At 46.4% G+C, this 274,754-nt stretch overlaps 3 protein-coding genes, 2 non-coding genes and 3 pseudogenes across 5 annotated transcripts; 3 read left to right on the forward strand and 5 right to left on the reverse strand.

Annotated features, from left to right (window-relative positions):
- The first annotated feature begins 1,612 nt into the window (after positions 1-1,612).
- FSTL4 (follistatin like 4) lies at positions 1,613-118,282 on the forward strand. The gene is made up of 12 exons (XM_090289498.1): positions 1,613-1,797; positions 5,153-5,276; positions 58,495-58,661; positions 73,582-73,702; positions 90,839-91,000; positions 91,358-91,492; positions 92,400-92,426; positions 95,496-95,614; positions 100,115-100,264; positions 108,780-108,887; positions 114,808-114,917; positions 117,032-118,282. Exons 1-12 carry the CDS (start codon positions 1,618-1,620, stop codon positions 117,732-117,734), a joined length of 2,106 nt encoding a protein of 701 aa, XP_090145624.1. The 5' UTR covers positions 1,613-1,617; the 3' UTR covers positions 117,735-118,282.
- On the reverse strand, positions 84,067-87,566 carry LOC150000806 (protein TFG pseudogene; annotated as a pseudogene).
- A 20,364-nt stretch (positions 118,283-138,646) lies between the features above and the next one.
- On the forward strand, positions 138,647-139,053 carry LOC150000807 (large ribosomal subunit protein eL33 pseudogene; annotated as a pseudogene).
- A 47,593-nt stretch (positions 139,054-186,646) lies between these two features.
- Positions 186,647-226,474, reverse strand: HSPA4 (heat shock protein family A (Hsp70) member 4). The gene is made up of 19 exons (XM_090288342.1): positions 226,096-226,474; positions 215,650-215,707; positions 213,788-213,928; positions 211,744-211,866; positions 208,337-208,436; positions 207,547-207,680; positions 205,351-205,595; positions 202,190-202,266; positions 200,883-201,034; positions 200,269-200,375; positions 199,731-199,864; positions 198,603-198,784; positions 197,529-197,618; positions 192,586-192,738; positions 191,541-191,666; positions 190,902-191,009; positions 189,170-189,289; positions 187,129-187,290; positions 186,647-186,888 (listed from the first exon to the last, which is right to left on the reverse strand). The coding sequence occupies exons 1-19, from the start codon at positions 226,200-226,202 to the stop codon at positions 186,685-186,687; spliced, it is 2,523 nt and encodes an 840-aa protein (XP_090144468.1). The 5' UTR covers positions 226,203-226,474; the 3' UTR covers positions 186,647-186,684.
- Positions 203,150-203,283, reverse strand: LOC150000809 (small Cajal body-specific RNA 24). The gene has a single exon (XR_016513818.1).
- Positions 226,475-227,160: 686 nt separating the features above from the next.
- Positions 227,161-227,298, reverse strand: LOC150000810 (small nucleolar RNA SNORA7). The gene has a single exon (XR_016513824.1). It is a non-coding gene; the product is annotated as a small nucleolar RNA SNORA7 (small nucleolar RNA).
- A 9,400-nt stretch (positions 227,299-236,698) lies between these two features.
- Positions 236,699-250,181, forward strand: ZCCHC10 (zinc finger CCHC-type containing 10). Its single transcript, XM_090289499.1, has 4 exons — positions 236,699-236,781; positions 242,183-242,344; positions 247,232-247,273; positions 248,324-250,181. Exons 1-4 carry the CDS (start codon positions 236,741-236,743, stop codon positions 248,589-248,591), a joined length of 513 nt encoding a protein of 170 aa, XP_090145625.1. The 5' UTR covers positions 236,699-236,740; the 3' UTR covers positions 248,592-250,181.
- A 17,598-nt stretch (positions 250,182-267,779) lies between these two features.
- LOC150000812 (phosphatidylinositol 5-phosphate 4-kinase type-2 beta pseudogene) lies at positions 267,780-269,243 on the reverse strand (annotated as a pseudogene).
- Between the last annotated feature and the right edge of the window lie 5,511 nt (positions 269,244-274,754).

The raw sequence follows: 274,754 nt of genomic DNA on the forward strand, positions 1-274,754 counted from the left end.
TTGTGCAGCCATACACACTTGAGAATCGGTTTGCCAACTGGTGGCCCTGAGAAGGCCCGGACGTGATGCCCTGCCAGGCCAGAGGGGCCAGCACGTCGGGGCTGGGAGACCCACCCTGTCAGAGCGCGGAGCTCCCAGAGAACAAATAGATTTGATTGTATTGAGCACGGCAATTGATTTTTCTTCTAAATAAACACACAGGAGGAAATGGTAACAGGCATCTGTTTCTGTCAAGAATCAATTGACCCCAAATTGGAAGAAAATCTAGAAACACAAACAAGCACAGAAGAAAGTCATCGGGCCATCCAGGCTTGTCTGGGGAGACAGACGGACTTCCCCGTCAGCTCTTCTCCCGCCACAGCTTCCTTGTCCACTTGTTGCTCTTCAGCAAATGTGGTCCTGATGGTGGGAAGGAGGGAGCAGCTCTGTGCCAAGCCCACGCTCAGCCCTTGATGTGCAAATATTATTTAATCCTCATACCAGCTCTGTGGGGGGGGGGGGCAATGTTTGCCCCCACACGTGAGACCACGGAGGCACCTGGTTCAAGGTGCACGTTCAGGTAGCAGCAGAGCCGGGACTTGAACCCAGTGGACTGGAGCTGGGCTCTCCAGCCCTGCTTTACAGGGACTCCCCAAACGCAGGCTATTACCTGGTGTCCTAAACTGGCCTTGGAATTAAGGGGAAGAGTTCCAGGCCCCAGACAGCCCACTCCCAGCAGCACGTTGGCCTCCCACCCGCGTGGATGGTGAGGATCCCACCAGGACTCAGCAAAACCACACGCAGAAAACCCTCTTCCCTCAGGGAGGTTAGGAAGTGGAGGTGGGGTGGGGGGGTCTCCTGCCCTGCTAACAGCTCTGCAGCCTCAATTTGCAAGCTGTGCCTCGGAAGGTGTTTCTCCTAGTGGCCCACCACCAGGAAGATCACCTGAGTCAGGTTGCAGAGCTTTCCAGGCCTCATTTGCCAAAATGCCGTGCGGTCCTGATGCTGTACAGTAGACAGGCCTGGGATACAGGTCTGCGGGTGATGGGCTGTGTGCTCACTGTTCATCTCGTAAAGCTTCCTCTTGCTTCTTGGTCATAGACTTGCATACACATTTGTTTTGAAGTAACCCAGCTCTGGGAGTGTACCTAATTAACCTAAGCAGGCTTCTTAGTTCTGTTAACTAACATTCCCGAATCTATGAGGCCGAGTGTTTAAAAGCAGCCTTTAAGGTGAGATTAAGGCAAAGACGAGCTATTACAAAATGGATTGGGGCCGCTTTCCTGAAGCCGCTGTGGGGCTACTGCTGTGGATTGCCCTGGACAGGCTCCCCCATTCCATCTGGCGATTACTCTATGCCTGGCACGTAGTAGGTGCTCAATAAATCTCTGGCGTGGACAAGCAGGCTCTGTCCCACATTTGCATTGCGTGTAGCATGTATTCAGTGCTCGGTGAGCATGGGATGCATTGGCAGGCAGATGGACAAACGGATCTTGTCTATGCCAGTGGCACCCCGCACTGCATGCAGTAAATGCCCAGAAACTCTATGAGTAGAACAGATGGACATTCTCACAACACCCAAGGGAGGGTTCTCACTGCAATAATCCCCTCTTCTCTTTCCCAGGTCACTTTTGCACCATGGCCAACTATGCCCGCCTGAAGAACGTCCTTCTGGCACTTCAGACCCGCCTGCAGCCGCCCCAAGAAGGAGACAACAGCAGAGACCCTGCCTCCCAGAAGCACCTCCTGGTGGAATCTCTGTTTAAGGACTTGGATGCAGATGGCGACGGCCACCTCAGCAGCAATGAACTGGCTCAGGTGAGTATGGCATCCAGCGAAAATAAAATTAAGGAGAAATGCCATTTCCCACCTTGCGTGTAAATGAAGAGAACCGGGAGGTCCACGTGACTGTCTCTGTGCCGGGCCGTGCAGGAGGCCGCCCTCTAGCAAGAGAAGCCCTTCTCCCAGGAGGCAGAGAGCTTGTGTCCAAGGCCCCGAGACTCTCTTACAAACAAAAGGTGTCACTGTCTTCTATCCACTGGCCACCTGCAGCCAGCAGGTACAGACAAACTTTGAAGTGCTCACAGCGAGCTGGCAAAACACGCTCTTTAGTGGGCCGGCTGGTCTCAGGTGTTGTCATTAGGAAATAAGTCTTTTCTTCCTTGAGCCTTTTACTTTCCTCAGTGGGAAGGTTGAAGGGAAGCAGGCTCTGTTTCACCGGACACCCCTGGAGCTGCAGCCTAGGCGTCCCCAAGCTGTGCCCCCAGGGTCTCCCATTTGTTAGTACCCAGATATCCACAACCCAAACCCCAGCCTGCATGCTCACAGGGAGCCCTGTGTCCACCCCTGAGCACTGCTCTTCCGTTGCAAAAACACTTGGATCAGGTCTGTGGCTTTCCTCCCTCCCCAGAGCCAGTGCATGTGTCCGTGTGTCCGTCTGTCCAACGAGGAAGGGCAAGGGCAATTAGCATCTGTGGCAGAGAGAAGTGAGGAAGGAGCAGCTGGGGCCCAGCCATTGCCAGACGCGGGAGGACCTTCCGGGGCCGGTGGCAGGAAGGCAGGACAGGTGGTCCGAAAAGGGCCGCCTTCCTGCTCCTGCCCCACTGGTTCACCTCGAAGGGCCTGGGGCCCATGAGCCACATCAGGCAGGTGCCAAGGTAAACAAGGGAGGCAGGGTCAGCCTCCCCAAGCAGGGAGGTGGGCAAGGGAAGCTCATCTGTAGAGACCACAGAGTGCCCACCCAGAGGGCAGATAATAGAGTCCCACCATGGAGGCCACTATATAGAAACCCTTCACATGATGCAGTGGCCTTATCAAAGCTGTGGCCAGGTCACCAGGAGGGACTGGTCTGGGCGCACCTTGACATGTACCAGGCAGTAAGCCGGGCCCTTTCCTGTGAGGTGCAAACTTGCAGCCGCTGAGGACGCAGGCTTCACTTGAGGATCTGCCTACCCGCATTGGAATGCCACCCCCAGCGGTTCCCAGCTCGTGGGTCTTAGGAGACACCTCACCCTCTGGGCCTGCGTGTCTTGTCTGTGACCATCACAGGTCACCAGGAGAGATGTGGGAGTGCTGAGCCAGAGCTGGGTGGTATCCATGTCATGCCATCATTTGGTTACCATGACTCCCTCCTTAAACCTTGTCCTCTGTTGTGAGGTAGCCACAACTGTCACCTCCACTTCACAGGTGTTTTCAGATGGAAAAAACCAAGGCCCCAAGAAATCTAGCAGCTTGCCTGAGTGTGTTCAGTGCATCTGACGTCATGGAGCTAAGTTGAACCCCAGGGGGGCTGGTGTGCATGCACCTGCTCTCCTCACAGCACGGGGGCCTCCCTGGGGGAAATAGCTCCCACCAGGACATTCTCCTGGTCTTCTCAGGGCCTGTGAGGCAGCAGGTGCCCACAAAACCTGAGAGAGAAAGTCGTCCAGAAGCCCTGCTATGCAGAACCTCCCTCTTATGTTCCTCTAATCTGACCAGTCCAGAGCCTGCTTCCAGGACACACGTTGGGAACCACAGATCCAAAGGCACCTGCAGACCCCACTCTGCTCACCCATACCTGGGCAGCACGTGCACTGTCCACAGCCTCCCGGGAGCGCACACGCTGCCTCAGCCACGACAGCCTGCACAGCACCGCCTCCTTCGGCACTAGGCCCCCAGCTATGGCCAAGACCCCGAGGGCAGGGCTAGCAACCCACCAATTACCCAAGCTGCTCTGGGGAAAGGCCAGGTCCTGTTAGGGAAGAACCATCTGGTGATTTCCCCGGCTGCAGGCCGTACAGGGAGCGCCTGGGGCAGCGGCTTGGCCTGCCCTGGATGGAGGCAGGTGCAGGCTCTTGGCTCCCAGGTGGCTGCCAAGTAAACAGAAGCTTCCTGGTCCCATTGCTCTAACCTGGCAGGGGTGAGCCCCGAGGCCCCCGAAGCCATTAACAAGCATGGTAATTGAACTATGATTTCCTCTTTAAAATTTAATGTATTTAATTTAAAGTTCATTTCATAAATCTACCAGGCAGAGCCCAGCGAAAGGGGTCCTTGTCTTAACACTGAATTAAAGGCGTCACGGAAAAACTTGTCAGTCTTATGAAAAGTTAATCAATTTCCAATGCAGAAACAGACAAAGGGAAATTCCCATCTCTGAAAGATTGATTTTGGGCATTATGGTTGATCTCCCTTTTATCGACCACTCTTTCTTGCTGGGTGAAGGGTCATTTTTTTAACATTATCACATTAAATTGCCTTTAATGTAGCAGACTGAGCAGAGACTGTTAAATAAAGAAAAAATGCCTGCGTTCCCCACTCCCCACCCCCCCCATCCCCCACTAAATAAAATCATTTCCTTCTGAGATTTCCTTCCGAGCATTTTTCCTGTAAGTCACTCCAGCCTCTGGCTCCAGCTGAGCAAGGGTGCCTGGAATGTCTACCGTTAGTCACCTTTTGGCATGTGGCTGGCCCTGCTGGGGAGGCCTCTGTGCCCTGTGGCCTAGACCTCTTCCAGAAAGAAGTTCATGAAGGCCCACACATGGCCCCATGCCAGAGTCCCCCAGACAGACATTTGTGTCCCTGGCAGGACAGGGCAGGCAGAGGTGGGGGCACAGGCTGAGGCCAGTCGAATGGCAGCTGTCCCTTTCTGGGTGGGGTTGGGGGTGCTGTGGCTAGGAGGTGCGGCCCTGAGATTGGTCAAGGCTTGTGGGAGTCAGGGAGGGAGGCATTAGTGAAGCAGGGCCCTTCCAGCTGTGTGCAGTTGGGAACCCAGCGCCCTCCGTTCAGCCACTCTTTGTAATGTTTGCTGAGTTTATTTGATCGGCCCCTTCTCCTCTCTGTCTCCCCCTGAACAGCATGAAGGGGCAGGCCAGGTGGCCTCAAGGGTCCTCTGACCTCACACTGTCTGGAACTGTCTGCCCAGATGGGGAGACGACACACCTGAACACTTACCCCGACTCTGTCACAACCACTGTGTGACCTCAGGAATGTCCCCTCCCCACTCTGAACCTCAGTTTTCTCAACTATAAAATGGGGCAGTTGGACAAGACAAAACCGAAGCCCTTTGGAGGCTCCCCGTGGCCCACTGAGCTGTCACTGGAGTCTGCACCCCAACATGGTCTGAGCCATGTCCTGGCCAAGCCCACAGCTCGGCACTCACTCCCGGCTCTGGCCTTGTTCCCTCCCTTGCCTGCAGCACACGCTGATGGATCAGGACCTGGAGGAGGACTTCCCAGGGTGCTCGCCAAGCGACCTCCTTCGATTTGATGACTACAACAGCGATGGCCGGCTGACCCTCCGAGAGTTCTACACGGCCTTCCGTAAGTCAGGCGCCAGCCGGGCCGGGCCGGGTGGGCAAGCGGGCAGCGTCCGCAGGCTTTCCTGCCCCAAACCATGTCAGGGCCTGGTGTCTGTTTTCGGTGATCTCCACAGTTGGTTTCTATCATAGACAAAAGCCATTAGATTTGTTTTACAACAAACCTGACCTTGAAAAGGGTACAGGAGGGCGGTCTGTCTGTTCCTTCTGGATGAAGGACCTTGCTGTCATGAGGGCTGGGGTTTCCATGTGTCTGGGACACATCGCTGGGCACCCCTGGGGAGTCTGTGCCTGACATGGAGGGAGCAGACTTTAGGGCTGTCCCCAGGCGGGGGCCCCACCCCAGGAGGGAGGTTCTGCAGGACAGCTCTAGAGGCTGGGCCAGGCAGGAGGGGGAGCTTCAGCAGAGAGCCTGCTGAGTTCAGCGGCGATGAGAGGCAAGGGCAGTGCTGGGCTTGTTTTTGGCCCCAGAGAGATTAAACCTCTTTGGATCAGATAGTATTCAGGCTCTACTTAAAACAGGCAGTATGGGCACGCTGTGTAGTGCGTCCTTGAACTTGACCTTCAGGCCCTGGAATTTGAGAAGTAGGCTTGAGACTCCCAGGGTACACTGAGCCTTGAGCCATAGATCCTGGTCTTCTCCCACACCCTCAGCCTCTGCATGGAGCCCCACTTTTCAGAAAGGTGTTGGTGCTCCCTGTTCACATCTCCTAGTGAGCTTGTTATTCTCAACATTCTCAAGGCCTGAGGAGGAGTCCTTGGCAAGAAGGGCTCTTGTGGCAGATAGAGGAGGTACTTGTATGACATAAGAGGAGAGAAACAAGTGTGATTCTTCCCTGTGGGAAATACCCATGAACTTGATGCCGGGGTGCCTTCCCAGGTCACAGCTTACCTATTGCCCAGCACATGGCTGTGCTTGCCATGCGTGACTAGGCACGGGGCATGGTTCCCCACCATCCTGCTCCCTGTCCACTATTAACACTCATATCTGCCTACAGTAGTTCAGAATAAGCTGTGAATGACTGATAGGCTTAGCCTGCTGTGGGGGGTGTTTGCTTTGTGGATCAATGTGCTTATTCCCTGAAATAAATCTCTAAATTTTAGAATGTGTGGAATTATCAGCAGCTCTCTAGGCCTAGTTCTTGAGAGCCCATTGTTAGATTTTCAGGAATTTTCAAGGAAAACAGTGGGAAAGCTTTTAATCGTAATCATCCGTAATGGGAGTATTTACAACACAGGAACTTACATCATACAAATGATACGAAAAGGAGGTGGGGGAGTCTTTTCCCTCTGGAGAGCCAGTTGCTAAGCATCGACCCACACATCAGTCCTGTCCCCAGAGTCCACCTCCTGCAATGTTCTCTCCATCCACCTTTCCCAAACTGAGACTTCCAGATGATCTGAATCCCTGTTGAATCTGGACAAGAAATGAGTGGGGTGGTCAGGGAAGATCACAGGGCGATGAGCGCTCCACGACAGGAAGGCAGCATCAAGTGTGCTGGGGACATTTCTGAGACATCCCCAGCAGGCCCCCGGCAAAAGGAGCTATAAAGGCAAAGGTCGGTGCAGGTCAAGAGCCGGGGGCCAAGCTGGATGTCAGGACTTGGGGGCTGCCCCAGGCCTCCGCACTCAGCGCCCACCATGGTGGCATGAGGCAGAGAAGGGTGCTGCTCAGGCACTGTCCTGGTACCACTACCGCAGCCGCCTGAATCTCGGCCCAGCAAGGAGCTGTTAGCATTCCTCTCAAGGGGGTGGAAGCAGCCCTGCTGTCCCTGATGAGAGAGAAGGCCTCTTGGGCTCCCCAATGGAGGTCCTCATGGACCCGAGCTGCCTGGGGTCAAGGGCGGCAGCACTGCCTCACCTCCGGCCGCACATCTCCTGCAGAGCACTGCCAAGGCTGTTCCCCTCACTCTTGAGTTATTATTTGAAAAGCACGATAATCATCATTTTTAAAGCAAATTAGATTCTGCTGTCGCCTTGGACTTGTTTGGAACCAGGCAGCCAAACCATTCATCACAGCCCAACCCAAACAATAGATATGCAATGAAATGTAAACTCACAGACATTAAGGAAGCTGCAGAATGCGTTAACCCGCTACAAAGGGCTGACAGGCAGCGACTGTGCACGTACGCGCAATCAGTGGTTTTTCGAGTCACAGGAACTCACAACTAAATTCCCAGAGCTCCGGGATCGGATTTATGGTTCAGTGAATGTTAAATAGGTAATTGAAGTGAGACGTACAGGCACAACGTACTACCCAGAAATCAATGGACATTAAAGAAATCTCTCCACAGCTCAGAAAACAATAGCGCAAACATGTCAGCAACAACATTCTGGATTTAATTTTTAAAACTGGAGCTGGTGGGCTGGCAGAGGTTGAGACTTTAAATTTTTATTTTCCAGTCTCTATTTTGCCAGGGTCTTTGGGTACCAGGCAGGGGAGTCTGGGCCCCAACCCTGTCGCTCTTTTAAAAGATGAGTTTGGGGGCATTTTCCCTGGAGAAGTGGGGTGCAGTTGCAAGTCTGGGGGCCAGGGGCCTCCTAAATCACATCTTCTCCCTCAGCTGGCATGGCCATTTGTGGGAGGCTGTGTTTGCCATTGTCTGCCGCTGGCTCAGGGCGCCATCAGGAGCCCCATGACTGTGGTTGCCCGTGCTCAGCTCAGCTGGACCATGGTGGGGCTGTGCCTTCCTCTGCAGAACAGGCGGCCCCTCCCCAGGGAGAAGAGCGGAGCACAGTTCCCTTAACCATGGAAGTCAGTTCAGTCTTTTTCTGTCGGATGGCGCGAAGGCTCCCAGTCCCCCATCTTGGTACAGTGGCAGGAGTGAAATATGAAGGTGGCCTCCCTCTCGTCCCCCATTTATCACCTAAACCTGCTGTTCAAGTTGCTTTCGGCTTTCCAGATCACCGGCTGACCTGGGAGCCAGAAGCACAGCGTTCTCTCAGCACTCACCCTCAGCGCTCCCTCCCCGCCCTGCCCAGCCAGCAGCTGGGCCCACGGCAGGCGCCCAGGGTCACAGGCGAGCAACATGCGCACCAGCCCTGTCTGTGCAGCACAATAAATTAATCTAAAAGTTGCTCGCTTAAAAAGCTTTTCAATAATGCATGTTTTTGCACTTCTCTGAATGCTTGGGCTGGGATCTTGGGAACATCGTGTTGCTTAAATGAGTTTTTTTTTCCTTGCTTCAGATTCATTACAAATTTCTTCTGCATTTTAGAAAGATACTTGTCCTTTTAATGAATCCTACGAGAGCAATGTGTTGGAGGCAAAGGAAGGGCTCGAGCAGCTAGCAGTGCCAGAAGAGGGCCTCACATGTGGATGCCCTGGGACCACAGACGCTTAGTGTCCAGGAGCTCCGTGTCTGGGGGACCGCAGGGAGCTGGCTGGGTGGGTTGGAAACCCTCCCTCAGCTCCAGGCAGGCAGGGAGGAACACAGGGATTTCATGTGATACTGCAATATCTCGGTATCCAGGGCAACTCTGTGAAACAGATGAAATGGTCACCTGCTGAATTTATAGCTGTTTTTCTGCATTGTTGCTAAAAAATAAAAGGATGGTGTCACATCGTTTTTCTCTGGAAAGAATCATGCCCAGCACAGGCCAGACGCAGGATCTCAGTCCATCCTCACCACCAGCGAGAATATGACAATGGCAAGCACCCCTCCCCCCACCACCCTGCTCCCTGTTCGCTGAGGAGCAGAGGGAGGGTGAGTTCAGACAGGGAGGGTAGATGGTGAGGATGCCACTTTATCCTCCATTCAGTTCCTGAGTTTGGGATAGTGAGCAGCATGGGATTTGTCCAAGATTGGCTCTTGAGTTTGGAGAACAAGGAATACCTGCACGCAGGTGCCGGTTGGGGCTGAGGCCAGGATGTTGGTGTGATGACTCCCCTAATCCCAAGGGGACAGACCGCAGTGGCTCACTTAGCACTTGCAAATCAAGGAGCAAATTCATGGCCTGTGTCACCTCATTTTCTCAGGCACGTACAACAGTTAAATGGGAATGGCCAAAGGGGAATTGAAAATGGGAAGACGGAAGGTGCTGGGTCTCACCATTCCCTTTCAAGAACATAGATGGGGGTGCTGTCTCCTCCCCTCCAGCTTAGAATGAGGGGCTTTGAGCAGGCTCCCACGTGAGCTTGATGAGTGGCCCAGAAGCGAGTCGTGTTCCCTCTGAGTGGTTGTGCTCGTCACCATCACTCTAGTTGACATTTGTCGTGTGTCAGCACTGTGTAAGATGTCGCAACTTTACAGATGTGGAAACTGACCCGAAGTGGAATTGAACCCAAATGCAGGTAACCCCCATATAACACAGTTGTTAGGTTCCTAACTATTGCCGTGTTATGTGAACCCATGTTATGCGAATCAGTTTATACAAAACAAAGAACTATTACAAAAAGGGGGGTTAGGTTCCAGAAATTTAAAAAAATACTATTATATTTTTATAATTAAGAGAAATCTTTACTAAAGCAATTTTCATCAAAAGTATTACGTATTAATATGAATTAGGTAATGTTTTCTTTGTCATCACTACTAAGCTCCATTAACCAAATGCGTTTTCTTTTTGACAAGATAGTCTCATCCTCTGAACTTTCTTCAGCATTATCTTGGCTTCTATGCTCTACTTTTTGCAAAAAATATGTTATTTTAGATTGCTTGCTTTTAGCTGACAGGTCTTTATAAATTTCATTATATGGTGCTGAGCACTTTTGAAGTTCTCTCTTAAACTTTGTGCTCCTTTCAGTACAAGGATCTTCATTTAAGAAATATAACTAACCATTTGGCTAAGTCTAAGCCTTTCTTTACTCTTTTTAGAGTAAACTGTTTAACTTCATTCTCATCAGTGCTATCATCCTAAGTTATCTTGGCACATTCTAGATGTCACTTCCACCAAAATTGCTTCATCAGTTTCTTCTTCTACCAGCAATTCTTGGATATATTCTACAGTCAAAGCATGTTAGAATGAAACTGTGTTATAGAAGTGCCGTATTATACGGGGCATACCTATGCCTGATTCCAGAAACTTTTTGTGCGTTTAACCATACTTTGCCACTCATCAAAATTCTCCAATAATGAGAATCTCACTGTCCCCACAGTGGGTTTCCCTAAGTGGCAAGTCCCAGCTCAGTGGCCTCGTCCTCCGGGAAGTCTTACTCAATCTCTCTTCCCTCTGCTGAGCCCCACATGCCTTCCTCTGTGTATGCACAGCCCTGAGTTCATCTCTGCACAGCAGCCAGGCTGTGGACAAAGTCAGACCTGTTCGAATCCTTGTTCTGCCGCTTATTAGCTGGGTGGCCTGGGACAGTTCTCGACCCGAGGTTACGCTGGGTTCCAAGTTCCTCTTCTGCACAGCGGGCAGAATCTTCATGCGTGCCGAGCAAGGGCCCACTGCCTGGCATGTACAGAAATCAATACCATGCCATCGGCTTTTGAGCAAAGAAAAAGCTTTATTGTGAAGCCACCTGGCAAAGAGACAGGAGGTGAGGCTTAACCATGTCTCCCCAGTCAAGGGTTTGGGGTGGAAGGTAAGGGGTTGCAGTACCAGATCTTTCTAGACAAGGAACGGTTCTGAAAGGATTTCAGCATGCAGGTCCCGGTCATGTCCCTGTCCTTTGGTTCTGTGGGGGGAAGAAAAGTGGGTTCCAAGTTCTCCTCCACCAGTGATTCGTGACGGCAGTTTGTTCGGTTGTCTCTGACAAGATAGGGCCAGTTGGGCTGGTTGGAGGTTCCTTTGCCCATGGGGTCACTCGGGACTAAATGAGAATACAGATTAAATGAAGAGGATAACATCTTGCATGTGGTAGTGCTAAGTCATCGTGGACCAGGTAGGGCAACAATGGATGAAGTGACAGTGATGAGAAAGATTTCTCTGTGTGTTCCCACACCAACCCCCCAACCCCCGCTGCTGCCCCGTCCCTGTCACCCTGGTCCACACTAATCCACAGGCTCCATGAGGCAGGAGCGGTTTTGCTCACCATGTGCTCTTGCCTCTAGCACAGGGTCTGGCACCCAGGAAGCTCTTTTTAAGTGTTCACTCGGTGAGGGGCTGAAGTATAGGGAGAAATACACTTGGCAAACAGGTCCAAACACAATGTGACAGTCACAGGAGTCCCAGAGGGCCTTTGCATGTTCCCAGGGAGCCAGGGAAGAGGGAGCACAGCAAGCACCTTGTTGGGGTCTCAGAGCCAGGACCCTGGCTGGGGATCACCAGCAGGGATGAACCAGGCCAACAAGGGTGCCCTATGGCTGCCCTGCAGCCCAGACACCCCTGATCTGCTGGGTGAGTGACGAGTGTGAGGTACCCGCATGGACCTAATGCTTCCTTAATGAAGACAGAGCTGCGTGTCCCAGGAAGCTCCCATTGTGCTCCAGGGCCACCCATTGGCCATTGAGCCTTACTCAGGATAAGTGTTCTTTTAGGCTTTAGGCCACCTGCCCGCTGCTTAATTACTTCCACCTGCAGCAACTGTGTGTGGCGATAAGGGCTCCTGTGCAGCCCGCTCCTCAGCCCTGTGGTGTCTGCGGCTGCAGCCACATCCCCAGATCCTGGCTTCCAGAAATCTGCACACCTTGGGAAGCCATTCATTAGCATCGAATGTGTGTCTGTATTTCTTCTGAGCTCAGCTCCTGAGAATCCAGAACCCACCAGCATGGCCCCAGCTTGGCCCGATGGTGGCCTCCCTCCCACCAGAGGCCACATCACAAAAAGAGCTTGACGCTCACCAAGGAAGACAGAGCTCAGGGTCTTGGAGCCTCTGCCACAGCATGCCCTGCTGAAAGGGGAGACTCTGCCAGCTCAGAGTCCGCCAAGCTGGCCTGGCAGACCAGGGAGGGCTGAATGCGAGGGCAGGCTTCTTAAGCAAATGCACTGAGCACTGGAGACCCAGGCTCCCTGACTCCAAGCAGGGCCAGAAATACTCAGGGGAGCAGCACTGCATGGGGTCACTGTGAGGAGACTGGGCAGGTCTGCCCTGCAGCCACTGTGGGCATCCAGGCGGGGGTGCGGTCCAGGCTCTCACTCAGCCACACTGGGAGTGTGGCTTCCATTCAAGGAGCAGACCAGCAACCAGCATGTGGCAGAGGAGGCTGGCCTGGGCAGCGAGACCACACATGAGGGAAGTGTTAGTTGCTGAGACAGGAAGCTCAGGAGGAGAAGAGCGCTGGATCAGCCAGCGCTCCCCGAGTCCCCTCTCGCCTGCATCAGGGAAGGCAGCACTGCTGGCCCTGCCCACATAAGAGTTTGAGTTCTGTCCAGGAGGCAGCTGGGAAACAGAAAAGCAACCAAATCACCCAAGTGGGAGCTGGGACAGAGAATAATGGTGCAAGGTGCACGGGAGCACCTGCATTCCCCGGAGAGGTCAGAAGGGAAAATTTGAGATGAGGCACACACGCCCACCAGGCTGGAGATCACCAGGCTAAGGGCAAGGAGAAAGTTGGCTCAGAAGGTAGGGGAGAGTGTGGTGGTCCTGAAGGACAAAGGCTTGGGTGAGGGGGCTGTCACAAGATGGGAATGAGTGGCTGAGGGGTGGGGCCCTGGAGACCAGAACTGGATCCAGAGGCCAGGGCTAGAAGGAAGCAGACTCAGCCTGCATCTGTGGGGCCCTCCCCCAGCCCTGGTCCAGCCCGTGGGTGTTGCCAGGGCGTGGTGAGGCCTGATCACTGCAGGTGCACCTGCCCAGGCAAGTCACAGAGAGGATACTGGGTATCAACTGGAAAGCTGGGCTTGGCCTTGGATGTCACTTTCAGTGATGACTGTCAGGACGGAGAGTGAGCAGAGTTGTTGCCTAAGGTCTCCAGGAACTGATGCTCCTGAACTCTGCCTTGCAGGCCCTCCAACTGAGGGCCGGCTTGCTCCTCTGACTGCCCTGGCTGAGCTAGAAAGCCATTGGCAGTCCCTGGTGCACAGCAGGGGGCTGTTCAACAAGTACCTCACCCACTAGGAAGCATGGCCGGTAGAATGTTTCTGCATACACACATACACACACGTGCGTGTACAGGGCTCTAGGGGGGACAATCTCACCCCTCATCACACCATGGAGGGGGCAGTTCTGAGCCAGAACTGCTGCTTGCCAGTCATTTGGCCCCCCACCACGTTCTTCCTCTTGTTGGGAGTGGCAAACCCAGACATGTCTTTCCCATCTCAGTTGCTTTGCTCTTAACAGTGGGCTCGTGGGGCCCAGGACTTGCCAGCCATTGTCTGGAGCTGAGCCGTCAGGCACTTTTCATTTTGAAAGATCCCAGCTGGAAGCTGTCAACAGCCTCAGTGCAGAGCAATTGAATAATAGAAAATGAACTAATTACGAGTTGTTATTGAAAATCTATTATATACACATTGCAAAGAAAACTCATTAAAATATGATGCTTTACTGATTTTTTTTTTTTAATCCTCCTCTTGGAGGGAGAGGCAGGCATGGAATGGCTGGATACCTTCCTCACTGTTGAGGGTAAGCCCCTCCGCTCAGGGCTGCAGAGCAGGCTCTGGGTCTCAGGCTCACCCGTTATGGTGCCCAGTATGACATGCACCACGGAGAAATGGAATTTTGCATGGAGCAGAGACTTCTGAATGTTAGTAAATATCAGAAATGGCTGCAGAGGAAACAAAGAATTTCATTGCAAAGATATAAAATGAGAACAATTTAAACGTCAGTTTTTTACGAGGATAGCACTGCATTGTCTTCATAAATCTCAGTGTTTTTGCAAAGCTTTTGTGAGGACTTCAAAGGACTTCAACAAGCAATTAAGTACTGAAGGTCACATCACTGACTCTGGCTTGCTCCCTGGGAGTAGAACATTGAGAAGGCTTGGGGAATGAACAGCCAAGTGCCCAGAGCCCAGATCTCCCAGGGGCTTCTCAAGGCCCAGGCTGCCTCCCCAGCCCCAGGCAAGAGCCCAGAAAGCAAGCTGAGGGCCACGCAGGGATACAGCCCAGCCCTGCCACTTCTCCATGCGGTGCAGCCCAGGTGGGTGGTATGGGCTCTGCAGCGCCTGAAGACCCATGTGTTCTTGTTACAGAACCCCTGGGCTGCTCCAGTTGAAAACAAACCCACGGGCTCTTTAGTTAGGGGCCCGATTGCCCGCCGCCAAAATTATAACTCTCAATACCAGAGTTTAGTGAAAAGAAAAAGAATTGTTTATTTAACAGTTATACAGATTTAGTTATTTGCGGATTTCTGTTGTTAAGTCTTATGCTCTTTAAAACACCCACATATATCCTTGCCTCCCCACTACCAAACCAGGCTAGTTTTAGGAAAGTCACAGAAACCGTTTCCCTACTTTCCAAACACAGTTCAGCTTTACCAGCAGCTGCCAATCATTCAATCTGATTGGGGAGGTCCTTTCTGTGCTGTGGTGCCCTCCAGCTCTCAATGCAGGACTGCCTGGATTCTCAGCCTCCTTACAAACTGCCTTCTTCCTGCAAACCACGCGGATCTCCTCTCCTTCTCAAAACCGCATGGCGAGAGCCTCTTAAAGCAGCCTGGAGACCCCTTCTCCAAGCCACATGGAGAAGGCCCCTTCACCAAACCACGTGGAGGGAGCACACGAGAGAGCGAGAGAGCGAGAGCGAGCGCGCGGACGCGCCAGAGAGAGAGTCAGAGCGCCAGAGCCAGAGCGCGAGTGAGAACCCGAGTCAGAGAGCGAGAGTCCCAGAGTGAGAGCACTAGCGAGAGCCAGAGCGCAAGTGAGAGCGCCAGTAAGAGCCAGAGCCCGAACGAGAGCTTGAGAGGGTCTGAGCTAAAATGTCTGCAGCTGCTTATATATCCCTGACTGCGTCATCTGACGCAGTGGGCGTTGCAAACAGTTCTGACCATTCACAGACCCTTACGTAGGCTCTGTGTGCTTTCCATACCGTCCCCTGGTTCAAGACTCCTCCCATCTGCCTGAGGCTTTGGATGCATTAAACCATTTGCATAAGAAAGACACTAGCCACCAGCCTCAGGCATGTGGAGGCATTCCAAAAGCTGCTTCCTTCTCCCCATCCCCCAGCTGCAAGCTCTGGGGATTTTTGGACTCCCTTGTTTCTGTAACATTCTGAGGTGTGGAGAAAGCCCACCCAGAGTGTTTCTGAGAGAGAGGCCCTCCCTAAGGCTGTACGCACCCGGAAAGAGTACTTGGAGCACAGATTGCTTGCCTTCTGCCTTGTGATCTTTCCTTCCTCTCCAGCCTCTGACCATGTTCCCCAAGACCCCACAACCACTATGCAGGTCCAGCATGGGGGCTACACATGGCACAAGGTGCTGGGGAGAGGTGGGGTGAGAGGGCTCCACTCATATAAGCACATCAGCTTCCGGGGTGGACAGCACGTGGGCCACGCCCGGGCCTGGGGCACCCAGAAGTCCCAGCACTGGGTGGCCCCTGGCAGGAGGCAGCTGGAGAGCTGGGGTCCCGGGACAGACAGGACCTGCAGAGGCTGAGAGAGGTGCCTTCTACATGGAGAGGAGGAGGGAAGGACAGGGCACACCCAGGCTACTGCTGGCTGAAGCAGGCACATGACGGGCAAACTGGAGGCCCCAGACCACAGACTGGTGGCATTTCTGAGGTGTCCTCTGCAGCATCCCCTCTGGCAGGCTGGTCTTTACTCCTCAGGACTGTTACTCAGCAAATCTCCAGCCCCAAAGGCTGAGGGTGCCTTCCTGGGTCCACAACCCTGCCCCTCCGTGGGTTCTCCCTTTAACCAGACAGAGGGCTGAGGACTGGAAAAATGATAAGTGCTTGAAATAAAGACAGGCTGCTGTCCATGTGGTCCCAGAGGTGCCCCTGAGCAGCGCCCATGCCTGAGCCTGCACCCAGCACTCCAGTCCCAAGCTTGCTCTACAGACGGAAGCGCTTAGCCCTGGAGGCAAGACACAGCCATCCCCACAGCAGGTACTTCCTACAGGCTCCATTCTAGGCCGGGGAGATTCAGCAGGTTTCAACCAAAAATCCTCACTCTCATGGAACTTACCTTCCGGTGAGGGCACACAGATAAATAATAATGGAAGCATAAATTAAAACGAGAGAAGTGCCTTTGAGGACAACACAGAGAAAGAGGCAGGCGAAGAGTAGGCAGTGGGCAAGTGGGCAGCAGAATTTGAGTCTGGTGGTCCCGGCAAGGCCTCACCAGGAAGGGCCATCTGAGTCAGGGGTCGAAGTGGGCCAAGGCACTAGCCATGAGGTCACCTGGGGAAGGTGCATCCCAGGCCCTCAGGTAAGGTGTGGTGGCTGGAGTGGCACAGGAAGGCGGGCTAACAGAGGTCCGAGAGGGCCCTGGAAGCCCGTGCAAGGCCTTATTGTCCCACTGGCTGAAACAGGAAGTCCTTTGGAAGGTTTCAAGTGGTGCAGAGACTCACATGTTTGAGGCATCGCTCAGGCTGCCACTGCAGCCAGGCAGGAGCCCGCAGCCACGTTTGGAGGTTGCTGCGCTGATCCAGTGAGAGACGAGTGGCCCTGAGGAAGGTCATGGGCCTGACCATGGGGAGGAGGAGTCAGATTATGGGTGTACATATTTGACGGGTAGGGCCAAAGAGATTTGCTGATGGGTTGGACGTTGCTGTGAGAAAAGAGACAAATCCAGAATGACTCTGAGGTTTCGGCACGAGAGCTGGAAGCCCAGGGTTGCCACTGACTGCCGTGGAGAGGGCTGTGGGTGGAGACGGTTGGATGGGGAAGATCAGATGTTAATTTGGGGCATACTGAGTGGGAGGTGCCAATCAGACATCAGAGTCGTGGTGGCGGTGGTGGTGGCGGCTGAATATACATGATGGAGCTGAATATACAGCTGAATATACATGATGGAGCTTGGGAGGGAGGGCCAGGCTGCAGATGCAAATCTGGAAGTCCTTAGCCTATGAGGCTGGATGAGACTGCCGGGGGTGGGGTGGGGAGGTCGTGGGGGAGGGGCATGTAGATGGAGAAGACTCTCCAAGACTGAGCCCAAAGAGTCCCCAATGTGAAGGGGTTGGGGGATGAGGAGGAGCCACCAAGAGAACGAGAAGATTCCAGAGAGGTGGGAGGGAAGTGAGGCCAGTGTGCTGTCCTGGCAGCCAAGACAAAAATGAGTCAGGAAGTGATCCGTTGTGTCAAATGCTGCACCCAGAGAGCCTCATATTAGTCATTTGGAGGTTTTGGAGCCAAAGCCCCTGTGGAAGGGGTTTAAGAGCAAGACAGTGGGAAGAGAAGAATTGGAGACACGGTCCAGAGCTGTCTGCTGAGGGCTCTGCTGGGGTGGAGAGCAGAGGGTGGGGTGGCAGCTGAGGGCCAGCAGGTAGAGGCAGGAACAGCATGTCTGAGTGCTGATGGGAATCATGGCATAGAAAGGGGGTACTGACGTTGTGGAAGGAAGAGGTGATGTGTCTGGAGCGAGTTCTTAGAGTGGTAGGAAAGGTGGAATCTAGCGCCCCGGGGTCCGTGTTAACAGGAGAGAAGCCTGGCGTGTGGGCACAGGTGCAGGTTGGTGGGGACGTGCAGCGGGAGCCTGGGTGGATGTCTGGTTTCTCAGTGCGTCAGGAAGCAAGGCCATCGCTGAGAGTGAGAGTGGAGGAAGACATGGAGGTATGAAGAAAGAGAAGGTCTGCAACCATCATGTGGCTGAAAGGGAGGGCGGCCATGTCGGGAGAAGGCATTGTGGCCCCTGGGCAGCATCAGGGGCCCCTTTGAAGCCCATAGTCATGACTTCAAAGGGACACCAGTTGGCAGGGCAGGGTGCTTTCCCAGCCACATTCAGCTACACAGAGGCCAGCAGAGGCTGCAGACAGGTTTAACCAGGGCTGGGGGCGTGCCGAGAGGGGCAGGGAACTGAGGGTGTGTGCAGTGTATGGCTCTAGTGACAGAGCTCCCGCGAAATTGATGCTGGGTGGGAAGGATGTGCCATCAGGGAGAGGTGACACAATTCTGTGGTCGGTCAGTAGGTGATGGGTTCCAGTGGCGTTAAAAAATTGTTGGTGTTTGGATATCAGAGAGAATAAACCAGAAGAGACGGGAGTTGGTCAGAGAGCAGGGTACCTGTAGCAAAGACTTTTCATGATGCTGTTATGTGTAATGACAATGCCTAGAGTCCAGGACAGAGTCATGGGAGGGATGGCCGGGAAGGTGGAGAGTTGGCAGGGTCATGCGCTGGGATGTTTGCGTCCCCCAGTGTTAACACAGGAGGAGCGTCCGAGACTGTTGTCAGCCAGAAGCTACAATCATCAGCGACGGGGTGAGGAGTAATCCAGCATCAGGGGGCGACTGTAGCAAGGAAGGTGGTCCATGGAGCATGCACAGGGTTTCCATCTCTCCTTGGGAGCAGGATCTTGGAGGTGGAGTCCTCTTTTTGTCCCCATTTTACAGGAGAGGAGCTGAGGTGCCAAAAGTTCATTAAGGGATGGTAGAGCTGACAGGGAGTCTGCCTCCCAAGTGGGTGCCCTGCCACCACATGCGTAGCACACGCTCCGTGTTGATGGGTTGGTCATGTGATGGGTCTCTGCCCCCAAGGAGTTAGCTCTGCTGCAGGAAGTGAATACATGGCCAAGACAAGGCAAAGGCTGTGAGATGCCCGACAGCAGACTGCCCTGGAGACTGAGCAGGGCATAAGGCCTCTGACCAAGATGCCAGAATTCTTCAGAGAAGGATGGATCGGGGTTCATAGGCAGATATGGGAGTGGGGAAAGGCATCCCCTGTCAGAGAGAACAGACTAAGGAAGAGAGAAAAGGGGGGAAGGCCCCAGGCCATCCAGCATGGCCAATTTGTCCCTTGTGTCATGGATAAGTAAGGGAGAAACAGAAGGTGACCCTGGAGGGAAAGACAGAAGCAGAACAGCAGGGGCTGTGGTAGGGGGGGCTGATTGCAATCCTGATGAGACAGATCTCAGGGGTTTCACACACTACAGACTTACTCCTCCTGCATGTAACAGTTCAATGCTCAGGCTCAATTTGTGGCCACGCAGTGACACGGGGACCCAGGCATCTTTGTTTTGGCAGCTCTGCCATCTCACCTATGATTCCTTCACTGGATGCCCTGCACCTGGCCAGGATATAGACACAGAGAGTAGAAGATCTTATAGATTGGGGGGGAACCCAGCAAGGACTTGTGCACTTCCCTCCTGACACATTCCATTGGCCAGAAGCAGTCAGGGCCACCCCCGAGAGCAGGGGCAGCTGGGAAATGTAGTCTAGCTGTGTCCACAGGCGAGAAAGGAAGAGCCAATTAGTCTAACACCAAACAATGTCTGCCACAGGCCTGCAGGTACAGACCCAGGGTTTGGGCTTGTCGTGGTAGTCTGGGAGGCCAGGGAAGCAGGGAGGGACGTGATCAAAGCCAGCTTCACCTGCAGACGCCCACAGGAGAGAGCAGGGCTGGAGGACTGGGGAGGTGGTGGAGACCCAGCACAGAGGCGGCAGTGGGAGCAGAAATGGGCCACCGAAAGGGATGATCTTGAGCAGCTCTCGTGGTCATGCACTGGGGTGGGGAGAAGGGGAGCACTAGAGCGGAACAGTGAAAGATAATTCTGAGGCTTCCTGGCGGGGCCAAGGAGGCTCCTGCCTCCCTGCCTCCCTGCCTCCACCGGGGGCACCATTGGGCCTGGGAAGATGGAGTGGCAGGACGCCCCGACAGTCCTTCCCGATCCACAGCCTGGCCTCCGAGAGGGGGCCAAAGGGCCTATTTTAATTTTCTTCTTGGGCCTCCACATGACAAAGGAGAAATATCACCCAACATTATTATCTCTCAGAAAAATACTCTCCGGAATCATAAAAAGGGAAATACAGTGAAGCCAGAGCGCGGAGGCTGCCCCTTAAATCAGGAGCCAGTGAGTTACTGTGGGGGTGCTCTCTAATTCCTCCGGATGAAAACATTAAAGATGACAATGTCCCTTTAAATCAAACGCCCTGGGAGTTGCTTTCAGGAGTCAGTGGGCCTTTTTTTTTTTTTAGTCAGATTTTTTTTTTTTTTTGTCTCTTTTCCCTTGTAATAAAATATAAATCATCACTTGTGGGGGCAGGCTCTATAGCACAAGCTGTGAACATGGATTTTTCTGAAAATGAAGGCGTTTGGTTAATGGGAATCATCTCATCTCAGGAAATGTGAGACTTTCAAATGATGAGTTTGCTACTTTACTTCACGCTCTTTTTTTTTTTGATCCACGGGCTGGTTGGGGTACCGCTGTGATGATTCAGTATGGCTCAGTCCAGGAGGCTGGCGGCTTTGCAACCCCTCCCGGAGGGGCCACTGGACTTAGGCTGTGTGCCAGGCGGACTGGAGACCCCAGAGCCCATCTACGGGATGCAGGGAGGGAGGTGCCTAGAGGCAGGGGTACCGGGGCTAGGCCTGGCGGGCTGAGCTCCAGGACCACACAGGGAATCCCAAGGCCCGCACAGCCCCAGGAGGAAGGGCTGGAAGCCACTCGTCAGAAAAGCTTGCTTAGCAAAGCTTTAACCAGGCAGACTTGTGTTCTGGGCTCCGGCATGGAAAAGGGGGTCCAAGATAAGGAAAGAACTGGTGGGTCAACCCAGGCAAGGGCCAGCCCCAGGGCAGCCCGGCCAGTGAGATCAGCCCTGCACTGCTTCTCTCCCCTCCCCACGTGCCCACATCCGAAGGCCTGGGTGCGGGGAAGTTGCCAGGACAACTGTAACCAGGAAGGAAAGCAGACTCCGTTATTTCAATTAAGTTTTCAAGGCTTGGGCCTGGAATAGGAGGTTTGCACATTGGCCCAGGCACCCTACATACTCCATACACCCAGGGTCCCCTCTCCTCCTGAAATAGCCAAGCACCGGAAAGGGGCTGTCCCTTCTCATCAACCCCATGGCCCTACCTCAACCCCTGGCTCTTCCCTCTGTGGCCGGTCCACTTTCCTCACCATCTGCACACTCACTCACGCAGGTGAAGACAATGAGACCAACCAGGACCACTCGTGACCTGCAGCTGGCATATCCAGTGGACCCGCCTCAGTCTTTATCAGACTTGAACTCTGAGCCCACGGCCAAGGTCCTTCCTCCTTGAGATGCTCATTCCCCCTCCACCTCTTCAGCCACTTCTCCAGCTCCTCTGCGAGTGAGCCCTCTCCCCCACCAGCCTCCTGCAGCTTTTCTGTAGAGGGCTGGGCAGCACACACTGTAGTCCGCAAGCCACACAGCCTCCGTCACAGCTAAACCCTGACATTGCGGCACAGAAGCAGCCGTCGACAAATGAGTGACACTGTGTTCCAGTAAAATGTTACAAAACAGGCGAGGGCCTGACTGAGACCTTTGTGCTTCTCTCCTCAGGGTGCTCTCGCCTCACCCACACCTCCAGACACCAGGTTCCCTCCCCCTAAACCAGCGTCACCTTGGTCATTACTTGTGGGCACTGTACACTTCGTGTGACCACCTCCCAGCCCCCCTCACTAGTGTACCTTCCTCTTTTCCCTTAAATGAAATGTACTTGTAATCAGATGGCCAAGGGCCTCCAAGTGGGTGGGAGGGTCTTTGAGAAGCTGCATGTCTGCAGGGGAGCAGGAGGGGGCGACTGAGGACCCCATAGAGAGACTATAGCCTGGGAGATGTGGCAGCAGAGTGGGAAGCCCCCATTGAGGGCTTGCTGGGCCTGGACTGCTACCTGCTGACAGGCTGGCCAGCTGCTCAGCCAGGGCCTTGGCATTTCAGTGGGGTCCCATAGGGTTGTCTTGAACTAAAAGAAGTCCATGGGTGGGTTTACCAGATGCAAGCAAGAGACCGCACAGAAGAAGGCAGGCACCTGGAGTCACAGGCACCTGTCTCCTGGCCCACCCATGCCCAGATACTGCTGTGATCCTGAGCAGAGGGGAGGTTGGTTCTCAGACCCTCTGTGGATGCTCTAGGGAGGCCACAGTCCTCCCTTCTTGTGGCTCCAGCTCTGCCTCACCCCAGTGAGCCCATGACCAAGGCCCAGCTATAGTGTCCACAGCCAAATTCCAGGGGCCTCAGATATCCATGTCAAGATGCACAGACGACTCCCTGCCCTGCCCTCCTGCCCCCCCCACCCCCACCCCCACCCAGTCGCTCATATAGGACCACCTTCCAAAGGGCTGCCAACTGGCCAGGAGGCAGAGTGCTGGAGGAAGACTCAGGCTTAAGGCTCTTGTTTCCACGGAGGGGGCTGGTGGGCCTCCCGATGGTCTCACGGGAGCTCTGTCTCCAGCAACATGCCCCAGCTAGCCTGGTGCTGGCTCAGGAGAGGTACTCACTGATTGTGCCCTCTGATTGACGGGGCTCCAAACATTCTGCTCATTTGGAGCACAAATAGTCTTGCCTGCTTCCCACCTGGTGCAGGAAGAGATAAAATCCTGTCTTATTCATTTACTCTCTTCCTCTGGTCCTGGGCTGTATTATTTGATAATTAATTCCTGAGCCGCATTTGCAAGGGGCCCACTTAGACCCAAGGACAGCTCCCTCTGGGCACATCTCTGATGCTGTTGCCAATGAATGACTGTAAGCATTTGCTGAGGCCTCATTTTTCATCCTGGCTGCTCTCTTGGGGACGGAAGGCAGCAGTACCCCAGAATGCAGGCCCCACTCCCGTACACTTAGGAAGGCCCTTGAATTTATTCCACTTATTTGAATACAAATGCAATTGAGACAAAATTCTTTTTGTTTCAGCAGCCATTGCTCCATTTTTGTTTCTCATCAAGGGAACTGATGGCCAAGGAAAGTGGAAATAAATAACTCTGTGCCTGGCTGTGCCGGGTGAACTACTTCTCCACCCCACCCCCCACCCACCCCCTGCATCTCAGAGCTGTCGCCGTTACATTACTAGCCAAGGGCCGGTGCCGAGCTCTGGGCCGCTCTGGAGGCAGGACAGCAAGCTAGCGGCCACATCTGTGCCAGGACAGTCTGCTGGACGGTCCAGGAGTCGGGCAAGCTGGGAGACAGGACACCCGCCATGCTACCCTATGGCCTCTCACTCATTCTGGGGTCTGACACACTGTCTTAGAAGGTTTTCCTTCTGCAGAGATTCCCAGGGAGTCAGGCACAGTCAGTCATTTGGGAGCAGGAGGAAGCGGTGGCCAGGGCCGTACTCGGAGCTCCTGACCCACATGGGGACATGAGGCACACGGGCAGCAGGCAGTGCGTGTCTGCACAGCATTAAACCACGAGGGCTGAATGGCAGGGACTGTGGGACATCGTGAAGGTTGACAGGCTTCCTGGAAGAAGATGACTCCAGCTGGGCTTTGAGGATGGTAGATGTGGCCCTGACCGGTGTGCCTCAGTGGGTTGGGCATTATCCCACAAAGTTTAAGGTCACGGGTTTTATTCCTGGTCAGGGCATTTGCCTGGGTTGTGGGTTTGGTCCCAGTCGCATATGAGAGGCTACCGATCAATGTTTCTCACGTCAATGTTTCTCTCCCTCTCCTTCTCCCTCCCTTCCCCTTGCTCTGAAAATAAATAAATAATATCCTTTAAAAAGAAAAGAAAAGAATGGTAGATGTGGGTGGACAGAGAGAGAAGGAAAGGGCTCTATCCAGAGGCAATAGAAAGGTTTAGAGGAGGGATTAAGAGACAGTTCAAGACTGTACATTTATTCAACACTAATTAAGTAGCCGCTGCGTTCCTTGTCAACATGAGGCAGGACCGAGGTTGGACAGAGCAGTGGTGGGGCAGTCCGAGCTGAGCCTCCAGGCCAGGCTGGCTTTGCTCTGGGGCTCAGACCTGGCATCTTCCAAGGAGATTCCACTGTTACCCCTGCCCCGCAAGAGATAGTGTTATATTCACCCTGTGGGATGTCCCAGGCCCAGGCACCACTGGGATTTCTGGCACCATCCAGATGTTGACAGAGTGGGTAGGAGGCCAGTGCCCCTGGGCTGCCCTTGCTACTGAGGAATGGCCCATCCCAGAGCGCAGAACCCAGAGCTCCCTTGACCAGAGGGCCCCTTACCAGCCTCACTGTGCTTCCCTGAGCCCGGCCAACACAGTACCCCCTTGGGGCATGGAGGGCAGCTGCTGGCAGACCCTCATACTCATCTCTGGAAGGAGGACAGGAAGCTGTTCATTTGACCCAGGAGCAGTGAGCACAGGGACATGACACCCTGGGAGCTGGAGTGCCCCTCAGTCCCCAGATGTCCTCTTCAGTGCTACCCAGCTGTCCTGACAGAGGCTGCCACTTGGGTAGGTCCACAGAGCTGGGTCACAGCCCTACTCACAGGTACCCACAACCTTGGGTGCACCTCAGGTCTTTGGGAACAATGGGACCCCCAGAAGGTGCTGTCCCAGCTTCCAGGGCCAAAGAGGCTGGTGGAGGACTCAGTAGAAGCAAGGTGCTGTGGCTCTGATGAGCTTTAAGGCACTCACGGCTGGGCAGGTTCTGTGTTTGGTCTTTTAAATACCGAATGTGACACTGTCCACACGAGCAGCCACATCACCTTGGACACCTCGATACAGGAAGAGGCCAGGAGTGGGCCCAGGTCCACCCAGACCAGCCCTGGGAGGGGCAGCACCGCTCCCTGCCTGTGTCCATCCCCCAGACGCACCTAAGGTCCGCAGACCCCACCAGGCCCCATTCTCAGAGAGCTTCAGTCACTGTTCCCAGATATTTTTTAAAAAGGAATAACTCTTCCTTACTGAGCCATTACTCTGTGCCATCTATATTTTATGTTGTTCAGTCCTCAGACAGGTTGTATTATTAACCCCATTCTACAGATGAGGTAAGGTCAGAAAGTGGCAGAGGTGGGGTTAAACTCAGGCAAATGCAACTCTAAAAGACATGTGGCTTACCCAGGGAGAGGGCAGGTAAGTGAAAGACTCAGAGTGCTTATGGTAGGGCAGTCATGGAAGGCTCCTTGGAGAAGGTGGCATTTGGCATATGAATGGTGTCCAAAAGGATGTGTGTGATTAAAGTAAATGGCAGGCGGAAAAGTGTGAGCAAAGACACAGAGACTGTAGGGTACGGGATACATCCAGGCAATGGGGGCACAGGGCACAGTCAATAGGGGGCAGTGGGAACCACAGTGGTGAGGTTGGCCAGAGCATACAGTCCTCGAATGCCAGGCCAGCAACAGCCATCCAGAGCTCTGGGCAGAGAAGAAGTGGGGCCAGGGCTGAGCTGGGTTGGACACCCATGCCTGCCTCTCAGAAAGGAAATTATCCACATGCTGCCCGTCAGAGGCCAGAGCCTGGGTAGTGTCCCCAAACCCATGCCAACTCCACAAAGGGGCGTGCGATTGCAACTCATCAACTCCCAGCATCAGTGCTCCCTTCCTCTGGAAAACAGTTCCCCTGGGCACCTTTGAGGATTTCTGGCTGAGAAACGCTGGTTAATGGTCTTGTGTTGGCAAAGATGTGATCTCCCGTCCGCTCACCCCAGGGAAGCAGGGGCCGCCCAGAGTCAAGGGATTGTTTGTAAGTGAAAAAGATGGAAAGAAATTTAAAATCAATACTTCTCAAATTAGGTTTTCCTTTTATGGAATTAAAAGTGCTCCGCTCACACCCAGAGGAGGACCGCGATCTGCGGGCAGTGTGTCTTCTGACTTCCGAAGCTCACAGACACCTGGAGTAGAAACAAAGAGAACCAACTGTCTCCACAGAGCAGCCAGCAGGCTTCCTGCTTATTAGGACCCTTCCTGTCCCTAGGGCCACTTCAAATGCCTCATCTTCCGGCAACTGTCCCCATGCCCCTCGCCCTAGCCCTACCTTGCTTTGGGGTGTAGTGGGAGGTCTATGCCATGACCTGGCCTTGCACTGGGGCACAGCTCAAGCCTCCAGAGCAGCAACATGGCTCAGGAGCAGGCAGCAGCTCACTCCACCCCTGACGTCCTCAACTCACCAGGCTGCGCCTCTACCCGCTCACACTGCAGCTTCTCTGAGTGGATTTCTTTTCTTTTTTTTTTTTTTTTTTCTTTTAGTTTAAGAATAAGTTAGAAAGCCCTTTTGAACCATAGCCTGTGGGTGAGAAAGAATGTTTTTGTCAAGACTGGAGAGATGACTAACTTGTAGTGGGTGGATGTGATTTAAAATGTGCTCCATAAAAAAGATCTCTACAAAAACTAGGCCTTATACAAGGGTTTTTACATCCGTGAATTTGGAGGTCTGGACGGTCTCACAAAGTTGCAGGGGCTGTTGTCTCTGACTGTAAAACAAGCCATCGGGGGTTTACCTGAGCCTGGCACAATGCTCCATGCTTGTCACACGTTAAGTCCTCACACACAGTCTCTGTGGCAGATCCTGCAATAGCTCCCAGTTGATAGAAGAAGCAGTTGACACCCAGAGAGGCAGGGGGATTTGCCTGAGGCTGCACAGTCGGGAGCTGGTAAGACCCAGGCTCCTGAGCACTGCCTGCCCTCATACCCAGGAACACCAAGCAGTTGGCCTCATGGTGTGACCATATCGCACACACACCCAGGCTGCAGGCTCCGTGGACACAAGCCAGGGTGAGTCTGCAGTGCTCTGGCACCCAGGACAGTGCTCTGTGCCCAACTGGGTCATCAGTGTCCTGGGCGATGGGGCCGCGGATCCAGCCCCCTCCCCAGGACCCTGTGCCCAGGGCTATGGTTAACTTCAAGACCTCTGAGGGCCCAAAAGGCAGGACTTGACAGAGTCTGTGTCTGGGCCTGGCCAAGCCCAAGGGCCTATCCTGGGATCTGTGGAAAGCCTGAGGCAGCCCCTGCTTGTCCTGCCACTGGGACATCCCTGGTGCCAGCTGTACCAGTGGTGCTGAGCCGCATCCAGCCAGGGCATCTTAAGGCCACATCTGGAGGAGGGAGGTCCGGTGAGCTGGAGGGTCAGAGGGGGCTCCCTGGGGTGGCAGCACTCATACCCTTGGGACGTGAGGACACTGGGAAATGATCCCATTGCAGCTGTGGAGGGGAAAATGTGGGAGTTCAAATCCTACTTCATGGTGGTTCCAAGGGTGAGGTTTCAGGGCCGAGGGAGTGGGCAAGAGAGCCCCGTGCCAGAGGCAGCCGCCAGGGAAAGGGCTGGGGTCCTATCCCAGCCAGCACCTGGCTGCAATTACCCACACCTGATCCATGTTCCCTCATTGTGCCAAGACACTGCTCAGCAGGGGAAGAGGATTCTATTACAGGGTTTCAGCATCCCCTCTCCATCAGGATTTCCCTTTGTCTTCTCTTTTCTCTTTTTGTTGTTCATAAATATTTCTTGCCTTCTTCTTCTTACAAACAGGCTTCTCTCTGCCTGTTTATGACAAGAGGGCAAGTGAATGTGTGCAGACCTCCCCGTCCCCCACGAACTGGCTGGGCACAGGAGGGGCAGTATGCCAGTGCTGGCTCGGTGCCAGGCTCTGACCATGCTCAGGGCTGCTGGCAGGACTTCCCACCCACTGCCCACCACCTTGCACTGGCCTGCTCCAGAGCCTTCGATGGCTCCCTGTTCCCTGCCTCACTGAGTCTGGACACCCCTGCCTGGTCCTTAGGTCTTATGCCCCAGCCAGCCTGTCCACAGTGCCCCGACACCTGCCCAGCCTGTCTCTCCTGTGGCTTTGTGTACATTGCTCATGGCTCCCTCCTCCCCGCCTCTCCCCAAAAGCTAATTTGTTCGAGGAGGGTGGGGACTGTGTCTGATTCACTTGCCTCCCCAGCATCTGCCACTGAACATCCTCTCAGATTTTAGAATGTTAGTTTAGTAATCATGTCAAAGCAGGAAGTGGGAAGGAGATTGGCAAGCAGGGCTCAGATGCCCGAGTCATGTCCATGAGGGTTGGCCAGGGTTTAAGAAAAAGAACAAGAGTCCAAAGCAGAGTCAGGGCCCGGAGCAATCGCCACACCACACATGCTGGGCAGAGCTGCGCCAAGTCTGCAGCTGCACAGGTGGGGGAAGAGGAGGAAGAGGACCATGGGAGGGTTGTGGGGGTGGGGGGAGGCAAGGATGGGGTGCTGAATCAGAGGGATGTTACTCACATCTGCAGGGGCATGGCTGCAGATACCACAGGCAGGTCTGTTCTGTCCCATTGCAGCCCCATCCCACCTCCTTCCCCGAGACACTCGTCGGGAAGGAATGTCACACTCAACAATGGAAAGACAGTGTTTTTAAAGACTTGACTCAGTCCTAATAAAAGGAAACAATGCTTTGATTAGCAGCAGTCTGACCTGGGGACATGGACCTGTGAGGTTTGTTTCTGAAGATGGGCTTGGGGTTCAAGATGTGCAGTGGTCTTTCCCAGGGTACGGCTGGCTCAGGGTGGGACAAGGGCCAGAGCTGGCAGCCCATGTCCACGCAGACCCACCTTCCCCGTGTAACCTCACGCTCACGCAGGGCCATGAGCGAGCATCCCACCACCCGCTTCTGTGAGCAGCCACCAGCTCCATCTGTAACCTCTGGCCAAATGGCTCCAGGGCCTGCTCCCAACTCCCCCTACCCTGCCCCCAAGCAGCACCTAGAATTCGCTTGCCTAGTGATCTGCTGCCCGGGGTCTGTGTGGGGAGGAAGACCACCATGTGTCTGACATTATTTGGTAGGAGCAAGAGGGTGAGAGAGACATTGAGAGCAAGCTGTCTTTCTGGATCTAGACCTTGAAGTAGAATTCCTGCAGGTGGTGCCTCAGGGACTCACCTTGCTTCGTCTTATTTATCACTTCCCAGTGGACGCAGTTTTCCAAGACAGGACCCAAATCTCCATCACTGTTACTGTTTGGAAAGCTGAGCGCCCGTTCGGAGCTGGATCCTCAAGGCACCGCATGGCCCTATTAGAGCCATGAGCGATCCCACATACGCACACGACCCCATGAGCTGGGCTCTGGGCCCGCAGGCCCCCAGGGAGGGTTTCTGCAACACACATTTAGGAGGCAGATGGTTTGGGACCCTCCATCCCTCCACCCAAATCTGTCATTGCTGAGTAGTCCTCAGAGGCAGGTGGCAGGTCCCTCGGTGACCTTGGGAGAAGGCAAAGTGCTCTGATGGGGGCGCCTCTCCCACCTAGGGCCCAGCCCCGAGCTAACAGGTGTGCTGTGCCCCTCCACCCCCAAATTATTTCTCAGAACTTGGAATGTCAAGTGCTGTCTCTTTGAGAAGAAGTAAATGTCAAATGAGACTTTAAAGACTGCAGCGTTTGTTTAGAGGAAAGGATCTCCTCGCGGTGAGGAGGCCAGTACAGGCCTTCAGAAGGAGGGGCCAGGAGCTCAGGGGACCAGAGCAAGTGTAGTAAACCCCCAATTCAATGGGATGCGGCCCAGGCAAGGGTTGTGGACAGGTCCCACTGACCAGGCAGAATCAGCAGGCTGCACCAATGGGCACAGTGACTCAGGTATCTGCTGAGGGGACCCCAGGGACAGCCCTAGTCCTAGGGCATGAGAGGGGACAGAAGACCCTGACTTCTACCTTCAGAAACCATTTCTGAGCCTGTAACCTCCTCTCACAAGAAGAGTCAGACGAGAAGGAAACAGTTCTCCTGCTAATGGGATTAAAATGCAATTTGAGGTTTCCAATTATATATTTCCATTACACCACGAATGTTAATTGGAACTCGAAGATGCGACTTCAGACTAGCAGGAAGCAGAATGGACAGCTTCTCCGCCACATGGCCACGGCTCCCCCACCCCACCCCAGGGCACATGAGGGACACTGGGCAATGCCTCTCAGACCCCACCTGTTGCAGGAATTTCCACCACGTCCTCGGCAAGTGGCTTGGTCTTCCTGCCACTGCTTGTGGTAACCCACAGCAGGGCACCTACTGTGTCCTCCGCTTGGACCTCCCGGCCCGGGACCCCACCCATCCTGAGTCTTTTAAGACTCGACTGAAGTGTTGCTGCACATGGTGGGGGGGCGGGGCTCTGAGGACACTGCAGAGGCCCCGCCAGGCATCTCTTCCCTGACCAGTTCCCTCCTCAGCTTCCTCCCCTGGACTTCCTCATCTCCCATTCCCCGAAGCGCGCACGGGGCCTGGCACATTACGGGCGCTCCATAAACTCATGCTGCGGGGGGAAACCATGCACCGACACTCCAGCTCCCCCCGCCTTACAGCCCAGGCCCAAGCCTGACCAGAGTCCCCAAGCCAGGCCCAGGTTTGCCAGCCACTCATGTAGCGAAGTGCTGGCTGCCGCTGCGTGGTTCAGGAGTCCTGAGCAAATCCCCAGGCCACGCTGCCTCTGACCCAACCCTGGAGACCCACCTATGCTGTGGAAAAGCCAAATACCAGGATAAGAGGCCCTCAACGGGTAGCTCATGAGACAAGAAGTCCCCACTGCCACATTCCGCCAGTCTCCAGTCCCATCACGCTCTTCCACATTGGTTCTCCGTTCTAGTTGTCGGCTCTGGTCTCAGGAGAATCCCACACCAGGGCCGCAGCGGGAGCTCAGGATCTCAGCTGGGGAGCCCGGCAGAGCCGGGCTGCCTCACAGCTCTGAGCCTCACTGTCTCATCGTTACAGTGGGAGTCATAAGGCCCGCTGCATCCTGAGGGCTGAAGGAATAATGCGTGTAAAGGGCTTACCAAGTGCCAGGCAGGATGCTCATGGGAGATTAGCTTTTATTACTACCATTTCTGGCCTCCCAAATCCAACCTCACTGGGAGCATTTTCCTAGGAAGACGGTTCCAGTCAATAGTCAGCAGGGATCTTTTGGGGACTCTCAGCTCATGACCATTAGATCACAAGCACCAGGCAAAGGGGAGAAAGAACTGGCTCAGGGCTCTGGAGGTGGGGCTGGCTGGTGGAAGAGGCAGGAGTGGGCAACCACGCCCCCCATTCAGAGCCTCCCAGGGGGTGTCCCACATCCAGAGAAGCAGTGTGCTAGCCTCCCTGTCACACACCAGCACTCACCCAGGGTGAGCCACGTGTCAGGCACTGGGAAGGCTGCTGGGTCTGATGGTGAACAAAACTAGATGTGGTTCCTGCCCTCGGAGAGCTTGCTGTCTTTGAGGAGAACAGAAAACAGTGGCCATCCATTCTAGGGCAGTAGTTGCAGGGTGAGGGTGCCCCTCTGCCAGATAATATCAAAGATAAGAGCGTGCGAGGCTGTGTTCCAGGAACCGAAGGCAGCCAGGTGGCTGGCAGGTGGTGGCTATGGGATGCTGTCGGGGCAGCTCTTGCAAAGGACAGAAGGTGGATTGTACTCTGCGTGCAGTGGCCAGCTGCAGATTTAGATCCCTGGCTTGGGGACATGGAGTGCCAGGCTCAGCACTGAGCCCTTTGAGACCAGGCAGCCCCAGTCCAGCCACTGGGGAGCCTCCCAGCGGTGGGGAGTGCCTTGAGTCCTCCTTCAGGGCTTGGTGCAGCCACATTTGAAGAACAGTGTTCAATGCAGGTAGGGATGACTTCCAGGCCTCATTTGAACACACCTGGCCCAGGCCCCCTCCAGAATGGCATGGACCTTGGCTGGGGGTTTGAGATGCTTTCAGTAACTTAGCTCATGAATATTCAGGTCAAGGCTCCCAGGCAGAGAGATCTGGGCCAATGCACTGGGCAGTGTGGAGTAGACGGGGCTGAGCCTGGGGCTGGAGATTTCAAGGTCTCCTCCCTCCTGTGCTACCCTCCTGGCCACCAGGGACCGGGGGCACTGAAATGACTGACCAAGGTCAGAGCGGTGGCCACATGCAGACCTGGGCGGTGCTAGGGGTTGATTTGCCCCTGAACTCAGGAAAGGCCCCTGTGTAAATTTCCTAGGACTGCCCTACCGAACTGCCGCAAGGTGACTCAAAACGACGTGAATTTATGTCCCCTAGTTCGGGAAGCCGGGAGTCAGAGATCACGTGTTGGGAGGGCCGAGCTTCCTCTGCAGGCACAAGGAAAGGAGCCTTCCCGGCCTCCTCCAGGTCCGGTGGCTCTGGTGTTCCTTGGTGTTTAGCACTGCAACTCCCATCTCTGCCTCCATCTCCACGTGGCCTTTTTCTTTGTCTCTGTCCTCTTCTTACAAGGCCACCAGTCACTGGATTTAGAGCCCACCCTAAATCCAGGATGATTTCATTTCCAGGTCCTCAAGTAATGACACCTGCAAAGACCCTATTTTCAAGTGAGATTGTATTCTGAGGTTCTGGGTGGACATGAATTGTGGAGGGGGGGACACCAGCCACTGTAGCCCCCAAGGAGGGTGGCCCTGACAGGGAGTAGATGTGGGACGTCTGCCATGTGCCATCTAGGTGCTCACAGGTGGTTGCTTCCCTGTGCTCCCTTCACACCCCGCCATGCCAGTTCTCTGTGACTTCCACTCTGTTACCACCTCTCACATTCCCTTGGGTCCCTTTGAGGGGCCTAAACTACCTAGATGTGTGCAATGGCCTGCCTGGCCCAGCTTGCGCCTCTTCCCAGGCTTCCAGGACCCAGTGCTGGCTGCGGCCTCAGGTACTGGAAGTCCAGAGACTACACAGTCAGCTCTAAAGAACTTCTCCCCAGAGACAGACTTTCCTCTGCATGAGCCCCCCAGCACCACAGCAGTGCCTGAGTTACAGCGGCAGCACCATATGCGCAGGTTGGCCAGCGCTGGAAGGGCCTGGGGCCCCCCATGCGTGGGGGTGAGCCAGCACACAGGGGCATCTTTAGGAAATGGTGCCCAGGACCCCTGCCCCCGGCTGGGAACCTGGGACCTCTTAGTGCCCTGGCTGCTGAGGCTACCTGGTTCAGTCATGCAGAGGAGGAGCTGGGACCAGATGGTTTTCGAGGCCCCTTCCCTCCCTGACATCCAAAGAAGCACACCTGCCCAGCTGTCAGGAGTGGCTGGAGGTCCCCAGGGGACTATGGCTTGCAGATCTGCCAAGGCGTCTGCTCCCCTCCAGCATGTCCCTCTCAGCCCAGCCCCTGGTGCCCAGCCTTCCACTGAGAACGTCCTCGCACTCGGATCTTCCCCAAGGGGCTCCTAATGCCACCTCTGCTGGGATGGCCTTCCAGGGCAGGCAGGGGAACATGTCCCGGTTCCCTTAGAGTGTGTTGGGGGAAGGTTGTCATTGAAAACATGTCTGAGTCACGGCAGACCAAGAGGTATAAGCCACTGTTCGCCTCGATGGGACATAGGACAGAAAGTTCCAACAGAGGCCGAGTCCCCTGGAACACCTGAGTAGGGAAGGCTGTCCATGTGGCTGGCAGGCAGGTGAGGTTGGGAACAAGAGCCAAGACTGCCCCTGAGGCGCGTCCGCGTCCTGGTGAGCAGAGGAGGCTGGGAGCCACAGCAGGAGTCACACGGGGGCTTATAAGATCCCTGTGGCTCCAGTCGTCCAGACCACATCAGGCCAGGAGCTCTGAGGGCAGCAGGCCCTTGGCCTGGGCATGGGCACCTGGCCTCCCTGTGGATGGGCACTTCCTAGCTGGCAGGTGTGGGACATCTCCATGCTTCTGAGCTTCACGGCATTGACTGCATCAGCCTGGCGGCACTTTGGGGAGGCCATGTGACCAGGTGACCTCTGATCAGCTAGGGTGCCCCTGGAGGTTCCCATGCAAATCTCCTCAGTTCCCTGGGAAGAACCTTCCCACCTGGGACATAGGTGTGCTTTCCCGCCTCTGTGGAGGGTCACGTGGTCCAGGCTGTGGGACTGAGCTCAAGGGGCACGCAGCTCTGGTCACAGGGAAGGGTAGAAGATATTGACATCCCCTGTCACATGGGCACCTTCACAGAAGGGTCCCTGCCCAACCCAGACTACCTGTATCCTCCATATTTTTCTTCAGAACAGCACCAAGTATCCTTGGCACAAACCCCCAGGAATGGTTCCGAAGAGGGTTGCATTCAAGTCGCGGTATGGGAGAGAGGAGCCAGGGCCCCCAGAGTTCCCCTCAAGACAGCTGCACTCATGCTCTGCTTCACTCAGAACATCGGAGTTCCCTGCAAGGGGCCAGTCAGGCCTATGGGAGGCCCTGGCCTCCACACAGGCTCCATCCCCACCCCCATCCTTTCCATGGGAAGTAGATGGGGGCTGATGGGGAGTCACAACACAGTTTTTCTCTTTATAGATTTGATAGCCCTTTGTTTCCAATTATAATGAGTCTGTCATTCTTAAATGCGCTTGACACATAGTGTACACAGAAATTGCACAAATCTTAAGTACAAATCTTCACCATTCAGTGAAGTTGGTGTGGGCCCCCCTGTGCAACCACTGTCCTGATGAACAAAGAGGACGTTACAGAACATCCAGACATTCTCCTTGCCCCCAAGTGTAACTATTATTCTGCCTTTCTGATTCCGTAGAGTGATTTTGCATGCTTCTGAACTTTATATCCATAGGATCACCTAGTGTGACTTGATTGTGTCCGGCTGCTTCCTCAGAACTATGTTTGAGGTTCAGCTAGTGTAACTATCTACAGCAGAAGCTTGTTCCTTTCAGTGGTATATAATATCCCATTGTAAGAATATGGCGTATTGATGTCCCTGGGTGGTTTCCAGTTTAGGGCAATTATAAGTAATGCTCCCTTGAACATTCTTTGCAAACCTGTTGGAAATGCATCTTGGTGTGAGGTTGCCCCTGAGAGATGCACAGAGTAACCAGATGTGGACTGCTGCTTTTAAACGTGTTCCTGTTGTGAGAACGGGGGCTGACTAGGAGGTGATGGTGGGGATGGAGGTGATGGCTTTGTGCCTCAAGGCATCTGTCAGGCTCAGCTAGCAACACAGCCTGGAGGGGTCATAACTGCTCCTCTACCATGGCCTTGGCCCCTGGGATAAGGCTCCTTCCCTGCCTTTGGGCCAGGGCCACTCTTGAGGATCTATATCACATGGCCGAGGGTCCCCTAGGCCAAGGCAAAGGAGTCTGGAGCAGCAGCCAGGAGGGGTACCAGGGCTGGACTGACCTTCCGGGGCCCTTCCATTGACAGCCTTTAAACAGCCCGGGGGTGGGAGAAGCCTCCTGCCTTCCCCTCCCTCTAACTCCCACTCACTTTCTTCCCTCCCTCTCCGTGGGAGAAGGGCCCTGAGGGTCCCAGGTAGCTCCTACTTCGGGAACAAGAAGTGCAGTTCCCTCCTTGAGTACTGTAAAGGGGAACTGCTGTGGTTTTTCTCTGTTGCCTTAATTTACATTTAGCATGATGCTAGTTAAATATGTACAAACATAGAGCTAGGTGCACGTTCCTTCTGCATAGGGTCCTTTTACAGCATAAAGCTAAAACAAATTTATACATGAAATAAAAACAAACTGCAAAACCAATAAACTTCAAATTAACAACATTAATTTAATAGGACAAATGATAGTGTTTTCCTGAAGCTAAATCAGCACTCGCAGCATGATGCTGGGCAGCCTGCCGTGACTTCAGTGGGAGCCGGGTGATGACTCAGCCCTCCCGCCTCCTCTTCTCCATTCAGACCACTTGGGCCCCTTTGGGCGGGCAGCAGCCTCCGCGCCTCCCGCAGCCTCTGTTTGCTCCTCTGTAAAAGGGAGAGTGCACTTGGGAGAAGTAAGCCAGTCGGTGCACACACCGCGCACAGCCAGGGCTGGCCCCACGCCACCCAGGCCTCTGCATCTTCATTTTGCATGGCGCCTGCAAACTATGCCGTGGGCCCGCTGCAAGGCACAGAGCCAGGCGCACAGTGGGTCTTCAGCAGTGGTCCGCTGCTGTTACGGGGGCCCTGTCCTCGCTACTCAGTGCAGTTTCTTTGTGATGTCTTCCTCTGAAGACAATTTTATCTTTCCATCATTTCGTAGGGGTTGGAGTGATCATCTCCATGTGTAGGATTGTATCTGATGAATCCTTGGGGTTGGGGTGAGCTCTGGGGCGAGGACACGGATGTGTGGACAGAGGGATGGGCATCTTTGCTCACATGGGGGTTCTGAGAACACCCACCCATCCAGAAACAGGCCCCCCCAGCTTCGCTGACATTCAATCACTGTTATCATCATGGGCAAAATAAGGACAGGCAGGATACTGCTATTTTGTGGAAACCACTTAAGTCGGTGGCCAAAGTTTAAGTTAACAGGTTATGGAGGTAAAGCCACAGTAATGGATTAGAAGCACATACGGAGTCACTCATTTAATTTCCCCTTTTTATTGCCATTCTTCTACAAAACAGCACCAATAGCCCTTGTCCAAGAGGGTGATATCAATAATCACGGCAGTCTTTGAGAGCAGAGATGGGCATCAAGATTTGGCAAGGTCTATCTATTTGCCCCTGACTTCTCAAGGCTCCCCAGCTTGCCCAGGGGGTTAAATACTCCAAGTTCTAGGATGTGGTAACAGCGCTGTTACCAGCACTGTTACCGCTGTCATCAGACTCAAGTGACATCCCTGCCTGCCTTGCACACATCTTTACAAACCCCAGTCCCTCAGCTCTGGCCACTGCCCTGGCCGTGTTGAGGGGTCTGCCACAGCAAAAGGCAATGCTTCCTTGGGGGACACAGGAGGGGAAGGACAAAGCTCACTCCCTGAGGTTGGTGATCAGCCATCAGGGGTGGTCTCCTGGCGCAGGGGTAGAAGGAACTCCTCAGGCAGCATCACCCATGTGTGCCCAGGCTCCTGCCTTGCATCCAATCTGGCCGCCACTACCCGAAAAGAGGCTGGTCCACAGTGAGATGTGCACATTAGATTTTGAAGACTCATATGGAAAAAGAAGGCAAAATATCACATTAGCTAACTTTTACATTAATTTCATGTTGAAATGCTATTTCAATATATTAAGTGAAAATGTATTATTAGAATTGCCCTGGCTGGTTTAGCTCAGTGGATTGAGCGTCGGCCTGCGAGCTAAGTGTCGCTGGTTCGATCTTCCAGTCAGGGTACATCAGAGAAGGAAAACTCTGATTCCAAAAAACCTCCGCTGCCTTGCGGCATACCTCTTCAGGGGAAAGGCTAAGGGAGTAAACCCCGACAGAAAATCCGGAGCCGGAGTCCCTAAGGCGGTTTGACGTTGTAGTCAACACCGGCAACTCCTGCGGCGCACCTGAACCCAAGCTGTATCGACTCCGTCTTTCCCTTGGACCCTTCAGCTGCGAAGAGAGGGGGGGTCTGCTGCATGGGCAACAGCAGACCCTCCATATCACCCTGCCCAGGCTCTGTAGCTTCAGCTTCACTGGAGAGGACACTCCAGCGTCATCACAAGATGTCGATTCAACACGGGAGGAGACAGATACAATGTCACTCCCGAGTCGGACTGCACAGCCATTCTCAGCGGTGCAGATAGACTCTTAAGAAGCTACACCGTCGTCTCTCGAGACGGACGACTGCCGACGATTATTAGAATTAGTGTCGCCTGTTTCTTTTTACTTTTTTACATGGCTGCTAGAAAATTTAAAGCAGGTATATGGCTTGCATTGTATTTCAACTGGACCACACTGCTCCAGAGAGAACAGAGTCAACCAAGGAAGGTCAGGATCCCAACCAGCGGGGAGGGCACTGAGCTCTCTGCTAGCAGACACCCAGCAGACACTTTCCCCAACCACTGGCCCTCGCAGGTCTCCAGTGCCCGCTCCTAAAGTGAGGAGGGGACGGGAGTTCCTACCAGGGGAGGGTGAACTCGGAGGTTGTGCTACTACAAATGCTATCAGGGTGAGAAAGTCAAACTGGGATTTCAGGGCCACCTGAGTGCTAACAGATGGTCCAGGTGTCACGTTCTCTTCTGAGTCTTAGTACAAAATCTGGAGAAGTAGTCACAGATCTGCCACCACCTCGGTGCCCACAGATGTTTGCCACACACAGTGCCGCCTTTAGGGCTAACGCAGAGCCATCATGTGCAGACTAATAAATCGAAAGAGTTATTATTCCTTTAAAATGCAGGCATATCTGAGGTATCCACTTAACGACGCGCATGGCATAAATTACTTTGGGATGACACTTTTTAATTGAATTGAACTAACAGCTAAGTAATGTGTTGCAATAAGAAGAATATTAGGATGATTAAAAGATCTGAAAACTCTTGCAAAATTAAATGATTAAACATAATGCTGAGTAAATGAACAAGCTTGCGAATACTAATCGGTGGTGGGCCCCAGCAAATGGCCATGTAACTAAATGCACATTACGGCCCTACCCCGCGCGCCCCGCCCCCTTCTCTCCACTCTGCCTCTCCATCACGCGCTCCTTACCGCCACGCTGGGCAAGCTGCTTTTGTCACAGATAAACAATATGCTAGTAATTTAGTGAGCGTGACGGGTGCAAGAGCTATTGCTTCTTGGCAAACTCATTCCTCTGGCTGTGGGCTTCAAGGAATGGCTGCATGGTTAATTTTCAGTCTCTGTTTTGAATTCAAATGGCACATTAGGGGGCACAAATTAATAGAATTCTGGCTTCCGTCTGATCATGGGCCTAACCTTCCTGACTCCTCTCCCTCGCCGCCTCCCCCACCCCCCGTTTAAGATGCCACTTGCTTCCTGTTGACGTGGTTGCCTCTGTGTGCTTTAGTTGTCTCAGGGCTGTTAGTTGGGCACATTGGTCTTAAGAAGCAGAGGGTGGAAATGTCATGTTGGAAGAAAATCCTGATTCCAAAGGCCCCCTGGCCAAAGCTGGCTGCTCCTGGGGTGGAGGAGGAGCCAGCAGCCCCCGGGAATGTCCCAGGGGGGCGGCTCCTGCGTCCCTCCATCCCTCTGCAATGGGCCTACCAGCCAGTGCAGAGCAGGTGCCTTCTGTATGACCTAGAAAACTGATTAACTTCCTTCCTCAGCTCACCGCCGCCTGCCCAGAGATAACACAGGTAATTTCTTTCCTGATCATATCAATCTTTTCTGCCGAAGTCTCATTCATTAATAGTTGCATAAAAATTCAGGTTATGACTCGATCCGTTATTAGGAACCATGAAAACAGTGAGAAGTTTTGTTTTGCTCTCTAATAAAAACTCTCAAGGTCTCTGTTATAGAGAACAGAAGGGACATGGTATCTCATTAAGGGTACAATTCAATTCAGAGCAGAATCTCACTTGCTGGAATTGATGCTGAATATATTATTTAAAAGGAAAGGAAAAGGCCCCAGCCACTTGGGCACATCTGTGCTCACCTCACCCTGTACCGCCTCCCCCAGGGCCCCTCCCCTCAGCGGGGCTGAGAGGCTTGTGCCTTCTACACCAAGGCTGCAAGAAGCCCCGCAGAGGCAGCCTCTCACATGAAAACATATTCCCCCAACTGAAGTGCTGAACAAACCCGTTTGCAGCACATCACGTGGGAAAATAATACAGTGGAATTCCATTAGGCTGATGGCTTCTAAAGAACAAGTCAGCTCTGAAAAGTTCCAGATGAAGCACTGCAGTTGTCTTGAGAGCTTCGTGTAATCGGCTACCAGGGACACGGGATCCATCTTCCCCAATCTGGCAAACACAGAGCCATAGAAAAGGATTGCAGTTCCACAATTACCTGGGACACACGTGGACTCGTCCAGGCGCGTGTTGGCAGGGCTTCCGCCTTCTGCGGTCGCTGTCCCTCCATGTGGCCCAGCTCAAGCCTGCAAACACAGGAAACAGCGCTCACCGGACTCAAGATGGAATGTGAGATGGCCCCCCAGAGCCAAGACTTTGAACTCTAGGGATGGGAATCAATTTTTCCCAGAGTCCACGAGTCCTGAAGATCCAGGCCCACTTAGAATTATAGATATTGCCATTTCCAGGTGGCCCTGGTGCCATGCCTCCTCAGCCCGAGGTCCAGAATTCAAGTTGCTTGGACTTCGGGAAACTTCGGGAGGTGTTACAGGCTGCCAGGCAGCGGGGAGAAGGGTGGTGGCCTGTGCCTCATGGAATTCCAGCCCCCACATTGTCATCTGAAGGGGAAGAGTCACACCCTCACCTCAGCAGATCTTATTCCTTACTTTTTCCAAGGCAGAAATGCTGAAAACATTAATTTGTCAAAACACTGAAAGCCATAGGCCCAAGCCAATAAGGAGAGAAGCCATCAAGACATTGTCTGTTATCAGAGGGGGCGACGGTCTGGGAGTCCCATCAGATTTAGTCCGCCATTATTGTATTCCATCATTATCATAACGGTGCCCTTCAGCCGTCACGCGGCTCAGGGACGGAGCGCTAATCCATGCTGTGGCGTAGTCAGTGCGGGGGGCTGGGAGCCCGGTGCCCCTTGACTGAGAGAGAATAACAGCATAATGCAACGGAACATTTTTGAAATGCTAATGCACGCTCCCCACAACTTAATTTTATTTTTTCTTATTGGCTTTTTTATATGACATTTCACAGTCCCGTGGCCTCAATAGCTAGATCTGCATCGTAAAAATGACAACACAGTGATTTAAGGAGGAGAGTCCATCAGAGCGAATGGCTGGTGTGCTTTCAATGTCGGCTTAGCACCTCTTCCCGGGGGTCAGTGCTCACTTTCAATACATCATGAAGGCATCCTGTTAAATCACTCGGAGAGTGGCCGTGTTCTTCTTCCCCAGCCCCACGCTGGAGTATAGAGACAATGGAGTGGAACCTGCAATAGGGGCCATATTGTCTGCACACGTCGGGAAGGCTGACCTGAACTAAAGCTTGGAGAGGGAAGGAGAGGGAGAAGAAGCCCGGTGTGTGGGTGCCAGTTTCTATCCGAAAGTCGGTCATGAGCGACGGATGATATCAACTCACCTCCTCTCTTTGCCAGCATTACAAGCACAGTGTTCACCAAATCAGTATTCATGAAACTCCAAGCTGCAGTCAGCCCTGCAGCCAGCAACCCAACGAGACGAGAGAGGACGCGCTAGGGTGGCGTGTAGAACTCTGCAGACCCCCAAGTCCGCTCAAGGCAAAGGGCGTTCACAGAGGGAGCAGGGCAGACGCTTCCTCTCTGGTGAGGGCTGAGACCAGCGCATCGGCTGATGGGCAAACCCGGCCCTCACTCTCCGATATGAGCATGAATTCCTAAGAACTCAGCCCTCAAATCCAGCTGTCCCTGTCCTGTCACCAGAAGTCCCTAAAAACAGCAAGGACCCCAAGGGCTTTCTTTCATTTTCTTCGTGAAATAGCATCTTTTGTTTCAAAGTAACATATGCTAATTTTACACACTTGTACGTTAAGTTGAAAGATAGCCCCTCCCAAACGCCCTGCCTGCCCAGTCCCATGTCTCGTGGATTGGGGATCATCTTCAGGGGCAGCGGAGCCCAGTGAGGCCATTTTCCTGCACATACAGACTCCCATCCACAGATTTTTGTGACTTCGGATCAGATGCTGCACATTGTTTTCTACCTTATTTTTCTCACTTAAAATTATATCGAGTCAGTTTTACAAAAAGATTTATCTCTTTTCAATGGCTGTATGCTATTCTATTTGGGGCTGAAACATTGTGTTTTAGTTTTTTGTGGCCACAGACAGGACTGCAATTGGAGTCCCTGGTCAGAGACACCTTTGCACATTTGGGCAAGTACATTGTCGGGTAAATTCACAGAAGCTTCTAGAGGGGTCTGACTCTGCAGGTGCCTGGCAGCCCCTCCAAAAGTGACAAGCTCTTGTCTCTAGGACTTATGGTTTCCAAAGTTAGGGGAACACTAAGCATCCCACTCCCACCCTCCCTGTCTCAGGATGAGCAGGAAGGCAGCTGAGATTTGCACTTGGAATTGCTTCAAAGACAAAGAGGCGGTGCCTCCAGCACCTCCAGTTTGACCTGCAAAGGCCACAGAAGTTCCCAGGACTCCTCCATCATCCAGGAAGTCAGCAGTGCAAGGAGAGCGTGTAGCACAGGGGCATCCAGGAAGCCTGAGGAAGGCGCAGTGGGTGGAAAGGTGAGGGGCTGGGATGCTGTTATCGTTCATGTGGGGGCTCCAGGCTTCCCCCTGAGGTCAGGGTGCATGTCCAGACCTGGGCTTGGTGGCAGGAGGCCTTTGGAGGAGTTCTGGCCTGTGGCTATGGGAATGCAGGAGAGGCCGAGCTGAAAGGCTTGGGAAGGAGGAGGTGACCAGACCTGGGGACCTTGGGGGGCAAAAGGCTGAAAGGGATGAGAAAGGATGATGTGGCTGAGCCTGGGAAGGGGACTGGCCAGAGAAGGTGAGGTGAGGGACAGGACAGGCTCTCTAGGGTGGAGGTCTCTGGCAATTAGATCACCAGGTCCAAAAGCGCTCAGGCTGGTCCCAGCTGGGAAGGCCAGGGGTCCCATTGCTCCCTGGGCCACCCAGGGCCTGGCTCCCAGCAGGTGCCCAGCAGGCGGGGCAGTGTGAGGGACTGAATGACGGATGGGTTTTCATATTCGTGACTTCTTTCCAACCACAGCATCTTGAATTAACCAGGGAGGGCTCTGCCAGGATCCAAGACAGTAACTCTTCCTCCTGTGGGTTCCACAGGTGAACACGTAGCACCTGTGACCCCTGGGGCTTCCCAGGGACACTGGGCTGTCCCAGAGTCTGCAGGGGCTCCGTGGGACATGCTGTCTGTGGAGCCTAGGGTACCTAGAGTTCAGGGTCATTTCCCGAACCCCAACTTTCCCAAACCCCCTGCAGCGAGGGCTCAGTGCAACGAAGTGGGGTGGGGCCAGGACCTGGGAGAGTAACACCCCAGCTTTTGTTGCCCCTCGGTGTGAACTGCTTTCTCAGACCCCTTTCATTCCTGATGGGCCAAAGCAGAGACGACTAGTGAGGCTGAGGGCAGTCATCTTGGTACAGGTGGGGTCACAGTGGCAGGAAGGACTGCCTCACGGAGGCACTCCAGACAGCCAGATGTCAATACAAATCACAGTACTGGGGTGGGGTGACACTGGGGTCTCCAGGAATGGAAGAGTGTGGACGGGGGTCCAGGCTGTCTGTATGGCTGGTCTCTGTGTGCAGTGTTTATAAAGGAGCACTAGGACCCAGATGATGTTCTGGCCCCTTTAAACCTGAACCTGAGCCTGCTGTTATAATGTGGAAAAAAGGGACACCTGGCCTGGGCCCGGCACAGCTTTGGCTGCAGGTCCCTGACATGGGCTGCCTCCCAGGTGAGGCCCAGCCTGTCCCCACACAGGACCTGCAGGCCTCCTGACACAGGCTCTATTTGTCAGCACGCCAACTTCTGCTCAGGGGTGCATTGGTCCCCCTCCGTTGGAGGCAATGGGAGTCCTACAGTGGCCCCAGTCTGCAGAGCATTGCAACCACACACAAACAGAACACACATGAAATCAAGCTAACTGGCCCCTGCCCATTGCCAGGGACAGTATTGCCAGTGCCCCGTCCTCAGGGCACCCCCTGCTCCCCACCCCCAGCCTGGCTGAGGGCAGAGGCACCATGTTTAACTCTTAAATTACTTTTCTCTGGCTTCTTGAGGAAGAGATCCAGACGTTTTCTGGAATTTATAATTGCCCCCTTCTCCCTCCACCAAAGGACATGTTTGTCAAGTTGTCGAAAATCATTTTTCAAAACTCTAGGTCTACCGCTACCCTGGTGATTATTGGAACTTCTCTCTTTTTGAGGATTCTTGCCCTGGACCACCCCACCCCTGCCCCAGAAGCTCCCGGGCTGGCACCCTCTCTGGGTCCAGAGCTGTGGCCCCAGGGGCAGGGGGGCGACAGCAGGGCAGAGATAAAGCTGAGAATTGTTCACCCTGGTTTTCCGCCAGCTTCACGGGTTTGAGCTGAGATGTCGTGGGCATATTTGCATGGGGCTGAGCTCTTCTGCCAGCAGTGCCAGCGGTGCCAGCAGGGCCAGCGGAGGCAGTGAGCGTGGGAAAGCCTGGGACACGAGTGGACAGTGGCAGGGAGTTTGGTTTGGGCCCAGCTGAGCAGGACTCTGGGAGACAAGACTGGAAATGGGTGCTCGTGGGCCTTAAATGGCAGCCAGAGGAGTTGGGCTCCTCCCAAGCCAGTGCGGGGAAGAGATCTGTCTGTGGCCACCTGGGGAGATGTCCCCAGGGACAAGGCTCCTGCTTCCACCAGTGATAAGGTCCCGACTGGGAGCAGCAGCCTCGGAGGAGAGGAGACGAGGAGCAAGGGCTGGGTTCAGAGGACTGTGAAGGTAGTTCGGCTGTAATTGTAAAACGGGGAGAAGTGGCTGAGATTTGGGTCCACTCATCCCTAAAATGGAGTGTTCGCTCGCTCAGCCAGCCTGCAGCCTCCGTGTGGGCCCCGCCAGGCGGGCGTGATGTCGTGAAGTACAGCGAGAAGCAATTTGCCAAGGGTCACGATACGGGGGCTTCCAAACTGACGGACGGCAGAGGAGTCTTTGGAGAGGAAACGGGAAGCATATTTCTTACCAAGGTCTGTCCTTGGACAAAGCATACGTTATAGGGTTCTCTCTGACAGATCATTTAAAGAACCTGCCTGAGACACACACAGAGATTTCCCAAACAAGGAAAAGTGACTTCCCACAGCCCAGTGTCCCTGGGGGGCAGGATCGCCTTGCGTTGAGGACCAGTACTGGACACCACCTGGTCTTCCACCAGCAGGTGCACTGCCCTGCAGCTCCCTCTGCGGCCAGGCACACGGCCCCACCCCGTCAGAGGCCATTTATTCTCTGGGGGCTCCCCGCTCTCGCCCACCAGAGATTTTCCTTTCACAGTTGCCCCTCCTCTCTCTCTCTTGCATCATCACATCTGCCCTCCATCTGATCGTTTCCACTGGCTTGCACACACAGACCATAGTTTCCTTGACCTGCCACCAACCACCCCATCTCTCTGCTCCCCTTCATGACAAAACTCCTCTGAAGAACTCCTTCTCCCACCTCCTGACCTCCTGTGCTCTTTCAGTCCATCCCAAAGATGACTTCACATCCCAGCACTCTCAGGAAACATGAGAGGTTCCAAACATCAAGGTCCCAAAGGACCTTCCCATTGCCCATGATCAAGTCTCAGTCCTGATCTGAGTGCAGCTCCAACCACACTGAGCACAGGGGCCCCACCCTGTCCCTTACATGCATGGGTTCCTGTGATTGCTCCTCATCCTCCCTCCTAGGTGCCAGGCCTTGGTTCTAGACCTCTCTCCACAGACCACACTCCCTAGTGATCTCGTTCGGTCCCATGGTTTTTAATACCGTGTAGACGTTGATGGATTCCCAAGGTGTCTCCCTGGCCTGACTCCTCTTCGGAGCCCCAGACTCATCTAGCCAAATGCGTACCCCTCCATCCACCTACCACACACAATAGAAGCAAAACCTGGATTCTACCTGCTCTTTCTCCCTCAGCCTTTTAGAAAATGCAACCAACACACACTTAGTTTTTCAGGCCAAACTTCTAGTATTCATTCTTGATTCTGCCCTTTCCCTCAATCACCCAACCTCACAATTTAATAAATCAACAAAGCCATCAGCCCTGCCTGCAACAGGTGCCCCCAGTCAGGCTGCCTCTCAGCACCTCTGCCTCCGTTGCTCTGGCCTAAGCCACTAACACCTGCCCCACAGGCCCCTAATAGGTCTTTGGTCATCCTCCATTGTCCATTCTGTCCACCCTCCACACAAGCCCCAGAGTGCCACCCCAACACCCTCTACCCCCTCCTGAGATGGGCTCACTCCCTCCCACAGCCCCCCCTCCCACAGCCACACACCTCTCCCAGCCAGTCCTGGTGGTTCTTGCTATAGTTGCTTTAGCTGATGGAACCTGAGGGGACGTCAGCATGGGGGCTTTGGGGAAAGGCTTCCTGTTCTTACAGCTCGTGCGCAGCAAAGTGTCCCTACGCCCCACTCCACGATGCAGTACCTGCCTACGAGGCCCAGAGCTGCGTGGCCAATGCACAGTGAGGGCTGCAGAGCCCTAGTGCATGGTGACACCATAGGAGGAACTGGCCCACCTTCTCGTTCTGTAGATGATAGCTTTTCCTCGTTCAGCCCCATTTCCAGTCAGGGGTTTTGTTAAGAAAATGAAGACCCATGCACAGATGGTCTTCAGTAGCAAAAATCAGACCATTTCAGTCTCCTGCTTCAAGTCCAACAGTGGATTCTCAGGCCATAAAACCCCAACTCCTCTCCATAGTCATGGGCCCCACCAGCCAGCTCCTGACCTCATCTCCAGCCACCGCCCCGGAGGCCTCCTCTCTAACCCGGGGCTGCCCTTTCCCTGCTCATGTCTGTAGTATCACCATCCAGAGAGGGACAAGGACTCTCCAAATTCCAACCCTGAACTACCCACACACACACACCTCGCCACCCCTGCCAACGCCCAAAGCAGGTCCCCATTGGTCTCCTCCCCTTCCAGCATTTGGGCTCAGCTGAGCCCCTGGCCATGTTAATAAACACTCAGTGGCCAAAGCCACAGGAGCTTCTCAGATGGAGTCTAAAATCAGAACGAAGGGGGCGACCAGAGAGAGGACAGAGTCTGAACTCAGCTCACCCATGAGCCCTGGTAGCCATGCTGGAAAGAGATGAAGGCCATGAGCCAAGTTTCCTTTAAAGACAGAAGTTGGCAGGAGCTCCATGGGCCCTGGGAGCAGCAGAACCCATGGCTGGGCTCAGGCTGCGCTCACTGGAGTTCTCGCTCATCGGGGCTCCTCAGAGCTGTGGCGCGCTCAGGAAATCGGAATTGAAACAAAAACAAATACGCTGATGTGAGCTGTTCTCCAGAAGGATCTACTGATGCCTGTTTACAAAATGCAGCCACGACGTAGCATTCTCAGGAGACTGGATAATTAAACAGAAAACAAGCTATGTTTATTTCTGTCCTTGGGAGACCCAATGGCTTCTCCCCTTTGCAAGTAGATGGGCGAGTGGACCCAGCAGAGATGGGCTCCCTGTCTGGCTTCTGCTCGCTCTGGTTGCCTGCTGGGCACACCCCAGCCTGAGGGGATTCGAGGAGAGCCACCTGCACGGTAGGTAGACACATGTCTGTTCCCTCTTCCTCGGCTAAAGGTTCTTAGGAACTAGAATGCCACAGTTTAGAAATCATTTTGAAATCCTGCTCACTGAGGAGACCCAGAACGTGTTTGTAATCTGCGCTGCAGATCAAATAACTTAGGAGGGTTTAGAGGATTATCAGTCCAGACACAGTCCACACATCAAGGCTTTTGAGGGTCCCTGCACCACCCAGCTTGCCTTACCCGGGAAATGCACCATGTAGTGCAGGAGGGTCAAGCCAGGAACACAGCAGAGAGTCACTCCTGACACCCCATTTCCTTGCTCCTCACCCGTCCCTTCCTCTTCTATCTCACAGCCACCATCTGCCTCTCACCTGAACGAGTACTGACTCACCTGCTAAATGGTGTCCCCACATCCGCTTGTCCTCAGCAGCCCGTTATTCACACCACAGCCAGAGCAATCCCTGCATGCAAGTCAGATCCCAACCCTTCTCGACTTAAAACTCTCCCAATCCCTTTCCATCGCCTTATGTTAACCCCCTAGCCTCACCATGCCCCACCCGGCCCCCAGCCCCCGGCCCCTTCCTGCCTCTGACTGCACCTGCTTCACTCCCGTTGCTTCAGCCACACTGGCCTTCCATTCCCACAGCATCCTCAGCCATCTGACCTCAGGCCTTTGAACAAACCGCTTTCTCAGACTAGAATGCCCTTCTCCCCGTTCCTGGCTCAGGCGGCTTCTTCTTGTCTCACAGGTCCCCACTTAAATGCCTCCCACTGAGAGAGGCCCCCACCGCTACTCCCCACTCGCATCTTCAAGGGCCTCCCTGCTGTTCTCTCAGCATCTTGTTCTGTCCAAATGAAATGATTATGATACTGCGTAATTCGTTTGCACACTCTCTCCCAGCCCACCCTGAGGCAGCCCCCATCCCACCCCCGTGCAGAGTATGGGCACTGTCTGATCCTGAAAGCAGTAGGAATGGCCATAGGGGTGTGAGGGGCAGCTTCCTAGGCAGAGGTGTTGGAGGAGTCAGAACAGAAGATGGATCTCCTCTCATCTGAGGATTCTCAGACACTCCAACCCTGAATGGCGTGGCCTTTCAAAGACACCTCCACCGCTCACTGCAGTTTCTGCCGAGGAACTATATGAACTTGTACTATTTTCTCTTCTGAGGGAGTCTATTAGGTAATTAACACCAGCTGCTGTAGAAACCCCCAAATCTCAGCAGTACAGAGCAGAGGCTGATTCCCCACCCTTGTCAAGTCTGAGTGGGCCGGACAGCTCCCAGGCAGCAGCTAGGAGGCTGTGTTCTTTGCTTTCACAAAGTGCATGACCACATGGTCTCTGCGGAGCAGAGAAGGGAGTGTGGATGATGACTGTCTTAGTCAGGGTTCTCCCGAGAGCCAGAGCCAATAGGATGCAAGGATGGATGAGTGGGTAGATGGATGGACAGGCAGGTGGGTGGATGGGTGTGTGGGTGGATGGGTGGGTAGATGGACAGAGGGGTGGGTGGATGGATGGGTGGGATGGATGGATGGGTGGGTGGATGGATGGGTGGGTGGGTGGATGGGTGGGTGGATGGATGGGTGGGTGGGTGGGTGGGTGGATGGATGGGTGGGTGGGTGGGTGGGTAGACGGGTGGATGAATGGGTAGACAGACAGAGGGGTGGGTGGATGGATGGGTAGGATGGATGGATGGGTGGGTGGATGGATGGACAGGTGGGTGGGTGGATGGATGGGTGAGTGGGTGGATGGAGAGAGGGAGGAATGGAGGAAGGGAGGGAGAGGTTGAGGGAGGGAGGAAGGGATGGATAGGTAGATGGATGGGTGGATGGAGAGAGAGTATTGGCTTACACCAATTCAGCTGAGATCTGTAGTCAGGAAGCTGGAGAGCCAATGGTAGAAATTCCAGTCTGAAAGCTAGCAGGCTGGCAACTAGGGAAGAGATGGTGTTTCAGTTCAAGTCCAAAGGCAGAAAAGACACACGTTCCAGCTTAAAGGCAGTCAGGCACAAGGAATTCTCTGTGTCTCAGCCTTTTTGTTATAGTCAGGTCTTCAATTGATTGGATGAGCCCCCCCACATCCCTAGGGCAATTGGCTTGACTGTGGAGTCAACTGTTAATTTCATCCAGAAACCCTCAGAAATAGTGTTTGAAATAAGCACTCCATGGCCCAGTCAAGTTGACGCAATATATAACCCATCACAAGGACACAGGGTTGAGGGGCCAGGCATTCACAGCCCTTTGGTCAGATCTAGTCGCTCCCTGGCTCCATGAGGCCAGGAAGTAGTCTTCCCTGTGCTCAGCAGTTAGGAGATGAACTTGCATCTGGGAGCACATGGCACGGCACCCTCCTGCTGGCTAGGTCAAAGCTGCCTGCTTATCTCCACTGAATGCTTATAAAACCGATTCTAGAGCCAACCCTTGATATTATACAAATTTTTGCGAATTTTGATTAAATAGTACGTGATTGCATAAGGTGATGCCTTCTTTTCCTGAAGTCACCAAAAGAATCTGCAGTTCAGGTACTTTTCTTTGCCAAGCATCTTGAGCAGGGCATTCCTATCACCTTCAGGAGCAGACTCTGCTGGGCAAGGGAGAGGCGCAGGCTGGCTGGCCTGACCGAGCCACCGCAGGCTCGGAGACCTGCCACGGAGGGAGGGCTAGGCCACAGAGCCGTGGTGGCCACACGCCCTGCTGACAGGGGGCCTGGGCTCTCTGCCTCAGCACTGACCCCGCACTCCGTCCAACTAACGCTTCTGCTGCCGGCCGCGCCCATAGCACCCGAGGGCCCCGACACACAGCACCACGGCCCCTGGACTCCGCTCTCAGCTCCGACTCCCCAGCCCTCCGCACACACTGCCACACTGCGCTTTAGTTTTCCCGAAGCCACAGGAGGCAAGACAGTGCAAGAGCTCAGAGGGCGCCCCTCCTACCAACAAGGAGAACGTGGTACCAGCCTGAGGCTCCTGGGGAGCGAGACACGGGTCTGCCTTCTGCACCCACCCCCACCAGGCCTCGTGCTGGGCACACAAGGACGGCTCTTCCAGGAGAGGATGCTCAGGCTCTGCAGGAGCCAAGGGCTCTCCACTAGGGCCTGTGGACAGGCTTCAGGTGTCTGATGCCACCTCCACCTGCACCCATTTATGCTTGTCCTCCTTGCTGAGCTAGGAGTTCCAGCTTAGCAGGCACAGGGTCTGGCCTGCTTGCAGGGTATTTCCACTGTATTCTGGCACATAGTAGGTGCTCGATAAGTAATTGTTGAATGAGCACTATTCTAATCTTTCATTTGCTTAAAACTATTTATCAAGTCCCTTCTGTGTGCTAGTAATTATATTAGGGGCTAGAGATACGAAAGAAATAAAACAGATATGGTCTCTGCCTTCAGGCAGCTTGCAAAGGTGTTTGTTGACACCAGGGAGCAAAATTTTAAACTATAATAATGATTGAAGCAACATCAAGCAACATAAATGGATTGAAAAAGTAAATGAGCCACCAATCTGCAGGTAACTAACTAACATGTTGAGTGCCATCCCCAAGATGAAGCAAGAAAGAGGGAATAGGACCGGAGCATAACAGGGGAATCAGATGATGCAAAAAAGAAACACGAAAGTTCGGGTGAGGGTGGGTCTGGCTGGCCCAGAGCCCCTGTGCAGGTGGGACCCAGTCCCATGCTCGAAACCTGAGTGCGAGACGAGAGGCCCTAAGACAGCCTGTCCCCCACCTCCCACCCACCAGGTTCCGGCAGCTGTTGGAAGGAGCCGGAGTGGCAGGTCCTGGTGGAGGGGAACAGAGGGGACACCAAGCACCCCACCTTAGACACCTCCTCTCAGGATGAGCCAAAACAGCTCTGCCCTGCAAGTGCCAGGTGAAGTCACCACGTGCAGGAGACAGAGATGTTACCTGTCCCCTACGTGGCCAGAAGACATTGTTTCTGTCCCACTCATCAACTTCACAGGGTGGCCCTAGTCAGAGGAACAAGACCAGATCAAGAGCGTGTCCCACAGGTGCCACATCTCCTTTGGTGACTCCCAGGTTCCCTGAGGGGTTCATCCCAGGGGACGAACATTCATTTGCAAGGAGAACAGTGTGAGCAGAGGCCGCAGCCACAGAGATGTGCCTGAGCGCCCGGCCAGGGCTCTACCACCGGGTGGCCCTGACTCCCAGGCAGGCCCCTGAGTCTGGCTCCAAGTCTCCGTCTAAAACATCGCTGTGCAGGTAGGTTGATTGAGCTTCTGACAAGGGTGTTTTCACCAAAACCATCCTTTGGAAAATGGCAACTGTCCAGATGGGAATGTGTTCCATTAGTGCATTTCTAACACTGACGCCAGCTTGACAAGACCGAGAAATTTAATTTCTATTGCTGTGAAGCTCCAGGGGCCTGCCTGAGAGGGCGCGGATGGGTCGATGAGTGTCTCCTCAAGCTCAGTGCAGGGTGAGGAACAGCACCCGAGACAACGGGAAAGCTGTCATAGGACGTCACATCCAATTCCCCAGCGCCCCCATCTCTCCAGAATCCGAGGAGCAAGGGGAGCAGCTGCACCAGGAGAAAGCTGAGAGCTGGTGTTTGCAGCCCCTTGTGTCTGCAGAACTGAGGGTGTTGCTGCTCTGGTTTGAAAGGCCTGGAGAATGAGGCAGGTGTCTCCCAGGAGACTGCTGTCAGCCCAGCCAGGCCTCAAGCCACCTGCTGTGTGCTGACACCACACTTAGGCCCCAGAGCCCCAAACAGTCCTGTCTGGGACCCCACCGCCAGGCACGCAGCCTTATTAGCGCCCCACAAAGGTCTGTCTGTGCTAACCAATCTGCGCTGACTTTGACAGTCACGGCCATGTGACCTGTACCCCTTCATCCTGTGGGGGACACAGGGAAGCCCACTGATGTAAGAAGGCCTGATGCACAGGGAGACAGGTGTCCCAAGTTGTCAGGAACTAGGAACTGCCCCCCCACCAACGCCCTTGCCCTCCCCAAATTCCCTGCTTGCCAGGCAAGCCTTTCTGTTCTTATCACAGGGCCATTGTCCCTCTGGGGGGCACCTCTGCCCCACAGAGCAGACAAGCTCCCCATTGAGCTGCTCTGACCCCCAGCTCAGGCTTCCCTTTCCAAGGACATCAGCTGCTGACAGAAACCTCAGCCCAGCACTGTCCACTGCCCCTGCCACACTCTGAGTACAGGGCAGATCTGTTGCTCGGCCGGTCCCCAAGAAATCTTGAGGACCTTCCCAGAGAGCCCATGAGGCCACAGGTGGTTGGTCATCATGGGAGCAACAGAGCCACAGCCAATAGCTGCAAGGACCCCTTGCTAGCCCTTCTGCTGGCTGCTATCCCGGGGGCTGCAGTGTGGCTTCCTCACGTCTCCCTGCTGTGACTTGGGCCCCACCAGAACAGAGTCCAGATCAGGACATATCTGAGTCCCCTGCTCCATAGGGCACTCCAGCCCACAGTAGAAGTGCAGCTGGGTGTGTTCACTGAGCCCCTGTTAGGGCCATCCCCACAAGTTCCAGGCTGCCTGGCCCTCCTCCTGTCCCTTGGGCTGCGCCACACCACCAACCACCACTCCCCAGAGAAGGTGCAGGTGGGGGCAGACTGCAACTGAGCTCAGGTTTCAGTTCTGATACTTCTCATTGTCTCCACCGACCTTCCCCTCATCCTCTTGCCCCTTGTCAAGGCCTCCCGATGGGGCTGTGAAGGGATAGAGCAAAGAGAAGGGGCCTTCTCTGTGTCTCTGTGGTGGTCACGAAGCATTGATCTGCCCAATGGCCCCTTTCTGTTGAGACATTTGACCCCACCCCCAACCACGCAGCCTCTGGACCCAGAGGTGGTCACCTGACCCAGGCCTGAAGGGTCAGGCAGTCAGTGCTGTGACGGCAGAGTACCCCATGTGCACCAGCCTCAGGGGTGGCTTCATGGAGGAACACAGACAGCCGGTCTGGCCCATATGGGTCCTCTCATACTTTCTTCCCAGGCTCTCAAGAAAGACATGGTCCCTGGCCCTGGATCCCACGGACAGGGACAGTATGAGTGCAGGGCCACCGCTGGACATCTTGCAGCCAAGCAGCAAGGTCGTTGTTTAGGGTGCTGGGTGCTTGCAGCCTCCTCCGCTCCCTTAGATGTCCCACCGAGGGGAACAAAGACCACCCTCCTTTTTCTTTCCTAAGCTAGTTGAGCATTTCTGAGAGTTTCTATCACGTAAGCCTGAAAAGTCCTGACAAATTCACTGGTTGATTGCTTGCAATCTTCCTCACCCAGCGCCTGTTCAAGCGTTGCCTTCCATTAAAACTTCAGGTACCAGAAGCATTGCACGAGGCCATCTCAGAGGCGGGCGCCAGAGTGGCAGGGTCTCCGAATAGACAGCTAGGAGGTGCCCACCAGAGACATGCTTAGGACCAAACCCTCAGACAGGATGGGGAACCAGTGGTCCCTGTGGTAAGTGACATGGCAGAAGACGTGGGTCAGGGCCAGGAGCTGCTCTGAATCCTAAGTGTGTGGGTGATGGGGACCCACTCGTGGCTTTTGAGCAGTATTGTACCTTGTAGTCCAAGTCGTGACAGGAGTTAGGGGCAGCAGGGAAAACTAGAGGGGTAACCACACAGCAGGCTGTTCAGGACCTGTGACGGAGAGGAAGAGGAGAACTCAGGGTGTATCACAAGAGAAGCCCCTGTGGGGCTTGGCCACTGTGAGTGCCACCATCAGCAGCATGACGTGTACCATCACAGACAAGTGAGCAAAGAGCAGTGGCAGATGGTGCTGGGGGGCAGGCAAGGTGCAGTCAGGTGTCTCCTGGCAAGACCAAGGAAGGCCTGCAGGGACATCCACTTGGAACCATGTGCTCAGAGTCCCAGAGCCCTCCTAGGCAACCTCTTATTTCATAAACGTCTAAACTGAGCCCAGGGACAGGAAGGGACCTGCCCAAGGCCCCTCGGCATGTCGCCAGGAAAGCCAGGCATGGAGCCCCAGCCCGTGACACTGCTTCATTTTAACATCCTGGGAGTTCACTTAACGGGGAAGAGGAGCCGGCCAGAGGTCAAACAGTAAATAACCGGGAGCAAGGAGAGGTTCAGTTGCCATAAATCTCTTCAGAATTTTACAGAGCTGGAGAATATTGACATAAATTAAATTTAATAAAACGGTCATTTAATTAAACTTTAAATGATCCAAATATTTGCATTTGGTTAGTGTTTGTGTAGCTGACGGGAGCAGAATTATGATGGTTCTGTCAGTATGGATGCATCCTAATTTAGCGCAAGTCTCTCCTGTGCAAAGTGCGTGTCTTCGGACGTACAAATGAAGGGCCAGTGCGTTCAGCAAGGATGTGCCAACGGCTGTCCCAGGGCGAGTGGAGACACCCAGAGACTACACACGTGGCATGTTTGTTTGCTTGTTTGTTTGTTTGTTTTCCAGGCAGTGTTCTAAAAATTTTTGAAATATATGGCTTTGGGGCCACATGGAGGGAGGGGCCCCTGCACTGCACATAGTTCTTACGTTCCAGGTGAGGGCCTTTGCTCCTCACCTAGTAGTTGGCCCCCATAATCCAGCCAGCCAGACCACCTTGCCTCCAGCCCCACATGGGCTCATCTTTCCATCTGTGCAGATCCCCCATCTTCTAAGACAGGGGTCCTCAGGCCTCGGGGTATCATGGAAGCCCTGGGGTGCTTGTGAAAGCCAGGAGTCTGTACCCCAAAAGGGGTGATGCCAGTTGGAGGGGGGCACACCTCAAGAAGTGGAACCCCTCTCTGATGGTCTTTACCTTGTAGTCTGACTAGAGCTCAGACATGCAGAGAAAATGGAGGTTCCTTTTGTAACATACCTTTCTAAAAAATTTTTTTTCAATTATAGTTGATATTCATGATTATATTAGTTTCAGTGTAAAACATAGGGATTAGACATTTATATAACTTACAAAGCGATTCCCCCATAAGTGGAGTACCCACCTGGCATCACACATAGTTATTACAATATTATTAACTATATTTCCTATGCTGTACTTATGTCCCTGTGACTGTTTTTACAAGTGACAATTTGTACTTCTCAATCCCTTGACCTTTTTCCCCCATACCCCGAATATGCCTCCCATCTAATGACCATCAATGTGTTATCTGTATCTACGAGTTTGTTTCTGTTTGGTTTGTTCATTTGTTTAAGTCCTCAGCCAAGAATACGCTTTTACTGATTTTAGAGAAAGAAGAAGAGGGGAGAGAGAGAGAAGGAGAGAGACAGACAGATAGACAGACAGACAGATGTCAACATGAGAGGGAAACATCAATAGGCTCCCTCTCATATGCGCCCTGACCAGGGATTGAACCCACAACATTTTGGTGCACAGGACAAGGCTTCGACCAGCTGAGCCACCCTGCCAGAGCTGTTTGTTAATTTATTTTGTTTTTCATATTTCATATATAGGTTGAAATCATATGGCATTTGTCTTTCTCTGTCTAACGTATTTCACTTATAATACCCTCTTAAGTCCACTGGTGTTGTTGCAAATGGCAAGACTTCATTCTTTTTCATGGCCAAGTAACATATTCCATTATATACACGAGTATGTACCACATCTTCTTTATCCACTTGTCTACTGTTGGGAACTTGGGCTGCTTGCATATCTTGGCTATTATAAAAAATGCTGCACTGAGCAAAGGGGTGCATATATCTTTTTGATTAATGTTTTGAATTTCTTTGGATAAATACTCAGAAATGGAATGGCTGGGTCATAAGATAGTTCATTTTTAATTTTCCATAGTGGCTGCACCAGTCTGCATTCCTCCCAACAGGCACAGCGTTCTCTATTCTCCACATCCCAGCCAGCACTTGTTGTTTATTGACTTATTGACAATAGCCATTCTGACAGGTGTGAGGTGATACCTCATTGTGGTTTAATTTGCATTTCTATGATGATTAGTGACATTGAGCATCTTTTCACATGTCTGTTGACCATCTATACGTTCTGTTGGGAGAAATATCTATTCAGGTCCTCTGCCCATTTTTTAATCTGATTGTTTTTTTGTTTTTTCTTTTGGTGTTAAGTTGTATGAATTTCTCATATATTTTGGATATTAATTTCTTAGTGGATATATCATTGATGAATATCTTCTTCCATTCTGTAGGTTGTCTTTTGGGGTTTTTTTGATGGTTCCTTCACTGCACAAAGCCTGTTTAGTTTGATGTCTCATCTGTTTATTTTTTTCTTTTGTTTCCCTTGCCCAAGGAGATATATCAAATATTATATATATATATATATATAAAACTAAGAGCAATGTCAGAGTTTACTGCTTATGTTTTCTCCTGGGAGTTTTATGACTTGGGGTCTTACATAAGTCTTTAATCCATTTTGAGTTTATTCTTGTATATAGTGTGAGAAAGTGTTCTAGTTTCATTTTATGTTTACATTATCTGTCCAGATTTCCCAACACCATTTACTGAAGAGGCTCTCTTTACCTTATTGTATCTATCTCTTCTTTATCAGAGATTAATTGACCATATGCGTGGAAACATACCTGACTTCTTCACAATCCCCACTTACCAGCCATGGGGAGAAAAACGCACCTAAATATTCAATCCATTATAAAGCTTAGTTCAAGCTGGCCATTGTAGCAGTCCACAGAGGTAATGCTCTACCTAAAAAAGATGCTTCGTGTTTCCAATCCCTACCCTATGTCCCCAGCCACTCCCCTAGCTGGTTTCTGAGTGTGGAGGTCAGCACCCTGACATCCTCCGCCACCTCCGGTTCCCATGCCTGGACCCCCACCCCTTGTTGTTCTGTCTGAGGTCAGCCCTGGCTGCGCTCTTGGTCTGGGCTCTCTCAGACTGGTAGAGCCTGGAGTCCAAGGTTCCCCTTGGCTCAGCCTCCCACAGCCCCACTGGCACTATGCACCCCTGGAGGTCTGAAGGTCATTGCCTTGGAGCCCAGATCTGGCTATCCAATGCAGCCCTCAGGTACAGACGTGCAGAGCACCTCACAGCCCAGCCAGTGTGCAGGCAAGGACCCACTCAGGAGCCAAGGGGGCTCTGGCAGTTAATCCCAGACCCTGGCCCTATCACACCCTATGTAGTAGTTGCCCAGGTGGGGAGGAGAGCAGGCTAGTTGGGGATGGTTCAGCCTCCTCCTAGAGGCCCCCATTGGTTCCCCTCATCTACACACTAGCAGGCACACTCTTTGCCCTTCCCACTGTCTCCCTTGTGATTCCCACAATGCCCTGGGACGAGGAGGGGGCATTCCATACTCCTTCGTTCTTCCTTCCGAAGAGCACGGAGCCTCATGGTTTATCCCATGAGTGGAGATATTTGGGGAGAATCTGGGTTCTGAGTCTTAAGAACCAACACAGCACAGCAGGAACTAAACAATTTTAACAAATTCTTCTTATCTCTCCATGTCTCTGCCCTCCGCATCTCCAAAGTTAGGTCTACAGTGGGTTAGTGCCTTCTCCACCCTGAGCAATAAGCCTCAGAGATGGGAGGGCGGCAAGCGAGACGTGATTGAAGAGGGAATATGTAGGCACCACTTCGATTGTAAAATATGCTGGTGCATCTGCATCAGTCATGCGGTGCTTATCTTCCCTTGTGAGGCTCCGTCACATTTGTTCTGTGTGATTGTCCCCTCTCCACTGGCCTGTTGCCTCCTTTCCTTCTTTATTTCCCTTTTCTCCATGTTGTATCCATCCATCCAGCAAGCACTGATAAAGCACCTCCTATATACCTTGTTCTTCTTCGAGGGCCCAGGGCAGGACCACTGAACAGTTGTGGAGGGGGAAGGGCCCTGCTCCTCAGGATCCCAACTGACTGCACCTGCTCTGGCTTTACCTGCTTTGCGGAGCATTGCGCCCATGGCTGGTTGTGCTCCCCTTCCTCTCCACTCTCTCACACACCAGGGCAGGGGGGTGTGAGCGCAGATGTCCTGCCTGACCAGAGCTTGGAAGGGTCCTGCTGAGTCCCAGAGCTCAGTTCCCACCTCTCTGCCTTGTTGCACACCTGTCCAGCTTCCCCAGGCCCCGACAGCACCTCAGAGTGAATAGGGCTCCAGCACTTCTGCGGGGATCACAGAATAAGCACAGGCCCCCCACAGCCACCACCGCCCTCAGCTCATGCCGCCTCTGGGTGCTGCCTCGCGTCCCCTGAGTTGTGGATTTGGGAGAGGCAGGCTGCTCAGCAGGCTGGTGACTCTCCCTCCAAACCCAATCCCTTGTTGGCATTTGAACATCTGCATCTGATTAATTTTTTCATAAATCCTGAGAATTTCAGAAAGCCTAAGGTTAAACGGAAATATTTCAGACCCTCTGTTTGCCTGAAGAATAATCATTCTTAAGGCCCACTATCAAGTGTGAAATCCAAATCCAAGTTCAGAGAAGCCTCAGGCAGAAACAAACCTTCAAAGATCAGCCAGTCCATTCCCCAAACCTCAGACAGTGCAACCTTTGAATCGCCCCCCGATGGAAGAGAAACCTGTCAACCCAGCCAGCAGACCTTGACTGGACATAGCCCAGCCCAGACATCATGAGGCCCGAGGCCCAGGAGCACAGAACATGTACTGCACGTCTGGTCTCTGGTCGCTGTGTGGTGGCCCACGGAGCCCTGGCAGACCACATTCTTGGGTCGACTCACAAATCCACAGCCCAGATGGCTTCTCTGCACTAGCTGAAGTTCCTGACCCATTTTGACTCACAGAGCCCCTTGGTCATTTGACATAAGTCATAGCCCCTCTCCCAGGCGACATATCCAGCTGTACAGTTCATCAGCACATGGTGGACAATTTCCATTGCCTTGAAGAAACCTGGGCCATTTCCCTTGGAGTGGAAACTCCTCCCCCAAGCTTGCACCTGACCTCCTTCTCCTTCTCCCCGCAGAGGTGGTTCAGCTCAGCCTCGCCCCCGAGGAGAGGGTCAATGTGGCCACAGTGACCGTGGGGCTGAGCACAGTGCTGACATGTGCTGTCCATGGAGACCTGCGACCACCCATCATCTGGAAGCGCAATGGGCTCACCTTGAACTTCCTGGATTTGGAAGATATCAACGTAAGTAACCTGGGCAAGCCTATAGCAGAGGCAGGGCCTGAGGTTTCTCTTCTGACATCCCACATTTGGCACCTTCCAGCCTGTGGTATGATACCTGCAGGTACCAGAAGATCCAAGTCCGACCACATACAGAGGTGGCTGTAAGCCAGCCAGCCAGGCCCAGAAGACGGTGAATGCGGGAGGGGGTGGCAGGGCAGGAGGTCCTTGCACTGGATGAAGCAGTGAAGGCCAGGAGGAGGGCATGAGGATGAGATGTGAGAGGAGGGGGCTGCGTAGTGAGCCCATCACTCAGAAGGAGGGACCACAGGCCAACAGAGAACATGACCAGGCAGGAAAGCTGCCTAGCAGGGAGAACATCTGGGCGAGGTCTTCGCGGGGGGCGGGGGGGGTGGTGCTCAGGGCCTAAAGCAGGCCAGGATATAGATAGCTGGATGCAGGGGAAGGGGGATTCCCTGTGGAGGGCACAGGTGCGCCGCTGGGCCGGGTTGGCTGGAGGGCAGGTGCCTGGTGAGGGTGGGAAAGGAAATGAGGTCAATCCAGAGGGGCCTGCCTGGGGCCCAGTAGGATGGGGGTGGGGATGGGGGTGAGGGTGGAGGTGGGGGTGGGGATGTGATGAGTTGAGTGGAGAGACCCTGAGCTCACACAGCCTATGTGACCGACATGGGTACTTCTGTCCTCTGATAGCCCAGCCTGCCTGGGCTGGGGTCCCAGCGTCACCCACGCCACCTTTTAGCACTTTGAGCAATTTCTCAGACAGCTGATCCTCAATGAATTAATCTATTAGCAAAGCAACATTAGCAGCACCTCCCTTCTCTCAGGCATGAGGAATACAGGGATTCATTCAAAAATATTTATTGGCCCTCGTTTGGCCCAAGGGGTGAGGTGGCTTCCCAGAAGTTCACGTGAGAAGACAGAGTGATCTCACCGATGGAGGGTGCTGCCAGGGAGCAGCTGCAATGACAGGAGTACAATTTTCAAGCTGATAGGGGGCAGCCCTGGTCTCCTTGCTCGAGTCTGGCTGGCTGGCTCAGAATGGGATGTGTGGCCCAGAGAAGGAAGACCTGTGGGCTAAATGGTCAGTTCCCGCTAACAGCGCTAAGGTGCCAGGGGAGGCTCTGGGCCATGGGACCCCATGAGTTGGATTAGCACAAAGAGCCAGGGTGTACCCCCAAAAGAGACCTATTTGAGCTCCTTTGCTGGAACACCATTCCAGCCATCAGCCCTGCCTGCCAATGGAGTGAGCCGTCACAGGAGGCAGGGAGCTCCCCACCCCCAGAGACACGCAGGCCCACACAGGAGCGTGGGGAGCAATGCTGCTAGCCACAAGAGGGCAGCTAAACCCCATGACCTTGAAGAGTCCTTCCAGCTCTGAGACTGCTTTCTGGGGAGAGGCCCAGCCTGCAATTCTGCAGGAACCCCTGAAGTTGGCACTCTGCTCCTCTCTGGGCCCCTCTGGATGCACCCTGGAAATTGTGCAGGAAGCAGACAGGAAGAGGGGCCCCCCCTGGAGTTCCAGAGCTGGCCGGAGTGCCCTTGCCCCATCCTCGGCACACTGGGCAGGACCATTTCCTTGTGATTTACCCGCTGTGATGAGCATAGGCTATCTCCTACCATCTCTGAATGGCAGTGCCGGCACAAGCCCCGTGGGTGCTTCATGGACGGATGCCACATGGGCAGAGTCTTCCGAACTTAAGATGCCCAGAGCATGTCTGGCATCTTAGCAAGGAAAGGAGCTGTTCTGTTTGTAAAGACTTGGGGGATGTTGCTGTGTGTTGGGGTGTACACCGGTGTGTACAAAAGCTCTCACTGTGGGGTATCAGCATCTAACTGGCCAGCGGTGATTGATTCAGAACTAGGGCAGATCCGCCTGGGTTTGTCTGCACATCCCTGGGCATCGCTTGATGCTCTATTTAAAGACACCAGAAATGAAGGCGGAGGCGGAACTCCTCTTAATGCACTTGCCATCAGGTAATTAAATTACTCTGGGTGTTTTTCCCCTCCCTTGAACATGCCTTCAGCATCAACTCAATTGCATTTTTACTTTGCACTGTGAGGTTAGCAATTTGGGTAATTGTGGGTGCAACTGGAGATGAATGGCCTCTCATTACCTCCCAGGAAGCACTAGCTGCTCCTGGTCAAGTCAGCAGCCCACAGAGAGGCAGTGCTCTGTGCTTCTCCGAAGCCCCCACAGGGGTCCTTGAGCAATGCATGCATACGCCACATACACAAACACACACAACACAAGCATACACATACACATATCTATACGCACATCCATATATGTGGGGGCAGGCACACGTGGCTCCCCTGCCTGCAGAAGTGGAGGGAGGCAACATAGCCTGCTAGTGCAAAGCACAGACTGGGGGTCATGGGTACCTGGGCTTAAGTCTCAGCTCTACCTCTTCCTAATTGAGTGACCTTGGAAAGGGCACCTGACTCCTCTAAGACTTAGTTTCTGCCTCTGTGGAATGAGGATGAATAATATAAGGTTGGTGCAAAAATAATGTCCGATTTCAAGGTCTATTTTAAAAATGAAAAAACCATGATTATAAAAATATTTATTCATTAACATAACCTCCTTTGCTTTCTAGAACCTCATTCCATCTGTCAACTACCTTATAAATGCCACACTTGTAAAATTCTTTAGGTTTTGAAGCAAAATATGAATCCAATTCATTTTCAACCTTTTCTCTTGATGTCAACCTAAGACCATCAAAATGGTTCTGTAGTCCCCGAAACAAGTGGTAATCAGAAGGAGCGAGGTCAGGAGAATATGGAGGGTGAAGCAATATTTCCCAACAAAGCTCTTTCAAGAAATTTTTGGTGAGTCGAGCTGTGTGAGGACGAGCATTACCGTGATGGAAGATGACACCCTTTCTGTTGACTAAGGAGGGTCACTTTTGGTTCAAAGCTGCTCTCAAACAATGAAGTTGTTCACAGTAAAGATTAGCAGTAATTGTTTGATTGTTGTCTAACAGTTCACAATGGACAATTCCTTCCATATCCCACCATACACTCAACATGATCTTTGGATGAAGTCCTCCTCTTGGTTGTTGAACTCTTCTTCTTCCTTGACTGATCCATGATTGGTGGCATTTAACGTTATGGTAAAGGATTCACTTCTCAGCACCTGTAACAAGCCTACCTAAAAATGGTGCCTGAAGGTGTCGCAAAAGCAATGATTCACAACAAGCAACACGCTGTTGCAGATTCTCTGAGACAGTTTGTGTGCGACCCATTTTCCAACTACTGAAACCTTTCCGATCCTTTTCAGTTGGCACAGCACAGTTGTATGGGCTACATTAAATTGTTCTGCAAGTTCCCTAGAGGTAATGGCGGGGTTTTCTGTGACAACAGCTTCCAACACTTCGGAATCAAGTTTTTTTGGACGACCCTCTTTTGGCTCATTTTTCAAACTGAAATCCCCACTTTGGAAACGGGAAAACCACTCCCTGCAGCTTCTTTCAGTCACTGCATCGTCCCCATAAGCGCTCTGAATAGACTTTGCTGCTGTACTTGCATTGGCACCTTTATGAAACTCACAGAGTAAAACATTTCTAATGTGGTCTTTAGATCGGACGAACATGGGTGCAAATATTGTGGACAATTATGAACAATACTTCAGTAACTTGAAAAAAATAAGATATAAATTAGTCACTGTGTCATCAAAAAATTATAAGAGGCACAAATTTAATAAATACTATCTAAAACTTTCTTTTAAAAAAAGTCGGACATTACTTTTGCACCAACCTTATTTCTTATTAAATGAGAAAATACATGTGAATACATGTGCCATCATAAGCATGTGTTCCATGCTAACTATTGTCACTCCCATATTATCTCTGTTATTATTATAACTACTGCTGCTGCCAAACAACACCTTGCATTCTGAGTCCCCGACAGGCAGCCAGCAGCAGCCTGCAGCTCCCCGGTCAGGCAGCTGAGACCTTGGGTGTCCGGGCTGCCTGTCCATATCAACCTTGATTCATGCAGGGAGACAGACACTGACCAGCCACCTCCTGCAGGCCCAGAGCAGTCAGGGGGGGTGGGGTGACTTCTCTGAGCCTGTGGGGAAATGGGGATGAGGATGCCCTCCTGCAGGGGCGTTTTCAGGCTGAAGGGGTGTGCCGTGCCTAGCCCAGTACCCAGAACACATCAGGTGTTCATGAGTGGCAGCCCTCCTTGGGGACAGTAAGGACAGCAGCTCTGGGAAGAAATCAGCCTATAGGGGGCAATGCAGCCAAGTCCGCTGGATTCAAGGGGTATTTTTGAAGCCAGATTGGTCAGGGAGAAACAGCCCAGGGGGGCAGACACTGATGGGTTCCGGGAGACGGGCAGCCTGCGGGGTCCCAGGCCCACCCCGCCCGCCACAGCCTGAGGTGGAACACTATCCCCAGCTAGTAATCAGCCACTGGCAGGGAAACACGGCACATACCAGGAAGCCGATCAACCCACAGAACCCAGGGCGGGGAGCTGAGTGAACACGGGGAGGCGTGGGCCTCCTTGCTTTGTCATTTGAATAAGACATCTTGATTGGCAACAAAATATTAATCACTTTTGCACTACTCTCTTAATGAGATCCTTTCATGGGCAACAAAATATTAATTTGTCTTGTCTTATCTGTTAGGAACTCTGTTAATGAACCCAGTCCCTGAGCTGTTACACAATGCCATCCTAATGACACATGTAATTAAACTTGTCTGACTTGCAAACATCAAGGATGCCTCAAGCATCAGAATAATATTCGATTAGAAAGTAAATGTACCCTCTAGTCCTGAGCCCAGTGAGAAGGAGCCTCTTGGATTCCCCAGTGAGCAGTGTCGCTGTCAGAAGCATTCAGGAGCCACCCTGTGTGCGGCTGTCCAGATGGTACATGTGGGGAGTCATCCTCCGGATCTGCTTACTCAAAGCTGGTGAATCCAAGACCTGTGCCAGAGCACAGAGCAAAGACACTGTCTCAGCCTTGGCTGGGGGTGGGGGTGGCTGAGTCCACAAAGGCAGACTTACAGAGAGTCGTGGCAGTTCCCTATCCCAAGGAAGGAACCAGTTCTTGGAGGACCGGAGGAAGGAGAGGTGCTGGCTGGGGGTCAAGGGACAGGGATAGGTGAGAGAGGAGCCTGGAATGATAGCTTGGGGCCAGGCCTTGGATGTTAATGTAAAGGATCTTGGCTGTTCCCTGTGGGCAGTGGGATCCGGAGGTTTTTAACTGGGGAGTAACATGGTCAGATTATGCTCCGCAGGAGTCCTGAGCCCCTTCCAGCCTAAGATTAAATATGCATCCAGGAGGACCCCAAATAAGTGGGACCCAGAAATGGGAGGAGCCCTGCTGGTGCTCTGGGGGATGTGGGGGGAGGAGAGTTGGGGATCTCCTTCCCCAATAACTTCCCCAAAGGCACATTCAGAGTGGGACAGTGCTCCAGGCCGCCCAGAGCTCCAGCGCCAGGTCCCCTCCACGTGGCCGTGGCTCAAGTTCCGGTGCCTTCGCCTTCTCAGGCTGCCGAGAGGTTCAGCCAGGACCTGGTGTGCCTCCTGAGGATGCCTGAGCCACCTACCCTTCTGCAGGAGGCCCCAGCTTACACAAGGGACCTTTGCCTCAGCTGCATCTGGGAAAACACCCCCCACCTCCGCCCCCATCCCCACACTCAGCACAGAGCAGCATTAGAGACCAGAGGTAGGTGCTGCCCCACAGACGGTGCAGCCCCAGGACTGCCCTGTGGGCTCTGGCAGGGGATCTCTGGATTATGAGGTCTCCCTTCTGTTTGTCTCATCAGAAATCCATAGTTTTCACTGCCACACCTGTCCCAGAGCTAACAAAAGCTGCCTGTAATTCGTTTACCTCCCGGCCAACTGCTGACGGGTTTTGTTTTTTTTTTTTAATTTATTGATTTTTAGAAAGAAGAAGGAGGGAGGGAGAGAGAGAAACATTGATTTGCTATTCCACTTATTCATGCATTCATGGGCTGATTCTTATATGTGCCCTGACTGGGGATCGAACTCACTAACCAACTGAGCAACCCAGCCAGGGCCCACTGGTTTCTTTCCTGAAGCAGTTATGGGTCTAGACAGCTCCCTGCTGGCCCTGGGATCTCTTACCTTAGGCTTCCAGGACCCATAACCCACTGTCCCCTCCTCAGAAGCTAAGTGGGGGCAGGGCCCGCCTGTGTCTGTCCCATTCTGAGCCCGAGCTGGAGGCTGTTCTCAGGGGGCTGTCTGAGCCAGTGTCAGTCCAAAGACAGGCCTTCCCACTGTGAGCCCATGGTCACTTGCCTCCTGTGGTCCTTCTCTGCTCAGACAACACGATGCAGCAGGGGGGAAGGGCACTCTGTCCCAGGGGCCACAGCCAGAGTGCCCACAGGTAAGCTTGTCCTCAGGAAGGATTGTGCCTTAGGAGGTAGTGAAATGCCTGTCACTGCAGGTACCTGAGCAGGAAGGTGACCAACTGTGTTGGCCTTGGAGGAGTCTCCCAGCCATGAGGTCAGACAGCCTGTGATAAGAAGGGCACTTGGGGGACAGGGGCCTCTCAGATATGGGGCTCCTGCACATAAGCCAGGAATGCCCCGATCCCGCCCGGGCACCTCACTTTTCGCCTGGACCACAGAGCCCTGACTGTCTCCTGAGGGCTCTGAGCCGGGCTTTAGGACTGAGCGGGGCCTGCCCATCTAAGAGGCAGATCTTTAGGCTCCTGCCTGACCCTGGCCTCTGTCCTAGGTGTTATGGGGGTGGGGGGGAGCAGCCTCACTTCCTGCTGAAACTGAACGTGCAGCTCATTCTAGGCCTCAGCCCTGCATCCAGACCACACACAGCCACTCGGGGTGAAGTGAAGTAACTGTCCCCAAACCCAGTAGCACATCCTGGCTGAACAGTGTCGCTTGCCCTCCCCTCATAACTGTCTTCATCACTGTCCCTTATGGTCCTCAGGGACAGGGGACCTGCCCATGAGGGGATCTGAAGCAGGGAGAGGACATCCCCAAAGTCACAAACACAGCTGAGCTACTGGATCCTTGCTAGCATTACCACTGCTGTTTCAGCCATCAGTGCAGGCAGCTCCCACATCCCAGGGGCCAGGGTCCCTGCTGCTGGGTGCCCAAGCGTGCTCTCCTTTAGCCCACACCAGAACTTCAGAGGGCAAGTGGGCTTACGTAACTCACAGGGTCCTGGAACCTGCCAAGGCCTACAGCCCACCTGCACACCCCAGCCAGAGCTCTCAGCACCCAGCATTGCCAAGGCCTCGCTCTGGGGCCAGCTGGGCCTGCTCCCCCACGCCCCCACCCCCCGCTCCAGGGGCTGCAGCCGTGCCCAGGCCCCCGTGGGCTGTGTCTGCAGTGGATACAGGCCTTGGGCCTCTGGGAGTGGGGCAGAGGCTGAGGCCTGCACGTGGGATTGTTTGCTGGGGTATTCTCAGGGAGAGGAAACATTTTTCTATTGTATTCTTCTTTTAAAAAGAAAAAAAAAAAAAAGCCGACAACAAATCCACTATATTTCAGATAACTTGAAAGAGCCAGTCTTTTTTGCCGGGTTTTATTTTTCTTTCACCGAGTCTCGTTCGTTGGGGCTTTCAAATGTCAGCAGGCGGAGTACAGTGATAAAAGCAGAAAAACAAAACCCATTAGAAGAAAGTATGTGTGCCAGTGTTTGAAGGCTGTGTTAAAAGGCTCGCTTTTTTCCCCATGCCTAAATGGTGTAAAACCAGGAACAAACAACTCTAATGAAGCATATGCTCTCAGCCAACTCTTCTTTGCAAGTGAATTATTAAAAAGACCAAAAGAGAATGATTTAGGAGCTCATGACTCATTTAATTTCTACTGTCTGTATATGAACCAGTCATGAATCCACTGTGAAAAGATGAGAGGCATTTGATTAGCATGAAGAACGGCAACACGACCGACCGTGGTTGTAGGTTCAGCATTAAAATAATCTCATTAAATGCTTGGGTACATATTGTTTTAAAATCTTGGGAATCACGGAACTTGAAACATTCTAAGGCTTTGGCCAATTCTCTCCAGCTAGTGTCAAAAACCCTTGTTGCAGATGACCATCTGGTTCCTTAGAACTTTGGATGAGTTCAAACCACTGACAGCGCTGATCAGAGCTCTGGAGGTACCGGGACCAGGCCTGTGGCACACCGGCCATGCAGCTCAGGGAGGGACCCTGCCCTCCAAGTACCTCCGCTTTCTCAGTGGCCCCCTCAGGGTCACCTCTCTTCTCTCTGTTACTGGCTTCAAGGCTTCTCCTGAGCTCAGTGACCACTTCTGGCCCCACCTCAAAGGCACAGGTCTCTCAGGAACATTGTTATCCAGCTTCTAGTCCCCGAATGCAGAGCCCCAGGCCACACTGAATACACGCCATGCCTGGGTGGCCCTCAGGAGCCCCATGCAGGGGAGCCCACATTTCAGCCTGCTTTCTGGCTTTAACTACTGCCAACAGCACTGCAGTAAACGTCCTCATACACTCTCTGCATGTTCGCATGAGTAGGTCTGTAAGATAAGTTCTTAGACGCAGAATGACTGACTACATTCTAGCGTGGGCACTTCTGGGGTTTTGATGGATGTTGCCAGATCTCCCTTCAAAAAGCCTGCGCTAGTGTTATACTCCCCCCAACAGTGTGTAAGAATTATAAGCACCATATCCAGAGAAATTTCCTGATTGCAAGCCTTCTTGGTCCCTGAAATGAGCCATAGAACCGTGGAAGGAAATTTAATTAATCCTCCCTGGAGTGTGTCAAGGACAGCACGAACGGCAGTCGGCGGTGTTGTTGTGCGTGTTGTCCCGGTTCAGGGAGCTGGTGCCCTCAGTCAGGCCTCCCAGCGCGGGCTTCACGATCCAGGCATCTCTGAGGGTGGGGTGCACCTTGCCCAGAGGCAGGCAGCAATCCGCGGGCGGTCTGGAACCTCAGCTGACCGGGCAGCGCAGTCTAGCGCCTGAGTCCTTCCCCCCACCCAAGCTGGCCGTGTAGGGCTGATCAACTAAAGATCCAAAGGCCTGTTCAGGGGCTCAAGCATGCAACCCACCCGAGGGCCCTTGAGCTGCTGCTGCCCTGCACGGTACTCCGGAGTCCTGGCCAGTCAGGAAGGATCAGCCCCCTGGCCCCTGAGGAGAAGCTGAGGGCTCAGAACAGCATCTCTGATGTGAGCCCTCTGTTGCAGGTGCCCAGACACCTGTGCAGACTCAGACGCTCAAGTTTGTCCCCAGGTCAAAGCTCAGCATCCACACGGCAGGACCAGGATTCCCCTGCTTGAGTTTTGGCACCAACGACAAAGTTAGAGACAGCAGTCCATTCCAGACCGCTCTCACTCGGATGCCAGCTACGAGTTTGAAGGGTTCCCCAAGCCGCCCTGAGATCAGTCATTTGCTAGAAGGACTCACAGGACGCTCTGAGCACTGTTAGAGCCCTGACAACCGCTTGTCACGGGGAGACCGCAGATTGAAGACTGCTGAGGGCAGGCAGCCCTGGGCAGAGTCCAGGAGGGTCTGAATATGAGCCCCTGTTGTCCCCTCCCCATGGAATCCTGGACGTGTTACTTTTCCAGCATGGCCATGTGACAATATGCACAGAGTCCTGCCATCCAGGGGGGCTCCCAGGAGCCCGGTCCAGAGCCTTTACTAGAGGCCAGCCTCACATGCTGTCCACATGGCTGACCCCTGGTGCCGGCCCCTGGGAGGCAGAACTGATACCACCGGGCCCAGAGCCCCCATCACATTGTTGGGCTGTCTGGTGGCAAAGGCGCCCAGGCCAACAGAGGCCCAGGCACTCCTGGAGGCCGGACACCCGGAGGCCTGCAGGTCCCTTCGCAGGCGATAAGGGCACAGACCCGACCTCTCTCTAGGTGGTTGCTTCTCCCCCACCCTTCCCTTCAGGGCCCCCCCAGGGGCAGCACATCGGGCTCACACACCTCCATCCGTTCAGCAAACACAGGCGCCCTGCCACGCACTGGGGACAGGGAGATGAAGTGCCTCCCCTCTGACCCTCAGCCATGGAGGAGACTGACTGTAGAAGCCCAAATCAGCCAGTGACCACACACTCCCTGTGACCCCGGTGAGCCAGGGGCCTCCCCACAGGGCCCACTCATGCCTCTGACTCCCTCTCTGGGCCTGGCACCAGGAAGAAGGACAGACACACTGAAAGTGACTGCCCATAGCAGCCCTCCCCTGAGGGCCCAGCAGCTACTTTTAGGGATCTCTTCAAATGGCAGGGCCTTTTTAAAGAGGACCGTGAGCAAGAGCACTGGTCCTGCAGGTCCCTGCAGAGTGGCAAGACTGGTCCTCCGAGGGGCTGGGAAGACGTGACCAGCGTGGGGACCCTAGCACGGGTCAGAGTGCAGAGAGCCAGGGGCTGGAATGGGTGTGTGCGGGCACACTCAGGTTTCTTGCATGCACCCACCAATGCTGCGTCTGGTCCTTGCCTGTTCTGGTAGCAGACACACGTGCGTTTGTGAATGCAGGCAGGTCTGAGGACCAGCCATCACCAAGACTCTGCATATCACTCGATATTTGGGTCCGTGGGGTTGAAGTGTGTGTGCAGGCAGGAAGCTTGGGTTAGTAAAATTCTAGGGGCCAGAACCAAACCAGCATGGAGGCAAAGGCTCTCTCCTCACTGCCTCCTCCCCAGTGAGAGCCAGGGGTCCTCTGGAGAAGGACAGAATTGGGAAAGCTCTGGGAAAGCTACTGCGTTTTAACTTGTAGCATTGGCAGGATCATTAACCCAAACTCTGAAACCACTCTGAAGTCTGTGTGTCTAACACCCGGTCACTCCACGTTCGGCGCAGAGGGTTCCTCTTCATGTGGTGTAGACCTGACGTCCATGTAACCCTATGGCAACATTCCTCACCTCACCTCTGCTGCTTAAATACCGTTTAATACTTCAGTCTCATTTAATTACTCTCTTTATTAAGGGCAAATACTTAGAATATAACTTTTTAACAGGCAAAAACCATGTCTTTAAGTAAAATTGTCTCTTTCCTGAAAATGGCTGTGCATCAATCCAAAGAATGGTCTAAGCTGGCATCTGTTTATTTCTGGAAGGAGCCTTGATTTTGCTAATACATTTCCACACACCAGAACTAAAAACAAAAACAAACAAAGAAAAAAACCCATCCATAAAAAGACAATCACAGAGATGCAATCAAGCCTCGTTGGCAGTTTCAGACAGATCTCAGAGAACATTCAGGAGAGGAAGGATTGCAGCCTTAGTTTTATGTAACTTCTTAGAAATCAATTTTTAAAGTCATTTCCTCACATTCAATGAGGTAAATTTGATTTCTGTAGCCAGTGTTCATGTTGCAGAAAACAATATTCACTTTGTTCTGTAATTACATGATGCCATTATTTTAGCCTAGACACCTTATTTTACTACAGAGTCAGGTCCTCCCCAGAACCAGAGACATGGGCTGGTAGCCAAAGGCTGAGTGAGATTCTCCAAGTGGAGCCAGGACGCATCCTGCAGCCCCGTGTGTCCTTGTAGAGCTGACGCACGCCCTTGGCACCGGCCAAGCACCTGAGAGTGACAGCTCTGCTTGCTTCCAGGAGCAGGAAGGAAGCACGGATGGAGAGGTTAAATGATTCTGTTAGGGGCTCGCCAAGTTACCCGTCCAGTCTGGGGTGGCCTTACACGCGTGGGCCCTCCCGTCTCTGCCTTCTCTTCTGTCAGGATCAGGGTGCCCTGGCCCAAGGCTGCAGCGCAGAGGAGGAGGCAGGGTGGGGAGGCCCGGAACGAAGCTGGGACCCATTCTCTGCCTTCCCCACGAGCCACCTCACTCCGACCCACGTGACTGGTGACACTTGGGTGCATGGGAAGGCAGGAGGTAGGCACCTCAGCGGTCAAACCCAAAGAACCAGGAGAAAGCCCTGCAGAAATCCTAGCCCATGCCTTGTGCGGCCCGCTCAGCGATGCCGGGTCCTGTGCCAGGTGCTGCAGACACAGCCGTGAGCAGCGTGCGCAAAGCCCCTGCCGCCCTGTGGAGCCACATTCCCCTGCGGGGGGGTGGGGTGGGGGGCAGACTGCAAAGAGGCAGACAGGAATAGTAGTATGCTAAATGGTAGCGAGTGCCAGACAGAAAAATAAAGCAGGAAGGAAGGTGGGGGTGCTGGATGAGGGTGCAGAAAGAGCAGCAGATAACACGTGAGCAGACTTGAAGGAGGGGAGTAAGCCAGACTGGTGGATGGCCTTTGGGGAGGAGGGGCAGGGTGCCTGGCATGCTAGTGCAAGAGCACGGAGCCACTGGGCTGAAGTGGAATGAGCAAGGGGGAAGGGAAGGAGTCGGGCTGGGAGAGGGGACAGGCAGATCACCCCTGCAGACCCTCTAGGCTGTAGTTCTGGGCAAGGAGGGGCATGGTCTGGCTGCTGTGTGGGGGAGGAGGGTCCCTGCTGTCCCCCAGAGGGAAGGCGGTGCCATGGCCCCAGGGGTAGCCACAGAGATGGTCAGAGGTCAGACTCTGAATGTGCTGTGAAGGAAGGAGAGGCAGGACTGGACTTTTGTTCCATATTACGCCTTTCAGTGGGGGTTTCTGAGGATTAAACAAGGCTGTATATGTCATTTCCTGGTACAGAGTTAGCTCTTAAAGACGGTGGTGTCACTCTGCAACTGATCTGTGGGAACCTCGACCTTAGGCACTCCTCAGCTTGAAGAATGCCATGGTCCTGGGACCACACAACCCCACGGAGGCGATGGCAGTGCAGGGGCACTGAGGGCCCTCCCATGAGGAGGGACTGTGGGCGCGAGGGCTCGGGAGGGCAGGAGGGGGATGAGATGAATGCCAGGGCCCCCAGCACCAGCCTCCCTGCATGCAGCTCTGGGGCTGCCCTTTGGCATGGTGTCTGCCCTGGAACTGGCCAGATGGGGTGGTGTTGGGGGGCTCCCAAGGTGGGTGCTGCACCCAGCTTCCCAGCCCTCTTTCAAGATGCTATCCTGCCATTGGGACTCCCACAAAATATATCTCCCTCCAGACTTAGGTTTTTCACACAGGACTAGAAATATGTCAGCCCCAGAACTGAGGACTAACCATTAACTTTTCATAAGCAACTCCAGTACGAACCTTTTATGGCTCTGTTATGACACAGGACAGATCAGCTATCTGGTGTTTTATTTTCATGATTGAAGCATCCCCAGAGTGATGGGAGAGGGGCTTTTAGAAGCCGAGCAATTTTCAGAGAAAACTCTCAGGATTCCTGCAGCCCTTGCCCACAGTTGACCCCACTGGGAGCCCGTTGGGTACTTTGTCCCTGAAAGCTGGCTGCCTGCGTCCACTCTCCACCCTCCGACTCTGCCCTAACCCAGGCCGCTCTCTGAGCCCGCCCCCCTCACTGGGCTAATGAATTGGCCAGAAAGCATCTTTAAAGGACTCATGAGGGTTGTGGCCACACCCTCCAGAGTGTGAGCAGGACAGGGGTCAGCGTTTCAGGGAGCAGGAGCATGAACAGGAACGAGGACCGGGAGCTGCCCTGTGGCTGTCCTTGGACAACCCTTGTGCCCCACTGACTGGTGACCTTTCGTCCCTCCTGCCACCAGATCACTTCTGTGGACAAAGCCAGGGGGGATGGCAGGAGGGATGGCTCCGGGAGTTCAAGAGGAGTTTTGCATCTTCTGTTAACAATGGCAAGACAACATCCCCACTCATGTCACACTTCCCATGACGGAAAACGTAATCACGGACACTCTCCTGCCACGTCTCCCAGCACCTCAGGAGGCACTTACGGGTGCAGCCACCACTGCCAGAGGGACGCGGGAATGTTGGGTCCATGACAGAGTTCAAGCTGAACCTAAGCCTCCTGATGCCCAGCGCTGGGCCCCACCACCCGGCAGCCGGCCCGGCACAGCCCTTTTTCTCACCAGTGAGCCAGGCCCTGCTGTCCCCTCAGCTCTGACCACCACACCTCAGAGACATTTGGTAGCTAAGGCCAAACCCGGTGAGGGGTGCCCCTGAAACACCAGGTAATTCCAACCCCCAGCACATCTACAACCAGGCCTGGTCGGGACCAGCACTGCTCATGGTTCTGCAGGAGAGAACGCAGCTGCCGGAAAAGACCCAGGGGGAGTGGTTTGTGCCCAAGTGCGCACAGGGGCCTCTGACCAGCCCGAAGCCCCTTCCTGCCCACACTAGCCCAGCAGGAGCCCACACTGTGAGCTGCAGGGTCAGAGGAGCAAGGCTTACAGGCCATTTCCCATGGAACACCCCCTCCCCCCACACACATATCAGCCCTCCTGGCTCTCTTTTGTGACCTGCCCTTCGTGGTTGTTTCCCCATTTTCCTCAGTTTTATCTCCCTTCTCCTGGGTTATCCAGATCCCTGCAAGCTGCCTGAAATTATTTTGGTATCAAGGTGTTACGCGAACCTGTGGTGAGCACACCCCAGCCCACAGGCCCAATTTGTCCCATCACCTCTTTTCTTCAAATAAAATTTCCTTGGCGTATAGTGACACTGGTTAATTTATGTATCGTTATGGCTATTTTCATGCTACAAGGCAGAGCTGAGTAGTTGACAGGGACCATGTAGCCCACAAAGCCAAAAAAATTGCAATCTGGCCCTTTAAGAAAAAGTTCACCTATGCTAAACAAGGCACCCTCCTGGAACAGGTGGGTAGGAGCCCCGGAAACCAGCCAATAACTAGCAAGCAGGTGAGTTCAACTGGTAGAACCTGGGAGGGCACTTGCTGGGGAAGGTGCTCAGGCACGGCCTCCGGGGAAGGTGAGCGAGGCCTTAAGTGGATGCAGAGGGTCTGGGCAAGCGACGTGGAACAGAGGTGCCGCTCCTGCCAGCCAGGCGTGCGCAGCCCTGCCCGAGGCTCCGGTGGAGCAGGGGGACGGGCAGGAAGGACGTCTCTGAAGCTGCAGCGTCTCTGTCTTCCTGGAAAACCAGGAGGCCTGGCTCTCCTTCCCCAAATACTCAATAGAGAGGCCAACTTCGTTGTCTTCCTTGCCCCGTGCAGGACTTCGGAGAAGACGACTCCCTCTACATCACCAAGGTGACCACCGTCCACATGGGCAACTACACCTGCCACGCCTCTGGCCACGAGGAGCTGTTCCAGACCCACGTCCTGCAGGTGAATGGTTAGTAAATGGCTCCGTGCATGTCGTCCCCTCAAAGCGTTCCCCAAATGCTGCTCAGAGCAATGCCCCCCTCTCCTGTAGTCTGACGTCTTAAAGAGATATCTGACCCTGCAGTACCCCATCTCTCTCATGCGTAAAGGAGAGCAATAGGGAAAGGGCAATGTCCACCAACTAATTTTTGTGTCTGGCTTCACCCAAAGCCCTCTCTGAGGAATGGAACCCGGGGCAAAGAGGAGAGTCTTTGAAGCCAGTTGCGCTCAGCAGCTGAGGCCCCGGCGGCATGCGCGATGGTGATGGGACGGCCATGGTGAGCTACTGTGTGTGGTTTTGGCTCCAGTGGGAAGCAGACACTGTCTGAAACCCACCACCACTTCCAGGCAGTGTGGACCCAGGTCACTTATCCAACCAGGTAGCACTGTTTTCTCCAACAGACTGGTTCCCATCCCCCTCACCAAGAGGCTCAATGAGCCTCAGCTGGAGCCAAGCGCAGACCGAGCCTGAGCAGGCATGGGAGGCTCTGTGCTCTCCCAGGCCCCTGTGTTGCCAGGACTCCTGGGGACCAGGAAAAAATGACCTCTTCTGGGGACAGCATCCACAGTGACAGCAGCCTGTGGTGTCTGAGCACTTACCCCGGCCAGTCCTCTGCTCACACGTCACATGGGCACTCCCAGTTGGTATATTATGGATGAGTCTCTCGGTAAGGTCACTTACCCAAGGCTTGTGCTCTGACCCCTGCCTGGGCATGCCAGCCCTCAGAACAAACAAGCCGTTGTCTCCCTGCGGTGCTGGGGTGGATCAGCACCCTGGAGAATCAGACTTGTTCAGCCAAACCCAGCTGGGCGTCATCCCTGTCACCCAGCACGTCTGGGCAGAAGCTTGTACATGAGCGGAGAGTGCAGAAGCTCACGTCAGCCCCACAGCCTTTGAGCCAGCTGGTGTCCAGGGCTTCTGCTCTGAGATAAAGTAGGCAAGGTGTCAAGAATGAGTTCAGTTTCACTTACCTCTGGGATCCACAGGGACAGGCCATTTCAGGACAACTGGGAGAGCTCAGCTGGCCTGTGCATTTACCCTATAGGATGTTCTAGGGATTTTTATACTCATACGTGCTAAGCTGTATTTTATTAGTATTTCCCTTGAGCTGGAATATACTTAATCCTTTTGGCTTTTGTGGCTGCGCTTGCTGGCTTGAATCCAAGCCTATGATGAAGTCCCTGGATTTCACCAGAAATAACCTAGGGATTCTTGTTATAAGAGCCACTGGGTGAGCCAACACAGGCTGGGATTCCAAGGCCGGGGGGACGTGCAGCCAGCAGGCAGCGTCGGGGCCTCTCCCCCAACAGGCGCGGGACGCGTGCTCTGCAGTGTGCAGAGGGCCTTCCGGTCTGACACAGGCAAGGGTGCCTGGCGTAGCACGGTGCTGGGGACGGTGTGGTTGCAGGACAACTTTGTGTGGTTTGGCCCTCTCCCTGGGGTCCTCAGACAAGCCTGGAAAAGGAAAATCAGCCAATGTTTCCACATCCTCAGTTCAGTCCATCTCCCACCCACACTTCACAAGAACCAAGCACATAAGGAGAGGGCTTGAGCCTTGTCCCTCCCTCACCACCTACCTCCCCTCCCCCTCTTCTCCCTCACCCCCTACCTCCCCTCCCCCTCTTCCCGAGCCCCGACTAACCCAGCAATTGCTCAGTTCTCCCCTGAAGAGGCCACTCTTGGCTCTGGAGGCATTGAAACAGAGCAAACCTTCCCCTGAAGATCCAAGGAGAGGCTATCTATGATCCATTTCCTAATTGCCCAGAGATCTCAGACTCTTCCAGCCAAAATAGTATCTAGAATTAGAGGAAGCATGTGGACCTCGTTATTCCTGATCAGTTTTCTCCCTCATTTGGTCGGCTCACGATGCGCAACTCCCAGCCACATGGGGTAGGCCACCCAGGTGGCCTTAACTCCAGGAGCCCCCAAGGTTCCTGGGCTGGGCTGACTCCCAGGCATTTGGGGGCAGCATTTGGGTCCATTAGCCAGCTCCATCATGGAAGCAACATGCTAGCATAGGCCAACTGTTGCCTCCCAAGGACACAAGTTCACTGCCTACTGACCTGGGAACAAGATGGGAGGTGTTCAGAGTATTCCAGAAGTTAAGTTAGCAGTGTTGGACTGAGAGGGACATGAGATATGGGGGGACGGGGGGGGGTGATGGGAAGGTGCTGTTGGAGGTAGAGTGGGTGAGAGCCACAATGACAGCAGTAACACTTGCTGACTGTCTACTGTGCACCATCCATGTGTCAGGTGTGGAACCTGGGGCTCAGGGACAGTAAGTGACTGCCCAGTGCCCCCATCCCTACAGTTAATAACTGCAGAACAAAGCTGAGGCTCTTGACCCCCGCCCTACCCTCCTTGCTGCGGCCTGGTGTTGTTGCTGTTGGAGAATCCAGATGTGGGGTGCAACGGCAGTCTGAGAGCAGATCAATGTTGATCTGCAGTGGGTGTCACTGAACTGTAGGGGTTTGCTGGTCTGCGTGCCTCAAAGCCCCGTAAGACACACACAGGGGTTTGTAACAAAGAAAGTGAAGGTTTATTTAAGAAGTAGCTCCAAGCCCAGAGACACAGGTGAGCTTCTGTTCTAAAGCCTGGCTCCCAGATGGCTTCAGGGGTTGGATTGGGGGGGGGGGGGCAGGGAGGGTAAATCATTAATCATGGCAACTAAGGGAGTTAGGGTCATGGGCTCTCTCTCCTGCTTGGTCAGGGCCAGGGTTGAGAGTTGCTGATCATTGCATCTGGTCCTAATATCAGCCATGGAATTATTGTGTCTGGTTTTGCAAGAATGTGGTGGGTAGGTTCAGTCCATCTTCATGGGTCTGGGGCTGAAACATAACTGAGGTCAAGATGTTGTCTTAAGTTTGACAGAAACTGTTCTCTTGATCAACAGGCCAGCGCCTTTGTTCTTGGAGACAGTTTGAGGCTGACCAGAACCTAGTTGTCCTGAGGACTTAATGGTGAAAGGAGTGGTGGTGCCGTCTGGACAAAGGTGGAGAGATCTGATAGGAGGAGGCCAGTGAGTCCTGGTGGTGCTAGACTAAACAAAGCTGGCTTGAATTAAGGAAAAAGTCATATTAAAGAAATGAAGTTTCTGTGCAGTTACATGGGCTGCACACTATGGGGGACAGGGGACAGGGGACAGGAACCCTGCCTCCTTTCTCTCTGTCCCAGTGTTGAGCTCAGACTGATCAGAAACACTGGCCCTGTGAGAATGTGAGGAAGGACCATGGCAGTGACTGAGGCCCGGCCCCACCCTCAGCAGGACTGAAGCCCGGGAACTATGTGGCCTGGTATCATCCGGCTTCAGGTGGGGCTGAGCAGATCCCGTGCAGACACTCCTGGGGCTGCTCACGTGCCCAGGAGGCAGCCTCGGGAGGCTGGGTCACTGCGGAGGCTTACAGAGGCGGCGGGCATGAGGAGCTGTGCGGGCCGTGGCGTGGTGCCACAGGGCGGTGACTTCCAGGCAGGGGGACCTGGGAAGACTGGGAAGGCAGTGCTGGAGCTCAGAACAGAAGGAACATTGCGTTTCTGAGGAGTCCTTGAGGAAGGGTGAGAAGGAGTAACACATACCTGTGGGATTTGTTCCTTTCCTCCATCCACCCCAAGCACACATCCAAAGCTCGAAGGTAGCCCTGAGCAGCTTGGGCAGAATTCGGTGAAGTTGCCCAGCAGGGCTGTTGGTGGTCCCTTTGGGTCCCCTCTTGGCCCAGCAGATGGCTTACTCTGAGGCAGTGCCTCAGACACATAGATAAAGACCAATGTTCTGTGTCTGGTCCTCCAGCTGGGATCTCCTCAGAGGGAAGGCAGGAAGGCAGAGGATGATAAAAGGAGGACGTGGAGGGGGCTCAGGACATTCCAAATGAACAGCAGATGTGCGGGGCAATTAATGTGTGGCTTCTGGGCCCAAGAGACAGAGATACCACTCCTGGAACCAAACCAGGAGCTGGGCTGGGCGCTGTTCCATCCCAGGTACAGGGCAGACCCACACTGGCCACACCTTTGCCAAAGGGTCAAGACATGAACTCTGAGCCAGACAGACCTGAGTTCAAGTCCCAGTGCTAGTACTTCCTTGCAATACAGTCTTAGGCGAGGAAGCTCGCCTGTAAAAATTTGAATAACAATATCACCTCCTGCCTTAATAGACCTGATGAGCTATGATATGTGGAAAATGCTTGGCACAGATATAGTTCAAAGTCAAAGGTAGGATAGATAGGGGGGAGATTTGGGGTTGTCTCAAGCCATATCTAACTGCTGTTGATGGACACAGATGGTCTCCAACCCGTTATACAGATGGGAAAATCAAGACCCTCAGAAACTTGCTAAACCCAGAATAAAATACAGACCTCTTCTGCCTGGAGCTGCCCCACTGCCTAGTGGCAAGAGCAGGACCCCAAATACAGGCTGGGGCACCATCTTCTGAAACTTCTCCTTCCATGACTGTCTTGACCAGGTTGGCTAAAGGAATCCCTTCCAGGAAACTACTGCCTCTCTAAAACTATTAGTATAACTTCCCCGTAGACCAAGTCTCCCAGAGAGGAGCCCAGACAATGACATGATTTACAACTTCATGCAAACCTCCCGCACTGCTTTCTTCGGAAGTAGCAGGAACTCCAGACATAAAAGATTAATCCATTAAATTAAAAACACCCTCGACTTACTCACAGTTCAGACAAGTAGCGATTCGCCGCCCCCCAAAAAATACAATGATCAGCTCCCAAATCAGTTTATTTCTTCCATGCGGTCCTTTGTGATTGTGCCGCCTCCTGTCTCTGAAGTGACTGCTGCTTCCCAAAGAAAATGGGCCTTTGTGTTATGTATTCAGACGTTTTCACTGGAAGGTTTTGCAAATTTTTTTAAAAATGGTGTTTACCCAGGACATATTAATTTCCAATGATATTTAGTGTCAAATTTCACAATAGAAGAGGGGACATCAATGTGCGCTAGGAAAACAAGTGGGGTCTTTGCCTTGTGGCTGGCAGAGAGCTGGTCTCCACCCCACCTCCCCGGGCAGCCAGGCACTTTTCTGACAGGGCCCTGTCCAAGTGGGGTTCAAGGGCACCGGGGCCTTTGATGCCTCCCTGCCCGGGGTTCTCCTAGGCTCTCACTGTCCTGGCAGGAGGCCACAGCTCCCGCCCCAGGTAAACAGGTGTTGCTCAGCACCTGGGGCCTTTTCCACCCCGCGACTGGCTTGGTGGTGCCTCATCACATGTGAGGGTCCTAGAGGCAATAGGTGATCCCAAATGGTGGGGAAATTCTTTTGGTTTAACACCCTTGTGCTAGTTTGCCCTTAGCAAGCTGTCACATCAGGGCAAGGTGAGCTGCTCAGCGGAGCTCCTTGGTGCCTTGGGTTTGCTTTCCCCGGGGAAGACCCAGGGGCCTCGGACTGCCTGCAGGGCCCCTCCCACTGCTAGACTTGCTGTGCTCCTCAGTCCCCTCCACACCAGTCCCTCAGGAAAAACAGGAGAGGCCTGGGCCACTGGGGCACAGAGGGGCCACACCCCACGCTTTCAGACACGTATGTGCACTTACATGCACAGTGAGCTGAGTCCTGCCCCCTTCCCACCATGCTCCAAACCTGTGAACGTCTCTCAGTTCCCCCGGCACACCTGCCCTCTTGACTCCCAGCCGGACACTGTCCCCTGGCTGAGAATGCTCTTCCTGCCCCCGCCTTTGCTGCCAAGTCCCCCCTCATTCTTCAGATCTCAGCGTCGACATCACTCCATTCATTCAACAAAGATTTATGGAGTTTCTTCTATGAATCTATGCCACTCGCCAGGCTAAGCGCTAGAAACGGAGCAGCAAACAAACCAAAATCCCCATCCGCACAGTGCACATCCAACAGTTAAAGGATTAAGGAGGAAAATTTAAAAACAGCAGGGGAGCGGCAGAGTTGGATAAAAAGTGGGGATTTTAGATTAGATGGCAAGTGAAGGCCTCACTGAAAAGTTAACATCGGTGTCACCTTGGTGGGAAAGTCAAAGATGGAAGGATGTGGTCGGAGCGACCGGAGTAGAGTGGCCGTTTCCAGAGACGAGAAGGAGGGCAGAGGGCCGGGCACATGCGACGTGGCACGCAGCCCGCGGGGTATGCAAGCCTGGAATTGGAGGGAGAGGTCTGACTGGAGATGCAAATTTCAGATGCCTCATAGGTGGATGGTATTTAAAATCAGTGGCCCAGGGGAGACCACGAGAGGAGTGGGTGAGCAGAGAGAATCTCCAACAACCAGCACAGCAGCATTGGGAGCCTGGGAGCTGAGAAAAGAAGACAGAGGACAAGCCGCCGGCATAGGAACACTCAGAGCGTGGTGTCTGGGGACTGAGGAGGAGGCGTGGTCAGCTGGGCCACGGGCTCAGACAGGCCAGGGAGGAGGAGGACAGAGACCTGGCCACCGGCTCGGGGTCAGCTCTGGGGTCACTGTGACCTGGGGAAGAGTGGTTTCTGTGGGGCAAAGCTGGCTGGAACTGGCTCGGGGGGGGGGGGGGGTCGGGACGAAGCCAGAGATGTTGCGGATCGTCGACTCTTCAGGGTATTTTCAAGGAGAGAAAAGGGACAGAGCTGGGGAGAGAAGCTGGGATAAAGAGAGGTTGTGGTTGTTTTTCTTTCCAGGATGGAAATTGAAAGCATTTCATGGGCTGATAGGGAGGATCCAGTAGAAAGTGGGGAACTGATATGAGGGTGAGAGAGTGGTGCCCACGTCCCGGAGGGGGCATGAGAGGGGCAATCCAGGCGTGAGGCCTGCATGATGTGAACCCCAAACTGGAGAAGCAAATATGAATGGTCTGCAGTGGCAGTGAGGCCCAAGGAGGACACCTGCCACCATCCAGCCCTGGGGCAGGGGGACAAACTCCATTTTGGAGGCTGCAGGAGAAGCAGGGCCATCAGGTTTCCATGAGCGAGAAGGAATAGTCACAGAAGGGTTTGAGGAGACAGGACATTTCTCTGATGGCGGAACATGAGTTCTAGAAGGCACGTGGGAGGTTTTGGGGATGAGGGAGGCCTCAGGGGGCCTAGGCTTCTTGTGGAGACTAACAGGATCCTGAATAAAGGGCCTGAGGGAAAGTCCTGAGGACTCCCAGGTAGAGGGTCAGGCAAGATTGGGGAGAGGGCATTGGGAGATGGCCATGCAGAGACCCAAGACCTCCTCTTTAGTCCTGCTGTCTCCTGACCCCTGCGTGTGCAGGCCCACGGGTCTTGCATTGAGTAGATAATTATATAAATATATATTTTTAGGTGAAAGACTCATCCCATGCCCTTGACTTTCAGTCAGGTTTCATTTTGTTCTAGAACAGTGCCACGCACTTCGGGTCTGTGAGAGCTCTTGAGCCAGCTGACTCGGGCTCTCCCTGGAACCTGATGGGTAGAAGCAGACCCTGCAGACCCACCCCAGACCTCCAGAACCAGACCTGAGAAGGAGGGGTCAGCCCTGTCACAGCCCTGTCACAGTCTTGTCCCTGCCCTGTCCTGGCCCTGTCCCAGCTGTGTCCCACCCAGCCCCCAAGGGATGCAGATACACGCCCAAGTCTGAAAACATCACAGGTCCACAAAATCCTATCAAAGGTCAGGAGGCCAAGGCCCATCTTCAAGGCTGGTGCTGCCCCACTGGCCATCTACGTCACTAAAGACATCAGTTCACAAACACCAGGCTAGAGTTCCCAGTTCACTGGACAAACCAGCCACCAATAAAAGGACCAGCAGCACAGGCATAGAGAACGTAAGTAGTTCCGTCGTGCAACAGAGAGAGTGGGTCCTACTTTAATTGCAGTAAGTCTTCCCAGACCCTTGTCCCCATGCCTCCTAAGACCCTTTCCGGTCACACTTGTCACACTTGTGATTCGTTGTTTAATCACCTTCCCCCAGACAGAAAGCTCCCTGAGGGCAGGGCCTGGGCCTGTTTCATTCACTGCTCTGTCCATAGTGCTGGACAATCAGTTGACAGTTCATAAGTGTTGGCCGTGTGATGTGGAACTGACAGAGCTTTGTAAGATCAGTCAAGGCCATTAATGTGCTGCCAGACTCGGACAAAGATGGCAGTTCCCTTAGCCCTTCCCTCTCATTCTCCCCTTCTTCTCCCCACCCCCACCCTCCTTCTCCCCCTCCTCCCCTCCCCTCCACCCTCCCCGACACATCTCCACTTTGTAGCATTTGGTATTGTAATACTTTGTAATACAGTAGTTCCTCTCTATATCACAGTTCACTTATCGCGGCCTCACTGTATCGCGGGATTTTTAAAAATATTATATTTAATTATTTATCACGGATTTTTCGCTATATCGCAGGATTTTGCGGTACTGTCTATGTATGTTGTTAAAGTTACATAGGTTTAAGAGTGTAGAATAAATGTAAGGTTCCTACTTCGTGGGGGTGTCTGGAACGTAATACCCGCTATAAGTGAGGGAATGCTGTATCTGGTGTGGAAAAATGACAATCATTACTCTTGTGTTTCATAATTTCCTCAGCTGTTTTTATATTTTTTTTCCTTGTAGATAAATTTTAGAATTGTTTTGTCAAGATCCCACCTGTTAATTTTAATTGGAATTAGATTAAATGTATGGCTTACTTTGTAGTATCATGTTCATTAACAACAGTAAATCTTCCTATCCAAGAACTTATCTCCTTGATTATTCAAGTCTTTTTTTTATGACTTCAGTGTGATTTTATAGCTCTCTTCATTGAGCCCCACTGTATCTTCTCTCTGGTTCCTGCTGGTTCGTATGCATGCTATTGATTTTGTATGTTTTGGTGCTTGCCCCTTTACTCACTTATTGACCCTGACTACTCTTTGATTCTTTATCGGGAGCATATCCAGGTAAAATATCGTTTTTCTCCATCTTTCAATACCGGCACCTCTCAGTCCTCGCTTTCCATGGGCAGTGACATCCCGTGTAATGTTGCCTTCTTCCTTCCTCCTTTTTCCTCCTGATTTAATGCTTTACTGTCTGAAAAGACCGGTGCTGTTTCTTCTTTTTATAGAGAGTCTTCATTGTAGGAAGAAAATCTTCTGCTCTTATTTTATTGAGGTTTTTTCCCTCAAGAAATGAATTTTGAATTTTTTTCAAAGCCCCTTTCAGTGTCTAGCAAGACAATCGAGTGTTTTTTCTTTGTTGACTGCTTTTGACTTTGGATATGATCAATTATAGATTTCCTAATAGCTCACCATTGAAACATATTATACTTGCTCACAGTATGTTCTTTTAATACCATGCCAGCCTTGATTAGCTAATATTTTACTTAGGATTATGGTGTATCTAGCCCTGAGTGAGTTAGGTCTATGGTCATGTTTTATGCTCTCTCTAGCTGGTTTTGGTGCTGGGTTATACTAACTTCGTGACGTAATTTGGAACATGATCTGTGTGGAATGCTCTGGGAATTATTAATTCCTTAAATGCATAAAAGAATTATCCTATGAAACTAATCAGGTGACTTTTGGGTTAGTAGTACTTTTTTAAAATTAAAGCTTTATTAAGGTATAATTGACATACAAAAAAGAGCACATATTTAATGCGTATAATTTGATGGGTTCGGATAGATACATAACCCATGATACTATCACCACAATCAAGGTAACAGATCCATCACCTCCAAAAGTTTTCTTGGGGCCCTTTGCTTAATTTTTTCATTTGTTTTTGTTTGTGATAAGAACATGTAACATGAGCACTATCCTCTTACCAGGTTTTCAGTGCACAAAGCATTGTATGGACAATAGGCCCTATGCTGGCTGTAGAGCGAATCTCTAGAACTTACTCATCTTACAGAGCTGCGAAGTCTTGCTTTAAAATTTTTTAAAATATTCTCTTCTTGATTTCATGTCAATACTTTAAAGTTTCCTTTTAAGTGATCCATTTTGTTGAGATTTTCACACTTATTCCATATGATCAAATAGCGTAATCTCATATTTTTTGGATTCAGTCATCTTTATTAACCTAGCAATGTTACACTTTATACATAGTATCTAGTCACCTTCTCAAAGGGATCTACTTTTAGTACATCATGTTAATAGTAAAAAGCCAAATAAGATGGCAAAACTCCAATCTACCACTTCAGTATCCTCTGGACAAGGCAAACTAGACAGTCAGTCACCTTATACACGTGTAAGAGAACTGTTCCGGAATTACTAGGAAGCTGCTACACTTGTAAGCAGGGGAGGAGAAAACTCATCTTGCCCTTTTTTGTGTTCTAGCAAATTAGACTTTCAATTAACAGCAACAATGACAGCATAAAAATGGTCCGCTTTTTAAATTTCTGAACTTCAACACAAATTAATATAAAATTGTAGTGCTGGGGTCTTTGGGGAGGTAGATAGCAGCTATATTCATCGGTGAAGCTGAGCCTCTCTACGGATAACCAGGTCCGGGGTGCGTAGAGCCCGGACCAAAGGGAGGGTGGTTCTGGGCATAAAGGTTGGGCCCACTTGGAGGAGAGTCGTGGTACCTTCAGCGGGCTGAGTAAAACCTGGTCTTGGCTGATAGGCCCCGGGTTGGCTTGGAGCCATTCCAGGTTGAGAGGCAGAGGCCACAGTATAACTGGTAGGCGGAGAAGTTTGAGGGGCATAAGTATGTGGCGGATAACTGCTCGCCTGGTACTACGGTGGGGGGTGAGCAGGCAATCATTGAGACCGATCAGAAAAGGCAGGAGCTGGTACCAGGGAGGAGGATGGCAGGCCACCTCCCTGGAGCTGCTGAAGTTGCTGGGGTCCAATCTGTGGGCCGCAGCCTGCTGAGTACAGAATACCAGCTGCTGTGGCGGCTGAGGCGGTGCCCGTGGCTGCTGGGCACCGTGACCGGCCCGATGCAGGTATTGTTGGCGCATCGGATCCGCCTGTGTCCGAGCCCCTGTACGTGGTGGCTGTTGTGGCTGAACTCCTGGGAGTGAGCTGCGGAGGAGGAGGAGGAAGCAATGCTGTCAGGTGTTCTGCACCATCTTCTGCACAAGCACTGGGTGGCCCTGATGCCTGATCACCTGTTAAGGGCAACACTAATATGAAAGTCACATTTTTATTAATTTCATCTTGCTATTTGTTCGATTGATCTATGTGTCTGTTTTCGTGCCAGCACCATGCTGTTTGATCACTATGGACTTGCAGGATAGTTTGATATCAGGTAGTGTGATGCCTCCAACTTTGTTCTTTCTCAACATTGTTGTGGCTATTCGAAGTCTTTTGTGGGTCCATATAAAATTCTTGGATTATTTGTTCTAATTCTGTGAGACACATTATTGATATTTTGAGAAGACTGGCATTGAATCTATAGATTGCTTTGGGTAGTATGGAAATTTTAATGATATTAATTCTCCCTGCTCATGAACATGATATATGTTTGCATTTATTCGTATCTTCTTCAATTCTTTTCTTTAGTAGCTTATCATTTTCCAAGAACAGGTCTTTTATCTCCTTGGTTAAATTTATTCCTAGGTATTTTTTATGCAATTATAAGTAAGATTATTTTCTTAGTTTCCCTTTCTGATAGTTTGTTATTGGTTTATAAAAATGCAACCAATTTCTGAATATTTATTTTGTATGCTTCTACTTTACTGAATTCATTTTTCAGTTCTAGTAGTTTTTTGGTGGAATCTTTAGGGTTCTTTATGTGCAGTATCATGTTATCTGCAAATAATAACAGTTTTACTTCTTCCTTCCCAATCTGGATGCTTTTTATTTCTTCTCCTTGTCTGACCACAGTGGCTAGGACTTCCAGTACTATGTTGAATAAGAGTGGTAGAGTAGACATCCCTGTCTTTTTATTTTTTTTTCCCTAAAGAATTAAAAACAATGAATTGCCTTTATTTTTATTTTTTAACTTTTTAAAAATATTTTATTGATTATGCTGTTACAATCGTCCCAATTTTCCCCCTTTGCCCTCCTCTGCCTGGTACCTTCTTCTCTCCAACAAACTCCTCCCTTAGTTCATGTCCATGGGTCATGCGTGTAAGTTCTTTGGCTTCTCCATTTCCTATACTATTCTTAACATCCTGTCTGTTTTGTACCTACCAATTATGCTTCTTAATTTCTGCACTTTTCCCTCATTCTCCCCTTTCACCTCCCAGCTGATCATTCTCCAAATGATCTCCATACCTATGATTCTGTTCCTGTTCTGGTTGTTTGCTTAGTTTGCTTTTGTTTCTGTTTTTCTTTTTTAGATTCAGTGGTTGATAGTTGTTTGTTGTCATTTGAATGTTCATAGTTTTTATCTCCTTTTTCTTAAATAAGTTCTTTAACATTTCCTGTTTTATTACAGGTGATGATGAACTCCTTTAGCTTTACCTTGGCTGGGAAGCACTTTATCTGCCTTTCCATTCTAAATGATATCTTTGCTGGATAGAGTAATCTTGGTTGTAAATCCTTGCTTTTCATCACATTGAATACTTCTTGCCAGTCCCTTCTTGCCTGCAAAGCTTCTTTTGAGAATTCAGCTGACAGTCTTATGGGAACTCCTTTATATATAACTCTCTGCTGTTTTCTTGCTGCTTTTATGATTCTCTATCTTTAACCTTTGGCATTTTAATTATGATGAGTCTTGGTGTGGTCCTCATTGGGTCCAATTTGTTTTGTGCTTCCAGGACTGGTATGTCTATTTCCTTTGCCAAATTAGGGAAGTTTCCTTTCATTATTTTTCAAATAAGTTTTCAATTTCTTGCTCTTCCTCTTCTCCTTCTGGCACCCCTATGATTCGGATGTTGGTACATTTAAAGTTGTCCCAGAGATTCCTAAGCCTCTCTCTTTTTTTTTTTTTTTTTTTTTTTTTTTAATTCTTGTTTCTGCTTTCTGTTCTGGTTGATTGTTTATTTCTTCCTTTTGTTCCAAATTGTTGATTCAAATCCTGGCTTCCTTCCCTTCACTGTTGGTTCCCTGTATATTTTTCTTTGTTTCATTTAATGTATCATTCATTTTTTCCTTCATTTTGTGGCCATACTCAGTGAATTATTTGAGCATCCTTGTCATCGTGTTTCGAACTCTATATCTAATAGGTTATCTCCATTTCATTCAGTTCTTTTTCTGGGGTTTTGTTCAGTTCTTTCATTTGGGCCATATTTCTTTGTCTCCTCAATTTGGTGGCCTCTCTATGATTGTTTCTATGTATTAGGTAGAGCTGTTTTGACTCCCTGTCTTGGTAGCATGGCATATTGTAGAAAAGGTACCCATCTGGATAAATATGGCTTCTTTAAATCCTTGGTTATCGGACCTCCATATAGCTCAATTTTCTGACAGTTCTGGGTGTTATATGTTTCTAAGATCTGGTTGTAATCCTTTCTATGATTGCACAAGAAGGTGGAACAGGTCTACCTATGCCTCCATCTTGACTGGAAATTTCCCCATCTTTTTCTTGATCTTAAGGGTAATGCTTTTAGTTTTTTCCTCCTGATTGTGATATTAGCTGTGTGTGGAATTGTCATGTGTGGCCTTTATTACATTGCGATAGTTCCCTCTATTCCCACTTTGCTAAGAGTTTTTATAAATGGGTGCTGGATTTTGTCAAATGCTTTTTCTGCATTTATTTATATGATCATGTGATTTTTACCCTTCATTTTGTTTATGTGGTGCATTGCATTACTTGATATGTGGATATTATACTAACCTTGCACCCCAGGGATAAATCCCACTTGATCATGGTATATGATCTTTTTAATGTATTGCTGAATTCAGGTTGCTAATACGTTGTTGAGGATTTTAGCATGTATGTTCTTCAGGGATACCTGCCTATAATTTTCTTTCTTTATAGTGTCTTTATCTGTTTTTCTTCATTGCATTTTTTCCATTATCATTTATCCCCCTTATACCTTCCTCTACCCCCTCTCACTCCCCTACCCCTGCAATCACCACACTGTTGTCTGTGTCCATGAGCTCTTTCTATAGCTCGATCCTTTCACACCCCCCAACCCACCCCCTAGAGCTGTCATCCTGCTCTCTACCTATGAGTCTGTCTCTATTTTTGCCTCTTAGTTCAGTTTGTTCATTAGATTCCACAGAGTGAAATCATGAGGTATTTGTCTTTCTCTGACTGGCTTATTTCACTTAGCATGATATTCTCCAGATCCATCCATGCTGTTGCAAAGGGTAAAATTTTCTTCTGTTTTACAGCCAGGTGGTATTCCATTGTGTTAGTGTACCATCATTGTTTTATCTATTTGTCTACTGATGGACACTGGGGCTGCTTCCATTATCTTGGCAATTGTAAATAATGCTGCAATGTACACAGGGGTGCTTATGTTCTTTCAAATTAGTGTTTCAGGTTTCTTCAGATATAGTCCCAGAAGTGGAATCACTGGTTCATAGGGCAGTTCCATTTTTAATTTTTTGAGGTAACTCCATACTGCTTTCCACAGTGGCTGCACCAATCTGCCTTCCTACCAATAGTGCAAAAAGGATCCCCTTTCTCCACATCCTCGCCAGCATTTGTTTGTTGATTTATTGATGATAGCCATTCTCACAGGTGTGAGGTGATATCTCATTGTGGTTTTCATTTCAATTTCTCTGATGAGTTGTGGCATTGAACATCTTTTCATATGTCTATTGGCCATCTGTATGTCCTCTTGGGGAAGTGTATTCAGGTCATTTCCTCATTTTTTAATTGGATTGTTCTCTTGATGTTAACTTTTATAAGTTCTTTATAAATTTTGGCTATTAACCCCTTATCAGATGTATTGGCAAATATGTTCTCCCATTCAGTGGGTTTTTATTTTGTTGATGGTCTTTTGTGGTTCCATTTAAATTTTTGAAATATTTGTTCTAGTTCTGTGAAATACATCGTTGGAATCTTGATAGGAATTGCATTGAATCTATAGATTGCTTTGGATAGTATGTAAATTTTAATGATATTAATTCTTCCTATCCATGAACACAGCAGTGCTTCCACTTGTATCTTCTTCAGTTTCTTTCTTTAGTGACTTATAATTTTCTAAGTACAGTTTTTTATTTTTAACCTTTTTGGCTAAATTTAGTTCTAGTTATTTTATTCATTTTGAAGCAATTGTGAATGGGATTGTTTTCTTAATTTCCCTTTCTGATAGTTCATTATTGACATATAAAAATGCAACCAGTTTCTGGATATTAATTTTGTATGCTGTTACTTTACTGAATTGATTTATCAGTTCTAGTAGTTTCCTGGTGGAATCTTTAGGGTTCTCTATGTACAGTATCATGTCATCTGCAAATAATGACAGTTTTACTTCTTCCTCTCCTATATGGATGTCTTTTATTTCTTCTTCTTGTCTGGTTGCTGCAGCTAAGACTTCTAGCACTATGTTGAATAAGAGATGTGAAAGCAGACATCCCTGTCTTGTTCCTGATCTTAAGGGGAACGCTTGTAGTTTTTGTCTGTTGAGTATGACACTGACAGTGGGTTTGTCATATATGGCCTTTATTATGTTTAGACATGTTCCCTCTATTCCCACTGTTCTGAGAGTTTTTATCATAATTGGGTGCTGGATTTTATCAAATGCTTTCTCTACATCTACTGATATGATCACATGGTTTTTACCCATTGTTTTGTTTATGTGTTATATCACATTTATTGATTTGCAAATGTACCAACCCTGCATCCCAGGAATAAATCCCACTTTTGATAATGATGCATGATCTTTTTGATGTTGCTGTATTCCATTTGCTAATATTTTGTTGAGGATTTTAGTATGTATGTTCAACAGGGATATTGGCCTATAATTTCCTTTTTTGTAGTGTCTTTATATGGTTTTGGAATTAGGATAATGCTGGCCTCATAAAATGAGTTTGGGAGTCTTCCCTCCTCTTGAATTTTTTGGAATAGTTTGAGAAGGAGAGGTGTTAGTTGTTCTCGGAATGTTTGGTAAAATTCAGCTGTGAAACCACCTGGTCCAGGGCTTTTGTTTGTTGGGAGTTTTTTTTTATTACTGCTTCAGTTTCACTAGGTATAATCTGTCTAATCACATTCTCTGATTCTTCCTGGTTTACTTTTGGAAGATTGTATAATTCTAGGAATTTATATGAGTCATCCAGATTGTCCAGTTTGTTGCATGTAGTTCTTCATATTTTCTTATAACCCTTTGTATTTATTTTGTATCAGTTGTTATTTCTCCCCTCTCGTTTCTGATTTTACTTATTTGGGTGCTCTATTTTTCTTGATGAGTCTGGTTAAAGGTTTGTAAATCTTGTTTATTTTTCTCGAAGAACCAACTCTTGGTTTCCTGATAAGTAGCTGCCCCCTTCAGGAAGAATGCATCTCCCACCATTCCAACAGAGGTGCAATGCTTTTTGTTGCTGTTGTTCAGTTTAATATCCAGGTACCTTTTCATAAGCTCTCATGAACCCTTTTTGGCAGTATGTAGAGCAAAATGTGTGCATAAGGAGGAGCCCCCTGAGTCCCATTGAAAATGATAATAATTGTATTTCCTGGACCCAAAGCTAGGGGTAGGAAGTCCCTCCAGGCAGTCCTTACTTCTTCCAGGTACCTCCCACAGACAGCACAGGGAAGAGAGGCCTGTGTTCTGTGGAGAATGACACTTGCCCACCCATGTTCATCTGATGAGTGGGCCACGTCACACCCCAGCCCCAAACTTGACTCCCAGGGCCCAAGGCTGAGTTAAGAGTTAAGGAGGGTACACTTGCCTTCCACCTGTGTTGCAGGGACTGAGAAGTGGAGAAATAAAAATGACCCACTGGAAAATCGATAATTTTCCCTGAGCAGTGATATAGTGAGTAGCCCTGCCAGCCAGTGCTCATAAGTGCTTTGTGAAGCACTTCCTGCAAGAAATTAAGCCTCTGTCCAATGACTTTCCAACAACAGAAATAATATATCTGAATTTTATTCATTCAGAAATAAATGTCAGTGGCTGTTGCTCTTTACATGTAGCAGCTGAACCACATTAAATGTTTGGATGTCTTTCTGATCCTATTTAGAATAATGATGAAAGCCATGAATTGCGGGGTACAAAGCCTGACGTGTTTATCACCTGCAATCCATTTTATAGCTTTCTCTTCAGGCCTGAGTTGCTGAATAAGATGATTGTAAGCTGCTTACAAAGGGAAGTCCAGAGTTGCCTCTCAGCTCACCTCCCTGGAGCAGGGTTTGGGGGCTGGGCCCCAGGCCCAAGTCCAGGTGAGGGCCTTCTCTTACCAACACTGATTCTCACCCACAGTGCCCCCTGTCATCCGCGTCTATCCGGAAACCCAGGCCCAGGAGCCAGGGGTGGCGGCCAGTCTGAGGTGCCATGCAGAGGGCATTCCTATGCCCAGAATCACATGGCTGAAAAACGGCATGGATGTCTCAACCCAGATGTCTAAACAGCTCTCCCTTTTAGGTAAGAACCGCCCTTGATGTCTCTGTGCTATTCCCATCAAGTTCAAGCTGCCGCTCTCCCCAGAAATGGAAGTGAGAGGCGTGGTTTGTTTCTAAATCAGACATGCTGGGAATGAACAAATGTCTCCCCAAGTTTTTCTACTATCTGGGCTCACACAGGTCTTGTAGGCTTTCTGAGAGCAACGATGAGAAACTGTTAGTCAGGTCCCAGGTCCCCATCAGTTCATTTGAGATGTTCTGGCCCTTTTGGATTATACATCAGCCACCAACACTGTCAACAGCCCTGTGAACAGAATGGGGAGGGAGGGCGTGGGGGTCCCAGCGACGCGGGCCACCTTGAGCTCTGTCCTTCCTGCAGCCAACGGGAGCGAACTCCACATCAGCAGCGTTAGGTATGAAGACACGGGGGCGTACACCTGCATTGCCAAAAACGAAGTGGGCGTGGACGAAGACATCTCCTCACTCTTCATTGAGGACTCAGCTAGGAAGACCCGTGAGTCCACTCTTGCCTTGCAGCTCTGCACTGAGCTGGTTGGGATGTGCTGGGTGCTGGGGAGGGAAGTAGCTGACCAGGGCCAAATCCGCCATCCATGATCCCCTGAAGACGGGGTAACACCCATGTCCTTCTGTGCAAAACCCAGGACAGAGGGTGCCCAGAGGGGAGCAGACCTTGCCTGGCAACCTAGGTGACTCTGGGAACATGGACAGAGGAACTGTCTGGACAGCAGACAGAGCCCAGGACCACAAGGCAGCCCGAGTTTTGCCTTCTCCTTGCTGTATGACGGAACCCTCTGCCCTCGTCTACAAAATTTCTCATACTCTCCGCCCCCCAGGGGCTGCTGCCCCACGGTGGCCCAGGAACCGGACTGGGCACACCTGCCTTTCTTCCAGGGGTCACAGCTCACCTGGGTGCTGAGGGTGCTGTCCCTTGTAGCCCCTGTTCCCCCAGTGGGTCTGCTGGTGTGATTTCAAGGGTGTGGGTATTAGACACGGTCCCATTCCCTTGGTCAAAGACTCCACGCTGAGTCTTCTTCAACAAGGGAGATAATCAGAAGTGTTTGAGATAAGGAGAACCCCAGCAGAAAATCAGCGCTCTCCTGGCAGTCGTCCAGGTCTGAGGGAGATGCTCTCCATGGGAGCAGAGAACCCCTTTAGGTTCTGTGATCCTGGGACCTGATTTCAAGGATTCGCTCAGAATCAAAAGGATCCTGGGACCTGGGGGCATGTGTCTATGTGCACAGCCTCCCCCGCCAAGTTCGATGGTGGGGGCAGTGAGAGGTGCTGCTTCGGTGCATGATGGACTCACGAATTGGTCGCTGCAGAGAAGGTTCTCACGCTGCTTTCTTCTTTTTTCCTTCCCTCCATCTGGTTCCTGCTTTATCAATTCTCCACGGCTGCAGTTGCAAACATTCTCTGGCGCGAGGAAGGTACCAAGCTGACTTGTTCTGTGTTGTGCCTGTGATCACGTGTGTTTGTAGTTCCAAAATGAGCCATCATTCCATGAGCCACCAAGCGGTCCCCACAAGTGGGGTTTACATGACAAATCGAATGGGAGGGGAGGTCAAGGTCAAACTCAAACTCAAGTGGCACACGCTGAGAAGCAGATTTAAACCTGCTAGTGTCTTTAATGGCCACTGGTACATTGGAATTTAGCAATAGAAAGTTTCCATTTCAAGCTAATTGAAACCTCCACTGAAGGAAACCACTCAGCAGGGTTCCTGGTCAGATCTGGGCCTTCAGCTTTTCTTTCCAATAGCTGATATTGGTGTTGGGGTGTAGTGTATACTCTGAGGAAACACTGAAGAAAAACTACCATAATTTCTGTAAATATATGTGTACATGTATATTTTTAAATGAATACACTTTTTAAATTTGTACTTATCAAATAACCTTCAGACGTTAGGTTGGGCCATATAAAACCACCACTTTTGTACATCAAAAATGGCCTAATACGGACAATGTCATCTGCTTCAAAAATAGCAAGCATGTGTGGGCGCTGGGTTAGAGGGCCTGGGTCCCTGCTTGGGCTGATGCGCGTGCATGGCCCCGGTCCTAACTCTGAACCCTCCGCTAAAGCAAGGTGACGTCCCCAGTTCAGTGGGCAGAGGGGAGTGAGAGAAGCAGCAGAAGGCACTCTCTGATTTTGGGGTTAAGCACAAAAATCCTCCTCCTTAGAAAGCATACTTCCTGTCTCATTTTGCCTCCTGAACGTTGCGTGGTGTGGCCTACAGTCTGGCACATGCACGCATACGCACATTCAGAACAGTTTTCTGAACGTCAGACACTAAATCTTACACATTAAGTCTGGGAGCAAAACAAAGGCAGAGCCTGAAAAGATGAGGCACTGCTGCCAAGCAGCTTTAGGAATCATTGGGAGAACAAGTCATAGCAGCAGTCACGGCTCATAGACAGTCGTCCCGTGGTGCCGCCTGACCCTAGCTTCCAGGCCACGATGCACACAGCTGTCACTGTGTCTTTAACAGGTGGTGTTTTTCTAAGGTGAGGTTACTGCAAAGGGACCCAAAGAATGCAGGCAGCCCTGGGGTGTGTGAAATGCAGCCCGGAGGCCCACTGAAGACCCACGCTGCCTGAGAGCTGGCAGGTGCTGCCCTAATATGAGACAACCCAGCAGCGAACAAATCCCATTGCACCTGGGCAGCCAGCCACACACACCCTTCCTTGGTAAAAGTCAAGGCCTGGAGATACAAAGAGGCTGGCAGGCCACGGAGCACTCACATGTCACGAGGAGAAATGAGAGGATGAGAGCACACTAAAGCAGAGGAAACTCCTTCATGCGTCCTAAGTAGAAGCTAAGCTCAGACAGACCCTTCCAGGGGGCTGGATCATGAGCCTGGGTCTCCTGTAAAGTCAATTGTCTGTTCAGGAGTATTTGTTTAGTCTCCTGTTGCACTGCCAATGGCAAGCAGGACACTGTGCTCAGCTCAAAATGTAGCTACAGCCGCAAACCCCACGGAGAGTCTATTAAGCCTTCAATCTTATGTTGGTCCGCCCAGCCATCCATTTTCTGGAAGCCCCAAGAGGCTGGTCCTGGGGTCTGCGGTTGTACCAGGGCTTTGCCCTCCTTGGGCTGCTACGTTTGAGGGAGGAGTTTGCCAGGAGAGAGTGTGCAGAAGCGGAGGTCCTGCTGGGGGCTGAGATGACACTCCCGTGGGTGGCCAGCTTTGTCAGGCTCCCAGGGACCGGCTGCCCAGCACACAGGTCCCCATCAGGAGCTATGCAGCTACTTCTGAGAGGCAGGGGTCAAGCTGTTCACTGTGGCAGGAGCCCTCCTGTCTGGAGCCCCTCATCACACAGAACCAGTCAGCTGAGGCTGCTTCATGGAGGCAGGGACCTCTGTCCCCACTGGGAGACACAGGCACAGGTGCCGTCTGCAGGGGCCTGAGGCCCAGAAAACTGCCACCAGAGTCACTGGAAGCAAATGGAATGGTGATTCCTATTTGCCTGTCTTATTGTTATTTAACTCACTGAAAACTTATGCAGATAATCAATTATAGCACTGCACTGGTTTTCTCTGCATGCTAGGAAAGAGTGTTCTGTATATTTAGTTTAATATATTTAATTGTTTTAGAATTCATAGGGAACTTTTTGTTATTCTACCTCCAAAAGAAATAAAGACAGGGAGAGAGTGGCAAGGAGAACTCAAACCTTACCCATCCTGGTGCCAGGCTTGCCTTTTATGGAGAGGCAGTGAGGGGACAGAGCCCAGAGTTGGGGCTCAGGGTCTAACCCCAGCTCTGGCACAAAGGCAAGTGGCCTCCTGGACCTCAATTTCTTTGTCTTTAAAATAAGGAGGCTGAACTAGCTGGTGCTCCCCAAGGCCTTTTCTTCCCACACGGCCCAGCCCTGTCTGGGGTGAGGGAAGGCAGGCAGGCACGGCCAGGCTGTGGGCCCTGTCACCTGATGTAGGGCTGCCACAGGGACACTGCTGGGCAGCCATTGGAGCCAGCAGTCCTGAAGGAGGGGTTTGCCGGCACAGACAGGCTGGGACTGAGTTTGGATCAAGGCGCACCTGCCACAGTCCAGGAAGTGGCACTGTGCCTGAATGTGTTTAAAATAAGAGCCTTTGCTTTGGGGCACCGTCTGATCCATTCTGAATCTGGTGGACAATGAGCAGCCATGGGAAGCTTTGCCCTTCAGAACAGGAAAGGCCACGTGTACTTCAAAGTCACAGCTGTCGTTTACTTGAAAACTTGTGTTGGTGGCCAGACGTAGTCGACTAATGTGTATGTCTGGGGGGACACCAGGGGACCGCAGCGCCCTCCATGTGCCATACTGATTGACAGCCCTTGGGGCACCTTCTCTGTGTGACCCCACATACCACCCACTCATCACCTCACCCCACCTTGGCCAGGACTTGGTACCTGCACCAGATGCACCCGAACTGTGTTCCATGTGTGCCCGATGTGGCACGTGACTCCACTGGGGAAGCCACCTGCTAGGCAGGTCATAACCACAGCTGTGTGTGCTCCTCCCAGGCCTCAGCGTGGGAAACATGTTCTATGTCTTCTCCGATGATGGCATTATCGTCCTGCACCCTGGGGACTGCGAGATTCAGAGGCACCTCAAACCCACGGAGAGGATCTTCACGAGCTACGTGAGTGTCACGCCGGGCCCTTCCGCTCACAGGCAGACGGGGTCTAAACATCCCTCTTTCACCACGTGGGCCATTTGATTCTCCAGTTCCACCTACTCTGTGAGGCGTGCTTCCAGATTTGTGTCGAGGCTAAGGAAGGAGCACTTGAGCTGAGCACTGAAATGCTCGCTCCTTCACCACGCAGCCACGCCCATGCACTGAGCCCAGGGCAAGGCCCAGGGTGTTCGGGTGGGCTCCTGGCCTCCCAAGTTCATAGTCACATGACCAAGAAAGCAACATGAATGGCTGCCCAGAAGATGCCGTTAGAAGGCTGTGCCAGGTCCCCTGGAAACTGAGGGGAGAGGTGTCCCCAGCCCTGGGGAGAAAGAGTCAGGAAAAACTCCTGGGATGTGTGCTCCCCAGGCTCAGTTCGAAGAATGAGTAGGTGCTGGTGATAGGTTTCTGGAAGAAATGCCATGAATGTGGAATAGAGACATAAAACAACATGTCCTGTTCCGGGAACAGGAAGCCCTCTGTGTGCCTAGAGGAAAGTGTGGGCGTGGGAAGGGCCTGAGATCAGGACAATTGCTAAGGGTCAAAGGTGAGGAGTTCTAATGGTACCCTAAAGCGTGGGGAACCCCTGAAAGGCTTCCGATGAAGGACGGCCATGAGCATGTTGCTCTAGAACACGAGCAGGACCTCAGTGAGGGTGGTGACCAGCAGGGCTAACCTAGAAGTGCCATTGTCATTATCTAGGTGAGAGGGTGGTGTCCTGGTTAAGCCAGTAGCCATGAGAATGGGGAGAACTGGGTAGACTTTAGAGTTAAAATCAACAGGGAACCTGAGGATGAGCAGAGTCTTGCCAGCAGGAGGAAAGTGCCCTTCACACAGAAAGGAGCAAGTTGGGGCTGGGGGGGGGGGGGGGGGGCACTGTTCATTCTCTAACATTCTACCAGGCTAGTGCCACATGCGCCAGGTTGGGTGCTGGGGACCCAGGAGCAGGACTGAGAGGCTCCTGACAAGTAGGTGAGGTTGGCCTATGGGGCACTGAGTCTGAGATGCCCATGGGACTCATGCACAGAAACACCCAGAAGGCAGTGGGGGAAAGGCCATGGGGAGCTGGAGAGGTCCAGGCTCTCTGACAGGCAAAAGAAGTAGCTTTACGGAAGCCTAGAGAACAGGGGTCACAGGCCCAAGGACGCCCAAGTTTCCAGAAGGAAGGGGCTGCTCAAGCTGTCGAGGGAGGAGACGGGCTCGGAGGTCCTCAGTGGCCCTCAGGACATGCACGCTGACAGCATGGAACACAACCCAGTGTCAGTGGCACTCTGAGCAAAATGTGAGGCCAGGCAGCAAGTGGCAACTTGGCACGCAGTAGGCCAAAGCGGAAGAGGTGACAGCTGGCAGCAGACGCAGGAGCGCCTGGCAGCCCTCACACACAGCCGTCAGCAGGCCTCGCAGGGCTGCACCTCCTCACCCAGCCCCACCTGGGACTGTCCCTCCTGCTGGCATCCCACTTGACCTCGTGTGGGTGGTTTCTACTGGGAGGTCTGACCTCACCTGTAAATCCCTAGGTCCCTGACGGTAGAACTATGGCGTGGATCCAAGAGTCCTCTGAAAGCCCCCACATACCTCTCTGCTTGAGGACACAGTGAATGAACCAGGCAGGGACCAGTCACGGGCCAGGAGCCCAGGGTGGAAGTGGGCGTGGCCAGGCAAGTTCCTGGAACAGGTCTGTTGCATCGCTTTGTTAGCTGCGGGTGCATCTCAGGCTGTGGCATTTCTCACACTGACAGCTTGGGAACAGCTGTTTTCCAGGCTATTTCATCTGACTTAATTATTATTTTAAAATATTGCCTCTGATGAGTTTTTCCTCCATGTAACAGCCATGAGCTACCCTAGTTTGTCTCTAGCAGTTAGGTTTAAATAATGGCACCCCATCATTTTGGCAATGTTCTCACCGGTAACTTGGGGAAAATCTCTCCAGTCCTAACCAGGACTCAGTTTTCCTAAAAATCTAGAACAAGGCACAGTAAGAGAGATCCTAAGGCATTCCAGGCAACACAAGACCACAGGGAGCTGTGGAACAATCCCAAGTTAACAGCTTTCTCATCTAGAAAATGTCCCAACACCCCACCAAAGGGTTAGCATGGAACGACCCTCTTCCTGAAGGGCTGGGTGAGTAGGAGGTCTCTGCACCCTCTCACGGCCTCTCTGCTGCATCCGATGTCCACTGTGCTCAGTGGGAAGCAGCACGATCAGTTGACAAGGGCGTGGGCTTCAGGGCCAGGCAGACCCAAGTTCGGATCCCACCTCTGTCGCTCAGCAGGCTTGGTCGTTTTAGAAAACTAACTTAACCCCTCTAAGCCTTGGTTTTCTCATTGGCAAGTGGGGGCTATTATGAGGATGAAATGTGATGACAAAGAGCAGCGAAAGTAAAGGAGAGAGACCCGCCATTTAGGACAGAAATGGGGGTGAGGCTGGGAAGGAGATGAACTCAGAGACTGAGGAGGATGAATTTGGGGTGAGTTGCACAGGAAAAGTAAAAATCAAGGACAATGATCGTGCTTTGGGCTGGCTGACCAAGTGGTGCTGTGGGCCCAGAGGGGGAGGAGGAGCTCAGGTGTGGGCGCCTGAGTAGACAGTGCCACTCGAGAGCCCTGTGGGGACTGGAGAGTGTGGGTCTGAGCTAAGGACACAGACCTGGGAGCCATCAGACAATAATGTGGGCTAAAGCCATCAGTTAGCTGAAATCACCGCAGGGCGTGCGAGTGATGGGGCGGGGCACCTGGGACAGAGCCAGGGGTCATCACAGTTCACAGGCAGACCAAGGGGAACAAAGAAGATCAAGGCAGACTTGGGCCAGAGTCAGGAGGGAAAACATGAGAAGGTATATGATGGAAGACAAGGGAAAAGAAGGCCCCCTTTTCCACTCATGTATTCTCCACAAATCTATTTTAAGAAGTAATTCCGTGCCGGGCACTGCACTAAGTGCTAACGATCTAACAGTGACCCAAACAGACAAGGATCCTGCTCTCCAGGAGCACAGCCTAGTGAAGAAGAGAAACCAAATATAGGTGGGTAAGTAGGCAATGAAAGATGCAGGGAGGTGAGGGACTGAGGAGGGCTGGGGCCGTGGGGCTAGATAAGGTCAGAGAAGGCCTCTCACTAAGGTGACACTTAAACAGAGACCTGAAGGACATGAGGGAATCAAGTGCGGAGATATCTGGGGAAGAGCATCCCTAGCGCAGGGAACAGCCAGTGCAAAGGCCCTGGGGTGGGAGTAAGCACAGCCGAGGAAGAGCAAGCACATGTGCACATGGTGGAGGGTGGGCAAGGGAGAGAAAAGCCAGAGTGTACAGAGCCTGATAGGCTTCAGGAAACACTTGGATCTTCTCCTGAGCAAGAAAGAATGTTACTGGGGAGGAAGGAGTTGAGAAGAGGACTGATGACCTGACAGATTTCACAGTGATCCCTGTGGTTTCTGTGTGTAGAGCAGGTGGGGCAGGGGGTGGTGATCAAGGATGCTGAGCAGTTATTCAGGTAACATAACAGGGCTTGAGCCAAGCTGACAGAGGTGGCAGCGGTAAGGAGGAGCGGATATCTGTGGAAGGTAAAGCAGAAACGGTTTTGACGTGTTGGGTGAGGGTATGGGGAGAAAAGCAGGCATCAAAGGTAGCCTCTGAGTTTTTGGTCTAAGGAAGCAAAGCAATGGATCTGCCCTTTTTTTAAGGGAATGAGCAGGACTGGATGGTAAATTGAGAGTTGATTTTGGACTTACATGTTTGATTAAACAATCAAGTTGAGCTAAATAGTTGGCCATATAAGCCTGGAGTTCAGGGAAGAGGCCTGAGCTGAAGATATAAATTTACTAGTTGTAAGCATATAGACTGTAATTACAGACATAGGTTGGGTGAAATTAACAAAGGGAGTGAATCTTAGAGAAGAAAAATTATTCAGGAGTGAACGCTGCAGGATCCAGCCACAGACAAGGATCAGCCACTGGAGTAGGTGGGATGGAGGGAGAAGAACCAGGGCATGGTCGACACAGTGCCAGATGATGCCCCACGTTCAAATGAAATGACGGTGGGAGGGTAATTTAATAGCTGAGGAGTTGGCACTGGCCTTGGTGAGAGCACTGCCAGCCAGCTTTGTGGCGAGGACTAAAGCTGGATGGGTAAGGAGCACGTGTGAGGTAAGGCAGCAGAGAAAAAGCGTAGGAAATTCTTTCAGAAGTCTGGCCATGAGCAGAAGTTTTTAAAATAACGGAGATGAGGACCAAGAGAAGCTGCTGGTGAAGAGGGCCGCCAGGGCAGTTACAACCTCTGAGCAGTGGGAGGAGGTGAAAGACGAAAGGTGTATTGAGTGGAAAGTTGGTGCGGTGGAAGCCTGGGTGCCACGTTCCATGAACCCCAAGGAGTCTAAGTGCAGCAGGAATGGGACAGAGGAGATTCAGGGGAGAGGGAATCCCGAGATGTCGGGGTGAATTGAGAAGTTATACATGGCAGCCCATCTCCTTTACAGGAAGAAATCTGTCCCCAAGGGGAAGGAGGTGGCACTGCGCCGTGCCAGTGGGCGTCAGCAGTGAATGTCAGGCACCGGTACATCTACGTGGCCCAGCCAGCACTGAGCAGAGTCCTCGTGGTTGACATTCAAGCCCAGAAGGTCCTACAGGTATGTCTAAGGGGGTAAGGGGACTTCTGGTCCTGCCAAGTTCTTCTTTGTTTTCTGCACAGCCCCCGGCTGCCGGGAGGGGTGGTCGGGCTGGAGGGCAGATGCAAAGGAGAGTCTTGTGCAGTGGTTCAGCCGGTCTTGACCACCCACTAGGTGCCAAGCACTAGAGGTGCTTGGAAATCAGCCATAAATGAAAAATGACGTTCTAGAACTTATATTCTTGGCTGGGAAACTGGCCATAAATTGGAATGTGAGGGAGCTATAAATAGTAAGCGCCATTTTATTAGCAGTGATAGGTGATAGAGGAGCTGCAAAATGATTTTACATCAGCCCTGGAGGTGCACAGAACCTGAGATCTAAATGCCAAGTGGGATTCCAACCCTGGAAGGCCAGCAGCGAGGGGAGAGCGGGATGCGGTGAAGTCACAGGTGCACCGAGGCCAGTGAGGTAGCAAGGAAGTGGGATGGAAAGCCACTGGAGGGTTCTCATCAGGGAATGATGTCATCTGACTTCCATTTTTGAAGAGTCAGGCTGGCTACTGTGTTAAGAACAGCTTGGACAAAACAGCAGGGGTGTGGTCACTGAAATAAGCCAGGCAAGAGATGGCAGCAGTGGCAGTGGTGAGAAGCGGTCAGATTCTTGTCGTAGGTTAGATGTGGAGTCCCAGCGATTTTCTGCGTGGTTGGATCGAAGGTTTGAGAGGGCAGAATCAAGTTTGCTTGCTTTAACCTCAGCAACTGTAGAATGGAGATGCCATTCATTATGTGTGGTGGGCTGAATGATGGCCCCGGGATGCCCCCCCCATCCTCATCCTCAGAACGTGTGAATGTCACCTGATATGGCAAAAGGAACTTAGTAGGTATAAATAAATCAACGATTTTTAATAGGATTTTTTCATTGACATTTTAGAGAGGGAAAGGGGGGGAGGTAACAATCCGTTGTGCCGCCCATTCATGCACTCATTGGTTGCCTCTTGTATGTGCCCTGAACAGAAATCAAACTCATAACCTTGGCATATCAGAACGACGCTCTAACCAACTGAGCTACCCAGCCAGGGAAATTAAGGATTTTTAAATGCAGAGTTACCCTGGATTATCTGGGTGATTCCTAAATGCAAACAACAGTATTCTTAATGAGAGAGGCAGGGAGAAGTTTTAAGACTTTCTGCTTAGGAGGAGGAGAAGGCAGTGTGAGGACTGCGGCAGCCGGGAGCACTGCTGGCTTTGAGGATTGGAGGAAAGGGCCCTGCGCCAGGAATGTGGCTCTAGAGCAGCAGTTCTCAACCTGTGGGTTGTGACCCTTTCACAGGGGTCACCTAAGACCATCGGAAAACACATATATAATTACATATCGTTTTTGTGATTAATCATTGTGCTTTAATTATGTTCAATTTGTAACAATGAAAATACTGCATATCAGATATTTACATTACGATTCATAACAGTAGCAAAATTACAGTTATGAAGTAGCAACAAAAATAATTTTATGGTTGGGGGTCACCACAACATGAGGAACTGTATTAAAGGGTCGCAGCATTAGGAAGGTTGAGAACCACTGCTCTAGAGGTTAGGGAAGAAAGGAAATGCATTCTCCCCTACAACCTCCAGAGGGAGCACTGCCTGATAGGGACTTCTTAGTTCAGCCCAATGAAATTCATTTCCGACGGCAGGCCTCCAGAAACTGTTAGAGAATAGATTTGTGGTGTTTTAAGCCACTAAGTCTGGTAATGTGTTACTGCAACCATATGAGAGACTCTTTGAGCAAGGCAGGGGTAGCAGGCAGGTCATGGCTCAGGTAAAGGGGGACTTTAGAAAATCAGTTTTGGCTCTGTTAAGTTTAAGATGATGTGATATATATAGATACATCTCAAGTAAGTGGTTCAACGGTCAAAGGAGAGGTCTAAGCTGGAGACATCAATGAGGTATCATCACCTTATGAACGAGGTTCAATCCAGAGAACTGGATGAAAAATGAGTGAGGGTAGTAGTATAGACAGAAGAGGTCAAGGTTGGAGCATTTCATCACTTAAAGATCATGAAGGAGAGAAAAAGCCAACAAGGAGACCCACAGGAGTAGCTGAAAGGCAGGAAGGAAATTAAGGATGGGCATATTCCAGAAGCCAAGAAAATAGTGTCTTAAGGGAGAGTCGGTGGTCAATGGTGTCAAATGTTGCAGAAAGCATTTGTGTTATGAAAACAGAGAACTGACTGTTGGATCTGTTGCCACGTGGGTCACTTGGCAGGAACAGGAGGATGGTGATGGTGCAATGCAAGCCTGAGGGAGCACATCCAAGTGAGAATGGTAAGCGAGGAAGTGGGGATGGTGAACACAGACAGCTGTTCTGAGGGGGTTTGCTGTAAAGGTGGGTATTGTACAGCAGACAAATGAGACAAATAACTGGAAGAGGACGTGGAAGGACCTTTATTTTTACAATAGGTGACATTACAGCATTTGTATGATAATGGGAAAATGTGTTCCCACAACTCTTGCCTCTTTTCTGCTTCATGGAATTAAGCAGGCATCTGTGAAATCCAGGGCACACAAGGGGAGGTGCTAGCCTCAGATAAAGCCAGTTCTTTCATTGGAAGAGGAGAAGACAAAGTACGCGGGCACAGGTGCAAGCGCATGATAAGTCGCCAGCAGTTGGATGAACTCCTCTGGTTGCTTCCATTTTCTCAGAGACAAGAAGGAAAATAATCACTAAGGCTGGAGGTTTGAGGAGAGAGGAGCAGGTTGGGTGTGAGATAGAATTTACCTGGGAAATGTAATAGGACTGCAGATGTAAATGTAAAGTGGGGTCAGCGAGCAGAGCTGTGGCTTTTTCCCAGCAATGTTCAGCTGCCCTGCTGCAGACTCACTGGACAGAGAAAGTTGGGTATAACCAAGGTAATGGTCTTTCCTGGCAAATACAACAGGAGGCTTTCTAACTTTCTTTTTGCTCTTGATTTCCCTGGACAGAGAACATATTCTGAATAATTTAAAATACCCAGAGTTGTTTGTTTGTTTTTTGTCCACTTAGTCTATCCATTTTTACTTTAAAATTATAATACTTCCTGGAGGGAAGACTCCTTTATGCTAATAAAATATTATTTCTGACAATGATTCTTTCTTGAAAGTCTACTTTTGTCTGAGTTTAGCTCAATCAGATTTATTTTGATTAGTGTTATCATGGTGTAATTTTCTATCCTTTTACTTTCAACCTTTCTATGTCCATACATTTAAGGTAGTCTTTTATAAAGCCACATTTAGTCTTTTGGTTTTTGGCTTTTATATAGTTTAATAATCTTGGTCTTTTATTTCGAGTACTTGATCCATTAATATTTTTTGTAATTATCTAGCATTATCTAGTATCTTATTGTTCTTTTAAGTATATTTTATTATAACAGTAGTTCCAATTTTTTCCCCTTTGCTCCCCTCTGCCCAGTACCCCCCTTCCTTCCAGCAATCCCACCCCCCTTAGTTCATATCAATGGGTCATGCATATAAGTTCTTTGGCTTTACTCTTTCCTATATTATTAACTTCCCCCTTTCTATTTTGTACCAACCAATTATGCTTCTTAATCCCTGCACCATTCCCCCATTTCTTCCCCTTCCCCCTCCCAGCTGATAACCCTCCAAATGATCCCTATACCTATGATTCTGTTCCTATTCTGGTTTGCTTAGTTGGATTTTGTTTTTATTTTTTAGATTCAGTTGTTGATACTTGAGTTTATTGTCATTTTGGTGTTCATAGTTTTTATCTTTTTCTTAAATAAGTCCCTTTGGCATTTCATATAATAATGGCTTGGTGATGATGAACGCTTTTAGCTTTACCTTGTCTGGGAAGCACTTTATCTGCCCTTCCATTCTAAATGATAGCTTTGCTGGATAGAGTAATCTTGGTTTTAGGTCCTTGCTTTTCATCATATTGAATACTGCTTGCCAGTTCCTTCTTGCCTGCAAAGTGTCTTTTGAGAAATCAGCTGATAGTTCTATAGGCACTGCTTTGTAGGCAACACTCTGCTTCTCTCTTGCTGCTTTTAAGAGTCTCTCTTTATCTTTCACCTTTGGCATTTTAATCATGATGTGTGGTCCCCTTTGGGTACAGCTTGCCTGGGAGTCTCCGTGTTTCCTGGACTTATATGTCTATTTCCTTTGCAAAATTTGCAAAATTTAGGAAGTTTTCCTCCATTATTTTTTCACATAAGTTTTCAATTTCTTGCTCTTCCTCTTCTCCTTCTGGCACCTCCATGATTCAAATGTTGGCACGTTTAAAGTTGTCCCAGAGGTTCCCAAGCCTCTCATTTTTTTCAATTGTTTCCTCATTCCGTACTGGTTGGCTGTTTTTTTATGTTCCAAATCATTGATTTGAACCCTGATTTCCTTCCCTTCACCACTGGTTTTGTGTGGATTTTCCTTTGTTTCATTTAGCATAACCTTCACTTCTTCCCTATGCATTTGCCATACTCAAGCATATCTGTCAAGCCTGTGAGCATCTTTATCACCAGTGTTTTGAATTCTGCATCTGTTAGGTTGGCTATCTCCTCATCACTTAGTTCTCCCCCTAGAACCTTGATCTATTCCCCCTTTTGGGCCATACTTCTCTGTCTCCTCATCTTGACAGGCTCCTGTGTTTGTTTGCCTCTGTGTCTTAGGTAGAGCTGTCACTCCTGTTATGTTGTAAGGAGCAGAGCCTGAGGGATTTGTCAGTACAGGGTGACCTGTTTCACCACGTTGTGGCACTGTATGTGGGGGAGAGGTCCAAGAGGGAACAATGCTGCCTGCCCAGCACTCACCCCTTTTCCAGGCACCTCTCCCATTTCCGCACCTGCTGCCCTGGCCGTCATTCCCAGAGTGGGTGGGTCTGTAGACGTTCTAGGGCTGTGGGGGCCCATTAAACAATTGGACTCTGCTGAGAGACTGGCAGTTTCCACCTCTACCTCAACCCCCACTGGTCTGCACAGTCAGAAGCAATGAGGCTTGATTTTCCCCAGCTCTGGGACCGTGAGCTGCGAGGTCTGGTGAGGAGCTGGGAAAGCTCCCCAGGTGTCTCTCCTGACTTTTTAAAACATGTAACTGTGCTTCCCACTGGCCTGATGCTGATGCCAATGCCACTGCCACTGCTGCCACCACCACACCACATCCTCTCTACCCCGGCTCTGCCCCTCCTACCTGTCTGGATGAATATTTCTTCTTTATATCTTTGTTGGACTTCCATGCAGCTTGATTTTCTGGAACTTCTCTTACTGTTTTTTTAATTTGACTTCCCTGTTTATGTTGTTTTTCTCTCCTTTGTGCTTTCTTTTGAATTAGTCAAACATTTTTATTATCCCATTTCCCCTCTATTATTTGTTAGCAATTCATTTTTATATTATTTTCATTACCACCATTGAGATTAAAACAGTCACCCTTGCCTGAATACAGTTTCATACATATTATAACATCACTTCCCCATTAATGGTAGAACTAACTTCTTTAACCTGCCCCCCTCCAGCCTTATTGTAGGAATGAATTTTGACTCTGCATATCATTTAACCCCTCAAGAAATGCCTTATTATTTTGTTCAGTCGATAGTCATTTATCTTCACACACATATTTACTTTTTCCATTGCTCTTCAGTCCTTTCTGAAGTACATAGTTATGTCTGGGATAATTTTCATTCTGCCTGAACAAATCTTTTTGCTCTTTTGGTGCAGGTCTGCTGGCAACAGATTCTCAGAGTTTTTGTTTGTTTGAAAATAACATCACTTGCCCTTTATTTTTAAAGCATATTTTCACTGGCTATGGAATTCTATATTGGCAATTATATTTTTTCAGCATTTTAAGATGTTTCCCCATTATCAACCCATTCTTTTTGTTAATAGGTCAACTGTCAGTCTTACTCTTGCTCTTTTGAAGGTACCATATCGCTTTTTTTACTACTTTTCAGATTTTCTCTTTGGTCTTTAACAGTTTTACTAAGATGTGCCAGGTAATGTGTTCTTTGTATTTATTTTGATCTGGGGTTTTCAGAGGTTCTTGAATGTATGGTTTGATATATTTTCTCAGATTGGAAAATTCCCAGCCATTATTTCTTCAAATCATATGCTGCCTCGTTCTCTCTTGCCTCTTCTTTGGGAACTTTTTTTTTTCTCCTTTTTTAAGTTAGACATTTCTATTGTATCTCACTTATCTTGTTTACTCTTGTTTTCTTTCCCGTTTTGTCTCTTTGTGCTTCAATTTGGGTATGTTCTGTCAATCCTTTAGTTCATTAATTCTATCTTCTGTGTGTAATGTGGATCTTAACAATACCTATTTACTGAGTTCTTAATTTCAGGAATTACATTTTTTTACTTTAGAATTTCAACTTAATTCCAAATTACCTTTCTATGGATCACCTGTGGGTCTATTTTTGTTGTCTTTTTTATGTTGTTTTCAGTTATATAGTCTGTATTTTTGGAATGCCTAGTAGTTTCCTTGAATGCAAAACATTCCATATGAAATATTTCAGAGACTTTAAATGGCTCTCATCCACCAAAGAGGGTTTACCATTTCTTCTGTTAGGCAGGGAGATTAGAGAATACATTATTTTAATCTAATCAACTACTAAGTTGAATCCAAGCTGAGCTGAAGTTTTCATAAGGCTTCCCTGCTAGTCCAGTACGTTCTTCAGGACCTTTTCTCTTCGTTATCAACATGATGAGACTGGAAAAAATTCTGAATTAGAAGAGAGAAGCCAAAAATCTTTTAGACTCTTGTTGCACAGCACCTCGAATAAGAATATGAAATAGGATGGAAACGGTTAAGCAGAAAGAAGAGAGAATGGCTACAGTCCAAACCTAGGGACGTTGTGCTGTGAGGAGGGCAGACAAAAACCTGAAGAGAGGTGTTTAGTCAGGGGGTATTTTAAAGGAGAGTGTACAAGAAACTAGAAATAGTGTCAAGATGGTATCATTGCTGTTGTGTTACGAAGCACTGGGGAGAGGAAGACAGTGCCTTTGGTAAGTGCAGGGAAGTAGCCAGAAAGCTGGAGATGGTAGGAATAGGAGGTGTGGCCATGGACATGAACAAAGGACCTGAGGTATGTGACGTGCAGGAAAATTGTAACGTCCTCTACTTGAGGCTTCAGAGCACAGGAGTTTAGAGCAAAAAGTCAACGGAAACTTCAAAGATGGTGATGAATGGAGAAGAAATAAAATGTATTGCATCAGGATAAGCAAAAATCATGAGTTCAGCTTTGTAAATGTTGAGCTCATCGGCAGAGGAGTGAATCCTAAAGCCGTCAGCATATAGTAGATTATTTACAGCCATGGTACTGGATGAGCTCATCTGGGGAGAGGACGCCAGCATTCAGAGGTCAGGATGAGGAAGATAAGGTTAGAGAGGTGGGAGGCTGAGAAAGAAAATGTTTCAAAAGGGAATAATTAACCATGTGGACTCTTGCTGAAATGTCAGGTGAGAGGAGGATCACAAAGATGAACCTCTGCATCCAACACGCAGGGCTAGAACAGGTCAGTGGAGCGATGAAGACAGAACCTAGATGGGAATGAGGGAAGGAAGATTTGGGACTCTGTAGACAGTTCTGTAGAGAAGTTTCAACCTATGGTGTTTTCTCCCCTAAAATCAGAAAAGCTAGAATCTGCTCAGTTAAAACTGGAACATCAGAAATTACATTGGTGTGGCGTAAGTTATGGTGGCTGAGGTGTGGAAGAAGAAAAGGTCACTGAAACCAAGAAGGAAGTGAGAAAGCGGGGCTTTGGGTGAACCATCTCCGTGGATGTGAAGGCATCAAACGTGAGAAACAAGTGATGGTAGAGAAGACAGTGAGCCATGTGTTCCTGCCGTTAGTGAACAAAGGGAGGGGCTAGGATGTTAGCCAATGACAAGAAGAGCAGGGGTCATAGTCCAGTGGCATGAGCATCACAGAACAGAGTCTTAGAACTTAAAAAACTACTTTGTATGCAGAAGAGAGAAAAGTCACCATTTGACAGGGCCATGGGGGAAGCCCCATCCTCAGGGGGTAGCAGAGTTTCAGCAGTAAGAAGAGAGTCTGCCGGGTGCATGAGTCTGAGTCGCAGAAGCTCCCGCTGAAGCACGTGCAAGGTAGAGGCTGTGTGGGTGAGCTCAGAGTCGGGCTCCGGTGGCCCAGGGGAAGGCCCACTCTCCAGTGTTCAGGCCCTGGAGCAGCCTGGGGACCAACATGGAGGTTGAAGAGGCCCAAAGGGTTCCAGGAGACGAGGGTCCTCAGCTGAGTCCTAAATGGAAACCCAAAGCCTCTGTGTTTAGGCTTTTGCCAAGATACTCTGGGTGTCTCCTTTTAAGTAAAACGTACAACAAGTTTTGAAAAGGGATTAATTATTGACAACCACTATTATGCCTCTGAAGACAAACCCAGAAGAAAGGCAACTACACTGGGCTCCCAAAAGGCTCATGGCCAAGGCTGCTAGGCAGGCCTTCCGCCTACCCGGGAGTGATGGCCACATGCACAAAGCCCAGAAATGACCGCTGTGGCAGCCTCTACAACAGCCATGACCAACTTGTCATTATTTTTTTTCAAGTCCATAGGTGTGGACCCGCTGCCGGCCAAGCTGGCCTATGACAAGTCACATGACCAAGTATGGGTCCTGAGCTGGGGGGACGTGCACAAGTCCCAGCCAAGCCTCCAGGTATGTTGAACACAGGGAGGCCGACCCCCCACCCCACAGGAAAAGCCTCTCCCCCTATTTAATTGTCTCCCACTTCCCTAGTGACTAATCACACTCATCCAAAATATGTCCATAAAGACTCAGGAGAGAAGAGGAAACAGCCACAGGCCAACACCCCTCCCAGGCAACGGACAGAGTACCTTCGGGAGGGCTGCTGTTAAAGATAGGATCCTGACATTTTGACAACCAGAATGTGGCTCCTGGGGTCAAACAGCCATGGAGAGCAGGCAGGAAGGAGGGAGACAGTCTCTCTTCACCTTGGGCTGGGCAGACTAGAGAATTAGTGTCAAAGGCAGCACAAGATACTGGCCAATAGGAAGAGGAAGGGAAAGCAGCAGCAGCAGCAATTACATCCACTGGCAGAAGCGTGTTTGCAGTGTTCCCAATGTGCCAGGGTGCAGGGAAGTTAGGTGGTCCAGCCCCCACAGCAGGCCCTGCAGCCTCACATTCAGCTGCGTTACCCCACCACCCCACCACCCCCACCGCCCCGGGAAGAGCCTGGGCCGGAGAGCTGTGGGACTCCTCCCTCCGCCAGCCAGGGAAGGTCCTCAGCGCCCCTGTGCTGAGGGTGCCTGGTTCAGCCTTTCTCAGCAAGGAGGCGTGAGAGGATGAAGTGCTACAGAAAGTGACTGGCATGCCTGTTTTCTCAGTTCTCCCCCAAACGGTGCGTAGAACCATTCCAGACGCACAGAAAAGTTAATTCATTACATACAACGGATGCCTCAGGAGTGAGGGTTGAATTCTCTCTCAGAACCCCAGCTGAGAAAGGCTACAGATGGAGCCAAGTTCGCCCTGTTCCCAAGACTGGTGAGAGGCCAGGGACACCTGGGTCTAGAGAGGCTGCCAGGGGCAGGACACAACCTCACCATCTATAAACTGAGAGTCTTGTCACTCAGTGGGCTCATCAACCAGTCTGGAGCCCCCATGAGCACGTAGGAGCCAGAATAGAATAAAGGTCACTCAGAATAGAGGCTAAGCCCTCAGAAAAAATTATCATTGATCCTTCTGGCAGCTCTAAGAAAGCACTTAAGGAAACATGAGGGGAGCAGCCACCAAAAATGATTCTTCTAGAACTAAAACTGAACAAAAATGATTCTCTAATTTCCAACTGCAGTAGATAAGTTCAGAAATGCAGTTTCTATTGAGATCCAAACAGTTGCCTGAAAGAACATGAAAATCTCAAATCACAGACCAAATATGTGAAAAGATTGAGACTTGATGTCTCAGAAGTTCAACAGAGAGCATGTCGCTCATGAGCGCCACCTGAGGAACCTGTTTGAGGAACCAGATCAGAGATGTCAAGATGGAGGAAGATAGAGAGGAGAGAGTTGTAGGTAAGGAACCTGGAGAGAAAGACGTAAAAATAAGATGGATGAGGAAAACCTATCTGGAAATGTGCAGTAAGTGCTAAATAAGGATGTTTGGATTAGCAGAGACACACTGAAAGAAGAATCCTGATACCAGGCTATAATTGCAGATAAATTATTTCAGTAAAAATGAGTACAGAGTGGAGGGATGAAGAGGAAAAATACAGTATTCCCTCACTTATTGCGGGTATTACATTATAGACCCCCCCCTGTGATAGGTGAAAATCCACAAAGTAGGAACCTTACATTTATTTTAGTATTTATATATATTTTAAGGCTTTATAAACCCTTCCCACACTTATAATCCATTCCCAGTCCTTTATTAACCTTTTCCACACTTTTATAAACACTACTTATGTTCTTAAACATATTCTACACTCTTAAACCTACGTAACTTTAACAACATACGTATACAGTATCGCAAAATCCCGCGATATAGCGAAAAATCTGTGATAATTAAATATAATATTTTTTTAAATCCTGCAATACAGTGAGGCTGTGATAACTGAACCGTGATATAGAAAAGGACTACTGTACTCAAAAATGCCATCCCATTGGGATAAAAGAGGGTATAGAGAATGTTTGAACTGAATGTCTCAGTCCAAATGAGACAAACTGAATTCACCTGTTAAAAGCAGAGATGATCAGATTGGGCTTTTTAAAAAAAAGAAGAAAACTAACTATAACTTGTTTACAAGAAAAACATAGCATGGTAATAAGATTTAATTTAAAGGGGTAGAAACAGTGATGATAGGGGAATTAAGAGATATGTACAAATGGTAAAATTAGTATCAGACAAGGTGGACCTTAAGGATCAAAGCACTAACCAACATAAGGAGGGACATCTGCGACAACAGCCAGCCAGTATGTATCCAACAATATGACAACTAAGTACATAAAACAAGAGCAATTAAAAATACAAAGGGAACATGATTTAAAATGCACTTAAATTGTACTTATCAACGATACAAAATAATGACATGAGAAAATTAAATAATATGAATAAGAACTTGGCTTAATTAATATATAGGAAAATTTTCATCTGCCAGATAGTTTCTCCACGTGTTCATATGTAGATAAGTGTACCAGAAACCACAAAGAAAATGTTTACAAATATTTCAATTGATATAGACTACATTATCTGATACTTAGAAGTAATTAAAATGTGACCTAGTAAGAAAACACTCCTAAATCATTATAAGATCAAAGAGGAAATTAAAAGGGAAATTATAAACTGTCTCAAAAGCAATGAAAGAGAGAACATTTCATATCAAAACCTATGGGAGAAAGAAAAAGTTATACACAAGGAATATTTGTGCCTTTAAAGCCCACAAAGGAAGTATTTGTGTTAAGGAATTAGAAAAAGAACAGTGACTGATAAAAATAAAAAGACTGAAATTAATAGAAAATAATAAAGAAACAAAGAGATCAACAGATAAATCCTTCTCATACCTGATAAAGGAACAATAACAAAAACAGACAAAAGGAAGACCGTCAGAGGCTATGGGTGCAGACACCAGGGAATGAAACAATTGTAAAATAATGCTACATTGCAATTCTGGGGCAGCACATTTTAAAACCTAGAAGAAATGAAGAAATGGATGATTACTTTTAAAAAAAGTGACCTAAGCAAAGGAAAACAAACCAGAACAATTATCTTAGGAGAGGTTTCTAAAGATTAAAGGTCTACAGGAGGAAAAAAATGTACAGCTCCTTCATTTGTTTTAAATAGCCAATATTCCTATAATTACAAAAACTGATTAATTTATAGTTTTTTTTTATACTATTTGTAATTTCATGAACACATGAACAAAATTCTAGTCATGATATCAGAAGGAGAGCCCAGCAATGCATCTAATTGCTCAAGGAGGGAACAGATTCCCAGAGGCAATGATGGTTCACTCGCAGGAAGTCAGTCAATATTATACACAACACAAACAAATTAAAATGGAAAAAAAAAACCCTGTGATATTTCCAATAAATGCTGAAAAGGCATTAATTAAATGTAGCAGACAGTCTTAATAAAATACCTAAAAATAGAACTAGAAGGAAGCTCCTTAAATGTAAGTAAGACAATTTCCCAGAAACCAAGAGCAAATTTTGCCTAAATGACAAAGCACTAAAAGCATTTTAATTAATTTCGGTAATTAGACTACGGTGTCCACCATCATAACTGGCAAATCTAGAAAATGCGCTATGACAAGAAAATGAAACAGATTGAATAAACCTACCTTCGTTGCTGTCGGCCTGGGTTAGGGAAATGAGCACTTCCAAAAACTGCTTCCAGAAAGGTCACCCGGCATGGCCTTTGTGGTGAGCAATTTGAAATGTGAACCAAAAGCCTCAAAACGGTGTGTTTTGATCCAGCAGCTTGACGTTTCAGAAATTATCCCAAAGTCGTGATCATGGGTATGGGCAAAGATTTAGTTACAATGTTATGTGTTACTGTGTTGTTTATATTTGCAAAACATTAAAAATAACATTCTAATGTTCCCAGATATCCAACACTTGGGAACTGGCCACACACACACTGCTATGATTACAGGAATATGTTTTCACGAAGGAGGCCGCCCCCAGCAGCCAGTGTTTGACCCTCTTGCCCACTCACTTCCATGCCCAGCTTTTAGCTGCCTCTCAGCCTGTCCCACTGGATACCTCATTCTTCCCCAAATGTCACTTCTAGCTGGCTTGTCCACCCTAGGAGGGAGATGCTCAGTCTTTCTTACCCCATGCTGACTACCAAAGGACATCTGATATCCAGCTACATATGTACGCCTTCTGTACCGAGCTCATAGATCCAAGAAATTTGAGGGGGTTATCTTGGGGCCATTGATGTACCCAGCCACATGCTAGTACACAAGCCAAGAAGGGTGTGACTTATTGGAGGGAGCCATGAGGCTGACAGGCCCACATCAATTCAGTGGTCCGTGGAACCGTGTTTTGATGAATAACCTCTGAGTATAGGGTGTCAGAGTGACGAGGTGTGGATGGCACCGAGCTCTGACAGCTTGTCATTTCCCATCTCTGTTATACACTAAAATGACAGGCCTGCTACCAAGTGAGGATTGCATAGCTTCTTGAATTCTCTGGCATTTTCTCCTAGCCTCTAAAATTTGGTTTCCTAATGCTGATACTTCCTTCACACCCAGTTCTCTGAGCTTTTCCTCACGAACCCACCACGGAAGTGTCATTTGGCCATTTTGGCTAAACCACAGGAAAATAACCTCATGCAGCTGGAGAACATCAGCACTCCCAGCAGGTTGGAAGAGACAGCCCTTGTGATTGCAACCTGGCCTTCTGCCTGCTGATCCCTGGGAACCATGGTTCAGAAAAGACGCAAACCCTCAACCTGCCTGAGGAGGCAGCCAGGTGCTGCTGGTCTCGTCCTAAAAGTAAGAGCCAGAAGGCAAATTCCATTCGCAAAAGGAAAAAGCATGCAGAGCTCCAAGCCACAAGAGTCACAAAGCCCCACCCAGACTGTTGAAACCTGGATCCTTTCTTCTGTGCACACGGCCACAATGTCACAGAAGTGTCCAGCCTCCCAGGTCAAGACCTCAGTGGCTAATGCACAGATGCCCAACCTGAGCACAGGGAGCTTTCTGGCAGGACTCCTGAAGCACCCTCCCATTCTAACCACGGACATCACCTGACTGTTCTGCACACCCACGTGCTTGTCCCTGAGGCAGACGCAGCAGGACACACACCAGGGAGTGGCTCGGGTCACCTCCTGCCACGTCCGCAGCAGAGAAAGTGTAACCTTAGGGAAACAGAGGCAGCCATGCTCTGTCACTACCAGTCTGTACCAAACACAGGACCTAATTCTCTACTTCTCACAGCAAGTCCCCTCTGTGACACTGGAACCAGTCCTGGCATTCTACTCTCAAGGCCTCTAACCACATGCCCGGCATCCCCGCCCGATTCCTGCTTTCTCTAACCAATCATGCAGACTCCGCTGCAAAGAACAACTCGGTGGGCCGTGTGTGACAGAGACACCCAACAAACCAGCCCAGGCACCGGGCAGCTGAGGAAAATACACACCCCGTACACCATCCCCCAGTTTAACATTTTCATTATTTAAAAGCACTCTCCTTTTTCCCAGGGGAGCCTAGATGTTGAGAAGGTGAGCTTCCCCGCTGTGGGGCAGCTTGTCTCCAAGCAGAGTGATGTTTCAATTCTGGGGGCCTCCCTCTGAAGCCCCAGCACAAATCCAACACGGTTCCTGCAAGTCCCCGCTCTGTGGTCACCACAGCTGACAATGAGCAGCAGGTCACGCCCAACAGAGCAGAGGGAACCATTCAGGCATCAACTCCTGTCCCACCTCTTCCTCACCCAGGAAGGTCAGGTCCCTGCCTATGACATCTTATTCTGCTTCTGCCCCATGACCCCCAAGACTGTGGCTTGTCCATCATTTCTAGCAGCCTGTCTGCTGGGGTTCTCCAGAGTGTGCAGAGTTCTTCAGGTTTTCAGTCCCCCACTAGGATGGGTTCTCACAGGACTCCTGCTCTGTGTTACAGGTGATCACAGAAGCCAGCACCGGCCAGGGCCAACACCTCATCCACGCCCCCTTTGCAGGAATGGATGACTTCTTCATTCCCCCAACAAACCTCATCATCAACCACGTGAGGTAAGACCCGCCGGCTAAGGTGCCACATGCTCCAACTGCACCCTGTGCGGGGCCCGCTCCTGTCTCTGTGTCCCCCACTCCTCCTGGGCTGGCTTGGGACCCCATCAGGAAGGGACAGAGAACAGACCCATCCTTACTCCCTTAATTGTGCAAGTTCAGGAGGCACCCAGCTCCAAATGCCTTCAGGAGGCACCCAGCTCCAAATGCCTTCAGGAGGCACCCAGCTCCAAATGCCTTCTGGGGCTCAGTGAGGTCAGGGAGTCTCATCCTCAAGGTGAGGACAACAGAGGAAAGCAGGACACAGCAGTGGCAAACTGAGCGCCCTCCCCTTGCTAGACACTCACAGAAAAAAAAAAAAAAAAAAAAAAAAAAAAAACAAGTAGAAGTGATCTCAAACCTATTTTACAGATGAGGAAACAGCCTCAGAGAAGTTAAGACACTGGTCAAGGTCACACAGCCAGGAAATGGCAGTCAGACTAAATGCAAAGCCAGGTCCATACTGCCTCATTCTTTGCTAACCACAGCCCATGGTTCCTCTCAGAGCCCCCAGAGCAGCCATGCAGGGGGCTGGCCAGGAAACAAGGCCCCCTGGGGGTACCTGGTTTGCCACCATTCAAAAGAAGAGGCTCATAATGACAGCTGTGGCCTCAGCAGAGACCACATCCCCGCCTGGCCACACCCCCTCCCTCATCCCCACCGGGCCACGCCCCTTCCTTATTCATTTCAGAGCACCCCTGACACTCTGAGCCTGCCCTTGATAAAGTCATCAAGACCCCGTTGTCAGGCAGCACTCTTTATGCCTTCCTTTAATCTGACATCAAGCACCTTTCTCCAGGAAGAACTGACTCACTGCTGCAAGCTGATGCTGGATTTGCAAAAACAGGACTCACCCATTTGTCCTTGCCTAAGGAGGAGAAGAACCACTTTATGACCCCCCACCCCCACCCTCCCCTGCAGACAGTGCCTGGGGAAGAGCCTCTAATTTTGTTCTAAATGCCCAGCCCCTTCAACAGCAGAATTCAGCTGGGACCTGTAGCTCAAAGACTTGGCGGGCTGTCCCTGGGTGCCCCTTTCACGTTTAAGTTCCTTATGAGAGTGGGGTTCTCTTCCCTATTCTGTCCATGCTCAGCTCTTAAGGCTGCTTCACAGATGGGTTACAGAGGGCACTTTCCCCTCTGCGAGGCACTGGGATTCAAGAGAAAACTGTGGAAGCGATTTTTCTCGATTCCTGTAGGGGTACACAGTGTCAAAACGCCTGTGAGTGAGGGGTCAGCAGAGGCTCTCAGTTCAAAGGGAAGTCCTGCCTGGAGCCCTGCCTTTGGGCAGCTAGCAAGGGGCCTCCAATGAGGAATTTCAGGACTCCAGATGTGAGCCACTTCCACGTCCTGAGCTCTTCCACTATAGCTGCCTCTTAGATTTAATCCTCCCCAACAGCTCTCCAAGGAACTACCCTCTTTAGAGTCACAGAGGCTCAGGCAGGTGAGCACCTTGCCCCAGGCCCTGCAGCTGGCAGGCCACTCCCAGCATCGGGCCTCCTGGCTCTAAAAGTAAAAGCTATTCTCAGCCCCCTGCCAGCATCATATAAACGGCCAGAGAAGCGGCTCCCTCTTCCTGTTCCCAGGGAGAGAGAACACTGATCAGAAGCCTGGGCTTGCTTCACTGAATCTGCATCCTCAAATTCAGACTCACCAGCTCGTCCAGAAGATAGCAGAGCTATAGGCTCTCCTGTCACGTCCTCATAGCCAGCAGAGCCAGGCAGCCAGAGCTGGTCCTTCCCCTCCAGGCCCAGGCCCATCGCTGCCATGAGGTCTCCCGGAGGCTGATTCAGACGCATCCCTAAGGGAGACGCTGTTGGAGGCACTTACCCTCCTCCTTACCATTTCTAAAGACGAGTGCGGGTCATGAAAGCACAGGTCCAGGAACATCTGTAATGCTCTCCATGTCGTTTGAGATCACAGACAAATCATTTAGGAAGCCATCCCCTGCAGCATGGTAGATCTTATCCAAAGGCTGTCAGACCACCGAAGGGTTATGATAACGGGGAGGGAAAGGCTGTAATCCTGTGAGATGAGTGACGGGTCCCCGACCTCTGACCTCAGTTCTCCCCCTCCCAGGTTCGGCTTCATTTTCAACAGGTCTGAGCCTGCAGTTCACAAAGTCGACCTGGAAACCCTGATGCTCCTCAAGACCATCGGGCTGCGGCGGCACGGCTGCCTGCCTCAGGCCATGGCCCACACTCACCTGGGCGGCTACTTCTTCGTCCAGTGCCGCCGGGACCAGGCCACTGCTGCCGCTCCACAGCTGCTGATCGACAGCGTCACGGACTCAGTGGTCGGCCCCAACGGTGACGTGACGGGGACCCCATACACGTCCCCCGACGGGCGCTTTGTGGTCAGCGCTGCTGCCGCCAGCCCCCGCCTGCACGTGCAGGGGGTCACGCTGCGGGGGGAGATCCGGACCCTCTATGACCTGAAAATAAGCCAGGGCATCTCCGACATGGCGTTCCAGCATTCTTTCACCCACAGCAACCAGTACTACGTCTACGCCACGCTGGAGACAGCACCAGACCTGCTGTTCCTGGAGCTGTCCACGGGGAAGGTGGGCGTGCTGAAGAACTTCAAGGAGCCACCCACCAGGCCAGCCTGGCCCTGGGGAGGGCCCCGCAGGGTCGTGAGGGACAGTGGGCTGTTCGGACAGTACCTCCTCACACCAGCCCAGGAGTCACTGTTTCTCATCAATGGGCGACAAAATGCACTGCGGTGCGAGGTGTCAGGCGTAAAGGGGGGAGTCACAGCGGTGTGGGTGGGCGAGGTATGAAGGAGGCCAGCACGGAGCCCAGGCCACCGAGCCCCACCTCGTCCTGACACCGCAGCCCCACGCAGGCCCCCTGTACATTCTTACAGACAAAAGCAAAAACCTGTACTCGCTTTGCGGTTCAACACTGGTCTCCTTGCAAGTTTCCTAGTCTAAGGTTCGCACTGCCAACCAGGCTGGGGTCTTTTCGTTAGCAAGTATGAGGTATGCCTTGAGCTACGATGGGAACCCGCGCTGCTGTGCAAAGGAGTCATTCCGGGCGCAGCCACCTGGGGACACTGTGGAACCGAGGGCTCCTGCTTTCCAGGCAGACACCTCTGTCAGCTGCCTTCACATGGTCCTCCTTGCGGACCCAGCCAGACTGCACCTACTGGGGCGGCCCGGAACCTGGCCTGCAAACACAGGCCCGCAGGGGCTGGGGCTTCCCTCCTGGCATGAGCGCCACGCCTGTCCTCGCTCTGCACCTTTGCCCTCCTTCGCAGCTGCTTCCTGCTTTTCCTTCCATTTGACTTGTGAGCCTGAGAGAGAGCCAACAAGACTTATTGCAGCTTGGGGGGAGTGGGGTGGGGAAATCACTCAGTTTATTTTGGAAGTTTTGATTAAAAAAATAATTTTTTATAATCTCAAATGCTAGTAAGCAGAAAGATGCTCTCCGAGGTCCAGCTCTGCTCATCCCCGCCTTAGGCCTCGTCCCACACATCCCACAGCCAGAAAGAACAAAACGGTCATCAAGGACCCATGGTCGTCTACAGCATGGACACCCGCAAGCGCAGGTCAGGCCACCACCTTGGTAAGGACTCCATTCTGGGTGGGGACCCTAAGAGACCAGGACAAAGCCCACGTGCCTGCTTTTCACCACAGAAAGGAGGCATTTGATTAGCCAGGCCCAGGTCCAAGTCCGGGGCTGACTGCGCTTGCCTGGCCAGGGGAGGGTACGCGGCAGCAGAGTGACCTCCAGGCTCAACGCTGCAACCCCAAGGACACGAGTGGGGTCCGGGCAGTTTCCTTCAATATCCCTTTTAAAAACCAATGACCTTTCTGACTGTGGCCCTGGTCCCTCATCATCACAGTATAGTCAGCACAGCAAGGGTTTTCATATAAGTGTTTATTCTGACACATGCCCCCCCCCCCCCCCGCCAGTAGCACACACTCCAAAACTCGGGGTCAGTAGCACGCAGGCTGGTGGTTATTCTACTCAGTTATCCCAACGTCTCAGGCTAGGGTGGGCTCCCAGAAGCACAACCCCACCAGCCCTGGGAACAGAGCCTGCGTCAAAGCGTCTCAGCACGGAAGAGGCTCCCCTGGGTTCCCAGAATATCCCTTTCCTTCTCATATCAGCGGCCAAAACATACTGGTTCCCTTGCTGGCTCAAAGGGCCGTTTTTCAAGCCTCCTGGAGTTGGGAGAGGTGGCCTCATCACAGACTAATTAGGTTTGCCCCCTTTACCTGCCCCTGTGGCCACGATGTCCCTGTGCTGCTGAGGAATGTCCCTTTTCAGGGAAAGGAAGGCCCAGACCCTGCCTCGCTCTAAATACACACGGCCCCCTTTCCTTCCTACCTGGCTGCCCAACCCACCTGTGCCCCGCCAGCTCCTGGAGCTCGGACCACCAAACACCTGCTCCCTACAACTCCCAGGAGTGTGCCTAGACGTCTACATTCACATTTTAGATTTTTTTAAAGGTACAATATGTAGCTATAGGGTGAGGAAACTGACTTCAAAAGCCAAATAATCAGTTTCATGGTAGCTGGGTTGAAGGGATCTCACCCTTTCTATTCTTGCCTCAAACTCTTGACCCAAACTCCCACTTTTATCTCTGAAATTACCCAACTTGCATGAACTTCACCCTTTGGAAAAATCTAAATTGTGGCAGTCCCTGGCAGAAAACTCCCAGCCCACCGACTGCCAGGCCTAAACATTGGCCCTTCTGGGTTGCAGGATTCCTGAGAAAAAGACCAAACCGGTCTCAGCTGACCTTTTAAACTGGGAGTGACTTGTGCAGCATCTGCTCCTTTTGCTCGATCCCTCCCACTTCTAAATGTGTCTGAGAAGCACATCTGCCTCCCATTGTCCTCGCTGTGCAGTCACAAGGGACCCGCGTGCCATAGACACTGTTGAACTGGAGAAAGCAATCACAGGCCTGAAAACTGAAATTTGCAAATTCACGAAGGCTGTCGGGTAAAAGTTTTTGATCAGAACTGCTTATGTGGGAGGCAGGGGAAAGGCTGGCCCCAGAAGAGGCTCCTGGAACACAATTTGGAAGCAATGGGGTACGAAATCATCACAACAGGTGGGCCCTGAAGCATACCCAGCCAGCAATCCTATGAACACAAAAGATCAACTAACTACTAGTACTTTCTGTTAAAGAAGTATTCATTTAACCAAAAGAATCACCAGAAAAGCCAGTTATCTAGTGAACTCACTATTCCAGCATTACTGAATTTTGAAATAAAATTTCACAAAAATGTAACAATTTTTTTTTCAGAATAACACACACAGATAACCCACACCTGTGGTGACATTAAGGCTTTGACATGGAGGCCCTCATTCTCCTGCCGCAGTGAGCCCAGCGAGGTTCTGGGTCCAAATACCCACCCAGCTCCCCACAGAGTGGTGGTAGGAAGAGGGATCCATCTGTTTCTAAACGATCGTGTGGACTTTCTGCACAAGTGGGCCCCGGCATGGACCGCGCACCTCATTGCAAATTCCAGGCAGCCCAGCCGCCCTGCCCCAGCGAGCCCGCCTATGCTGCCCCAGGTTTCTGCCTTGAGCCTCCAGGTCATTCACGGGCCCTGCCACTCACCCCAGGCCCCTGGAAGTAGCCAGATGGGCCCTGTAAAGACTTGGCCAACTGTACCACCAAGCTTCAGGTACTTCGACCCACAGATAGCATCGCCAGACACAGAAGCTCGGCCCCTGCCATCCCCACCCCCAACCTGGCCCTCTCCCCACCTCCCAGCTCCAGACAGGTGCCCTGGAGGACACCTTTCAACCCCACATAAAGCAGGGAGCTGCCTGCTGCCCTGGAGAGTGGTCATGGCTGAGGCTTCATGTGGAAAAGCAGCCTAGTGTCCGGCCTCGGGCAGCTACAACCTCTCGTTTTCTGTTGACCAATAACCTGTGAACTAAAGGTGATTCAGAACTGAGATGTGAAACAGATTCGTTCCGGATATATTTTTCTACAAGGGGCTTAAGAAGTGATCAAGTGAATTCTCAGAATGTGTTTTATCCAAATACCACAGACGCTGAACCATCTTCATCACCAAACCCCACAGCTTGCCTGCCCTCTCCGACCCTCTTCTTCAGAAGCGAGCCCCCAGGAGAAGGGACTCTGCACCCACCTCCCTCCTACACATCCGCCAATCTACCTCACATTTCCCCCCTGCACCCTGCACCGCCAGAGCGCTGCCTCCATGCCAGGAGGCCAGGCAGGTGACATGGATGATGACAATGTTGACGTGAAGTCCTCAGCCATCCTCCCACACCCAGAACCCAGATCCTGCTCCAAGTGCAGTCAGAACCCATGGTACACTGCCCCTTGCTGCCCAGAATCACAGCCCCAAACACTTGATTGCAGCCCTTTGGAGTTAGGCGACCAAGACTAGCAAGAACTCTGAACCATCAGGAACACCAGCTGTTATCAGACCGAAACTGTCCACAAGAATAGAGACCATGACTTCTGAGCCAAGCCTCATCTCTGAGAGGACCTAAGCGGCACTTCCTTCCGTCCCTATTTTATTCTTTGCTTTCCCTGCTTCCTCCCTATGCCTTGAGCCTCCTGCTCCTACAATCCAAAAGGCAGCTGACCTCACCGCCACACCAGCCTCCAGTGGGAGTACAAGTAAAAAGTCGCTCATAGGGCCAAATGCTACTATTTCTTTCTTCCCAGACTGGCATGTAGTCAAAGCAGGTTTTACATTTTGTTTTGTTTTGTTTTTTTCAAGAGAGTCACTAGCTGCCTTGGGTGTCTCTCCAAAATCATAGAGATCATAGAACAGAGATGCTTTAAAAATGTAAGGGGAAATACATAGTGCCTGACCTCAGGGTGTGAGTGCAAGACCCCAAATACCCCGCGGAAGGCACCCCACCTCCTACTTTGGTCTCCGCCAGATGAGCTGCCAGTTCACTGGGGGGTCTGACCCTCTCCTCTGGGCCTGCAGGCACAACCATGCAGCCCAGCAAGCCTGGGCTCACGCGTGCTTTGGAGCTGTGGGCAGCAAGTGAGCATTAACCAAACACAATGTGTGAAAGCATGGAAAATACAGAGAGAATGGGGCTTGGTCTCCAAAACTCACAGCAAGACTTCTCTAACCAGTGCCGGAGTATTGAGCATATACTTTTTTTTCCTCCTGCAAAGCCACAGTTCACACTCCTCTCTTTTCAAGCTCACCTTAACTAACATGGAACCTCTCCCCTGTGGCCCCAAGAATGTGGGCCATGACCTAGAGGGCTCTAGGTGGCTTAGCCTGCACTCTGCAGAGCAGTAACTGTTGACTCGCCCCTGCCCCAAGCCAGGTGACGTGTGCTCTCCATGGGTCACCATTGCAGGATCAGAGGATGCGGCCTTTTGGGGGCCTCTTCAAGATCAGAGCTTCATTTCTAAGGAAGGGCAACAATTTTGCCTGCTTACGAGGCCCAAGAGCTCTCGAGTGAGCAAAGTTCCTAAATCCAAACCTCCGCCCACTGCCCAGCATGCCATCGGCCATGGGTTTAAGAGTTGTTGGTCCCTTGCTACTTCAGCTGCTTCAGAGACGTGAAGGACAGCAGGCCTGCAAGGCACCCACCCAGAGCCACAGCCCCGCCACCCAGCCCCTCCCCCTCCCCGGCCTGGCCCACGGTGCCCTGCCTTCCCCCATTGCTCCCACGTCTTGCAGGCTGTGAGAGATGACCTGAAAGCAAACTGGGCATGGAGTTTTGCTGGAGGGCTCACACACCCTCTCCTGCTGTAGTCTAGCTGAATGACCCTCAAGTCACACATCCGCCATTTGTCCCGGAAAGACTGTCAGCCCGCCCGCCTCAGAAAACTTTCAGATCTCTCACGTCAAGGCAGATTACGTTATTTTGAGCAGCTGTGTAGACTCCAAAATATATTTTCTGTAATCACCGGTATTTCTCAAAAGGCCTCCTGTAATTACTATACATGTGAATTCTTCCTTATTTATAAAATATATATAAATTATTTTTAATACATCAACTTTAGTAGAACTTTGTACCGACACTGTAAGCGACACTGTATGTGGCATCTGAAATAAGTTTGTGTTTATTCTGACGTCTTACACAGTATTGAACATGCCATGTATTTGCAGTACCACTTGGTATAAAGATGATTCACAGATTATCATAAAGGATTGTCATTGTAAATGCTCTTTTTCTGAGGAATTTACAATAAAACTCGAGAAAAGTTAACCTTTTCCTGGTGCCAGTCTGTTGGAGGCTGTTCACGTGAGAACTGCTTCAGGCAGGACCACTCAGGGTCCTTTTCCATTGCCACCACAGACTCGTGACGGTCACCTGAAACAGCCCTGCTCTGGCCTGGACAAAGGCAGGCACCTGAACCCAGAAGTCTTTTGTTCCCCATGTTGAAGTTTTAGCTTCAACCAACATCTGGCTCGAAACTTGTCATCACTGGCCTTGGCAGCCCCTTTAAATCCAGCACAGTTCCCAGACTCGAATCTGTTCTTGAGGGCAGTCCCTCTTGTTCCAGTTACTATGTGGAATGTGTCAAATGTTCACCTATAACCACAGGGCTGCTGATGTGGAACACCTACTCTGTGCCAGAACTGTGCTAGGTACAGGGGATAGAGAGCTGGACAAAGGAGACAGTCCCTGCCCTCAGTGCGCTTCAAGTTCACTGCACCATGACTATTAGTGCAGGTTCTCCAGAGAAATAGAACCAATAGGTATAGGGATAGGGGCATGCGTGTGTGCACGTGTGCATGCGAGTGTGTGTGTGTGTGTGTGTGTGTGCGTGTGTGTGTGCGTGTATATGTGCAGACAGGGAGAGTTCATTTTAAGGAAACAGTTCATGCAATTGTGGAGACTTATAAGTCCCCAAATCTGCAGGGTAGGCTGGCAGCTGGAGAACCAGAGGACAGTTGCAGTTCAAGCCCAAAGGCAGTTTGTTGGCTGAATTCCCCTTCTTCTGGGGAGCTTGGTTGTCTCCTCTCAAGGCCTTCCACTGATTAGGTGAGGCCCACCCACACTGTGGAGGGCAATCTGCTTCACTCAGAGTCCATTGATTGAAATGTTAATGCCCTTAACAAAAAACACTTTTTGTTAAGTGTACATCTTGAATAATGTTTGACCAAGCATCTATCTGGGTATCAAAGCCTAGCCAAGTTGACACAAAATTAATTACCACAACATAAACAAAGTGTTGCTCCCCCTTTCTCCCAGGGGAGCGAACTGCCATGTGCCAGGCCCTGTGGTAAGCACTCACTAGGCATCTGTGTTAAACTTCCGATACCCCGGCAAGGCAGGTGGTGCTGTTACCTCCATTTTATAGAAGAGGAAACTGAGGCTCAGAGCAACAAAGCCAGGATTGAAATTCAAGTCCTTATAGCCAAAATTCATGCTCTTGACCATTGAAGCTGCTACCCTCAATACCGACCTAGACAGTCTGAACCATGGCTGCTCCAGCCCCACTTCCCTGCAGAGCCCGTGGTGACAGCGGTCACCTATGGCGGGGGCCATGCTCTCCTCTACCTTCTGTCTCAAGAGAGCCAACAGCCCAGACTAGCCCAGGATCTGGGGCCTGGCAGTACCCTCAGGCAAGAGGAAATGTGTATGATTAGAACCCCCAAACTCCTGGCAGAAAGCAGGCAGCAGGAATCTGTTAGCTCACTGCCCGGAGGCTGGGCTCCTCACCACAGACTGGATATCACCTTTCCACTCATAAAGCCCCAGGATGCCGGTGGGGGGGTGGGGGGGCGGGGTAGCACAGGTGCAGCCAGCCACAACGCTTTATCCCGTGTCCCACTGATTCCCTCCTAACAGGCTTCTAGGACAGGAGCAGAGTGCTGTGGCCCAGCCCCTATGTGCCCAGGTCTGGGAGATCTAGGAGGGCAAACTCCTCAGCTCTGCCCACAGCCAGACACCTCTGCAGCCTTCACACTGCATCCACTCTCTTGTTCAGCCACCATTTTCCAATAACCATCCCTGTACCCAGCTCCCACCCACATGCAGCCCAGAGTCTGCAGGAGCCAAATGGACCCAAGAACCACCACTGGCACACAGGACCACTGAGGGGACATGCAGGAGCTCCGAGGGGACCTGCAGGAGATCCAAGGGAACACACAGGCAGCCTTGGTCAGCAAAAGCTTCCTGGATGAAGTGATGTGGAAGTCAGCGAGGGGCCCAGGTGAAGGACAGTGAGGTGAGCGAGCCTAACAGGAACAGCCAAAGCAAAGGGCTGACCTAAGCAAGAACAGCAAGGACATTGGTACTGCAGGCATGACAGCTATGTGGGGGGAGGTCACTGCACACAGTGGGGCCCACGACAGAGAGGCTGCTTGGTGAGGTGCTATGTTGTCATGGAGACAGAGAGCATCCTCTGGGCTCTGGGCAGCATCTCCCCAGCAGGGGCACTGGGGCTCAATGTCCAGGCTAAGTGGAGGGGAAAAAAAGAAGATGCCACCAAGGACAGTGACCATGTCCACTAGCCTGCACTCAGAACCCAGCTGCTCCAGACTGGGATCATTCTGCTCAAGGGGACACTGCCTTCAGGGAGCCTGGAAGTCTGTCAGAGAAAATAGAGGAAGCAGTTGCCTCGAGGGGAGGCAGCGAGGCTGCAGCTGGTGGACAGATATGGACGTGGTGTGGGTTTTATGAGCACAGAACCCTGGACTCTGCGGACAGAGAGGAGCTTCCGCTGGGGGCTGTGGGGCAGGAGACAGGTAGGAGGGGGTGTCCAAACAAGCTGGGATGGCACAGGATGGGGCAGGCACACCCAGACAAGGACAGAGAACGAGGTAGGTGTTCATACAGGAGTGAGGGAGCTAAGAAACAGGTGGGTGCACAGACCCCAGGGAGGCTGAGAAGACTAGACAGAACAAGAGTCCAAACACCCTACTCTGCAGAGCACCAGTGAGCCACAAAGGAAGATTGGAAGGTGGCTGCCAGGCGTCCCAGAGTCATAACTCTCTCTGAGCCAGGCTGGCTATGCCTGAATCTAAAATTAATAGTGAAGTTTTAAAAATTAAATATTTATGCAATAATAGATTATATTTTATTTAAGTCTAGATGGGCACCATCTTTATGTGTACAAAGATATAATCTTTATCTGTCCCAAGAAAATTAGTTTGTTGCTTTAACTCCCACTTCTCCAAGGCCACTGGCCATCAGAGTTCATCCCTTCAGGTCAGTTTCCTGCCAAAGTGAAACCAACCCAGTTACCAGACAGACGTTGGTCAGCAGTGACCAGCTGAACTGCCAGGCAGTGCCCTGAGCAACCCAGGAGGAAGGGATGGGAAGTGACAACCAATAGGACCCACACTGTGTGCCATAGGCAGGATGCACCCCCAGACAGACCAGCAATGAGACTTTCTTCACCACTGGAGCACCCAGGAGAATAGGACTCTCGAAGACCCCTGGGAAACTCCACACAGAGCCACAGCCCTGTGCTCACGCCTTCAAGCTTCGCGAACACCCCAGAGCACTGGCCGACCTACCACTAAGGGCCCACACCACTGTTGCTTCAGGACATGAGAGAAGTCATGCTGTATAACCTCACTGTTGTAAAAGAATATTAGGGGAAACCATAGGCCCAGCTGTTAACCACTGAATTCTGGGATTAGAAGCAGGTGTGGTGTCCTTCTCCATGCTTATCTGTATTTTCTGAAATGTCTACACTGGGCTGTGGGCACCGTGTTTACATGAAGAAGAGAAATTTGATGCTGACACCCACCCGTGAGCCGCACAGGTGCAGGGAGGAGAGCAATGGCTTCCCACCCACTCTTGCTCCCTTTGGGGCGGGAGAGGATGAGAGGGACTCATGTCGTGGGGGAACAGGGGAGCTCTTAGGGGTGTGCTCATCCCCCAGGCGGAGGCCATGATGAGAGTGGAAGCTGCCTGATCCCATGCAGCTTGAGGAAGAAAAGCAAACCAGCTGAGGACCAATGGGAAGATGTTGGAAGCATTGCCACCACCCAGCCACGAACTCTCCTGGGCCACCCCAGAGAAATGCCTCATCCTTCCTACCTCAGAAACAACAGCCGGGCTTCCCTTGCTGAGCACAGGGCAGACTAGATTACTCTAACAAGTCTGCCCTTAAAAATACTTGAAAAAAGCTTTTAAAAGAGGACATCTTACTAAATATCGAGGTGGGAAGCGAGTAAGGACAGAAGTGAGAAACCCAGAGGTGTAAGCAGGATCACCAGCCTGCTGTGTTCCTGGGGCCACTTGCCAACCCCAGCAAACGTGGGCTCTCATCCCAGCGCCTCACGGAGAAATGGGCAGGATCTTCTCAAAGGGGACTCTGATAGTAGGACACCCTCTCCCCGAGAAAGCCGGGGCCTCAAAGGGCCACGCCCTCAGACAACGGACAGACCAGAAGTCAACCAATTTATCCCCACTCAGCACCAGAAATGGTCAACGGAAGTGGCCTTAGTGCTGTGGAGAACGGGGGATAGGTCCCCAAGGGCTCATCATCACCCCTGCAGACCAGACTCAAATCACCCACAGGCTACCAAAAACTTCAAGCCTGAGTTCAGTTTAAAGATGTCTTAGCAATATATAATAGGTAATAAAATCACAGAAAGAAAATAAATTCAGTGGACTTCACTCAGTAGTTTGATTGCTAATAATATAATTATAGTGTATATGGTATGTATGTGATATATACTATAATATTGATACAGTATTATTAATATCATTTGTACTTTGTTTTAAGCTGCCTTGTGTATTTAGAAAAATAAGAAATGGTATCAATTAAGACAGGAGATTTTGCTGCTGAAACAGCAGAGACGTGTTTCTCACACACGCCCCACATCCAGGTTGTCAGCATGCTCTGTGCGTTACAGTTGCTCAAGGCCCCAGGCCGAGAAAAACTTCATCTCAATACAGTGCCACAATCGTTAAGGTTAGGGAAAGAGAATTTAAGCGGGAATCGGCAATTACATGATCGAGCCTGGAAATGAAAAAAACGCGAATTCTTCTCACAACTCATTAGCCAGAGCTGTCCTTTGGGGAAATCCAACCACAGGAGGACAGGAAGTCCCTCCTCTCAGATGCCCGCGTGGAGCCGAAAACAGATTCTCAGTGAGTGACATTAAAGACGACCACAGGGTTTATGTTCACACACAAGAAAAGAGATACAAGTATGAACTCAGAAAAAGACCATTAAAAACCCTATCATTTAAGTATGAACTGGAAGTATCAATATATGAGGGGGAACCCCAAAAATGCAATTTATTTATTAAAAATTGTGTATTTATTCCTACATATTTAAACATCAGTCACCTTCAAAGTACTTTCCATATGATTCAATATACCTATTGAGAACGTTCTTCCCACTGCTTAAAACAGTTTCTGAACTCGTCAGTTTTGATGCCCTTTAGTGCTTCTGCCATTTTTTGTTTCACCTCATCCACATCAGCAAAACATTTCCCTTTGAGGACTGCTTTCCTCCGGAGAAAGAAAAAAAAAAGAGCTGCTTGGGGCAAGATAGCAAGATCTGGTGAATATTTAGTCAAACACTCAGCACCGTGTGGGCAGGTGCGCTCGTAAATCACCATCAGGAAATGGGCAAACGCACTGAAAGAGGCTTTAGATAAATGCACCGAAGCCAAATGCCAGCCCCTCACAACGCAGCTGGTCCACTGACACAGGTGGGTTCCTGGAGCACTCACCCAGCGGAGGAAGCCTGTACTACAAGGGGCACCCCCCCAGAAGATAATTCCAATTTTGGGGCGCCCCCCCCATTATCTTACATTTATGTCTCCCCATTTCGAACTCTCAGCTTCCAAAAGGACAAATTCCTGAAGTTCACTCAGGAAGAAATGGATAACCTGTATAGCTGGCTGTACATCTACTGAAGAAAATTCATTCATAATTGGAAACCTTTTCACAAAGAAAACTCTAGGCCAGATGGTTTTATCGATGAGTTCTGCCAAGTATTTAAAAAATAAGTAGTACCAATTCTACAAAAATCCTTCCAGAAAAACAGAAAGAAGGGAACACTTCCCAACTTAATCTATGAGGCAAACATTACCTAGATACCAAAATCAGGCCAAAAATATATAACAAATAAAAAATAACACAGACCAATATCTTTCAAGAAAAAGTACATAGATACAAATTTCCATAACAGTTTAACAGTCCAATCCAATACTATCTGAATAGAATAATAATACATCATGACCAAGTAGGATTTATCCCAAAATGCAAGATTGACTTAGCATTTGAAAATCAATTAATATAATTTACCATATAAACGGGGGGGGGGGGCAGAAAAACCTCATGATTATGTCAATAGAAGCAGGAAAAGAATTTCATAAAATTCCAAGCCCAATCATGATTTTAAAGAAAACCTCTCAGCAAAGTAGGAACACAAAGGAGCTTCCTCAGCCTGATAAAGATCACCCACGAAACTTAGCACTAACATCATATTTAAAGTGAAAGACTGAATGCCTTATGTGATGGTGAAGTTTATGTCAACCTGGCTGGGCACAGTACTCAGATATTTGGTCAAACATTACTCTAGATGTTTCTGTGAAGGTAATTTTTTAGATAAGATTAACATTTAAATTGGTGGACTTTGAGTGAAGCAGATTACCCTCCCTAGTGTGGGTGGGCCTCACCCAATCAGTTGAAGGCCTGAATAGAAAAAGAGTGAGCTCCCTGGAAGGAGGGAATTTCACCAGCAGACAGCCTTTGGATTCACACTCTTCCCTGCGTCTCCAGCCTGCCAGCCTCCATGATTCCATGAGCCAGTTCCTGTAGGTAGGTAGGTAGGTAGGTAGGTAGGTAGGTAGGTAGAAGGATGGATGGCTGGATGGATGGGCAGACAGACAGACAGACAGACAGACATATAGGATAGCCAGACACCCACCTACATTCATACCTGCATTCTGTTGGTGCTGTGTGTCTGGAGAACCCTGACCAGCATACCTTCCCTTAAGACGGGTACACCAGTCATCAGTTCACTATTTCTCAACTCCAAATCCACGCCCTTCCCCCTGCGCTGTGAAACCGCAGCTTCAGCGCTGTAAACCTTTCTCCTGTGCCAGCTGGCTCAGGATCGAGCTTGGTCTGCAGAGGGCTCTGGGGGACACAGAAGTGGCAAGAAGGCACTTTCTTTATGGAGTCCCTTGCTCCTTCCTTTTCATGAAGCTGGGAGCCAGCACTGGGGGGTGGAAGGCCTGTTAGTGCTCACCCCAATGGCCTCACCCGGCCCCAGCTGCACCCTCAAGGGCCCACGGCCCATGTGCTCCTCACCTGGAAGACACTGTGGCGGTCTGGCCCGGGGCCCTCAGACCACACTCACAGTCTGGCAGCCACTTCTGCCACGGCTCCAGCCACACCCTCGGGCAACTGTCTCCCCATTGGGCAAACGACTGTGGCCCACCGTCTCTGGCGAGTTTCTGCAGCTCTAGCGGACTGTGTGTCCCTCTAGCACCCAAGCCCTCCTTGGAGTGTTCGAATCTCAGCCTTCATGTCCAAGCTTAAGTCCTTAGTTCCTTTGTTGTCCACTCTTCTTCTGCATAGGAGTCTCAGCAACTTTTTGCACTTGGTAGCTTTGGACCCCATAGAATCCTGGTAAACCTCTTTTAGTAGTTACCCACTTGATGCTAGTTAGGAATTCTTCCTATTAATGTCTGCTATTCAAATTGGTATAAATTTGGTCTCCTGATTGGACCCTGACTGATATAAAATGGGAATGAGGCAATATAATGGGGAGTGTTCTCACCGCTGATTTTTGACCAAGGTACAAAAGCAGTTCAATGAAGGAAAGAGCCTTTTCAACAAATGGTGCTAGAGCAATGGACATCCAGAGGTAAAAAAATAATAAGAATGAAAAAAAGAAACGGAGGGAGGGAAGGAGGGAGGGATGGCTGGAGGGAGGAAGAAAGAAAAAAAGGAAGGAAGGAAGGAAGGAAAGAAGGAAGGAAAGAAACCACAGCCGAGTGAGAACATATTATAGAGAAATTAACTCACAATAGATTGTCGACATCAATGTAAAAGATAAAACTATAAATTTTTTAGAAAAATAGGGGAAAATCTTCAGGACCCAGGACCAGGCAAAGAGTTCAGGTATCTAGGCTTGACACCAAAAGCATGATCTACAAAGGGAAATGTGATAAGCTTCACCAAAGCTTAAAAGTTTGTTCTGTGACAGATCCTATTAAAAGAATGAAAAGACAAGCTATAGACCAAGAGAAAATATTTGCAAACCACCTATTTAACAAAAGACTAATATTTAGAAGCTACAAAGAACATTCTAAATTAAAAGTAAAATAGCAAGCAATCTAATTAGAAAATGAGCAAAGATACAAATTCTAAAATTCTAAAAAGGACATGTCACCAGAGAGGATGTACAGGTAGTAAGTAAGCACATGAAAAGATATTCGACATCATTAGGCCTCAGGGAAATGCAAAGTGAAGCCACAATGGATATCATTACACTCCTATCAGAACTGTTAAAACACTACTCTGCTAAAATAAAATAAAAAATAGTGATGACATCAAATGGTGTTGAGAACGCAGAAAAACTGGATCACTCAAACACTGCAGATGCAGATTTTAAATGGAACAGCTACTCTGGAAAACAGTTGAGTAGTTTCTGTAAAAATCAGCATTCAACTACCATATGACCCAAAAATTGCACTCCTGAGCATTTATCCCACAGAAATGAAGACTTATCTTCACACAAAAAACTGTATACAAATGTTTATAGCAACTTGATTCATAACTGACCAAAACTGGAAATAACTCAGATGTTCTTCAAAGGGTGACTAGTTGAACAAACGGACTGTGGTCCATCCATACCATGGAACAAACCCTTGTCACACACAACCACCTGGGACAAATCTCCAAAGAGCTATGCTGAGTGAAAATGTCAACAGCAAATGGCTGCATGCAACACATATGATTCCATTTATGTACAATAACATTTCCGAAACTGCAAAATTAGAGAAACGGAGACCAGATTAATGGTTGTCAGGGATTAAAAGGGGGTATGAGGAAGGGAAGAACTAGGTGTAGATAGAAAAGGACATCCCATGAAATCCCTTGTTATTGTTGAGTTGGCTCTGACTCCTGGTGACCCTGTGAATGAGTGACGTCTACAATGTGCCATGGAGTGACATCCACAATGTGCCATCCTCAACAGCCCTGCTCAGCTCCTGTAGACACGTGCCTGTGGCTTCTCGTATGGAGGAGTCACTCCGTCTCACATTTGGTCTTCCTCTTTTCCTGCTGCCTTCTATTTTTCCAGCATTATTGTCTTTTCCAAAGACCCCTGCCTTCTCAGGACGTGCCCAAAGAAGGACAGCTCCAGTTTTTGTCATTGTTGCCTCTGGTGATGTTTCAGGCTTCATTTGCTGGGACCCCTCATTCGCAGGGTGGCCCAGGGTGTCCGGAGTGCTCTCCTATGACAGCATATATCATATGAATCCATTTGTGGCGATGGACAACTTCTGTATCTTGAGTATATCGATGTCAATATTCTGATTATGATATTGTTATTAAAGTTTTGCAAGATATTACCTTCAGAGGAAACTGGGCAAAGGGTACATGGGACCTCTCTGTATTATTTCTTACAATGGCATTTATCTTATAATTATCTCCACATTTTTTTATTTTAAAATGTCCAGGACCAGATGGTGTCACCAGTGAATTCTATCAACATTTAAGGACAATATCACCCCTGTCTTATACGACTTCTTCCAGAAAACAGAAAGAAAGAAAAAAAATTCCCAACTCAGTTTGTGATGTTGGAATAACTGTTTTATACCAAAACTTAACAAGATCAAGAAAGGAAAAGTTATAAGCCTCTCTTACTCAAAATAAAGATATCAAAACCCTAAATTAAATGTCAACAAACTGAATACAACAACTTGAATAAAAGATAATGCATTGTGACCAAGTTGGATTAATCCCAGAAAAGCAAAGTTGATCTAACATTAGGAAAATTAATGAATGTAGTTGACCACATTGTCAGGTTAAAGGAATAAAACTCATGAGTGTTTTAAGATATTTAGAAAAGGCACTGAAAATTTCTAAGTTCATTCACATTTATAGTTTGCTCTTTGCAAAGCAGAAATAAAAACATTCTTAATTGTCAGAGATGAAAATCTGCAACAAACCTTCCTGGTAAAACATGAAATGTGCTCCCTTTCAGATAGGGAACAAGACAAAGGTCCCACTATTGCCACTTCAACTCAGCCCAAAGCAGGGTGAGGAATTATAAACTGAGACTCTTGAATGAATTAGAGACATTCAAAGGGATGCCTCCTCAAGGAGGAAGGTTCTAGAGAAAAGTGGACCCATTGGCTGGACGGGAGAAAAAGCCTACCTTCGGAATTCATAACCATGGACCTACTGCATATGTGGACTTGGAGTTCAGATGTATTCTATGCTCATGGTTCAGCAACCGCCACAGTGAGAACAGGCACAGAAATGGCCGCTTGACCTGTGATCCCACTGGGGCACACAGCAGAAGCAAATACAAAACCACTCTTGCCCTGGCCATTGTGGCGCAGTTGATAGGAGCTTCATCCTGGAACCAAAAGGTTGCAGGGTCCATTCCTGGTCAGGGCACATACCTAGGTTGAGGGTTTGAGCCCCAATCCCTGGTCTGAGCATGTGCAGGAAGCAACCAATTGATGCTTCTCTCTCACACATCGATGTTTCCCTCTCTCCCTTCCTCTCTCCAAAAGCAATGAAAAAATGTCCTTGGGTGAGGATTAAAAGTAATAATAATAACACTCTTGAGGGACATGCCCTAAGCCCAGGCCATACAGGGTTCTCAAAGATAAAGTTATGTTTAATGTGATCACACACAAACAAAAAATTTACTCAACTACATGAGGAAAAACCCACCATAAGCCAGAGTGAGCAGGTTTAAGAAACAGCAGTATGAAACTCCCCAAAACTTCAGATACTAAAGTAGTCTGATAGAAAACATGTTAAAAATGATTAAAATCAAAAGAAGGAATTAAAATCATAAGAGGAAAAATAGGCTGTGAAAAAAAAAGAGCAGGCCTAGATGAAAATGGCCACTTGGAACTTTTTTAAGCAAGAAATATAGAAATAGAAGTGGAAAGTTCAACAAAAACATTAAACAAAAAATTAGAATTGAGAACTAGAGTGGCACAGTTGTTCCGAATGTAACCAAAGAGATAAAGAGATGGAAAATATAAAGCAGAAATTTTAAAAAGATAGTAGACGAGGTGAAGCCTGAAGCCATCAGCACACATCTAATAGGAGGCCCAGGGAAAGAACCATGAGTCCGGACAAAGGCATATTCAGCAATAATGGCTGAGAAGTGATGAAATACATGAGTCAGCAGGCTCGGGAATAAGTGCGGAGCAGGAAACATTAAAATAAATTCACACTGAAAGAGCAGCTCACCAAAGAGAAAAGATGCCCCGACCTACGAAGGAGCGGCAATCAAACTGACAGACTTCTCGCAGCGATAGGAAAACACAGAAAATATGGAATAATAACTTTACACTGCTCAGAGAAAGTAACAGTAAACCTAGAATTATCACCAGAAAAACTACTAAAGTATGTACTTCCAGAAGACTGAAATTAGGCTGAGAAAAAAGGAAGGCAATTCAAGTATATACAACTAAAGAAGTAAAAGAGGAAGAATTATCAGCTGAAGGGACAAAGTTAAAATGGAATTTAATAGCACAACAACAATTATACAGAAGACGAGAGGAGTAATCAAAGTTTAAGTATCTAAAGCCCTTTTGTTGTTCAAGAGGAAGAAAACTTTTTTGGCTTTGAAAGTGAATGTGAGAGAATAGCAATAAAATAAAATAGTATATAAAAAAATAAAAATAAAAAAGAAATTGAATGTAAGATTTCCAAAGCAATAGATGTAGCGAAAGGGAGTTAGTGCACTCAAAAAATAATAAACCGCTATATCAATTCAATAGAAAGCAAAAAAGGAAGAAAAACAAGTAGCAAACAAATAGCATGATACATAGAAATAACAAAATAAGGTACTAGAAATAAATCCCAATGGCAGTAATCACCATGGAAGAAACTAACCAGTTAAAAGAGTGTTAGATTAAATTTTAGAAATGTAATTTTGCTCTATGTTGTTTGTAAGAAAAACTTGGAAGACGCAAGCATATATACGGACGGAAATAATGGTTGGGGAAACCCCAATGTCCATCAGCTGATGAATGGGTAAACATTGTATATGACAGATCCGTACAATGGAATGTTATTCAGCCATAAAAAGGAATGAAGTACCATCCCAGGCTACAACCTGGATGAACCTTGAAAACATTATGCTAAGTGCAAGGAGTCAGACACAAAAGTCACATAGTGTATGATTCCATCTATATGAAATGTCCAGAATAAGCAAATTCTTAGACACAAAATGCAGATTTGCCAGGCCCTAGGGAGAGGAAATGGGGAGTGACAGCTAATAGGTGCAGTGTTTCTTTTGGGGGTGATAAACATGTTCTGGAGAGAGTGGCGATGGTTGCTCAGTTGTGTGAATAAACTATAAATCATTTAACTATACACTTTAAAAGGATGGATTTTATGGTATGTGAATTATATCGCAATAAAAATATGTAAATAAAAAAGTGTTAAACAACAGATTGACAATACAACCCAAATGCAAAAAAATTTTTTTAACTTTTGGTCATATTAAGAACTGACATTAGACTTTAAGGCAAACACAGGGATAAAGAGAGTCACTACATGATAAAAGTGGCCATTCACCAGGCAGATAAAACAAATTTTAAAAACATAGCCACAAAATGTATAAAATAAACTTGATAGTGTTACAAGGAGAAACTGACAAATCTACCATCATGTCAGGAGATTTTAAAATAGCTCTTTCAATAACTTCTTAAGCAAATAAAAATTGATAAGAATATAAAAAGTTGAACCACACAATAAGCTTATTCATAGATGTATGAAACCCCACAAGAGAGAAAACACATATTTTCGACTCACATGAAACCATAATAAAAACTAACCATGTACTAGTTACAAAGCCACAAAATTTTTTTTTCAATACCACAGAATCAGAATCACAGAACATGTTCTCTGACTGCCATACAATAAACTAGAAACCAATTTAAAAAGAGAGAGAGCCTCTTCATACATTTGGAGATTTAAATATTTAAATGTGTAATTTTAAATAATTTATGTCAAAAAAGAAATAATTAAATTAGAAAATATTTCAAATTAAGTTATTAGAAATGTATCTATAATGCATTTGATATATATTATATATTATATATATATATATATCAGAACTTGTATGATATACATAAAGCAACAGAGAGAGGGAAATCTGTACATTAGAAAAAATGCCTACCTTACAAAAGAATAAAAGGATAACATAAGAGATCTGAACATTCAACTCAAATTATAAAAAGAACAGAGACAACACAAAGAAAATAGAAGGCAAAAACAGTAAAAGCAGAGATTTTTAAAATAGAAAACAAATTCTAAAAAGGGTTAATAACACCAAAATCTGGTTCTTTGTAAAAACTAATATAGCAAACCCACAGCAAGACTGATCAGGAGAGAGAGTATAAACAACATTAGGAAGGAAAGAGAAGACACAGTTATCACAGATTTCGTAGAGAATTTTTTAAACATAACAAATTGCTATGAACTTCATGCAATCTATGTGAAAACTTAAATGAAAAGAACGATTTCCTAGAAAAATGGTTTGCCAAAATGAACTCAAGAAGAAATGGAAAACCCGAATAAACCTATAAAAGAAAGCAAATCAATAGTTAATCTACTCACAAATACAAAACCCAAAACACCAGGCCCAGACAGTTTATGAGGCAATTCTCTTAGACAAAATGGTTCAGAAAAACAGAAAAGAAGGAAAAGCTCCTCAATTCATTTTATGATGCTAGTAACCCCTTAAAACAAATGCCAGATGAGAACAGTAAAAGAAAGGAAAATTATGGGCCAATCTCACAAACAAAAGAAACATTCTGAATAAAACTCTAGCAAATCAGATCTTAGAAGGTAATACTTCATGACCAAGAAGAGCATAACCCAGTAATGCAAGTACAGATAAATTCTAGTCCACTGGTACAAGTCACTGTGTTACCACATCAAAGAAGAAAAATCTGTGATCATCTCAGTATATACAGAAAAAAAGCACTTGATAAAATTCAATAGACATTCATGATTTTTCTTTAACCCTCACCTGAGGATGTTTTTATTGATTTTAGAGAAAGAGGAAGGGGCAGAGGAGGGGCGAGGAGGAGAGACAGGGAGAGAGGGAAAGAGGGAGAGAGGGAGGGAGAGAGGACATCACCCTGACCAGAAATCGAACCCACAACCTTTTGGTGTACCAGACAATGCTCCCACCGACTGAGCCACACCAGCCAGGGCCAGTCAGGCCCTCTGCATATAAAATGTCAAATTTATCTTTTTCTTTATGGTCTGTGATTTTAGTTAATGTTTAAGAAACCTTTCTTACTGAGGTTAATGATCTTTTATGTTTTCTTCTAAAGGTTTCACATAGTTTTGCTCTAATTTTATCTTATTTTAATAGAGAGTTAATTGTCTTAGAACCACTGATTGAATTGCATATGTCTTCTCCCTGATATATTTTTAAAGCTCTTATTTATTTATTTTTAGAGAGAAGGGAAGGAAGGGAGAAAAAGAGGGAGAGAAACATCAATGTGTGAGAGATACATTGACTGGTTGTCTCTCGCATGCCCCCAACTGAGGACCTGGCCTGCAACCCAGGGATGTGCCCTGAGTGGGAATCGAACCTGTGATCTTTCAGTTCACAGTTTGGCACTCAATCCACTGAACTACACCAGCCAGGGCTCCCTAATTTTTTTTTTAATGCTAACTCTATGGCATACATCTGGCTCCCATATGTATATAAGAGTCTGTTTCTGGGCTTTCTACTCTGTTCCATTGATGTTTTTACTCATCCCTGCAGCAATATGACCATGTTCTAGTTACCATAGCTTTATAAAAAATCATATCTGATTAAGAGTAACCCCACTATTTCCCACCACCCAGGCTGTCTTGGCTATTGTTGGCCTCGTTGTTCTTGCTTGTATGTGTACAAATAAATGCAGGGAGGGTGCATAAGAAAGAAATAACAGTACTGAAGGGCCACGCAGATGGGGGATATGTGTGAAAGAAAATCATTTCATTTATACTTCTCTTGTGATTACATCACCTATTTTTATAATTTTTAAATGTTGCTACATCAAAGATACCACAAGCAAAGTAAAAAAGACAAGCCACAACCTGAGGCAAGATATTTATAGTTATAACAAAGTACTGTGGTCTAGTCACAGAATGGAATGTGAAAGGAATGAATGAGAGCTACAAGAAAAGACAATCCAGTTGGAATTGGACAGAGACAGGAACCTGGAAATCACAGAAGTGAAACCTGATGGTCAATAAAAAAAGAAAGGTTACTTAATTTCATTAATAATCAGGAAAATGCTATTTAAGTTGACATTGCACTATAATTCCACCCTCATAAGAGTGGCGATGATTAACCGACCCTACAATATCCAGTGCTGATGAGCTCCTGGGGAAACAGGGTCTCGTACACACGTCTAGTGGAAGTGCAAGTTGGCGCCACCATTTTGGAGATCAATTTCACAAGATCTAATTAATTTAAAGATGTGTATGTCCTGTGATCTAGCAGTTACATTTCTAAGTATATACCCTAGAGAGACTCTAGTACTTATGTCCAAAAAAAACAGATAATGAATGAATGTTCATGGGTTTTTCTGCCATCTTGGAGCCTGGGGGTGGTGGGAGTTCTGCTAGAAACAGAACTTCTATAAGGAGAAATTTGTCTGGAAAGCTGCGGTACAAGGCCATTTTTGCCGACTATCAGAGGGGTCTCCAGAACCAGAGGGGGCACACATATCTTCTTAAAATTGAAGGTGTTTATGCTCAAAATGAAACTGAATTCTATCCAGGCAAGAGATGTGCTGATGTGTACGAAGCGAAGAACAACACAGTGACTCCTGGTGGCAAACGGAACAACACCAGAGTAGTCCCAGGAAAGCTAGCTCGTGCTCATGGAACTTGCGGATGGTTCGAGCTAGATTCCAAAGCAACCTTCCTACTAAGGCCGTTGAACACAGAATCCATGTAATGCTGTACCTCTCAAGGATTTAGACTTACTGAAAGGTAAATAAAATGGAAAAGAAAAGAAAAGAGAGCACCACAGTTTGTAATCAAGAAGAATTGGAAACAACCTAAGTGACTCACATGAGCTAAAGAACATATAAGCAAATTGCAGTCTAGTCACAGAAAAGAATGTTAAAGGAATGAAGGAGAGCTCCACGTATTAACATGAATAAATCTCAAAATCATAAAGTTGAGTTAAAAAAGCAAATAATATAAAGATATGCACAATATGATGTCATTTATATGAAGTTTTTAAAACATAGAAAATATACTATCCATGGCTTATTGCTACATTCCTGTGTGATAATACAAAAACACACATGATAAAGACAATCCAAAACCCCTATCAGTGATTAGCTCAAAAGTAGGAGCAAAGGAATAGGGGAAGGGGAAGGGCATGTAAGAGACTTCAACTCCATCTGTAATATCTTATATATTATTTTTTAATCTAAAGAAAATATGGCAAGATATTGACATTTGATGGAGCAGAGTAGTAAACAGGCGATGCTACACCAGTGTTTGCAGCATACTTCTCTGTACTTTTCTATATAGTGAACACATGTTTTTAAGGTAGACCCAGACTAAATAATTACCATATTTCCTACTTTAAATAATATAAAGCAGAGCAATGAGTTAATTTTTAAAGTGCAAATAAACAGATATATACTGTCAAGGCAGCCTTGCTCTGAGAAATCACCCAGAGACTATAATAATCTACTCTTTACCAAAATGTGGTTCTGCATGATGGGAATAATTTTCTAAATTGTTTTCAGTAAGCAGAAGTTCATTTCAAAATTCCAAAAAGGAAAGAAAAAAAGAAAAAGTAAAGTTTCAGCTTCAAGATAATAAACTAAATCAAGGCCACAGTCTTCCCCTTCTGCAACAAATCCATGAAAATAGTAATAAAATCTTTAATAATAAACATACACTTGTGTTCAGAACAAGAAAGGAAATTCTCATTGGACACAAAAATATGAGGAATCCCTAAAAGACAAAAAAGAGAGACAGAAAGAAAGAGACCTACAAAACTGCAGAAGAATGCCTGTGGCCAGAAGAAAAAAATTCAGGTGCACCTCATCAAAAAAAAAAAAAATCATAGTGGCAAAACGGAAGATGTTTCGTGCTCGTGGTAGAAATCCAGAGCCAGAAAAGGCCTGGCTCAGTGGTGACTAATAAGGACATTGTCACAAGGACACAGATACAACCCCAAGTTTTCTACCACTAGCCTCAGTGGGCCAAGCATCAGCCTGAAGGTGTCTCTCTCCAGGGAGGAGCAGTGACTGCAGATGCTTAGGTGAGAGGGACAGGGTGCCATCCCAAGCAGACAGCTGATGGAAAGGAAACAAGACTCACCTAGGCCCAGAAGATCAGCCCCCAAGGTATCTGTCTCAGTAGCAGCAGTGGTGTTTCCCACTCATTTCTACAAATGCACTGTGCAAACAACAGGCAGGCACTCGGGGACCCTCAGCTAAAGATACATGCATAATGATGGGTCACCGAACATCAGCACCATGAGAGACAAACTTAGCATACAGGAGAGCTAATTCAAAGGAAACAGAATTAGCAGAGCAATTAAGACAGGATTCTTTTATCAAAAGAATATTTTATTTACTCAGAAAAATATAAAGACAGCACACTCATTAAATAAAAAGAATAAGTTGCAAAAAGCACCTCTTTTTTATTTAAGTATAATTGACATTAACATTATATTTGTTTCAGATGTACAACATAATGATTCAATAGTTGTATATACTGCAGAATGATCACAATTAGTCTAGTTAATATTCATTACCACACATAGCTACAAATTTTTTCCTTGTGATAAGAATTTAAAGATCTACTCTTTTAGCAATTTTCAATACAGTATTATTAACTACAGTCACCATGTTGTACATTACATCCCCCTTGCACCAATCTTAATAACATTGAACTGTTGATAATAAAAAGACTTAATGAGAGGGCTAAGGTTCAGAATGGACACATCTAAAGAGGGCACCAAGGAGTAGAAAGAGAAACTACATAAGAAAATCAGTGAGGAAAAGTGAAGGAAAGAAAAATAAACATTAACCATCTCCCACAACTGAAGATAAAATATGTGTCTGCAGAATGAAAGGACCCACCGACTGTTAAGTAAACAAGTCATGCATGTGTGTGCGTGCGTGCACACACACACACCAGCCTTACCAGATATGAAAACACACTGTAAAGCCTCTATGATTAAAACACTGTGGTACTATGCATTGCATGTCTAGACAGAGAGACCAGTGGAAAAGAAGAGAAAATCCAGTAATATGACACTTCAGTTTACATTAAGGTGGCATCTCAAATCAGTGGAGAAAAGATGGGCTTTAAAGAAAAAAGGTACACTAGGTAGTCATAGAAATGATAAAACTGGATGAGTTTCTTACACCTAAGCCCAGGTTAGAAACAAGATATGGTGACATTCCAGCATGATTGAAAAAAATGAGCAAAATGTTCTTTACTATGACACAAAATCCAAAAGCAATTAAAGAAAAAAAACATAAATTTGAATACAAGAAAGTCAAACTTCTATAGGACAAAAAAATCCATAGCTCCTGGTACTAACTAACCAATGATAATATGTACTAGGAAAAGACAGTATCATAATGATCTTAGAAAGAGTACAGCTATAAGACTTAACTAAAGGATAATAAAATTTGACCTAACTGGAGAGAGAAACCATTTTTGAGAATGGAAAGATTTATTATAACAATATTGTCATTCTCTCTCAAATAGTCTATAAATTCAATGCAATCACATGTCTTGCTTCTAACCTGGACTTGGGTGTAAGAAACTCATCCATTCTAACAAGATTTTTCAAAGAATTTCATAAGGTGATTCTAAAATGCATTTGAAAATGTAAATATAAAAATAATTCAACCACTTTGGAGAAAAATTTGGTGGTTTCTTACAAAACTACATATACTCTTACTAAACAATCCAGCAATTGTGGTCCTTCCTTGGTATTAATCCAGAGGCATTGAAAACTTCTGTCCACATAAAAACCTGCACACAGATGTTTATAGCAGCTTCATTTAAAATTGCCAGAACTTGGAAGCAATCAAGACATCCTTCAGTAGATGAATGGATAAACAAACTGTGGTACATCCAGACAATGGACCACAGTGAAAAAAAGAAACAAGCTAACAGTCGTGAAAAGACATGGAGGAAACTTAAGTGCAAATAACTAAGTGAAAGAAAAGGCTACACACTGTATGATTCTATTCTGGAAGAGGCAAAACTATGGAGACAATAAAAAGATCACTGGTTGCCAGGGGTTAAGGGAGGAGGAGGGGGATGAATAGGCAGAGCACAGAGAAATCTTTTAGGTGAAACTACTCTGTATGATACTGCAGTGGTAGAGACATGTCATTATACATTTGTCCAAACCCATCAACCATATAATACCAAGAGTGAACCCTAGCATAAACTGTAGACTTTGAATGATAATGATGTGTCAATGTCAGTTCATCAGTTGTAACAAACATACCACTCTGTTAAGGGATGCTGATAATGGGAGAGGCTGTGCAAGAATGGGGACTGGGGCAAGGAGCATGTGGGGAATCTCTGTACCTTCCTCTCAATCTTGCTCTGACTCTAAAACTGCTCTAAATATATTGTCTTGGAGCTTCTGGCCAAGATGGAGAAATAGGTGGACACACTTTGCCTCCTTGCACAACCATAAGGATTATAACTACCTCAAAACAAAGAAAACCACCAGAACTCCCAGAAAATTGAACTGTGTGGCAGCCTGACAACCAATGATTTAAAGGGGAAGTGTTCATCCAGATGGGTTGGAGGGGCAGAGATGGGGACCTGGAATGGAGGGTATGTGGTGAGGTGGTGGCTGCAGCCAGTGGGCAAAATGAGGAGTCCCACATTATAAAATCTAGGAAGGGACACCTGGAGAGTGATCCCAGCCCCAGGCCAGACCACACAGCTCATTAGTTTCAGCACCTGGAAAATAAAGCCTCATAGCTTCTGGCTGTGAAAACCAGTGGGGGTTCAGGCAGTGGAAGAAACTGCCCATCTCTCAGGAAAGTCTGTTTAGAGGCCACCATGGTCCTAGAACGTCTGCAGACCCACCCACTCTGGGAACCACAGCCAGAGCAACAGCTAGAGAAGCACCAGTCGCACACAGGAAGCAAGTGAAGTGACTGGAAATGGGGCAAATGCCAAGCAAGCAGCATTGATCCCTTTCTGATCCCTCCTCCCCATATAGTGCCACAAAGTGCTGAAACAGGTCACCCCGCACTGATGAATACCTAAGGCTTTACCCCTTACAATGTAACAGGTGCAGCAGCTCTACCTAATACACAGAGGCAAACACAGGAGCCTCTCAAGTTGAGAAGACAGGGAAGTATGACCCAAATGAAAGAGCACATCAAAACACCAGAAAAAGAACTAAGCACAAAGGAGATAACCAACCTGTCAGATGCAGAGTTCATATCACTGGTAATAAGGATGCTCAGAGAAATAACTGAGTACAATCACAAAATAAAGGAAGAAGTGAAGGTTATACAAAGTGAAATAAAGAAAAATATACAGAGAACCAACAATGAAGGGAAGGAACCCAGGACTCAAATCAACAATTTGGAACATAAGGAAGAAAGAAACATTTAACCAGAGCAAAATGAAGAAACAAGAATTCAAAAAAATGAGAAGAGTTTAAGAAGACTCTAGAACATCTCCAAAAGGGCCAACATCTGAATCACGGGGGTGCCAGAAGAAGAGGAAGAGCCAAGAAATTGAAAACTTATGTGAAAAAATAATGAAAGAGAAGTTCCCTAATTTGGTGAAGGAAATAAGATATACAAGTCCAGGAAGCACAGGGAGTCCCAAACAAGTTGGACCCAAAGAGGAACACACCAAGACACATCATAATTAAAATGCCAAAGGTGAAAGATAAGAGAATCATAAAAGCAGCAAGAGATGAGTGTTACCTACAAAGGAGTCCTCTTAAGACTATCAGATGATTTCTCAAAAGAAACTTTGCAGGCAAGAAGAGACTGGCAAGAAATATTCAAAGTGATAAAAAGCAAGGACCCTACAACCATGACTACCCTATCCAGCAATATCATTTAGAATGGAAGGGCAGGTAAAGTGCTTCCCAGACAAGGTAAAGCTAAGAGTTCATCATCACCAAGCCCTTATACAAAATGTTAAAGGGACTTATTTAAGAAAATAAAGATCAAAACTATAAACAGTAAAATGACAATAAACTCAGAACTATCAACAACTGAATCTAAAAACAAAAACAATATGAGCAAACAACTAGAAAAGGATCAGAATCATAGATATGGGGATCATGTGGAGGGTTATCAGTGGGGAGGAGGAAGAGGGAGAATGGAGGAAAAAATACAAGGATTAAGAAGCATAATTGGTAGGTACAAAATAAACAGGGGGATGCTAAGCATAGCAAAGGAAATGGAGAAGCCAAAGAACTCATATGCATGACTAAGGGGGGTGGGATTGCTGGAGGGAAGTGGGGTACCAGGCAGAGTGGAGCAAAAGGGGGAAAGAAATTGAGACGATTGAAATAACATAATCAAAAAATATATACCTAAAAAATAAAAAATGTTGTCTTAATATTTTTAAATGTTTTTAAGTGTAAATATTCAAAAGTACTAAAAACAAGTTTGACAAAGGAAAAGTGGAGGGTCTTGCACTACCAAATATCTAAACATATACAACTAAGGAATTAATACTGTTCGTCGTCGGCAGCCGTCCGTCTCGAGAGACGATGGTGTAGCTTCTTAAGAGTCTATCTGCACCGCCGAGAATGGCTGTGCAGTCCGACTCGGGAGTGACACGGTATCTGTCTCCTCCCGTGCTGAATCGACATCTTACGATGACGCTGGAGTGTCCTCTCCAGTGAAGCTGAAGCTACAGAGCCTGGGCAGGGTGATATGGAGGGTCTGCTGTTGCCCATGCAGCAGACCCCCCCTCTCTTCGCAGCTGAAGGGTCCAAGGGAAAGACGGAGTCGATACAGCTTGGGTTAATTTCTCTGTTAATACTAGAGAAATTATAGACCCAAAGAATATAATTGAGAACTCAGAAATAGATCCATGTGTATATAGAAGCATTTCAAATCAGTGGGAGAAAATTAGACATTTTAGTAACGGTATTGAGTCAATTGATTCTCCACTTGAGGAAAAATAAATAAAATTGTGTTCCTACACGCTATTCTCAAAAATAAATTCCACAGGGGTGAGAACTCTAAACATTCCAAAAAATGTCAAAACTTTGGAAGAAAATGCGAAATTAAAGTCTTCTTAAACAAATCACAACCAGATATATACACAAATTTAAAATGATAAATTTGACTAAATAAAATGTGAAAGTGTGAATTCAAAAACAAAATAAACAACACAGAAAACTCATGCCACATACTAGAGAGTACATTTGTCAAACACCTCACAAAGTATCCAGCATACATAAAGATCTCCTCAGAAAAAGATAACCCGATAGTAAAATTGGACAGCCAGGTAATTCATTAAAGAGAAAAAACACACAGACAATAACATAAAAATATGTTAGCTGTCCCTTGTCTCTTCTAGCTCCTGGTGGCTACTGACAGTCTTTGGCTCATGGCTGCATTCCTCCAGTTTCTGCCTGTCTGGTACCATTGCCTTCCCATCTTCTATATGATAATATCTCCCTCTGCCTTCCTCTCATAAAGATACTGTGGTTGCATTTAGGGCACACCCAGGTTTCAGGATACCCTCCCCGCCTTAAGACCCTTAATTAAAGACTTTGTTCGCCATAGAAAGTAATAGTCAGCCTTTTGTTATATAAGGTAATATTGACAGTTTCCAAAGATTAGTATGTGATTATCTTTGTGGGAGGAAGGGGGCTTTATTCAACCTACCACAGGCTAGTTGACCCCAGTTTCCTTGGTGTAGAACAGGGTTCATAATAACTACCCAATAGGGTTGTTGTGATCGCCGAATGAGTTAATATAAAGCACTTGGAACAGTGCCTGGCACATAGTAACTGTTCAAGAAATAGTATCTGCCAGTGCTGGCAGTAATAGTGTATGTAGTACTGAGGGGTTTTTAAAGTAAGACACAAGAAGCCCAAACAAAAATTTTAAAAAAAAGAAAAGATTGCTTTTAAAAATTCCACTCCATTACCATTTAAATTATCTATATATGATAGTAAAGAAATCTGTATATAAAGTAAAAAGATAAACCTCACACTGGAAGAAGATATTGGCAATGCAAATGAAAGATTAGAATCTATAACTATAAGGAATTCCTATAAATCAGTAAGAAAAAGACAACCCCATAAAAAAAATTTTTTTTAAAAGGGCACCAGATTTAAACAGGCGTTTCACAGAAAGGAAACGTAAATGGCCAATAAATATGAGACGATATTTATTTAACCTAACTAGTAATCAGGGAAGTACGTTTAAACTGCAGTGAGATGCCATTGCACTTCTATTAAGTTGGCAAAACATGAACACTCTTAACAACGCACCAGTTAATGGCAAAGATAAGAGCAATGGTGAGAGCACAGATGGTAACAACTGATTTGAAGTTCAATCTACACAATGTTTATACCAGACTTCATCAATCTAAGAACACTGATTACAAGGTGTATCATTATTTTATGTCCCAATAAAAGGATAACACTGAAATCATTGTTAAGACATCAAGAATTTCAGAAACGTTAAAATGAGAAAAAGGGACATCTCAGACTATGAAATACAGTAATAGAGGAAAACATTGGGAACAACCTAAATGTTTATTCATCACGGAAATGGCTCCATAAAATGTGCTATACATTCATACTATGAAATTCGTATAGCAGTTAAAAGAAATAGATCACCAAAAAAAAAGATATTACTGGGTGGAAATAGCAAGATGCAGAATCATATCCAACAGTATAACATTTATGTTCACACAAACACACACACACACACACAAGAAATCACACGAAACTAGAAGAATTACCTTTGGTAGTGGACAGATTGCATCAATGTCTCCATTGTCCATACTTGCCTGAATTTAGGCCTTTTTGTAATGCCTGCCCATACGAACTCCAGGCTGAGCTGTGTGACTTGCTTTGGCCAATGGGGCGATAGAAAACTGACCACAAGTAAAAGCTTGAATGAACACTGTGTTGTCTTACAGAACCTCTCAACTATACAACAGGGAATCTAGGAATAGCCAAATGGAAGAATAAGTGAAGGAGAGGAAAGTCGATCCAGCCCAGGTAACCCAGACAGCCATCTGCCAGGAGATCACAAGGGCAGGTCCAATCAGTTGAACTGCCCAGGCCATCTGAGAACTCATGGATAAGTAGTAGGTGTTCAAAGCTACAAGTTTTGGAGTGATACGTTAAGAAATAGGATGGTATTCAAAGGAGACTTAAACCTTACTTTGAATTTTCCTCTTCAAAAAGATGAAGAAGATGATACAGATTAATTTGTGTAATTAAAGATTCATTTTTAAAAGTGCCAAAGGCCACACACAGGTAATTCTTAAAAGAGTAAATACAATTGCCACAAACCTATCAAAAGACACTCAGCCTCAGACAAATGCAGATGAAAAGAGGAGGACCTGTTTTGCTCATCGAATTGGGGAAGGAAGTTTAATAACACTGAGTACAGAGAGGTAAGGAAACGGACACACAGCACTGCTGCAAGTCTAAGCTAGTACAGCCTCGCTGTCCACGTCTGAATACTCTAAGCCGGAAACTTCAGCGCTTGGTCTCCATTCAGACCAAAAAGCACCCAAAGATAGTGTGCCTCCCTCCCACACCTCCCACCAGACCAACACTGAAACAGACTCATAGACACGGAGCGCAGACTGATGGCTGCCCGGGCGAGGGGAGCCTGGGGGACTGGGTGGAAAAGGTGGAGGGGTTAAGAAGTACAAATCGGTAGTTACCGAACAGTCATCACGGGGCTGTAGGCTACAGCATGGGGAATGGAGTCAACAATACAGTGATAACTGTGTATGGGGCCAGGTGGGTACTGGAAATACAGGGGGATACTTTGTAAAGTATATGATTGTCTAACCACTGTGCTGTACACCTGAAACCAATACAAAATAATAGTGAATGGAAACTAGTTTAAAAATAAAATTAAAAACAAAACTAAAGAATTACCCCCCAAAAATAGACACAGAGACATTTTTACCCAAAAGTATATAGAGATGGCAAATAAGCACATGAAAAGATGTTCGACATCATCAGCCACAAGGGAAAGGCAAATCAAGACTCCCTCTACGAGAACAGTAAATAGTGACATTGCCAAATGCTGACAAGGACGTAGAGAAATTGTACCTCTCATTCATGTCTGGTGGGAACATGAAACGGAATAGCCACTCTGGAAAGCAGTTTGTCAGTTTCCGACAAAGCTAAAAATATATTTATCATACAACCCAGCAATGGTATTTGACCCACTGATCATTTAGACAAGCATGTATTCATGTTGTGCGGATTAAGTTTTTATGTCAATACAGAAATATTTATTTCGATGCAAAAATAAAAACGTATATCCACACAACTCTTACGCGTGCTTGTTTATAGCAGCTTTATTGGTAATAGCCAAAAATTGGAAACAACCAAAATTCCTCTTAATTAATGACCAGTTATAGCAGGATATGCCCCTAGCACAGAACATACCTCATCAGTGCAAAGGAAGGAACTCTGTCATGCAGACAGCGAGAACACACAGGGGGTCTCTGGGGCATTAAGGGCATGAAAAGGGCCAGTCTCAAAAGGTCACATACTATGAGAGTCCATTTACGTAACATTTTCAGAACAACAAAATTATGTCGATGGAAAACAGATTAGTAGTTGCCCCAGGTTAGAGATGGCTGAGGAAAGGGGGTGGGCATGACCACTCAGGAGTAGCAATGGGATAGCTCTGTTGCCTGGTTTTTATGCAAATCTATCGTCGGCAGCCGTCCATCTCGAGAGACGATGGTGTAGCTTCTTAAGAGTCTATCTGCACCGCCGAGAATGGTTGTGCAGTCCGACTCGGGAGTGACACGGTATCTGTCTCCTCCCGTGTTGAATTGACATCTTGCGATGACGCTGGAGTGTCCTCTCCAGTGAAGCTGAAGCTACAGAGCCTGGGCAGGGTGATATGGAGGGTCTGCTGTTGCCCATGCAGCAGACCCCCCCTCTCTTCGCAGCTGAAGGATCCAAGGGAAAGACGGAGTCGATACAGCTTGGCTTCAGGTGCGCCGCAGGAGTTGCCAGTGTTGACTACAACGTCAAACCGCCTTAGGGACTCCAGCTCCGGATTTTCTGTCGGGGTTTACTCCCTTAGCCTTTCCCCTGAAGAGGTATGCCGCAAGGCAGCGGAGGTTTTTTGGAATCAGAGTTTTCCTTCTCTGATGTGCAAATCTATACAACAGATAAAATGACAGAATTACACACACACATTGTCCAAATGGCAGTGTCCTGGTTTTGACATTGTACTGTGATTACGTAAGCTGTAACCACTGGGGGGAACTTACACAGGACCTCTCTCTACTTTGTTGGTAACTTCCAATGAATCTATAAGTATTTCAAAATAAAAAGCTTTAAAAATTGATTTTTAAAATACTAAATCTTAACATCAAACACATGTGCTAAAACAGCCTATTTCTATATCTTTTGGATGCAGAATTAATTGTAAAGTAAGGCAAAATAAACTCGTGTTTTGGCATCCCTGCCAGGCAGATGGTGGTCAGACGCGTGTGCAGCCAGTCTTACCACACAATAAGCTAGCCACGCATACTTTTCAAACTAGACACTGGGATCCTTTCCTGGACTGTGAAAAAAAGTTTCTGTCTAGCAATCAGCATGGATTTGGAATGAAAAAGCGTCACCCAGAAAATATCAGAGTGCAACACGTAGTAGGGACAAGCAGGATTGCTTGAAATTTTTATGGAAGTTTTATATGTGGATGTATACACGGGGTCACTACAAAAAACTGTATTTCTCACTGGGGATTACCGAAAAATGCTGTTAGAGAATACCAACACCTTCCCGTGTGCATATGCAAGCGTGTGCAAGGCATCCTCGCTGGACCAGGGGTGACAGAGGAAAATTGGAAATTTAAAGATCCAACATCAGTGGGGGAATGGCTACATAAATGTGTGGGCGTCACCCCGTGGGACCCCACTGTATTCATTTCCGATGGCTGCTGTGACAAATGACTACAAACTTAGTGAGTTAACACAACGTGTTACTTTACGGTTCTGGAAGTCAGAAGACTGGTGAGTCTCCTGTGACTAAATTCCAGGTGTCCGCCCACTCTTTCCTTCTGGAGATTCTAAAGGAGAATCCATTTCCTGCTCATTCCATTGCTGGCAGAATTCAGGCCCTTGCAGGTGTAAAACAAGGGTTCCTTTTCTCACCAGCTGTCAACTGAGGGCCATTCCCAGTTTCTACAGGTCACTACAGTCCATGGTTCATGGCCCCTTCCTCCACTTTCAAAAGCCAGCAACAGCAGCTCTCTTAGCCCCTTCTGCTTTCTTCTTCCTTTGTTAAAACCTCTGATTAAACCTGGCCCGCAAGATAATACACAATAATCTCCTATCTCAGGGTCCTCCCCACCCTTCATCACATCTGCAAAGTCATTACCAAATCTGCTGCTTCCGCCTCAGACTCGAGCCCCAAAGGAACCTGTCTTGATGATTTACACTCCCCTTCTTGCCAGCTGCTGTGGCTGGGAAATTTTTCTTTCTGCTCATAACAGTTTCACTCGCTCTAAAAGGCAGCCCTGCTGTCTCCCAGCCCTGCATCTGGGTGCTTTTATGAGCTCCCACCAGTAGCCAGGCGCCAGCCCACAGCCCTGAACTTCGGGGGTGAGACAGCAGGCGGAAGTTTGCAGTGTGGAGGGAGGGACAGGACACAGAGCAGTGCGAGCTGGAGGGGCCTTATCACACAACAGAGCTTGAAAAGCCCCACCACAGAGGAGCAGTTCCGAGTGATAAAGCCAGATCCCTACAAGCGACCCTGCTTTGGAAGCTTCTGCCTCACGTCAGGGCTCAAGAGCCCAGGCCTAGTGCCCTTCACCATCACAGAGGCAGGACAAGAACACGAGGAAAATGGGGCCTTGCCAGCTAAGCCCACCCTCTGCCAGAAGTTTGGGCCCTTTGCACACAGATGCCCCACCTGAGAAAAAAAATGAGGCATCCAACAGGAACACGGATGTGCCTGAGGCTTTGTGTGCAAATCAAGAGGGTTCAGGAAGGGCTGGCTGAGGCCAATGCAGAGCCAGAGAGGAGGGGAGGGGAGGGCACAGGAGATTTGGGAGGGGGGCAAGGGGCAGAAGCTTGATGACCCCACACAGCAGCTGGCCTCTGGCCCTTCTCTGAGCATCGCGTTTGCCAGCCTTGGATCCCAGCCATAGCTCCTGGCTCAAGGTCAGACACAGGGCCTGGGAGAGTGAAGACCCGCTCTCTCTGGTCACCCAAGGTAGGGTGGCCAGCCATTCTGGTTTGCCTGGGACTGAGGGGCTTCCCAGACATGAGACTTCCGGGGCAGAAATCAGCTGAGTCCAAAGCAAAGCTGAACAATCATCATGGAGAACCGGACACAGAAGACTCAGAGCCACTTCTCAGGGGTGAATTTTTCTCTGCAGCTCTTATAATGCCAGAATTCACTGAACCACAGGGCCCAAGTCAAGCGGCTCACAGGGCATGACCTCAGGCAACGCCTTCACCCTGGTGACCAAGTCCTCTGTACAAACACGGTAAGGGCTGCCTGGCTGGGAGACCAGATGACGGACATAACACCCAGCAAAGCTCCAGGCTCTGTACGGCTTTGGAGCCTCAGGCTCTCTGGTCCCAGGGCCCAGCCCTGACCTTAGAAGAAGGAACGGGACCATCAGTGCCCTCCCTCAGTGCTGTGACCAACTTTACGGACACTCCCCTGGGGGTGCAAAGTTGCCTTAACACAAAAAGGGCAGACTTAGCAGAAGATAAACACAAAGATGGTGGGGACAGTGTTTCTGAACAACTGGAGACCTTTCCGTGCCCTTGCAAACCGCACCCCAAGGGGTCCGGTAGCTCCATCGGCTTAGGGAAAGAAAGCCCCTGGGACCCAGTACAAGCGCCCTCCAAGGCAGTAACACAGCGCTCCAGCAAGGTGAACTGCAATGAGCCTGCACCGCCACGTGGGGCCCCTGACACCAGGAAGAAGGCTCTGGCACCGGCGCCCGTGCCACCAGCCCAAGTACAGGGAAATGCCTGAGGGAACCAGCGAGGGCAGAGGCGGGCTTTACAGGTGGGTGGCCGTGCTCCCGTGCAAGTTACTGTGAAGACCACCGTGAGCCCCAATAGATTCCACAACCAGTCAGGCGTTACCCAGAAAGGAGTCCCTGTGGCTGCTGGGCCACTGACTGTCTTGGCTTCAGTTCCACGTACCTCAAGCAAGTCCCACCTTGTGATTTAATGTATAAACACGTAAGAAAGAATGAGATGAGGTATGGAAATATTAGCCAAGATAAAGAAGAGCTACAAAGTCAGGGGGATCTCACTCCTCAAAACTTGTCTACTTTGGCTCATTTTAATTATCTTTCTTTTCCTTACTAATTTGAAGAAAACTAGCTACTGAGGTTTTTGAGAGGAAACACTATTCCAGATGCACAATGGAAAAAGAAAAAGAAGCCTGTGACTAGCCAGCAAACCAGTTTCAACTGTCATGACGAGGGGCAATAGTTGTGGAAGTGATAAGACATTCCAGCTGCTTTTGCCGCCATCCTTCAGACTTCTCTAGGACCTACGGAGACAAAACACCAGTGGGAGAGTGAGAGACCCCAAAAGGCAAAACAGGAAGGAGTTTGATAAGCATTGTGTCTTATTTCCACTGACAATTTCCTAACCGAAGAAGAGTCAAACTTTTGTGGCAGATCTCTCACAGGCTCTTCTATCACAGGAGCTATAACCCTGGTTGTCTGGAGTTTAAAGTGCTTTCTCCAAAAGCAATCTGGAGCTGGCAGAACACCCATCCTCCTCCATGAGGTCAGAGCTTCTCCGCAGCCAGAGGGACAGGGAGGAAACTGTGGAAAACACGCACAGAAGCAACAAACAAACAGCAGAGTCTAACTTTTAGGCCCAGCCCCTCCCCGTTTACCTCTTCTCACCCAGGATTTTTCTGTGTGCTATCAAAACCAGCGAAGCCGAGTCCCAGCCAGTATGGCTCAGCTGGCTGGGCATCACCCTGCAAACTGAAAGGTCGCTGGCTCGATTCCCGGTCGGGGCACATGCCTGGGCTGCAGGTTCTGTTCCCGGTCAAGGCTCATACAGAAGGCAACTGATCGGTGATGTTTCTTTCCCTCTTCCTTCCTCCCTCCCTCCCCCACCCCACCTTCTAAAATCAAAAATTAAAAAATAAAAATAAAATGTCTTAAAACACCAGCAGAACTGAGACTGAGTGGAGGTAGGGAGGGTGCCAGCAGATTCTTTAATAAACAACATCCAGTGGATCCTGGGCACCCAGAGAATGACCTCAGACCGCGAAGGGCTGGCCGCCAGCCCATCCTCACACCGCTGTCTGGTGAAGGGCGTTCAATTGCTGCCAGATGACTATCTCCAGGATGCTGGGTTATCTTCTCACTAAATCCGATCGCTAATGAAGAGCCTTTAATGTAGAGTGTGAATCTTTGAGCAGTAACTGTGTACCTCAGGTTTTTGTACTAAATGCCTTAACTGAATCTCTAAACAAAAGAACAGCTGTCACGGCAGCAGCCTGAGTCAACGTTATACAGCTGGGCCAGTCCCAGTCTCCCTACCAAGCACAGAGAAGCCCCCTTGCCGCCCCCAACACACTGTACACACATGCACACACACACACCACGTGTGCATAGTCTGCTCCTGCTGAGGCGCTCACCACTGGTAGTACAGGGTCACCCAGACTTCCCACAAAGGGTCCCTTCTCACCTACCCCGGCCACATGCAGAACCCGTAGCCACACCAAACATTTCTCTTTTTCTCGTGGCCACGTTGTCCAACACTTCCCCAACAGGGAGGCACAGAGTGGGCTGGGATACCCTCCCAGAGTCCTTTTATTGGGCCACAGGGTAAATCACTCTCAGAATCAAAACCACTGATGAATCTTCTCTGGAAGAAGAGAGACTACAGAGAGCAGTCTGCCTAGAAGCATGTGAGGGACTGGCATCCAAATCCAATGCTTCTTAGGGATTCTAAATAACATCATTGAAGTAAAGGACACCTAACCTACACTGAGCGTTGGGGATGTGCCAGGCCTAGCAGTGAGCACTGGTTTCATCTCATTTCACTCTCACAACCACCCTGAGAGGCTGGGGTTGTCCTCCCCAATTTACAGGTGAGAAAACTGAGGCCCAAAGAGGCAAGTGACATGCACAAAGTCACAGCGCTTAGATGTGATGGAATCTAGATTCATATCTAGCTCCATCTTAATCACTAAGTGCCTTCTAGCAGCTAAAAAAATTATAGATGCACATCACTGAGATGCCCTTTTGTGAGAGGACTCATCAAACAAAAATAGATCTGAGCGGCCGTGACTTTCCTAATGTGGGCGTCAGTCCCCTCCCTGTAAGAGCCCTGACACCACTGGCTGCGTTTCACCCACGCCAAGGCCCGCACGATCTGTGATCTCACAACATCACCAGGGAGCTTCCCCAGACAGCTGGCAGCCTCCTGGTGCCCTGCATGGAGTTCCTTGTGCAAGCTCCAAGCCCGAAGCACAGTGGTCCTGTACTGATTATCTTGACCACCACACGACACACAGGAAGCAGAAACAGGGTCTCTGTTTCATTTCACACTAAAACAACACTCGTGGGTTTAGGAAAATTAAAATCCACTGTGCTCACAGCCCACCAGTGACGGCAGCAGGAAAGCAGAAGCCCAGCCCTATGACGGACACAGGCCTCCAGTGCAGCCAGCAATTCATTGCGGAGCAAACCTCAGAACAAAACAGGGAAACTAGTCTTGACCTTAAGTCACTTGAATTTCAACACCCATTTCCACATAACATGTCTCCTCCCTCAAGGGGTCAGGGTGCGTGTCCTGAGCAGGGTACATGGGCAATGGAGGCTGCACCGGGTCTCTCTTTTTTAAATTTTTATTGAATTTATTGGGGTTACATTGGGGCCAGGCCTCTTGCTACTCTAATACCCCCCTTTCTGTCACCACACTCCCTCCACACACACCTGTTCCCAAAACTCTGTGCACTCGTGCAGCCCTCTGAGCACAGGAAGGTGATGCCCGTGCAAGCAGGCAGCCAAGGGACTGCTCACTGTGAGCCTTTCTAGGGCTGGGAAGTGGTGGAGGAAATCCATCCACACACACTTACCAAATATCTACACGCCAGGCACGGGGCTGATGCTGGGCTGCAGCTGTGTGGGAACAGCCCTCACACAGTCCACGGGCTGGTGGAGCAGATGGGCAAGTGAACAGGCACTGACCATCCAGTGTGATCTGAGCTGTGACACAAGACGTGTAGAACCCTCTGGGAGGTCAAGAGGTCACCAGACCCAGCAGAGGCAGAAAGTCATGGCAGAATCAGGGAAACCTTTCTGGAGAAAACTTCCAAGCCACGACTTGAAGGATGAGAAGTTAATTTGGCAAAGTGGGAGACAGGGTTTCTGAAAGAAGGACCAATATGTCTAAACTCTAAAGAACCAAAAAAGCACCCTGGCTGGTGTGGCTCAGTTGGTTGGAGCATCCTCTCACAAACTGAAAGGTCACAGGTTTGATTCCTACTCAGGGCACATGTCTAGGTTGCAAGTTCAATCCTCAGTCAGGGTGCATGCAAGAGGCAACTAAGAGATGTTTCTCTCTCACATTGATGTTTCTCTTCCTCTTTCTCTCCCTCTCTCTCTAAAATCAATAAGCATGTCCTTGAGTAAGGGATTTTTTTTTTAAAAGCAGCAGCGGCAGCAGCTGCCACAGCTGGTGGGCCACGTGCTGCATCCCGAGCTCTCACAGGGGCAGAGCAGGGAGCTGCCGAGATCCTGCCTTCTCTGAGCACAGTCCCCTCGTGGTGCTCTGTGGGGTCCAGAGGGGTCTTAGGCCAGCCTGTCTGTGCACCCCATAAGGGGTCATCACAATGAGAATAGCAGACCTGGTTATTCTGAGGTGACATCTGCCTTATCAAATTTGGGGAAGGCAAATTCATGGAGACAGAAAGGAGGCTACCAGGGGCTGGGGGAGGGAGGCATGGAGATCTCCTGTTCAGGAGGTACAGAGCTTCAGTTTGGGTTAATGGTGATCACTGTGCAATGCTGTGAAAGCACTTAACACATTGCGTGTGGGTGGCAAGAACTCTCATCATTTCTAAAAGGCATTTAAATTCCCCGGTACGCAACGTGTTAATATCCCTGACTTGTTCGTGTAAAAGTGGTTAAAATGAGAAGTTTGTTATAATTTTACCAGTTTGTTTTTTTTTTTAAATTGGGGATCACCTATACTGCCAGTCCTTCCTAGCCTTGGAGAATAAGCAACGGTCTAGACATTAATCAAATACATAAAAGTTCAGGTCCACAATCTGGCACATAGTAGAGGCCATACATAATGGTTCCTTCCCATCCTCACTGCTATTATTGAATCCACCTGGCTTTTCCTGTGATTACTCAAGTTATGAATGAATATATTTGGTATTAGTGCTCCTTAAGCCCTCCCAGAGAGCTTCTATTGCAATTAAGTATTAATTAACTTAAAGATCACTGGAGAATCCCCATTATAACTGCACATTATGGGTTTTCAAATACAAGTTCAGCTTCTCTTTCCATTGCTTACTCCCATCTCTCACAATAAGATGTTTACCGTTTCAATTATTTTAGTTCCAACCGCTGTGATCACTGTACTTAAAATTCAATCAGGCTTCTAATTTTAAGCATCTTTTTTGTGTATAGCGCCAACAGTTGACAAGCGTCCTGAATTTAACATCTGTTCCCAGCAGTGAATGGTTTTAAATTTGAGAACTGAAAACACATAGGAGGCAATTATGAGCAGCCCCCACACTGTGATTCATGGCTGCGCATCAGCAGCATCCTCGGTGACGGCAACGGTCCTGATGGACGGGCCTGCAGCCAACAGCACCACAGCGCGGAGACGAGCCAACACCCCGCGCCCCCACAATGCACCTACTGTGCACTGGCAACCTGCTGGACTTTTTAATAGGCGCTGAGTTTCCCCAGGGTCTCTGAGGAAATCTCACATGAGCTCAGACAGCCCTCCATGGGAGTTTCGTGGATGTTCATGGCCAAGAACCATGGCAGGTGGCCCTTCACCCCGCCACACTGTTGATGTCTGTGCCGAGGCTCTGCTGTGCAGAGGATGGTGGGCCGGGGGAACCCGGCCTGAAACTGTCCGGCAAGGCTCATGGGAAAAGGGGATGAGATTATAATCTAGAGCCAAAGACGTTTTCCACTCCGATTTGGGATGGGCCATCCCCCCGCTCAGACAACACTGGAATCAAGTGTATAGCGAGAGTGCAGCAATTTCTTTGGGCTCAGTAGGATGCTAATTGTAGTTAAATTGATAAACTGTGAAAGGAAGTAAGTACAAAATGCTAGAAATATACTATATGATTAAGGATATCTGAAATTTTCAATTAGGAAATTTAATATTTGTAGTTCTAGCAGAGCTCACTTCATACCCTAGCCTTCCACTGGGCTTCTGAGGACTATGGCTCCATCAAGGGGGCCCAAGAGATGGCAGTGAGGGAAACGACACTTCGGGTAGGGGACACGAACAGAGTACACAGGTGTCAAAGTATTGACTATAATCTTGTACACCTGAAAATTGTCTCATATTACTAACCAATGTTAACCCAATAAGTTTAATTTTTTAAAGTAACAGTAAATAAATAAATTGATAGATAGGTAGATAGATAGATCACTCTTCCATATCAGCCTCTACTCAGAAGCCTTCCTATCTTCACTGAGCCTGGCTTTCTGTTGGAGGCTGCCCCTTCTCCAGCGGGATGGCAAGTGGAGTCCTTGCCTCTCTACTGTTACATCAATACTTTCACACCTCCAACAGCCTCCTCATTATGTCACCCAGTGATTGGCAACCATTCATCCAAGGCTTGGGCACCTGGCGCTCATCATCCCCTCCCCTCCTCGTAGGTGAGCAATGTCCACATGGATGACCCATCCTGCGCCCTAACCTCTACTTTCAAGACCACCTCATTCCAGTGTCCTTCTCTCCCACGCCACCTCAGCCACCCAGAGTCCTGGTCACCTACCAATCACACTCCCTTGTCAACATCATCAATTCAAACATCACGCTCTGCTCACACTCTCCTCTTTCCAACTTGTCTGCTAGGCATTGCCTCTCTGGACACTCTCTGATGGGTCCTTCATTCCTTCTTTTTCTTCCCAACCCACCAGTGCAGGGCAGGTGCGTGAGTAGAGACCAATTGAACAGATTTGTTTTTTTCCTTGTGTAATTTTGAATGCTTTTTATTATTTCATTAGTATAATGCTGGCTTTGACTTGGAATGTATGTGTACATAAATTTTTTTTAATTACCTTAAGAAAGTATATCAGTCTATATATAGAAAGGTGGCCAGGAAAGATCTCTATGATATTTGAGCACAAATCTAAAAGGAAGGAAGAGAAGGAGCCAGCACAGCGCCTGGCACATAGGAACACTCAGTAAGCATCAATTCCCTTCCCCTCCTCAACATGATCCCAGGGAAGTGCCAGGGGTGGGGCTGCTCCCAAAGGCGCAAAATGCCCTCACGTTCCAGGCTCCATGGAGGCAAAAAATGGTTGCTGGGCTAAAAGGGATTCCAGCACCTCACCTCCCAAAAGGGTGATGGTCTCCCCCAGACTAAAGGGCAGAGCTGCTTCCTCCAGACCCACTCTGAAGACAGACCAAGAGTCATGCAGAAATACCCCTGACTTACTTCTAGCAACCACATGTGGGTGGACTCGCCAAAATTCCAGATCAAGGTCAGAATTTCCTGGCAATTTGTGATTTTCCTCTCTCAGCTTGAGAGGAGGCCATGGGCAAAGGGAAAAAAAAAGCTGAATGCTATTTATCTGAAATCACTAATACTTTCTGAGAAGCTATAAAATGTGCGTGCTCTTGCCAAATGGAAGTCGAAAGAGCTTTGATCTCCATTTTGGCCGGAAATGAGCCGTTCCCTTCTTAATGCAGATATATGGTTTTTGTGCCTCTAATCTGTCCAGTCAGATGCACAGAACATTCTTAATTATTTTGAAGTGATTAAAAATGGAGCCATAAATCTATGCTTTGACACAACATGGTGATTTGACCCCCCAGACATACCGTAATGGGTTATTAACAGTGCTTCCCAAATCTATTGAAATTTTTTTTCCAAAGCTATTCACTAATTAATAGCTGTTCACACAATGATCATCTTTGAATAAGTATAGAACTGTGCCACATCATTTTGTGATGAGAACATAATCATGCCCATTAAAATTATTTGTATAGTTTTTAACCTTCTGCCAGAAACCAATGAGGCTAATCTAAGGGTAACACAAAGTTTGTGACAATACCTGGAGGTTATCTCCTCTGTGACACTTTCCAAAACTTATTTTGGGGACCGGAAACGTGGAATTCATCCTTCAGCTCTGTCCAATCCCCTGGAAGCACGTGGGACTGAGGCGGGTACCAGGAAGGAGGGTGTGCTTTACTAGCTTAACACCTCCCCACCCCACTGTGGTCATCAGCCTCTGGTCACCTCCTGCAGGGCCCCCTTGCTCACCTCACCCCTCCGGCCCACCTTCCTGGGTGAGCTCCTAACATTCAGTGTATAGAAGCCACTAGCCTGCCTGAACTCTGAAGTCCCAGGTCCTGGCCCCACTGCCTTTGACTGGCTGGGACCTGCTGGAAGATAAGTGCTCATCTCACTCATCCTTGTGTTCAACAGGGCCCATGACACTGAACTTGCAGTGTCCAAAGGGCCATCATCAGCTGGAGGAGGTGGGTAGAGAGCTTGCTTAGTTCACACTGGCCTTTGACTGGGCGGGAGAGGAGGGGCCTTGTTTTTTCACACCAAAATACATCACTTCTTGCTGAGGGTGTGTTGGGGTCGGGGGAGGTGTGCCTTATTGCCTTCCCAATGAGTCATCCCTCTCCTGTTCTGGGAGCCTCCTGCCTCAGAGCTGGGTAAACGGAGAGGCCCCAAATCCATGAGACAACGGTACTTGTTGATCCAAAATTCTAATTAACTGGGCACCCTGCACTTTATCAGGCAACGCCGGACCGGAGATGAGGTGGAAGCAGGTGTCCACCTGCAGGACACCTCCCTGCTTAGCCCAGATGGTCTCCCCCATTCCTAGAGCGTAGTCTGCTGCATGGTCACCCCTAACCTCAGCAGTGACGGGTCAGGGAGTCTGGGCGCAAGCACATGCACTGTAGGGCCAGAAATGAAACCTTACCTAGAGGACTTTTTCATCAAAATAACTAAGTCATCTTGCCTCAGCTGCCGCTGCTGTGTCCAGCTCCACCATCCAGGTGGTTCGTCTCCTGCCCAGGGTTGACCTTCTCTGCCTTCCAGGAGACAGCCGTCTCTCCCCACCTTCACGCTCCTCCCAGCATCTCTAGCTACGGCCACAGAGACTCCACCTCCGCTGGAGGACACAGGCATGGGAGTGCACAGGCGACTGCCGGACGCTGGCTACCACACACTCCGAGAAAGAACTCCCTCTGTGCTGTGGGGGGAGCTGGTGGGGGTCGGGGAGGCTGGAAGAAGCAGTAGCAAATGCTCGCCTTTGCAGTCAGGCGTGGGTCCTGTTTCCTCCTCCTCCCCGACCCACAGAAGGCCTGTCTACCAGAGGAGGCTGCAGCAACTTCCCACCAGTTCCCCAGATTCATTCTTTCATTGACCAGCAACTATGTACTGCACCCCTGCTATGTGCTGGGAACCGTTCTAGGTGCCAGGGAGACATCACAGAGAAACAGAACAGAGATCCCCACCTTGCAGCACATATTCACAGAGCAACCCAGAAACGCCAAACTCAGCAACCAAACAATCAGCCACAGATCAAAATGGAAGCCAAACCTCTACTACCTGTGTGAAAAATAGGTAACACTGATTTGATGAAAAACATCAGACTATTTCAAGAAAAATGGAGAGGAAGCAAATGATTCCAACATGGTCAAACAAGAACATTCATAAATACATTCAAGGTTGTTCTTTGGGGAAAACCAAACTTAAAATAATCAGATCTCTGGCAAATAACAAAAAATAAAATAAAATTTAGATGAGAAAAAGGAAGCAGATACAGAGGAAGAATTAAAAATTGTAAGGCACTTAGTTTTTTTTTTTTGTTTTTGTTTTTGTTTTTGTTTTTTGCTAATGAATTTGAAGATCTTGGTGACAGGGATGATTTTCCGGGGAAAACATAAATTATCAAAATCAACCCTCTAAGAATTTTTAAAGACCAATAATCAAGAAAAAAGTTGACAAGTTACCAAATATTTACTTCCACAAAAGGCCTCTGAGTCCACATGCTGAATTTAACTTTTAAGAAACTACTAATTCTTGCCATGTGAACTGTTCCACCACATGAAAGAAAGCTGATCAGCAATCTAAGTTATTTTATGAAACAATCATGAGTCTGACACCAAAATCTGACAGAAATAGTAAACAAAAAAAACCTATGGGTTTTTCTCACTTAAGAAAATAGGTACAATAATTCTAAATAAAATACCAGAAAAATAGAATTCAACAGAACACTAAATGAATAATGCATAAAAATAAAGTAGGATCTATCCCAGAATTGCAAAAATGATTTAGTAAGAAAATGAGTCCTATCATCTCTCACATCTGGACATCCGATTTTTAATGATGGCCTTATGCTTAGACTCTTATTACACCCAACATCTTTTCCACACAAAAATGCTAAAACCTGGAAATAGAATGATACTTGCTGATCATAGTAAATAATATGTAAAGAATTTATTTCCTGAGGATACTGGTTATATCAGGTGATGGTATATTTAATTATATATGACCCTATCAGTGGGAAGAAATAAATAACACAGGTGGGGATGGAGGGCAAAAGTAGGTTAAATTACCAGCCATCATTACCTAAGAGATAAGTCATAAGGATACAAAATAATAATAAGATGACAAATGATACAAATAAGTAGTACAATAATTAATAAATAATAATACAAGAATAACCTGTTTCATGTACTCACAACTATAAACCTACTTTTGCCCACCCCTTGATTATTCATAGGTGCATTTCTTTCACATTGTTGAAATAATTTATTTCAATCAATGTGTAAGGTTAATATTAAGTCATTCTTTCCCCGCCCCTTTCCACCAAGCTGTTATTAAGTTGGTGCCTCTTAGAACCCGTATATTAAATTTGAAGACATAAGACATCTCAAGTGAACAACTCACATCAAACCTACCAGTGTAACACTCGAGTTTTGACATTAAAAATCAGGAAAAAGACAGGGATGTTCATTATCACCATCATTATCTAAGACTTTTCAGAAAGGTCTGATCAATATAATAAAGAACGGCATTTAAAAATATAATAAAAGTGACTATACTATCATTATCAGTCATTCATTCACAGATTGTATTCATACAAAATTCAAGACAACTTAATCTAAAAAATGATCAGAACTAATAAGAGTTCAGTAGTACCATGTTTATTAATAAATATGCAAAACTCACTAGTTGGCAAGGATATGGTGAAAAAATACATACTATATGCTGTTCATAAGAATTTGAGTGGTACAACCCTTTTGGAAACAATTTGGCAATATGCGTCAGAAATCTTAAAATAGTCATACAACAATAAATAAATAAAAGTTAATACCCCTTCTGGCAAATACTGTTGCTTTCCTAAAAGCTGCCCTTGTGTTTTCCTAACAGAACCAAAACTTTGGGGAGCAGTGCCCAACCCCCAGATCTAAGACATGCATGACAGTCCAGTTACCTTCTGCTAGTGAGGCCCTAGGAGTAAGCATTTGACTTAAGACTATCTAAAGGTAAGTCTGGCAAGAGAGAGCTCTTAAGGAGAAGTCCCTTTTCCTTACTCCTTGGGATTCTATCAAACAATGATGTGATGCTTGGAGCTATGGCAGCTGTTTGGGGCCACGCAGGACATGTGGTCAATACACTGAAAAATAGAAAGCACCTGGGCTCTTGATGAAAAAAACACCTGCCAGTACTTCATCCTGTAAAATCTTTCCTCCGAATCTGAATCTGAACACAGAGTGGACATCACCATGCACAGATGCCTGAGATCTTTTTAATAACCCCATGACCTTTTGGTAGTTTCGCATGTCCTACCTTCCTGTCTTTGGAATCCAAAAATCCACTTACCAGGTTTCCTTATTGCTAGACTGGGGACCTGTGTCCCAGATTCTGCCACTATGACCCACCCATATGGGACTTGTATTCAGAAAGGAGCTCAGTTTCCTAGTAGTGTGCTGTTGGAGGCAATTGGCCCTTCCAGAGAATCTGCGATAGAGCTTCTGGAATCCAGAACCTGGGGTCCTTAGAGCAAATCAGTAGTGTTTCACTAGAACATTCCACAATGGGATGGAGCACTGGTGCTAGCTGCATCGTTCCATCTGTCACATCCAAGCCCACTTCTCGGCATCACCACCTCAACCCCGGAGCCATCCAATATCTTATATAAAGATCCTTTCTGTTTAAATATCTGCAATGGATGCTGTCACTGCAAATGAGAACCAGAACCTATCATTCCACCTCTAGCAATCTATTCCAAAGAAAATAATCTGAAATTTAGAAAGAGCCGTATACAAAAAGATGATTATTGCTATATTATCTGTAATGGTGAAAAAATTTAAAACAATTTAAATGTCTCTCCATGAGAAAATTGCTAGGTAATTTATAATACAGTCATTTGAAATCTATAAAATGTTTATAATAACACGATAAATTACTAAGACAATAATGCAATAGTGAAAAATCATGTTAGTGATCACAGCTATATTCACAGCAATGAGAGTCCCATAAGCATTTCCCCAACCCTTGGGTAAAGAACTCCTTTTACTTGTCCAACAAGTACCTCCTATGGCAAATACCTTGGGGGGTGCACAGCCAATGAGTTATCCCTCTTCCCTGAGAATTTGCCCCCCCACCACTACAGTGTGGGTCCTGGCAGCCATCTTTGAGACTCATGACGCCCTCTCTGGCCACAGCTGACTGGGCCTGGGGAGACTACCTGGCCCAGGTTGGGTCAGTGAGAATCTGCTCCAGGAATTTGGACTCAGAATGTTTAATTTCCTCACGTGACAGGAACTGAGAGCCAAGTGAGAACTCAAGTCGGTCATCTTCCTCCTTATGCCCAGAGGAGGGAAAACTGGACTGCAGAGAAAGAGGAGAAAAGAAGGGGGGCACAGAAAGAGGAGAGGGGAAGATGGCAGCAGGAAGAGAGGGAGAAAGGGTGGGGGAGAAAGGAGGAGGGAGAGAGCTGGCAACTTTCTAGGTTCTAGTCAGCCCATTGCCAAGTCCCAGCTTCCTCCCTGTCCTTGGGTTCTGAAAGAAATCCCTATGTCCTTACAATAATTTTTTGCCAGTAACTAGTTTGAGGGGGTTTCTGTTACCCAAAACCAAGGGTGATCTTGATAGCACATTTCTAAAGGCGAACCCCCAGGATGCTGCAGGAAATATGGGGCCCTTTGCCCTCTCAGCATCCCTGACTTCTCCTCTACCCACCTTCAGCTTCTCAGAGGCCAAACTTGTATGTGAGCCTGGACAGCCATGCTGAAGCCACCCCCGGTAAGCTTGGCCACACCTGCTTGGCGATGACAGTGAGCTCCCAGCTCCCTTCATTGCACAGGTCAGGGTGGGGGACCAAGGAAGATGGGAACGAGGAGAGAGCTTAAAGCCACAGACATCAAGAACAGACTAGTCTTGACTGGAACAAAACAAAATTTTGGAATTTCTTTAAAGGTCTTGGCCAGAGCCAGAAAGGGTCATGGGGGAAGAAAGTTAGTCTGAAGATTGGGCATTGTGAAGAGAACGCAAAGATATGAGTGCTTGCTAGAAGATTCAGTCATCACTGACATAAACAGGCAGCAGAGAACACTTGAGAAGTCTAGGGTATAACCCCTGGTTGGCAGTCCCATTAAGAAAACCATCAGCAAAGCTGTTCCCTTACCCTCATCCTGGCTTTGGGAGCCTTGTGCATTTCTTTCCAGTGCTTAATTACACTGAGACTGTCTTAATGACAGAAAGTCCTGTTTTGGGGTTTTGTTTTGTTTTTTCTGATTTCATGGGGTGAGGTACAGGGGGTGGATGAAACCATCCAAGTACTAAGAAAATGGGATTTGGTGGTTGTAATCCTAAAAATTAGAGGGAACAGAGCCACAGAAAGGTTTGTGCATTTTCTGAGGACAGTGTGGCAGGTGATGGCACAGCCAACAGCCCCACAGCATGCAGAAGGGCCCCCACCGCCCTCTGTGCCATTTGCACGGGAAGCTCTCCAGGAGCTCTACTTGAACTCTAATTCAATTAACGGTGATGAGTTGACTGCTGATCATGATGATTAAAGCCTTTGCTGATGTAGAAAATCCGGAACCTCAAAGGACCAAACCACCTGACGTGTTCTCCAGCCCCTCTCCCCACCCAATGTCCCAGCCAGTGACGCAGCCTGACCAAGATAGATGAGTCTGTTCTCCTCTTCACACCCTTCCCAAAGGAGACCAGCTGTTCTGGTGGCCTCCTGGGACTACTGAGAAAGAAGATGGGCTATAAGATAAAGCACATTCTGGAAGGTTCATTCCACACACGAGAGGGCAGTTATTACACTTCCACATAGTGCCCTAAAAAGAAATTCTTTCTATCTTGTCTCCCCTATCCCATTAACTCAGAAGCCTTTCAGATACCTTCTCCTCCCTCTTTTCAATCATGTTCTTGATTCCTTGACTATTTGGAAAGTCCTATGAGGTTTTTATGGAAAGTTGATTGACCTGCCAAAAGGAATGCCCCCATGCCCTAACTGGTGTGAATTGGGTGTCATCCCGCAAAGTGAAAGGTCACTGGTTCGATTCCCGGTCAGGGCACATGCCTGGGTTGTGAGCCTGGTTCCTGCTTGGGATGTATGCAAGAGGCAATTGATTGATGTATCTCTCATACATCGATGTTTCTCTCCCCCTCTTTTCTACCTACCTTCCCCTCTAAAATAAATAGATAAAATTATTTTTAAAAAAAAATGCCTCCCACACAGTCTAACAAACACATCATGTGCACACCGAGTGTCCCAGCCTGACCCCAAAAATGACAGAGGTGGCCACCAGGGAGCTGACAGTTCTAATTAGGGAGACAGACTTGACTAGCATAGCCACAGCCTTCAAAAACTCTCTAGAGAAGCCAGTGAAAGCCTGGAGAAGCTCCAGACACATCTGGGCAAAACACAGAGAGTTTGGGAAGAGAAATGTGCCCTGTTGTGACCGTAAGAGGTGATGTCCTCTACAGGGCTTGACCAATGCTACTGTTGGAGTCGACCCCCTTTATTCACCCTTTCTCCATCCTCATCATCTCACCATCCAGTTGTCCATCCACCTAATCAACCACCTTCCTTTTACTCGCTCCATCTATTTATGTATTTGTGCATCTATCCCTCCAACTCTCCATCTATCTGCCTTTCATCTATCCATCCTCTATTTTCACCCACCTTTCATCCATCACTTTACTGCCCAACCATCCATCTGTCCATCTCTCTGAGCTCCCACCAGCCAGCCATTTCTCCAGCTGCAATGTTTTCAATCTCTAGGCTTATGTCCTTGAAAAACCACCCTGCCACAAATTCATTCACACATCTAGCCAGCCAGCCAGCCAGCCAGCCAGCCAATCCACTGCAAACAGCCTTCCCATGGATCTGGGGCACTTTTCCCTTCCCACTGCACCTGCAAAGTGACAGCCCCATGGTGCTGGATGGGAGATATCAAAAGTCCCAGGCAATTTAGTTTGTTCAAGAGCATATTGGAAGACTATTTATCTTTGTTCTCTAGAAAATGAAGGCCGTGGATCTTGCTGATTATATTACCCCAATGAGAGACAGAAGTAATGCAGAAAGTGACAGGTTAAATCACTACTTTGTAATTTACTAAAACAAAACTAATACCTAAAGAAATGTTTTCTCTGCCATTTCAGAGCAACTTCACCATTAATGTCTTTGACTGCATTTCATAACATGAATAAAGAAAAGGAAAAGGGTATCTTCAGTCCAGCCAAGAAATGTGTTCTTCTGAACACTAATGACTTTTCCATATGCAAAAACATGGGGCATTGTTTCCAGAGTAGCGGCACTCCACCACCCTCAAGTGCTGAATGGGAGTGACCAGGGTCTCTGTGAGTGGACAAACTGCTTCTTCCTCTCTCCTCCCTAGAGAAAGCCACCAAAGTCCTCTTGCTGGAGCTGAGGCCAGGATGGCCCCTGCTGGAATGGCCCAGATGAGGCAGCATGGCAGAATTCTTTGTGAAGATTGCCTCAGAGCCCTGGACTCTGGGGTCAACATCTTCAGCTTTCAAAGTCGAGGGGTTTTAGGCTAAATGGCTCCTGGCTGGGTGGAAAGCCAGCCCCCAGGTAAGAGGGATTCTGGGAGTATCCAGGCATCAAGCCACACAGAGGCTGACCACAGTCTCTAACATAGAACCACTGGCCTTCTTCAGCCACAGCCCCCACATAGAAGGAGCCTACCTTCTGGTGCCCAGAACTACCAGCATCTGTATGTCTGGGTTGCAGAACCTTAAGGTGAGCAGGCCTGCCCAGCCCAGAATAGACAGATAGGAAGGAAGCTGGGTACCTTGCTCAGCTGGGTGATCCCTCCTGACTTAGACATTCCCCTTAGACCATCGCCCTCACCCCTGAGGATTCTATCACCATGTGACTCTCAGATATCTATCTCCAGCCAGCTCTCTACCCTCAGTGCCAAATGGCACCTTGACATTTCCTCTCAGACATTTCAACATCATTGCAAAGTAACAGACATTTGAAACTCAATCATCCATATCCAGGCTAGTGATCGGGCTAGCCATCCCCCTGGAGGATGAAGGTGCCACTCCCTTACATAGGGCTTGGTGGGGGAAACCTGGGACACACTGGCAGCACCTCCCCTGTCTTCATACCAGAAATCCAACCCCTCACCAAGTCCCAGTGCTTCCACTGCATACCTCTCTCTCAGAAAAGCCCACTTCTCTGCACCTCCACCACCCTGGTCCAAGCCAGTACTGTGCCTCACCTGCGCATGTGCAGAGTCATCTCCTAACTGGTTTCCTGACCTCCATTCTGGCTCCTGAGCAATCCATTCTCAATCAGGAGCCAGGGCAAGTCACTCTCTGCTTGAATCCTTCCATGCCAGCCCACTGCTCTTAGAGTAAAGACCGCAGTTCCTTCTCTGGTGCTCATGGCTCTGTATGGTCTGGTTCCAGCCCGCCTCTCCCATTTCATCTCACACCACGGCCCCCTGCTCGCTGCACTCCAGCCACCAGCCTCCTTTGGTCCCTTGATCCCTCCCTCCCCAGGGCCTGTGCCCTCCATGCCCACCCCACTTTGCTCACTTAATTACTTCAGGGTCATCCTTCAGGCCTCAGCTGAAACATGTCTTCCCATGGTAGGAAATCTTCCCTGCTACATGCACGTCCTTATAGTACTCATCACAGTTAATGACAAGGTTTCCATACCTGTGGTTATTAAATTTCTGGCCCCACTAGAATCTAAGCTCCATGAGGACAAGGACTATCAAATCTATTTTACTCATCACATGGCCAGTGAATAATTATTGTTTAAATGAACAATGAAGAAGGAAAAGATCAGGGCTCCATTGCCATAGGCCAAGCACTTTTCACAAAGGAAGTATACACTCCCCACACACCTTAGCCCAAATGTCAGCCCCCAGTGGCCCTAGACGAACCCTTGACACCAGGCCCTCATTATTCCTCCCTTGAGTGAGAACGTAGATGACTCAGGGCCACGTGTCCATATACTTGGAGTCACACACCCCCACGCTCTCCCAGGTGCACTGTTGAGGCCCTTCCAAGTGACACCAGTGACAACACAGGACAAGAAGCAGTAGGCTTCTTTCTCAGAAATTTGAGATCCACTAAACCAGAACTACCTACCCACCCATGGATAGCTTCATCCTCCCTCGTCCATCCCCACCCCACTAGGTGTCCATCTGCAGAGACACTCAGGCATCTCCCAGGAGAGGACTTGTCCTGATTAAAAAAAAAGATCAAGCATGACAAACTTGATCCAGAGACCCAGCTTGGTGATGCAACCAGCTCTGTCCGATGACTCAACCTGGGTATGGAGGAGAAGTATCACCCTAAACCAAAGAGGCCTGTTCTACAAACACCACTGCGCTGAAGGACATCAGCAGTCTGCCTGAAGCGCCCCCAACTGGAGAAAACAAGGAAAAAAAGAGGCACCTCCTGAAATACCCAGGAAAGGGGCTCCAGAAAGAGATGACAGAGCCCTCAGAACCAGGAGGGCCCCGCCAGACTCAATCGGGCCCAAGAGACCTACCAGGACCTGGAGAAAAAGGAGAGAACACAGCCCCAGACACCACCGCAGTCCCTGACTCAACCTGTTCATGGGCAAAGGAATCACATGATACTTGGCGAGCCCATGCTGGGACCCGGTCCTGAAGAGCCACAAGTCCAAGAAACTTGTGTGAAGATGTGCCAGCCTGGATTGTGTTTAAATCCCTTTACAAAATGGGTAAAATCAAAATGGTCCCCAGAGACTTAGACCTTCCAGATCTCAGTCCAGAGAGACAGGTTTATGGATCATTACTAAACTGCTGAGAAAAGTATAAAGCAGGAGACTATTAGACATAAATCAGACAAATGAGGCTGCGGCCCCATTAGTAATGAGGAGATGTGGACTCGGGCCAGAAGCCCCTCAGTGTCACGGACACTCGGTTCGGAGTACGTGGGGGACAGGGAAGGGTCAAGGCCTAAGCTTCACTCCCCCTCAGCCCCAACCAGCCCACCTTGGACCCTCTGCCACTGGACTTTAGGCCAAGGAAGGCAGAAACCAAGGCTGGGTCACTGCGGGGGTAAGTGTTGTGGAGAGAAGGATGAGACACGACTGGCAGTTCTTGTAGGTGCCCACAGTGATGACAGCAGCTCAGCCAGGCCGGGGGACAGAGGATTAAGCCCCTGATGGAGTGGTTCTGGGAGCCGCTGGCTCCTGAAGACGTGGAGTAAATGGTGATAGGCGGGATTTGCCCATTTGGGAGTTTGGGCTGAGCCCAAAGCTCAGAGCACCATGTTGAAAGGCCCAAACTTTCCAAAGAGAACAGCTTTGCTGGCTCACTAAGACATGGCCACGCCAGCCCTTCACCTCTGCACCATCATCCCTTCTGCCTGGAGCGGGGAGGCCAGGCATGTTCGAAAGTGGGATCCTCAGAAGCATAGCGCACCGGGGAGTGTCCCCTCCCACACGGGATAGAGAGAGGTCCTCTGCCTCAAAGTCTGTGCAGGAGCTCCAGGGGTGCCATGAATGAGGGGTGAAGCTGTCGTCAGGAGGCAGGCTCCAGCCCCCCCAGGCCTTTCCTGAACCGTAGAATCACAGATCCTGGGGCCCCCACAGGCCTGGAATTGCAGTGGGGGGAAAGGGAGAAGACAACAGAATCTTATATCCATTTTACACACGAGACTGAGGCTCTCAGGGGTACATGAGGTAGCTGGGTGGGCTCAGCTGCCTGTGTCACCTCCTGCCCAGGTGGCAGATGCCAACATCTGCAAATGTTTCCCTCCACCTGGACTGGGCACACCTTGAGAGCATTTCTCAGAGGGAACCTGGACCCAGGGCCACTCTCCAGCCCCCTTTATCCTTGTCCCTGTGCCCCTCCCACTCATCTCCCAGGACCCAAGCACCAGGCTGGGCTGCAGTGAGCACCAGGGGAAGGCCAGAGCGCTTCTCAGTGCCCTCGTCCCCAGGGCCCCTAACACCCGAGGGCAAGGACAAGCCAGAGTGGCCTGAAAGCCCCCAGTGCTCCCCACCACAGCATCGCTGTGGGTTTCCTGTTAGGAAAATCACTGGGATGAGCAAAGGAAGGGAAGGCAAGGCCAGGCCTGACCCCGCCCCCATTTCACTTCCAACCACTCCTGCTACAGCATAGCTGATGCCAAGCTCGAGTCAGCAGGGAAGGACACCCTTTTATCTTACTTTATAAATTACTTTCCCGGGGGAAGGCATAATACTGATCCAGAACAGCTGGGTTAAAATAACTTGGAATGTTTTTACCTAGGAACGTCAGTGTGGCATGAACAACGTCCAGGCCCTGGAACGGGCCTCTCTCACCTGAGGCCCAGCTCTGGCTCTGGGACTCTCTGTTTATCAACAGGCATTTCTTGACCAACCTGACTCTCTGGGTGTGTCACAGGCACTGGGGTACAGCAATGACCAGCTCAGACATGGTTCCTGCCCTCCTGGGGCTTGTGGTCCCGTGGCCACAACACCAATAAACAAGGCAAGGACAGACTGTGATAGTAATCATAATTGTATTTCCTACACACTGACTGTAGGGCAGGCACTGATCTCAGTGTTTTACATGTATTCACTTATCTAATCTTACAAGGAAATTTCTATTATTTATCTCCATTTTACACAAGACACCGAGGGGTTCAACAACTCATCCAAGGTCACACAACCCATAACTGGGGATCAAGAAAAAGAATCACAGCGTGAGCCCTGACCCATGTAGCTCAGTTGGTTGGGTGCCGACCTGCAAAACAAAAGGTCAACAGTTCAATTCCCAGTCAGGCCTGGGTTGCTGCTGGTCACCGATTGAATGCTTGTGAAAGGCAACCTATGGGTGTTTCTCTCTCATATCCATGTTTCTCTCTTTCTCCCTCCCTTCTCCTCTAAAAATAAAGTTTTTTTTTTAAAAAAGAATCACAATGTGTGTGGCTCTAAGCCCTTTCTTAATCCCCTCACTCGGCACATCTTGTCCTAAAGCCTGTGAGGGAAACAAACAGTTGATAGAGAAGAGCAGTTGCCAGAATTACATAGGGAAAGCAAGAACAGCCTCTCTGAGGCAGGGCAGAGGCCTGAAAGAGCCTTGTGGGCACCCGGGGAGGATCAGCAGAAACTGCAAAACCAAGCCCAGATGCTGGCTGGGGCTGGTGCAGGAGGAAGGCAGTGGGAGGGGACGAGGGAGGCTGGAAAGGAAGCCAGACCCAGATAGATCTCCTTGACAAAGAGAGAGGGTTTGATTCAAAGTACGCAGAAAGCCAAGCTCTATTCATCCAGGTGGAAGGAGAGGGTCAGGACCTCAGAGGTCACTGAGTCTCCATTTCCCAGTCTGCCAGTGGGGCCTGGCACCATCTGGGCCTTCAAGGAGATCACATAAGATAAAGCCTTACTGTTGATGGAAGACAGAGGTCTCTGGTGCCAGACGTCCCTGGACAGCTTGGACCCCACCCCAGGGAAAGGGACGGGCTTGTTTCTGGGTGAGGCCAGAGCCCCAGCTGCCAGGGACGGCCCTCTGAGTCCAGCTGGCAGACAATGTGGCTCAAGTTCCCTCCCAGATCTTCAATACCTGAAGGCTAATTGCACCACACGCCTGTGCCATGAGAGCGCGCCAGGTTTCCTTTGGCAGTGTGGAGTCAGGGTGAGAAAAAACTGATACAAGCTGATGCCAGGGAAGGAGGAGTGAATGGTTGGCCTCTGCCCCTCCCACTATCTGTGTCCCACCCGCCAGGCTTGTGCCCTCCGTGGCCTCCACATCCACTGGCCCAGAGATGCCAGGGTGGGGGCAGGGTTCAGAAAACACTTGTTCCCAAATGTAAATAATCATATTAATAATAAAACTTACAATCCTTGAGCTGGATGCTTACTAAGCATGTTTCCATTAATCTTCACAACAACCCTATGAGGTAGACAAGGTTCCTATGTCATTTTGTGGGTGAGGACATGGAGCGCCAGACAGGACGTAACGTCTCCCAGGTCACACAAGTGGGAGTGACAGGATTTGAAATTTGAACCAGGCCGTCTGACTCCAGAGTCTGTTCTTTATGTCTCCCCAAGAGCATCTTTTCACAGCAAAGACCCGAGGGGTGAGGGGAGGTATGCCACACTGAATGGCAACAAGCCTCATCTCATCTGATGGGTAAAAATAGTTAACATGTACTTACCAGGTGCTGGGTGCAGGGCTAAGCACCTGACACGGCCTGGTTTGACACTCGCAGGGAGTAGTGCCCTCATTTCACAAATCGGGACGAAAGTTCAGAGAGGCAGATCACAGACTCCAGGGCTGGGTCACGAGGACGAGCCTTTGGGCTCAGGGCCGTCCGAGTCCCATGACCAGTCACATGTTTGTTGCTGGGACCCCATGACCCTGGGGTGTTCTGGGGCAGACTCGGGGATTCCTCATCACTTCCCCCCACAAGGATGCAAGAGCAGAGCTTTGAATCAGGAGGAGGAAGCTGAGCCTGACTCTGGCCCAGGTGGAAAGCACCATCCTGGGGGGCACATGCCCCAGGGGAGCCGCTCTACTCAGCATTTCCAAGCAGACCAGCTGTGCCAAGGCCAATGGCCCAACAGAAAGGCCCCAAGCCAGGCCGTGTCTCCCCCACAAAACACCTAAACCCTGGAGCACAGGCCTACAGACCTGTTGGGTCCCCGTTATCCTGGGAATGCCCCACCCTGTGAACAGAGAGGAAACCTGAATCCCATCCCAGGACAAAGAACATTGAGGATCACCGATCCTCACCCCCATGGGTCCTCGACACCCAACCACAGTCCAAACTGAGCGTCACTCATCACCTTTGCTCCTATAAGTGGACGGAGGGTCTGGCGGAAGGACTAAGGGCACAACATGGCAGCCCAGGGGCTAGAGTGGAGGACCAAGGAGCCAGGAGGGGCCATGCAGTGCAGAGACAGTGCCCATTCTCCCTGCCCGGGGGGCGTGTGTGTCAGCAGCTCCTCCACCTCCTGGGTGGTCCCACACCTGCCACACAGAATCAGGGATGAAGCAGCTCTCTCCACCCCCCCAAACCCAGTGCCCCCAAGTGCTCCTGTGGACAGCCATCTGCTTCACAGCTGTCTGGTTCAGCCGCCCCCTCGCTTCCCTGGCACTCCTGTCCCACTGGGGGGCCTCTCTGTGTGATCAGAATGGTACTGGGCCCGCCTACACATTCGTCTTAATCCTCACAATCACCCCAACAGACAGGACTATTATCATCTCCATTTTACAGAGGAGGAAACTGAGGCACAGCAAAGGTCAGTGCTTTGCCCACAGTCACCCAGCTAGTGTGGAAGAGCTGGGACCAAGTCCAGGCCTGTCTAATTCCAAAGCCTTCCACCTTTGCCCCCGGCCTCCAGGCTCCACCAGACATCTCTGCACTCCCATCTCCTGAGCACCAGACCCCAGGGTGCATCAGGCCGTGGGATCACCCCTCCTCACTGCCCCCTTTCCCTGGAACTGCACCTTCCAGCTCCTCTCCCTACCCCCAACTCCGGCCCTGGGGATTCCCCAGATTATGGGCTCCAAGGAAGTGCTGATAGGCCCAAGCTCGGATTCTTCAAGCAGCCTGTCTGCAATGTGGCAGCTCTGGGCTCCCCAAATGCCGTTTACTAATAAATCCCTGAGAATTTATAATAAAGTTGATGAGGCCTAACCAATGGGGCCAGGACAAGAAGGAGCCAATTACCCAACACTCTCTGCTATGATCTTAAAACAGATGTTTCAGAGTGCAAAATTATGGCTTGTGGTTGGGAAGTGTGGATACGATTCCAACCTTGCCTTTCATGGGTATTCATAAACGTTAAAGGTGGCAAGATCTACATCAGCTGTTGCCTTTTGCCCCATGTTTCTGGAGCCAAAGCCGCATTTAGAGTTGCTGTCTTGGTAGTTACTCTGCAACTCCAGCAACGACGTGCAGAAAAGAAAAGAACCGGCATAGTGCCCAGCAGGGCACAGGCCACCCAGAGCCTGCCCCGGACCACCCAATCCTGGAGTACAGGTAAAGGGTCCCCAGCCCCAGCCCGCTGTGGTCCATCCTTCAGGTGACTCAAACCTAGACCGACAGACCGGGTCCCTCTCTCCACTCCAGCACCCAAATCAGCCTGATTCGTGGCGCACTTGCACAGGACAAGTATAAAGGGGAGTTCCTGCACAGTCGGGTGTGATTTGCATGTAGGGTTTTATCCCTGCTGCTTTGGAATTCCCACCCCCACTGGGGACTCCAGGAAGTCAGGGTGCCACCAGTTCTGCCCACATGCCTTCTCACCCAGCCACCTGCAGAGGAAGGGGGAAGGGTGGAGGTGGGAGGAGGGCAGAACAGGGTGTCTGGGAAAGCAGAGCTCCCCTGCCCAGAATTCTCAAAGAAGTATCTTGGCATCTGTGCGCAAGCCCGGAAGCCCTTTCTGGCAGGCCGGCCCCTGGGCTTGCTCACAGGGGAACTCCAGAAACCCTCGGCCAACTCAGCCGTGTCTGAGCACGCACGCCCTGTGCTACGGGCGTTGTGTCCCTCAGAAAAGGTGTGTCCCCCAGTACTTCAGAATGGGACCTTATTTGAAAAGAGGGTCTTGATCAAGTTAATCAAGGTAAAATGAGCTTGTTAGGGTGGGCCCTAATCCAATATAACCAGTGTCCTTATAAAAACGGGTGATTTGGACACAGATACTGACCCACATGGAGGGAAGATGAGGGGAGGGTGCCACCCACAGCTAAGACAGGCCTGAGGCAGCTTCCAGAAAGGCCTTCCAGAAGCCAAGGAAGGGCCTGGAGCAGACTTCCCCTCTCAGAAGGAGCCAGCCCTGCTGACCAGACCTTGACCCCCTGCTCTGGCCTCGGGAACCCACTAGAAACCCTGCTGTGTAAGCCCCAGGGTATGTGACTTTGTTAAAGCAGCCGCAGGAGACGGTCTGTTGGGACACCATCAGAGGTCCAAGGTAGAGGGGCCCTCACCACCTAACACCTGCTCCCTCCAGGCCCCACAAAGGCCCTGGCAGGGGTTATGTGGGCCCACATGTGGGGTCAAGTTGTAAACTGGGCCATTTAACCCATAAAGGGCTAAAAGGAAAGAAAATTTTAATTACCACCAAGTCAGTTCACAAAAGAAGAAGAAAAAGGCCCCCAAACAGCATGCAGGGGGCATGAGCAGAGCCTCCACACAAGCTCCTGAAGACACCACCCAACTTGTCCCCCAAGGGCACAGGATGAGAAGGAGACAGGGACATCGATTCATTTTCACCAGGAAGAGAAAACAGCCATGGATAGCAAATGTAGGTCCACCGGGAACAAAGAGAGGGCTGGCCAAGCGGAAGAGACGCAAAGGACCAGCCCAGGAAAGACTGTCCCTTGTGGCCTCCTACCAGGGAGGCAGCCCTGTGGTCGTGACACCACCTCTATTCTCTTGGCGACCCTAGACAGGCACATTCCTCTTCCCCACTTGAGAGAAAAGGTGACTCCTCCAGAGGACAAAATATCTGTTTTACAGCTGGATGTGGGAAATAGGGAACCTGGCTGAACAAGGACAAATGGCCAGTTTGTCTGTGAGTGACTGATCACAGAGACCGGCAGCCCTCCTGGCTCCGATGTCCCGTCAAACCACCTCCATCCTCAGGAGGGCATCTCCTCCAGCAAACCCCCCAGCCCTTATCCCGGCAGCCTCCAGTGCCCTGCTGGGAGAGTCAGGAATTGGAGGAGGTGAGGCTGGGGAGAAAAGCCACCTCCCGAACGGATTATTCTGCTCGGGCCACCAGGATGCCCACTGAACGTGTGCCATGCCGTCACAGGGGACACTGTTCTCTAAAGAGCAGATTCCCTCGGCTTCACCTCACAGCACAGGTGAGCCCCACTTCACCACGGAAACCTGTCGTACCCTGGCCACTCCCCTTTTTCCCACCTAGCCTCAGGATCACCATCTCCTTCTCTCTGGGCCTGGCACTCCCCTCCCCACAAACAGAGGATTGCTCTACAAGGCAAATCAGACCCCATGCTGTGCCCTAGCTTAACAGTTTAGCGCTTCCAACACCCTCATCCAAGGCCCTTTGGACTTGGTAGAGAGCTGCAAGGGCTCCAAGCCCAGGCACTCCCTCTGCAAGCACTTCAGCCCCTCCTGCAGGATGCTGCTTGTATGGGTGACATACATGTCCTGTGCATCCTTCTGGAGGGAGCCCCAGGTCTCAGGCAGCCCCACAGATGTGGGACACCTACTGAAGTATCTGACCTTTTGTTCTGCCTATTCAAACAAGCCACACTCAGGCAGCAGTGCCCCACAGCAAAGGTGTCTGGGGCCAGGACATAGCAGACTTGGGGACCAGCTCTCTCTGTGCACACACACTCATGTACCCTGGAGATGCAGGGCTCGGGGAGGACGCATTCCTCCTCCTTCCTGATCACCAGGCCAGATTCCTCCTTCTTTGGGTTCTCTCAGGGGTCTGTGGCCTCTCCCATAATCAACCTTGCTCACCACCACCCCTATCTCTGATGGGGCTTATCATCAATTTCAAAGGCTCCCAACCCCTATATAAAATCATAGTTGCAAAAAGGGGAGCCAGAAGGGGCATTTTATGTGATGCCACCCACTAGCCCCTGGCCCCTTATCTGTGGCCACTCTCTGCCCCACGCTCTCCACCCTGAGCTGTCTGCCAATCCCTGCACACCCTCGGTCCAGCTGTCGCCACCATCATGAGCGCCCTCACTGAACCCCCTCTGTACTTGCTTAGGGCACTGCGGCCTACTCATCCCGAACTTCTCAGCTCCTGCTCACCCCTGAGGCTGCCGCCAAGCTCCCTGGACTCCCCCCACCCCAGCACTGACTGTGAAGTATCTGCTGACCTGCAGACCCTGCTACAGGAAGAGCAAAGTGAAGACAACTGTGGTCCCCATGGTATCTGCATCCCCAGGCCTAGGCGGAGCCCCGGGCTCCTCAAAGAATGTCTGTGGACGGGACCGACAAGCCAACCAATGATTCAGGCTCTGCATTTGTTGCAGCCACCAGGTCCCCTCCGACAGTGGCCATGGCTCCCAGGCGAAGTCCTCCTGGGGCCACTCCCAGCAGCCCAGTCCTGGGAGGTGGGCACCACCACAGCGACGAAACCAGATTGTCAGAAGCCATTTCTTTTTGCACTCAAATTAACACACTCAAATTAACAGGAAGCAATTGCATTAACAGATAGTGCTTCTGGGCGAGTTTGTTCCAACTCAGGGTTTATTTTTAAAGTGTCCTTAAAAGCTGTGTGGAGCTGGCTGGAGAGCTGAATCTGATTTAATGGAAATTGCGTGACACTCTGTCTCACCTGGGGACACAGAGGCCTTTCCCTTTGAACTGTGGGTACCCCTCCGAGCCTCAGAGCTCTCCTCCACTTTGAGGAGCGGGTGTGCATACCTGAAGCTGGGCTCTGGAGGTTGTGAGCCCAATTAGAGAAGGGAACTCAACTCAGCAAATGCTTCCGCCACCCCCAGAAGTTCCCGGCCTGACCAGGAGAAACACACTCAGAGCAAAAAGCCACAGACTCACCGACAATGTGAGGGCCTGGAACGTGGGATGCACCACGGAAATGAGCCAAAGGCCGGGTCCCCAAAGAAGAGAAGCCCGCACACTCGTGACTGCATTAGGACAAGGCCAAGCTGCCTAGTACTGGATGTAGGACTCAAAGAGGCACACGGGCAGTCCTGCCATAGTTTCAAACAAATCCCAAACTTGACTTGGCGTTGCTTAAGGAACACTTTGCGTTTTCCTCTCTTCCTGCTCCTCACAAATGCACTGCAGTCTCTCCTCGTCCACCTCCCACCCCATCACCTCCACCCTCAGGTGTTTAGTACACCAATCAGGAGCCTCATTTACTCCCCCTTTACGGAGACTCTCTGTCCCCAGAACAAAAGCAGCAGATCCACATCACCTGGGAGCTCATCAGAAATGCAAATCTCAGACTCCACAGCAGACCTGCAACAAACCTCCGAGGGCGGGGCCCAGCAACCTGTGTGCTAACAAGCCCCGCCTCCGGGATTCAGAGGCACAGCTGAGCTACTGCTTGAGCTCAAAGGACCACCCAGGAGCTGATCCACAGTAAAAGTCCTCTCTCCCCTGCTGCTTCAGTCCAGTCCCTTGTCCTCATTCTCCTGACTTGGCATTACAGAAATCTGGAAGACAAGCTGGCCAGGACAGAACTCAGAGGGTGGGCAATGGCAGGAGACGAATCCTCTTTGAAGGGCTGGGGGTGGAAGAGAAGGGGACCCTTATACACCAGGGAACTTTGTGTCTTGCACACACCACTCAGAACTGGGGCCGCAACCACAAGGCAGGAAGAGGAGACTACACCAGTGTCCAGAGGCTCATGTGTACCCAAGTTGTGCCGAAGCTGGTCTTAATTCTGTGCAGTAGATGCCTGCCCGGGACTCAGAGTCACACAGTGGCCTCCTGGGAAGCTTTATCCAGAGCCGGAAACTCCCACCCTCTACAGAGGTTGGGTCAGGCCCCTGGTGGGGCTACTAATGGGACCACGCTAAGTCAAGAGCAGTGGCCCTAGTCAGCAGGAATGGTGGGACCTCTGATGCTAAGCAAAATGGGTTCATGTGTCACTCCAGATGCAGGAAGCAACACTTCCCCACCCAGGGGCTAGTGGCCATGCCCCATGGGGGGAGGTTGGTGCCTCTCTGCTCCTTAGGCTGCCCATCAACACTGTTCTTCAGGAGCCTGGGTTCCTGGCAGGGTAAGGACAAGAAAGAATGTTCCTCCCCAGCCCTAGGACTTGCTTATGCCTGGGCCACCTGCTCCTTGTACTGCTGGTGGGACTTCAGAAGGCAAGTGGTCACAACTCCTTTGTGCCTTCTACATCCATCATCTGATGTGCTGAACGGTGCTGGTGTACTGAAGCAGCAGAGGCTCCTAGAGGCGCTGTCCTTTCAAGTCAAAACGCAGCCCACGATCAGCATCACCTGGGAGCTTGTTAGAACTGTAGACGCTCAAGCCCCACTCGGCCCTTCAATCAGAATCTGCCTTTTAGCAAGATCCCCAGATGAGCGGGAGAAGCCACTGGGCTGGATACCTACCCAAGATCTAGGGTCACTCCAATGTTCTTTTGCAATAAGTGACACCACATGCTGAGTGATAAGGACCTTAAGGGGTTACTAGCAAAAGCCTGTAACAGAACCTCTGCTCTCTCGCTCAAGGCCTCTGTTAAACCACGCCGATTTTGCTTTCAGCTACTCTGACAGAGAGGACCACCTGTATTCTCAAAACTCGAACACTTGGCTTGGAGTGGAGTCTTTGCGGCGTCTGACCCAAGGCAAAGAGCGACACCGCCCTCCCGTGGCAGCTTCAACAGTGGCAGCGGCCCGCAGGAAGCCAAGTCAGAGCAGGCTGGAGGGCCGTGCGACTCCAAGAAGCCAGGGCTACACTCCAAAGCATGCTATATTCGGAGCGAATTTTGGGGATGGCAAAAGCCCCGTATTCCAGCCACACACTTTCCAGATGAACGTCCCTCCCTCCAAATAACCGGAGTTGGGATTCCGGGCTCTGCCATCCCCATTTGCTCTGTGAGCTTTGCTCACTTTGCGCCTTTTCTTATCCACAAAGTGGAGTCAGATACGATCTCAAGTGCAGTCTAACGTTCTGAGGGATTTCTTCATTGGAAATACTGCACAGATGTCTCACACAGCACCTTCTCTAGGTTCCATGCATCCCACAGGCTGCGGGCAGCACCTAGGAACTAGGCAGGGTCCCTCCCTCGGTCATAGGATGCAGAATGGGTAAGGACAGGGCTGCTCACAGAGGAGAAGACCCTCGCCCAGCCTGGGCCCTCCCGATTTTCTGAGTCCTGCCTTGGTCCTCAGAGCCACCCAACCAGTCCCAGAAGCCTCCCCACTGGCATTGGGGCCACCGTTGCAAGAACACCTACTGATCCAGATCGTCCTCAGAAATGTTTTGCTGGGATTTACATCTTGGAGGCTGAGTCATTAAGATGGTTTCCCAAGTGTTTCCAGCTTCCTCATCCCCAAGCATGAGCAGAGTCTTGATTGAATAGCAGACCAGTGACCAGTATATTTTAAAATTTAAAGTGCGAATAGAAAAAAAACATGTAGGTAATGGGGAAGGACCTGCTACCTTGTGATAAGAAAATATGTTAAGTGTTCTCTCTGCCTTCATTGATCCAGGATCCCAATCTACAAGGCCACCTGTCCTTGGAGGGATGGAAACCCAGACACGACTAATGAAGAAAGCCCCAAACACAGCTCTCTACATCCCCCACCCAACCCCAACCCCCACCCCCAGCTTGTGCTTGAACCTGGCAGATCTCACAGAGGACTTAGAAGTTAAGTATTTCCCCCATTTCCCCTCCCTGTCCTTACAGAACTGTGCCAAGTCCTCCCTCCCTGTGCCAAAACTGGAGTGACAAGCTCAGGACTAGCCTGGTCCTTTCCCTTGGATGTGGGACAAATCTGGAAAGCATCCCAATTTTTTTTTTTTCACACCCTCTGAAGTCTTCCTATCCCAGATCCCCCAGAAATGTACTACCACCTTTGTCCTGAGTGTTGCTCCTGCCTCAACCTGGCCACTTTTCCATCTTGCCTCTGAAGCTGCTGCTTCAAAGGTCGCCTCCTTCATTTCTACACTGATGGCACCTGCTCCAAGTAGCAGAACCCAGCTACAGAGGACAAGGGCAATCAGGGTCACATCCACGGGCTGCCCCAGCCAGAGTTGAGGAAGACCCACTCAGGAAAGGAATGTACTGGCAACTCCATGACTGGTGGGTAGCATCCCCACCTGCACACAGGACAGTGGGCCCAGGATGCTGCCCAACCTCCTTCCACCCAAGCCGATCCCTTGTTTCAACCAGGCCAAGCTTCTTCGCTCAGTGCTCTCCGGCTGTGGCCTGACTGCACAGCCTGAAGCCCTGCTCCCACCCTTCTCAAGCGCCCCCACAGGACATAACCAGGCTGGTCACTGCCACCTCTCACTTCCCAAACTCCTGTCCTCCCTAATATGCCTCATGCACAACCATTCCTGGCAGCTCCCGGGTTCCTTCGAAGCTCCCACTTTCTCCTCTTGATACATCCAAGCACAACCCATCCTTCACAGGAACACGCCCTGACTCCCGAGGCTTCCTTCCAACCCACCTGTAGCTTCAGGATCCCGCAAATCCACCATGTAGGAATTCGTAATCTTACCCAGACTCCCACCAACACCTGCGTTGACTCCTACAGGCTTGAAGTTCCACATGGCGATTACGTCTTTTATTCTAGGTTTGAAACCCTGAAGCCATTCTTTTAAAAACACTAGTTTTTTTAAACATTATAAAATTCCAAAATGCCCATTATAGGCATAGTTCTAACCACCAAGCAAAACATTTACAAACAGGTATCACCCATAATCCCACCTTGGGAGAAAACCATTCCATTTTGAAACATCCATCATCCACTTCTGATTTTTATACAAACATTTCATGGTCTTTCCAAACATGGGAAGACGTGCCAAATGCTTTATAACCTGCATCTCTCATGTAAAAATAATCTGTTCAAGCCACTTTAAGAAAAACGGTTCAGATATGCCGAAGTGTAGTATCAAAAGCCATACATGAAACATCAGTCCCCTGAAGACTGCCTCATGTCCCCTCATCATTGCCCCACGAAGGTTACCCACGTTCCCAACTTCTAACAGCAAAGCTTTGCCTTAAAGTCACTTATAATATTCCCTCTTCCTTCAGGTATCAGGAGCTACCATTCCCCCCTTCATCTGGCTCAATCCCTCAAACGAGAAGTCTCGAGAAGTCCCGCTACCTCCAACTTCCCCCGGGTCCAACTCTTTCTGTATACATCACAAAGCTTCACTGAAACAACCTTGTCCCCTGAGGCTAAAAGCTCTAAATAACCCAGTACTCCACACCAGAACCCCAATCTCTCAGCCCCACTGTTACAGAAACAGGGGAGTCCAAAAACAAACCCCAGAGTTTGCGGCTGGGAGATAGGGAGCAGGAAGCAGCTTTCAGGATGCCCTTGCATGCCTGGAGCTAGTGGCTGGAAACATTGTTGCAAAGACCCGCTTTACTTCTAAGACTCAGGAAGATGGGAGGGATCTTGGACTGTGGGCTGGTACGGAAGAAGCAGACAGAGCCTATGTAGGGTTCTGTGAATGGTCAGAACGGTTTGCAACACCCACTGCGTCAGAGGACGCAGGGAGAGAGGAGGCAGGGAGGAAGAGAGAAGCAGCTGCGGACATTTTGGGCTGGCTCTGGCTCTAGGAGGCTCTCTCTCTCAGGCTCTCTCTGGCCCTCACGCCCTCACTCTCTGGCTCTTGTGGGCTCCCTCCATCTGGCTTGGAGCAGGGGTCTCCAGGCGGCTTTAAGAAGAGGCTCTTGCCAGACTGCTTTGAGAAGGAGAGGAGATCCATGCGGTTTGCAGGAAGAAGGCAGTTTGCAAGGAGGCTGAGAATCCAGGCGGTCCTGCATTGAGAGCTGGAGGGCACCACAGCACAGAAAGGACCTCCCCAATCAGAACTGAGTGATTGGCAGCTACTGGTAAAGCTGAACTGTGCCTAAGAAGTAGGGAAACGGTGTTTCTGACTTTCCTAAGACTGGCCAGGTCTGGGAGGGGGAGGCAGGACTTTGTGTAAATAAACAATTCTTTTTCTTTTCACCAAACTCTGGTATAGAGTTATGATTCTGCATCGGGCCCCTAACTAAACAGCCTGTGTGTTCTGTTACACCACCACCTGACAGCTCCCTACAAAGACCACTTGAGCTGCGTGAAAAGCCTTCTCAAAGGCCACTGTTTGAATGCCTCTACATGATGCTCACGAACCCCATGGGATCCTCAAAGCTCTTTTTTATCCTCACCCAAGCACATGCTTATTGATTTTACAGAGAGGGGAAGGCAGAGGGGCAGAGAAATATTGACCAGTTGGTTGCCTTTTGCAGGAGCCTCGACTGGGGACTGAACCCACAGCCAAGGCATGTGCCCTGATGGGGAACCAAAACCGTGATCTTTAGGTTTATGGTTATGGGACACCACAATCAAGCCACACCAGCCAGGGCCCCAAGTTCTTGACATTGAGCTGAACCTGCCCCATTGCAAAACCTGCACACCAGCCCTGGCTTCGCCCGTAACACTCTTCTCCAGGGACATGCAGGAGACACTGGTACTTCTGGGTAAACAGGGCTCTTATTTTCTGGAGACCCCTGTACCTCTGTAAAATGGTTATGCTCTAGATGATGGCTACCTGGCTGGTACCAGGCTTCCCACTCACCTGACCAGGCACCCATTCCTTCCCCATGGATGGAGGCCCCGGAGAAAACCACCTTACCACAGACACGTTTGTGAAGGTGGCTGGAACAGGCCATGTTGGTAGGCCCTGGCAGGTAAGCTCCTCCTGGCACAGCCAGAGCACAAAGAATTTTTAGTGGCAGGACTCCAGAGTGAGGCCCCCTGCCTTGTCCAGTTCAGGTCTCTCTGCATGCTCCAGCCCCTCAACACTCATCACTGGCCCACACCACACACCCAGCAGTGGCAACTGTTGGCTAGCACACTGGGCTGTGCTCTCCTCTTTCAATGGGCATCGACCCTGGCACTGACCTTCATGGGGACATAACCCACCCTCTGCTATTGTCACAGCCGTTCAAGAAAGGTGCAGTCACAGGAACAAAGTAAGGAATTCTACACTGGAGAACCAGCAGAGAAAGCTTCTCACCACCGGTGCTGGGTGCCTCCCCTGTTCGGATTAGTCTGATGAGTTAACCAAGATTGGGCTAAGAGGGCTGTTAGCTCTGCAGGTTTTCACTAAAAACACATACACACACACACACACACACACACACACACACACACACACACACCATTATGAAATTAAAGAAACCATTCCTTTGAGTGTAAGACAGGTTTCTTTTATTAATTTTTCCTAAACTTGTTTCATGTTTACTGAACGTTTTTTAGGGTAAGAATGTGACCTGGAGCTTTAACAAACCAGTTTGGAGAACGCAACCTAACCTGGGTGCTTGTCTGCACGTAAGTCACCGATTATCACACTCCCTGGCCTGGCTTCTTATGTAAATCCAATTGGTCTTAAAAGCCTGCCTCAACAGAGAGCAAGCAGACCACATCACCTTATTTCTAGTTTAAACTTGAAACTTTAAATTCACCCCATCCCAACACCCACACCGCCCCACCCCCGACAAAAAGTTTATTAGAAATGGCCATCAGACTGAATCAGCTGCGTAAGACTCGGCTTCATCCTACAGCCAGCAGTCCAAAGCAACTCCTGGCCTCGCAGCGGGCCAGTTGGAACCCCTGAAGGATGACAGGTAGAGAATGGGTAGAGGATGCTCTGAGAGCAGGGCCGATTTCTGGCTCCCATGCGTGCTTACACGCCAACACACTTGCACCTTCCTTTTCTCTTTAGAGACTGTAACACCCTAAAAGTTTTTAGTGCGCAGATGGGCAGAAACTTACTCTAAGTACACAAGGTATCATCATATTTCTAACAACATAGGCCAAAATTAACAGAGAGGCACTCTGTTATACAGAAAATAATTATTACAAAGATCAAAAATGTAACCAACAAAGCTTATAACAGTTTCTAAGGCAAGGACCAGCTCTGGCCTCTAATAAAGGCTTCCCTAGGAGTTTCCAAAACGCCCCACACTATCAATGCTGCCCCAAAGGGCAGTCACAGGAGATGCTCTGGTGCTCCTGACATTGGTTGCACAGTAAGAATGAGGTGTTGCTAAGGCCGAGCACCACACTTCTTTAACACTAAATTCAGAGTCATCCAGTACAACCCAGTGTATCTTAGTTTTTTGTATAATCTGTCGGCTGTCAACACATACAATTGGCACATTCGTGACAGATATTAACACAAGACAGAGGTGACTGTGAATGAGCTAAAAAAAACTCTGGTCCTAGTTTGAGGTATAACCTCAAATTTACAGAACATCTCACAGCTGAATAAGCTGGCCAGGATACAAATCTTTACACCATAATGAACAAGAATCAACTCCGTGGATAAATTTATCATGCCTATGTGAATGAAACGTACTTTCAGAAACATACTTTCTCAGGAAGGGCTTCCAGGTCTAAAATCTTCACGTAACACCTGCTCCAGGTGAAGGGGCATGTCTTCCCAGAAGCAGCCCATGGCACTTGCAATGTGAGCTCCTTTATTGGGGGGCAGGGGCTAAGGGTAGAAGTGGAGCAGAAACGCAACAGGAAGCAGTTCAGAGCATACCTGTGTTGTTCTGTGTTAATCCATGCCATGCCATGCTCTGGCCCTCAGAAATGGGAGACCCCACGCCCACCCCCACACCAGGCAGGGAGACTTTGTGGCAACCTCCACCACAAATTTCTGAAGCACAATTAGGGTTCCTGCCATTTATGTCATAACAAAAAGTCTGCTGGATAGCCAGTTATAGTTTTTGCTATAGCTCAACTTCCCAAAACAAACTTATCTTTGTAGAAGCATGATTTAAACATAAAAGGAGTGAAGCATAAGCTCAGTAAGACTAACTGGACTTCTAAATAGTACCATTATGAAAAAGATAGAATGCACTTAATTTCTGTATCTAACTATTTAGAAGTCAAAATGCTCCATACATTACCTATACCCCTTCCCCAAAAATCCCCTAAAAACTAAGAAATGTCCAGTATTGGATTGCTCTAGTTGATATTTAGAACAAAGTTGACAACTTAAAGCTTTATAATAGTCTGTTTTAATATAAACAATTGTTTGAATCAATCAATGTCCATTTCAGGAAGCTTCTTGTCTGAATCAGAAGGCCCAGTCGAGTCTGTGCCCTGCTGGGCAGCCTGAGGGCCAGGGCTGTCTCCTTGTCCATCCACTGGTCCATTCTGCTCTGCATTATTTTGCTCCTCTTTTGGAGGTTCCACTTTGGGTTTGGGCTTTGAAATTATAGGGTTACAGATACTCATCAGCTCCTAGAAAGGTAGAAGAGAAAATTGTGCTTTCTTATAAAATAGCAAATTTTACATTACACACAAAACCCAAGTCCACCCTCTCCCCCCAATCCCCAAAGCAGAAGTTAAGAACCAATAATGAAGTTCCCTCTTAAATGTCCCTTTAAGGGTTATTAATAATAACAAGGCTGAAATAAATAAATAAATAAATAATGAGGCTGGTGAAAAAAAGACTACTTAAAATTTAAAGCCACAAAATACCTTAATTTTAGCTTCAATGTCTTTTGCCTTGACCACCGGATCCATGGTCAGACTCTGCTTGTTCTGCAGATTCAGCTTCTTATTCATCCACTCCATGGCCTCGTTCGTACTTTTTTCCACCTTCATCACATCAGCAACATCCAAATGGTCATACTGGTCCTCCTGCAAGCAGCCGTCACAAGACAGTGTCAGAGGCTGACTTCCCCCTCCCCCCACCGAAGTATCGTTTCATACTTCAGTCTTCCATGAAGTCACAATCTTTATCATATTTCCCAAAATAGAGCACATTTACCCTCACAATCTAAATAGATATTCAATTCCTTAAAAATTAAGAGAAAGGAAAAGTAAACCCAATTTTTAAAACACTTAAAATAGATTTAAAGGTCAAAAACATAAAAGTTGCAATTAGAAGGCCTCAACAGTATAAATTGCACGTATACTTTACACCAAAATCTTAAGATCATTTCACAGTACAAAATAACTATGTGTCATTAGATATGAGAGCTAAGGTTTATACAAGCTTGTTAGGAACAAACAGTAATAAATACGATGTTTTAGAAGAGACCTTTCAGGAGCAAAATTTAAAAAAAACAAACAACCAAAAAGCAAGTTCAATTTATCTCTCTCAAAAGTTTCTTACACAAACAGTATATATCAAGAACCTGGAGTACGGTGGCATGGTTAAGAACCCGAACTTTGGAGTCAGACCTCAGGCTAGGTCCCAGCTACCGTAAGTAATCCAGGGTGTTGTTTAAGGACAGTGGCACTTAAAAGAAATCAGAAGCTATCTGTAACTGCTGATACTGCCATCCACTCCATAAGAGTACTGGGGTGGATTTAATGAGATAATACATTTATCATATAGTGCTAAAAAACTAATAAGCAGCAGTTTACTGCTGACGGTCCTACATTTGCATAATAAGCCAAATTATATGCCTAGTGTGTTCTCAGAAAGACCAGGATAGAGCAGGTTAAGTAACTGATGAAGCATTTCCAGCAAGAAAAGGAAATTAACCTTTTGAGTGCCATGTGTAATTGCTAAAATTCGTGTGAGAAATGCTAGGCTATTTTGCTGAGAAATGCAGTTTATGAAAAATGTCTATAAAAACATTTATTATTCATAATTTGCTGGAAATTTCATGACATATAGTAAATACACTCTTTGTAAGCAGTGTTGACACAATTTAGCAAAAAATTTATCGCATTAAAATTATTTTAACAATTATTTTAGAAAAAAAATTCTTTCCTTCAATATGGCTTTTGAAGTATAATATATGGCATAATATAAAACCTATGATAATTTGAAAAAACACATAGCAACACTGATAACAAGAAATATGCCAAATATTGCATAAATTTTTGAGAAAAGAAAACTTCATAATGTACCAAAAAAATGAACACAAACAGTATTCACACTAGACATATATAGATATCAACAGTGAAAAAGTTAATAAACAAAATGCTTACACTATACCATGAAGCAATGAAAATGTTTATTAGCAAAAGCTTCCTTATCATGCACACTGCAGTGTTTCGATGATTATTGCAAAGATAAATGAAATTAAAAGGACCGTTTAAAATGTAAGTAAAAATTATAACAGAATTAATATGTCAGTATTGGAATAAGCATAAAAATTCAAAATTTGAATCAACATGAGAAAAAGTTATATCAATATATAACCAGAGATACAAAAAGAGAACAAAACATACAAATTATTCCATTGTTATTTACATTTATAGCCATCGAAGAAAGTCACTGGGAGCAACGCTGGCACTTTTGGGAAAATTTGTCAGCGTCACTCACAGCAACGTTGGCACTCAAAGGGTTAAACAATATTGCTCAATTCCAGATCTCACCTATTAAAGAGAAGTGGGAAATCCCAGGGTTCTTAATAATATTCAATAAAATGTACATTACATTAACATCCAAAAAGAAAAAATATTATTAAAGAACAATTAAAGAGAATAAGGTAGTAACTATATAAATGACTCAAAGCTTAACTCTACCAAAACAACAGTAGAGAAGAAGAAAAACAGATACCTTGTTTCTGAATGAGCTGATTACTTTCATATACTGTTGGATTTGTTTCCCTAGTTCTTCAAATAATTTTGGTCTTTCTTCAGATTCCTGGAATCTTGTCTTAATAGGTTGACCTAGATTCTTAATGAAAGAGAGAACATGCAAATTCTTCACAGGGCAGCTTAAACTATCAGAGTAGCATTATTTCTACAATTACTAAAATTGATTATGGATTAAAGTATGTTTAACTTCCATGTGCAATATATAAGTAGTTAAATATTTTCCCCCAGCCCACTGAAATGTACATACAGGGCTGGACAAAAGTAGGTTCACAGCTGTGAATATGCAAAACACAGTTTATTCATTTTTTATTATCCTTAATTACTGTATTATTTTCCACATGAACTGTAAACCCACTTCAGCTCCACCCTGTACACTCAGGTTAGACTGTAAGAGTAAACCTCAATACTGTTGCAGGTGGCGCCACTTCGACTATCACCTAAGCCCTAAATCTCAGAACACAGCAGGAGACAACCAAACCAGGTACCTGCTGACAGTGACAAACAGCACTCAATATGCAGTACCACTGCCAAAAAAAAATTTTTAACCTAAATCTGATGAAGCCTCTAGAGCTATGCATCAATTTACCCACAGAGATGAAAATCAGCAAAATCTAGACTGGGGCCAAGCCTACAGGACAAATGATGCCATTTTTTCATTAACTAATGATGGAAGGAGAACTACAGACATGAGTTAAGAGACATGTTGTAGAAACAAAACATGTGGATCTCACTTAAATCCTGAGTCAAACAAACTAATGTGAAATAAGTGAAACTGGAAAACTGAGGATATTAAGAAATTTTTTAGGTGTGATATGGCAGAGCTTAAGTTTACACTTTCTTTCAAATACATATTGAGATATTTTGGGGTTAAATATAATATGCAGAACTTGTCAAGTAACTGGGACTGAGAGCGCAGAAATGAAACACAATTGGCCGTAAGTAAACAGCAGTTGAAATACTCTCCTCTCCCCATTCATGTATTATTTGACATCTCCCATAAAAAACAAAAACCTTGCCCTGGCCAGTGTAGCTCCATTGGTTGGAGCATTGTCCTGTAACTGAAAGGTTGTGGGTTCAGTTCCTGGTCAGGGCACCTGTATAACAATTAAGTGAAATAAATGCATGTTGGGGGGGCGGGGGACTCAACAGAAGGATCTCACTGGAAGCTCTTGTTTTAGTCACAATAGCCCACTTTGACAAGAAACTACGTAATCCAAAGAAATGTGGAAAATCCTTGTGCATTTCCATCCTCTCCCAAGCAAAAGATCTCAACTTTAGACATCTCTTTGTACTTTAACCCTAAGGTTTAACGGTCAGATTCTTTAAATACAAAACCTATGTTCTGCTTTACTGAGAACCAAAGCTATATACACAGCCCCGCCGAACTGTACTGCGCCTGCCTTTAGCACAGGGACACATCTTGCAAATATTTGTATCTCTTGACACCAAGAATGCACTCAACTCCAATTCAGTAAACACTTAAAGTCCAAACTCAGTTTTCAGAAATATCCTTTTGTTACTCTAAGTTATAAAAGTAAGAAAGTAATGAACCTAATAAAGCATACAGTTCTTCAATATCGCTCTCAGCCTGTCTTCATTTACTTGACATAAGAATTCCTCCCAATTTTGAGATGCTCTCCTTGGCAACTACAGCCTGAGTTCAGAACATTTTGCTTTCAAAAGACACTTACTTTTAACTCAGCCAATTTATCAACGTAAACTTGCTTTGGCTGGTCTTCTCCGTCCTCATACAACCAATTTTCAGTATCTTCTAGTTTCAAGGTGAAACTGTTACGATCCTAAAGGTGAAGAAAACATTGTACTTAAGTCAATTTTGATTCACCGATTTTGACTTCATCGCTTTTGAAATCAGTTGATTCACTAATGGAGTCACAGGCATAGACTGCGATATGTCTGAATTTGTTTTGAAATGTGAAGGGGAGATAAGAGATGTAGAAAACAAGACTGGCAAAATGTTTTCCTTGATGGGTACAAGAAGGTTTATTATTCTCTCTGCTGTAAGAAACACTGGGGTATGTTTGAAAATTTCAGAATTAGAAACTGCATTTACAAATAAGTTAAAATAAATACCAGGGAAAAGTTAGCTGATTTAAAGAAAGATACTAGGTAAATAATAGCACAGGAATGTATCTAAAAGGGATACACAGACTAACCCTTAGGGAATACTCCAATAAACATAAAACAGTATTTCCAAAAACAGTACATTTTAGCCACTTTACTGTGTACATACAGACACGCACTTCCCTAACACATCTCAGGATGCTCCCAGGAGACACATACTAGGCAGCCACACTGTGCCACACACTTACATCTTCATTCACAAACTTCTCATATTCACCGCTGAGCTTGTCTCTCATTTCGTACACGTACTCCTCCACTGCATTCTTAGCATCATTCCTTTCCTTCTCCAGCTTATCCTGCATGATCATCTTACCCTGAGGACAACAGAAATCAGTTAGACATTCACACAATGGAGACCATTTCCTCTTAAATATTAAATAATACAATTATCAAAGCAGGAAATCCTTCTTCCCCAAATCCTTTTAATTCTGCAAATCATCCAAGAAAGTAGACCTGGAAACCTTAGTCCTCAGTAAATGATGAAGACCAAGTGAGAGTTTTGTGGGTGTGCTTAGAAAAAAGGAGCAACATGGGGGGACAGAGGAGGGGGAGCTGAGGGGAGGTGGAAGAGGGTACCAGGGAGGATAAATGGTAATGAAAAAAATACAAATCAAAAAAAATAAAGCAATAATTTCTAAAAAGAGCAACAACAATATCAGGATGTAGAAACTCAAAAGCAAAACTAAGAAAAAGAATTTAAGACAAGAGAACTTTAAGAAAGTATTAGCTCAGTGTCACTAGTGGTGTCTCTGGTGTACTCTTGTTACCATGGATACCAAAAAAATCTAATGTATTCATGTAGTAGACACGCTAAAGGTCTGTACAATAAAGCTATGCCAAGATCCAGTGAACACATGATTAGAAACCTCCCAGGCAATAATTATTTCAAACCTTGCATCACTCATAATAACAAGAGTTACATATTAACTGGCAACAGGGGAAGGAACTAAAACAGTGCTTCCATTAATGCTATATATCTCATTTCTTCTACCATCAACTTCTAGGACCCACAACCCCAAACACCCCAATCCCTAGTGGACACCTCCCCTAAACCAAAGCCATAATGTTAGAGATCTCATCATAAAGCTTCTAGCAACACAGACCTACTTTTGCCAAAAACCTAACATTTTTCTCAAACTCCAACCAACCAAAAATGCGTAACAGTCACCAGACACAGAGCTTCAATGCTCTGTTACGTTAATTTGTTATTGTTCTGAGACTTGAAATAATCACCTCATTTTCAATGTACAAGTTGAGCATCTCTCTGTCTATCTGCCATAACAGCTGATTCTCAACTGGCAGGTCCACGGTGCTGGTCTTCACTTTTGCCTTCTTAGCTTGAGGTGGCTGATCCGTCTTTTTGTCTTTTGACCCAGCTTGGGAGGTCTAAAATAACAGAAACCATTAAGGACAAACATACAAACAGACTACCCTTCAACTTCCACATGGGTCACATTTCAAAAGCTGTTTCTGCTTTTGTATTAACTGTTTTTTGATGACTTAAAATAACCTAGGACTATTCTTGTAGTATTTGGAAAGTTAAAATTATAGTCGAATCCATACAAACAGAAAGTAATGGTGGTTGCCAGGGCTAGGGGGAGGAGGGATAGGGAAACAGGAAGGTGGTATTGCTCAACGGGTACAGTATTTCAGGTTGGCAAGATGAGAAAGTTGGGAGATTGGCTGCATCAAAGTGTGAATATACTTAATTTACCTTGCTGAACTGTGTACACACATATAAAAAACAACCTCGCACAATCCCACGATAATATATCACTGTATCTTCTCTAATTTTCTTCCACTCTTAAACATATAGACATACATATGAAATTAATGGATAGGGGGTATAAATTTTTATGGATCAGAAATATTATCAGTATGGTTTCCAGAATGTCTGTACCTATTTACAGTCTCACAAGGAATGGGAGAGCCCATTCCACTGCACCCTGGCTAAAATAGGAATCTGTTTACCATCACATCACTACAGTATTCTCTGGGTCAATAACCCTTGTTTCAAACTGCCTAGTCATATTTAATCCATTGTTCTTTTAGGATTTTAGGGGGATTTTTTTCCCCCAAGCGATAGACTTTTCTGGTTTCTCCACTTTTATATTATTTGTCTATACGAGTTTTTATTGTTGAATCATGCCCCTTTTCTTCCTCTGTGATTACTTTCATTGCTTTTATGCTTTGAAAGCCCTCTCTGACGCACAGGTTAGAAAAATATTTTTTCAAGTTGTTTTTTTGGTTTACTTTTAACTTTCAAATTTATCTAGAATTCAATTTGCTCTATATGCGAGTCAAGATTTCAAAGTCAGCCCTGACCGGTGTGGCTCAATGGGTTGAGCCTTGTCCCACAAAGCAAGGAGTTGACAGTTCGATTCCCAGTCAGGGCACAAGCCTGGGTTAGGGGTCAGGTCCCAGGTTGGGGGCATGTGGGAGCCACCCAATTGATTCTTCTCTCGCACATCATTGTTTCTTTCCACTTCTCCCTCCTTTTCCCTCTCTCTAAAAATAAAATCTTTTAAAAAAAGTCATTTCTCCACCTCCTACCCAAGTAACTTAACTTAAATCAGTTGCTGAAATTTATGTATCATTTGTATTTCGTTTCCCTTAGGAACAGTACATACTCTGAAAGGCACCAGGTTCCCAAGCCACCTCATACAAGAAGACTCAGCAACCACCCTCTGAAACTTCCCACAGCTCCTTGGCATCTGGGGGTGGAAAGCAGCAATGATGGCAGGTGGTGCCATCATTTCTCCTCCTTTGTCCTCCTCCCCAACCTCCCACAAACACACAGGAAAATGAGTACTTCTCTCTCCCACTGCCCCTAACCCAGCCAACAACGTGAAGGTTTTCCAACGTGGAAAATGCCTGCAATAGACTAAAGCATCTGTGAGCATAATTTCCTCTGTCCGTTACTTTATTAAAATATTTACAAAGCTAAAGGAAAGTAATTATAATTTGTTAACTGACATGGATATGGATAACAGACCTAAGCCACCTTAAGGCTCTGCCAAACTTCTTAAAATGCCACAATCAGAATGCTTAGGGTGAGATTATACATTGTAATGTTATAAATAGCTGGAAAGAAAAGGTAACTTTCAATGATGACAATAAATTTAAACATAAAAACTCAAAAGTTAGAATATTCACTTAAATAAATGCTTAAGTAAATACGTTATTTATATTATTTACAAAACAAAATATATTTAAATACATTATTTAAAACAATATTTTTTGACAAAAAAGACAAGCTTCAGAGAGTTGACAAAATTTAAAAGAACCATCTCAAGTTTATCAGTAAAGAATGGGTAGAATGACTCAGCAACAGCCATTCAGAAACCAGTGTTAAACCATAACTAGTCTGTAGACCATTCTGTGTGGTTTCGAGAACTGTAGCCCAAGCCACGCAGCCAGGCTCCTGAGAGCCTCGTCAGACTTGACTGGAACACCAGGAAGGTCAGAGGTAGATATGACTCGAAGGCCACTCAGAAGGTTCTCATGGGAACTGGATTTAAAGAATGCATACTATGGACTTCTGGCCAAGATGGAGGCCAAGACAGACATGCTAGGTCTCCCTCCACAACTAAGAAGGAATGCAATTACCTCAAAACTAGAGACAACCAAGAGTTCCAGAATATCAAGCTGCATAAAGTCCAACAAACAAAAATATAAAGAAGAGATACTCATCCAGACAGGTAGGAGGGGCAGAGCCCAGGGCAGGAAAGACACGGTGTGGTGGCAGCAGCAGTAGCAGTGGCAGGCTGGCAGAAAGCGCAGTCACATGTTTTTAAAAGTGGGGAGGGACACCTGGGGAGTGTTCTCAGCACCAGACCAGACAGCACAGCTCACAGTCCCAGCACCCGGGAAAATAAAGCCTCATTGCTTCTGACTGTGCAAACCAGTGGAGGTTGGGGTGGAGGAAGAAACTGCCGGTCTCTCTGCAGAGTCCACTTGTTTAAAGGGCCCCAACGGTCCTAAAATGTCCACAGACCCACCCACTCTGGCAACAACGGCCAGGGCAACAGGTAGAGGGGCGCCAGTCCCAAACCGAAATAGGATAAGAGCCTGGAAAGGGAGCGAGTGCTGAGCAAGCGGCACTGTTCCCTCTCTGACTCCTCCCCAACATACAGCGCCATAACGTCGTGAAACAGGTCGCCCTGTACTGACGAATACCTAAGGCTCCGCCCCTTACAATGTAACAGGAGTGACAGCTCTACCTAAGACACAGAGGCAAACAAACACAGGAGCCTGTCAAGATGAGGAGACAGAGAAGTATGGCCCAAAAGAGGAACGGATCAAGATTCCAGTGGGAGAACTAAGCGATGAGGAGATAGTCAACCTAACAGACACAGAATTGAAAACACTAGTGATAAAGATGCTCACAGGCTTGACAGATACGCTTGAGTACAGCAAACACGTAAGAGAAGACATGAAGGCTATGCTAAGTGAAACAAAGGAAAATCCACACAAAACCAATGGCAAAGGGGAAGGAAACCGGGGTTCAAATCAATGATTTGGAACATAAGGAAGAAAAAAAGAGTCAACCAGCTCAGAATGAAGAAACAAGAATTGAAAAAAATGAGGAGCGGCTTAGGAACCTCTGAGATAACTTTAAACGTGCCAACATCCGAATCATAGGAATGCCAGAAGGAGAAGAGGAAGAGCAAGAAATCAAAAGCTTATGTGAAAAAATAATGAAGGAAAACTTCCCAAATTTTGCGAAGGAAATAGACATACAGGAAGCATAGAGTCCCAAAGAAGCTAGACCCAAAGAGGACCACACCAAGACACATCAGCATTAAAATGTCAAATGTTCAAGATAAAGAGAGAATCTTAAAAGCAGCAAGAGAAAAGCAGAGAGTTACCTACAAAGGGGTGCCTATAAGACTATCAGTTGATTTCTCAAAAGAACCTTTGCAGGCAATAAGGGACTGGAAAGACGTATTCAATGTGATGAAAAGCAAGGACCTACAACCAAGATTACTCTATCCAGCAAAGCTATCATTTAGAATGGAAGGGCAAATGAAGTGATTCCCAGACACGGTAAAGCTAAGAGTTCATTATCACCAAGCCATTATTGTATTAAATGTTATAAAGAGACTTACTTAAGAAAAAGAAGATCAAAACTATGAACACTAACATGACAACAAACTCGCAAGTATCAACAACTGAATCTAAAAAATAAAAAAATCCAACTAAGCAAACCAGAATAGGAACAGAATCATAGGTATGGGGATCATTTGGAGAGTTATCAGCTGGGAGGGGAAGGGGGAGAAATGGGGAAATGGTGCAGGGACTGAGAAGCATAATTGGTTGGTACAAAACACAGGGGGGAAGTTAAGAATAATACAGAAAAGGGTGAAGCCAAACAACTTATATGCACGACCCATGGGCATGAACTAAGAGGGGTGGGTTGCTGGGGGAAGGGGGTTACTGGGCAGAGGGGAGCAAAGGGGGAAAAGAATTGGGACTACTGTAACAACATAATCAATAAAATATACTTAAAAAAATAATAACGCATATTATGCTTTAGAGCTTGCTCTGCTTTTCTTATCCCTTAGTTAACTATAAACGGTGTGTAGCAAAGAATGTATGAAGTCTTGCACCTGATGTCAGTATGGCGCTGGGATGTTTAACCAACCCTGACACAGAGTGGTCACTGTGTTCTCTACACTGATACCTGTAATCAATAACTATCAACTGTAACCCAAGCATCTAAAGCTTACTGATGATTTCATAAGTCTTGACCTTGTTATCTCCCGAATCCCCTCCTCAATTAAAGGAGCCAGGAGAAAGAGTTCAGCCTTCTCCAGTAGAGAGATTTGCCACTTCTCCTCCTCCCAGACAAAAGTGTGTCCTGGGTAAATTTATTCTCATCCGTGATCCTGAAACCTCTACTGGACAGGGAGTTTCCCACCAAGCCAGGGCGTTGGAGGTAGACCACCTCACTAGTCTACGGGAACGAGGGCTTCTGAGAGATTTTTTTCTCAGAAAGATTTCAAAGACCAGCTTGCCAAATGTACTTTCCAAACATACTACAAAATTATGCTTAAAAACTCTTCAAATACATGAAGAATTCCTAACATAACTACCTTCCAAAACATAGTAAAAACACAGCTAAAACCACGTATGTGATGAGACTAATACATCCTCTAAAGTGCAATTTATACCTCCATTTCTTCAGACTCGGCCTTATTTTCTGCTGGCATCTGCTGCTGTTGCTCTTCAACATGTGGTTCCTCTTGGTCCACTTGCATCTTCTGAAAAACAGGTCATACTAGTTCATACTAGTCAAAGACTAAGTAATCTTTGTAACATACTAACAAAATCACATGGTATCAAATTCCTGAATTACCAGACATCAGAAGACCTAGACTCAGATTCCAGCTATGACACATATGTTACCCACAAAACAGAAGTTTTGCTCTCTGATCTCAGCAGTACATCTTGTACACTGGAGGTAATACCTGCCCTGCTCAACCCTTTCATAACAAGAACAGCTGTGGAATTGTACTATAAACCATAAAGTACTCATTACACACAGTAGGGCAATATTTAACACAATATAATCTGGAAAGCATTAGTTTCTCCAAGCTTCCTCATGAGCTAACTTCTGTCAAAAGTCTTCACTTTTTCAAGCTGTTTTTAAATCATTCTTTTCACCCTCAGAAGTACAACCACTGCATGCATTAGGGCAGGTGAACACCCTCAGAATTGTTTAAAGACCAAAGCCTGACATAATAAAAAAAGGGTGAAGTTCATGAAAACCCTGAATGAGTGGCTTTCAATACCTACAGCACCCCAGAATAATCTCAAAGGCTTTTAAAACTAGTGATACCTGGGCCCTAGTATACCCAGATCAACACAAACAAATCTCTGGGGATGAAACCCCAACATTTGCAGCTTTATAAAACCTTGATTTTGATGCACAGTAAGGACGAGACAACGCATGATTCCAATAAATAAATGTCAAGTATATTCTACTTGTGAAAAATAACCAACTGAGGCTCACAGCATTCTTCAATAATCAGAAAGAATCAAGAACTCAAATGGTCTGAAGGAAGGAGCTGGTTATGTTACATTTCTATATAAATTCTGTATAGACTTTATGCTAGTCCACCCATGCTGGGGGAAGGGGACACATGCAGACCCATACCCAGCAGCTCTGTCACAATGCTCCCCCCTTGTCAGTCTATTTGCCAGAATCTCGGGGCCATCATAAATGGTACAAAATGTCCAATTACCTCTTCTTCCTTTGCATTGTGATCAGTTTCCATGGGTTCCTCGTTTTCCTCAAACTTGTGCACTTCCACTAGAGATGCACTGGACACACTGAAAATGCCATGGACATTTACTCGAACCTTGACTTTGACTTTTGAGCTGGAGCCATCAGACTGAGCAGTGACTTTCTGAACAGAAAACTGAGCTATGGACGTATGAGACAAAAGAAAACAAAAATCTGAGGAGGAAGTCAAACAGGAATATATACCCACATGGCCAGGTATGTCCATTTCTCAGTAATAGGTCGACACCTCAAAAAAACAAAGTGAGTACTCATAGATTGTATCAAATTGCGACACTTCTCTCTCTTGTCCCAATTAGGATTCAAACATCTCTTAACCCTCCAAACATTTCTTGCCCTCCAGTCCCTATTCCAACCCATCTTTTTATGCTAGTGCCAGATAAATTCCTAGAACAATTCTGTAACATTATCCTCTACTAAAAAACCCCCAATGATTTCATAGTGCTTTGTGATTTATCAAGAACTTGTCATTTCTAGATTCAGTTACCAAGCCAATGTTTTTCTTGTTTTTTAATTCACAAAACTCTGCAAAGTGTGAATTATCATCTTTATTTCTGTCTTACATATTAGAAAAATAGTAGGTTAGCTTCCCACAGCTTCAAAATGCCATTCAGGATTGTCCTAATACATTACCCATGTATAGGTCTGTAATTATCATACAACTCTAGTTTCTCTCTCCTTGACTAGTTCTATTTCAAGATTATAAATTTCTCAGTCTCTGAAGACTCTAATAGACAATATGGCTTATGATACTGATGCCTCAATTTCCTAGTAATTTTCATCTCATAACTCTATGTCAGGGTCAAAAGTGAGTTTAACTCCTTTTAGTATCAAGCACATTATGCACAAGGTATAACCAGAATGTGTGTTAACCAAGAAATATGCCCCACAATAGGAGATCCAATTAAATAATGATCATCTTACTGATTCTGAACCTGGTAAAAAGACTAAAAGAGGGCTTTTTGTGATCTAAAATACCCAAATTTCAGAATATTGTACTTGCTCTGCTATTCCCAGTTCTCCCAAGTGTGTGTGTGCATATTTTTTTAATTCCCTACTCTTTACTTACCTATAGCAGGATCTGGATAAGGCAAATCCTGAGGAGAACTATAATAGGCCTCAAGAGTGAAAGGTTCCTTTCTATAAAATGTGAGTACTTTAGAGAAAGGAGCAGCATGATTTTTTTGAAAGACTTCACAGTCACTGGAGAAAAAAAGACAAAAACAAACAAATTTAGGATATTTCGTAACACTTCTACCCATGTACTCTAATTCTGTAATTATTGTATACTTTTACTCTTAACTGGCATCAATTCCAGATTATAAGTTTTCAAGAACAAAAAATACACACATGCGTATGTCTCAGTTTTTTAAACAGAAATATATTTCAATCAGCACAAAAAGGCACCAATTACTTCAGCACAATCAAATACAAGAAAACTAAATAAAGACATAAATTTATTCTGATAACTAAAATAAGCAATCACTTTGAATCATGCACTATAACAAAATGTCACAGATTTGGAAAAGGTGAAATGGAACATACTATTTTACTCAGACTTAACATTGAATTAACTTAGGTACAAAATAATTAATAAACACTATTACCTTGACCCTTCTTCAGCTGGAGAATTCCATCTCAGAGATATTGGATATGGTACCACATCAGTGATAGAAAATTCTCTGACTTTGAAAGCAGGCGATAAGATTGCACACTAGGAATAATAATTTTTTTAAAAATTCCATGTGACAAATATAAACATTATGAACTGATAGCAAAAGAACTATTATTAAAAGACTTCAGAAAACCAACAATGGTTTTAAATATTTACATTAATAATTTAATGATGAATGAATAAGCAGTATAACTATCATGTGTCAAATTATCTACAATCTAGCTGTTCCTTATCATTTTTCCATTAACCCCAACATTTATTTAATTGATGTACAATGCCACTCCATATAGAGAATAAATATGCCAAATCCAACAGTGTTTCAGGCTTACCTATGTTTCTAGTAAGTTAATTCATCTTATTACATGTTATAGAGTTCTATTCTCCTTATGAACGCCATTACTGATATCCATTTTAAAACAAGTTTCAGAATCTTACACCCTGAGGTCATCCCAAGCTAACCTCAGGTTATTAGTTGGAGAGAGAAAACCACTGCTGCGCTGTTACAATGACCCGTAAGTGGTCACCTATGGAAGAAAGAAAACTCACCTGCAGTGCACAGCCTCGAGTGACCGCTTCATCGGCGTTCAGTGTGGTACTGAGCTCTTTACCAAAGAATTTGCTGATCTTCTCTTTTACTGCAGGGATTCGCGTCGCACCGCCAACTATCTCCACTGCATAAATATCTTCTTTCTTTAACTCTATTTTAAAGTAATTAGACATTTATATTAAAAGCATCTTTAAATTAGTTATTTTTACAGTGAAATTAAAAGTGATACACCATCTTATCACAACAAAATACATAAATCAGATATGTAACAAAACCCACGACTCCTTCACTCCACGCCCCCCACACAAGCGCAGGCACACGTGTGCTCACACACAGGTGCACAACATCTGGAAACACATAGGTATGCTTTGATCTCACAATAATGGGGTCAGGGTGGCACAGTAATATTGGGATTTAGGGGGTGAGCCAGGAATACTCAATGCCCTACAATCTTTGAAAGAATACCCCAAAGAATTGTTAAAACATGAATAATTAACGTAGCCATAAGGAAGGTAAGGCCTTGAAATACTGGATAACCCCTGACACAACATGGGAAAAAAGAGGTATTTGGACCCCATCTAGCCACTCCAGCACTCCATCCCGAGGGTGCACACAGTCCACATTACAGCCCATGTATAATCTCCTCACCATGGCTCTGCTGTCACTCACAGAATAATTCATTACCACCCGACTTCCTTGTCACACTTTAAGTCCCAGTGTGGAAAGAACACGCCCATTTGCCCTATCACTGTGATTTAGGAGCCGAGCCTCTGTCAGGCTGACAGTGCTTTTTAACACTCTGAAATACCTAGCAATCACACAACAGTGGACTTGAGGTAAAAGTTTGTCAAACATTTTGGGAAAATTGGTTATCTATCCCTAAATTACACTTCTACCTTTTAGCCCAAGGTAAAAAATCGTCCTGTTGAAGTAAATATATGGCTATCATACCCTCCCTTTGCTCTAATTGTCATTCAGCAAACAAAAGATTCACAGGTAGCAGAGCCTACAAGACTACTATGGCAGCATTGCAAAAGACAGTTTTTACCAACATGAAATAACTGCAAAGTTTATGTTCATCTCACAGTCTGAATTGGGTTTCCTGGGGAAGCTTTCAGACTTCCCTGGACATTGTTATCAAAAGGTTACCTGGGGGAAGTGGGAGTGAGTTCCAGAGGGAAGATATAAAGAAGCTTAAAATAGCATTGAAGTTATTTACACAATGGAAGTTTGTATAACTGAAAAAATAAACAGTATTTCCAAAGAGTGAGAGATACACAAACAATTCCATCACCAGAACACTTACTGGTTTGTTCCAAAACACTACGAAGTGGTGGCTCCACTCTAGCTAAGAGATCATCACACATCTCCAGAAATTTGCCTCTATAAAATAAACAACAAAAGGTTACATCACGTGCTCCTTTTAAGTGGAATGGAGAGCTAGCGAGCGACAAAAGGAAACAACAAGCGCATTGGCAAGGATGTAGAGAAGCTGGATCGCTCTCACATTCCTGGTAAGAATATAAAATGATGCAGCTACTTTGGTAAACAGTTTGGCAGTTCTTCAAAATGTTAATCAGTTACCCTATGACCCAGTATTTCTATTCTGAGTATATAAAAGAGAATTAAAAACATATGACCACAGAAAAACTTGCTTATGAATGAATATTCACAGTAGCATTATTCATAAACAGCCAAAAAAGTGAGCGTATCAAATGTACTCAGCACTAGAAAGAAATGAATACAATAAAAGGGACTGATACGTGTAGGAACACGAATGAACTTTGCAAATATTAGGCTAGGTAAAAAGCCAATAAAAAAAAAGGACACAGTGCAAAACACACTCGATCTCCCTCTGGGGAGCACCCACCACCACTCGCTTTCCCTTCTTCTCCCCCAACTTCTTTCCTCACAGTCACGCGCCTCCTAAACTCTAAGGCAACGGGCAGCTGGCAGCTGATCTCCTGACCTTTCCCAAAGCCCCCTTCTCTCCGACTTCCCAGTAAGCTAAGGCAGCCCAGCCTGGGCTCTCCTGTTGCTTCCTCTATGCTAAGCCCTTCCTAGTTTCATTGGCCCCAGCTTTAATTTAAAAAACAAAAGAAAACAAAACCACATATTTATGACTCTATTTACATGGGAAGTGCAGGATAGGTATAATCAAAAAGACAGTATATTTATGGCTACCTAGGGCTGGGAGGAGAAAGAGAGATGAGGGAAGACAGCTAATGAGTACAGTTCTTTTCTTTTCCGTTGTTTTTTTTTTTTTATTTGTCAGTAGTGGAACGATCCACCCTTTTTACTTGAAAAGGGTGAACAGAAAGCTACTATATTTCTCTAGGACATTTACAAAGAGTTTTCTTCACCTCAAGAAGAAACTCACTCAATAAAAGTACATGTCCACTTCCTTTGTTTTTTAATTTAATATATTTTGTACATCAGTTTTAGGTTTACAGAGAAATAAACAGGAAGTATAGAGAATTCCCATATGCCCCTCGACACCCCCTGCCAAGTTCCCATACTGACACCTTGCATTAGTGTGGTACACTGCTAGCAACTGGTAAGCCAGTATTTCCACATGATGGTACATATTAGGGCTCTACAGGTTTTAACAGAAGTATAATAAGTACCCACCATCACAGTATCATACAGAGTTGCTTCACTGCCCTAAAAATCATCAGTGCTCCATCCATTCCTTCCTGCCTCCCCAGAGCCCTTGCCAACCACCGACCTTTCTACTGATTCCACAGTAGTCCTGCCTTTTCCAGGAAGTCACATAGTTGAAATCATACAGGATTTAGCCTTTTCAAATTGGCTTCTTTTACTCAGAAGTATGCATTTAAGGTTCCTCCCTGTCTTTTCACAGCTTTGGGGGTTCTTTATGGGTGATGAATATGTTCTAAAATTGGATTCTGGTGATGGCTGCATAATTTTGTGCATGTACTAAAAACGACTGAAACAATAAATACACTATAAAGGGGCCATTTTTATGAATTACACCTCAATAAAAAGAAAAATTATAGACATGTAGAAAATACCCATCAGTATGGCAAAAATTCAAGACCACTAATACCAATATTGGTGAGGATGCGTTGCAACACAACCTCTTACATGTTGGCAGTAATTTAAAATGACAGCTGTATTCCTCATAGCAAGTGATTCCTCAAAAAAGCTAAACACAGAATTACCAAAGGACTCAGCAATTCCACTCCTAGGTATATACCCAAAAGAACTGAAAACAAAATATTCAAATACTTGTTCACGAATGTTCATAGCAGCATTATTCACAAGAGATAAAAGGTGAAACACCAATGCCCATCACCTGACCAATGGATAAATGGAATAGTATTTGCCATAAAAAGCAATGAAGTACGAACACATGCTACAATAAACCCAGAAAACATTATATTAAATGAAAGAAGCCAGACAGAAAAAGAAGCCAATACAAACAGGGGTGAGGAAAAAGTAGGTTTATAGGTGAATACGTGAAACACAGTTTGTTATTGTGTTATGTTTTATTTTTTAAACAAACTGTAAACCTACTTTTGCCCACCTCTATACTGCATGAGTCCAATTATATGAAATATCCAGAATAGGTAAATCCATAGAGATAAAAGTCAACTGGTGGTTGCTATGGGGCAGAGGTAAGAAATGGGAAATAACTGCTTAATGGTTATGAGGTTTTTGGTTGGAGTGATGAAAACATTTTGTCACTAGGTAAGGGTGGTCATGGCATGACATTGTGACTGTACTAAATGACTTTAAACTTATGTATGCCCCTACACCCCAACCCCGCCCCCAACATATAATACATACAAAACTGCTACTTAATAAAAATGAAAACCATCACTTTCAAGCAGGGGAACAGGTGACTACAAATTTGGTTTCTAGGCACAATAATAGGAGCAATTTATATTCCATCTCAATTTTTTAGGCCATACTTGCTCAAACAAGCCATCAGTCTTGCCTGAATTCTCCAATATAGTTCACATCCTAAAGAACATGCATTTTCACTACCCAAGCAACCCAACAGTAACATATCTGAGGACAGACCTGAAACACCAGTTACCAAGAATTCTTGAAGCACTGTACAAAAGAGGTGCTATCCTCAAGTGACCCTGAACTAGCCAAAACACCAATTTCCAAATCAATGACTAAATCAAATTCAACATAATTCAGCATTAAAGCATTTTGCCCCAATTTTATGAAAACTGGTAATCATGTATAATTCATACAGGTAAAAAACTACTTCCTGCAATATGCAATTAATCAGAACAAAAACATTAGTCTACATTATTAGAATAATCAAACCCAACCTTCACATAAAAAGCAGGCTCCTGAATGGCCTAATTTTTACCTACAGAACTGAAGTTACATAATAACAATGATTTCAACAATTAGCTAATTAAGGCTAATAAAAGTGAAGAAAAATTACAGTTCAGTTTAACATCAAAATATTAATATCATTACCTATTCATAGTTCCAGATACATCAACATCATTCATAAAACACTCGATGCTCAAAGGGAGGTCTGAAGCATTTGCACTCATCAATTTCTTGAGTTTCTCACACTCTTGAGACAGTCGTAATAATGCACGGATTTTGGACTTTATGTCTAGCTTGTATTTCTTTCCAAATTCTTCACAGAAGTGATTTACTAACACCTCATCAAATTTTCTGCCTCCCAGTACTGTATCAAATGCAGTGGCCAAAACCTTAGGGAAAAAATGATAATTCAAAAATAAAGCAATTTAAAACTTTATTATGATACATGTTTAACGGATAAATTGTAATGGGGGGCATTAAGGTTGAAACAAAGCTATGTGCATGTGTAATTTAGTCATTGTTATAAGCACTGTGAAAAGAGACACTGTAACCCTCAATTGACAGATGATGCGACAAATCAGATAAATTCTGCAGGTCATAAAGATAGTAAGTGGTAGAAGTAGAATTCAAAACCCAATCTCATCAATTTCAAAACCCATGCCCTCTCCATTACACCAGCAACAATTATATATCCAAGACCAAATATACTAACATATCACATACACAAGTCTAATCTTATTGCTATCACAAAACTGTGAATACCAAAAGCTTAGCTCTGGACAGTTTACTACCAACAAAGATGCTAAAGCCTTAACTCCCAGCAATTTGTTTCTATTTAACACAGAAGTCTTTTATTAGCTTGGGTGGGTTACCTTTTTCACAAATCTCTAGCAGAGTAGAAGCAAACTAGGCCTATAAGACTCAGTAATATAAGATAGGTCAAGTAAGTGATGACATCCTTTTGAAGGAACAAAACCAATAAAAACAATCTTTTCGAAGAATGTTAAACATCATGGGGAAATTTTCTAAATCTATTAACTGAAGATAAAGAAAAAACAAGAACTGAAATACAGTGTGATTTCAATTTTGTTTTTTTAAGACTAGAGTGAAACACACCAAATTTTTAAGATTTTGAATACTTTTTAAATTCTTTTTCTTTAATCCTCACCCAAGGATATGTTTGATTTTAGAGAAAGAGAAAGGAGACATCAACTGATTGCCTCCCATTCGCGCCCCTAAAGGGGATCAAACTGACTACCTTCTGATGTAGAAGATAAGGCTCCAAGCAGCTGAGCCACACAGCCAGAACTTGAGTATTTTTTTCTTTACACAAAAATGTTTTCCAAGTCTGGGGATGCTTTTATAATGAGTATTTTTATACTTAAATTTTAGTTATAATTGGAAAACTGACAAGTAACAGCTGACAATAAAAGACAATGTAGGATAAAAAAGCAGATTACTACTAACACACATCCAAAGCCAAGATTAAATATGACCATTATCTTCTGTTTAAAAAGGTTATAGGCTGGGCGTTGTCCAGCCAGCCAAAGGTCACCTTTTGGATTCCTGGTCCAGGGACATGCAGGGGTTGGGGGGCAGGTCTCCCTGGTTGGGGTTGTGCGAGAGGCAGCTGACTCTCACATCAATGTTTCTCTCCCTCTCTTTCTCCCTCCCTTCCCTTCTCTCTAAAAATAAATTTAAAAAATCTTAAAACTCATTGGTCCTAGACAGAAATCACTGAGCTAAAGATTTTATATCCCATTGTGAAACTAACATATATACCAGGAAATTTAACTGTACTGTAATCCTATGGCCCCTCCTCGTCTTTAACACTGCTAGACTTCTCTGCATACAAAATTGCCTTCTCCATAGGTCTAAGTGTCCCAGAAATCTACAGCATCACTCCTAGCCTGGTTTCTTGATGTCATCAAGTTCTAGTACCTCCACCCTTTTCCCAGGCTCTCAAAACTTAAGAGTAGCGAGAGAATACCTTCATCATAATATCCTCAATCCTCAGTGTAAAACATCAAGGGACGACTACCTGTTAAAGAATCCTCCTAATAAGCCTGCAGGTAAGCATTATTTTCCACATTTAAGATAAGAAAAATAAGGCTCGGCAATACTAAGTGCTTTTTCCCCACACCATGCCAACTCTCAATTACTTTGGGTTTACAACTTCCACCCCACCCCTACATCTCTAGCTAGTTCCTAGTTCAGATGGCTCATAGCAAGTTTCCATCAGTGTAACAAAATCCTTTAACCATTTATTTAAATGGTCTCTCACACATTGCTAATTACTATACACTTGTAATACAGACTTCCAGAAAAAAATATACTTACTTTAAGTTTTCCTCTATTAAATGCACATAGAGAAACTTGATAAGAAGAATGCCCCATGTCTACGAAAACTACATTTCTTGGTTTCTCTTCTAAGGCAGGAAGATCTTGCTTATAGATCCCATATGCAAGAGCAACTATGTAAGAAAAAAATTAAATTCAACATATCATCATCTAAGAGTAAACTTAAAATTTAAGTAGAAGAAACAGATCCTGTATGTATGTACTGGAGTTGCCTCATATGCTGTTTCACAAAGAATCAAATTCTTTACAAGTTGTTTCAAGAAACATTAACTTCAAAGAGTTAAAGGCTGACATTCATTTAGGGTTCCTTATTGTTTCTAAATCCAATGTCCAATTCCAATGGCTTTGGCAATTGTTACTGAACCTCTTCCCCACTTTTTCTAATACATTTTGCAGGATTTCTTCCACCCTTGTGCCATCTCAACATTCCCACATTATCCTGTCCCTGAGATGTTGCTTCTCATTCCTCTGACTCCACCAGTCCAAGTCATAGAAAAGGCCAATATTTAAATCAAAGCACTGCTCCAATCACCCAATAACTGTATTCCTTTCCAAACAACCATGTGATTAAATACCAAAGTAAATGCTACAAAGATAAAGGAAAAGTACTAGTCAGATGAATTCTTTGTATGTGACAGAGTAACCAAAAATATTGTAACACATTGGGGTAAGTGCTCCAAGCAAAATAAAGAAGAAACCCTAGAATTTTAAGATTTCACAACCGTCACAATTAAACAAGTCAAAAATTTTAGTGAACAGTCTCTCTTACCTGCAGTAGTGTCATTCATTAATCGCAGGCAATTGAGACCAGCAATCTGTGTTGCATCCATCACTGACCGTCTTTCTGCATCAGTATAGAAACAAGGAACCTACAAAAAAAGTTGAAAGTTTGCTGTATTATGGAGATTCCCCATTTAAGATGCACCCGCCAAAAAAAAAAGGAGTGAAATCCAGAAAGGCCCTCAAACACCTACAGCAATTTATTCTGTACATGATCAAGGAAGTATTTCAAAGCAGTAGGGGAAAGTTAGACTACTCAATAAGTATTGGGACAGACAGACAGATAGCCATATAGAAAGTGAAGTTCCATCCCTACTATAAGCCTTACACCAAAACATAGGTCAAACCAAAGATGTAAAGTAAATGTTTAAAAAAAAAAAAAAAATCACGTGTGCCAGAATGAAAGGAATTTTACCATCAGAGTAGGAAAGGATTTTCTAAATAGAACTCAAAACACACAGTAAAAAAAATTTTGACTCAAAAAATCCTGATAACCACCTGAGAAAAATATTTGCAACTCACATCATCAACGTGTAAAGAGCTAATCTAATACATGAAGAACTACATATCAAAATGAAAACCATAAACTCAAAATGAACAAAGAACAAAACATTTCACAAAAAGGGCAATAAAAATGGCTTTAAAGGTTTTAAATGTTCTTCTACATCTAAAGAGTAAAATATTAAAATTACCTACATTTTGATTACCATTATTCACCTATGATACCATTATTCACCCATTAGAATTAGCTAAGATACCAATAAACTGTGCTGGTGAGGCTGTGGTCAAATAAGCCCTCTCATACATTTCGGGTGGAAGTGTGAATTAGTACAAATTCCTTGAAGGGCAATTAAGCAATAGCTGTTAAAATTAAAACAGAGCCCTGACAAGTGTGGCTCAGCTGGCTGGGCATCTCCTGCAAAGCTAAAGGCTTCCAGTTCAATTCTCAGTCAGGGCACATGCCTGGGTTGTGGGCCTGGTCCCCAGTTGGGGCACGTGCAAGGGGGCAACCAAGCAACATTCTCACTCATGGATGTTTCTCTCTGTCTCTCTTTCTCCCTCTCTTCACCTCTAAGAATGAATAAAGTATCTTTTTAAAACTTACAAATACAGTAGTCCCCCACTTATCCATGGGGGTATGTTCCAAGCATTCCCATGGATACCTAAAACTGAGGATAATATTGAACTCTATACATATATTTTTTTCTATACATACATACCCGTGATAAAGTTTATAAATTAGGCACAATAAGAGATCAACACCACCTAATAAAAAATATAACAATTACACAATACACTGCAATAAAAGTGAATGTGATCTCTCTCAAAATATTTTCTTAAGAAGGTATATAATGTCTTTTTTAAAGATTTTATTTATTTTAAGAGAGAGGGGAAGAGAGGGAGACAGAGGGAGAGAACCATTGATATACAACCCACTGAGCCACACCAGTCAGGGCTCTCTCAAAGTATCTTATAGTACTGTACGCATATCATGGATGCACTAGACCAGCAGTTCTAAACCTGTGGGTTGCAACCCCTTTGGGGGTCGAACGACTCTTTCACAGGGGTCGCCTAAGACGACTGGAAAACACATATATAATTACATATTGTTTTTGTGATTAATCACTATGCTTTAATTATGTTCAATCTGTAACAAAGAAAATACACCCTACATATCAGATATTTATATTACAATTCATAACAGTAGCAAAATTACAGTTATGAAGTAGCAACGAAATAATTTTATGGTTGGCGGTCACCACAACATGAGGAACTGTATTAAAGGGTCGTGGCATTAGGAAGGTTGAGAACCACTGCACTAGACAAAGGGATCATTCACAATCCAGGTAGGACTGAGCAGGCAGAGCAGGACTCAGAACAGCATCCACCTACAACTTAAAAATTGTTTATTTCTCGAATTTTCCATTTAACATATCCCCTGCATGTCAAATGAAAGCCATGGAAAGTGAAAACTGCAAATAAAGGGGAACTGTACACATTATCTTTTGTCCCAGCAGTTGCACTTTTAAGAATTCAGTCCATAAATCCTACAAACTTATCATACAAGACCAAAATGATATTTGTTCAGTTTATGCGGAAAACCTACTTTCCTTCTGGAAGTCTGTAATTTTGGTACATGCTAGGCAAAGGACACCTAAAAAACTGACCCCCAATAGAAACCCTGGACTCCTTAGGTGATATAAAGAACTTCCCTGGTGTATGTCATTTTCACATATGTTGCTATAATTTGTTGCTGGAAGAATTAAGCACAGCCAGGGTGACTTCATTAAAAGAGACTCTTGGAAGCTTGAGCCTGGGTTCCTCCAAACATTGCCCATGTACACCTTTTTCCTCTGATGATTTTGCTTTGTATTCTTTTGCTGTAATAAATCTTAGCCATTAAGTACAGCTATACACCAAAGACCTGTCAATCCTAGCAAATCACCGAAAACTCATGGTAGTCCTGAGGACCCCCAATACATGACTTAACACATCACCTTTAAACTTGTTCAAAAAGCTGAAAAGGCCTCTCAGGCATTCCACCCTTATACATAAATTTTACTTCTAATTAAGGATCAATGTAAAAGGTGCTAGCTGGGGAAATGAAGACAAATCTGACAGGTCAATGGAGGGTTTGGGAAAGGCATCTAAAAAAAAGACAGCGTCTGTACTGAATCTTTAAGAAAAGTATCATTTTTATTCTTTGCATCCCCAGAATGTGGCACAAAGGCCATAACCCAATTCTTTCTGACAAATGTCAGCTCCCCTTTACTAGACAGCCAAGAACTAAGGAATCCACTGGACAACAGACCATCAGGTGAAAAAGCCACCTAATAGTCCTTGCTCTACCAATCAGTGTACCAACAAGAGGCCCAGTGGTAAATATAAGATAGCTACAGAATGAGAGGATTCAGTGGCAAAGCCAACAGAGCCGCCCATTGCTAAGGACTCCATCATACCCCAAGAAAAAAGCTACAAACAGCCAGGCTTCCACCTAGATAGGGATACGGAAAAAGACGAGATCAAGTCTTGAACTGCTTTGCCTTCAGTGCTAGGAGTAGCAACAGCAAAGATACAGAGACAGAGATGGAGAAAAAGTGCCCTTCTCACTGGGAGTATTCAACTAATTTAACAAATGAGAGGCTACCAGAGACTATGCTCAGTGCTAGAAGAAATCCAGGAAGAAGTAGGCTTTGAGATAAGTCTTTAAATAGGCAGAACAACAGGAGGCCTAAGCAAAATCTAAGGGCCAGAAGACAAAATTCAAGAAAATGAAGACTAGTTTGATAAATTCTTAAAATAATCATACACCCTAAAGCAAAAAACAGTATTATTTGTAGTTAAAATGCAAATGCTTCTTTATTTAAGTCCCCAATGAGTAGGGCTCAAACTCACCGACACAACACAGTCCACGACAGGCTTTTTAAGAACACTTTCTGCTGTCTCCTTCAGTTTGGACAAAAGCATGGCCGTCACTTGCTCCGTGGTAAAATTTCGTTCTTCCTCCATATATTTCACCTGCCATAAAATAATAAAAGGATCTACACTTACTGTATTTTTTCATGACGTAAGAGTTTAAACTGAGCAATGTCTCACATCATCAATGGAACATTATCTCAAGAGGGAAGTGAAGAAAGCTAGTTTTGAAAGCAAAAATAACTTGAAGGCCACTTTTAGCTTTAAAACATGCACATGATACTTGGAGATAAGGACCACTATGTAAACACTGTTGTGACAACCAATAAAACCTGAGACAATTTACCTGTGCAGAAGCAAAGTGGTGTAGCTCACAGTAAGCACGTTACCCTCTGTAAAGGGGACTGGTGGTGAAACTATTTTATCATCTGACACATTTTACCACTAGCTGTGTTTTACTTAGTTTACTATGCTGACTTTATTATTATCTCCCTAATTAAGTTCCGATCTAACCCTAGGACATGGTTTTAGTCCAACTCATTCACTGCTGTAGCCCCAGCACCTGACACACCTGACAGAATACATACTTGCTACATTAAAGAATGATGAACAAAGCTTCAAACCATCCTACCCTGGATAAAAGTCTACAAGTTGGACAAGAGTTGCAAACTTTAAATGTTGAAAGGTTGCCTAGAATAAGCTCCATTCCACATATACCCATAGTCACCCAACTGCAATCCAGACCAGAAAATATCACTCTCTCCTTTTAACATATTGTGTACGGGTGGCGAGAATTCTCGTCATTTCTAAAAGGCATTTAAATTCCCCTGTACTCAACGTGTTAAAGTTCTGCTCGAACTCAGCTTGAAAGCTACCTGCTCCTCACCTCCTCACTCCCCAGCCCAACCATGATGCATTCTGGTTCACAGTCCAACAGTTTCTCACTTTATTGCATGATAAAGTGGGAAAATAACCCTCCCAGTGAGCCTCTTTCTAAGCTACCCCTTCTTCCTTGTTAGTCTAATCTTGGTCGACTCCTCCACCCTTGTACTTGGATCCACTTAACCCCCAGGTCTTCTCCCTAGACTCTTCCTCTTTTTCATGCAATGCTTATGACTAAATCTTCCAGTATCTGTCCTATTTCTTTCTTAACGATAAGCATCTCCCTCATTTCCTCAACCCCCGCTTTTCCTTTTTCCCTCCTCTGTACTCCAGTTTTACCCCTTACTAGATCATTCAAACTGTTCTGAGATTATTGCCACAGATATCCTAAGTAAACCCAGGGATATTCTTCAGTTATCTCAGGATTCTTTACTTCTATATTCAACTAAATTCTTAAGTTACAATGGTACAATTGACTACCTTTTTCTCCCAATTCACATCATCTCTTGGATTTTGAACCCATTCCTATGTTCTTATTTTTCCAATTGGGATATCTAAAACACTAAATCTCCTCTCTCTAAACTTCCTTGCCTAGAAAGCTCAACCACCCTCCTGGATTCTTCTTAACACCTGAGTGCTAAAGGCACCCATTCCCCAGCCTCTCACCTCTTTTGTATGATCAGTTCACTGCATGCTTCACAAAGAGACTCTTCTAGGCATCCCACAGATATCAAAGACTAAACTCTCCTTTCCTCAAAAAAGAACAACACCTTTTATAATCTAATTCTTACTGTCAAGAGTGTAACCAGCTACCTGCCTAGTGACTTAAAAGCATTGATTTCTCTGCCTGTGTTCCGCAAATCACACCCTAAAATCACACAGAAACAATACAAGCAGCAATGGCAGCATCAGCTTCATCACTACCATCCACCCAAGCCACAGTAACCGTGCCACCTGTGGTTCTCAATCAAAATCAAAATCACTAAAAAAATGCCAAATGGTCTTTACTACCAAAAGCTTTTCCTAAGCATTTATAAGCATTTTCATTACAACATGAAATCAGAATTGAATTGATATACGCTGACCTAATAAAAATAAAGTGCTATATTTTAATCATAAGGCATTATCTTGAGAACCTTACCTTTATACCCGTTAATCCAGTGGGTAACTGCACGATATCATAAGCAAGGTTTGATTTTTCTGCCTCCACAAACGGATCAGAGAATGCTCGGCCATGAAATCTTTTAAATCCTTGGACTGTGTTCTTTGCATTGGAAATGATCTAAGAGTCAAAGAGTAGAAAGACTGATAGCAATTAAATTAGGAAAAAAAATTCAACAGTATCAGATTATTTAGCATCATTTTAATGCCACAAAGTTGCCTTCTGAGTTTCAGTTTTCTTCAGCATGAAATCTTTCTGAGTGATGCCTACTAGCATGTGAAGTGAGGCTTGAGGGGTAAGGGGCTTGTACAGGTAACAGAGATCACAGTCCAGCCTGTCCTGCTTCTCCATGTAGACAAGTTATTATACCTATAAAAGTATTTTGTCTTAAACGTCTAATAAACATTTGGATATGAGTTTTAGCCTTTAAAAATTACCCAAAGTTTGTGATTCAATATTTCCAGGAATCAGTTTGGAAGTTTGTGTCAATTCAGAAATTCCAGTGAAAAAAACCTGCCATTACGGAAAAGATGAATGCAACAAGATATTGACAGTGTATTATTTATATATAATACCAGAAAACTGGAAATAGCCTGAATGTGTATGGGTACATAAATTATGGTATATCCATACAGTAGGCAAGATTATTTTAGGAGACTGAAGTATCTATATAATATGACCTCACTTTTGTAGAAGAGAAAATATTTATATGCTTAGGAAAGTACAAAGATTAACATTACGATACTAACGGATTTTTGGATAATGACAATACAATAAAACTTACGAATTCCCTATAGTATTATATCTATATTTTTAAATTTCTTTACAATAAACTATTATAATTGATGGGAGAAAAAGAAAAAAAACACTGGCAAAGACAGTCAAGAAATTCAGCAAAGAACTTGTTAAGGTTTACAGGCTCCTCTTCCTTACGCAAGAGGTAAATGTACCAAGCCCCAAGGAAAAGCTGCAGAGCTCCTCTGCATCAGGTGTGTCCAAAGGCACACAGAGAAGCCTTTTTGTAAAACATTGAGGCCTCCCAGATCTGGCCTGCTTCAGCAACCTGCCAAGGAGAAACTCAAGTATCACAATACTGTCAACCTAGAACTAGGCAGCCAGTTTAGTACAGTAACTATTCTCAGAAATGAAAGCAAATTTAAAACCAGGAAGAATTCACTGAAATTTTAGAAGGAAAGACATTTCAATATAGGTGTATATTTACTATCTACTGCCTCCTTGATTATAAAACACCCAGTGTAATTAATAACCAACAGGCCAAGCATCATTTTCTTAGGCTTATGATTTTCAGGCCCTTCCCAGCCCAGAAAGAGGTAAGTATTCATTCTATATTTTTTTCCAGACTGGACCATAAGAAGGTCAAACACGCAACTCCTTAATTTCATAGCAACATCAGACACGCAGGATAACAGAACTCTTGGGATTCTGTGGCTCTGGTTACTCAGAAACGAGCAAATATGTCAGACTCCTGGTTTGCAGAGTAAACTAATGCTAAGTTATTGTACTTCTACAAGTATGCTTTCCTTCCCTGAGAACCTTGATGAACAAGATCAAATAGAGATAACACTGACCCTCAGTATTAATAAGAAAAGACCAACAAGAAGACTTAAGGAGATTTAAAATACATCCTCGTAGTTTGCATGAAACAGCTTCTACTGTTCATGCTATTCACTCAAGCACCAGAAACAGGAGTCAGGTCTGTCTCCCAGCTGTATGTCTTAGCCTACCAGTGCTGGTCACATAAGGGGCACCCGAACAGTTGCTGAACAGAGAATGGACAAACCAGAAAAATCTGGTTTCAGGAAAACAACAAAATTACCTACCTGACTTTTAGCTGCTGCTCCAATTGAACGATTCTTGGGACCAAAAGAAATGCAAGCCCTAAAAGATATAACAAACATTTTAGAATAAAACCTTATTGCAACATTACAGCCAAAACCATACCAGGCAAGATTTCTGAGTCTTCATTAAAAAGCCATATACTTTAACCTTTATATAGAGTAAAACTGTCCATGGGAGTCCAGGCTTTAGATGTTGAAGTTCTATGTGATGACCATTTGTCTAAAATACTACAGAGAGGTGGATTAGCAAGTCTCCACTATCCTCTAATTCTTCAAGTCTGGTGTTCAAAATCCCCACATAAAACAATGTACCCTCATATCAATTCATCAATTAAATGTTCTTTTGTTTTCTAAAACAGCTTATAACTGCACCAAGAGAATAGTCTATACACCCTGAATACTCTTATCCTATTGTAAATAAAAAGTAAATTTTCTAGAACTAGCTTCTGAGGACTCAATTTCTGACAAGGAATTTCATTCCCACTTCCGAACACATTCTTCCAAATCACTGATTCATACACTGCCTGCTGGTCTAATCTACTTGCTGCTTCTTTTAGAAAGCAAAACTGAAACCTGCTTCAAGGTACAACCACTTTCAAATACTGTGCTTAAGCTTATAGTTATATTGAAGTTGATGCTTTCACCCCAATGAGTCACCCTATGTTCTTCATTGTAATTAACCCCTCTGGAACCTTGCCCCATGTTATCTTTACCCTCATGTATCTGTCACCTCCCTTCAATAGTTGCTTTCTCTCAAGCTTTAATAAAGTCAAATTCACCCAAAAGACAAAACTCTTCCCTGAGTCCATTTCCCCCTCAAACCTGTAAGCCCTCTTTCTTCTGCTTAATTATGACTGCATAAATTCCTTATGGGTAGTATCTCCTTTAATTCTCATAAGCACCCTACCTTATTTCCAATTTATAGGAAACTGAGACCAAAAAGGTATTAATAAGTAAATTTACCCAGGGTCATATAATCTGAAAGCAATGAAATCAGATCAATTCTTCAAATTTTACATTCTAGCTTTGACCTTGACCTTCTCTATCCTCCCTGGAACCTTAGTTCTTTCAATGTATAGCAGACTAAGAAATATGGCTCTGGAGTCATACTGCCTTGGTCCAAATCTGACTCTATTAGATGACCTATTAATCAAGTTGAATTGTACTTAAATTTACTAGCCCTAGGCACAATGACAGAATGCCGGGCCTCTCGGGACCTCTCTGTGCCTCCGGGGCCGTGCCAATCTTCCAGAAGTGTGCAGGCAGCTGTGTCCTGAATACATATGGTTTAGATTGAGCACTCATCGTCAGCCTTCCTGCAAATATGCCAATCACTAAAATTGTTTAGACTAACCTGAGTACCACTTAAATCTCTTATCAGTACCTATACTGCCCTTTAAGAAACTGCTCAAGGCAACCTTACCCACTCCATTCACTCCACTCCTAAGCGTATCTAAAACTGCATCTTCCTAAAAACTAACAGATTGGGGGGGGGGGGGGTGTATTGGGACAACTGTACTAGCATAATCAATGAATTGTAAATAAAAATAATTTTAAAAACTACCAAATCTGATTTTCTACAGTATATACCACCAAAACCTCAATCCCAGCATAACTAAAAGATGATGTTAATTATCGTCCCTTGTTTCCTTCAGTCCTTTATTCAAACCTCATCTCAAAACAATTACTAGCTCTAAGAATAAAAAACATCAATGTTCCCAACTTTCCTGTAAGTCCTGATGAAGGGTTAATTCCCTATTCTTAAAAAAAAAAAAAAAAAAAAAAAAAATTCCTATTCTATCTAAGTAACTCTAGAATCAGGATCTTTTAATAACCCTCCCAGAAAACCCACTACATACAAATAAAGTCCAGATTCCTCACTGTCCCAGCCCCATCCCCATCTTACAGCTGCACCTCATGCACAGTGACCCAACACAAGTTAAACATTGTCTTCCAATCTTCCCGCTTTGCTCATGCCACTTTTGCCACCTGAAAATGCTCAAGTCCCTTCTAAATCAGTCATTCTCCAGAAACATCACCCACTTTGTCTGTGAAGCCTTCCCAGTCCCCCTCAAGTAAAAATTAATTGTTCTTACTTCTTTACTTGTTGGACAATGTTACTTCTTAACTTGTTGGACTTTGGACAATGCAGATGTAGAATATTTCCATTGTCACAGAATGTTCTATTGTACAGAGCTGCTGCTCTAAGTAATATTTTCCTTGAAGTCAGTTAACATTTTTACTGACTTTTACATCTACATCTGCATTTTTAACAGTAATAGGAACTGTTTCATACATCTTGAAAAGCTAAATAAGTTGTATCAGTTCAAATTATTCATCTTTTCTGGTCTGTGTATATACACACTATAAACGGTTCCCAACTTCTTACAAAGCAATCAAATGTCAAGAATGGAACATCAATCTTCACCCCATAATACAGCAGCAACACCTCAAACAAGGTATATAACTTGCAAAGTATGGACTAAAGTCCATGTTTTTCTTACCATATCATAGGAAATCATCAATAAAGTATCACTACATAATATTTAGATTCTAGAAATTTCTGTAACAATAAGCCAACTATTGCACCAAAGAAATCCTTTAAGGGAAGTGGGGAGTAAAGAAAGAAATCCTTAGCTTTTCCACTTTGCCATCAACTTGATCTGAACACATATGCAGTAAAAAGAGCTAAGGCTCTAGAATCAGACAGTCTGGGTCTGTCCAAATCCCTTCTCTGCCCTTCTAGCTGTGACCTCTTTTGCTTAGTTTCTCTGAAATTCAATTGCTCACCCCTAAAATGGAAAAATTACAGCACCACCCTCACATGGGTGCTATAAAGATTAAATTCTGTTGATCCACTTTTAAAGGGCACATAATAAATAAAATATAACTCTTACCCTAGGCTCCAATGAAGCACAGGTCCAAGTTTCATACAAAAATATGCCAGTTTGCTATGTAAATTCTGCTTCACTGTCCAATAAAATTCAATCAACCATCTTAAAATCAACTGCCCACAATGAGGTTAAGAAATCACTTACGTTCCTGGTATAAATTAATCTCTTAAATTTTTGTAAAGTATTCTGGCAATATGTACTGAAACTCTAAGCATACATATATCCTTTGCCTTAGCAATTTCACATCTGGAAATCTCCAACAAAAATAAGTGTTAACGTGTAAACAAATATAAAAAGGTACTTAATGCAGAACTACTTGTAATAGCAAAATATTAGACATAACCTGAGTATTTGAAGAAAACATGTTACAGTCCTAATGTGGAATTACATATTTAAGGATGTAAATTCATATTTCACTCAAAGATATCTAAAATACAGGGTGTGACAAAAGTAGGTTTACTGTTGTTTGTATGAAAATACAATAATTAATAAATAATAAAAGAATGAACTATTTCATGTACTCACAACTGTAAACCTAATTTGTATGATCCTGTTTAAACACACATACTATGTATATTAATAGAAATCTAGAAAAACATATGCAAGGATAGAGAGCAAATTAGAGGGAGAAAAAACTTTATGTTAACACTTCAGTGTTTTTATTGTTACAGCAAACAAGTATTTTGTTAAGTCAGTCAGAAAAAAGTTTTAGTTTAGGAAACACAATTTAGAACCTAATGGCAAAGTTCCTGTAGAGCACTTCTACCAATTTTGTATGCAAGGTTGTATTTTAATTCTTAAATGATTTCAAGTCCTGGCTGGTGTGGCTCAGTGGATTGAGTGCCAGCCTGCGAACCACAGGGTTGCTGGTTCGATTCCCAGTCAGGGCACATGCCTGGGTAGCGGGCCAGGTCCCCAGTTGGGGGTGTGCAAGAGGCAACCAAACACTGATGTTCCCCTCCCTCTCCTTCTCCCTCCGGTTCCCTATCTCTAAAATTAATAAATTTTTTAAAAATGATTTTAAGAAACTACTTTCATAACCCTCGTAATGAGATATATGAGGGTAAATGGTATAAGCAGTCTGAAGCTTTAGTTAACAAATCAGCCTCCCTTTCCTTGAAATCCAAGTCATCTTGCTCCTCTTTTTAGATCTACACATTTAAAAGACATTCACTTCATAGAGAAATAATTTCCTTGCACAAAAAAGGTATCAGATGTTAACTTGCCAGTCACCTAGAAATTATACATACTTTCAGCTTTTGTACCCTGTTGAGTGGGTATTAATAATTTCATCACTTCAAATTCCTAATATGTTGCTTTATTAAAGAACGAAATTCATCAAAAAAAAAAAATTAAATTCATCAAAATGACACTGTAAACAATTCATGCGTTATGACCCAGCAATTCCACTCCTGAGAATATTCAAACAAACCCACCATTAATTCGAAAGAATATATGTACCCCTATGTTCATTGCAGCATAGGCTGTGGGTTCCATCCCCGGACTGGGCACAAATGGGGAGGCAACCAATTCTTTCTCTTTCTCTCTCTCTGTCTCCACCAAAAAAATAAAATCAGTGAACATATCCTCCAGTGAGGATCTTTAAAAAAAAATAATAAAGGCTGTGGTACATATATACAACAGAGTATTACTCAGCCATAAAAAAAGATAGGTCTTAACCACTTGCAGCAGCATGAATGAACCTAGAGGGTATTATTATACTAGGTACACTAATTCAGTCAGAGAAAGACAAATACCATACGACTTTACTTATATGTGGAATCTAAGGAACAAAAGAAACTAATAAAATTTAAATAGACTCACAAAATACAGAGAACAAACTGATGGTTGCCAGAGGAAAGGGGAGTTGGGGGACTAGGTGAAAAAGATGAAAGGATTAAGAAGTACAAATTGGTAGTTACAAAACAGTCACAGGGATGTCAAGTACAGAATATGGAATATAGTGAATAATATTTTAATAACTATATGGTGCCAGGTGGATACTAGAAATACTAGAGGGACCACTTAGTGAAGTGTATGACTGCCTAATCACTGTGCTGTACACCTGAAACCAATACAAATAATATTAAATATAAACTGTAATAAAAGAAACACTTTATATAAAGAATTTTCATTTCTTTTTAATCCTCACCTGAGGATGTTTACTGATTTCAGAGAGGGTATGGGGAGGGAGAGGGGACCAGGGAGAGAGAGACATGGATTGGTTGCCTCCCACATGCACCTAGACCAGGGATCAAACCGGCAACTAGTACTGGACTGGCCAAAAAGTCCATATGCTTTTTTCAATAAAATAAAAGACACATTTTTCATTTTCACCAATAACTTTATCTCGTTATTGGCTTCCAATGGGTAGAGGCCAGGGATGCTACTAAACATCTCCCAACACTTAAGACAGCCCCCACAGCAAAGAATTATTCGGCCGAAGTATCAATAGTACCAAGAAACTTCGCAAACCACTTTTGACATGCTTGGTCAGTCACAGCACCTTCTCCATACTCTCACAAATCTTTTTTTGTGTTTCAGTTGCATTTTTACCTTTCTTGAAATAATAAAGCATAATATACCAAAAATGTTGCAATTTTCTTCTATCTTCAGTATTAAAATGGCTGCACAAAAATTCACCAATTTGTTATTTATTTATTTATTTTTAGAGAGAGGGGAAAGGAGAAAGAGGGGGAGAGAAACATCACTGTGTGGTTGCCTCTCACTTGCGCCCCCAACTGGGGACCTGATGTGCAATCTAGTCATGTGCCCTGACTGGGAATCAAACCAGCAACTCTTGGTTCGCAGGCTGATGCTCAATCCACTGAGCCACAGCAGCCAAGGCCTTGTTAAGTTTTTTTTTTTTAATGTACTGTGATATGAGAGCTGTCACAACACAATAACAAAATTGTTTTGAATGCAGTTAAAGACAACTAAGCATTACTAGAGCCATCCTACAAGAAAAACCTAACTGACTTTTTGGCCAACCCAAAATGTGCCCTGATCAGGAATCAAACCCGTAACCTTTTGGTGTACAGGATGACGCTCTGACTGAGCCATTCGGCCAAGGCCACAGAATTATTTTCATAAGTAATTCATTTCTAGCCTATAAATTGTTCATTGGAAAGTGTGGCTCAATTAACTTCTGTTTGACAGTCCAAAAACATTTTTATAACAGAAAAACTTTATAATTGTACCCTTTCTAGTGTAATAATCCAGCTAAATATAAAAATAGGCTTTCCAAGCCTCCAGTCAAAAAACAACAGCCCTGGCTAGTGTGCCTCAGTGGCCTGAGCACTGGCCCACAAACCAAAAGGTCACAGGCTCAATTTCCCGTCAGGGCACATGCCTGGATTGCAGGCCAGGTCCCCAGTTGGGGGCACATGAAAGGCACAATCCATGTTTCTCTCTTCCTCCCTTCCCTCTAAAAAACAAATAAAAATATTTTTTAAAAATTAACAGGTACACTAATTTAGAATCTGTCCACACATCTCTCCCATATTACCACACTGATGGAGAGCAACATCAACCCCCCAACATGGACTAAATACTGCACTAGCCTAAGTTATCACTCCGCTTCTTCTCTTGCCCTTCTCACATAAATCCATTCCCCACAAAAGTTAATCACATTTTAAGATGTTAGATCCCACTACCCCTAAAAAAACATCTCTAACATAATTTACAAAGCTTTGCCACCATCTAGTCTGTCCCTAACTCCTCTCCAGATTCATCCCACACCATTCTCTCAAGGGGCAGGAGTAGCCATAATCCTCTAAATCGGTCACATCAGCTGAGCTCTCTGTGCAGGTCTTCCTCAGTTGCTTTTCCTTCTGCCTAGAACAGCTCTTCCTCAGACTCACAACTTCCATAATAAATTTCTTCTCATTCCCCAGATATCGACTGAAATGGAACTTTTTTCCTTTTTTCTTTGGATTTATTGGGGTGGCATTGGTTAATAGATATATACGTGTCAGGTGTACAATTTTATAATACATCATCTGTATACTGTGTTGTGTTCACCACCCCAAGTCTCCTTCTATCACCAATTAACCCCCCTTTACCCTCTTCTACCTCCCCCAAAACCACTTCCCTCTGGTAATCGCCATTTGTCTGTGAGTTGGGTTGTTTCGGTTTTTCTTAATCCCTTCACTTTTTTTCACCCAGCCCTGCAACCCTGCTTCCCTCTGACAGATGTTAGTCTGTTCTCTATAAGTCTGTTTCTAGTCTGTTAGTTTTTTTGTTCATTAGATTCCACTTATGAGTGAAACCACATGGTACCTGTCTTTTTTGACTGGCTTCACTTAGACATAATGCTCTCCAGGTCCATCCATGCTGGCGCAAAGATTTCCTCCTTTTTTATGGCCAAGTAGTATTTCATTGGGTAAATGTACCATGGCTTTTTTACCCACTCATCTACTGATGGGCCCCTGGGCTGCTTCCAAATCTTGGCTGTTATAAATAACATGGCAATGAACATAGGGGTGCATAAATGGCACTTCTTTTTAAGATTTTATTCATTTATTTTTAGAGCTAGGGGAAGGGAGGTAGAAAAAGAGGGTGAGAAACATCAATGTGGGAGAGAATCACCAATTGGTTGCCTCGCATATGCACCAGGAACCAAACTTGCAACCCAGGCATGTGCCAAGTAGGAATCGAACTGGTGACCTTTCACTTCATGGGCCAAGGCCAAACCGAGCCACAGCAGGCAGGACAATAAAATCTTAAAAAGCACCTTCCATCATCATCCTACATACAATTTAAATTAGGTCCCTGTGTCATCGTATCCTGTACCTTCCCATCTGGACCTTTACCAGTTAGTAGTTACATATATATTTGTTTAGCACCTCATTTTTCCCATTAGCCATGTCAATGACGGAAGGATCCTGTTTATCTGTCCATCAGAACACCTCCAGTGGTTAGCACAATGGCTGGCATATTTGCTAAAAGAAATCTAATTTGGTGGGAAAGTGTCTCTTCCAGGTAAGACTCAATTAGTTCATCAAAAACTGATTCCAAATCTATTAACTCCACAATTTGAAATGAGGTAGTTCCATAGCCAACCCTCTGGAACCTGCTCCACTCTCACACTAAAACAAACGTACATCACACACTGTGTACCTGAGGTATAAAACTGTTGGTCCATAACCACTACAAAAGGTCAGCCTTTCTGCTCCCATGTTCTGCTTAGCCAGACTTCACCAGAGAAATCTCAGCTAATCAAAATCAGTTCAAAAAAATTACTTGACCCTGGCCAGTGTGGCTCAGTTGGTTGGAGTGGTGGTCCATAAACTAAAGGGTCACAGGTTCAGTCCCTGGTCAGGGTGCCTACAAGGCAACCACAATATGCTTCTCACACTAATGTTTCTTTCTCTTCTTCTCTCTCTCTCAAAGCAATGAAAAAAAAAAATGTTCTTTGATGAGGGAATTAAAAAAATTATTTGGGTGTATAGCATCCCTGTAAGTTCCTGAGAAATACAGAAGAAAATATACGGAAAACATAGGAGAAAAATTACTTACAAATATTTTTTAAATATTTTATTATAATTACATAGCGTTATCTGGTCACTTAGTCTTTGAGGCATATTTAATTGTGATCTGGAAACATTAATTTCTTTTTTTCTGAAAATTCAGTTTCAAATAATGGAATTTATGGTAAAATTATGGCAGCTGCTGTTTGTCTAAAAAAATTAGAACATAAGGTAACAGCCTAAAAGAAAGTCCTGTCAATACTTGAAATTCTCTTCCCTCTGGCGAAGTATGTTCAATTCCAAGCAAGAAAGAACCAAGATGTTATATGACCAACTCAGTGTTCCAGCCTTTTTACTGTAATTCCTTGGGGAAACCTATCTTTATCAATGAAGAAAATTAGGATCCAGAGAGGAAGACAGTACCAAATAAAAAGTTAATGCTTAAATACTTAAAAAGAAACTTTAATGCTTTAAAAAGAAAAAACTTCAATATATAATACACTTTCCTGTAAATACAAATTTAAACATACCCATTGTGAAAAACTATAAAAATAGCCGGGGTTGGGGGAGTAGGATGTATTTTAACTATCAGAGGTTTTCTTTGGGGGGGGGGCAATAAAAATCTTTTACAATTGATTGTTGCACAATCTAACTACAAACTTTATATCTCAATAAAGCTGTTAAAAACTAAAAACAAAATCGACAAGGGGCCATCAAAGTTCAATCTAGGGTGGATTTTTAGGGGAAGCACCTGGGTTAGTGCTAAAATAAGGGGCAGAAATCTAAAAGTATAAGGGAAAGGTTGTGAGCCTTCTGAGTAACAAAGATCAGGCTAATAGATGAGAATCTAGTTTGACTAGCAATCCGCTCAAGAAGCGTGACAAAAAGTTAGGGTAAAAAAATGCACTCTAGAACAGATGCTGGTGAACCACCACACTGAGAACCTAGCAAATAGTATGAAGCTTAGATGATTTTGTCAAAGAGAAAAGACAGTGGGATTGAAAGGTTTCTCTATGCACGCAAAAAGTTCGATTCTTTTACTCTAACCAAGGAAAAACCTGGGAGAGTCATGATTTCTTAGAACTGTATCTATACTTATCCCATAACTTATTATAGGTTCTAGAAGTCAAAGCGAGCCCAAGTCATTCGTAACAGCGGCCTAGCCCTGTCCCGGTAGCTCAAGAGATAGTCCTAAATTGCAGTTTATCACTTGGTCAGGGCACATAAAAGAATCAACCAATGAATGCATAAATAAATGGAACAACAAGTCGATGTTGCTCTCTGTTTTTCCTCCCTCTTTAAGTATGTAAGTAAATAAATAGCAATTGTGGCCAAAACCCTGGTTGGAATGTGTTACTGTGAAGTGGATGCACACAGAATAGCAGAGAATGACCCAACATAGTTCAATATACTGAAAGGATGTTAAAAAAACAAAGTAAAAGCAAAGGTATCGACACAGCGTCGATTTTATTAAGTCCTTTCCTGATATGTTATATCGCCACTCCAAGCCCCAGAACCCTGGTCCATCCAGAGCCTTAGCCTCAGGTTCTCCCGCTCCCTTGCTTCCGGACGCCGCCCCGCCCCCACTCACGTGGGACACCGGCCGCTGCACCTCGAAGCCACCGGCAGACGCCAGAACCCGTTGAACTTTTAAGTGCCTGCTGTGTGCAAAGCTACGAACTCCTGTGTTAGGTTCAAGAAGCGTCAGTACGCCCTGGGCCTAGGCTCTGCCTGTTGAAAAAGGATCTCGGTCCATCCTACATCCCGGGCCTGCCTTCCCTTCAGCTCCTACCGAGGCCCTCCGCTGGTCCGAGGACCCGCTCACAACCTTCGCTTACCTCGCGGGCCCCCGGGAAAGGTCTCGCTCCTGGCGCAGACCCTCACGGCGGGTCGCGACCACTAGTAACCTGGCACCCAATGAGGGTTCCCTATCCTCCGGGCCTTATGCTCGGAACTGAGATGACTCCCCGGTCGGTGTTACCCAGCCGCGTGGGTCGCAGACCCCGAGCCATTGCTACCTCCCCAACCCCCCAGCTCACGCGGCCGGCCTTGCCCACACTTACGGCGTGCAGCGGTCGCTGTACTCATTAGCTATCGTCTCGATGCCGCCGGCGCGTGCCACAGCGACGTAGCAGCTCTGGAAGCCGAGGTCTATGCCTATCACTGACATGGCGCCAGCTAAAGCTCGGGCTCGAGCCCGGGTCCGGCCGGCGAGACAGGACACAGACCCCGGCGGGGCTGGAGCGCGGAGAGTGGGCCGCTAAGGCCAGGAAACCGGTGCTGGTGGGGACGTGGGGGTGCCCACGCGAGAGCCCAGGTCCTCTTAAATGGACCAGCAGAGAAGCGTGCTGCTCAAGCCGGCTCCGGCTCAGCGGCCACAGTGAAGGAGCCGGGTAACGGGGGCGGAGATGATCTCGAAAGATCTCGTTGCAACGAGAGTGAAGCTGCAGAGCGAGAACTGCGAAGGAAAGGAATGTTCTCGCGAGACCTCGGCTCAGCCGCTTTTCCTTTTGAGGTCCCACCCCCATGACGTACAAGCAACTGTCGCGTCCGGGCAAGAGAACCTGTGAGGGAGGAAAATGGTTGAGAGGCGGAGCTAGGCAATTGAACCTGCGCACCGAATTGGCTGCAGCTGCCTTTCACAGGGGCAGAGAGCAGTGGAGCATCTCTCCCTCAAAAAGGAAGGGTAGGAGGTAGCCAGCTTGGAGGCAAAGTACTGTAGAAGCGTCTTTAGCCTACTTCCGCCGTTTTTCTTTATATCCAAAGAAACTTCCGGTGGGGGGACCTCGGGCGCCACAGCTTCTGTTGAGCCCCAAAATGGGAGCGAGGTTGACCGGTCGAAGAGAGGGCAGCTGTAGGAACACGGCCCCAAGGAGGGAAAGAGTCCACTCGCAATACCACCGCCTTGTGGGTTTTTTTTTTTCCCTTCAGCCTTGCAGGGTTCTCTAAACCACTCCTGTCCTTAGATCAGACTGAGGGGGCTACAGGATTTAAAACCTCTTCATCCCTAACACAGTCCAAGCACCTGCCTTGAACTGGATGCAAGGGACATAGATGATAAATTACCATCCAGTAAAATGGTAGGATTACATGAAGCTAATAAATCCTTTTTTCTTTTTCCTTTTTTTTTTTAATGCAGTGTCTTCCAATCACCAGGTACTAAGCAATCGGGGAATGGAACGGGTACCTCGGCCAGGCTTGCTTTTCCTCCTGTCTCCAAAGCTGGTAGAATATTACCCACTCTCCAGACGCGATCCTGGGAGGTTGAAACTAATGAATCTTAATTTAAGGCCTCTTGCTCCCGCCCACACAAGCACCTAAGAGAGGAGGGAGTTGCTTAGCGTTAAGGAGCTCTCCAGGTGCCTAGGGGGAGCCAGCTTGCGATCAGGAAGTGATTCTGCGTAATAAGCACGTCTGATAAATTGCTTAATGAGATTTTAGAAGGAAAATCTGAATCTTGAGGTCTCCAATAATTTGTTGTAATTTCTTGTTCTAAATATTTACTTTGCGATTCTATTTTTTTAAGGGCCCCCAACACAATTTTTTTTAAGTTAGGTTGACCTTCCCCTTCTATCCTCTATCCTATTTTTCTCCTACCTAGAGGGATATCAATAACATCAAGGACAGTATTGGCCTTAATTTTGACAGCCTGTATCCATTAATTTGCTCTGGGTTATTAAACACTGAGCAGAGAGAGGCCAGAAGCCCTAGGCCAAAGTGCCTAATCCACCTAAAAGATCACTATGTCTGGCTTACAGACTCGGTCTCTGCCTTTCTTCTTGTGGGAGGCCTCCCCAGCCTTTAGCTCAAATGGCAAAAAACACACCCATATCTCTTTATGTTCCAATTTCATATCTACTTGCCATAATTGCCATGGCACGGCTTTCAGTTTAAAATACCATCAATCCTATCAATCTTTTTAAGGATTTGTCCTTCTCAAAATAAAACATTAACATCAGTCACAGAGAGTACTCATCTTGCTATAAATAGTTTCCTGAATGTCAAACTTATAGCTTAAGAGGCTATTCTGGGATATTTAAATAAATGAAGTCAGAAAAAAGTCATTTAAGAATTCTGAAGAATCTTTAGGACAAGTTTCCAAGAATCACAACTGTGAAGTTGCCAGAATAATGTTGGGAGGCACTGTGGTTGAAACACAAGTTCTTTTCATTCAGCAGAGTTATCTTGAGTACGTTAGGAGAAGGAGATTGTTAAATGCCATTCTCTGGTAAAATGATTCAACTTAGTTCCAAGCAATCCAGAAGGTGTATAAAAGGTGTTTGCTTGTTTTAAAAATACATTACTCATAGGCTGCTCACCATGAGACAGAAGGTGCTCAGTTGACAATTCATAATCATTCCTGCCAAGTGTCCTGTGGAATATTCTCCCACACTCTGGAGCAGCTTCTGTAATTCTTCGCTTTAGGGGGAAGCTAAAAGCTCAGATAATGGTGTTTTTCTGGTCTCCCTGATGTCATAGTGAGTGGACCAGTGCCCTTAGTCAAACCAGCACCCCTATCTTACACTCTAAAGCTCTAGTCACTCAATAATAATTACCATACCCTACCTCCCCAGCCTTTAGCTAAACTAGCAAAAAAGCACATCCATATCTCTTGTGTTCCAATTTCACATCTACAGTATGTGCCAGGCATTGTGCTGAGTAATTTAGATACCGTAATTCATTTAATCTTCATAGCAAGCCCATTAGGCAGGTATTTTCCAATCTTATAGATGATAAAACTGAGACCTGATGAGGTTGAGGAACCTGTTCAAGGTCACACAGCTTTTAAAACTCTGACTTCAACATGGGTTTTCTATAACTACACCACTATTTTCTTTAAATTCATGTTTCTTACGGAGGCTCATTAAAGTAAAGAATGGGAAATAAAGAGTAAAAGAAGTAATTCAACTAGGAACATTTACTATTGACATTTTGGAATACTTTCCTTCTTTATGTTTTTGTTGTATATGATGATTGAATTTGATTATGTCTTTTTTTAACATTAGGTTAAATCAGACTTTCCCAACTCGTATTCCCCAGGGAAGTGTGCCATGAAATATTGATGTTAATATTACCATTTTAAAGGCTCTGAGAAGTCCTAGAGAAAACCTGTTTCACTTTGTTTAATCATAAATACAAGTATAAATATAAGAAATACTAGTTATGGAGTAGTGGAGCACAATTTAGACTCCTGCTTTTTCCCCTCAAGCTCATATGCTCTTCTGATATAAAAAACTACCATTACAGTTCACTTCTAACTCCAAATTGGCTGAAAGCCTAGGGTCGGTCTTTCTTTACGCTATGAAACTGTCTGCTTACATCGTAGCACTATGATCTCATTTTGAGGTCCTTCTCCAAAACCCCATGTTTTGCCCTTATTTGGGCTGATTACACTGATACCTATGGCCTGCATCATTATCAGTCCAAGCCCTTTCCCTCTTTACAATCTTATGAATTTCCCCCAGATTTCTCCAAGCCACACAAGCTGATATGATCATGAAAATTTAACCCCTTCATCTAGGTCCCTTGATCACCAAAAATTTTCCTGGCCTGACTCACAACCTCCTTATCCATCAGCTCCACCCTCACTTCAGCCAGCCCCAGACGCAACTTTCATCCACCTCTAGCAGCTGACATTCCAGCTCCACCTCGAAGTCTTGCCTTTTGGTCTGGTCTGTTGAGAGCAGAAAGATGATTCTGACGAGTTCAGCCCAGTTTGGCTCTGACTTGTCCAGTCTGAAGTGTGAAGAGACTCCCCACCCACCCCTCAACCCTCTTTGCACCAGGGAGTTACCCTGCCATAGTAGCAGTTTGTTTCTACAAATCAGAAAGCTTTCTTTACCATCTTTTGTTTTAACTATCAGATTCATCAGAACTTGGTGCATCCTATGCTGGTTTCTCTTTTGATGTCTCATTTGCCTCAGGACAGAATGCTCTTTCCTGTGTGCTCTAAGACTCAAAGACAATGACTCAAAAAGACCCTGGGGCCTCTGATAATAATGCACTTTTCCTGATTAAAGAAAGGAATCTGGAGCATGAATGTTAGTAATCTGATAAAGAATCAGTGTTACTATGAACAGTGTTACTATGAACAAATTGATGTGGCATTCTGCCCATACATGGCTTCCCAAACAAGGAGGGCCATTTATTTTCTTGTTGACATGTAGTTAATGTTCAAATGCAATGTGAGCTAAAAATCTAAATATATCACAGATGATTACAGTCTGACACTTGAATGCCAGCAGTATAAGCCCTAACTCAGAGGAAAGTGACTAACATGTTTTCCTGGCAATGGCACAGGAATCCATCCCTAATGCAAACAGCAACGGCAGCAGGCTGAAACAAGAGAAGAGGTGATCTGAGACAAAGACAAGCCTGGAAAAGGTGACCAAAAGAAGTTTCCACTATGAAGATATTTTAATACAGTTATCCCTTAGTGTCCAAGGGGTTACTTCCAAGGCCCCCACAGATACCTAAATCCATGAATGTACTCAGCAAAGAGTAAAAATGTAGTTAAAAAGTCATTTTCAAGACTGGGTTACTGGCCCTTTAAGAATACTGTTAAAGGCCTGGCTGCTATGGCTCAGTGGATTGAGCATCGGCCTACGAACCAAGTGTCGCTGGTTCAATTCCTAGTCAGGGCACATTACTAGATTGCATGTCAGGTCCCCAGTTGGGAACGTGTAAGAGGCAGCCACACAGTGATGTTTCTCTCCTTCTCTTTCTCCTTTCCCCTCTCTCTAAAAATAAATAAATAAATAAAAGAGGGTGTTGTGTTAAAAAAAAAATTATTAAATATGAATGTATTTTGTGCATTTCCACTAAAGGCAGAAGTTTATTTTTGAAATATATTTTATTGATTAGGTTGTTACAGTTGTTTCAATTTCTTTTCCCTTTGCTTCCCTCTGCCCAGTACCCACCTTTCCTCCAGAAATCCCAGCCACCTTAGTTCACATCCATGGGTCATGCATATAAGTTCTTTGGCTTCAACCTTTCCTATATTATTACTAACTTCCCCCTGTCTATTTTGTATTAACCAATTATGCTTCTTAATCCCTGCACCATTTCCCCATTTTTCCCCCTTCCACCTCCCAGCTGATTAACCCTCCAAATGATCCCCATACCTATAATTCTGTTCCTATTCTGGTTTGCTTAGTTGGATTTTGTTTTTATTTTTTAGATTCAGTTGTTGATAGTGTGAGTTTGTCGTCATTTTAATGTTCATAGTTTTGATATTCTTTTTCTTAAATGAGTCCCTTTAACATTTCATATAATAATGGCTTGGTGATAATGGGCTCCTTTAGCTTTTCCTTGTTTGGAAGCACTTTATCTGCCCTTCCATTCTAAATGATAGCTTTGCTGGATAGAGTAATCTTGGTTGTAGGTCCTTGCTTTTCATCACTTCAAATAGTTCTTGCCAGTTCCTTCTTGCCTGCAAAGGTTCTTTTGAGAAATCAGCTGATAGTCTTATAGAGACCCTTTTGTGGGTAACTCTCTTCTTTTCTCTTGCTGCTTTTAAGATTCTCCCTTTACCTTTAACCTTTGGCATTTTAATTATGATGTGTCTTGGTGTGGTCCTCTTTTGGGTCTAGCTTGTGTGGGACACTCTCCACTTCCTGGACTTGTAAGTCTATTTCCTTCACCAAATTTAGGAAGTTTTCCTTCATTATTTTTGTCACATAAGCTTTAACTTTTTTGCTCTTCCTGTTCTCCTTCTGGTACCTCTATGATTTGGATGTTGGCACATTTAAAGTTGTCCCAGGGGTTCCTAAGCCTCTCTTCATTTTTTTCAATTCTTGTTTCCTCATTCTGTACTGGTTGACTGTTTATTTCTTCCTTATGTCCCAAATCATTGATTTGAACCCCAGTTTCCTTCCCTTTATTACAGAGTGAAAGGGGGTTCTTTCACGTGGTGCCTTGGTATAAAACTCAACAATTAATGTTGAGGAAAACAGGTCTTTATTTATAATATTCCAACCTGGGGAGAGCAGTGAGCATTTCAGCTCAGAGCCCTGTTCTCCCACAGGACCCAGCACATCCCTTGCTCCCCAAAAGACTATAAACTAAAACCATGCCCAGAAGTTCCCCATCCTGTATCTGTCTGCTGTCTCCTTCAGGATCTGGGGTACGATGTCATATCTTCTCTGCCCTCCTTGCAAACCACATGGATCTCTCTTTCTTCCCTCTGCAAACTGTGTGGATCTCCTCTCCTCTCCCTAAAATGGTTGTCACATTATATATATTTAAATCCCTACTGTGACCTGTGTTGCAATGGGCATGATAACTGATTCTGACCATTCACAGAACCTTGCACAGGCTCTGTATGCTCTTTCCTCACTATTCAATAGGCAAAACCCCTCCCATCTCCTTGGGGCCTTGGAAGAACCAAATCCATTTGCATAACTAAGACACTAGCTACCAGTCATAGTTAAGCAAATGTATCTTAAAAGCTTCCCCTTTACCCCCATTCCCCAACTCAAAGGTTCTTGGGGTCTTGGGGGGACCCCACTCTGTAACACCTTTACCCTTGGTTTTGTATAGACTTTCCTTCATTTCATTTAGCATAGCTTCCACTTCTTCTCTTATGCATTTGCCGTACTTAAGCATATCTGTCAAGTCTGTGAGCACCTTTAACACCAGTGTTTTGAACTGGTAGATTGGCTATCTCTTCATCTGTTAGATTGGTTATCTCCTCGTTGCTTAGTTCTATCACTGAAACCTCGATCCGTTCCCTCCTTTGGGTCATACAGTAGTCCCTCTCTATATCGCAGTTGATTTATTGCAGCCTCACTGTATCGCAGGATTTTTTAAAATATTATATTTAATTATTTATCGCGGATTTTTTGCTATATCACGGGATTTTGAGATACTGTATACGTATGTTGTTAAAGTTACGTAGATTTAAGAGAGTAGAATATGTTTAAGAACATAAGTACTGTTTATAAAAGTGTGGAAAAGGTTAATAAGGGAGTGAGAAAGGTTAATAAGGGACTTGGAACTGTTTATAAGTGTGTGGGAAGGGTTTATAAAGCCTTAAAATATATATAAATACTAAAATAAATGTAAGGTTCCTACCTCGCGGATTTTCACCTATTGCGGGGGGGTCTATAATGTAATATCCGTGAAAAGTGAGGGAATACTGTACTTCTCTGTCTCCTCATCTTGACAGGCTCCTGTGTTTGCCTCTGTGTCTTAGGTAGAGCTGTCGCACCTGTTACCTTGTATTCACTAGTACAGGGTGACCCGTTTCACCACATCGTGGCACTGTATGGGAGGGAGGGGTCTGAGAGGGAACAATGCCACTTGCTTAGCACTCACTCCTTTTCTAGGCACTTCTCCCACTTCCATATGGGACTGGTGCCCCTCTAGCTGTTGCCCTGGCCATCGTTCCCAGCATGGGTGGGTTTGCAGATGTTCTAGGACTGTGGGGGCCCTTTAAACAAGCGGACTCTGCTGAGAGACTGGCAGTTCTTCGGTGGCCCCAACTCCCACTGGTTTTCACAGTCAGAAGCAATGAGGCTTTATTTACCCCAGTGCTAGAGCCGTGAGCTGTGAAGCATGGTCTGGAATTGGGATTGCTCCCCAGGTGTCCCTCCCAACTTTTATAATGTGTGACTGTGCTTTCTGCCAGTGGCTATAACCACTGCCTTGCTGCTGCCGCTGCTGCTGTGTCCACCACTGCCACCACTGCTGCCACACTGCATCCTCTCTGCCCTTTCTCTGCCCCTCCTACCTGTCTAGATGAGTATTGCTTCTTTATACCTTTCTTTGTTGGACTTCCATGCAATTCAATTTTCAGGTAGTTCTGTTTGTTTTTAGTTTTGAGGTAGTTGTATTTCTTCTTATTGTTCTGGAGGGTGTCAAAGCGTGTCTACCTACGCATCCATCTTGGCTGGAAGTCCTCTAGAATGTGGTTTCTTTTGAAATTAGCTAACAAAAAAAAAAAAAGAAAAAAATCTTGCCCTGGCTGGTGTGGCTCAGTGGATTAAGTGCCGGCCTGCGATCAAAAGGTCGCCAGTTCGATTCCCAGTCAGGGCACATGCCTGAGTTTCGAGCCAGGTCCCCAGTTGGAGACGTGCAAAAGGCAAACAACCAGTGTATCTCTAACACATCGATGTTTCTCTCCCTTTCTCCCTCCCTTCTCTCTCTGAAAATAAATAAACAAAATCTTTAAAAAAATTTTAAAAATCTTAATATTGTTTTGTGGGAAACTTAAAAATTTGAGAATAAAGTGCAACTAGGACAGTAAATGCCTAGGAGCAATTTAAAAATTGAGGGGGGAAAAGGACTAATTAGGAGCAACTTGCTTTATCAAATACCCTATAATCATCCTATGGAAATAAGCACAATAACAGAAATACTAGCACAAATAGATCTTTGGGAGCAAATATAATGCCCAAAACAAACTAAATTTGTACACATATAGTATATGAGAGAGTGACATTTCAAATCAATAAAGAAATGATAGATTATTTAGTGAATGGTGTTTCAAAAACTAAAAATTAGGATTAAGAATATAACCCTAATTGGAATTAAATAATTACAATAAAATAAAAGGAAATATTGTAATAATCTTGAGACATAGAAGGCTATTCTAAGCATGAGCTAATTCTGGGAACCCATAAAGAAAAAGACTGTTAAAAATGCCTACGTAACAATTTAGTGTCTCTGGACAGAGGTACAGGATAGATGGTCACAAAGTTAAAAGACAACAGACAAAATAGCATCATATTTGTGAAATATAAAGCAAAGTGTTTATATGTAAAATATTAAAATTTTTAGAAGTCAATATTAAAAAGATAAAAATCCAATAGAAAGACATGCAAAGAATTTGAACAATTCATGAAAGATAGTCTTCAATGATAATATGAAAGGTATTTAGCCTCATCAATAATATGTCATATTGGTTTATTAGATAGACCACTCTCAGGTATGGTGAGAAAGCTGTTCTGGGTACAACCTATTTAAAGGGTAATAAATGGTATCTTTCAAAATTAAAAGTGCTCAGATTCTTTCACCCAACAATACTAGTTCTAGGAAGTCATCTCACAGAGACACAATTAATACTTAAAAGCCTCTTCATTCCATCTTGGTGGTAAATGATCTAATTGTTCAACAATAGGGTACTGGTTGGATAAATTGTGAAATAACCATGTAATCCATATAACATAATACATAAAAAGAATGAATTAGATCTGTATAGGCTGATAGGGAAAAAGATGTCCCTGAGTACACTGAGGAATAAACAAAGCAAGCTGAAGAGCAGAACAGATATTAAGATTCCATTTTTTTTTAGAACAAGTTGTGCTCAAAGGTTACACAACATCACCTTCTGGATCTCCCAATGCTAAATCAATGTTACCCCCTTACACTCAACTATAATACTCTTCTTTAGAGTATTTATGCTCATTGGATATTGCCTCTGTTTATTATCTGAAGAAAGCTCACATATACAAGAACTTTCTTTGTTCAATGCTTTATCCTCGGTTCCTAAAACATTTTAAGGTCTGTCCAGAAAAAGTCCAGCTACTGTTAATATAACAAGAATGGTTTGCACATTGATGTAACCTGGTAGCCGAGGAGATCGGACTGGAATGAGCATGCATGAACAATGATTGACTTCACTGTACTAGTTAGTGGGGGCAATAAACACCACTGAGTGAACATTCAAAATGACTGAGCAATTTGAGCAACAACGAACCTGCATCAAATTTTGTGTTAAGCTTGAACACTCCTCCTCCAAAACTATCCAAATGACTCAGAAGGCCGTAGCTATGGGCAACTGGTGATTGGCATCTTCACCAGGACAATGCGCCCACTTATGCCTCAGATCTCCTGCAGATTTTTTTGGTGAAACATCAAATCACCCAGGTGACTCAGCTCCCCTGCAGCCCAGATTTATTACGCTGAAACTTCCTACTTTTCCCAAAAGTAAACTCACCTTTGAAAGGGAAGAGAATTCAGACCGTCAGTGAGATTCAGGAAAATACAAAGGGGTAGCTGATGGCAATTGGGAGAACTATGTGAGGTCCCAAAGGGCCTACTTTGAAGCAGATTGGGGCATCATTGTTCTCTGTACAACGTTTCTTATATCTTCTTCAATAAATGTCTCTATTTTTCATATTATATGCCTGGATACCTTCTGGATATATATATTTCAAAGAATGTGGATTTAAACACAAAATGTTAAAATATATGAAATAATTATTCATATAATATTTTATTCATTGACAAAGAAGCTTTACTTATATAGTATCACTTGGTCCTTATAATGTCCCTATGAAATACATAAAAATGAAATAACTAACATATATTTTCACTTCATGGTTTGCTAAAGTCAGTCTTTCAATTGATAGTCTCCGTCCAAGGTCAGTTGAATCTGCGGATGCGAAGCCTATGGGTAGGAAGGGACACTGTATTTATTGGGGGGAAAATCCGCGTATAAGCGGATCCGCACTGTTCCAACCCGTTATTCAAGGGTCTGCTGAACAAGTACCCATCCTTCAAAACCCTGCTCAGGACAGACCACAGGTCTCACTCTCCTGCAAATTAGAGACTCACACCTGGGACAGGACACCCACTGCTAGCCCCAGAAGCCGCGGAGGCGGGACCAGTTCCGCCCACTCCTGCGTCCTCCGGGGTTCGAGTCCCCGCCCCAGCCGGGAAGTTTTCCCAAAACCCAGCGCGGCAGGCCTCAGCCGCGCTAAGATGGCGACTCCCATGCATCGGCTCATAGCTCGGAGACAAGCGTAAGTGAGGGCCCTATTCGGGTGGCGGGGCGGGCTGGGGGCGGGGAGAAACGCGTCAGCCGGCGGTGGAGCGGGCCCCGGATGCGGGGCGGGTGTCTGATCTTCAGTGGGGACCTGCAGAAAGGGGCCGTTTTTCTCATACGTTGCCTGCTCCCGGCTTGGCCTGGGCAATAAATTCGGTGTCCGTGGGCTTTCGATTTCGTAGAAAACAGCTGTGTAGGGTGCACGGGGTGGGACCTGGGGGTGGTGGGTGAGGGGTCTAAAAGGAGCTTGGAGTTTGGTTTCCCGGAAGAGGACGCAGAGGACTAGGTCACTAAGTGGTTTGTGCCCCTCTGCCCACCCAGCCGTCCACTCCATGTGTGGCCAGGGGAAGCCTGCGGTCTCGATCCCGGTTCCCTACTCTCGCCGCCAGCGTAAACCTTCAGCTTCCTGTGTGCAGCCCCTAGCCGTGCTGGCCTTTCCTGCCCCCTTCCTGTCGCCTGCCCTAGGTACAGCCTGACTACAACTCCGGCTTTTCTCCCAAACCATCATTTCACTTTCTGTCATTCAGGCTCTTACATAAACATAAATGTACTCATCGCCTGCCATTCTGTGCCAAAATTTGTGTATAAAGAAAAAGAGGGGGTGCCCTGGCTGGTGGGGCTCAATGGATTGATCGCTGGCTTGCCAACAGAAAGGTCCCCAGTTCGATTTCCAGTCAGGGCACGTGCCTGGGTTGCGGGCCAAGTTCCCAGCTGGGGGCGTACAAGAGGCAACTGATCAATGTATCCCATTGATGTTTCTCTCCCTCTTTCTCCGTCCTTTCCCCTCTCTAAAAATAAATAAAATATTTTCAGGGAGCTTACATTCTAGTGGTGAGAAGAGTCGATAAACTGAACATTTTAAACACAGTTGGTGATAAGAACTTGGGAGGAACTAAGGTGGTGGAAAGAGAAAAGGCCAGGTTAGGTTGGTTCCACAAGACAGTTATTTCTGAAGAGGGGACATCTGAACAGATGTTGAAAGTGTGGTAAAGGAGCCAGTCATGAAAGGATTAGGGGAAAGAGCATCCAGACAGTGGGATAGGAACGAAGTTAGCTTTTAAGAACTGAAAGGCAGCCATTGTGGTGAATGAGTGAAAGAGAGTTGGCACAAGAGATTCACCATAAACAGTCAGGAGTCATCCCAGATTCCCCTTTCTTGTAAAGCCATTTTTCTTCTACCAACCTGCACACCCAAACAATATCTGGCTCTTTTTCATTCACTCAGCATTTCATATCATCATCATTTGCACATCAGTAATACATGGCTTACATTCTGCTAGCACATATATGTTTATATTTCTTTGGACCACAATTAGCAGTCCCCTACACATTTGTATTTTTTATTCCAAGAGTCCTGTCCATTCTCTTCTCCCCTCCATCAGACTGTCTCTCAGGCCAGCTGAGTAGAGTTCCTTGAGCATAAGTGTTCAAGACAGAGAGTCAGAGTATATACTATGCTTGGTGGAGGAAGAAGGCTTTGAAGTCAGTTCTGAGATCAAGAATGGACTGATAATAATAGTTAATAAGCATGCCAAATGACATCACTAGGGTCCACTCTCTAACTCTCAGGTTTGTTCTTTAGGGTGTTGGTTTTCTACTTGTATGGATTCAGTCCTTTGGTGTCAGTATGGTTGCAGTAATCTAGGGTTCTTTGTATCCTCTCAGCTTCAAGTTGATGGCATCTCACTGGTCTAGATTGGGCTATATGCCCAACCCTGAACCAAGTCTATGGGATTGTGAAGCTCTGATTGACTTAGATCTTATTCTCCTCCCAGTACGATTAAGTGGATCTCTACAAATCAGTGGTGAGCTAGAGGGGTAGGTCAGAGGAAGTAATGAGTGTTAGATTGGCAAAACCAACCAATGTGCACTTTAAATATGAAGTGGAAGTAAGACTTAGCACCTAAAGGATATTGCCGTTTCTTGTTTCAGAAGTATCAGAAAGTTATACAAATGTTCTGCTTCTCTAGTATGCCTGTATTTGGTACATATCTACACAGAATTAAAAGACAAATCTTACCTTGAGAGCTTCTGGTCTTTTGGAGAAGGAAACATACAATGTAATAAAAGCTGTCATGGTATACTCGCTGTAAGCCCGAAGTCAGAAGGGGAGCCTTTAGGGGCTAGGGTGGGGGGATCTGGGAGAATTTGGGGAATATTTTTGGGAGGAAAGCAGAAAAGAGGCCTTTGCTTTAAATTTTATATTTGGCAAACTTAATTTTATTTATGAAGAGCGTATATTACTCCCATAATGACAACTTAAACTGCTTTTAAGTTAGTCAAGAGAAGTGAGAAAGTTCTGTTGTCTTTCTTTTAAAATGTCTTTGGAATATCAAGGAAAAATAAAGTGGTGGGGGAAGAAAACCCTAAATTTGAACTCCCCATGCAGCACATCTTTTGGGGGCTTAATTTTAAATTAGTGGAAATGAGATTATTTTCACTTTTTAAGTTATAATGACATGTACTCATATTCATGTAAGTAGATTATAGAATCTTGGCACTGTTAAATAATTCTCTTCTATTGAACCCTTTTGCTGGGTACCACTACTCTCTTTTCAGCATTTAGGGGAGTCAGCTAACTTTGGCAGGAAGACCTCCAGTAAGGACATATTCACCTCCTGAAGTGACCTGTTACATTTTTCAAATCTATCAAAAAGTTTATGCTAAGCTGAAAGGGAAATAATATTTTTGAAGCTAAACCCTGCTCCCTTCTAACTTCCCAGCTTATGACCTAAACTGATTTCTGTTGGTTAAAAACCCTAAGTGTTTTCCATCCAAATTGCCATCAAGTCAGACTTCCCCATCTTGTACTTCTATTGATTTTTCTAGACTTGAATATCAGATTTACTTGTACCCTTGTTAAATTTCATCTTGTTAGATTCAACACAGAGTTCCAGCCTTTCAAGACCTTTTTGGATCCTGATTCGGTCATCCGTTGTATTAGATATCCCTCCCAGCTTTGTGTCAACTGAAGGTTTGATAAATATGCACATCTGTGCCCTTGATAAAAATGTTGAACAAGACCAAACTAAGGACCAAACCCTGCAGGCCATCACTGGATACCTACCGATGTATAATTTTCTTCAGCCTGTTAAACAGCACTCTGCCCATGACGTTCAACTGATCTACCTAATTGTTCTGTTTTGTTCACGAGGATATTGTGAGAGACTTTCCACGTTGCCTTACTGAACTACAATTACCCAAAATGCAATACCATATTAGCCTGTAATGATTCGATACCTAGTGATCATGGCTTTTCTTTCTGAATCAATTTAGTAAGCCCAGCCAGAATTTTGGCTGGAATGGATGTTAACGTTCACTGGCCTAGTTTGTGGAGTCTACCCTTCTCCCCACTTCTAAAATCAAAACAGCATTTGCCTACTTCCAGTCTTTCAGCACCACTCCTGTGTGCCAGAGCTCCTCAGATTACCAGCTGCCGTCCAGCAGTCTCACCTGGAGAATCTCTGGTATGTCGGGAAGCAATCACCGGGCCCTGTGACCTAAACACATTCGGAATGGATAAGGGCTCTGTTGCTTACTCTTCACATGTCTTGAACTTCAGTTTTACTCTTTTCATTCTGTGTATAATTATATCTGAGTTCAGACTAAAGCAAAATAGAACAGTCCTGCTTGTTCTCTTAGCCCTTTAACATGATATCGGTGGCCTATTTGCCTAGCACACCAAGTTGTAAACCTATCCCATTTTTGATTCTTTGGGCTTTAAATATAAATAAGACACAAAATGAAATAATTTCTGATGTTCTTGGTATTAGTCTCAGCTCATTTTGGCAGACTTTCAGATATTTCTTTTATAGGTCTTTACCAACAACAAACAAACCTGTTGAAATTTTTATTGGCATTACTTTGAATCTGTAGGTCAGTTTGGGGAGAAGGGACATTTTTACAATATTGAGTCTTCCAGTCTATGAACAAGGTATATTGCTCTATTAGCCACTTGTCTAAATGTCTAATTCCTCTCAGTAACGTTTATTTGTTTCCTGCATAAAAGTCTTGCACATATTTTCTTCGCTTTATTTCTAGGTATTTGGTATTTTTCAGGATATTATAAATACCATCTTTTAAATTTTCATTTTTAATTTATATAGAAAAAAGTCATTTTTTAAAAAGATTTTATTAATTTGTTTTTAGAGAGGAAGGGAGGGAGAAAAAGAGGGAGAGAAACATCAGTGTGTGGTTGCCTCTCATGCACCCGCATCTGGGGACCTGACCCGCAGCCCAGACATGTACCCGATGGGGAATGGAACCCGCAACCCTTTGGTTCACAAGCCAGTGCTCAATCCACTGAGCCACACCAGCCAGGGTGAAAAAATTCATTTTTACGCATTGACCTTATATCTAACACAGAGTTTGGCAAACTGAATCTCGCTTGCTGCCTATTCTTGTAAGCTTATAAGCTAAGAATGTTATTTATATATACTTGTATATATGATCAATTTCATGATAGGGAACACTAACTTTGAACTTAAATAGAGTGAAATGTTGTCCTCCAGAAAAAAATTCCATTTTTCTCATTAGTAAATCTCTTTTATCTGAAATATTTTTATTAACAAAATATTTCTGGAATATTTTTTCTCTCCTATTATATAAGTATCTACATAATATCCTCACTCTTGCCTCTTTGTCTGCAAAACCTAAAATATTTACTATGTGATGCTTTAGACAGTTTGCTGACCCCAGTCAAAACCATTGCTAAACTCACTTATGAATTCAAATTATTTCATAAACTTTATCTGTAGATTCTTTCAGATTTGCCATGTACATAATACATCACCAGTGAGGAATGACAATTTTATTTCTTCCTTTCCAATTCTTTCGTCTTTTTTGTTTCTTTTTGCTTGCTGCATCTTAATCCAATTTCAGGAACTGAGATTTTTCTTAGTCTCCTAGATGTCTAGAAACTGGACTGCATTACATATGTGGTTGGTTCATTCTTCTAAGAGGGATAACCCCTCAGAGTCCTAACTCTGAATACTAATAAACTGGATTTCCATCTTCTTCCATATCTTGGCTTGGCTATTGTTTACCTTCTTGTTAGTTTTTGATGCCTCAAGCAGATTGTTTTAAACGTTTGACTTTTCTATCTCTGAGCCTAAGGGTTACCTAGTCTGCCGTTGCCGAAGTGGAATTGAGAAATACAGATCTGAGCTCAATTCTGTCTTAACTTCAAGATCCGTACTCTCAACCACTTACTATTCTGTCTTATGATTAAATCTAACATATACAATTTAAAGTGGAAAATGATGTTTGTTTCTATTTTAAAATAAACATCATTTTACACTTTATGTTGTTTATACTTTTCAGGACAGAAAATGTCAAGTCAAAATTTTAAGGCCTGTATTCTGATTTTTCCTCTGTAGCGAAGCAAATAAGCAACATGTAAGGTGTCAGAAATGCTTGGAATTTGGACATTGGACTTATGAATGCACAGGGAAAAGAAAATACCTACATAGGCCTTCAAGAACAGCAGAACTAAAGAAAGCTTTAAAAGAAAAAGAAAACAGATTATTATTACAACAAAGGTAAGTTTGCATGTGGTATCCAAAGGACTATTTTAATTTATATTTATAGAATTAATTAAGGGCCTAAAAAGTATTAGCATATTTAAGTGTCATATTTATCACATAAAGGTAAGAACCATTATTAATCCCTGTTTTACATATGAAGAAACTGAGGCCTGGAGTGGTTCAGTAACTTGCTCAATGTCACACAGCTAGTAAGTGGAAAAGTTAAGTGTTAAACCAATCTCTCTTCAGAATGCCTGCTCTTAATCATTTTGCTTTATTGCCTCAACTACCAATGACATGACAGCAGAGTACTATACGGTAGATTTTGTGAGCTGATATGAAAAGGTAACCAAGGTAAGTACCCAAAATACAAGTATACAGACCAAGTAGAGAGCAGTGTATATAATATGCTATCATTTATGTTAAAGAAGAAAAAAGGGGAACTTCCAGCCAAGATGGAGGCCTAGACTGACACACTCCATCTTCCTCCACAACTGAGAAGGAATACAGCTACTGCAGAACCAGAAGTAACCAGAAGTTCCAGAAAATAAAGCTACATGGAAGTCCAACATATGAAGTTATAAACAAGTGGTGCTCATCCAGATGGGTAGGAGGGGCAAAGCTGGGGCGGAGAGATCAAGCTGTGCTGGCAGTGGCAGCTGCAGTGACGGCAGCGGGACAGCGGTAAGCACAGACAACCATATTTAAGGGGAGGCGAGAAGCGCCTGGGGAGTAACCCCAGCTGCAGACCAGACCCATCAGCTCATGATTCCAACGCCGGGGAAGGCAGACCCCCATTACCTCAGACTGTGAGGGCCAGAGGGGGTGAGGACGGAGGAAGAAGCTCCTGGTCTCTCAGCAGAGAGTAAACGGCAAGAATCCATCTCGTACCCCTGTCCCCACACAAAACGCCACAGCGTGGTGAGAAGGGTCACCGGTAGTGACAAGTGCACGGGACTCCACCCCCTACAGCATAGAAGGTGTGACAGCCCCACCCAGGAAGCAAAGGTAAACACAAAACTGTCAAGATGGCACGGATCATGATAGAGATCCCAATCACGCAGCTGCAGACAGCAAATATCTGATCTAACAGATTAGCAGATAGGAAATCTTTCTGAGGCACAGTTCAGAGCTTTGGTTTTAAGAATGCTTACAGACCTAACAGCAGATCTTAAACAAGATGGGGAAGGAATGAAGGCTAGTCCTGCTGAAATGAACAAAAACACATATGAAACAAGTGGTGAGGGAAGGAAAATCAGGGATCAAATCAACAACTCGGAACATAGGGAAGAAACAAACAGTCAACCAGTGCAGAAAGAGGAAACGAAAAGTGAGGAAAATGAGGGGAGGCCCAGAAACCTATGGGACAGCTATAAGCAGGCCAACATCTGAATCATAGGGTTGCCAGAAGGTGAAGAAGAAGAACTAGAAATTGAAAAATTATGTGAAAAAATAATGAAGCAGAACTTCCTTAACTTGGGGAAGGAAATAGACTTACAGGTCCAGGAAGCACAGAGAGTTCCAACAAAATTGGACCCAGGGAGAACCACACCAAGACACATTATAATCAAAATGTCAAAAATTAAGGATAAAGAGAGAATCTTAAAAGCAGCAAGAGAGAAGAAGAGAATACGTACAAAGGGGTCCCAATAAGACTATCAGCTGATTTATCAAAAGAAACTCTGTAGGCAAGAAGGGACTGGCAAGAAATATTCAAAGTAATGAAAAGAAAAACCTACAACCATGATTACTCTATCCAGCAAAGCTGTCATTCAGAATAGAAGGGCAGAGAAAGTGCTTCCAGGACAAAGTAAAACTGAAGGAGTTCATCAGATACAAACCACTGTTATATGAAATGTTAAAGGGACTTGTTTAGGAGAAGAAGATCAAAACTATGAACATTAAAATGAAAACTATCACAACAACCAGCAACAGAAGCTAGGGAATCTAAACAAAGGCAGGCTAAGTAGGCAATGAGACTGGGAAAGAATTATAGGTATGGGGAACATTTTGGGGGGAGTTCAGTGAGAAGGGGGAAGGAGGGAAAGGGAGGGAGATGGTACAGGAATTAAGAAACATAGTAGGAGGGAGTGGAGTAGACAGGAAGATGTTGAGAAGAACTATATGCACAACCAATGGGCATGAACTAAGTAGGGGTGGCAACTGGAGGGAGGGGGTCACTGGGTGGAGGGGAACAAAGGGAAAAGAAATTGAGACAACTGTAACAACATAATAAAGCATATTAAAAATAGAAATAAAAACTAAATTAATTTAAAAAAGAAGAAAAAAGGAATACTGGGATTTTTATAAATATATATAAATGACTGATAATAGTAGTTCCTTTCTAAAAGGAGAACTGGGTAGGAAAGAAAGTGGAAAATTGTTACTTACCCTTTTATGTCTTGAATAAAACTTTTAAAATTCCTATGAAATAAGTAAGTATGCATGTTTTAGAGAAACTGAAGTAGTAAGGGGTAGGGTTGACTTAGTGCTACGAATTAGAAGCTGCGTCTTCGGGACCATTAGCTTTATAATCATGTTGTAAACATCTGGACTTTCAAGGCAGCAACTTTCCAATTTGTGAGCATGAGGCTCTCCAAGGGTTATGCAAGAATAAATAAGTCATCAGTTTCTAGATTATCAATATTCATATATACTTTTTCCAAAAATAAATCTCTATGAGAACTTCCCTCCTGATTCTCCTTTTCCACTTTCCCTATACCCTTCTTTAATTTCACAAAAGATATACCTCTCACCTGTCTCTAATCATATCTTGGTGTATTGTCCTTATGTAAAAAAAACCTAGAGGTTTTTCAAAATACTGCTGGTATTTGCACTGACAAAGTGAATGGCCCTCATTATTGGGAGTAAATTATTTTGTAAATTTTTTCCCCAGCAAAATTGAAATAGGAACAAATTGAGTTGTCAATTTATATAACTATATTTGAATGACACATCTTTATGTTACTTGTAGAATATAACATGGGAAGAGGTCAAAGAATTGACTGACATTGCTCCAACAAAACTTTCTGTTTCCATCTACATGTTTAGGTTTATCAGGATTAAATCTATACAAATTAAATATAGGAATTGAATTGATGCTGAACCTTGTCATAGTCTAACAGTAAGATTCATGGATGCATAAACTGGAAAAAAAATCCATCCATGTCATTAAGAGACATATTTTTAATAAATTGTTTTATGTGTAATAGTTATTAAAATTCATAATGTATTTTTACATTGTTTTAATCAGTTTTGTAGTAATAATGGTAATGGTAACTCAGTTCAGAATTTTTAAATACTTTTAAAGCCTTATGATCACAGGTAGTTAAAAGATATAATTTCAAGTTATGCCTATATTTTTATTACAGAGAAGTTTCATAAGTGATCAGTAAAATTTTCAGGCATAAAAATATTTAGTGTACATTCTGTGGGGAAAGCAGAATAAAAGTACAAGTTCAAAAGGAAAAAAAGGACAATATAAAAGTATCAACTATTAAGGATAAGCTTTTTCATGTGTTTTTAAGTGAATTATGGTAGGTATTAAGTTATTGTGACATTTACTTTTCATTAGATACAATATCAAAGTCATAATAATTTTCTTCTTAAAATATCAATATATAATATGCCAATGATTTTACCCTTTCCAAATATTGAAACTTAGTATTAAAAAAGTATGAGGGGGAAACATAACTTTTCAAAGTATTTTATTAGGAATGTAAGCAAAAATGTTTGAAGACCTCTCACTAAAAAATAAAATACAAAGTTATAAATAACTTCATCCCTACGTTTACTTTGATTTGTGTTTTTCTAGTTGTATTACACAAGTGTCTTGATCTTAAAAATACATAGATTTACATAAATTTTAGATATGGCTCTGTTACATAAAGACTACTGATTTAGGTCTTTGAAAAAAGTTAGGAGACAGAGACTTTTCATGGTAACACAATAAAGTTGTTTGTTTTTTTTTTACATAAAAGACTACTGATTTAGAGGTTAATGATAAAACTATGAAAGTGTGTGGATTTCAGTGATCATAGATTCTTGTGGTGCAGCTTAATAAATGTACTTTTCCTACTTATTTTAACCCCAAAATGATACTTTAGTAGTTCCACTGTGTAAAACAACTTTAAATACATATATATTTATATTTGAAGACTCAAGAATAAGGACAGAAGTATTTCTGAGGAAACATAGAGAAGTCCAGAATATAAAATTGACAAGATAGTGCTATAATAATAGAAGTAATTCTGTAATTTGAAAACCTGATGTAATATGCATGCTGTTTGGCAGGAATATAACAGCAAACCCTTTGTGTATTTTATTCAAAAATCACCAGACTTTGTTCTTTGTAAATAATGTGAGGGAACACAGTCCTGAAGTATCAACTGTTACAGTAAATAACTGAACATTTGAAGGGCTTGCAGAAAAAGAAATGGTTATTTTGAATTAAAGGTTGCTTTTTTTAAAATATGAAATGGTCATTTATAACATGACTCTGGAAACTCAAATTATAAATTATACCTGTTGTGCTATTATTTACTTTGTTTTGTTGCTTAGGATGTAGTTGATTTAGCCATATCAGCCTAAGTTAAAAACTAAAAAAGAATGAAATTGGTACATTCAGTCATCTTACCTACTAACTTATCTTGCTTCTAAGAAACAGTTGACAGATAACATGTCTTACGTCAGTGCTCATTAAGTTGACTCTTTGCACCACATACAGTCTACAATAGGAAAGTTTCCATTTGGTTGTAACAAGAAATACTGGACTGTGAGTACATGTTATAAAAGACAAAGTGTTTCTCCAGTGTAAAATAGTTTTGGGGATAACAAGGTTTGGTCTGAGCTGTGCATAATCACTCTATTAATAGGAGGTTTTTTCCCCCTCATGTTTAACAGCGTTGGAGAAACTAATGCAGAAAGAAAGACCAAGAAGAAAAGGTATGTGTGGCTTCAGGAACATCATATAGTTAATATGTAACACTACAGTATTCCCTCACTTATCGCGGGTATTACTTTCTAGACCCCACCCCCCCTACCCCCCGCGATAGGTGAAAATCTGCAAAGTGGGAACCTTACATTTATTTTAGTACTTATATGTATTTTAAGGCTTTATAAACCCTTCCCACACACTTATAAACCGTTCCCAGTCCCTTATTAACCTTTCTCACTCCCTTATTAACCTTTTCCACACTTTTATAAACACTACTTATGTTCTTAAACATATTCTACACTCTTAAACCTACGAAACTTTAACAACTTACGTAGACACTACCGCAAAATCCCGTGATGTAGCGAAAAATCCACGATAAATAATTAAATATAATATTTTTTAAAATCCCGCAATACAGTGAGGCTGCGATAAGCGAACTGCGATATAGAGAGGGACTACTGTAATTGGCGGGATGGGAAGAGTGATTTTAAAATAGGAGTTATAGATTTTGATCTGAAGTTTCTTGTTTGCAATTTATGATTAAACATCATCCTATTTTCTATGTTCTTCTCTTCCTATCAGAATTCATCGCCTTTATGTCTCCTTTGTTGCCTACATTCCAGTGTCCTTCTGCCTAGAAATAGTAAATAATTTCTCCTAGCTTAGAATAGAAAATGTTATTAGACTTGTAAGAAATTATTGACCAGCTATATCTGGTGTAAAGTAGTTAAGATTATGAAACATTTACCACTCTTTATGAGGTTTAAATAAACCCAATTGTTATACTGCAACTTTATTCTAATATTATTTGCTCTGGAGCATAATATATTAGGTACACTGAACTTGGACTGCATCCAAGAGAGTTAAGTTGCTGAAGTAAAAGTTTTTGCTCAGGGAGGGAAGAGTGTATGGTTACAATAATGCAACCCTCAAAGCATCAACTCTAGGAAGAACATGCTAGTAAAGCTTTGCTATACATATGTACATAATATTCCTATGAAATGAACATTCTATTAAACGTCAGCTTCCCATGCATATAACTGTTGATTCTCTAACAGGTCTAAGAGTGTAACCAGTTCCAGTAGCAGTAGCAGTGACAGTTCAGCCAGTGATTCTTCATCAGAGAGTGAAGAAACATCTACCTCCTCCTCCTCTGAGGACAGTGACACTGATGGAAGCTCCTCCAGTTCATCATCTTCAGCCTCCTCCACAAGTTCATCCTCATCGTCTGATTCAGACTCAGACTCCAGCTCTTCCAGTAGCAGCAGCACCAGCACAGGGAGCAGCTCTGAGGATGAACCACCAAAGAAGAAGAAAAAGAAATAGAATCATTCCACCCATATTGGACTGATGGACCAACAACTTTTTTTCTGGTTCTCAAAAGGGAATGTAGAATATATTGAAGCCAAATAGGTTAACTAGCCAAAATATTGAGAGCTCAAAAGTTTCTAAATGTTTTACATTGTAAGAACATAAAAGTATTAATAATGGATTATATATATACTTTTTTATGTTAAGGGTGAATCTTGTTTTTCTTTTTTATCTTTAAAATATATTCTAACACTTAATCTAAAGCTGAAATCCAGTAAATCTGTTTTTATGATAAAGCTTATCTTTTCTCCCTGTGAAATAAATGCTATACTTTGTTATATGTTAGTGTTATGTATGAAATATATTTTCAGGATAATGCATCAGAATATCTGGCAGTGAGTTCCTAATGCTTTTGGCTGTGTGTTATTACGTCAGGTTTAATACATTATTATTATAAGCTTAGGAGTTTTCCTACTGTTAATAAATGCGCTCTATTTTTATGTTTGTGTTCAGAAGGTTATTTTGACTTATTGTCCTAAATGAAAAGTTCAAGGAACCTATTAATATATCTCTACCATTTCAATGGTAAAAGTTTCAAGTTACTGTGTTGTATCATTCATTTCCTTCTGGTTCTTAGAGTTACACTTTTCTGAGGAATATCATTCTAGTGGAACTTAAGAAGGAACAAAAATTCTGAAGTAACTTAGGAATCTGATCTTGGTGCCTTTTGATAAATTCATTGTATCAGAAAAGAAAAGTCATTTAAAAAGCTAGAAAGTAAAAGTGATATAAATATCTTTGTGTATTACTATGCTGTAAAGATACCATTCAAAGGGAAAAAGAAAGGAGGAAGAAAGGTAACTTTTACAGAAAATGAGGGTAATGTTGGTTGCCTTTCATTAAATTTTTTTAAAGCATTCATAAAGGTAGTCTTTTACCTTTTTTGCAATTGCAGTAGGACAGTTTATGTGGTAACTGGTCATATCCAACAATCTACTGTATAAATGTGGAAGGCTTGGATTAATCTGGTGTGTTAACATGGCACATACGCACTTGAAATCTACAGTGAAAGGTTAAAAAATACTACACAATGTTTCTTAAAAGTAAATTACTCTGCTGTGGTGAGATTATTTACTCTAACATCACACGTTATTCTGTGATGTCTTTTAAACTTTTGGGAAAGACATCATTTGTAGAGAAATCTTGATCTGTGTTCAATATAGGTTTTTAAAACTATAAATGTTGTCTTTTTTATATTCTTAATGAGAAAGTGGGAGAAAATTACTTTGGAAGAAAATGAGCTTCTATTTAAATGTTGAAATATATTTATGTTGCAAGTTTAAGGAGTCCACAATTACCTGTAATTCTTACAGAGCCCTCTGCTTTCAGTGATTGGAAATGAACTCTCAAAACATCCTTCAAAGGCTCCATACTGAATGTTTCAATTGACAGGAAAATTGAATAAATTAGTAATTAAACACATGTTACAATGTGGTCTCTTTAAGGGCAATTTCAGCTGTTAAAGAACTTGGAAGAGAAAAAAAAGTGTGTACATAGGTTACATCACTTGCAATGAAATAAAATGTTTGTGCTCACAGGCCTACACTTCTGTTATCTATTTGCTGTTTTACTTAATGCCAGTCTTTAGTAAATGTATTATTTTTCAACCACAGCCATTTCAAAAGGAGTCACTAGATCATAGGTTTTCCTCCCCAGACACTTGTTAGTATGACTATACAATATCAGAATTTTGTCCTAGAATGAAAATATGGCATTAGGCCACAAGTTAGCACTGGGCGTGGAAGAAAGTGCACAGAAGATGTACTTCATAGTCATGGTTTTATTTATTCTTTAACTTTTTATTTTGAATTGTAGATTTACAGAAAAGTTGTAAGAATATTACAATTTTCACATATACCTCAACTAGCTTCCCCTAATGTTAGCATCTTATATAACAAGAGTACAATGATCAGAACCAAGAGGTTAATGTGGTAAAACAATTAAACAAAAATCCTTATTCATATTTCACCAGTTTTCCCACTAATGTCCTTTTTCTGTTCCAGAATATGACCCAGAAAATGCATTTACTTATTTCTAAGTCTACTCTCTGTAACAGCTCTTCAGTCTGTCTTTTAGGCCCTTATCACTTTTGAACAGTATGAATTATTTTGTCTAATGTTCCTCAATTTTGGTTTGTTGTCTTCCTGATCAAACTGAAATTATGAAATGAAATGGCCCCAGTCCATTATATCACAGGATTCCTAATGTCAGTATGTCATATATATATATAATTGCTGATGTTGACCTTGATCACTTTGTTGAGTGGGTTTCTCCATTGTAAAGTTCCTGTCTTTCCCTTTTATTTTTTTATTTTATTTTTTAAATTTATTTATTTGTTTGTTTGTTTATTTATTTTTAAAGAGAGGAGAAAGGAGAAAGAGAGGTAGAGAAACATCACTGTGTGGTTGCCTCTCACGCGCCCCCAACTGGGGACCTGATGTGCAACCTAGTCATGTGCCCTGCCTGGGAATCGAACCAGCGACACTTGTCAATCCACTGAGCCACAGCAGCCAGGGCGTTCCCTTTTAGTTAATAGATATCTTGGGGGAGATACTCGGAGACGATGCAAATTGTTGTTCCTCATACTACTTTTAGTGGATGTTGTCTATGACAGTTACTTGGGGGATGAGGGGGTTGCTAATTTTTTTAAATAATTTTTTGTTTTTTGATTACAGTTGATACTCAACATTACATTAGTTTCCGGTGTACAACCCAGTCGTTAGACATTTACATAACCTACAAAGTGATCACCTCAATAAGTCTTAACACCCATCTGACCCTGGCATATTTACTACAATATTATTGACTATATTCCCTATGCTGTACATCCCCATGACTATTTTGGAACTGCAAATTTGTGCTTCTTAATCCCTTTACCTCCTTCATCCAGCCCCAACAACCCTCCCTCCAGCAACCATCAAAATGTTCTCTGTATCCATGAGTATGTCAGTTATTACTGTGCTGTTTTGCCAAAGGTGATTTTTTTATTTCCTTCTACACTAATTGGAACTTTATACAGAAGAGCTGTCTTGTCTATCCCATTTATTTAATTGATTATTTATAGTATAGACTCATGGGTGTTTTATTTTGTTATGTGGCTTAATATCCAATAATATCATTGTTTATTTTGTTGCTCAAATTAGTCCACCATTGGCTATCAGGAAAGCTACTTCAGGCTGGCTCTCTTGTTCTTTCAAGAAATCCTCTTTCTCTTTCTTCCTTTTTTAGTATTTTCTTACTTTCTGGGACAACATGTTCCAGATTCATCTTGCCTCCCTGCCCATCTTTGGAATCAACCATTTGTCCAGGGGACCTGCCCGGGTGTTAAATTGGAGGATCGTGTTTAGAATCCAAGTTTTTTGTTTTGTTTTGTTTACAGGTCTTGAATAATAGTGTTCTAAGATAGTTAAATAAGATGTAGGGTTTTGCCATTAGCTGGACAAAATAAGGTGTCACCGCCTTCAACATTTCTCACCTTTGCTTTCTTTGCTTTCTTTGCTTTCCTATCACTGGACTCTTCCTCAGGAGCAATGCCTTCTTTGGCAAAAGATGGAAGAGGGAAGGTCTTCAATTAAAAATTGTCATTATTGCCTCCCTTCCTCCTTCCTCCACAATATATGTAAATTCAGGTATAGGACAAATATTCATTTTCTGATACCAGGGTGTGTTCTCTTTTTTATTTTTATTACCATATTTTTTGCTCTATAAGACACACCTGACTGTAAGATGCACCTAGGTTTAGAGGAGGATAACAAGAAAAAAAATATTCTCAACCAAATGGTGTACTAAAATATTTAATAAAATATAACAGAATAATATTTCAACCATGTAAACAGCAGTCAACAGTGGTATTAAGAACCATCATCACTGTCATTAACAAATGAGAGACTAAGGTTTGAATACTCTTCTAGTTTTCTGGGAACCCCAAGAATTCATCATCACTAGTGTCAGAATTTATCGGGGCATTGAGGGAATTAAGAGGTATCACTAGTTGGCACAGTCACTGAGAGATCACTATCCTAGTTAAAGGTTCGGGCGGACTACCCCAGTGCCTGTTACAGCTAGTGATGCCCCTTAATCCCTTCAGTGCCTGTGTTACTACTAGAGTAGTGACCCCAGCATAACTCCCTTTATATACTACAAACTAAAGCATTTATGGCTGCTCACCCAGTCACTGCTGGCCTCCTCACACAGAAATCTGGTGAGCACTGGAAACAGTATGGAGGTAGACTAGAGAGCTGTAGCATCTAATGGAGCCAATAGCCAGCAGAAAACATGTTACTTCAACTCCACCCACCTGCCTCTCGTGATTGGCAGAGCTTAAGACACAGTGATTGGTGATTGGAGGCAGTTCTACTGACACAGACCCCACCCAGTGTCAAAGACAATTGGCAACTGGCACTGTGCCTCATACCCATTATTAGCCTCAGCTGATTCGACAGGTCAGCAGTTGTAGCTGGGGGTGTCAGGCAGCTCTCTGCACTCTCCCAGGTCCCAGGTAATGGGCAGAAGTGGATGGCAACTGACCAAATGCCCTGAGATTCAGAAGTAAAGTGGGACATTTAAGTGTCCCCAGGGGTTTTGCGTGGGCCCATGGCTTCCTCTTCCAACGGCTGTTGCCACCTCTGCCAGGTCAGGTAATACACATCACATTCTGTGACGCAATATTTGCTCCATAAGACACACAGACATTTCCCCCCACTTTGGGGGAGGGAAAAGTGCATCTTATGGAGCAAAAAATATGGTAATTCGTTTTTAGAGAGAGGAGAAGGGAGGGAGAAAGAGAAAGAGAAGCATCAATGTGAGAGAAACATCAATCAGTTGTCTCTTGCATGCACCCTGACCACTGACTGAACGCACAACTCAGGCATGTCCCCGGATCAGAATTGAACCAGTGACCTTTTGCTTTGTGAAATGATGCCCAACCAACTGAGCCACACCAGTCAGGGCTCCAGGCTGTGTTCCTGACAGAAAAAAAAGTATAGATGAGAGATGGAGAGAGAGAGAGGGAGAGAGAGAGAGAGAGAGAGAGAGAGAGAGAGAGAGAGAGAGAGAGAAAGAGAGAAGGTTAGGGGCAGACTTTGAATTTTGGTGCCTTAACTGAAAAAAGTTGAGCCAAACAATATCTCAAATTTTATTTTAGTATGCTGCCCTGCAGATTTTTACACCTGGGGAAAATTGTGCCATAGAAAGATTAGATGTGTGTGTGTGTGTGTGTGTGTGCGTGTGTGTGTGTGTGTGTGTGTGTGTATACGTAGTGATGATTGAGAAAGGCCTTATGAAAGAGGAAGAGAGGAAGGAAAGCCAATATGATACCTGGGATGCAGGCATTCTCAGTCAAATTTAAGGAGAGGGTGCTGATGGAAATTGCCAATGTTCTTGAAAAGTCTTGCACGTACCCCCAAGAGTTCCTGTGCATACTAGTCAAGGTAGTCAGTAACAACCACAGACATTAGAACTCCTATTTGAAAAGTACTATACCAATGTACAAATAACACTACAACAGTGGTTTTCTTGGAATTAACTCATGGGCCAGTTGGGGAGAACAAACACTAAAACATAAAGAACAAGGAAAAGAGGACTTTCAGTTAAACTTGCCAACTTGAACCCACATGTTTTTTACCATTCCTCCTGCAATCTAACTAAAGTGGCAGAAAAGAAACAAAAAGCGTAATCCCATAAAGCAAAGAGAAAAAGAGGAGATAGAACAGATGAGAAGTGACAACACTTTTGGATGCTGGAAAGTTGATGGAATAGTGGCTGCCAACTTAAACGACCAAACAAAGCCAAACCATAGGCCTGCAGTGAGAAAAAGTCAACGAAATGCAAGCCAGTTTATGCCACAGAACTCTGAAGAGGCTCCAAACTTCACGGCATCACACACTTGCCAGCCAAGGTGCAGAAAGGGCTTGAAGACAGAAAGGCTGGTGGAAAGTTAATGTAAGAAGTTGTGTCCCACCCTGACTGGTGTGGCTCAGTTGACTGAGCATCGACCTGCAAAGCAAATGGTTGCCAGTTCAATTCCCGGTCAGGGCACATGCCTGGGTTGCAGGCTCGTCCCTGGTTGGAGTGTGTGCAAGGAGGCAACCAATCATTGTTTCTCTCACACATCAATGTTTCTTTCCCTCTCTTTCTTCCTCCCTTCCTCACTCTCTAAATATAAATAAATAAAACCTTAAAAAAGAAGAAAAAAAAGTTGTGTCCCTGTGTACCCTTCTCCTTTTCATGCTGTCTTAGTTGGTTTATTTTTATAAGTTTTATCCCTCTACTGTGACATTTTGTGAGTGGACACCGGTGTTCGACTTGCCACGATTTATGAGTATTAATTTAAAATCAAATAAGACCCAATCCAAGTTGCCATATGCTAAAACCCACTAGGGGTACAGACAATGCATGTGATTAGACCACATTGATAAATCCCTAGCACTAGACCTTACTCTCCCAAAAATTCTGGACAAAATCAAGTGTGAAAAACCATGAAACTGCTGGGTAACTACTTATTTATTTTATTTGTTTTCTCCTCACCTGAGGACATGTTTATTGATTTTAAGAGAGAGGGGAAGGGTGGGAGAGAGACTGGGAAACATCAATGTGACAGAAAAATATTGATCAGTTGCCTCTTGTATGTGCTCAAGTCCACCACGACCTGGACCAAATCCTCAACCTAGGTTTGTGCCCTGACCAGGCATCAAACCTACAACTTTCCTGTTTACAGGGCGATGCTCCAACCAACTAATCCACCCCGGCCAGGGCAACGTTTTTTTTTTAATGTGGACATTGTACTGTACACTTGGTAAAATAATTCCCTTCCTTAAGAAGTTTCGAGAGGACTCTGACAAGATGACTTGTATACTAGGCAAATCCATAAGTTAAGTTTAGGGTCGCAAAACATGTACATCAGTACAACCAGATATTTGTGCAAAGAAAATCATTGCAAAAAGAAAAGAAAAGAAAATCATCGCCAACCAGTTAGCTGTCTTCAAGGGAATTAGTATGTGAACAAAAGAGAAAATGTTCATTCATGCAAAATTCAGCAGCTATTACTAAGTACCTGTTTGTCCTCCAAGGATCCACGGGCTATTAATAGACAATTATAGATGTGCCTTAAGTGCTGCAAACAAGTCACTGGGGAGCTTAGTCTTAAACAATCACTTGAAGAGTTTTCAAGAGTTTGCCCTTCAAGCGAGGTGGATTCAGCTGAGGAAGTTGATGAGTGTGGCAGGAAGCCTACTTGTATGAGAGACTGGTGGCAGCGAGGCTGCGAAGGCCTTAGCAAGAGAATTGCTATATTATTGAGGGTAGTATATGTCAGGCTAAGGAATTTGTATTTTACCTGGAAGATGTCAGGAGAGCCTCCATTCCAGAAACATTAAAAATCTTTTTAAGAGTGTCAAGACTGCAAGCTGATAAACCAATTAAGTGACCTGAGCTATAAGAAGCAGCCAAGCTCATGACTCCACTAAGAATAAAATTGCTTGTGACCCAAATTCTACAATCTCAATTTTTCTGAGTTGGTATAACTTTTCTTTCAGGTCTGGTCATATTTCTGTAATTCAGGAAGCAATCAAAATAATCATACTAGATCCTTCGGAAAAAAACCAAAACAGAGAAAAGAATAGCAATAAGAGCCAGAAGACACAAATATTAGTATAGAAATAATGCAACAACATCTTTGTTCTTTTATCTTACAGAAACCTCTGGAAAATTCTGCAGCATATAGAACTGAATTTTATTCCCTTTTGAATTAGTCCCTGTTTAAATTTTATTTCCTTTAATTTATAAATTTAAATGTTTATAAAAAACACAAAAACACATTTTAAAAATGGAGTTCTCTTTGTGGGAAGGTTTTTAAGTACAAATTCAATTTCTTTATAAAACATGCAGGTATCCGGGTCATCTATTCTTGAGTAAAACTTGTTAGTTTGGCTTTCAAGGAATTTTTACACTTTATCTAATTTATTAAATACATAAAGTTGTCAAACTATTCTTTTAGTGTCTGTAATAGCTGTGGAATCTGCAGTGAGCTCATCTCTTTCATGCCTCATTTTGGTAATTTGTACCTTTTCTCTTTTTATCCTGAGCAGTCGGGCTAGAGGTTTATCAGTTTTATTAATTTCATGTTATGTGACAGGAACCGGCTGTAGTGGGTCTGCCTCAGGTTGGCCTGTAGTGTGTGGGTTCTTGACTTCGTGTAGAAAAGATTTCACAACATGAGTCCAGGGGACTATGAGAGTACATTTATTAAAGCCGGGGACAGTGAAACAAGGAAGGGTTTAGGACAGAAGAAGCAACAGGAGAGCCTAGGAGGTGCTCTGCTTTGGCTCCCTAGAAATGTTACAGGAAACAAGTGAGTCTAGGTGAGGTTGCCTTTAGCTCCCTGGGAAGTAAGAGAAAAAGGGAGCCCTGGAGGCTGGATCAGGGGCTAAGCCCCATCAAGCAGCCATTGCCCACTGCTCCCCTGGCTGCAAGTGTCCTGTGCACCCTTGGAGTTGAGGAAGAAATAAAAGGTTCATGCTCGCGAAGGGACATGAGCAGAGTCTAGAGTGACCAGCACTGAGTCTTTGTCCTGAGGGCTTTTTAACTTTTTTTTTTACTGGCAAAAATCTCAGGGGAGGGTTTCAACAGAATATTCATCAGCATTCCAGGTGCATTTTTAATATGCTAATATGTCAAAATGACCGCATAGGGGGCTTTGGAAATATTCTTTGGTCTGCTATACTGTTTTACTTTTATCTTGAGTCTGTCTGATTTTAAGGGGGTTGGTTATTTGTTCCCCTGACTTCATCCAGCCTTGAGTTAACTGGCACAAATGACATTAATTGGGTCTCTGTTCTCTATTTTCCAGGCCAGAGAGATTTAAGCTAATGTACTCTCTGATTAGGGAGGAGAGGTAAAAACCATTTGCTCTTGAGTGTCCTTCGTTAGGGGAGATAAGGCCTTGCCATTCCCCAGCTAGTTGGAGGTTGCTCAAACTGTTTGGCCTTGTTTAATGTTCTTGTCTCAGTTTTCTCATTCCACTTGCCCAGGAATTTTCCCAGCTTCCTGTCTCACTCATAGAACTACCCTTTGGATTCATTGACTTTCTCTGTTGTTTGTCCGTTTTCTATATTATTGCTCTCTGCTCTGATCTTTATTATTTCTGTTCTTCTGCTATATTTTGGGATTTATTTGCTATTCTTTTTCTAGTTCCTTAAGGTATAAGCTGAAGTTATTGATCTGAGACATTTCTTTTTTTTTCTTAATATTCAGTGCTTTAAATTTTCCATGTGTACTGCTAAAGAGGCATCCCACAAATAGTAAATTTTGTTTTTATCATCATTTAGTTAAAAATATTTTCTTTTTTAAAAGATTTTACTCATTTATTTTTTAGAGAGAGGGGAAGGGATGGAGAAAGAGAGGGAGCAAAGTGAAACATCAATGTGCTAGAGATACACCCTCAAACAAGGACCTGGCCCACAACTCTGGCTCCTGCCCTGATAGTAAATCAAACCGACAACCCCTCAGTTCACAGGTCATCATCACTCAGTCCACTGAGCCACACCAGTCAGAGCTAAAAACACTTTCTAATTTATCTTTTGAGTTCTTCTTTGACCCATAGTGTATCATATTATTAGTTTCTGTATATTGGGGATTTTCTAGAGATGTTTCTGTTAGTGATTCCTAACTTAATCCATTGTGATCAGGTATATGCACTATATATCTTGTATAGCTTGAATCCTTTTACATTTATTGAGTCTTGTTTTATGATCTGGAATATGGACTAGCTTCGTAAATAGACCTTAGTAACTGTTCTGGGTGCACTTTGAAAAGAATGTGTATTTTGCTATTGTTGGGTGAAACATTCTATAAATGCTGATGTGAACAGAGTATGCATGTGGATAAGGACTGGAATGAAACTGAACCAATATAAAAAATTGACCTTTAGTGTTCATTAGTGGTCCCCCCCCCATTGTAAATTGCTTAAAATCATTACAAACATATGAGAGAAAATTTTGGTTTAGATGGTGATTATGGTTATACCACCAGCCTCCAAGATGGTTCCCAAGAACCCTCATTTCCTATTATGTCCTTGTGTAGACCCTCCCCACACTGAATCTGGACTAATCTATGTGACCAGTAGAATAGTACAAAAGTGACAGTGTGTCACTTCAGAGGCTAGGTGATAAAAGGCATTGCAGCTTCTGTCTTCTCTCTTGAAACACTCACTGTGGGGTAAACAAGCCCCTGTGTCATGAGGATACTCCAGCAGCCTTGCAGAGACACTGCTCTGGAGAGGAACTGAGTCCTCTTACCAGCAACCAGCAGCAACCTGCCAGCCACCTGGGAGGCAGCTCCTCCACCCCCAGTTAAGTCTTCAAATGACTTGAGCCTCTCAAGAGACCCCCAGCTGGAGCTGCTTAGCAACATGCACCTGAATTTCTGATCCACAGAAATTGTGAGAAACAATAAATATTGTTGTTTTAAGCCACTAAATTTTGAGCTATTTGTCCTGTAACGATTTAAAAACTACTAAAGCTCCTATGTTTTAAAGTAAACATTTATTAAAAGGCCACATTCAAGTTTCTGCTCAAAGGTCATCTCCTTTGAGAGGTTTTTCTTAGCCAGCCTAGCTAATATAGCACCTGCACTATTCTATCCCTTTGCCCTGCTTTTTCCTCTTTGTGTTTACACCTGAAAGTTTAGTGTGTGTGTGTGTGTGTGTTTGTGTCTGTGTGTTTCTTCTCCACATAAACAGAATCCCTATGAGGACAGGGACTATTTTATTCACTACTGCCTCTAAGCTGCCCTGGCTGGTTTAGCTCAGTGGATTGAGCGTCGGCCTGCGAGCTAAGTGTCGCTGGTTCGATCTTCCAGTCAGGGTACATCAGAGAAGGAAAACTCTGACTCCAAAAAACCTCCGCTGCCTTGCGGCATACCTCTTCAGGGGAAAGGCTAAGGGAGTAAACCCCGACAGAAAATCCGGAGCCGGAGTCCCTAAGGCGGTTTGACGTTGTAGTCAACACCGGCAACTCCTGCGGCGCACCTGAACCCAAGCTGTATCGACTCCGTCTTTCCCTTGGACCCTTCAGCTGCGAAGAGAGGGGGGGTCTGCTGCATGGGCAACAGCAGACCCTCCATATTACCCTGCCCAGGCTCTGTAGCTTCAGCGTCATCGCAAGATGTCGATTCAACACGGGAGGAGACAGATACCATGTCACTCCCGAGTCGGACTGCACAGCCATTCTTGGCGGTGCAGATAGACTCTGAAGAAGCTACACCATCGTCTCTCGAGACGGACGGCTGCCGACGACGACTGCCTCTAAGGCTTAGAGTGCTTATAAAATGTTACCTGATATATAATAGGCACTCGAAAGATAATTGTTTTAAGAATGAATAAATAAATGATAAAATCATTAATATTCACACTTGCCTTAATAGTTTACTTGGATTTTATTTGGGAGGGGGGTAGTACATATGAATACCGCGAGTCATGTGTGAAGTTGTACTACTTAGTGTTTCCATTAGAATCACTACAACAAAAATTTTTTATTCTTTTTTAGGAATTTGTATCACAACAAAGCTTTTTAAAAGGACTAATAATGTTCACACCTGCACTTTTTGTTGACTCATGTTTCTTCAAAGGGCATTGTGGTAGGCAGCTCTCAAATGACCCCAATGACTCCCGACTCTTGTCATTGCTGTTCTGTACAGTCCCCTCCCACACTAACTAGGGCTGACTTGGGGAGCCAATAGGATATTGCAGAAATGGATGTGACTTCTGAGGCTAGATCACAAAAGACATTACAGATTTTAAATGGCATGTCACATTACAGATTAATTTCTTCACAAGAATGAAAAATGAAAAAGAGGCTGCCACCAAAGTTTCTGAGTGATTCATTTGTTATCCAAGCAAGGAAAGCCATTTACTGATGGCTAGTTCATTAAATCATGTTTGATTGTAGCAGGCAAAGAAATCTATCCAGAGAAAATTAACTTGTTTAAGATTAATAGTCTTTCTGTGAAAACAGTTGCTTAGAGTTGAAGACATTGAGAACAACATCAATAGTCAATTAAGAAACAAGGTAAGTAATATCAACCCGTTTTCTTTGACTCTTTTATTTTTTTATAATAGCTTCTTGAGATATAATTAACATACCACACAATTCACATGTACAACTATTACCAGAATCGATTTTAGAACATTTTTATTATCCCCAAAAGAAACCCTACACCCATTAGCAATTGTTATCCATTTCCCCGCAACCACCCAGCCATAGGTAACCATTAATCTCTTCCTGTCTCTATAGATTTGCCTATTGTGGACATTTCATATAAATGGAAGAATTTATTATTGTCTTTTGTGACTCATTTCTTTCATTTAGCATAATATTTGTTTTCAAGGTTAATCTATAATGTAGCATGTATTAGAATTTCATTTTCTTTTCTTTTTTTAAAAATATTTTATTTATTTTTAGAGAAAGGGGAAATGAGGGAGAGAAGTATCAATCTGCGAGAGAAATATCAATTGATTGCCTCTCACATGCCCCCAACTGGGGACCTGGTCTGCAACCCAGGCATGTGCCCCAACTGGGAATCAAACTGGTGACCCCTTGGTTCACAGGCTGGTGCTCAATCCACTGAGCCACACCAGCCAAGGCTGTATTTCATTTTCTTATTGTCAAATAATATTCTTTTGTATGGACATACCACATTGTTTATCCATTTATCAGTTGGGCATTTGGGTTGTTTTCCATCTTTTGGCTATTATGATGAAAAGTGTTGCTATAAACATTTTTGTACATGTTTTTTAAATTTGATTTTAGAGACAGGAAAAGAGAGAGAGAGAGACATCAATTCGTTGTTCCACTTATTTATGCATTCATTGGTTGATTCTTGTATGTGCCCTGACCAGGGTCCGAACCCACAACCTTGGCATATCAGGATGACGCTCTAACCAACTGAGGTACCTGGTCAGTGCCTATACCAGTTTTCTGTGGATGTATGTTTCGTGTTCTCTTGGGTATATACCTAGGAATGGAATTTCTAAGTTGTATAGTAACTTTATATTTAACCTTTTGAGAAACTAACAGACCATTTTCCAAAACAGCTGTACCAGTTCACAATCCCACCAGCAATCTAAGTGTTCCAATTTCTTCACATCTTACTAACACTTGTTTTATCTGTCATTGTGATTTTAGCCATCATAGGAGATGTGAAGCACTATTTCACTGTGGTTTTAATTTGCATTTCCCTGACATCTAAGGTTGAGCATCTTTTCATGTGCTTCTTGGCTGGCCATTTATGTATCTTCTTTAGAGAAATGTCTATTCAGACATTTTTAAAAAATATTTTATTCATTTATTTTCAAGGAGAAGGGAAGAGAGGGGAAGATACATTGCAGTCCCAAAATGGGGACCGGACTCGCATCCTAGACCTGTGCCCTGACCAGGAATCAAACCAGCAACCTTTCGGTTCACAGGATGGCGCTCAATCCACTGAGTCACACCAGCCAGAGTGTCCATCTAAAAAGAAACACAAACCTGGATTTGGTCTTTTCTTTTCACTTTATTGATGGTGTCCTCTGAAGCACAGAAATTTTTAATTTTGATAATGTCTACTTTATTTTTTGTTGTTGTTGCTTATACTTTTGGCGTTACATCTAATAAACCATTGCTTAATCTAGATCTTGCCTATATTTTCTTTTAAGAGTTTTATAGATTTAGCTCTTAACAATTACATCTTTGGTTCATTTTGAGTTAATTTTTGTATGGTGTAGAGTAACATTCCAACTTCATTCTTTTGCATATGGTGGTATCCAGTTATCCCAGCACCACTGGTGAAAAGACTATTGTTTTTCCATTGAATTGCCTTGGAACCCTTGTTAAAAGTCAACTGACTAGGCAGTTTGATGGCTTATAGTGGTAAAGTTTATTGTGATTGTTTAAGCTTAGGACAGAGCTGGAAAAATTTTAAATTGTAGTAAAATACATGTAACATAAAATTTAGCATCTTAATTTTTTTAATGTACAGAGTATTTTGTATTAAGTGCATTCACATTATTGTGCAACCATCACCACATTCCATTTCCAAAACTTACTTCATCTTGTGAAACTAAAACACTGTACCCATTAAACAATAGTTCCCCCTTCCTCCCTTGCCCCAGCCCCTTGAAACCATCATTGTACTTTCTGTCTCTATAAATTTGACTACTCTTGGTACCTTATATAAATTACATTATACTGTATTTGTCTTATTGTGACTGGCATGTTTCACTTAGCATTATATACCCACACTTCATCTATATTGTAGCGTGTTACCAAAATTTTCTTTTTCTTTAAAGTTAAATAATATTATGTTGTATGAATGCACTACATTTTGTTTACTCATTCATCTATGGATGGACACTTGGGTTGCTTCCACCTTTTCACTCTAATGAATAATGTAAGATGGACGTTTTTATGAGTGAGAACTTCCCTTGACCACTGTTGACCACTAAATGATTTGGAAATTAGCTTTTACTGAACACTCAATAATGCTTCTTAATGAGTTCAACCTAAAATTACAAGACGAACTGTTTATATGTGAAACTTTTACTGCAGTAAAGTTGTTTCAGCAACAATACCTTTTTTGAATCACAATGTCAAGTTGCTTTAAATACTTCCTGTGCTGTTAAAAGTTACAACAAGAAGTAAAATGTCCATTTCGACACAAATTTACAGCATATATCTTTTTGGAGCTCAAACTACTGTGCCTACAGTATAGTTTTACTTCAAATGTAAAATATATTTCATATTTCACTCTGGCCGATGTGACTCAGTGGATTGAGTGCCGGCCTCTGAACTTTGGTTTGATTCCGTAGGGGCACATGCCTGGGTTGCAGGTGGTCTTCAGTTGGGGGGTGTGAAGGAGGCAACCACACATTGATGTTACTCTCCCTCCTTTCTCCCTCCTTTCCCTCTAAATATAAATAAGTAAAATCTTTTAAAAAATAATAAAAAACCCATTTAACAATCGAGGACCTCTAATTCCATCTTCAATTTGGAGACAATTAAACTTCAATGTCATGATATATCCTAAGACTTATGTCAAGAGAATAATTTAATAAAATTGTATAAATTTCTTCAAAGCAATGAGTTTTCTTTTACACAAAGCTTTTTGAGTTTTATTTTCCTTGGGTTGGAGATTCATCTTAACACACATGCATTTAAAAACAGTAACAGGGTCTCGAACTGTTCTGAGCAAGCATTAGACAATCACCGGGGGCTGAAAATTTCTACTTAAAAAGTGGACATTGAAGTGGGAAATGGAGAAGTCACACACATATGGTGGGGTGACCATTGATCCTGCTCCCTCCAAAATTGCATCTATACTTAATTCACATTTTTTGATTGCCGTTATGTGGACGGATGTTTGGGTGTGCTAAGCAGTGCTGAATGCCCCCGCCCTCCCCCTTCCCCGCCCCTCCTTTCCCCTCCCCCCTCCCCCCTCCCCCAGCAAAAGTTGTTGGTTCCTAGTTCTTCACAAAATGGCTCTAAGTAAGGGGGAGGGGCTGCTCTGGAAGACTCCTCTCCAGCCTCCAGAGGATCTCAGCATAGCCCGCTGGGGAAAGCCGAGTCTCCTCTTCCCTTTGGAGGCACTATTCATAATGACACACTTCAGAGGAAGGCTGGGGCCACGCCACGGCACCCTGCAAATGGCTGGTACATATGGGGCAGCTATTCGAACGTGTTTTCCCTTTGATTCTTGTGCTCAGCGTGGACTGCCCCTCCACACATTTCTATCAGAAAGATAGACTTGGAGCCACAGTCTAAGGCCCGGGCTCTAAGGGTTATTTAAACAGTTGCGGCCCCTAACACTTGAGCAGCTCAAATGCAGGGGAGGGCTGAAGTTTTTCTTTCTCCAAACTTAAACTGGTAAAAGACAATGGGGTGGGGGTGGGGGTGGGGGAGTGGCTACTGAGAAAAGTCCTGGGTCTTTGGTCCACCTCCCCAGGACGGGCCCTGACAGGAGAGGCAAGTCACTAGGGCAGGAGTCTGTAGTCCTCAGGTCGGAGTCCCACCAGGGGAGCTGCTTGAAGCCTGAAGCCTAGGCAAGAGAAACAAGTGAAATAGGAAGGGCTGCCTGTGGTGCAAATTCAGGGAGTGCCCCTGAGGATAGACACAAGGCGACTTGTGGCACCTGCTACAAACCTGTAACCCCTGGGCAAGATAAGGAAAGATGGAGCGCTGCTTCAGTCCGTGCTCCTAGAACTGCTGGCTCCCCGGCCCTGCACAGGGAGCATAAGACTCAGTGGTTCAAGAACAGGAACAAGGGCCAGAGGCCTTCATCTACTGGTGTCAGTGGAATTTTCGGACAGCCCCTTGCTCAGGCTGGAAAACCTGGGAGACTGCAGTTTCTTAGCTGTAGACTGTCAGAAGAGGAGCTGTGACTGCTTAGGTGGGAGATGGGGGGACTGGAGACAAATCCTGCCCTTATCCCCCTCCAGTCCTCACCCAGTCGGCTATATCCTAGTTTTATACCTTTGTTCTTGGGAGATCCAAAATTACGCTAGGATATCATAAGGCTGCTGAGTTTCAAGGTTCCAAAGAGTGAGGTTCAGCTTAGATGCCTTCTACTGCTCAGAAAGTGAAGGAATGATGGGATTTAGAAAAAAAAAAAGTGGGGGCAGAGAAAGGCTTGGGGATCAGTTCACTTTCTCTACATTCCAACTGCAAACAAAATATATCTTCGTCATTATAAAAGAAAAGGAAGAAAACTTGTATAAACCAAGATAAAGAAATAGCTTTTAAACATTCGAATGACTAAAGCATTAGAGGGCCAAACCCAAGGTTTTGAAAATAGCTCAGAGAAAGACCTTTAAAAAAATCTACAATTCACCAAACCACAGCTCAAATGTTCTGACCCAATAAACCACACTGTCTGAAACACAAAAAAGCATTTGAAACAGGATGCTGCTACTTCTCAGAATGTAAACACTATACAAAACAACAACAATGCACAAAAACGCAATGTTAAAGAAGTTAGATACCTGGTAGCTCATCCTTCACTGACAGGACTGTACTACACATTTCATACACGTTATAGCAACATGATCAGCAGCCCAAATAGGCACAGGAAGCCCGTGGGAGCCCGAAGCTGTGGAGGCTGCTGCCGGAGGACAGCCTGCCAAGCTTTGGAGATGCTGGATCTGACTGTGAGCAGATCCAAAATTTTATTCTTGACTAGAAGTTGGGAAAATCAAGTCCAAACATTAGTCCTATATAATCCCTTCCTAAGTCCATTTTGTTTTCTCAATGAGCCACTGGTTTCAAGTCTTCCCTCAAGTCACCTTGTGGTCTTACTGCTGATGTTCAGAGCTACTGATGGCCCCTTCCTGTGGCCAAGGAAGTTGTTCGACCCATTTGCCTTTTCCTGAAGGGTCCCAGCAACCCCGGATGAATCCAAGAATGCTGTCTATTCCTTCCTGACCTAAATGCTGTGAGGAGGGCACAGGGACTGTGCTGATTCCTGCTCTGGAAGCTGACCTTGGCCAGGTTTGGAGGGAGCCAGAGGAAACCAATCCATTCATTCAAGATGCTTCCACAAACTTTCTTTGCATCTGTGGGGTTATCTGCATGTTACCATATCTCATCCAAAATCCCCAGTTCCTGGTGAGGAGTTGAGAAGGTACAGGAATGTACCTCCCCCAATGCAGGGCTGTTTTCTCTCCAGCCAGATCAGACTGCTCTGATGTCATCACAGAGTGACACTCTGACATCATCGCAGTGACACACAGCTCAACTCTGAGGACAGGCTAGCCAGTTTCCGGAGGTGGGTGGAGATCCTGAAGGAAGCTGCAGGATGCCACACCCAAGGAAGCCTGTGGGTGGCAGAGGTGCTAAAAGTCTAGAAGGGGCATCAGGAAAAACAGCCCCGAGGGTGGGGCTAGGTCCAACCTCACATCAAGCCTCCAAATTGGATTTCCTGGGTCACATCCTCAAGTAATCCAGAAACAACCTCAGGTTTGGATGCCACACTCCAAGGTGGGAGGCTGTAAAGTCCAGGTGATAAACCACAGGTACAGGCAGTCGATTCCCTACATGGTAGCCCTGGGGCTCAAAGAGGAATCTCTGCAAGGAGCATGCCAGGCGCCCCCAGCTAAAAGCTCACCTACAAGTGAGGGAGCCCGGGAGGTCAAAAGGAGGTAAATAGATGAAGGGTATAAGCCCTCATTTGATGCTCATCAGCTTCTGGGGTTTTTCCAAGAGGGTGAAAAACCATTTAAGCACGAGTGATCTTTCTAGTTCCTCCTGATCAAGTGGGACGCAGGCTTTATAGAGAAGAAATTTGAACTCCAGGGGCCGAGAGAGTGCAGGGACTTTTGTGATAATCATGGGGGTCTCTTGAGAACCACCTGTCTGAGAGCCCAGCAGCAACCCCCACCTCGCACCAGCCCATTAGGATGAACTCGTTCCCTCTGAGCTCTTGGATTTTGATCCAAGATGATGGATGTTGATCTGGAGTAATCCCTCAGGAGAATAGCATTCAGATAAAAGAATAACTTGGATCTGAGGAGGCAAAGTGAGGGAGGTTGTGCACAATCTTTCATAAAATTAAAGGTAATCCAGCAGGAATGAAGTGTCTCACCTCCTCTCTGGCATCAGAGCACTTGGCTGGAGAGGACCTTTGGCTGGGTTGTAGGGGCCTCTGTAATGAAGGGAACTCGGCAGGGATAGGGAATGTGGATAGGGGTATGACATACATCATTATAAATAGCAAACTTGGAGCAATGAAATTTCAGAAAAACTCAAATAAGCCCACAGTCACCTCTAGCCTTAAGATATATATTTTAAAGAATTTATTTATTTTTAGAGGAATGGGAGGAAGGGAGAAAGAGAGGGAGAGAAACATCCCCTGGTTGCTTCTTGCACACCCCCAACTGGGGACCTGGCTTGAAACCCAGGTGCGTGCCCTGACCGGGAATCAAACCAGTGACTTCTGGTTCTTAGGCCAACACTCAGTTCACTGAGCCACACCAGGCAGGGCAGCCCTAAGATATTTTTTAAAGTCACAAGATAACAAAAAGGAAAACCCTTTCTAACCCGGGTCAAATGGGGGTGGGAATCAAAGGTAAGCAGAAGATGAGGCTACATCTGTGAGCACACACAGCACATCCCCTCCTCCCTAGAATCTCTCAGGGTCCCAGGCTGCAGTCTCCCTGCTAAAGCCCTCCTCCAACTTCCACTCTGCTCCCACTCCTTCCATCTGATCCAAATATACCCACCCCTCCTTCCAATCCTTGACACCATATCTCATTCTCTGACTCTGACTGAAGGTACAAAGCCACCATGTCAGGATGTTGGACATGAACTTGAAGTATTGGGAGTACTGTTCAGGGTTCACAGTCAAGATCTCTCAGCTCCAACCCCACGTTTCACTGTTTTGGCAGCACGTACAGCTTCCTTCTTAGATCCTATGGCGTGAGGGAGGAGATCAATGATGGCCATGAAATAGATCTCCTTCTCGGCAGCACTTTCTTGGTTTTCATGGCAGAAACATTGACAGAAGGCTAGAATTCCCCAGGACAGAAGGCCTGAGGAAAGCCGAGGAGGTTGCTGGGCTGTTGGGAGGTGAATCACAGGAGTGGAGCAGGTTGCCGCCCACCCCACCATTTTCACACTCCTCCTCCTGCTCTTTCTGGTCCACACTGTGGATGCCTGCTTGCAGATGGTAGCCCATGGTCTTCAGCTGGGCCAGAAACTCCATGTCCGGTTTCAGTTTTTCCAGGAGGTTCTTTTGTTTCTCCTCTCCCATGTGTAGCTTCTGCCCTTTGTTGCGGAAGCCATAAGTCATTGTCTTTAAATGTTGACAAGTCCTTGGCCTTCTTCTTATCACTTGCTTCTCTGGGAACAGCAGAATAGTTGAGGTCACACTTGCAGTGGAAAGTGAATCCATGGCTGAACACCTTCCTGGTGATCACCATGTAGGTTTCCTCACCATTCACGGTCTAGTGGTACATGCCCATGAACTGTGGCAAATGGGTGTTGCTGTGACACTCCACTGTGAACTGGTGGTACTCTATAAAGATTCTGTGTATTTCAGCCAGTCCTCACTTGACACAGTCTTAATGACAAAGAGCCAGTCATAGGTGGTGAGGCAGCATGTGCTACATCAGCCCTGGCTGTCACTATTGATAGGGCACTGTGCATATCACTGAATTCTGGTAATCCTGAGTCAACTCCAAACCTCTCCAGAGGATTTCGGAACACCATGGGGCAGTACTCCTTAAAGTGGCTGGGAAGGTCCTCCGTTTTTGAAAGGGAGATTGTCCACCTTGATCTTGCTGTATGCTTTGAAGTCATCTGGCATTAGCATGACAGGGACAGAAACATCGCTCAACTCATTGATCCTGTGGTACACCTGCCACATCAGGATGCCGAGGATCTGTTCACTGGCCTGGAATACCTTCACTTTCTGACACACGAAATGCTTTTTCTTGGTCCGGGTCTTGCTGGTGCTGAGCAGTAGTTCTGGTGCATTTGGACTGACTACATGTCCAGGAGGTGGTGGCCAAGGAAGGGGGTGGGTGGCTGAGGCCGTGCTCAGGCCAGCTGCACCAGGCCTCCTACCAATGACCCCCACTCCCATTCCCTCACCGTGCCAGGGTCACACCCATCCATTTCACAACGAATATTGTTAATTACTATCACATGCCAGTGGATTGATAGTCATGTTTCCCAGTACCAATCTGTGTGAAAAGATGTTTTCAAAAATACACAATTCATTAAAGATCAGCACTAACAGAAGAATATTTGAAGTCTCTTAAAAAAATTTTTTTTAATTTACTTATTTGTTTGTTTGTTTTTAGAGAGAGGGGAAAAGAGAAAGAGAGGGAGAAAAACATCACTGTGTGGTTGCCTCTCACTCATGCCCCTAACTGGGGACCTGACATGCAACCTAGTCATGTGCCCTGACTGGGAATCAAACCAGCGACACTTGGCTCACAGGCCGACGCTCAATCCACTGAGCCACAGCAGCCAGGGCATTGAAGTCATTTTTGATGATCGGGAACACTAACTTTGAATCCCAGTTAAGTGAAATGTTACCCCCATTCCCCACCAAAAAGGAAAATTTATTATTCTCGTTAGTGGACTTGAATTACAAAGCTTACTCAGTTACTATATTTGGATTTCATTTAATAATTATAGAAAAAAGTAAAATCTATTACTATTACCTACATAAAATCTTTGTTTTTGCCACTTGTTCTACAAAGTCTAAAATATTTACGACCTGGCCTTTGCAGAAAAAGTTTGCCAAACCCAGAAAGAAAAAGAGAAAAGAGCTGAAGACTGAGTCTTAGGACACCCCTATTTAGAAGTCAGGAAAACTTACAGGATCTCTGACATTTGAGACTGGAAAGCAGCAGTCAGGGAGGGAGGAGGAAAACTCTGAGAGTGTGGCATCTCAAAAACAAAGAAAAGAAAGTATTTCAAGCAAGAGATGATGGTCAACTGTGTTAAACGTCACTAAGGTAAAGATAAAGGCTCAACTTTTGAATTTGGCAGTGTGGAAATTGTTGGTGATCTCAGTGAGTGGTCTTAGTGGCATGTGGTAGAGGACAAGACAGAGGAAAAGGTCAAGAGGTCGAGAAGATTAAATAACACACCTGAAGTGTTTAGCATTGTGCTTAGCACACAGTATGTGTAGTAATTACCATTGAAGCAGATACTGTTGGTGCTCTGCTCATATCCCCTCGCCACCACCATTTCAGGAATATCAGCCTGACTTTTAACAGTGCAGATGTTTTTGATTTCATTTGCCTGAGTACTTCCTCTGGCTGCTGGAGTCTGCTCAGGCAGCAGGCTGGAGCTGCTGGGGAATTAACAACCACAGGAGCAGCCAGTTGTATAAATACGCTAGTCCCTTGCTTCTCGAATGGGGTAACTAAGGTATGTGTTCTGTAGATTTTCCCAGCAGGATTCAGAATGGCATAATCTGTATTATAGAATTGTATATCGTCCCTGGCTGGTTTGGCTCAGTGGATTGAGCGTTGGCCTGCGAGCTAAGTGTCGCTGGTTCAATCTTCCAGTCAGGGCACATCAGAGAAGGAAAACTCTGACTCCAAAAAACCTCCGCTGCCTTGCGGCATACCTCTTCAGGGGAAAGGCTAAGGGAGTAAACCCCGACAGAAAATCCGGAGCCGGAGTCCCTAAGGCGGTTCGACGTTGTAGTCAACACCGGCAACTCCTGCGGCGCACCTGAAGCCAAGCTGTATTGACTCCGTCTTTCCCTTGGACCCTTCAGCTGCGAAGAGAGGGGGGGTCTGCTGCATGGGCAACAGCAGACCCTCCATATCACCCTGCCCAGGCTCTGTAGCTTCAGCTTCACTGGAGAGGACACTCCAGCGTCATCGCAAGATGTCGATTCAACACGGGAGGAGACAGATACCGTGTCACTCCCGAGTCAGACTGCACAGCCATTCTCGGTGGTGCAGATAGACTCTTAAGAAGCTACACCATCGTCTCTCGAGACGGACGGCTGCCGCCGCCGCCGCCGCCGCCGCCGCCGATACCTGAAACCTATATAATTTTATTAACCAATATCACCCCAGTAAGGTTCAATTTAAAAAAAGAATGGCAAAACCTGGCAGTTAAGCAAGTTGAAACTAGCACCTCCAGAAACTTGATTCATAATTATGACCCCCCGATAACAGTGAAGATTTGGATTGATCATGGCCCCAAATGTTAATGGTCTCCAGCTCAGGTTGTTACAGAAACAGGGGAGTCCAAAAATCCCTGGAGTTTGCAGCTGGGGGATGGGGAGAAGGAAGCAACTTTCAGAATGCCTCCACACGCCTGAGGCTGATGGCTGGTGTCTTTCATTATGCAAAATTGCTTGGATGCTTCCAAGGCCTCAGGTGGATGGGAGGAGCCTTGAACCAGGGGACGGTATGGAAAGCACACAGAGCCTACGTGGGGTTCTGTGAATGGTCAGAACTGTTGGCAATACCCACTGCATCAGAGGACGCAGTCAGGCATATATAGGCAGCTGGGAACACTTTAGGGCAGCGGTGCGCCCTGGGGCTGTCTCCCTCGCTGTTGGGTGTTTGCAGGGGTGCTCTGGAGAATGAAAGGAGATCCACGCGGTTTACAGAAAGAAGACAGTTTGCAAGGAGGCTGAGAATCCCGGCAGTTTTGTATTGAGAGCTGAAGGGCACCACAGTACAGAAAGGACCTCCCCAATCAGGTTGAATGATTGGCAGCCGCTGGTAAAGCTGAACTGTGTTTGGGAAGTAGGGAAACGGTGTTTCTGACCTTCCTAAAACTGGCTAGGTTTGGTAGAGGGGAGGCAAGGATATGTGTAACTGTTAAATAAACAATTTTCTTTTCACTCAACTGAAGTATTAAGAGTTGTAATTCTGGCGGCGGGCAATCGGACCCCTAACTAAAGAGCTCATGGGTTTGTTTTCAACTGGAGCAGCCCAGGGGTTCTGTAACAATTTTGCGACCACGAAGGGGCTCTGTATCAAGGTGAGAATTGAAATCATCTATATCCACACAGATTACACTTGTAGGAGCTGAAAAAATTTTAATACTTTTCCTCCCACCTTCTAAATTCTTTTCGCTGGGTAAATAACCAAATTAACAGAGACAGATTAACAAGAGAAAAACCAAAGTTTAATACATGTGAATGGGCACAATAATTCCATGAAAATTCCAAAGACAGTGAGGCAACTGTGGTTATATAAGACATATTTGGACAAAGGAGAAAGGGGGCAATGAGGTATTAGATGTCAGAAGTGAGAATGGTTGGTTTACAGGTAGTTGAGGAAGAGCAGGACACACTGGCAGGAAAATCCTTGCTAGGCGACTCAGAAACAATGGGACACACATGGGCGCCTGCCTCAACGCCTCTTGTTGACCACAGTTAATTCAAATTAGTCTAAGGCTGTGTCCTAAAATCTCCTTCCTGAAGCAGGTTTCTCTGAATTTCTTGGGAAGGAAAAGGAGGAGGGTCAAAGATTGGTTCTGAGTCTCTTGTTTCTTTCTTCTTTTTTTAAAAAATAATTTGTTTATTTTTAGAGAGAGGGGAAAAGGGAAAGAGAGGGAAAGAAACATCACTGTGTGGTTGCCTCTCACTCTTGCCCCCAACTGGGGACCTGACGTGCAACCTAGTCACGTGCCCTGACTGGGAATCGAACCAGCAATACTTGGCTTGCAGGCCGACGCTCAATCCACTGAGCCACAGCAGCCAGCAGTCTTGTTTTTTAATAAACAGCTTAAAATCAACACCCCCACCCTCCAAAAAAAATTTCAATATCCCAAAAGCAGCTCCAGGGTGGCAGGATTTTTGTCCTTCACAGTCAACATTAGCATACTTTCATTGTTTTGTTATCTTCAACATAACTATTATACCAGGAACATTTTGACCAGGAAGAAAAAAATTACAAGTAGCTTTATTATTCATTTCAGGTATTTCTCAAAATCCCATTTAACTGAACATCGAATTCCTCAATTTTTCAACAGATGGTTTTAAACAACTGCTCATGCTAGGTGGTAAGCAGAATAACAGCCCCACCCCTACCCCAAGATGTCCGTGTACTCATCCTTGGAATCCCTGAAATGCTGTTATATGGCAAAGGGGATTTAAAGTGGCAGATGGAATTAAGGTTAATTTATTTGACTTTAAAATAGGGAGATTATCCTGGATTATCTAAATTGGCACACAGTAATCACAAGGGTCCTCAAAATTAGAAGAGGGAGGTAGAAGGTCAGAGTTGTGATTTAAGACTCAACCAGTCATTGCTGACTTTGAAGATAAGGGACCAGGGCGCCGCCCAGGAGCGCAGGGCAGCCTCTGGACCGTGGCAAAGGCGAGGACTGGGATTCTTCCCCAGAGCCTCCAGAAAGGAGTAGCCGTGCCAGCACCTTGACCTTTACCCAGGGAGGCCTGATCAGACTTCTGATCTATAGAATTGTAAGATGCTAAATCTGTGTGTGTGTGTGTGGGGGGGGGCGGGGTGTTAAGTCCCTAAATTTGTGATGATTTCGTTGCGGTAGCAACAGGAAGGCAATATACTCTCCAGTGTTGCAGGTACAAGATTTGTGTGCCCTGCGCTTCAAAAGAAAGGCCAATATTCAATGGATCAGAGTTTGGGGCAAGGAAAGGTTTTTTGATCTAGGCCTAGTTGGAGAAACTGGGAGGACTAATTCTCGAATCCGTTTTAGGAGAGCTCAAAATCCAGGCGTCTTATGTTTCAGGAGAAGCGAGGAAGAAGTGGGTGGCCACGGCAGACAGTTGGAGCTGGGATAGCCTTAGGGAGGGGAGCAGCAATGACTTCGCACTCTATTTTGGGTTTGCGTGGATACGTTTCCTTATATACAGATATAGAGATAAAATCCGTGTAGATGTAGATAAGAGTGAAGCTTAAAAGAAATACTAGGTGGTCGGTTAAGAATTTTAAAACAGAAATATGTACTTAAGAGATGCCGGTTGAATTACCAGCTTTTAGGACTGACAGAAACTTCTTCATATGCACATTGATAATATTGACTTTTGTTAAAAACAATCAGAATATTTCCTTCAAAGTTACTACAAAGTTAAAGAAAAAAAGCTTCAAGGGGCTTCCTCATGGAAAGAAAACAGGCGAGAAGCAGGTTATAAAGTGTTTCCAAATGACAGAGGTAGTATCTCTGGACACTGTACCGACTTGTATGAGACCCTTTGAAAATCCCGTTTAGTCTGTAACTATTACTTGACTTTCAATTAAATTCTCTTTTGCTCTGACTGGCAGAATGTTAAGCAGTGAAGGGACGTGTTTGATATGATATCCTGTAGAGTAGGGTTAATGGCAGAAAATGTTTGGATGATCAAAAAAAAAAGGGTTGGCTTGGTTTCCTCGGACGTCAGAGGAGGCTGTGAGCGCTCTCCCGCAGGTAGTCCCCGTGGGCTGACTGCTTTTTCGGCCGGACCTGTTGAGGGCCCTGGACTCGCGGCTCCAGGTCAGCCCCGGCAGCCTGTCTCCAGGCTTCGGAGGCGCGGACAGCCTGAGCCCTTCACCTGAGCTCCAGAACCGGTGGATCCGGCCGGGCCCGGCACCGCCCGCAGTCCCCCGCCCCCTGCACCCCGCTAGCGGCTACGCGCAGGAGGGTGCGCGCC

Source organism: Furipterus horrens, unplaced genomic scaffold (genome assembly GCF_987537825.1).
Source record: "Furipterus horrens unplaced genomic scaffold, mFurHor1.1.pri manual_scaffold_10, whole genome shotgun sequence".
Lineage (NCBI taxonomy): Eukaryota > Metazoa > Chordata > Mammalia > Chiroptera > Furipteridae > Furipterus > Furipterus horrens.

What these genes read in the sequence shown, in the direction of transcription:
- FSTL4 (XM_090289498.1), top strand. Translation starts at nt 1,618, where the DNA reads ATGGCCAACTATGCCCGCCTGAAGAACGTCCTTCTGGCACTTCAGACC. An exon ending in TAAACAGCTCTCCCTTTTAG is followed by an intron (nt 91,001 to 91,357) that starts GTAAGAACCGCC and finishes TCCTTCCTGCAG; the next exon opens with CCAACGGGAGCGAACTCCAC. An exon ending in AGAGGATCTTCACGAGCTAC is followed by an intron (nt 95,615 to 100,114) that starts GTGAGTGTCACG and finishes TCTCCTTTACAG; the next exon opens with GAAGAAATCTGTCCCCAAGG.
- HSPA4 (XM_090288342.1), bottom strand. Translation starts at nt 226,202, where the DNA reads ATGTCAGTGATAGGCATAGACCTCGGCTTCCAGAGCTGCTACGTCGCT. An exon ending in CCAGCTGAAGAAGGGTCAAG is followed by an intron (nt 199,865 to 200,268) that starts GTAATAGTGTTT and finishes TTTTTTCTCCAG; the next exon opens with TGACTGTGAAGTCTTTCAAA. An exon ending in TCAGCTCATTCAGAAACAAG is followed by an intron (nt 187,291 to 189,169) that starts GTATCTGTTTTT and finishes GGCTGCTTGCAG; the next exon opens with GAGGACCAGTATGACCATTT.
- ZCCHC10 (XM_090289499.1), top strand. Translation starts at nt 236,741, where the DNA reads ATGGCGACTCCCATGCATCGGCTCATAGCTCGGAGACAAGC. An exon ending in CTCATAGCTCGGAGACAAGC is followed by an intron (nt 236,782 to 242,182) that starts GTAAGTGAGGGC and finishes TTTCCTCTGTAG; the next exon opens with CGAAGCAAATAAGCAACATG. An exon ending in AGATTATTATTACAACAAAG is followed by an intron (nt 242,345 to 247,231) that starts GTAAGTTTGCAT and finishes CATGTTTAACAG; the next exon opens with CGTTGGAGAAACTAATGCAG.